This window comes from Periplaneta americana, chromosome 10 (genome assembly GCF_040183065.1).
Source record: "Periplaneta americana isolate PAMFEO1 chromosome 10, P.americana_PAMFEO1_priV1, whole genome shotgun sequence".
Classification (NCBI taxonomy): domain Eukaryota; kingdom Metazoa; phylum Arthropoda; class Insecta; order Blattodea; family Blattidae; genus Periplaneta; species Periplaneta americana.
This window is the reverse complement of record NC_091126.1, coordinates 87,163,299-87,451,656: the sequence shown is the minus strand read 5'-3', so window position 1 is coordinate 87,451,656 and position 288,358 is coordinate 87,163,299. Positions and strand designations below refer to the sequence as shown.

The following is a 288,358-nucleotide window of genomic DNA, read 5'->3' as shown; positions in this document are numbered from 1 at the left end:
ATTTTTAGCTGAAACATGGCATGATTCTACTGTATGCTGCCAAAGACAGATTGACATTGCTAATTTCGAAGTACGGGGATTCACCAACCATACAGCTTTGACGTGATGATCTCGATCTCTGTTTCCCTCTGTTTTGATATGTATACAATAAGAGCTGACGCGTGAAGGATAGCATAAACTCCAATCAGGAGTGATTTAAAAAGCTAAACGTCAGGGCAGACCATTGCAGCACAGCGTTTGGATGCTAGGGAGCCCGAACACTGCCCTGTGTCTGCCCAGGGTGGACCCCCACTCCTCTCTGTCCCTGAGGCTATGGTGATGTACGAATTCATGCGATCATCAACTCTTTCCCTCGTCTGTTCGATTATATTCTTCAGGCAGTGCGTTCATTCATTCATTCATTCATTCATTCATTCATTCATTCATTCATTCATTCGGTTTACTATGTTTGTTCTTAACTGTTGTGAACAAGAATGAAGAGAAGTGCGTCGACAGTCGGTTCAGGATTTAACCCCTCTTGGGAGGGCGTGTATCTTGTTCAATCTGATGACAGCAATGTTTAATAAGCCAAATCAATGTACGGGCAAAAACATACAACATTAAGCGTTACTTTGAAGTTAAACATTGATACATACGCTCATATTATTGGCGAAGAGAGGAAGGCATTAATAACGCAACTGAAGGCCGAAATGCAGTCTTCTTACGACGAGGTCAGCATCATTTCAGCTAATTAAATACTCTTAAAGGCAATGTAATTAAATTAATGATTATAGTAAGTTTATTTTGAACAGTTGTCCACAATATATGAGATTATAAAAACGTTTGTTAAATTGTTAAAAGATTTTCTGTTCGTTTAACTATGTATGTATTTTTTGTATAGTGATAATGTCGTTAAAAATTCATTATACCCTTCTTTCGCAGCACACTGAGCCAAGTTCCGAATTGTGGCCTTCCCTGGTGACGTTATTTCAATTAGTCTCTCTCCACAAACAATATCTTGCCGCGTGCAATAACTGGGTGAACATTTTTATGACGCTCTTTTCTGTAAATATTGAGCAGGCTCCAGTCAGATTAAAAGGGAACTGATAAGGCTTCAATGTCACACAGTTTTGAAACATAGATATTACAATATTCCAGGAGGCCTCATTGTCTTTTATAAGAACTTGGAACGAAAGGTTTTCTCGTATCCACGCATTGGCAAGCAAGTTAATGCTATGTTTGGCGCTACATGCGTTTGCGCACATATATTCTCAGTCATGAACCTGAATAAGAGTAAAACTTGATCATGTTTGTCCGATGTTGTGTTGGAAGCAGTGTTACGATTCATTCTACTCAAACAATTTTCCCTGACAGCTAAGTTGGTGAAATGAAAGAAATGTCAGGTGTCTTCCTAACTATAGAAAAGAAGACAATTTTATTTCGTCGTATTATTTTGTAAAGGCTGATTATTGTAATTCTGAAATTCTTTCTATGTATCATAAAATGTGCTGTTCATACACTTCACTGGCTCACTCCACTCCTCAGCAATCGGTATTCCGTCTCTTTCCCACTCACTCGCTGTCTCTCTCTGGGGCTCGCTAGCTTTGGCACAGCACTTATGAACCCAGGGCTGCCACGCGGCATCACGGTGGCTGTCCTCTTGGAATGGTCTGCATTATGGGATTCACCAGCCATGCAGATAAAAGGAGACGAACTCGTGAGAATATTCAGTCCAATTGGCCCCTTTAGTGATTAGTCATAAAACAGCAGTGTTCAGTTTTGAAAATGTTTCAAATCCATTAATACAACATAATACATAAGTTTTAATCTGGCAAAGCACTATGAGATTTGGCTGCAAGTAGCAGTGGTAGGAGGTGAGACCTGCTGCTGGTTGGGTGACAGAGGCACTATGAACATTCACTGGGATTCACTGTGTTCATAATTTATAGAGAGACGTAATATTACCCGAGCTTGCTTTCAGTGGCTCTGTGGCCGCAGGCACGCACCACTCACATGCCGACGCTCCTGTCCCCACTCAGTTGGCAGATAGACACATTGCACATACTATGCATCAAGATAAATCAGATAAATAAACAAGGCTAATTTGGTAACCATTATTTTGCAAAAATTAAAATTGTAAACCTGTACAACTTTGCTTACATATTCAAATAAGCTGTTGATAATCTTCTCCTTGTCCTTCGAGGAAGTTGATGTTGTAGTGTTATAACAAATTTTCATCCACACGCTGCAAATCTGCTTGTGAAATGTAGGCTATTTTCTATCTATCTTATTTTGCAATTACTGTAATATTCGCGGAATTGATTTATACACTCTGTCTTGAAGTGTCCCACAAATAAAAATCGTAGGAATGTCTGGGGTTCGAGCGGGCAACAACCCTATACTAATTGCTCTGTTACCAAAAACGTCAGTAATTGCACACAGTGGAAATCCGAGTTGTATGAACTGTACCCCATTAGCATGAATTTGTTCTTATTCGATGAAGTGAGGAAAAAACTGTTCTAAAATTAAGGATTCTGGGCAGCGTTTATTAATTGCTTCTTAAGGGGTTAGGTACAGCTTACAGTAGAACAATTTTGGAAATATTCAACATTTTTTCCCTCCATTACAATAATGAAAATTAGTATGTGTAAAACACATTTTTTAAAATTCTGTTCACTGTGCAGTGATGAAGTGTTTCCCACATAACTAAAAAACTACCGTATCCAAAATTATGTGATGAAATTTTTTGCGTGTGTTTATGCATGTCATATCTATAATATGATGCAAGAACACTTCTATACCTTGGGTAGATTGTCTGATAAAAAATAAATTCATTTAAAAATGGTCAAATATCAGTATTTTCTTCTAACACAAAATTAAAAAAATATATATTATTTATTAAGGAATGTAGTTGAGAGAGCATGATATTGTAAACATGAGTTTCAGCAATAAAATAAAGGCGAGAGAACATGAAAAATTTAACAAGTTTATGAGTTGTGAGTGAAAAGCTTCATCACTGCACAGTGAATTGGCACCATTTTGAATTTTGAAAAAAAAATATCGTAATTTTTTTCTAAATCGTAAAAATATATTTTTTTTTTCATATAGCAGAAGGACAGTGTTTTACACATACCGATTTTCATTATTGTACAAGATACAGTAATGGAGAGAAAAAATGTTGAATATATCCAAAAAATCTTACTGCTGTAGCTGTACCTAACCCCTTAAAAGAATAAGGCTGAGTGAACAGTCAAAATGATCGATACTGGGCAACACAAAATCTAAGAATCATACACCAAAGTTCCCTACATGTTCCTAAGTGTGGTGTGTCGTGAGTTCGAATTGTATAATTGGCTCTAATTCTTTTACGAAAAAATGCATCACAGCAGCCTACGTATCCGTAATTTTGAAAGAGTTTTCTCCTCACTTGACTGAAGAAGAACGAATTCATGGTGTTTCAGCAAGACGGGGCTTCAGCTCATACAGCTCGGACTTTTGTGTGCGATTGCTGATGTCTTTTGTGACAGAGTAATTAGTGTAGGGTTGTGGTCCGCTCGATCCCCAGACATAATGTCCTAAGATTTTTATTTGTGCGACTCTTTAAAATACAGTGTATAAATCAAATTCGCGAACATTACATTAATTGCAAAATAATATACGAGAGGAGATACCCTAAATTTCACAAGCAGAGCTGCAGCATGTGAATGAAAATGTGTTATGAGTATGACACTACAACTTTAACTGTCTCGAAGCATGAGGAGAACAATTTCAACAGCCTTTTTGAAAATGTAAGCAATGTGTGAAGTACGTTCACAATTTCGATTTGCAAAATAATGATATTAAGTTAGCCTTGTTCTTTCATCCAATTTATTTTTATGCATAATAATGTGTGTGCATTGTGTCTGTATGCCGACCGAGCAGGGATTGGAGTGTCAGCAGGCAATCAGTGTGTGCCTGTGGCCATGGTGCTGCTGAAAGCTAGCCTGGGTAAAATAAAGACTTTGTATATGCATCTTTAATGTTGGTTGACATTTTAGCACTTATTTTTGACGTTTTATTGGCTTTTACCTGTCTATTTCTAACTATTTAAGAGTCCATATGTCCGAGCTCTACTCATGCGAGACCATTGTGCTATCTACACATTTTGATTTGGGCTATAAATAGGCAGTATAGTTTGCCCTAAGCCATTTCTTTCAGGAACAGGATTCTTTTACATGCCATAAATCTATGATATAGGTCCTCCAGGGTACACACCTGTGGAGTAACGGTCAGCGCGTCTGGCCGCGAAACTAGGTGGCCCGGGTTCGAATCCCGGTCGGGGCAAGTTACTGGTTGAGGTTTTTTTCCGGGGTTTTTCCTCAACCCAATATAATGCTGGGCCACTTTCGGTGCTGGACCCCGGACTCATTTCACCGGCATTATCATCTTCATTTCATTCAGACGCTAAATAACCTAGATGTTGATACAGCGTCGTAAAATAACCCAATAAAAAATAAAAAAAGGTCCTCCAGGTTTATATTCCTTCTGAAAGGAGCCATTCTAAAGGTTTTTATCATCCTCAGCTGTGTTCGAAACTTCAAATCTCGAATCCAATTACAAGCGTGATAAACACTAGATGACTGTGGACGATAATACTTCTGATTGTAAATATATTTGACCGAAAATTTTACATTGACAAAAGATGTGCACTATACAGTAGTTCGGCAGGTAGCCATTTCTTGAACATTTTTACAAAATAGTTGATATAAACATTTGTAAAATGACTAATGAACTGAGTCATAAACATGTACAAGACAACATTCAAGTTGTAATGCAATCACCTACTGAAAACATTTCTCACAAAATTAGTCTCTGTATTTTCCTGTTGGAAAACTAAGTAGAGAATGTAATTTAAATAACTGTTCATGAATGGAAGTCTTTAGTTCCCAGTGTAATAAACATATTTGGTTCTATATGTTTTGGAACCTCTTCTGTATGCGTACAGCTTAGTTTCTCAGATAACGTAAGAAATTAATATTGTAAGCCAGACGATCTCGGTTATTTCAATTTCAATGAAACAAGTGAGAATATGTTCATTATGTTCGTCAATAATATTTATTAGATAATATACTGATACTCTTTATTGTGGGTACAATAAATGAGCCTTAATTAAGAAATTACTTTGTGAAATTTTATTCCTTTTGATTTGTGATTTGGAATCAAGTTCTAATTTTGACGTTGAAAGTTTATAAATAATAGGCTAAAGTAATAATAAATCAGATGCCATAACTTTTTGCTTTCCGCTGAAGCTGCACATTTATAGTAGGGTATTAGTAGTCGTATTTTACGCCAACAATTTCCGGGTTGGTTATGAATTGATTTGTGGGACGTGCTTAGATATGTGTTCAGATTCCGTCCCAAGATGTTGAACCATAGTTTCGTGATTTTATTAAATTTTCGAAGTGTGTTCTGTAAACTGTATGTCGGTAATGAAAGTTAAACTATTGATATCAATAAACTGGTTACAAGGAGAGGATATGGGTTTGAAGTAATTGATTTTGATGCTGCTTTGGATAAAAATTAATTATGTAAAATAAAGTGCAGCAGAGAAAAAATTATACGTTGCTTAAAGGTTCGCGAATTACTGGGAACGAAAGTGGCGGTGTGCCTCCATTTGTGTTAAGAAGAATATACTTATTTCGAACATACTGATCTCTCTCCAATTTTTTACCATGTTGAGATGGTATCTCTGTGGATGTATCTGAGATAGGCAATGGACAGTTTCCAAGTTCCAGTCCCAATTAGTTTGGTTTTTACTTTCTCGTTAATTGAATTATAAAATAAAGTACCGTATTGTGACGAAGTAAAAAGTTGATTGCAAGATTTTCGAGAAAATAGGCCTACTCGTTTTCAGTATCCCAGTAGTTTTGGGTATGCTGTCTTTTTATAACGGTTTCTCCTAAACTATTGGACGCATTTTGTCCATGTTCAATATACACGTGTCAGTTTATTCGGGAGTGATTCACACGAATTTAAAATTAAGAATAATAATTTTAATTAATTGATGAACTAGTGGACTTACTCGTGTTAAATATGAAATATCTGTCCGGCTTACAGCTGTTTCAGTGCTTCACGCACCATCATCAGAGCACGAGCGGGAATTTAACACGAGTAAGTCCACTAGTTCATCAATTAATTATATTCAAGTGTTAAAAGTGGTGTACGCAAGATTCAAAATGGAGTAATAATTTTAGTTAAAAATTCAAGATTCGACGAACGATTTTCTTTATGACGCGTTTATTATACAGAATAAACTGTCAAATGAGATGGTAAATTTAGTATTGACGGAAAAATGTTCCTCTAATAGAAATTGTGTACAGAATTATTTGTGCGTTTCATTGTATAGGCTATTTAAGTTTTGACATCATCTCGCCTGAATGAGTAACAAAAAGTAAGAAAAGAATGTCTCATTGTTAGAGGATTATAGTTAGCTCTAAACCCATTTGTTATACATGAATGAAACTACGAAGCAAGGTATTGGTATTATAATATATTTTAACATTTTTATCACTTCTAAATGTCGAGTCGACCTGGTTGGCAAGTTGGTATAGCGCTGGCCTTCTATGCCCAAGGTTGCGGGTTCGATCCCGGGCCAGGTCGATGGCATTTAAGTGTGCTTAAATGTGACAGGCTCATGTCAGTAGATTTACTGGCATGTAAAAGAACTCCTGCGGGACAAAATTCCGGCACATCCGGCGACGTTGGTATAACCTCTGCAGTTCCGAGCGTCGTTAAATAAAAATAACAAAATCTAAATATCGATAAATAGAAGAATAATATAGATGAATAGACTACACGCATAGCCATTTATGTATTAAATTTGTGTAGAATTTAATATATTTACCTTTCTAACCATGCAGTGTACTCGTATAAATTAATTCACATAACACCGTACTTTCGACATTATAAAGAATACCGTTTGTATGCAAACCAGAAAACAAAAGTTCGTATTATTTTGGTAAATTTTAAATGATTACATTTGTGTATTTATCTTTTGGGTAATGCAGTGCCTTTTCATGGGTTGTGTGCCATAAAACATGAATCGTATATCGGCTGGAAGCACGCCTCCTACTGTCGTTGTGGCCTTGATTCTCTCGCGAAATTCAGTTTGAGTACTTGTTTGATACGAGCGGGAATGTTATGTGTTAAACCGATCGGTGTAGTTGCTAAGGTGATAAGTGGTAAAACGTAAAGTGTTATTAGTATTACTATTCTTGTAATGTTACAACATACGTACATTTTAAAACGAAGAATACTGCTATGTATTGTTTTTATGTAAAAAAAAAAGCTCTTGCATAAGAGTGAGGATACGATTTTGAAGGGAATTTCCTGGTGTTTCTGCTTCACAGTGAAATACTCTGGGTAATCTTAACACATTCAGGACAACGGGATCTGTTCTCGATAAAAGCCACAATTATATCCCCGTGTGCTTACCGAGGAGAAACTTTACGAAAGAAGAGATTAGGACAAATCCAACGAAATCTCTGTGACGTCTTGCACAGAAAACAGGAATTTCGCAGATCTCTGCTTGGGAAGCTACCAGACTTTTAAAATTAGAATCCTTTATGGTGACTTCAGGATTTCTAGCTACGTGATAATGTAGACCGCGTGAATTTTTGTAACTGTTTTGATTAATGTTGGCGATGAAAAAATTTATTCATGTACAGTGTGGCTATAAAGTCTGGAACCATAAGGTTATATATTGCTTACTGATCATTTTGTGGAATGGGCTGCACGGTCACCCGAACTGAACTATGGACTTTGCCGTATAGGGGATTTTGAAAGCTGAGGTGTATGCTGTAAAATTTATTGATTTGGATTATCTTCAGGAAAGGATAACCACCGCAATAGCTGCTCTGGGATTCTCACATGTTGAAGAGGATTCAAAGAAACATGGTAAAACTTTTGAGGAAGTGTGTTGAAACTGGTGGCAAACGTGTGGAGCACGTTCTCTGATAAGGAAATGCGCTGTTTATCATTTCTCCTGTGGTTCTAAACTTAGTAAGCACTCTACGAAGTGGAAGTGAAATAACCTTGCAGATTGAAAGGGACGATAGGGTACACTTACAGTAAATGAATAGAAAACCTTTATTACGTTTTTACGGTAAATTTGAAAATTAAGTTTGAAGTTTCAGCAGTCCGGCAACATAGCCGCTAGCACACTGTACTCGTGATACAGATGTAAGAGGTCAACGAACTCGGTGTGTCTCGGTAGGTGAGCTGCTCTCTGCCTGGACGTTGCCACTTGCATCGTGCATTGGCTTGAAATTAGAGGTTTTAAAATGAAATTTACACGAAAACCGCCCACGCTATAGAAATGCGCCAAAGGGATAAATTATTCTTTATTAGATATCCTATCGATGTGGACAAAAATCACGATCCTACTCGCAATAGTTACCGAATAAGAGGTTGTTAAACATTTGGGGGGAAAAAAAACTTTTTTTCTGAAAAACTATGAATTTTCCACCTATATGATATTATCGTTTTTTGTTACATACAACATGAGCTGTTCGCTCTGAAAATCTGCAAGGCTATTTCATTTCCACTCTGTATATAATTTTCTTCACGTAGGAAGTATTGGTTCATTTGCATTGTCATTTAGCGACTTAGAATAACAATTAGTGGAGTGGTGCGCTGTAAATGCATATAGAATAACTGGCCTATATTTTATGAAAATATAATCAGTGCAGAGGGGTACAAGGATAAAATACATAATTCTTCAAATGATTATCCGACATTGAATGTCAATCTCCATTTTTTTTTCAACAAGTTTTGGCTTCACATTTGAGGAAATTTTTTTTAAGATGGGGTACTTGGTAAGGGATCATGGCTAGCATGATCCTCAGATCTTAATGTATGAGATTTTTATCTATGGGAGAACTTGAAAAGTAAAGTGTATATTAATTAACCATTACACATTGAAAGAACTGAAAGAGAAGATAAAGAGGAAAATTGCAGCGATATCATATGCTTGTGAAAGCAAACTCTTCAGATATCGAAATGTCTGGCGGTACAAGAACAATATTTTCAAATCATCTGTGACAAATGTAGATGTTTACTTTAATTAATTGTAACTGTGAAATATTTTAATTGAAATCTGCGCGCTTGAGTTGAGGGATTAGGGGCTATGTATATTCGATTCCGCCTGCATGTGGCATGCTTCCTGCCGCTTCACAGACCGCGTTTTACTGGCACATATAATAATCATTTATGCATAATCTTTGTGATACTTTTTTTTTTTTTGCTGTTTTATGCTTTAGAATTGCAGAAATAATTTACCTGTCAACGTTTTTCCAGTATGTTACAATAATAGAGTACAAGGGGAGTTGCCTTTTCCCCCCGTAATTAATGCCTTACTGACTCTGAGTGGTACATTACTACAGTCCATACCCTGTTTATATTCAAAGATACGTTTTTCACTCATGACGGGAAGAAACTTGACATTGGAATCTTCAGTAACTCAATGGTTACGATTTTCTATTGTCTTGAGAAGCAACTGTGTTTTTAGTTATTACTACTTACTACTTTCTAGTCGCCTTTGCCGTAAACTTGAAAGTACGTCACCTTCACGTTTTGGTGAGACTATTTACCAATAGTCAGTGGACTCCAATAAGCTAAGATGTATTGTAAAAGTGTCCTTTGTACAGTCGTTTTAATTTCTGAATATACATAGAAGGCCAAACTTATCTGCAGCCTCCCAAAAGCAATTTTATGATTTAGAATATTCAGTGACAATTACCACCCAAATATATATGCGCTCAGTTTAGAGAAAGGATGGAGAAAAAAGACGGAATTATTTGAATTCGAGTTCGGAACCTCTGCTTTAGTCCTACCACTGACCTGTAGCTACTGTCAGAAAATTGAGGAGGGCGATCATTAATACAATAGGATAAAGTCTCAACTTTTGCGGCCAATAATAACTGTTATTATTTTGCGTTATATATAATTTCTCTCTCAGTTATAGTTCGTTTTACATAATTAATTACAATTCAAAATAGGACCCTGAAAAACATATCCTCCCCTCCTCATCATTAACAACCTTTGTGAATTGGAAAATAAACAATTTTACTAGAATTCAGGTATTTGAGCACTTGTATTTTGCTAAATAGAGAATAACTAGAATTATTCCAGCAATTCAAAATTATTATGTGGATTGAAACTGAAATGGTATATTACTGTATTTTGGGATCACTTATCTTCGCTTGAACATGAAATATATGAAGGTCGATACGTACTCTGAGCAATAATTATAGGTCTACTTATGGTTATAAAATCCAAAATCTTGCTCACAAATATAATTTATCATTAAAGTCACTATAAAAAACTCAATACGAAATTTGTATGAGCTACACTGTAAGTTCTAGGATCAATTCTGCAGACTCTTCGCGTGGTCTAGGGGAACGAGCGGAACTTGTACTCCAAGTTCACATTCAGTAGGGGAGATTCGGCTAATTCCGCAATATTAAGAAGTAAATCTATCATATTTTTATCAAATGTTTATTGAAAAATATTATCAAGGTATGTAGACATGGACGAAACCTTTCATTACCAAATGAGAAAAAAAGACCTATTAAAATGCAAATATATTGTGACAGCCACGTGAGATTCGATCTCACGACCGGCAGAAGAAGGGCAAGGTCGGCCGTGGTTCGGCGCGGAAGTTGCGTGCGTATCTGCTTCCTGGGGCATGTGCTGTGGCGTAGAGAGGAGAGGAGAGATAGCGACCGCGGCAGTGAGGGGAGAAATCCAGAGAATTCGAGGGGTGCTATCTTCTGGACATCCGTAGAAATTTCCAGTATCATACTCTCTGGAAACTATGGTTTGGTTATAAAAGAAGAGAGGCAAGTGAACGAGTAGTAGCAGTTGCTGTTATAGTCGGTGGACAGCAAGCCAGCCAGTCTTGTGTAGCAGTGAAGCCAGCTTCGAGACCGGAGTTCGACTTGAGTGTGTCCGCAGCTGTGTGAGCGTCCGAAGTCTTGAGTTTGAGTGCAGTAGACCGCAGTTGGGGGACCTGAGTTCGAAGTTCAGTGGACTGTCTCTGAAGGTCTTGGGTTCGAGATACTGTGAACTCACAGTTCTGCTTTGTAAATAGTGCTTTGTGAACATTAGTTAAGATTAACAGCTCATTGTTGTTCTCAATAATTCAAGTAAATTGTCATTGTCGTCTGTGGAGTGCGATAACGAATACTGTGTTACTGTGTGGAATGGAAATCCCATTGTTGACGGGAGTATTTAAACTAAATTATAGAAAGTGACTATTGTGAAACGATAAAATTACATTCTTGTTTTGTAATAAAGTTACAATATTTAGTTGTACATACATTACAGTTGAAAAAGAACAACTCGGGTAATTCCGCAACAGTGCGGATAAATCCGCAATAGGACTTGGCTAATTTCGCAGTAGTAAATAATTATTAAATACATCATGAAAGTAACATAAAAGAAACAATATGTAATAATGCTCACTTTCTTCACAGCTGTGTAGCAAAACACGAAAAACGTGAACTTTCGATGTTTCACTTTATTGCCGACAGAGGTGTCGACCAATATCCTTCATTTTTTCTATAGCACTGTAGAGGACATGCCTCCTGTTGACAGCCTCTCAAAACTTACCTTCACGCTATTGTAAAGCCGCAGTAAAATCATATATGCACTACTGCGGAATTAGCCGAGTTTCCCCTATAGTTTGAATCTCATATTATCTGATTACATGGTTGGTGTATTTCCTCGAGACTTTCTCCAAGTTAAAGGAGAATATCAAGTAATTCCATGGCGAATCCTGGAAGTAATTTCGCCAAATGCTATTTCCCTATCACCAATTCGATTGACGCTAGATAACCACGAAATTGATAAGGTATCTACACAGTTCAACTTTTCTTTCAACTTTATTCATTCAAGAAATCTATGCAAGATTCCTGAAATCCCATAAGGGCAACGGCCTCCTACAGGAGTGTAGGGTGAGCTGAAGGTCTACTACACTTGGGGAGCCAGTCCAAGAGAGCTCACACTGTACACTTACAAACTAAACACGAAAAACTATACAGACTAAACACATAAACAAACTAAACATCCACAAAAAAACTACATAATTTTTAGATATTTATTATATTATAGTTTACAGACACAAAAGTACATACATACAATCACTGAAACCTTACATTACATACTTTATAATTTACCCATAGATATACAGTTTTTAATATAATTTCTAAACTTAACTAATTAATATAAGATGTTTTATCTTGCACTTGAATCGACCTTGGTAGTGCAGTGGGTATAGCACTGGCCTTCTGCTCTCGAGGTTGCGGGTTCGATCCCGGCCTAATTCGATGGCCTTTAAGTGTGCTTAAATGCGACAGGCTCATGTCAGTAGATTTACTGGCATGTAAATGAACTCCTGCAGGACAAAATTCCTGCACACCGGCGACCCTGATATAACGTCGGCAGTTGCGAGCGTCGTTAAATAAACCATAATTTAAAACATTTTTTAAATGTCTTGCGCTTGCGACTAGTTTTGTGCAGGACTCAACTCATTTTAGTATGTTGATACAATTAGTCTTTGTTCACTTGCCTAAGTTGTACTTCACGTTTCAATCTGCAATGTGCAGCTATCATATATAAATCTCCCATTATTCTAGTATATTTAAATCTTTTAAATATATATATATATATATATATATATATATATATATTAATTTATAGATAGTACTATCAAAAACTAAACCTTTTGTCTTATCCAATCTTATCTCATTCAATTCTAGCTATTTCATTTATTCTTTCCATTCTAATTTTTTTACAAAAAAAAAAAGAGACCTATTTTTATTCATAAGTTTTCTTATAGCTATTTCTTGATTCATTTGTAGGAACTTTTCATTTATAAATTTATCCGTATTTCTTTTGTATATTGACATTCAAAAACAATATGAATGTCATCTTCTCTTTGTTCACATAATGGTCACGTGTCTTGAAGTATATTACCTGTATTATTTCTTAACCTCCAGTCTGAACGATGAGAAAAAAACAAATATATATACATATACAGGGACATCATTTTATTTTTACTTCAATTTTTATTGTACCTGAGTTTTTAAATGTACTTCACTCCCACCCCTTCTACTAATGAAATTCAACCGTCCTCCACACAGATCCAACACCGCATATACAGTCATAGTAGCCTTACGGTCTTAGTAAACAGTACGTTCCAAAAATATGTTCGCGTTTTCCAGTGACGAAAGAGCATTCAATATTGAATCATTTTCGCACAGGTACTGTCATCCATTTGCCTACGTCGTACCCCGGTTTCCCCCACCAGCTTTTATTCGCCAGCTAGTGGCTGGGCTGTCTTAGCTCTTTTCTGAGAACATTAATTTCTGTTAGGAATTGGACGTCTACGTAATATTATACAACTGTTTAAAATAACTTAAATAAAAGGGCCTCGTTAAGTAATTAACTGTCACTTGATTTTATACGACCCTACGACATAACCACTTGGACGGACAATAGATAGTATATCTGAGTAATTTTATCTTTTCGGATCGGGCAGAAGTGAAGATTGAATTTACAGGACGTAAGGTACTCTTTTATAGAGTAAGTACAGAATTATTTCAACATGAGTTACTAGTACGAAGGACGAAACTGGTAATTGGAATTAGGTACAATAGTCTATAGTGCGATAATATGCACAGAAGAACTGAAGCCTGTATCGAAATGAACGGCCACCATTTTTTTAAATTTGTTTAAATAGCCATATTATGATTATTTTTCAATTTAACTTCATCCTCTATATTGTACGCTAATGTGCTGTAGACCGTATAATATACACTGCATAATGAATACGTCTGAATGGATAGCTCAGTTCTTGAGTAAAAACACTCATTTTTAATACTGTACTGTATTTTGTTTAAACAAAAACCTAACGAAAATGATCAAACTCAAAAGCGCAATATTTCCTAGTTTACGTAAATGGATGAACTACTTTTCTTCCCTCCTATACCTAGTAAAGTGATTTGTTTGTAGCCTATATCACGCCAGTATCATCGAACTCCAGTCGTGGAAGGGGTAGCAAACGGCGTTGATTCAGAGGTATAGGCAAGTTAATATTAAAAATGTTAGTAAAAATAAAATGATGTCCCTGTATATACGTAGTGAAAATGACGTTCAAAACGGCGCATCATATAGACACAAAATCTTCATGCATCCTAACTGAACGCTCGTTTTAAACTTGATTCTTTCAATATCATTCCCAGATTACATGCGTACACGCATGGAAAATCTAACCGTGTAGGTGCAGCTATACAGTGTCTTTAGGTTTGTTCCAGCCAGTGAGCTCTATACTTGTTCCAGCACGGTTCGGAATCGATTCTGAACTGCCTGCTCATGCACAGTAGCCTAATGTGTTCCAACAAGACTAGAACTGATTCCGAACCGATACTAAACTCCCAGGCCCCTGTCCCAACGTGCTTCAGAACTCGTTCGGAGCGAGTGAAATTGGTTCTCGATTAAGAGCAGAACTGGAAATTCTGAACTGTTGACGCATGCGCAGATGGTTTAATGTGAAGTTACGGTTGAAATGGTTCGAGACTAGGCAGGTTAAAATAAAATAAAAAAAAAACTGGCGATCATGGGTGATTTGGAAGGTGATAGTGATGTATTTTATGATGAATTAAGTTCGAAAGATGAATATAATTTTAATATGAGAAGAAACTCCGAAGGCCTTGAAAGAACAGTTCAAGAATCATTCCAACAACGTAAAATTCCTAATTAGTTTTGACACCGTACACAACTAGCGCATGCGCCGAAAGAACCTCCAACTGAGAGTACTAGGAACAATAGACTGTGCCGGTCTCGTATTTCCGTTTTCGCATTGTATGTAATGAGGCGATAGTAGCAATCCTAGTGGCTAGCAACTAAAGTACAGCTGTCATTGGATGCATATTCCCTACGTATTGAGCTTCATGACTTATATACTGGACTGTGTTATTAGTTCGGAACGAGTTCTGAATTGCTTGCTGGAACAAATCTATAATATAATCGATTAAAAATTAGAAAAGTGGAATTCTTAACGAGAGCCTAAAGTTTGTAATCGATGTCTGAATATTTTTAAACATTTGAAATTGCTATCTTTTGCTCTTTCTTGAACCTCGAATATGATAGGTCTAGAGATATTGTTCGTTTGTCATTTTAACGTAGATTGACGTAGCCACAACAAATCAAATTAATCGCATTTGAAATAAAACAAAATTGTGAATGTTAATATCCATGTGGCTATGGAAAATTATTTTTTCCTAGTACAGTGAGACATTTTGGGGATGTGTATAAACATAATAAGGTCAATGCGATGATGCAGTATTGTCGAATTGAGGGGGTCAGCGCAACAGTGGTCTAAGCCAATTTTTTAATGTAGAAAAAGCAAGTTCAAGTTTATATATATGAGATTTTTTAGAGGAAAAATTATATCCTTTCTAACAAACTATACAATGGTGGATTAGTCTATTCCACTTCGTAGGAAGATAGTTGACGTCAAAATCAACAGAAGACTCAATATTTAATTTTTCGCATTGAGGAGGGTTAGACCACTGTTGCGATGACCGTCTCATTTGGTACTTAAATTCAGAGAGAAAAATGTACGGTAATACAAAGTATAATCACCACTAGGACTAGTGAAACAGTTACATGTTCATTATAACCTCTTGCCGATAACTTAAATTAAAACTGTTGCTATTCACTGTGTGAGCCAGAAATAAATTTAACTCAAATGAACAAGGGGAGATAAATTTCGTAATACTGCAGACTGCTTTTTATAGATATACAGGATTCATTCTCATACAATTGTATTTCCTCATTTGTGTTAATAGTATATTTTTATCCTTCTAATTACTAGTACCGGTATCTAATTAGGGTATGATATAATGAAAGAAATGAAGCAACTAATCTTTGACTTTTTTCAGTAGTGGTAAATACTTATCTTCTTAGGAAAATATTTGAGGCTAAGAGGGATGAAGTTACAGGAGAATGGAGAAAGTTAAACTACGCAGAACTGCACGCATTGTATTCTTCATCTGACATAATTAGGAACATTAAATCCAGACGTTTGAGATGGGCAGGGCATGTGGCACGTATGGGCGAATCCAGAAATGCATATAGAGTGTTAGTTGGGAGACCAGAGGGAAAAAGACCTTTGGGGAAGCCAAGATGTAGATGGGAGGATAATATTAAACTGGATTTGAGGGAGGTGGGATATGATGATAGAGACTGGATTGATCTTGCACAGGATAGGGACTGATGACGGGCTTATGTGAGGGTGTTAATGAACCTGTGGGTTCCTTAAAAGCCATTTGTAAGTAAGTAAGGGGTAAATATAAATCATGAAACTGTTTTATTACCTAATATAAATTGTGCATGTTGCATTTCGTATTCGAATGCTTCTCATATTGAAGGTCAAAAGATAAAATGGATTTAAGCTCATGAGCACAAATAGTATGCAGAAACAAAAACATTACTTTAATAATGTCAAATTTTATGTAATTAATACTAATGAATATTTGGTAAACTTCCCCAAAGCGGTAAATAATTATGCCCCCTTGAGTGCTTTCGTAAAAGACGAATTATTTTTCGTGGACCAATAATACAACGCCAAACCAGCCATAATTACCAATTTGTGAATATCGCGAAGATCGCGGGATATTTAAATAAATTATTCTATGTTTTAAGAGAATTTTCTTCATCGTAATAAACACACATTTCTTCGTGTTTTTAGCTGGGAAAGATAGGTCATATTTAAAGAAATATAGTGTAAGTCTTATAATTGTGTTAACCCATTAGTGCATAAAGTTGGATTATGTATTTAAAAGAATTTTTTTCATAAAAATTTGTTGTTTAGCACCAGTTGAACACGTATTAAGCAATAAAACATTTTATTTTCTTTTTGTTTGAGAAATACAGGCCGTCCGAAAAATCGGACGCTATGCACACTGATCAGTTACATTGCAGTTTCTTATTTTAGGTATTTTATAATAATAAGATCCCTTTAATCACTCAAAATCACTTATTGCCACGTATTTATTTTACTTTAGGTAACAATTGTCATATTTACTACTGATTGTGGTATTCTGTAAAACATTTACGGTGAAAACATATTTTACATTTGCAACAAATAAATTTGGGTTTGTCCTTGTACTTACTACATCTTCTCTTTGAACGAGTGGTTCAGTCCACATAACCACACATCCTTAATATTCGTAGGTGCACTTTTTCCTTGATATGTTGTTTGTCCGTATGTTCTTAGCAGTGCTAATTCCAAAAAACCGTCGAAATTGTAGAAATTTTTGCCAGTATTTTGGTTCCTGTAGAGTAACCACGCATTTACTATACTGTCGTCCGAGATGTATGCGAATATTGGCTACCACCATTTCTTCTGACCATTTTGGATCTGTATGAAGTCACATACTGATCGATCTAATGTACTCCTCCCATTCCTTTTTTGTTCGAAGAAAATAGTATAGGCTAAGAAATGGAAACTTTACATTATTTTTCACTTCACCATCTAGATATAGTAGATATAGACATGTTTTCAAAGTTAGTGGCTGCTGTAACAACGCTGTTATCATTCCTTCGAACAATAAGGACGTTATTACAGGTTCTGAAGTCATGTGAATCTGTCACTTTTTTTCTTGAATTCCGAGAGGACAGTTTTCCATTCTATTTTCCTGTCAAGTTCCCGTAGCGCAAATCTCTTTTTTCAGAGAGAGATGCATAAACATTTTTACAGATGTAAAGTAGTTATCAAAAAGCACTTTATATCCTCCATGCTCGGAAATTCCAACTGCATTGGTTAGGGAGCGAGATCTGGGCTGTAGGGTGAATGTTGAAACACTTCCCAGCAGAAGAGCTGTTATGCACTGAGCCGTAAGAGGTTGAGCGATTACCATCTTTCTTACAACTCAACAAATTCCTGTCTGGTCAGTATTTTCACAGCGACAGAGAGGAGAGAGGCGCAGGCGGCTGTCACACACTGGTTCCGATCCCATAGCGCAAATCCCTTTTCTCAGTGAGATGCCTAAACAATTTCACAGATGTAAAGTAGTTATCAAAAAGGCACTTTATATCTTCCATGCTCGGAAATTTCAACCTTATTGATTAGGGAGCGAGATCTGGGCTGTAGGGTGAATGTTGAAACACCTCCCGGCAAAAGAGCTGTTATGCACAGAGCCGTAAGAGGTTTAGAGATTGCCATCTTTCTTACACCTCAACAAACTCCTGTCCAGTCAGTATTTTCACAGTGTCAGGGAGGAGAGAGGTGCAGGCGGCTGTCACACACTGGTTCCGATCCCAGGTGACAAACTTCTACGACACAGGCATATAAAAGTTGATCCCATGGTATGACAAATATCTGAATTCCGGTGGGGAATATGTTGAAAAATGGCTCAAAAGTTGCTTTATCTCTTCCAATAAATCTTTCCGTGAAAGAAATTGTTTCTTTCTCTAAACGGCCCCAGGGAAACTTACTTTCTGGACGCGCCTCATATTGCAGAAACACCATCACTGTCCTTACAAGCAGTCTGTAATTCACAAGCACTAATAAACATTTTTCTGCCAAGGTGATTGAGATTGGCTTTGTGTTCATCAGATTTGTGGCTGTCCGTATGTGTCCAACCCATCGTCTGGTGATATAATAAATGAGCTCCTCTTATGCAATTTTATCTTTATTTTCAATTATTTCTATATCTCGTTCACATTTAGGCTGAAAAAGAGTAACGAAAATATCATAACAGCATTCGTATTACAACTTCCATTGTAACTGTATCCAGAGCATAGTGTCCGTTTTTTCGGACGTTGACATTTACAATTCGTTAACAACAAACCTTTTAACAAGAATGGAGATTTTTATGTGCTGGTTCAATAATGGAAGTATCAACAATAGTATAAGCCTAGTATCAAAAAATTACGTTGTTATAAAATATATTAATTTATAAATTTAATTACCCCTTGCGCACAACATCGTACTGTTTGGTTGCTATCTTAACAATGTGTGTTCTCTAACACTGTAAATTCAAGCTGAAAAGCAGAAACTGCTAAAATCAATATAGCTACTACATTGAGGAAGTAATATAGCATATTTTAAACAAATTAGCTCGAACACTGTAACCTGTACAACATAATTCTTTTGTGTCCGATTTTTCGGACACTATGTACTAATGGGTTAAAGAGATTACTGGTAACAATACATTTGAAGATTAACTATGGTAAAGGCCTTCAGCCATATACATGTATTGCCTCATCCGTTGACATTACTACAAACAAGCCTTTTAAATGATTGTAATGAGACAATTTTGACGAACTCATGTTCTCCTAATTAATTTGTTTTTGATTAAGGTATTCATACAAATGAATCTATGTGTGTGAGTAGAAAGCAATTTAATTGTTAATTAAAGGAAGTGTTGGTATAATATTATGATAAACAAAATATTTTCGATAGGTATGGTTATCAATAGCATCAACATAGATCTTATAATAAAAGTAAGAAAATTAAAGTGTTTTGCTTTTTGTATTGGTCAGTGTATAATATCTAATTAATTGAGATCCAGAACATATTTTAATTTACGTTAATTTGCTGTAGAGTGTAAGTGATAATTGACTTCTTAGTACTGTGATTCAACACATGTGTCCCAAAACATGAATAGTTGGCACATGCCCCAGTCTTGTCTGGGTTTCCTTCCTTGTATGTTGCAGTTGTCTTTTTTGGGTCGAGTTCAGGGAGAGAGGCCAAATGTTGAGATGTTCCTGAAAATAGCTTAGATTTTGCTTCCTTTTGTCTGGGCATCGGCTTCATGTTGTAGTAGTTACCTACAGACCTTTGTTTGCTGCACAGTAAGGCTTCCAGGCTGTTTGAACACCTAATTTCTATGTACTAGGTACATTGCAGTAACCGCATGTGCAAAACACCCCATATTGCATAACCCAGTGTTATGTTATTGTCCTAGTTTTTGGTACCAACATGACATGAAATTAGACTATATTATTCTTGTGCTAAGGAAGAAGGTGCTGTATTTGATGGTTTCATCAAACAAACGTGTTACTAATGGTTTATGATAATTTAGTCGAAGGCTCGTTTTGATTGAGCTGACAATTCCAGTTATGAAAGTGTTCCTATATTTGACGTCAGAGATGGTGGATCCCTATAGCAGTGAGATTTTATTTGTGAAATAACCTTATTTCAAATTGTAGAATTTAAAAATGTGGTAAAGGTGATGAACTTGAGTTCATCAGAAAAGGTGAGCCAGTGTAATGTGTTGCTAATTTAATCCACGGTGAAATGTGTACATTGGATAACATTATTTCATGTATTTATCATTGATTGCATGTATTTAATACAAGACTGAAATTAATCTTGTTAAAAATTACACAATTTTGTATTTTGTTGAAAAATAATGAATTTACCACAAGGGAGTGCATTATGTATCTGTGTAATAGGACTGTGCCATTGTTAGAGTTATGTCATTAATAGATTCTTTTCTGTGTATGATTGTCTTGTCACTAATCTCTTTAGACCACAGATATATGAATTACTTGGATATATATCTACTTACGTTCTATACTCCCTTACAAAACATAGCTTTGTAATAACATTAGAATGAGAAGTTACTATAATAAATTCTTTTCGAAGCACATATCTCTAGATGATGATGATGATGATGATGATGATGATGATGATGATGATAATTATGATTATGACTGAGTATGAGTGTGGTGATGGAGAAGATGTGATATTATTATTATTGTTGTTGGTGGTGGTGGTGATGGTGGTGATGGTGATGGTGGTGCTTGTCTTAGAAGTGCGAGCATAAACCTAAAGAGTGCATAGGGTCTATTCTGGATATAATAGAAGATGTGTGTCTAGCTATATGGACCATGAATAGTAATAAATAAATAACATTTCTGAAGCATCGGTATTATTCAGATTCTTGCTGTAATGATCACAGGAAAGGGAGTTTTAATGCTGATAGAACATTAAGTTAACCATATATATTTACAAATTAATTATTTTCATCCCATATCCGAAGTTGTGTAGAACCTTGAATTTTATAGTATTTTCCTGAGATGACGATCTTTTTTCACACACTTTCATGTTACTCCTTTGAATATGGATGAGAGTTGAGAACAGCTTCATTTGTGAGTTACACATTTATGTTCGATTACTTTATTAAATTATGAAACTCTGAATGGTATTTTTTAAAGTCAATTGCTTAGTGACCTACATAACGGATATTAATGTGGTATCTTTACCAAGCTAATATTGTAACTTGCTGCAAAAATTATATATGTATAGCTATGTCTCTGTATCGAGAATTGTATTGATATATATGTAATTTATATAGTACAAATTTGCATGTCTATGAAAAGCAGAATATTTTTTACTGTGTGTTTTGATGCCATAGTCAGGGACTGAACTGAGGACTGTACATAGAAAGCTATCCCCTAATATACAGGATATGTTAGACCGCTCTGTAAGAGAATGTAGGTAACAGATCATTCCCCCTTATGCCTTAATATTCACATCTACATCCTCCTTGTGAACTATTTGATTACAGAATCTGGATTTTGTTTCATTTTTTCTTCTCTAAGGTAAATCTCTAATATTACCTAAAAGCGTGGTATATAACTGATATTATTGCTGATCCGATTTCACGAGCCAGCTATAATTGGTAGGGGATCATTGTGCTAATCACATGTTACTGCTGTACCAGTTGAATGATCGTTCACTTCTATTGAGTAATGTAGTAGGCCTTGGACCTCCATGGACTGTTGTGCAACGGATTCCTGTTTCTTTTCTTTTTGTTAATGGAATGGACAATTTATTATTGAACGAGATTGCATAAATTCAGAAAAATAATATCAGATGAATGACTACCAGTATGTACAGCTGTCAAAAGAAAAAGTGGCCGCTCTCCTGAAACAAAGTTCCCTTCGGGTATCTTCGCTACAATTCGGAGACAGGCGATGTTACATGTTATTGGACCACGTTGCCTAATATCTACAGTTATAATTGAAGTATTCTGCGTGTTATTCGATAGCGTAATGGTAGCGTTCAGGCCTCTTATTCATGAGGTCCTGCGTTCGACTACAACCCCATGCTTTTTATGTTCTTTGTTGTTCTGTTTTTGAGAGAGACAAACTATATATAATGCTCCTTTCTCTTTTACGATTATTTTAGTAATTAACATCAGGTTCATTAATATATTATGCCATGACTTTATCATTATGATATTGTGGCTGCAAATGGAAAGAAAAAAGATTTTATTCAAAATAAAAATATCTTTCGTGGCATAAACAAAACAAATTTACTGGCGTCGGCCTTAAAACATTCAAACAATTAAGCGTTCAAAAAACAAAACAAAAAGCCACAATTCAATATTTAGTCTATCTTCCTCTTATCTCGATCATCTTGCAGTCAAGTGGGCATGGAATCGACTAGTCTTTGCAAATAGCGACTGTTCTTAGACACGATATTCCAGGCATTCTGAACATACATACATAAGTGTTCTGTCCATGGGCAGGTCTTTCATTGCAAACCCAGCAATCTCCAATCTTTCCTATTTTCTGCCTTCCTCTTAGTCTCCGCATATGATCCACATATCCTAATGTCGTCTATTATTCTTTTCAACCAGAGACCCAACCAATTCCTTTTTCTCTTTCTAATCAGTTTCAGCATCATTCTTTCTTCACTCACTTTTTCAAACACAATTTTATTTCTTATTCTGTCTGTCCATTTCACACGCACCGTTCTTCTCCATATCCACATTTCAAATGCTTCAATTCGTTTCTCTTCATTTCGTCGTAATGTCCATGTTCCTTCCCCATACAATGTCACACTCCACACAAAGCACTTCACTAGTTTCTTCCTTAGTTCTTTTTCCAGAGGTCCGCAGAAGATCCTTCTTCTTCTATTAAAAGCTTCCTTTGTTCATGTTTGCAGTTTTTCTTGGGAAGGATAGGCCTAAATGTGGTAACATCCCATTGCTTTCTGCACACCACTAGCTCTTTCGCATCTTATTAAATTCCAAGGGGGCCCAAGCGTGGAGGTGAGGAGAGTGTATTTGACTAATTGGGCCCTCCGGACTTCACCAAAAGTCACGGCAAGGGTTAAATATTAATTCTATCAGGATGTTTGACCCAATCAGAGATCGGGAAATCTCAATTAGCCTTTGCCCCCCGCATCCTGGACTAGCTTCTACGAATCATCAGAAAATCTTAGAGTGTGATTGGGCCAATTTTTCCGAAAATGTTTCCACACTTTTGCCCTCATAGCTCAGTGGACGAACGTCGGAATTTAGATGTCAATGTCTCAGGTTCAATTCCTCGTTACTCCTTTTCATTTTATTGTGGTTCAAGATAGTATAATGTAATAATACAAAAAGAAAAACTAATACCAGTATTATGCAACTGGATTTTTCCAAACCTAATATTAAATTTATGTTATTTATATCGCTAAAGAACGATTACAATATAAATAACTTGAATATTATTTATACAGTATCACTAAAGAACGATAACAGAATATAAATGGTAAATATCGGTTTGTTTAATGAATATAAGATATCATATAATACTTATTTAATTATCTAAATAAAATAACCTATTTTACAAAGAAAGATGGTTATTTGTGTTATAATAATTACTTGCATAAAATAAGATTATTTATATTCCGAAAGAACAATAACAATATAAATAACTTGAATATTATTTATATCGCTAAAGAACGATAACAATATAAAAAACGTGAATATTATTCATATCGGAATTTCACAGATTTATTACAGATGTATTTAAGAAATTGTAGAAGAATAGTAATTAGTAACAGTGTCCTATTTATTCTTCTTGGAGCCAAATTTGTAACTTTTAAAAGTGTGGTTACTATGTTGAAGTGTATGTGTTGTAACGGATGCTTGATTTGTTATGTATGTGAGTCAGTTATGGGATGCTTGATGTCGTCGCAATGTCGTAATTATAGTTTGATTGTGTTTGTGTGACTATTGTGTATTAATTTATGGTGTATGGTACGGAAAGCTGCATATTTGTGTAATAGAAGTGTTACGTATGTGTGTTGTTAATGTTTTTGTATGTTTCAAATTGATAACTGATATTTGTTTTGCAATCGCAATGCCTAATTTACGGATTGTTTATATTTTGTTTACATCGCGTAAGCTAATTTAATTTTCTTTTCCATTTCTCTTTATGCTTATGTTAACATACATATGTAAAATAGGGCTAACCCCCATTGGAGATATAATAATAATAATTATAATTCATATCGTTATAAAACTATAACAGAATACAAATGATGACTTGAATTTTATTCATATCTCTAAAGAACGATAACAAAATATAAATAACGTGATATCCATAAAGAACGATAACTGGATATAAATGATAATTTGAATATCATTTACATCGCTAAAGAACGATTAAAAAATAAAATGGAAACTTGAAGAAGGCCCGAACCCACAACCTTTGAATCATTAAACAAACACTCTACCGCTGGTCTATGAGGCGCAGATATGGAACATTTTAATAGTTCCGGAACTGCTTGTACAAGCACATGCATTGTGTAATATCGCCGCGACCCGAAGTGGACTTTGAAAATATTCGCTGTTCACGAGTGCGGCCACTTTTTTTTTTTTGACAACTGTACTTTTGTACTTGCATGAACACGACCATTGACAGTATAATATCCAGTGTTTGTGGAGTGCAAAAATTCTCATTTGATCTGCTGGAAGTTGCCTCCTCATGTTCTGCCTCCTCGTTATTTTTCTTCATTCCTTTTAACCCTTTGAAGCACAAATTAAGTTTTTATATTTTTTATATCATGGATCATAACAAAGTTTCGATCAATTCTTTTCAACATTTTAACTCCGCACACAATTTCAAAACATAGATAGCACCTCTGTGTATACTCAAGAGGCGGTTCCTTGGTGGAATATCTGTGCCATGAAATTTAGAAAGAAAGAAAACGGTGGTTCTTCTGAATAACCACTATGCCCCAAAGGGTTAAGCCAGTTGTAATTTTTCAGGTATATGAAAGTTTCATATCAAAAGGACTGGAGTTCTGTCTCCAGCAGGTCACATGAAATGTTCAATAGATAAGTGAATGTAATGAAAGTTTTCTCCAAACGTCTTGATTTCCTCTGCCATTTTAATTACAGCTTTGTTCCTTAATTGTCGTAACATGAAGTCACTGACTGAAGAACATTGATAGTACGAAAACCTTTCCTTAACCTCTTCAGTCCTGTTGTATTGTATACTGTACATAATTTTCTTTTAATTCTTTTGCAGTATCTTCGATACTTTTGAATTTTTGAATAATTAAATTTGATAGAAATGAATATCACTTTTGCAAGATTTCTATACCAGATTTATAAATTAGAATTTAAAATTTTGGGGCACCAAGAGTCAAAATTGCCCCAAAATTTGATTTTCTGTGAAGACTTGATTTGGGATTTTTGGAACCCCAGAATGATTATGTGACCTTTTTTTTTTTTTTTTTTTTTTTTTTCAATTTTTTTAAATTGTAAATTCGAGACTGAAGAGGTTAATGTGACTTTGTTTCAATTTTTTTCCTACCTTGCTCACTTTCCCATTTTCTTCCTATTTTGTGTTTGGAAACTCTCTTGAGAAATCACTAGAATGCAAAATATCGGAGACAACATAAATGAAACACTACACTAGCATTCCATATAATTAATTATGTTTTCTTTTCCTTTTTTAGAGTGTACAGAACTCAGGTTTTAAACTAAGTGAAATGAAAACTATTCTATTGCTATACAAACAAATTGCACAATTCATAATAAAATTGATCATTAACGCCTATTTTTTGGAACTATATTTATGGAGGAACAAAAAGACATTGTGTTAGATTTTGGTGCATTGATACCGTATTATAAATGCTGGTACAGGTGTCAAATATAAATTCCTTTGTTTATTATATTTTGAAGTATTATCAAGTGATTACGATCATTTAGGTGAATATACTTCAACAAGATAAAATCGTCATGCATGTAATCTATTGACCAACTGAAATAATGGATGTCTGTTTAAAATCGAGTGTATGGAAAAATATATGCCTTTATTTTGAATACAAAATTTTCAGATTGAATATAATGGATTAATATTTCTTCAAACAGTAAAGACGAAAACATATTATATATAAAATTGATTCTTTGTAAACATATATTGAGTTATTTCCATATATCTTTTCTATTGTAGTTGGTACAGTGGCGAAGGATCGATCATGCCCGGCAAGTCATCAGGTAGTCGTGGCCGACAACACCACCATCACCACCAAAGCAGACGACGAAAATCTCGTAAGATGGCATCTGGGAGCTCTGGTGAACCTGGCGGTGAAGGTGAAGGAGGAGACTCATTTGCTGATCTGGATGGGGAGACCCATCAGCTTCTAGATATAACAGCTCCACAGCCAAAAGTGGCACCACGTGCTGCTCCACATGAAGAGACAGAGAATGTGTGGAGTATATCAGTTCAGGTGTTCATTCCCTTCCTGGTGGCGGGGTTGGGGATGGTTGGTGCTGGCCTCGTGCTTGACGTTGTGCAGGTAATAGATTTAGAATTCCTGTAATTGTTTCTGAACACTAATCTTACTGACTTGGCATGGAATAATATTTACAAATGCTTCATGCATGTACCAAAATTACAAAGATCACTGAATTTGTCATGGGTTTATTTAGCCTTTCACTAGCATCTTCATTTGCATAGAATTGGTGAGGGAATGAGATGAATGTATTATAGTAAGTGAAAGCATATGTGGAAGGAAATGGTTAGCTTACCGTATTTGAAAGCACTGTCCTCATACCTGCATGGAAAGGATAGAAAAATTTGTTAAAGAAAAGCACGAGAAGGTGTCTGAAATTAAAGCACATACCAAACACGGTGGCAGTAATCTTCTGTGAGATATTAAAGATTTTTGATGCCCCTATATTATGGAAACACTATGTGGCTGGAAAGTTTTGGTGAACTTGTTCCAAGTGAATTAATGGATGAATGAAAAATAGTGTTTTTTGTTCGGTCATTCGATACAGAATGAAAAAATAAAAAAAGGATGGGACATTTCAGTAATTAGATGCATACTGAATGAATATGGGCAGTTACAGCTTATAAATTTGGGCTTCGATAATTTTCACATTATACAGGAACATTATTATCAATGATCCCAGAAAACTGTGGTCAGCCGCACCCTGCGTGGTTTTCAGTTAATGCGTAACTGTTTCTTCTGCGCAGTTGACCTCCAATAGCCATATGGCATTCAGTGCACTTAGAAGTCATGTTACAAAATTCTCAATTCTTCAAGTGTACGACGTTAGTGTATAAAGTTTTGTGATTTTTGTGTATTTATGTAATGCCTAGCAACAAATTCTCATTGCATGAACGTGTGTATATGTACAATACGTTTTATTCTCCAAAAATCTCAGCCTAGTTTAAATTGGTGCGAGACACGTGTGAGATCATTATCTGTTTCAAATTGTAGTAAACTACACAATGTGTCGGTGCAACACATGAAAAACAGGAAGTGTGGGAACCTGTGACTTCTGTTGTGAGTTTCAAATACAATGAAACTGTGTCTTACCTTTTAAATAAATGTAGTAAGATATTAATAACTTCCTATTAGTGTAATCTTCTAGTTATGTTGTATGCTAAGAGATTATTTGTTGTTTTTGTAATTAGAGGTTTTAAATAGACACTATCTTATATCCTGCTTCATTTTGAAGTTAATTTTTCTAAATGATTCTATGAAATTAACGCCACTTTCTTGCCTGTATTTACTCATATTAGTTTCATACCATCACCTCCTTTAAAGCCACTTTAAGTACTGCAGTAGGAATAGCACAGGAATATGACCTATCTGTTACTTTCTTGGTTACCTATACTGTTATCTCGAGTTTTCAACTAATCTGGTGCTGGTAGTAGAATATTGGCTGCTTATGTGATCCCTTTAGACCCAGTGTTCATTCACAAACTAATTGTAAGTGGTAGCTAGTGATTGTGATTGAGTAACATGATGAGTCGAGATAAAATCACTCATATTTTGGCATGTTTCTTAATGCTCACAATTTCATTTTATATGTTATTTAATTATTTATTTATTATTTTCAAGAATGTCAACTGGAAAATTTAGAAAATGTACCTGTTAACACATTGATGGTGTTGAATTTCTACTGTCAAAATTTCCATGATATATGATCAATTGCAAAATGTTAAATTCTTACATTAAAAGTGCTGTGTTAAATTTGATTTTTAAGGTGCTAAATTTTTTAATTTTACTTTACTGAAATCTACAGTCTCTATCAATGCAGTATGATAAAAGTGCATTGGCTCCATTTTCGAAAGTTTTGGAATCTAATACTTAGAAAAAAAAAATGGAAAGGAAATTCGAATAGTTTTGTGTTGTATTTTAATTATATAAATTATAGAACACATTGTATTTGGGATCCGGAATTTTCGTCACCAGGTGATTTCGTCACATATTACATTTTGCCACTGCAACATTATGTCACCAATTCACTTTTGTCACCACCATATTTTGTTATCAATTTAATTTTCTCATCATCATTCGCCACCAAAATTTCCCCCCCTCCTCCTTAGGGTCGCTTCCCTTGATGATACCTATGTAAAATGATACTCATACGTAATATAAAACCACCTACTTCCTTGTGTTCATATTGTTCATTTTTTTTTCCAAGGATATATTGATTTTTTGGATTCGAAATCAAGTTACAGGATCCATTGGTTTAAAAATCAAGTTAAAGTATGACGGAATTATTTCGATTCGTAAAAGGTAATAGAGCAAGAGATAAGTTAATCTATAATGGACATACTGTACATATGTATACAAAGCACAAAGTTACGAAGACCGAGAGTGTGTGGAGATGTGATCAGCGCGACATTTGTAATTCACTGCTGATATTTCCTCAGATAAGAAAACCATAAAAGAACCTACAGAGCATTCGAACCACTCAGCAAATTGGAGCTGGGGAATGTGTAGTAACAATGAAAGCTGAAACTGGAACTTCAGTGGAAGCTATGTCATCTACTTTACAACAACATGCAATTATTATTTTTGTGACAAAATCCCCTCAGTATCAAAAAAAGATGACACAATGTATATAATGACTAAATATCTTCGGTGACAAAAACATATGACAAAATCTATTTGATGACCAAAAAACTAATGACGAAAAATAGATGACACACTATAACTGTGATGAAATTTCCAGTTACGAAATGCCCTAGACCCATCGTATTTTATTCATGAGCTACCACTGCTGGTACTGTATACATAATTCTATTGGGAATTCACTTTCTTTTTCTTTTGTTCGTTAAAGGATGTGGGAAAACTTGTAAATTATGTACTATTACCGTACTTTGTATTTCTTACTAAAAGTATTGTTCTTAGTGATAGTATTACAGTTTCCATGCTGGTCATTGAATCCGAGCTTCATGTATTTAAACCAACTAAAGGCAATAAAATCCTTAACATGGCTTCTTCTGGGAGGGGAAGTAACCCTGGGAGGCTCGTGTACTGCATGTAAAAGAACCCTGTCCATGATAGATGGCTCGAGACAAAATTCGTCCATTTCTTGCCGATGTTTCATTTTGATGCAGAATAACTTACGCAGTTCAAAGCATCATTAGAAGAAATACTATTATTACTTCTCTTTTTTATTTTTATGTGAAGGTGTGGTGTTTCTTTTTCTTTTCATATTAACCACAGAGCTGGGCTATGCAGTGCACTGTATAAAATTATTTCTGAAAATCATTGAAGTTTGCAAAGGCACTTACATGTTATATTCTTTAATTTTTTACTACACTTATCACTAAAGTATGGTCTTCATTGCCCGTGTTCATAAGTTAACTGCGCTTGGATAGTGTGGTGTATGCCTAGCTTCTTGTTTGATGGGAGGGGAAGATACGGACATTCCCTCCATTGTACAGGTTCAAAGTTGCACCTTCTTTACAGGACAGCATTGTTGTAAATAAATGCATTGTAACACATCCTTAGAACTTTAATAACATTATATTATTGATAGAATGCAATACTGTACAACAGTTTTCATTTATGATTCACCTATTGATGCGTCCACAGTTCCATTACAATAAAGAACAATATATTTCTGTAAAGTTTCGAAAGAAAAATCTCTTCGCCTATCACTTAGAAACATTTTGAACTGAGAAAATGTGCGTTCCACATCGCAAGACGTGAGTGGTGCAAAACGAAAATATGAGCTGTCACATGTATCATCTGAGGACTCGCCATTAACCGAAAAAATATCTCTTATTTCACACATTGCTGAAAATCCACAGTTGTTTTTCAACATGGTCCCAAATTTCGTCTTAACCGGTTCCAAACTTGGATGTGGTTTTGCTTCACACAGACTTTGGTACAAATGTTCTACGAGTTGCAGGTTACTGGACATTTCGAGGGTTGACGATTCTAGTTGTTTTATTGTTGTGGGAACATATTTGTAAACATCTTTTATGTACAACAGAACTTCATAGAGTGGTTCCGAAAATGACTTTGCAACCTTTATTGACGTACTCGCTTCATCATCAAATGTTTGTATTACACCACAGACTTCCTTTTAGTGTTCACAATAGTACAATGCTGCCTTCAACCCACCGAGTTAAAATGAGATGTGGTGGCAAAGAAATTCCTGGTATCATATCTTTGAATTGCTGTTTTCGAGACAGGGACTTCAAAAAGATTTTCTTCCCGTTGGAGATTAAGCTGTCAGTATCAGGGAATAACGACCTAATTTCTTCAGCTACCCTATGCAGACCATGAGCCAAGCAAGTTAAATGTAGCAGGTTTGGATATCTAGTCCGGATTTGGCATGCTGCTTTTAACATGTATGCTGCAGCATCCATCACAAAAAGAACATTTTCTCTTTGTATTCCATCAGGCCACAAAAGATTCATAGCAGTCTCAAAGAGAGTATCAATTGTGGAACTATTTACTACAGTAAGCACCTCGGTTGTTAACAAGTATTTTTGTGAAGGTTTATCCAGAGATAATATTCCAGCAATAACATTGCCAATAGACCTTCCTTCCACATCTGGCGTTTCGTCTATTGAAACCCATATTTTATTATTTGCGACAGATTTCCTAATGCTGTTGATGACATGATCTTAGCACGGGGATAAATATCTTTTGCGTAGAGTTGACTTGCATGGAATGTTTCGTCCAGTATATTTCTGCAGAAATGATTTGAAAGTAGCATTTTGTAACTCGTGTAACGGAATATTGCAACATACCATCATATTACAAAGGTCGTTACAAAACTCTCTCTGAGTAGCCTTATATGAATCTGAACTCGATGGTGTATCATGTCTGCCAAACAGCATTATACTTTTTTATGTTGTTTAGACTTAGTGCTTCTGGATGAAAATTTTTCTGTGGCCTTTAAACTGTATATGGCATACTTTGCAAAATATATTTACTCCTTGTATAGTGAAATACTCACGGCCAAATTCCTCCACATATTGTAACAACTTGTTTCTTTACGTCTGACATTACTGGCACTCTTGTTTACAACTCTGCATGGTCTGCACGTTCCCGACCGATTGCTGTACGAATTGAGAATGCGTCGAGACGCTGCCGTACCCATCGCAAGTGATGTGGATGTGACGTCAGACTCTCGGTATAGCCCTTGTGCATACAACTTGTATCGTAGTAGCAGGCAATGAAAAGGCAACAAGGTCCGCGCTTTACTTATCACTGCTACATTTGTTTCGCAATTTCTTTGAATTGGACACTCAGGTCGCAGTTTAAACAATAAGAAATTCAACTCGCTGCTTAGCAGTGGGCTATGACATGTGAATATGGAATTATGAAGCATTGCTGAGATTGTTGTTTAGTCAACTGTCTGAAGACAGGTCTGAACCCCGTAAGTGATACCACGAAGGCACCACTTATGAGGGAACTAGGCCAGGAGATAATGGGGTAGAGTGGCCTTGCTGAGATTAATCCTTTTTATTTCATTAATGCTGTGCCATTGTTCAGAACATTAGTGATTCTCATTCACATTCAGTATAATATAATATAATATAATGAGTACTGAAATCATATCTAATTAGAACGAATCACATCAGACCATAATCATTTCTTATGAAATAGAATGGAAAGTTTCCTAAAATTCACGAATCAGAATGTCATTACTGTGTGCTCTGGTTCATTTTGAGTCATGCTTATCTTCCAGTAATGGGATGAAGCTGCAAATTATTATTATTTTTTTGTTAGTATATTTGTTTCAAAATTCTGTAATATTTCTTTATTGCCAGTGAATGTGTTTTATATTATGTGTAAATTTTATGCAGGCCTAATTTGCCTTTTAAGCTTTTGAATGTGGATGATTTTGTGACATATAGCTGACCAAGAATTAAATACTAAAATTTTAATGCATATGTGAAGGAAAAATAAATCCTATTTGGAAAAGTACTGTTTCAAATTTCATAACCAGCAGGTAGAGTTTAAAATAACGTAATGGATTATGGGATGTCTGATTATTGAATGATATTCTTTGTGCATTGGTACCAGGCTGAAATAGGGCTGTTTCAACATGCACTCAATAAAGTGGAACATTCACTATTATGTGCTGTACTAGGGTGGGTCGAAAAGGGGGTAAAACATTTTTTTTTTGCGTAATTCAAAAACATACAATGCTGAAAGGTTGCATTACTGTCTGACGAACATGCACACAAAAAATTTTGGAGTTAAAATTATTTTTAGCCAAATCTCATTGGATTTAAATATATTATTTTTTTTATAATTTTTCTTTAAAATCTGCATATTTATTTATTAGCTCTTTGCTTGATGCAGGCTGTAAACAATTAACTTATAATTTCTCATTGTCAGGGAAGTATGAAAAATATTTTGTAGGATGCACCAACCCATAACTCACCACAAGGAGGTGAGTGCTGCTGAGTTCCATCCCACCTGTTATGTGTTCATGAAAAGGCTACAAATCTACTTCATTCATTCACGGTTTCCTACCCAAGGGCAGGTCGTTCACTCCAAACTCAGCATTCTCCAATCTTTTCTATTTTCTGCTTTCCTCTTAGTCTCCGAATATGATCCATATGTCTTAATGTCGTCTATCATCTGATATTTTCTGCCCTGAAATCTCCCGTTTACCATTTCTTCCAGTGCACTCTTCAGTATACAGTATCTTCTCAGCTAGTGGCCCAACCAATTCCTTTATCTTTTCTTGATCATTTGTAGCAACATTCTTTCTTCATCCACTCTTTCCAACACAGTTTTATTTCTTATTCTGCACACCCACTTCACCACTTCACACTCTCCATTCTTCTCCATATCCAAATTTCAAATGCTTCTAATCGCTTCTCTTGACTTTGTCGTAATGTCCATGTTTCTGCCTCATACAGTGCCACATGCCACACAAAGCACTTCTTCCTTAGTTATTTTCCCATAGGTCCACAGAAAATGCTCTATTTTCTGTTAAAAGCTTCCTTTGCCATAGCTATCCTTCTTTTCACTTCCTGGCAACAGCTCATATTACTGCTTATAATACTGCTCAAGTATTTAAAGCTATCCACTTACTCAACTGTCTCATTTCCAATTCACATGTTTACCTTCTCTATTTTTTTCCCATTAACTATGGCCTTCGTCTGGTTTGCATTTATTTTCATCCCATACTGCTCAGTAGCATATCCCTTAGTATTGTCTCCTCTTCTGCTAACAATGCCATTATCATCATCAAATCTTACGCAGTGGAAAGACTCATCATGCCATGTTTGCAGTTTTTCTTGGGAAAGATAAATTCAGTAGCTTCCCGTTCTTTTCCACACACCACTCTTTCTTTTGCATCTTAAAAGATCCCAAGGGGCCACAGCGTGGATCTGAGGAAAGTGGATTTGACTAATTAGGCCCTCCAGACTTCATTGAAATTCACAGCAAGGGTTAAATATCAGTTCTATCAGGTCTTTTGACCCAATCAGAGACCGGGAAATCCCAATTAGCCTTGTATATTTATTTTTTAGAGTCTATTAGAGAAAAATATTGTGATTTAGTTCTGTAGTTACAATTACAGATACGTGCCTGTCAGCTACCACCAGCCTTACAAAGTCAAAAAACACATCGCCATGGCACAGGACAATCTTTCCTGAATTCTCGACGGGCAGAGTGAGAGCAGAAAAGCACTGGTGCATGTGCTGAGTGCCAAAGAAGAGAGAGAAGCAACAGATCAGCGTGCCCAAGTTCATTCAAGTGCAAACCAGTATGGCAGAAAGGTGTGTGCTGGAAACGTGGTCAAAAATGGAAGTGCGTGCTGTCGTGTACTATGAATGGGCATGTGGGACTAGTGTTTCAGATATTCATTGCCACCTATAGAGCATCTATGGAGACGATGTCATGTCCTGTCAAATGGTTGGGCGCTGGTGTTCAGTGTCCAGTGAAGGAAGGCAGAGTGTGGAAGATGAAGACTGATCTGGGTGCTCCTCCTTGTCCATGACTGAAACGTCGATAGAATACAGGAAATGGTGTTAGCCAACAGGTGCGTAACTGTGTCTGATGTCGCATCCACCACATTGGGTGTTGGACATACTCAGGCCCATCACATGATTCATGACATGTTGGGATATCGGAAGGAGTTGACAAGATGGGTGCCGAGAAGCAAACTCCTGATCATAAGACTGCAAGAATGGCAGTAAGTCTGGAACACTTGTAGTGATACAAGCGCGAGGGCAATGGCTTCCTGTTTAGGATCATCACAGCAGATGAGACGTGGGTGCACCACTTTACCCCAGAGCCGAAGGCCAATTCAATGACATGGAAACATACCAGCTCACCTGTCCGGAAAAAATTCGAAGTGTCACAGTCTGCAGGGAAGATTATGCTGACAGTGTTCTGGAACGCAAAGGGTGTCATTTAGCTTGATTTCCTCTCTGCGGGGACAGTCAATGCAGCATGCTATTGCCACACACTAAGCCAACTGAAATCCGCCATTTGACGCAAGAGACCGGGGTGCTTAAGTCGAGAGGTTTTGTTCTTGGACGACAATGCAAGACCCCACACAGCAAGGGACACTGCAGAATACATTCGTCGTCTGGAACAGGAGAGATTGAAATACCCGGCCTAGCCCTGACCTTGTCCCATTGGACTGCTACCTTTTTCCAGTGTTGAAGTCAACACTATCGGGACATCACTTCGGAAGCAACAAAGAGATGCAACAGGCTGTGAAGGATGTCCTGAAAGCACTGGGCACCAAATTTTACCAGGAGGGTTTCTTAAAATTGATTTCACTGTACGACAAATGTATCAGTATCGGTGGCGACTATGTAGAAAAATAGGTTTGTCTTTTGTTATGACAATGTGTTTTCTCACTTTGTAACACAGCTTCCCTGTGAAATAAAATGATGAAACTTATATTCGAAATGTCCCTCATATGTTATATCATGAGTTGCATTGTACTTCCCACTGATTCACTGATTCACCATGACCCTTACAAGCTATTTTACGTAAAACCTTGAGAAATGATACTGTGTTGAAATTCACTAGAGGATGTAATTCTTAACTTTCTGTTGTTTGAGAATTTGTACTTTTACATAAAATTCCATAGTATTAAAGTTTAATGTTATGAGTACTGATGGAATTTACTTTATTTTTTCCAGCATTGGCAAGTATTTCGTGTTGTGTCAGAAGTCTTCATCTTAGTACCAGCATTGTTGGGTCTGAAAGGAAATTTGGAAATGACATTAGCTTCACGCCTATCTACACAAGCAAATTTAGGTCTTATGGACAACCCCAAGCAGCAGTGGAGTCTGATTGTGGGCAACATGGCTCTTATTCAGGTTTGATGATACATTTACTTAATGTATGAAAATATTCGTTTTTATGAACATAACATACAATATTTTTAACAAAATTTGATTTAACTATTCTAATTTTGTAAAAGAATAAAATTGAAAGTGAAAGTTTAGAGAGTACCCTCAACCTACAAAACTTGTTATTCCCGAAATTTCTTCATCCCCTCTCCCATTGAACAAATACACTAGGAACAATCATTGCGAAAAATTGCATCTATCAGTCTAGACTGCATCCCAATGTTTTGACGTAGATCAAAGTCTTTCTCCTCATTAGGTGTGGGAGGGTAACTTGGAAATAACCGTTTTGACTCACATAGACTACATCTTTCTCTTTAGGGTCCTTACACACGAGCGACTTATAGCCGCCAAGGTCGACTCCAAAAAGCAGTCGACCTTAGCTGCTTGTCGCCGGGATGCAGTCAGTAATGTATTTAAATGGAAAATGCTGGTAGCTTTGCAGATGAGCGCTGACCCCAACGGCAGACCGACTGCAGCCGCTGTCTTGCAGTCGGTCCCGGTGACCGGCGGCAGCATTTTCTGCTTACACACGGACGACTTTTAGCTGCCATGGTCGGCGACACGCAGTGGTCCAAACGTAAATCTAGCTGGATATAATTAATATATTTTCTCCTATTTAACAGATTATCATGTAACTTTGTACAGTAGTTACAAGTAGTACATTTTTTATACAAACTCTGATTATGTTTGTACCTGTATAAATGGAACTACCCGCTATAGGAGGTGCGTTTTTAAAAAAATTAATAACTTTTCTCCTATTTAATAGATATTCATGAACCTTTGTACAGTAGTTACAAATAGTATAATTGTTTTGTATACAAACTTTGATAACGTTTTTACAAGGAAAACTATCTCTTATGGGGTGTCTGAAGAAAATTAATAACTTTTCTCCTATTTAACAGATTTTTCATAAAACTTTGTGCAATAGCTTCATGTGGTATATCTGTTTTGTATACAAACTCAGATTAAGTTGGTACATGGGGAACTATCCCTTAAAGAGGGTGTATTTAGAGAAAAATTAACAACTTTTCTCCTATTTAACAGATTTTCATGAAACTTTAGAGTAGTTACAGGTAGTATATTTGTTTTGTATAGAAACTCTTGTTACGTTTGTGGGAAACTGCCCCTTATAAGGGGTGCAAGAGGGAGGAAATTAATAACTTTTCTCATATCTAACAGATTTTCATTAAACTTTGCACAGTAGTGATAGGTAGTATATTTGTTTTGTATACTAACTCTCATTACATTATTGTGTGAAAGAAACTGTCCCATTGTAGGGGTGAATGTAGGTAAAATTAGTAGCTTTTCTTATACGAAACAGATTTTCATCAAAATTGTACAGTAGTTAAGGGTAACATATTTTTTTGTATACAAGCTCTAATTATATTTGTGTAAAGAAAACTACCCCATTATAGGAGCGAATTCAAACAAATTTAATAAGTTTTCTTCTATCTAACAGATTATGATCAAACTTTGTACAGTAGTTAGAGGTAACATATTTATTTTGTAACAAAAGGCAAAGCTTTCTCAAAAGTTAGTGGAATTGGTTTTTATGACAGCTGACATGTACGTTCTTTTTATTTTGTGGCACATTTCGGTGTAGTAATTGTAATTTCCTTGACAAAATTAGCAGCATCTTTCTTTCCCTTATCATTCAAGCTTATCTGTATAAGAAAGTGAAGTTACTCCTTGTTTTCAGACTGCAGTGTGTTTTTTTAGTTGGTAATTTAACGACCTCTATCAACCACTAGGTAATTTAGCGTCGATGAGATTGGTGATAGCGAGATGTTATTTGGCAAAATGAGACCGAGGATTCGCCATAGATTACCTGATATTCGCTTACGGTTGAGGAAAACCTCGGAAAAACCCAACCAGTAATCAGTCCAAGTGGGAATCGAACCCACGCCCTAGTGCAACTCCGGATCGACAGACGAGCACCTTAACTGACTGACGCCGGTGGCCTGCAGTATGTTCCTAGCTTTCCTTTTCTCAGAACTTTCAGAAGATTCAGAAAAAAATTTACTAGGCCTGCACCGTCTGTCACTTTTTGCAACAGATTATCGAATGATAATCCTGACATTCTGAAGTAGTGAAGAAAATTATCTTCATGGATTCGAAGCTCGTGAAAAAGGCGGTGAAATTGGCCATACTGCGCTCATTGAATGAAAATCCGTTGTATCCAATATTTTCCATGTTTAACAAGTCTTTTTCTAGGATGGACAAGAAATAATAGGAGTTCTTCCTCGACGTGCATTATTATAATGCGAGTGAATAATGACACACCTTTTGCAGTTCGACTGCCACCAGAACTGGCGACACACAACGCCCGTATCGACTGCAGAGTCGCTCATGTCGACTGCTTCTGCCGTCGAATAACAGCTCATGTCGGCGGCAGACCGACTGCTTTTTGCAGTCGACCTTGGTGGCTAAAAGTCGCTCGTGTGTAAGGGCCCATAGTATCTATCTATCCATCCATCCATCCATCCATCCATCCATCCATCCATTCATTCATTCATTCTGTCCGGGAGAATTTGGTACAGAGACTGCAAAATTGGCTCATGATCATTGCATTAGGCCCGTAACACACTTGCAGAGTTTTCGCTAGCAAGAAATGTGTTGCGAGAAAATTAAAAAATTGATAACATGGATTCAAGTGGACGTCCACACACTGGAAGAGATTCTCACTCGAGGCAAAAACCTCGCGCGAGTTTCTCGCTGGAATCGGTAGCTCAGCGAATTTTCTTGACACATTTATCAAAGATGTTTGACATTTATACTCTTTATGATTATTGAATGTAGAAAAAGATGTCACAGGTGGCGATGAATTGTATTGTTTTTATTTGAAAATGAGGAAAGATGGCTGATAATTGCAGTCAAAAACTTATCGAACTTGTACGATGTTACCCGTAGGCCTATTTATATGATACACGGGATGAAAACTATAAAAACACGAAACTTAAAGAAGAAATTTGGAGACAAACATCAGATTATCTGAAAATAAATTGGGCTATATTTTACTTTGATGAGATTTAATAGTATTGATTAAACATTTGAAATAATGTATCTATAATTATGTCTTAACAGTTTACGTAATTTTAATCAGAGTATAGCAAAGAATCCTCTATCATATCATGAATGGCAAAAAACTGTGGTTCATTCAACCTGAAATAACGTCTAAACGTATCATCATTCAAATCGAAGCCAGTGTCCAAAACTCGCCCTTATTTTCGTAAGATACAATGTGATTTTCAGATATTTCTGGCTTTAATTTTAGGCCTACTTCTTCTTTTCATGAACAAAATATGTTCATGTAACTCCATTTCCTCATCATCTGAATACTCACATTCAACATAGCGTCCGTATGTAATTTGTAAAGTACGACAATATACTTACAGGTTATATATTTAAGTACGACAATATACGTAAATATGGGAAGATAATATTAAAATGGATTTGAGGGAGGTAGGATATGATGGTAGAGACTGGATTAATCTTGCTCAGGATAGGGACCAATGGCGGGCTTATGTGAGGGCGGCAATGAACCTCCGGGTTCCTTAAAAGCCAGTAAGTAAGTAATATACGTAAATACATAACCTATAATATTTCCCCCCTGAGTGATTACTATAATCAGAAAAATGCTTTCTGCATGAAGGCAGTGCATAGATGATCATAGCGAGGTGTGATCTGTGATAGCGAGAACTTGCCAAGTGTGTGGAGCAAGGCTCTTCACCTCTTTCTCGCAACTTATTTCTCGCTAGCGAAAACTCTTCAAGTGTGTTATGGGCCTTACTGTGGTTGTTTTCTTTGCAGTCTGACACGGTAAGGGATTGGTATCAAAAAGAGATTTTCGCCAATTTAATAGTTAAGTTAGATATTAAAATTCCAAATATGCATAGAAACATGATGCAGAGTACTGTCACAGCCGATGAGCTGCAGTTAGGGAATAAGTCGAGGCTCCTGGGATTTGAGAGACACCGGCTGACCAGGAGCATGAGCAGCATGCCCGAGAGAATTTGGCACAGAAGGCCATTGCATTAGTTATTTTCTTTGCAATCTGACATGATAAGAGATTGATTGGTATGAGAAAGAGTGTTTTGCCACTTCACGTATGATGTGTTTGATTTGAGGCTAACCTCGACAGCAGCAACTTTTGCAGTGACATAGTCTTCATAAAAAATTTGGCTGGTTTGCGATGCGGACGCCACATATTATACTTCTCATGTCATCACCCTATTTTTGCCTTGTATTATTTCATTGAGTCTATATAGTACTATGATCTGTCACCCATTAAATGATGATAACATTCACAATCTCGTTTCATTTTCTGCACCAACCACATGTAGTTTTACGTAAAGATATGCAACACCTGTCGATTTTTTCTCTGTTTATACAATACATCATAACTGAGTGAATTTATCTGGATTCATAGGCGGAGTTATGGGGGGTATGGGGAGGCACTGCCCCCCAAACTTGTCTCAACTATTTTTTTTTTCTATTAACGTTAGAAAATATTGAATTCAAAAGGTCCTTTTTGCTTTTGTTTATGATTAAGTTTCTGTGCTTAAATTGATGAATTAATGTCTTCAGATCATGTGTCTGGACTACAATATCTATTTCAAATTTCTGAATGTATAAGAATTTCTATACCTCATTTGAGGAATGGAAGCATTGTAATATTTCTTTTGTAACAGCCTGTACTCATGTGTTAGAAGTTTGCAAGTGTTCAGGCTGCCACTTGGAGAAATATGAATAACATACTGCACAATAAAGCAGAAAAAAGTTGTGATCCCGGTATAATGTGTAAAGATAAAGACGAGATTAAATAAAATAATTAAGAGTTTATATTTCATGTATCTTCAGGAAGGTAAATTTCATATAAAAGAGTTTCTGTTAGCACTGTTATGTAATTTTATTGATGTAATGCATGCGTTTCTGTATGAGAGAGAAAAAGAGGGAGATTGTTTTAAGATGTGCCTTATTATAATTTATAGTAGACCTACAGTTCAAGCCCTATACAACTCGGTCCGAAACATCGTGGATATGGATGTAACACTGTAAGAAACATGGTCCCGAAAATACTTTTATTAAATGATATTTCGATATACTGTACCACGGTCAAGCTGTAACTGGGGGAGGAGGTACATGATGTCCCCATAACCCCGTTATATTGGGATTCTATGGTTTTGCTTTGCCCCCCTCCCCCCAAGGAAACGGTTCTCTCTCTGCCAATGTCTGGATTGCAGGGCCAGGTGTGACGGTATTTCTAAATCGTAATTTTTCACAAAATATTATACTGTCTAGGTGATGTGAAGAATCCATAATCCATAATCTGGTCGGATCTCGTGAATTCCAAGTGCATTTTCGTACGCAGAAATGTTGCATAATTATTTTACCAAGGGTAATGTACACCATGGCAGTAACACCTCCATTATCACATACTTCATAAAGACTATTTGCTTGGATTTCAATACTGTCGATAATTTGAGGGATGATGTTTTCACTGAGCTCAACATGGTTGCATTTCAGGGTTTATGTCAGGGTTGGGCACCAAGAGTGAATTCTACTTACTCTCTCTTCAACCCCTTTCTTCCCTGCCGAACACCACGCAGCGTTGATGCCGTGACAGATGAATATTAAACATCCCTGTTTAGAGTTTGGACACACCCAGTGCCCAGCCCTGGTTTATGTCAAGAATCTGTCTCATCAATAGCCATACTGCGTCACCTTGTTAATAGTGTGAAAATAACAAAGCAAACTATCCATTACAGTCCCTAAAGATCCTTTAGGTTGACGGAATGTTAAGGCTTCCATCTGAAGAGACATTCGGCACTGAGTAGCAGTAGGGATGTCAATCCTGGCTACCTTTACTCCCACGCTGGTAATTTACTCATTTCTGTTAGAGATTGAATAAACCCCAGAGCCATAGTGTGGCTGGAAGGATTATGTCAATGAAAGAAGTTCAGGACTCCATCAGGAGTCGAACTCATGATCTTGAGAGTAACAGACTCATTATTACTGACTACTTATGCAGAATGTACCAAGCAGCAGTATTTATCTGTATTTGTCTTTTCTAAATGTTCAATAAAAGTGTGCTATACTAAATTGTGAAAAAGGAACTTGAATATGAATTGTTACACAACTGTTGCAATGCATGGATAAACAGTAACTGTGGACTCACAAGTTAACTCTTATTTGCCAATAATTCATGTGATGCAAACTTGAAAATTAAAATTGTGTACTGACACAGTTTTTAATTGTGTATAACAAATTCAGAATTTATTTTGTGAGATATGTTACAGTTTCACTTAATGACAAGTCCTGTGTGTGTGAAGAATCCAAAGACTGTGCAACATCTACCTTTACATAGCTGGAGAAAATACATCTTTATATTCCAGCTCAATTTGCTGCAGCATAAATTACAAACATTCACATAGTAGAATGTTCAGTAATTATGCTTCATAATAGAATTCTCACAGTTCACAGACTCCATATTTGAAAAAAATGTGAAGAACTGTGTTGTTAACAATACTATCTAGCAAATCATAGCAAAGGTTTCCAGTCATCTGAGTGAAATTATAGTAACATTATCTACTAAAATTATCGTTTTCTACAAATATTATTGTACTTCACCTTAAATAAAATGGGTATTAAAATTGAAATAATCCTGTGGGACAAAAAGAAACACATTTTTTTAAATATAGTTACATCAAGAGCAAGTGTAGGAATTGAAACAGTGTTGATCCAGTGTTTATCCAGATTTCAGACTAAAACAATAAAATATTGAACCGGACATAGAGAATATTCAGGCAAAGAGAGAGATGATTTCTCTCATAATTAGGTTTAGTATTTGCAGAATCTGTAACATTTTGTTCACTCATAATATGGTGTTAACAAAATTAAATTTGTCTCTCTTTTTCTAACTCACATATATTTTCCTGCAAAAAATGCTTCTATTATAACTACCATACAGATATCAACGTTTTCAAAAGTATTCTTGGTTTGTTATTTTTTGGGGGGGAGGGGAGGAAGTTTGCAGTCCTTAGCTAGTAGGGAACCACTGGTGTACAATACAGAACTTATTCATGTACAACAACTGATGAGGGATAAAGTTTTTTTTTTGTCATGTAACTCAACATTTTCGGAGTTACGAGAAATTTTGCACTACCACCACCTAGCCACATACACTGGGATATTAGTAGACCAACCTACATTACATTGCAAAGGAACTGCATGCCCACTTTCGAATCCTTGTCCCCATAACAAGTACTTGTCAGTTTTAATGTAATTGTAGTCATTGTCTTTATCAATTTGTTTCTTAAGTTAAATTTTAAGTAAACTTATGGGGCTCGTGTGATCAGTGATCATACAAAATAAGTAAAAATAAAAAAAAATTATTATAATTTGAAAATTTTACTCGAATTTATCGTATTCTAGAGAGGATCTTCAATACCATAATGGCATCATTCCTCGGATGAAATTATCATACAAAACTATAATTATTATAAGCCCTGAAAAAAAACTGATAATAAACCTAGCACACTTACATACTTACTTACTGGCTTTTAAGGAACCCGGAGGTTCATTGTCGCCCTCACATAAGCCCACCATTGGTCCCTATCCTGAGCAAGATTAATCCAGTCTCTATCATCATATCCCACCTCCCTCAAATCCATTTTAATATTATCTTCCCATCTACGTCTCGGCCTCCCAAAAGGTCTTTTTCCCTCTGGCCTCCCAACTAACGCTCTATATGCATTTCTGGATTCGCCCATATGTGCTACATGCCTTGCCCATCTCAAACGTCTGGATTTAATGTTCCTAATTATATCAGGTGAAGAATACAATGCGTACAGTTCTGTGTTGTGTAACTTTCTCCATTCTCCTGTAACTTCATCCCTCTTAGCCCCAAATATTTTCCTAAGCACTTATTCTCAAACACCCTTAACCTATGTTCCTCCCTGAAAGTGAGAGTCCAAGTTTCACAACCATAAAGAACAATCGGTAATATAACTATTTTATAAATTCTAACTTTTAGATTTTTTGACACCAGACTGGATGATAAAATCTTCTGAACCGAATAATAACAGGCATTTCCCATATTTATTCTCTGTTTAATTTCCTCTCGAGTATCATTTATATTTGTTACTGTTGCTCCCACGTATTTGATTTTTTCCACCTCTTCAAAAGATAAATTTCCAGTTTTTTATTTCCATTTCGTACAATATTCTCGTCACGAGACATAATCATATACTTTGTCTTTTCGGGATTTACTTCCATACCTATCTCTTTACTTGCTTCAAGTAAAATGTCTGTTTTCCTTAATCGTTTGTGGATTTTCTCCTAACATATTCACAACATCCGCATAGACAACCAGCTGATGTAACCCGTTCAATTCCAAAATAAACCTAGCACACACTATATGAAATACGATTTCAATAAGTTGGCCAATAATAATAACAATAATGACGACGACAATGATAATGAAGTAACATACGCTAATAGGGATATTCTAGATTGCAGATTCGCACGTCATAGGCCTTTCTTCTTCTAAAATTGTGGCAGCATAGTGAACCGAAGTGTGATATGTAAACAATCAAAGTCTGCCAGAGCACAGGTCGCCTTCTACAGCTATATAACCTCGATAGAAATGAAGACCATTGGAAAATAGTGCTACAGTGTAATGTGGTCATGACATACTCCTCACAGTGGTTCGTAAATTTGCTTTAACATACTACTCCATAGAATTTCTGTTTCAGTATTCGATTATTGATCTGATACAGTAATTTAACCTAACAAAATTTTGTCGTCCACTTCAGTCACTTCTACAAAGACATATTTCCAACTTGGCAACCAAACTTTCACGTCTTGTTTAAAGATACACACACAAACAGTCAAAAACAAAATCAGAACTACGCAAGTACATGAATTATTTAGAATCACTCCAGAGTGCATTACTTTTTGGTTGATTTTCTCTTGCAGCTTTGTGTGTATACAAAAATTAATCTTCACAAAATTCATGCTGTTATGCTGAGCTGTGCATTGTATGATCCAAGTGACAATAAGCACAAATCCATACCCAGTGAGTGAGATTGTTGAAATGGATTATGTTTTCGTAGTGTCAAGCCATTGTCGTTGGTTTCCTCGCATCCCTGGCTGCTATGATCATGGGCTGGGTTCCTGAGGGTAAATTCGACTTGGCACATGGTCTTCTTCTCTGTGCAAGCAGTCTCGTCACTGCCTCACTTGCAAGCTTTGTTCTAGGTGAGTGACTAATTTTACAGTGATTATGAAAGTGCGCATATTATGTAGAATTGATGGGTTATATATTTATATGTTTCATAAAATGCTGATAAATTATTATAAAAGTAATTGATTTCGCTATGTTTTATTTAAACAAAAATAAATGATTATTTTCAAATAAGTCTGCGAGTCATAGTGTTAAATCAAAATACAATATAATTTACAATTATACTATATTGGTGGCAATGATAGTGAAGAAAAAGAAGAGATAATGATGATGATGATGATGATGATTATTATGATTATGATTATGATGGCAGTGGTGGCGGCGGCGGTGGTGGTGGTGGTGGTGAAATTTTTGTACCAGTGTGGTGTTCAATCTTTTTTTTTGGTAGCATACCCCCAAAATAACATTTTTCGACTTTGTACCCCCAAACTGCATTGCAATTATAAAAGAAATAACACAAGACTACTGTAATGAGTTTAGGACTATCAGCCTGATATCGCACTTGACTAAGATTCTCTTGCAAATACTGAATCGACATTTATATTCTAAGATGGAAGGACAGTTGGAAGAAGAACAATTTGGCTTCAGAAAGGGACAAGGTATGAGAGAGGCAACTGGACTGCTGCAAAAGATCGACGAAAGATACATCAAGGAGAATAAAGAAGTGTATACAGAATAAATACTAAATGCCATATTCGAAGACCAGAGTGTGATAGAGGATATTGTGGCGATGAAATTCGAGATAGGAACTGTCATGCTATGATGATTAGTTATGGAGATATTAGAAGCAATATCTAGAAATCAATGGGGTCATAGTTACTTTTGATCCATAGCGTGTAGTAATTTGAGTTAAATGTGAATAACACAACAACAATGTGATGTGTGCGATATGTACCTGCTCATGAAATGGGTTGGATTTCTTGGTTTCAGCGGAAGAACTGTAAAGAAAATAATTGTAGCTGGTTTGTTTTCAAGTACTGTACTGTGAGTTTTGTGTGCAATGTCACAGTTTAAACTGATGTTTCAATATGTATCTGTTTCACATTGTGAAGTAAGGTAAACACATGATATTTACATTACTTACATCAAGCAGGCACTGCTTTTCAAAGCATGCTATGAGATCCACCTGTTGTTTGGCATTGAACTAAATCCAAGCAAACCTGTGTGTGCGATCCTTGGAGTGACAAAAGTGCAATTTTAAAGTTTGGGATGTTCGACGAGGACATGTGGGAGTTACAGTCTGAGCTTAAACTCGTGCATGCATAAGTGTTTTCCATGGAAGTAATACTTGCTCCATTAGATATTTGGAAAAAATTGCAAGATAGAGTATTGGTTCCTATCTTATTTTATGTCCTGGTCTTCGAAGATGACATTTAGAATTCATCCTGTATAATATTTGTGTACCTAGAAATGGCTTTTGACAGAGTGGACTGGAATAAATTGATGGAAATCCTGAAGAAAATAGGTGTGGATTGGAAAGAGAGGAGGCTGTTCTGTAATCTTTATATGAAACAATGAGACAAAGTCAGGATAGGAAAAGAAATGTCAGAAGGAAGTGAAATACGGAGAGGAGTACAACAAGGATATCTTTATACCGTGTTAAAAAAAAAAAAAAAGGAATATTAATCGGAAATTCCTAAAAGAAAACTTACAAAAAAAGAAGCTTTTGAGTCGAAGGTCATTCATTTTTATTCATAGTTTCTTTGCCCAAGGACAGATCTTTCACTGCAAACCCAACAGTCTCTAATCTTTCTGAGGTAATGATTGTGTAATTAGCAGGTTGGCAATGTCTTGAAGTAATGGTGCAAGGATTTCTTGGAAATAAGAAGTATGAATGTTATGAATTGCTTCTGACAAATTTAAGATTATGAACTGTCAATTCGTTTTCTTCAGTCGTACTTGAACTACTTCCCGAAAAACTTGGATGCCATGAGTGACACACAAGGAAAGTAGTTTCACAAAGACATAGCCTCGATAGATAATGAAGGAAAGCTGTGATTTCTTACGAAAGAAAGCAAAGTGGGTTAGAAGATAAAGTCTCATTTATAAAATATGCTGTCGTTGTTAGTCTATGCTTTCCATTGGCTCCAAGATTCCTCATTTCATACCCAGTCAAGAGCATTGGATTTTTAAGATTGGTAGAAATACTTAGCATGATTTCCTTCAGAACTGAAATAAAGTTGGTCCCCGTTTCGTAAATGAACACTATTCATAACATAGGGCTCCAGGAAAAATTTGCTGGTCGTTTCTCCCCATGTAAGAATTTAGTGATAGCACAATGGACCCATAGAAGTTGGAAGTGCACATGGGCCTGTCCCACCCTCCACTCCTAAACGATACCACAAAATGGGTATATGTTTAATGAATCTACTCCCTTGTTCTCATTAGTACTTTTATATGTTAACCAGTTTTCTATGCAGATTAATTTTTTGGTATACTTTTAATTTGACAGAACTGAGAAATTTCATTGTCATTTTTGAAATCAATCAGTAGATTTCAGGTAAACTTATTTTTAAGTTGTAATAATTCTCTTACCCTGTCAATAAGAGTAGCAACATTTGGTGAGAGAATATTTGAGTGCACAACATAGGTGGAGTTAAGGGGGGCATGGGGGAACACTGCCCCCCCCAAACTTGTCTAAACTCTTTATTTTTCTATTAACATTAGAAAATATTGAATTCAAAAGACTTTTTTTTGCTTTTGTTTATGATTAAGATTCTGTGCTTAAATTGATGAATTAATGTCTTCAGATCATGTGCCTGGACTACAATATTTATTTTAAATTTCTGAATGTATAAGAATTTCTATACCTCATTTGAGGAATGGAAGCACTGTAATGTTTCTTTTGTAACAGCCTGTACTCATGTGTTAGTAGTCTCCAGGTGTTCAGGGCATCTCTTGGAGATATATGAATAACATACTGCACAACAATGCAGAAAAAAGAAAAGTGATCCGGGTATAATGTGTAAACATAAAGACGAGATTAAATAAAATAATTATAGTTTTACATTTCATATGATATCTTCAGGAAGGTAAGTTTCATATAAGAAAGTTTCTGCTAGCACTGTTATGTAGTCTTTTTACACATGCATTTATTTCTGTATGAGAGAGAAGAAGAGGGAGATTGTTTTAAGTTATGCCCTATTATAATTTATAGTAGACTTACAGTTCAAGCCCTATACAACTCTGTCTGAAACATCGCGGATATGGATGTAACACTGTAAGAAAAATGTTCCCTGAAGATACCTTTATTAAATGATCATATTCCGATATACTGTACCACGCCCCCCCCCCCATCCCCCCAAAGGAAATTGTTCTCTCTCCACCTATTGTGCACAAGTTCTTTCAAGTTTCTCAGGACTAGCATTTTAGCTTCCTGGAAGTTGCTAGCAGAACTACATGCTGTGAGAATCTTGTAGGAGCCTGTTATTGCAGCCAGAATAATTTGTATTTAAGAAAATTAAATATTTTGAAGGACATTTGAAAGAGAACTGTGTACGAACACATGCTTCATTGTTATAAATATTTACATAAATTATTATGTTGTCTTTTCTGTTAGGCCTTGTGATGGTTGCTGTGATTGTTTCATCACGACACTGTAACATTAATCCTGACAACGTAGCTACACCAATTGCTGCAAGTTTGGGGGATCTAACAACATTAGCTCTGTTATCTTGGATTGCATCGTTATTGTATGAAGCTATAGGTATGTTATTTTTGTATCAATTCCAAGGAGCAACATATGTTTTAATATGTGGTCTTAGGCACTGAAGATATGAGGGCCTTTCGGAAAGTAAAGGCAGTGAAATGAAACAAAAAGTAAAATAAATGGTTTCATATATCTAAACATTACAACCATTATGGTAGTTATTTTTCTGTGTAATCGTCATGGAAATTGTAGCATTTGTCATAGTATAGTGCAAGTTCTTGAATGCCTTGAACAAAGGAACTTTCCACAGTGAAGATGACTAATTCCTCCTTGCAGCTATCAGGTCCTCCTTTTTGAGGCGCAAAATAAATGGTCATTGCTGAGAGTTAGGTCAGCATTGTATGATGGGAGGTTGAACAAGTTCCACTTGAAGTATTAAAGTACCTCAACTGTATTATATTGTCTGAGGACGTGCATTATTGCGGAAGATGGCAGTACCAGAAGTTCATAGACCAAGTGATATATGTTGATTACTCGTTACATTTTTTGCATGTCTTTTAGTAAGTCTCAATATTGATTGCATTACCTCATTGCAGGAAATCACCAACACATCATGTCCACTGTTCTGGAGTAATGGTTAACATGTCTAACCGTGAAACGAGTAGGTCTGGGTTCGAATCCTGGTTAGGCCAAGTTACCTGGTTAGATTAAAATTTTGCCTTATGATTTAAGTATTTGTCTATTGTGCGTACAGTATGTCCACTGAAGGAAGACAGAATTTCCTCTGTAAAACACCTGATTACAAATATTACAGATCGCTCACGCATATACTAGGTTTTGGCGGTAATAATAGGAGTATTTCCATAAATCGTCAACAGATAACATGATGAGTAAAATCCGCCCAGTATCCATGGACTCAATTGTCGATTGGAACAATAAATTGATTTGTGTGCATTCGACCCGCTCTGGCGACCAATGAGCTCATTGCTGGCGACAGCTAAATGCAGAGACTGTTGCTTACGAGTTTAATCTCGTGCAATACTGCGTTTACGAGAACAGATATACAAGTGTCTAGAAAAATAACAGAATTACCATATATTGCAATTAACACTGCATCAGCAGAGGAACTGCACAGGGTATCATAAATCTGCTGAAAATTAGAAAATTGTGTAAAAAATGCGTTGAGAGCGAATTTTGCAGCCTGATAATATCTCGCCCGCATTATGAACATAATTCAATACCGTTAGTCTGACATGAAACGAAGACTGGAACAATTCGATAACCAAAGACGATGTAGTTATTTAACAACATACAGAACAAATAAAACACAAACACATATTGTAGCAATAATTCAGATGAAAAGAAAATTATTAGTATGACCTCTTATTCGTAAAAAAAAAAACTGCTAGCTGTGTACTGTATATAAAGCAATATATTAGGCCTACATTATGAACACGTTGGATTTAATGTGGACAAAAAATGTACAGTTATTATTTATCTGCTTGCATATCGCATAATATAATACACCTGTAAAATGAAAACATGTAGGCTTAGAAAAGAGGAAACATATTGTGGGGGAAGGGGTTGTAATTCTTCTCCTTTTGGATAAATTTCAGAACACGGATACCTGCTTTTCCTTCCTATTCTAAAATTCCAACCTTGTGCACACAAAATAAATTAGTACCTTTTCGTAAGCATGATGATGTGCATTCAACAAACACAGACAAATCTGCTCTTTTTAGTACGTTAAGATAATTGTTGCCATTGAGGTATCCATATACTGAAAATTTCCCAATAAAACAATTACATAATGTATATCAGATGACAGATTGTGTATTGAGCGCAAACAACATTATAACAGCCATGTATCAAAATATCATCTTGTGTGTTGAAAAATTTGTGTAAAACAGGTTCCTGGATGCTACAATTTAGTGACACATCAGTGTCACATTGTAACATAACCACACATTACAATGAGAAAGGAATTCGCAGATGGCATGACGTAAAGATTACCACAGTCTAGTATATACAGTCATGAAGCTTGAGTTGTGAGGGTACTAGGAACAATAGACTGTGCAAGTACTATTTCCCATTGTCTGTAGTGAGGCGATAGTACTGATCCTAGTGGTTAGCAACTATATATGGATGCATATTTACTACGTATTGAGCTTCGTGGCTGTACAGTATATACTAGACTGTGGTATTACCACAGTTGTATTACTCTATGTAGCTTACAGGTACTCTGCCATCTAGTGTTGGTTATTGAAAGCTCGTTTCTTGACTGGTGACACATAGCATCTGATATTTTCCACATGCTACCATTTCTAGCATAGCGATGGTCAATCTGTAATAAGTGATCAGGGGTAAAACACACATAACTCTGACATAGTAAACATTTCATAAAATATTTCTCCATAATAAAATGCAGTCTGTTCTCTTTTTTGTTCAAGAAATTAATTGATTAGTTCTGTGGTTTAGTTCTGTATTCTAGATTTACAGTCCATGAACATTAAAAATACAATAGACATTGTCAGATTACAAAGTAAAACAATTAAATATCACAAATGACAGCATTAAAAAATTCACTAATATTATAGAGGGCGGATTTTTACATATTTGCATGTTTTATTCCTTGAAGGTTAAAGATATGCATGTATGAGAGGAATGTGTTTCATGTTATGGGGAGTCAACATGGAAGTTTTATAGTCCATATAAATGCATATTCAGGGGGTTAGTGCATATTTCTCAAATATTTGCATGTGGATGTATATATTATACTTTTTACCCAAAGAACGTTACCAGTGAATGACTTCTCAAACCTACATTTAAATATTAACTGATCATTGTTTGAAACCCTCTACTCCAATGCAGCGACAATCATTCGTAATCATTGAAATTTTAAAATTGTTCCATAACTGTGAGAATATCATTTAATAAAAGTCAAACACAAGTTTAAGTTTCAAGACAATTCAATATTTTTACATCCAAACTGGCATTTCTTTGTGTATGAAACAGTGTCGTAGTGACAATGCCCTGCATGTGTCAGGTAGCAGCAGTTATAAATTTTACAAGTCAGTAAGCTAAACTGATGCCACAAGGGAAAGTAGTGGCGGATTTAGGCCTAGGGTGGCATTTTTTCTCTTTTTCTCTCTTCCCCCCCCCCCCCCCCAGTGAAATTTATTTTTGAAACACTTGTTCACTTGTTGGTAAATCTTTTCTAAAGTTTGTTCCTGAACACCTTGTGAAAGTTGGATATTGTTTTGTTATTTCATTGCCGTGTTCGTGATAAGAGTAAAAGGGAAGTATGCAGCTGCATAGTTATATTGTAATGTCGGAGGATGAAGTCAGGATCAATAACAGCAAGTGAAGGATGCTGCCATTCCACAAAAAAAAAATCTGTAGTCGAAAACTTTTACATCTGGGAAATATGTCATCACTCATTTGAGTAAGATTCATATTGCAGACTGTGAACTGTGATTTTGGTTAAAAATGAATTAACGTATTATCTCTCATTTTATCTGTTAATAACATTGACCATCTCCAGCACAGAACAATAATCACAAAAGAACATCCAATACACAGATATCCTGAAAGTTCTCAGTTCCTCTTTCTTGAAAGATTAGTGGTCACTAGTTCTAAGACGCCTTCTTATGCATGTAGGAATTTTTATCTAAAGAAGTAATTGGTTTTACTTCTTCAATAGTCTTAATAACTGCTAGTTATTTCATAAGAAAGAATAATACCTAGAATCTTATTATAAATCACTAGTAGCCGGTACATTTCAATGTTCATTATTAATTTTAAATGTCGATTTGCATAAATAAAAAGTAGCATCACAATTATTATAGTATACAGTATACAGTATAGTATATAGTATTCTAATTACAGATTTGTACATAAATACAGTAAAACCTGTTCACGGCGGAAGTGATGTCCCAATTTTTTTTTGTTCTTTTTGGACAGTTTTCTGTATTATTCAGGTGTGAAGTTAAAATTGAATATTTTCATTTGTATCAATAAAAAAAATGGCATGCCACAAACTGCAAGAATTGAAAAATATTCCGTTTAACACTGCTGACATTAAATCAGCTTTTTGTCGCTTATTCCAGTGGTGAATCATATTGAAGAAAAGTCTCATTTTCTGTATAAATGTTATCGTAACCCACTCATTAAACACTATTAAATCAAATTAAATTTAATATCTAACACTATACTATAATAGTGTACTGTATATCACTGCACATTATTTAATTGGTCTAGGAGCCATTTATTAGAAGCCTTGAATTCTGGCTTATCCAATTTTTTTTTTTGCCAGTTTGTTTTGCAGAATAGGTCCAGAAATGGGAACGGTCTTTGAAAGGGCATGAAGAACTCACTCTCACAACAGTTAATTTATTGCCACATAACCAGCAATTTTCTGTTTCCTTTTTATGTCACCATTATTGACCGCAAGCCACTTACTCATGAGACTGTCTTTATTTTTCACTCACTCTTGAGATGGTCTTTATTTTTCGAAGTGTTACACCTGAATTTTCCACAACTGAATTTCAGCAATATTTCCCATACACTTAGCTTCTCATTTTCCTTTAAGTCGACAACTTTTACTTCATCACTTAATAATAGTGCCACATTTTTACGCAACTTTTTTTTTCTATCACGAAATCACACACTTGTGTTATGCCCAGCTATGACAGTATATGGGTGTGAAGCATTGAGAATCTTTGAAGGGACTCATCTGCCTAGTCAACAGGGTAATAAAATGTATGACTGCCAGACCAACACACCCTCGCACCCTCTAAAATTTTGCAAAGAAAAATTGTTTTTATCTTAGTGACCTACATATTTCGTACATTTCTTGAAATTACACACTGTTTCAAAATATAGTTTACATTAAAATAGTGTATCCAAAATATTATTTCCGTTTTGAATAGTATCAGATAGTTTCCGTGTTGGACAGTTTTCATTTTATTCAGGACAAATTACACATAATACATACGAATTTCGCCAGGACCAATAAATTGTTCTGAAGTAGACAGGATTCCAGATTATTCTGGTTCCGATTTGAATAGGTTTCACTGTAATACAATTTTTAAATGATATCACATACTATATTTCTTTTTGGAAGAATACAGAATTAATTGCAACTCAGAAAACGAAAGACTGTCTTCTTGTTTGAGTGTATAGTAAATGATTTTGTGTATGCATGTATTTTAAATAATGGTTCAAGAAAATAAACTATAAACGGGAGCACCATTGACACCATAATAAAAGAATTGAATTGTTGCAAAATGCTTTAGACATATGGACGAGTATGTGCCATCTACATGACACCGAATTTTTCATTGGAGAAAAATTGGGAATAATGTTTTCTTATTGTGAAGTAAGAACATTGCATTATTTAAATGATTTTCATTGTAGGTACTTTATTACAGTCCTATTTTTACATGACAAATAAATGAGTTAATACATGAAATTTAAGTTTAAAAACATTTATACATATTTTCAAGATATGCATGGTGAAAATCACTTAATCTTAGATTTGGTCAGTGCAAGTGAAATATCTGGTCATATGATAATGTATTTTGCTTCCTAAAATGCCAAAGTGGTCTTCAATCTGTCTGTTCAGTCTGTGTTGTCTATTTTCATCCTCAGTTACTCTTAAGTAATTTCAGTTTTTCTTTGAGGAAGGCACTTGATATTAAGTGATGGGTTAATAAAGTGCTCGATTTTTGGCAGATGAACGCCAGTGGCTTGCACCAGTAATAATTGGAACCTGTGTGCTTTTGACTCCGGTTTGGGGTTGGATTGCAGCCAAAAATAAGTACACAAAAGAAGTGCTTGACTCAGGATGGACACCTGTCATATCAGCTATGCTAATTAGCAGGTAATTAATTGCAGATATTTTTCATATTAAAGGTAATCTTTTTTACTTGATACCTTCTTTTTTTGCGAAAAATAACACGAAAACTGGAATCTTCACATCTGCAGATGTTTATTTAATGCTCAATTGCTGTCTGATATCCACCGTGCACAGTGGTCCAAAACATAAATCTAGCTGACACAATTAATAACTTTTCTGCTGTCTAACAGATTTTAACGAAACTTCGTACAGTAGTTACAGATAATATATTTCTTTTGCATATAAATTGTCACTACATTTGTGTAAAAGAAACTACCCCATTATAGGGGATGAATTTAAACAAAATTATCAACTTTTTTCCTATCTAAAAGATTTTCATCAAACTTCATACAGTAGTTAAGGTATTGCTCGACCGAGGTGAGTGGAGCCATGGGCGTAATGTGAACTGTCGTGATGATGCTATACGAACGCAGGAGGAGTATAGATGGCGCTCTGAACTGCAGGACTCCAGTAGTCTCAGTCAAGTAATAATATACAGTCAACTTCGGATATAGTGAACGTCTGCAGACCAGTATATTTCGTTCACTATATCCAAGGTTCACTAAAACCAAAGTGTCTGTCTTTATAATACTGACGTTGCTATACGTACAGTATTAATGCCTGTTTGGGACAGATCATGTTCAATATCGGTACTAATGTTCTCTTTATCTTCCAATTTAAACACTTGATGCTTCGACATCCTGATGTTCACAGTTCGAAACTTGAATCTAATCTGGCCATTTAGGTAGTAGGCACTGGCCGATTTTGCACCTCTTCCCACTAGAGGTATGCTACTATAGTGAGGATCACGTAAGTTCAGTTCCCAAACAGCAAATATTTCCGCCTTGTCAGCGTTGCCAACTGTTACCAGATATCACCACATGTAGTAAAATCACGATCCTATGTACTGAATGACTTCTTTACTCACCGTACTTTACCTTAATGTTGGAAGGTTATTCTAAATAGTTTCAATAATAATGAGAAATGTATTGCTATGTTCTATTCTTTTATTCCTTTACATTATTATTAGTATTAGCATTAATAGGTTACTAGACGTAAATATACAACAAAGTATAGTATATAATATTCAAGAATCAAATCTGTTCCAAGACCAATTAAATTATTGTCACTTCACTTCAAAGATTCCAGCGTACATATACTGTACTTCCTAAAGGTAGATAAATTAATAACCAATTGACTTTTGGTTGGAATTCGAATGAACTTCTGATTATCTTTTGAAATTAGTAAGGAAATGGATAATACAACTATGCTAAAACTGAAATAATAATAAATCAACTTACAAAAATAATTTTGGTCCTTAAAAGCCATAAGTAATTTCACTTCTAGATACCTTTTTAAAGATTTCATTTGTTTGTAAATTGCTTAATAATGCTACACTTACACTTATTATTTCTGCAACTCCACGTCTGTCATTGAAAAAATGTATGATACATAACTGTGAAGTCTCTTTTTGGCTCTTGTGTCCTAAATTTAAATAAGAAAAAGCAAATGATTCAAGAAATGTGAGCTGGTGAAAATTAAATACTCAATTAATAAAATAATTACTACCAAAAGAATATTTTATTAATTCTATACAAAAGATGGATTACACAGAACAGATGGCCAGAAATCATAGATTTATACACAACATATAGCATGAAACGATCATCAAAAAATGCTTTTTGTACACAATAACATCTTTCAAACGAAGTGAAATAGCCAATAAGTTCAATAAATATTATGCTAATAAGTAATAACTATAATTAATAATTATCTACAAGCTGTAAAAGGGAATAAAATAGTATATTGTTGAAATTAGGGGGTTATGGTTTATTACGTGTATTTATAATTTTAATTACTTTTACTACATTTAATTATATTTTAATTTCTATTAGATTAGTTGGTGGTGTGGTTGTTAGTTTTATCTGTGTACGTCAGACTATTAAGGAAAAACTGAAAGAAATATTAAATCTACTATCTACTTTATATAACAATATTTAATCAAGAACTGAATATTACTATTAATTTAATAACATAAGACCCAAAACATCTCCAAGTCCAGACAATACACATGCTGATTTTCTTAAACATGTTGGCAAACAAGCAAACTCACTACTTTTATCTTGTAATCTCATCTAAAATACAATATCTGTCTGGAGAAAATCTATCATAACATCAATTTTGAAAAGCAATTATTCAACTAATATCTTTTCGAGTTATCGACAGATACCACTTACTAGTATGATAGCCAAAATTATGGAAGAGATGATTTCATAGATTGAATTGGTTCCTGGAATCTAGTAACTAACTTTCATTTTATTGGGTTGACTTTAGAGAATTGCATTCAACAAATGGACAGATTTTAAATTTTAGTCAAGATATTAAAGATATTTTAAACAGAAAACAAAACAACTTAACAATTTTAATTTATTTTCAAGGATCATATGGCTCTGTAGATATAAATCACTTAAGAAATTGCAAACTTAGGGTGTCCATGATAAAGTGTTACACTGGGTCAGTGACTTGATTATTTGATTCATTGTCACAAATATGTAAATAGAGACAGATTCATCTGGGCTTCCCACATTGTTGTTTTCAGGAATACATTTTCCAATATTAATGTCGATGGTCTAACTAAAGAAATAGATCTTATGATAATCTCATCATTTGCAGATAATATGGTTGTCTAGAACAAAAAATCACAGTCCACAAATATTAATAAACTGAGCCAAAATCCCAACAGACTTTTTGACTCTACTTGGAGAACTCAAACTTGCTCAATTAAGGGAAACTTTACTAATAAAACACAATCCCAAGTTATTTCAAAATGAATAGTATATAAGTTAACTTTAACAGATGATGTTAAGAAATGTGATACTTCTCCAGACATTTTAAAAATCATTAGAAACGATAAATGATCTGGTCAGTGAGTGACTACATACAGTATTTTTTATAGATGGATCCTGTTTACCAAGCCATAGATGTAGTGGTGTTGTAGTACAATACCAGTATATTCCCTTTTACAGGGAATTATATTCAAACACTTGTTTGCCCCATTTTAACCGTGACAACGCTTTTTAGCTTTTTAAACATTCTGGTTATTGTATTGTGTTTGTGTTTAGTGAAAGATTTTAGATAAGGGCGCAAATAGCCATAGTAGCTGACGCGCCCTTTTTAAACGCCACTAACTAACTAACTAACTTCAAACACTGACTAATTTTGATAGTGAAAATTTAGATACACTTTTAAGCTTACAAAATCTCCAGTATCGACTTCATAAATCTGAGAAGGCTGTCATACTATCAGATTCAAAATCAGATGTTCTTGCTGCAGTAATGGACGTAACAGCATGAAATCTCAATATTTTACAGTGTTTTAATATTTTAAGCAAAATGGTCGAATTACATCGACGACTGGTACTTCCGTGGATCCATGAACTTTATGGAGTGGGAGGTAATGAGGTAGCTGAAAGGTAGCAAAATTACTGTAAGGTTATCTATACCTGCATCTTACCACACTGTTAAAAGAATAACAAGATCAGAACATGACAATGTGGTAACAAAAATCGGAATGATTCTAAAGCAAATGAAAAAATTGCAATAGGCCATCCGGGGTCTGCTCCACGATGGAGGAAAATCCTCAGAAGAAACCAACTAATCAGACCAAATGGGGGATCCAAACTACCCTCGAGTGCAGCTCTGAATTTGCAGGCCAACGAGTCTACCGACTAAGCTACATTGGTGGCTCCACTAAAAATATGAAGTACATGGCACTCAGATTATTAAATTGACAAACCTAAACAATTATTCATCAGTTAAGCTATAAAATATAATACATAGCAAGCAAGTTAATTCAATTTAAAAGTATAAACAATTCAATCAGTTGAAATATACAGAAACTGATAATAAATATCATGCAAATTACTTCACATTACAAGCATAAACAATTCATCACTTGTGGTATACAGCCTACTATTTAATTTACAGCACATACAATTCATCAGTTAAGCTATAGACCTACAGTCTACTATTCAATTTACAGCATATATAATTCATCAATTAAGCGAAACAAAAATATAGTACAATACATAGTAAAAATAATACACCTAATTTAATAACTGAACTTCTATGAAAATCTACAGTGGCAGTACTCATTATCACAGGCCATGATTGTCTCAAATATTTACAAAGAACTGATATTTCAGAATCTCCCCATGCCATTTCTGAAATCTCAATGAAGATATGGATCATTGTCTTGACTGTTTAACTTTACACAGCTTTCAATCATCTGGTTAAATATTGGAGTGCAAGATAACAAATGACATCAACTGCTGAACACTTGGTATCAATCAACCAACAACTTCATTACATTAAAGGGGAAAAAAAACTGAAAGAATTAATTGTATATAGACACAACACATAAGACAAGGCAGCTTCAGAACAGTAATTGGCAAGGCTCTGTTGTTTTAGGATTCTTATGTAGATTCAATTTCACCTGAAAGAAAAAAGTAGCATCTATAAGTAGTAGTAGTAGTAGTAGTAGTAGTAGTAGTAGTAGTAGTAGTAGTAGTAGTAGTAAAGATAATAATAATAATAATAATAATAATAATAATAATAATAATAATGACTGTAAAGTATGGAAATTAATATTGTAATGTAATATCAAAAGGTGATTTCACACCATCAACTCTTATCATTTAGTACAACTCTTATCATTTAGTACAACAAATCTATTATATTCAGTTGCAATCACCAGTAGCTGTTCTTTCCTCCATTTTGTTGTTGGCTGATATTTCACAAGTCTGCTATGATATGCAGCACTATCCATGACAATAACGCATTGCCCTAATGTTCTCAGGTCAACAACTGTGTTTGCACCCACTTCTCAACTACAGGGCTATTCATAGCACTATGGTAGTCCTGACTTTTCTTTCAATTGTATGAAAAAATTAAATCAGCACCTGCAATAAAAATTATACCTGGGCATATAATTACGTCACATGAATTCACAGCATTTAAATAAAGAAAATAAAACATAACATAACATAACATAACATGACATGACATGAGATCCTCTTTGGTGAAAGGCTTTCCCACGTTTTTATTTAGTCACCAATTTTTATATTTTTGTACCCTGATTTAAAAAATTACTCTTGCCAAATTTATGTAAAATATAAATCAATATAACTTACCGAGTATAAATCCACCTTTCATTCCGGCATCTAATCTTCCACCCTCATTTGTTGGTCTATGAATAACACCATTCATGTCACTGGAAACTTCACCTGGTTTATTTCATGAATAAGTGGGTGATCATACTTAAAAAAACAGAGAGAGAAAAGCAATTCACATTGACACTCTAAGAGACACAAAAATTTTAAAGACAGGAAAACCGTTCAAGAATTTTATAACTAACCTCTAGTTATAATATGAAACTATTAATTGCAAAACATGTTGTTCCCACCTGAATTCATTACTAGTAGCCTATATTAATTGCAATTTCATATTCCACATAAGTGTTAATCTATTTGTTAGTAAAAAATTCAATCACTCAATGTCTCACAATACATTGAAATTTACCATTCATAAAAATCCAAGTCTCATCCAAGAATACCACGGGTTTAGAGTTCTCACGCTCCACATTTCTTATATATTCTCTTAAAAACGAATAACATCACTTTCTCATACATGTGTATAAGGATCCCCTTTGCTCCATAGAAATTTCATCTCTTTCAAAATTTTTTTCACCGATGATAAGGATACTCTAAATAAATATGTTTCATAATCATCATTCATATGTTGCAGAACTTTTGCTGCTGTTAGTACTTCCCCTGTAACAGTAAATGAAAATTATGCCATATTTTTATACATAGGCCTATGACTAATATCAGAATTACATTGCATAAATCAACACAATAATTCCTGTAACTTCCCTACCTTTATGTAACTTGTCATAAATAAATCTCGCAATTGCATCTTTCGTAAAATCATCAGCATCAGTCACTGGATGTTTACGTAGTCTATGTTTTCCTGGTGTCACGAGTGGGGTCCCCTTGTGTGAATTGATCACTTTCGTGGCTGTAGTTAAGCCAAGCTGTAATAATAAAACAATAACATAATACTTCTAAAAATTGTTATATCATAAAATTCATGCATAATACCAACATTTACAGCTATATGAATAGAAAATGATCAACATGTTAGGTTGGGTCTACGATAGGTTTAAGTAGGCTAATATTTAGGTAATTCTCCAGAAAAGCTACACCAAAGAAGGCATAATTTTATTTTGTTTAATTGATTTCTGTGATATTTACATAGTGATGAACACGTGGTTTTAGTGCACAGCCACAAATACTTTCAGCACAAAAATCCTTTGACACTTACCTGTATATTCTAATGCATTGTTGTAGTCCCTCCCTCAAACTTGTTACTAATTACCAATATAACATGCGAGAGGTCCAGGACGAAGAGAAATGGTTAGTTTCCCAGTAGTGCGTCCTCGTCCTCTCGAGTGTTATATCTTAACAAGTACTTTGGGTGGGGTAGCTTTTCTGAAGAAACACCATATTTAATATTACTTAGACCAGTCATGAATAAATTATTCAGCCACAGTCAACGTTCCTATGCTTTATAGAGTATGTTATATAGTTATTATATAAAACTGAATTATTTTTAAGCACCATAACAGGCCAACATTCATGTAATATTTGCTGCAATATCAAGTTAATAATTACAATATGACTTGTATTTTCTTCGGCCGATGTGGCATGTAAATTGTGATCTGAACGGTTAATTTAATATCAAAAGAGAAAACTGGAAATTTACTTTCGTGCTGTTTGATTACTTGTTCGTCTAATTTGTAAATGTATTTAAGCTATCACCTACTGCAGTATTACAGTATCTTAAATGTATTTAGTTTGGCAATATGAAAATCACTGACTTGATTAAACATTAGGCCTAACCTAAAAATTTGTTTTGTTTGACCACAATCATGAAATTATTAGTGCAAACTCCTAAAACTGAATACCACTTTGAAATGTATGCTTAAGAATACTTACTCCTAATAATTGTCCTATTCTGGTTGTAATTGCTGTCTCCGTTAGCATAATTCCTTCTTCATTATCTTCTTTCTTCAACTCATTATACACGTGAACTACAGATTTCTGAAGCGTACTCTGAATGCCACACATTTTCTTCCTTGGAGGAGTCACTGCAACACTATTTCATTTTTTTGACATAGTAATAAAAATCTAAACACGAAAGAAATTCATTAAAATTTGAAATAATATTTCTATCCATTACCCACGTGCATTATCACGCCCAAGTATATTATATTCATTCGTACTTATCTGACTATTCTTGAATTATAACCACAACGCAACACATAACATAACTATTATGTATTAATATTAATACTAATATTAATTAATTATTAATAAGTTCGAATTTCACTATCTTCCAGTAACCGGCTGAGAAATCTAGTACAATTTTAATTTCATGGAACTCCAGTACCGGCAAATATTGTCGATATTTGCCTCAGCTGCCAACATACCGGTTACAAAATCACTACCATTTATAGTATTTGTCAGTATCGAAATTCGAAAAGAAGTTGGCAAAAGAAAATTCAACCTTCAAACTAGAAAATCACCATAATCCACTAGCATTTGTAGTAATGGGGGAAAAATGGTTAGGTTTCACCCTTAGGGTATCAAGTTACCTGGTCTTCCCTATATGTACTCCGCCTTGAAATTTCAATGGGCTCACTTTTACAAAGATGCGGGACAAAGGGTTGTTGACCATTATACTGTAATCCTTCTTGTATATACACTTTGGTCATCACTATACTCCCTTTTACAAAAGAAAACACTTTCTCTTCTTATTCTTCTAATAACCTCTTTTAAAGGAATCAGAACTAATCCTTCCTTTCTCCCTCACTGCGTACACTATTCTCTTTAACATGTTTCAAACTGTCTAGGAAGCTGAAGGAATCCTTTGTCTTTCAATGCACGTATGTAGTAGAAGGTTGGACATTTTGTTCTGAACATATTCTTGGAAGTTTATAGGACAAAGGGTTTCCTAACTCACCATTTTGGCCATTTTAAAATTACATTTTCTTGGGAAAGTTCTAGTTTTAGGTTCACTATAACCGAAGTGAGAGTTCACTATAAATAGAAATATTGATGTACTTTTTAATGTATGCGGATCGGGACCAATGATTTAGGTTCACTGGACTGTTGATGGCACAATTATGGTGAGCACCGAAAATGGAAAGAGACGTATTACATCCGCAGCAGACATTGAGTGTTGAGTGTTTTTTCTCTTGTGCTAGTTGTAAGTAAGCTAACCAATTAATCTATAGAATAGCTGCGCTAAGTGGTAAGTACAGCTGTTAGTTTCAATAGTTCATAAGTTGGCACCATTGAAATTCCGACAAGTGTAAACCTACCAACAACCCCTAGCGAGTCGCCTCTGGCTGTAACTCACCCTCTTTTAACAATAGAGCCAAGCCTGTCTAGGAATGTCACCGACCCTCCACTTTCTCTTTCTACACCGACTACAGCTGACCTTAAAGAATCTTTCACTTCCCACCCCACTAACCTTAAGGTAGCACACGTCAACACTCAAAGCGTTATTTGTCATTTCAATGAATTCTATTCCATATTCGCTCCAAATGGTATGCATGCAATTCTAATTTCCGAAAGCTGGTTGAAACCTACACTGTCCTCTTCTCTTGTAGATATTAATGGTTATGTATTGTGTCGAAATGACAGAACAGGCAAAGGGGGCGGCGGTGTAGCAGCTTACATTAGATCTGATCTTCGACCTAAAGTTATTCTTTATTCTCCCTCCGAGTACAGTGCACGGCCTGAATATTTATTTATTGAAATTTATGCAAGTCTACAAAAGTGTCTTCTGTGCGTTGTCTATATACCACCGAAGGTAAACCATTTAACTGACGTAGAAAATTCACTTTTAGACATTTTGCCGCTTTATGAACACGTTGTAGTAATGGGTGACTTTAACAACAATCTTCTAGTAACGTCCTCTTCCAGTGTACGGCTCTCAACCATGTTTGCGGCCTGCAATATGACAATTCTACCACTCCAAGCCACTCACCACACAGAGACTGTACTACTAGACATCATAGCAACTACAAATCCCCACAAAATAATAACGCACGGACAACTACCGGTGCCTGGGATTTCTGCACATGATATTATATTTGTAGAGTATGCATTGCAGTGTCCTAAGGCAACACCAAAACGCATTCAGTATAGGGATCTGCGACATATCAACGACGCCTCTTTAATTTCTGATGCGTTATTACTGCCATGGCGTGATGTTTGGACTCTCCGTATAGTAGACGAAAAAGTACAAGCTTTTAACAACCTTGTTATTACATTATATGACAAACATGCCCCAATAAAAACTAGACGCATTATGAGACCTCCATCTCCCTGGATGACTACAGAAATCCGATCACTGATGAGAGACAGAGACGAAGCTTTTCGGAAATTCAAGAGACTAGAAAGTGACACAAATTTCTTGCAGTACAAGCGACTAAGAAATATGACCACACAGATGATTAGAAATGCTAAGCTTAGACATGCTTACAGCCTCATTGAACCTGATATTAGAGCATCTGATATGTGGAAAAATGTTAGGTCAATGGGACTGGGACAATCTAAGTCACAAATTGACAATACTATTTGTCTAGATGATCTAAACAATTACTTCACATCCACCGCTACCCACGTACCTGACGCCGCAATGAAACAACAGACTATTAACGAATTAATCTCTACACCCGCCCCAGCACGAGACAAGTTCTTCTTTTCCTACGTAACACCTTCTGACGTAAAATCAGCACTAAAGCGCATCAAGTCAAAATCACAAGGAGTAGACAATATAAATATAGAACTTCTGAACAAAATTAGGGACATAATTCTTCCGACACTAACCCATATATTCAATGCATCCATAATGACTTCACATTATCCAGTCATATGGAAAAAGGCTATTGTTCGTCCCCTTCCTAAAATTAAGCTACCTGTAACACCTAATGACTATAGACCAATTAGTATTCTTCCTGTTCTCTCAAAAGCTTTGGAACGAATTGTGCACAGACAATTGACAGATTACCTCAATACTCACGATATTTTTTACCCTTACCAATCAGGCTTCAGAATGGGACACAGCACATCGACTGCACTGCTTAAAGTGACTGAGGATATACGTGAAGCTTTAGACAAAGGACAGATCACAATATTAACACTTTTAGACTACTCCAAAGCCTTCGACACTGTAGATGTTGACTTACTAATTGCAAAATTAAGAGCACTGCATTTTTCTGATAATGCCTTAGTGTGGATGGATTCCTATCTTCGTGAACGCCAACAGTGCGTGTCTGTTAATAATCGTTATTCCACTTGGCGTACCACGAAGACAGGCATACCACAAGGCTCTGTCCTAGGACCTTTACTATTTTCTATTTATATTAATGATATTTCTTCTAATCTAACATCCTGCTGACACCATATTTATGCTGACGACATACAAATCTATCTGCATACTCGACCTAATAACATAAATGACGCTATAACTAAAGTTAATGATGACTTGAATTCAGGGGCATTCCATGTCAAATCAACACAAAAAAGTGGACTTTTCAACCCGACCACCTCAGATTTTCATTAAATTTGGTAGGATGGTAAAGAACCTTAAGTTAAGTAATTATGTAAAATTTTAGCCCTCAATAATGCACGATATCCCTACAGCAATTCTGTCAATACGAGAAAAAATGTAAAAATGTTGCATACTATGTCAACAAAAATAATTCATAACTTCTCTTCTAATTGAGGTAGAATCTTAAACTTGGGCTTATTTTAAAGCTAAGGGATCATATGTTTCAATAAAAATAGGTTTGCATCAAAGTAATGAATTCTTTATTGAATAGTCACGTGAAACACATTTTAACATTGAATGTCTATAAATGCGGGACATAAATTATTTCGCGAAAAATGTATGTTATAGAGGTAAGAGTATTCTCCCCTTGGTGTAAGTTTCATTTTGGAAACGTTTCAGGAATATAAGTAAAAAAATATATCAATGTATTGGTTTGTAGCACTTAACCCCGTCTTACACCAACACTGCATGCGCACGAGTTCGTACTTGTCTGATAAGCTGCGTCATCGATCTGTCAGGCCGTCATGAGTGGCAGTTTATACAGTCTTTAATTTATACAAAACGTGCAATCTGTTTCAAGTGCAGTGTCGTTAGTTTTTGTAGTATGTGGTAGTTTTGTACGATGTAATGGAGTCGCGTTTTAAGTTATAGGCCTATGTTTGCTGCAATCCCTTCAAGAAATCAGGGCACTGTAATTAGAGGAAAAATTTAAGAAGTGTTATATCGTGAATGCTTAATGTATTTCCTGATTTAAAACAGGAACAAAAGGTGTGCGCTATGTGTCGCAAAGAAATAAAAATATAATATGATGCTATTACGCAGAATCCTCATAATGACTCTAGTAATGAAGAATACGTCGACTCTACAGCAAATGTAAGTTCATTAAATACAAGTCTTTTTGACCAAGGTGTGTTCCTTATTAAACAAGAAAGGCTACAACAAGAGAAATACAAGAGACAGAAATTTGAAAATATTCTAAAAGACAAAGTCTTCGATATAAAGATGCCGAGGAACCAGGACCTTTCTGATTCTGAAATTTTGTCTCAGTTGCAGGAAAATTTTCAAAATTCAGGTAAAAGTGAGAAAATCACCATTTTAACACTACTACCTGAAAGCTGCAGCGTAAATAATATAAAAAAGAGTTTCTTTCAGCTTTCGAATACATAATTCGGAAAGCCAAAGTCCTGGCAAAGGGAAAGGGAATTTTGTGTTCACCAAATCCGAAACCTGGAAAACCCTTGCTCGCGGCTGTTGCCGGTAAAGTTAAAGAATTCTGTTGTTCTGACGAGATAAGCAGAATGATGCCTGGTAAGAAATATTTGTTGTGATTAAAGAATCAGGGAGTAAATCACACGAGCAGAAATTAATTATATGCAGTGTTTAAAAATTCTAACCCTGACCAAGAAATTGTATTCTAGCTGGAGTTAGTGGACTATACTGTCTGTGTTTGTGTCCTATCAGAATGTAAAACTTATGCCGGAAGCAATTTATTAAAGTTTCAGGTCTACGTGGATTTCAAGAAAATTTTTCTTTATACTTTCCAACTTAACATTTCTTGGCTACTATGGTGTGCAATCCTCCTCATATAAATTGCTTGTTCAGGAAATGTACAGAATGTCCTGAACCATTCAAAATAAGAGAGGGTTTAGAGAAATGTTTCGCATAAAACTGCAGTGAATCAGTGACCTACAAGCAGTGGATGACGACTGACCGATCAACGCTTGAGACTATAATGAAACCCACAGACAAATTTTTCGACTGTCTCTTGGAGAAACTTGGTGATTTACCGACTCACTCATTTATATCATCTGAACAAAGTAAGTTTCTACGTGATATGAAATCATTTCGACAGCCATGTTGTGTTATGCGACTTCCTGAAAACTATTATTTCGTAATCCAAGATGAAATTCAGTCATATCACAGGACTAATGTGCAGACAACCATTCATACTTTCGTAATATATCATAACGAATAGTCATCCGATACAGTCTCTATTAAAAATCTGGTAATCATTTCACACTGCCCGAAATATGACACTACAGCTGTACATCTGTTTCAAAAATATCTAATGGAGTCATTAAAACAAACATCTGTAATTCACCACAAAAATTATGTATTTCTCCGATGGATTCTCTGCTCAGTATAAAAATAGAAAAAAATTTCCTGAACCTCACATTATATGAAGAAGATTTTGGATTTCCAACAGAATTGCATTATTTTTGCATATCGCATGGCTAAAGAGCATGCAACATTGTAGTTGGGACACTTAAAAGGTTTGCAGCTTGTGCTAGTTTGCAGAGACCATCCGATAAACAAATAACTACACCTAGGGAATTGTACGACTGGACAAGGCATCATCTCCCAAACATTAATACCGTTTATGTGACTAAAAAAGGCTATACTGAAGAGGAAAAAATGCTTGCTCTTCGATTTGCAAAATCCACCGCAGTGCCTGGAACACAAGTTTCATACAGTCCTGCTGTTTAGGATGGGTATTATACTTGCTAAGCAGTTTCAAAATGCAGTTGAAACAACGCAGCATCCTGTCTGGAAAGATGATCAGGCTATTTCATCTCAGCAATGAAAGGTAAGCATTTCTTACAGAACTTCAGGTTTAACAAAATCCATGTGACAATAATTTATTTCAGGTAATAATTTAAAAAATTCGAAATATGTACTACATGTTAAATTACATAGCGACATTCAAGAATATGATCAAATATAATTAAATACAACGAATGTGTGGGACATAATTATCGCGACTTATATATGGTTAGCTTACGCTTGCTGTGACATAATAGTTTTTATCTTTATAACCTATGAAGATTCCCAGTTGAAACTTATCAGTTCATTATATCACTAATTGAGGCGTACTATATATTTTTTTCGTTAAAATAGAACCCCCGCATTTTTTAATATGAATATATGAAAATTGTTTCACCATGTTTTTTTAGTGTAATTGAATACATGCAGAAAACAATATAAGTAACAAAAACTATCACATATTAAGAATGTATCACCCAATTTTTGTAAATTTATCTGGAGACGTTGTTGAGATATATAATTTTAATTGAAGCGGCGTGCTTACAAAAATATGATTTTTCTTCATGTTTGAAACGCCACTGACAGAAAACGAAAAGCACAGGACATATGAAACTCTGCAGTTTTAGTTAGCGCGGCAGGTCAAACAAACCGTCAAATTTTGAAAGAAATCTGAGTCGGTTGGGTTGAGTGCCTTGTTGATTTGATATGGAATGACCCTTCAATATCCATATGGTCAAAGACGCACGGACTTAATTTAAATGCAAGTAAATCGCAGGCAGTCTTAATAGAACATCAAAGATCGAAGTGTGACAAACAAAATTTGCCACCGATAATTGTAAATAATACTACTATTCCATACAGTTCGACTGTGAAGAACCTTGGTATTTATATGGATTGTCACCTGGAATGGAATGAACAAGTGAATCACACTTCCAAAAATATATTTTCTATTATTCATTCATTAAAGCGACTGAAGCACTTTCTTCCCAATAAATTAAAATTAATCCTTGTACAAACACTCGTGATGCCACACTTCGACTACTGCGATGTTATATTAAGTAACCTCAATGCAAATTTGAGCAGCAGGCTACAACGTGTGCATAATGCGTGTGTCCGTTATATTTGCAATATTCGTAAGTATGATCATGTTTCCCCGTCTTTCCAAACTCTGTCTTGGCTAAGGCTAAGCAATCGACGAGCCCTGCATTCTCTTGTTCTCTTATTTCAAATTCTGCGCACCGCTACCCCAATCTATTTGGCTTCTCGTTTTCAAAATTTATCTGCATATCATCAGCTAAGTACAAGATCTCATCATAACAATTTACTCATTATACCCTACCACAAGACATCTTTATATTCTTCATCTTATACAGTTTCAGTTGCTAGAAATTGGAACTCGCTTCCATGTGATGTAAGGGGTTGTTGGACAATAACTTCATTTAGGTCAAAATTACATAAATTCTTACTTAACAGATTAATTGCTGATTAATATTTGTTACTTATAATGAAACTAACATCTGTCCATTCTTATTATCATCATTAATTTCTCTAAATAGATTTACAAAACCTCTAATGGCAATTACATTAATATTCTCATTATAAAAATATATTTTAGATTTATATATATATATATATTTTTTTTCTCCCTGTAACATAGTTCTAGTAAGCTTATATTAAATTAATTTTCATCATTTTACTAGCTATCCCAAATATTAAATTAATTATAATTGATTGAATTAAATTAGCTCATAAATTAAGTTACTACTTTACCTTATAGGTTTATCTAAATTTAAATAAATATGTAGTCTACTAGTCGTTAAAATTGAAGAATATTGCTGGAGAACCTTTTGAGTGTAGTTTGTAATTTAAATATGTATTGTATTGATTAAGGCTGGTTGAGTGGAAGAGAGGGCCTTATGGCCTTAACTCTGCCAGCGAAAATAAAACATTATTATTATTATTATTATTATTATTATTATTATTATTATTATTATTATTATTAACAACCGAGTTCACAATATCCAGATTTGACTGTATTTGCTTTATATACAAACTCTCATTATGTTTGTGTAAGAGAAACAACCCCATTATAAGGGTGCATTTAGACAAAATAATTTTTTTTGTGTTTAACATATGTTCATGAAATTTTGTACAATACTTACAGGTAGCATATTTTTTTCTGTATAAAAACTTTTTATTACATTTGTGTAAGAGAAACTATCCCATTACGAGGAGTGCATTTAGACGAAGTTAATAACTTGTCTTCTAATGACAGTATTTCAGGAATGTGTGTTATTTGCAGTGAACGTGGTGAAAAATGAGCTTTTTTATATTTTGTAGCCATTTTCGGAGTGGTTACTGCTCTTGTCTTTTATTACAGCTGATGCTGCATCCCTGCACTCCTTAATGACAGCTGGCTTGCAAGACGCAATTTTACTTTCCATCTCTCTTTCACCAATTACTATACTAATCTACACCTTGTTTTTAAACTGCTTTTCGAAAATTATTTTCTTGGTCTTCCAACAGATAATGCAGCAGTGTGGGCTCTGTGGTACTATGTTATTGTAATAATCTCGTAACAGACTCCGGGAAATTTATTTCTGAATTGAAACATTTTCGGTATTTTAGCACTATCCTGTTAGATTTTCTGTCATATTGCTTCCAAAATATCTGAAAGTCAGATCTTAAAAAGGTAACCATTTTCGTAATTTTTCTTGCAATAGTATCACTATAGTTCTGTAATATTCTAATTTGTCCTTCACATAGTTATGTAAATTATTCACTGTAAACCTTTTCTTGTGGAAGAGTTCCATATGAGTCATCATGTGTCATTCGACTGCTGTTTGAGATATCATAGTTCCCTCTACAAATAGGAAGTAAAGACCGTTCTGTATTTTTATATAATAGTAAATAATAATTGAATTGGTCAGGAAAAAAAGGACCCATCCGGGTGATAGAAGTGGTAGTGAACAAGAAGAAAATGGTTTTATTGCATTAAAATACAGTCCATCATGAGACGCACACATTGACTAGAACAGAAATTCACTAAATCGACTCCAAGCCTTTCACAATTTGGACAAAGCTGTACTGATGAATAGGAAATAATATGAATCATATTCAGTTCTTTCTCTCTCCTGAAAATGTTAAATTTGTACTTTTTCCTACTGTCCTATTCAATTGTTTAATATTTATTGTGAAAACATTAAAATCCTTGTTGTTAAGCAAACGAATTTAACGTAAGAAATTTAACTTTTATTTGAAGACTAATTCGTAAGATTGACGCATAAAATTATTATAAATCAATTTCAGTGGTTCAATTTATTCAATATCTTCAAATTAGCATTCTATTTACCTTTATATTAGGGTTTTGGTCCGTTTGTGTCGATTTGGTACATTACTGACCGATGTTTTCTTTTCAATTAAGGCAAGTCCTGGTCATAGAATTTTTCCTTGTTAATCATCTTGGAAGAAATTACAAATACCTGAAAAGGCGCAAATGGCGCACTTTGCGGTTTAAAGTATCTTATAGCCCTTGAATTTTTCTACATTATATTAAATTTTTATTAATATGCTTGGATATATATTTTTTTAAGTCTGTTTAAAATTCTGGAATAAAAATAATAATTGAATTTTTTCCCTTAACGAATATTAGTTAATATCACAGACACACAGTTCCCAGTATATGTTAGTGCGGGCTTCTGTTAGATGATCAGAGAACTACGTTTTTCATATTCATAAACCAGTGTTAGCGATATATGATATGATATGAATCCTGTACAAGTAATCAGTCGATAGCCAGGACTAGTTTAGGACACTCGTAGCACGGGCTAGCGAAATGTCTATGAATAGCACCCATAGATTGTAACTGTAAAGAAACTGTAAACATTAGCTTCAGGATTCACATGGTGGTGGTAAAATATCTTTTGGTACCATTTACCATTATTAATATATAATGAGGTTCCATGAATTAGTTGGAGCAAAGAATCGAACATGGAGCTAGAGTCTTGAGTTGAAGGTTTTGTGTATTGACTCTGCAACCATACTTTAAGTGAAGACAACATTGTCTAATCTTAATGTCACTCATAACATGAGGTCCTTAAAATTCGCAAAGTTGTCTGTAAACTTCTGCAGTTCTATTGCTAGTGAGGCTGAACTCTCTAGTGGCATACTCCTTTGACACAGATAAGGAAATTGAAACTGCTATCATAACACAGAACGCATGAAGTCAATGATGACTTGCTGAAAAGTGAAGAATATTAAGATGAATATAGAGAATTACTCATGTCTCAAATATATCTGTCTGTCTTTGTCTATGTATCTGTCTATCTTTCCTATCTATCTATCCATCCATCCATCATATTCATCTATGTATCTATTTATTTATTTCTGGATGTGGCTTATATACCGGTATAAGTACACTGTAACACAGAACTTGTTAGTAATATTTTTGGCCTAAATTTCCATCTGACCTTAAAATTGTAGTTTAAGTAGCTATGAAATTATAACATTTTGACAGTTAGATTTGACACATTCTCTGCTACTATTTAGACATCATGGTTCCTTTGATCAAGATATGTGTTTTTGGTTCTTTAGCTCTCTAAATTTGGAATGAGGAAGGGGTTTGCATTGAAGATATTTCCTCATTGACAAAATACTGCAAATATATATATATATATATATATATATATATATATATATATATATATATAATATTTATTCCATTCTTTATTGTACAAATGTGTATGCTACAACATGTTACTGTTTTCGTTTCTTTTGTATATAATTTTCTACTACTCATTGTTCAAATAAATAGTATCTTTTACACGTCATCATTGAGTACTAATAATATACTGTATTTTATTAACAGCATAGGTGGCCTTATATTAGACTTCACTGTATCCAGCTTTAAGGGCATAGCAGTGTTCCAGCCCGTCATCAATGGTGTTGGAGGGAATCTGGTTGCAGTACAGGCCAGTCGAATATCTACATCTCTGCACAGAGATTCCCGCCTGGGCAAACTTCCTCATTATGTCTCATCAATTTGCCTCAACCCCTTCAGTGTCTTCTGCAGTCAGGGTAATAATTCCAAGAATTTTTACGTTCTTAATACACATTCTCACTCTAGCACCCAAATGCACATATCCATGTGAATGTGTATATGCCTATATTGAAGCTGTGTTTAACAAACCAAAAGATGCTGATGTGTTCGAATATTTCCTTTTCATACATTTTTAAAATTATCATTCCATTCAACTCCAAAGTTCTTTCAAAATCCATGTCTCCCTTGTTTGTATATTTATCTTCATACTATCGTCCTAGAAGATATGAAGATTCCACTGCAAGAATGATGGATGTCATTTGGAATACATTTTGCAGGAGAAGCAATTGAAAGTTTGAAATGCTTAGCGCTCAAAGCTTAACTGTGATTTTCCGATCATTACTGGACAATGACTATCAGTGTTAATGCCATATAACTCTCTATGTACATTATAAATGTCTTAAGCTATGAATTGACAGTCTTCGTTCATTTTCGACAAGAAAGTGACATCCATCATTCTTGCAGTGGACTCTTCATATCAAATTTCTCCCAACTACAGAAAGGAACAGACTCTTGTCCTAATACTGTATAATACTTCGTTGAAACCAATTATTTTACCAGGAATCTTATAAAGACACTTTGATAGCTCAGGAGTAATGAGCCAGACTTGTGATCCGAGGTTGTGTTCAGGCATTGATTTGAATCCCACTTGGACTGATTACATGATTATCCCCCCCCCCCCAAGATTTTCTCCAATATTGTAAAACGAATGTCAGGCAATCTTATGGTAAAACCTCGGTCTCATATTGCCAAAATACCATCTAGCTATCACCAGTAGATAATCTCATAGATGATGAAGTCATGAAATAACTGGCTAAAAATCCTATGAAATTCAGTAGAAGCTTTATGAATATTGTAACTTGTAATAAAATATAATAAAAGCTATAGAATACCATGAATTCAATATAAAAGAAGTTTCAAAAAAGAGATATGCAACAAAATAGAAAGCTGTCAGTCTGAAGGTAGCAAAAGTGTGTGACTATTCTTACTACTTAAGGAACGGCTCAGGCTTCAAACTAGGCTCATCAAAATGTATTTTCAGTTAATGAATATGTTGTAATATATCACATCACAGAATCGTATGATGTGCATGAAATACTGAAATATGTGTCTGATCATGTTAATATTGATATACTTATCAATTGATTATATCGTTGTATATATTGCATTTATAAGAAGATCTAATTCTTAATTTTTATATGATATATTGCAAAGATGAAAATCGAAATTGCTCTTCTGACTTATCACAATTTTATAATGTAGTAGAATCAACACAGAAGGTGCAAGAATAAATTTTGTAATGAACTCATAATCATTGACTAGATACAACAATTTTTGAGATATGTGTAATGTGTGTAGCAGACTGATTATTTATTTGACAGCACATGTTATAAACCAACAGAGGTTGAGAGTGCTGTTGTGGCATTTACACACATGCTTATTATGGTGGGTGACAGTTTGTGCGTATGAATTACAAGAGTTCATTCATGCTTATTAACTAGCCATATCACTTAACTGCATATTTAATTTGTTCAACTGAATTAGGTCTTCAGGAAAAGAAGAGCTAGTACATCCTAACTGTCTTCACTCGATTCACTGTTGCTAACCTCACTATACGTACTTCTACTGTTAGTGTCATCTCCCACGTTTACAAATAATGCTAGAACTTCATAGAAAGTGTAAATTGTCTAAATGAAACATCTCTAGAGAAGTCGTCAATTACTCTTACACATATTTGGCTTATTTTTTTTCCCCAGAGACTAGAATAATGACAAATTTCTATTTTGCATCAAGTCCTTGTTTTTTCTGCAGTCTCGAAAACTGTACGCACTATCATAATTCTTTAAAAAGAGTAGTTAAAGTTGTTATAAATTATTTCTCTACCTTGTCCATGGGTAACAGGACCACTGCTACTGCTTGCAATTGGTTCATGATGCATTATGAACTCTTCGAAACAAGTCACTCAATCTACAATATAGGCAGCCTAATATGAAACAAACTGATTATGATGCAGTAGCCACTTTCTGCTTAAGGAGAGGAAGAAATAAAATCAGACTGAACGTAGTCTCATTTCAGAGAAACAAAGGGAACAATTATATGGTCATTTTTCTCGGGAACAGTTTATCGTAAAAATATGGAACTTGAACTAATATATTCAATAAACACAGCCATTTGAAAATGTGTTGGTGTGAAGCTTTAATGATCATAGAACGTTGCAAGTGAAAGTATGTAAGAAACTTGTCGTAATGGTGGCAACAGTGCTTAAATGCTGTTTGGTTGAACAATTTCTATCACACACCTCCATGTGCCATCAAATACTGCGGATTTCTAATATGTTGTCTTTCATCTTACTTCCAAATTATAAAATGAGTTATAGTTCAGAAATAAACTGTACTGTGCCAGTATTTAGGTAATACATAGTCCATGTTTAGAGTTAATATTTAGTGGGAGTAATGCATATTAAATTATTCCCCAACTGTAAGATGACATTTTAATTATTTATTAACTATTTTATATGCTATATGAACATAAAGAAAATTCATAATGATGGATTCACGGGGTATCAGCCGAGTTAAAGTTGTGGAATACTCCAAGCTTTTGGCTACTGACTCCGTAGCCATTGCCTGGGAGATGCCAATGTCTGATTGTCGTCTCATATATACAGTGGTTCAGTCAGATGATGTGTGATTGGCTAGTGGTGGGACCAATCCAGGGCCGGGAATTCTGTATGTTCATAAGCTCTGCCCCTACTGGGGTTCCTCTTATGATGTTGGCGGACGGCAGGCTTGGATCGGCCGGCTGAGCTAGGTGCTGGTCCTCGGTACTCGGTGTAGGACCTGCTAAGGGCTTTAGTTTGTTCAAGGCCGGGGTCCATACCTTGCTGAGTTGCAGGCCACCATCCCTATTGAAGTTTTCTTTTCTAATTTAATTTCAATGGCCTCCAGGATTACTCGTTCCCAATAGTGATTGGATTTCTTGATGATCTCACTCCGGTCGAACAGGATCCTGTGCTCATTGTCTATGCTATGTTGAGCCACAGCATATTTCTCAGGGTAATGTAGTTTGAGGTGTCTCTTGTGTTCTTTCAATCTGTCGTCTATAATGCGACCAGTCTGCCCTATGTACGTTTGTCCGCATTCACATGGGATCTTGTAGATTCCTGGTGTTCTGAAGCCCTGGTTGTCTTTTACTGGGAGTAACTGGCTCTTAATAGTGTTGAGTGGTTTGTGGATAGTTTTGATATCATGTTTCTGAAGAATCCTGCTGATTTTATAAGATATGTCCTCGCAGTATGGAATGAAGGCTTTCTTTGTTGTTCTGGTTTATCCAGTTCTGTTGTGCAACATTTTGCCGTGGCCTGTTCAAGGGGTTTGTTAATGTCTCTCCGGTAGTAGTCATTTTGTTGCAGACTTCTACATAGGTGATCTATTTCCGCTGGTATGTTGCTGATGTGTCTCAATGAAACTTACAGCAGAGTTCGTATAGGCCAGTCTCTGTCTGATGCTTTTTCAATTCACTGCGGGCTAAAGCAAGTAGATGCACTATCACCTTTACTTTTTAACTTCACTCTAGAATATGCCATTAGGAAAGTTCAGGCTTGGAGCAACAATAACAAATATAATTGACTCTCGGGAGGAAATTAAATGCAGAATCAATATGGGAAATGCCTGTTATTATTCGGTTGAGAGGCTTTTGTCATCTGGTCTGCTGTCAAAAAATCTGAAGTTTAGAATTTATAAAACAGTTATATTAACGGTTGTTCTGTATGGTTGTGAAACTTGGACTCTCACTTTGAAAGAGGAACAGAGATTAAGAGTGTTTGAGAATAATGTGCTTAGGAAAATATTTGGGGCAAGGGATGAAGTTACAGGGAATGGAGAAAGTAACACAGAACTGCTTGCATTTTATTCTTCACCTGACATAATTAGGAACATTAAATCCAGACGTTTGAGATAGGCAAGGCATGTAGCACATATGGGCGAATCCAGAAATGCATATAGAGTGTTAGTTGGGAGGCCAGAGGGAAATAGACCTTTGAGGAGGCCGAGACGTGGATGAGAGGATGATATTAAAATGGATTTGAGGGAGGTGGAATATGATGATACATACTGGATTAATCTTGCACAGAATAGGGACTGATTGTGGGCTTATGTGAGGGTGGCAATGAACCTGCGGGTTCCTTAAAAGCCATTTGTAAGTAAGTAAGGTTGCTGATGTCTGAAATAACTATGGCTCAGTGTAGAAGACTGGAGAAAACGGATTTCTTCTGAGAAGGATGGTGGTGACTAAGGGCATTTAAATATAAATCTGTGTGCGTAGGCTTCCTGAATACTCCATGTCCTAAAGTGCCATCACTTTTTCGGTATATGCGAACATCCAGGAATGGTAGTATTCTGTCTGATTCCACTTCCATGGTGAACTGAATATTCTCGTGGATGTTGTTGAAGTGTCGTAGAAATTCATGAAGTTCATTTTGTCCATGTGGCCAAACTACAAAAGTGTCATCCATGTACCGGAAGAAATGACTGGGCTTGTGGCTAGCAGTCTCTAAGGCTTGGTGTTCGAAGTGTTGCATGTATAGGTTGGCTACCGCTGATGACAAGGGGGAGCCCATTGCCACGCCATCAGTTTGTTCGTAGAACTCTCCGTTAAATGTAGTGGTCAAGGTCAGAGTATTCCACAACTTTAACTCAGCTGATAGCCCGTGAATCCATCATTATTAATCAATGCCGAGAAAGCCTGAAGTCATACATAAAGAAAATTATTCTAACTAACGGTTTGTCCAAGTATTGTTAGAACACTTAACGACTGTTAAACCTTCAACAGTTTGTTAAATACAGTTTTTCCATTTGTTCAACGCCAGTTTGGCTTAACAGATTCTTAACCGTTTGTTAACTTTAAATGTAGGATTTCAGGCTGTTAACACATTTAACAAACAGTTAAACATGGCGGATAACACCACAGCTGTTCAGAAAAAAGTTGTGAAAATAACATGTTATGTTTCTCTTTGAGGAATGTTTAGAGTAAGGGCCGGTTTCACCAAGCTTCAGTAAATCAGTCCAAATGAAACATTAACTAGTACTGAACATTAAAATATTTACATGAGTATGTTTATATGTGCGCTGTCTCCGTAGACTTCAAGCTGAGCAGCTATATGTGCCTCGTCGCACTGGTTACGTCATGGCTCTCCGATGGAGCAGTCAGTAGCGAGTTGGCTTACCATCCCTGGGGCCCGTGTTCGATTCTCGGCGATAACTTTTTTTTTTATTAATGTAACTAATTTTTATACATGTTACCTTTCTTCATTTTTTTAATTTTGTGTAGTGGAACAAATTATTTCGCAACTCTGGCTCCACAAGGAGAATTTAAAAAACTCTTGGGAGATCAATTTTCTTCCCGAAATAAAGCAAAGATAAACAAACAAATTAAAGAAAAATAAAATAAATACACATGTGGATCTAATACATTGTCCACATGCCACCGGCGTCTATCACTGCCTGGCATTTTCGGGGCATTGAGTCCACCAGATCGCGGAAATAGTTCTGGTCCTCAGCGAAATCTTCCCAGGTAGCCAGAACTTGATCCCAGAACTGATCTGGATTTTGAGGTGGGATGTCTCGATATTTGTCAATCCTCCTCTTTTTCATGCTTTTCTGTGAATCATCTTTGAAAGTTTATGACGGTGTGTGCGGGGTGATTATCCTGCTGGAAAATTAAATTTCCATCTGAAAGAAAACGATTATAAATTCCAAGAATCCAGCTCTTTTGCTTCTGTTTTAAAGCCAGTGCAAACATATCTTATCGCTAGCTATAATATAATTCTAATAAATGAAAGTTAATATACCAATTCAGTTTTGTTATGTTTGAATGCACATTATGTATTAATTTACTAATATTTCTTAGGTACTGGTATGTAGTTATAATAATCACTTTCATGTCTTAAAATAAAACTCAGTTGTATGTTACCTAGTTGACTAGTTTCAGCTTTGTCTCAGCCGTTTTTATGATATTCTAACCTATGATCAGTTTCTTCTAAAATTTTGAGTACCGGTACCACGAACTTCGTGACGCGGTATCTTTTGTGAATTTTTGTGTCATTCAAATTTTCAAAATGATCGGTTTTTTAATGGTTAACATTATCTCCATTTGACTCTCAATTTTCGAGCAGTTCCAGATATAACAATTCTGCATCGAAACGTTCCGCCATTTTATATTGCAACTAATGAATAATTAAAAATTTAAAGATGGAAATTTCTATAACTAAATTTAATGATAGTTTTACTGGTTCGTTAGGCTAAAGATGCTTGGTGAGATATAAAAATGATTTAATGAACCAGTAAATACATTAATGAATCATTAAAACCTTAATGAAGCTTTGTGAAACCGGCCATAAGACTGGTAATATATAATTTAAAAGATTTTGGAATATTAATATAGGGAAGATAATCTTTATAAGTCAACTGATTATCATGCTGACGCTTATTTCGATGCTGAGCTATTATCCATTTAATATTGAGGAAATGTGCGATCTCAACATGGCAAGAAATTGAAGTCAGATTTGAATATCCTGCAAACAGAAATAGACCACTTGTTCCAATTCACCAGCTACTATTAACTCTAGATTCTATGTTACTGGCTCTTCAACTATAGCCGATGTCAATGGTACTTCAAAATATGCAGTGAGTAAATAATAAAATGTTTCAGCAGCAATTGCTTCTTTAGGACGAAATTACATATAATTTATACATGGACCTGAATTAGAGAATTTTATATGATACGGAATTCTCCTCGGGGTTTTGTGTGCAGTTGACTACGCACACATTCGTGTAATTATTGTTACCTGGTGGTCATAATGCTGAGATTTCATATTTAGCATTATAAAATATAACCATACTTATAATAATAGTAATTATTATTCAATAGTAGTCAATGCAACTTTCATTTATCAACTCTCTGTACTGTATGAATCATGGCTACTGTAACAGGTTACGATTTTACACATGTTTCATGACTTACTCTACAGTACAGAATTTAAATAATAATATCAGCCAATAAGAAGTTGTCTTATATATGCAAAATCATTACCAACTGCTGTTGAGTAGTTAGAATAGTATTAACTACAGTTAAAGTTAAGTGTTGGTTATTTTAAACAAAATTATGTTGAAAAAATGGAAAACATCTTAACAAAACGTTAAAAATAAACCAGCTGTTAATTTAACATTTGTTAAGCCAAATTAAACATTACTTGGAAAAACTGGCCAACAGAGTGACTTTACATAACGTGACAGACGCATATATTAAATATTTGTGATTAGACAGTTGAAAAGAAGTGTCAGTTAATTTAACAGTTAATTTAATGTATGAATCAGTCAGTTGGCTTCATTTGTATTTATCATTAATAAATGAATGGGCAAATGTGAGAAGAAATTGAAAACCAACAAAATCAGTAATCAAACAGAAATAATACTGTGCAATATAGCCATTGAGTTCGCTTGTCACTTCCTTCATAAAACTGTTCAAAGATCTAACTCCTGCTTCTAGGCAGTAATGACATCGTTGCCTCTTTTACTCCCTCACTCTGTCAGTGATGCCTGGAATACTGTGTATGTGATCGCAGGCTGCCACTATTCTAGGCAGAAGATGTTCCACTCAACAGGTTGCTCATACATCACACTGTGTTTGCTCCAGATGAAGACGTCCAGAAGATTTAGACAAGGTGATGTGGTAGGTCAGTCTTGTGGACTGTATTTGTCCACCCATTGCTCTCTTAAGTTTTATAGTAAGGATCTGTTATGCCACCAGATTGAAGTGTGAACTACATCACTGGGCTGAAACCACATTTTTTGTAGATTAATTATAACGTCCTCCAACAGTGGTCCTGTAAACAAAAACCATATCAACAATTCTTTCGCAGAATATTTCGCCATGTTTGGTACAGTAAGGTAGTCCATAATTAAACATAGCTTAACTGGAAGACATGATATCTTTCAGCTTGTTTCTTGATCATTGTTGTGACAGTAGGAACAGCAGCAGTTCATATTGCTGTAAAAATATCAAGGGCTTCTTGTTATTGTGTGCTAGCATTCTATTTCGCGTCAAGAATATCACATCTGATATGCTTCTGTGTTCTGTCACATTCAGTGGGAAATTACAAATATTAACTATAATAATCCACAGTCATATTTTTCCTTTTGTTTGTACTAGAAATGAAAAAGCTATGGATTGTATGAATTAGGGTTGGAGGTTGGGCCAATTCACGTCCACTTAGGCCTCTGCTATGTGGCCATTTTGCTACCACCAAATTTCGACGTATTTGAGAAATGGCTAACAAATTTTGCCTGAAGCCCTCTTGAAGCAATGAAATATACAACATATTTTTAAAATCGTACATATAAGATATACCAACCAACAAAGGAAATGAAGCCAGTAGAATAGAAAATAATGGGACAGTGTTTTTAAGGCATTTACACTTTTCATCAATTGTCTCTAATGCTCTTTCCCCTTGATAAAAGGGAGCACACTCAGCCAGTTGTGATACTTCTCCGACACATGACTGGCCTATTGTGGAAATATAGATGATGGTAGATATACCAAATATTATTTTATGAAGATTGTAGAATTGGGAAGAGAACGAGTCATGCTCCTAGTAATTGGTTCTATCTCAGCACTCAACAGGAGGTACTTGGGAAACCAGAAAACCCCAAGTCAAGATAGCCAGCCTCTGGGATTAACCCCAAACCTCCCGAATACAAGACTAACCTGGTAACCACTGAACCACTGTGGTCAGTAAGGGTTGTTTTATGTCCTGTAAATCTATGACACTGGTATTTCAGCTTTACTTCTCTCCTGGAGGAAGCCATGCTAAGAATTTTGTTGTCCTTCAAAATCTATTGCCCTCAATTGGGTTTCAACCAACGAACCCCAGTTAAAATGGCTAGCATGGTAATTTCTAGTTTGGAAAGGATGAAAAGCCAGCTGAATGTTAAAAAGTGGAATAAAACTAGATAGTGCACAATATCATTCTTGTTTTTCAACCAATTGTTAGTTGCTAGAAACAACAGAAAATGAGAGACTTGAAGTGTGAGTCGTAAAATTTTCTTTGACACATACCTGTAATATCTCTCTTGTAACAATTTTTTTTTTTATTTGTCACTTTGCAAGATATCTAAATAACTATTAACTTTTAAATATTTTGTGTTTGTGCTTACAAATAGACAAAGTATGTTTTTGAATCTATATGCTGGATATACTAATTCTTAATGTCTACTAACAGCACATGGACATCACAGACATTCAATAAGTGTCTCTGGGAGAAGTCCTGAGTACCATTAAACCCTTGATTATTGGCTAGAGAGCTGAAGAATATGAAAATTAATATTTTACACTGTTAATCACAGAGTATTGCAGATGATTTATTATTTTTGTTTTTCGTTATTAGTAGGATCGAAATGGGGGTCTTTTTGTTTCATATTTCATAATATTTCGTAAAAAGTTTAATATTATGAACAAATATTCAGAGTTCATTTTCCGATGTCCTAGAGAGTTTTGGAGACAAGCTTCGAATTTCTTAAAGGACCAGTAACATACATCATACCCAGTGTCATACCATGCTCAAATTATCCAGTCACAAGCAACCTATTATAATACTAGAACTAGTGCCAGTGCCCAATATACTGCACAGACCCAAGCATTGTCAACCATGGCCGAATTCAGCTAAACATAACTTAATTTTTAGTCATGTAGCTTGTAGCACTATGGTCGTAGCCGAATGTCAAAATGTAGCTGAATTCAGATTTGATCTAGCGACCATCTGTGAATACTCACTTTTGTACGAAACCTATAGGAACATAGGTTATGGGCTGAATTCCAAACACTGCGACCCTCATTTTTGGCGAGAAAATCATTGCTATTTTCAGTTTTATTTCTGTACTTTGTAAATAACACCTATTACCTAACTGACAATTCCTGCATTCGTGAATTTAACACCTGACAGGGATCACTTACGAAACAAAAGCAAACAGGTCTTACCCCAATAAATGACACATCCAAAACATCCACCTTTCAACTTTAAAACTGTAGCATTGGTTGTCGGTTCCCTTTATTCAAGAATAAGAGCTCTCAAACCATCTCCAGATGTGCCACTCTTAACAAATGGACTCCTGTTGACACAAATGTTACATTGTTTTGCACAAAGTGTTGCTACAAGTCAACAGTGAGATAGATATGCGTGGGAAGAGCCAGATTTAAAATAGAGGACCTTATGTTTCGTTGTTATGTATTTACTTTTATGACATATTCTGATTTAGAGCATAACGTAATTTCGGTATTTGTAGCTTAATTTTGAGCTGTTTGTAGCAGACTTGTTTGTGTTGTTAATAACAGTGACAGATGTTCATTTTGTTTCGTTCTTCCTGCATCACGATACATTAATTTTTTTTTTTTTTTTTTTTTTTTTTAGAGAAAATTTTGTATCTTTTAATATTTTGGAGGTAAGCATTTCATATTTTGCTAACATTTGTTTCATATTTTTACGATCTTTAATTATATACATGAAAAGCATAAATGACAACCTTCAATGCTATTGTGAACAGAGTGAGTCAAAGTGCATTATGATCTGTAAGTAATTATGATTCAATGACTGCACGTTTAAAACTGCCATTTTATTGAGAAATGTTACAAGAATAAATAGCAATAAAGGAATAGGTAGGTCTACACGGAATTTGAATACAGTTTAGCAAACAAAAATAAGAGTATGTAAAGATGTTTTATATAATATAATTTTTAGCTATAAATTTACAAACATTCATGGAATTGTGTTTACAAAGAGAAAACACGTTATTTTGGTATCCTTGTCGTGTTTTGGATGGAAATTATATATAGACGAAATACGGATAAGAAATCTGAAGCATTATAATATAAAGCGAATATAAGTTGAAACATGCAGGTATAAAAATCGTTTAAATTGTGTAATAGATCTCAACACTTTAGACACTACAAATACAGTGACTTCAATTAGACGTGTGGCTGGTTGACAGGAATTTGCTTGGCCTTGCACTGCGCTGCTAGTAATCGGTTATGTCCCCCTTCACTCTTCCGTGTCACAGTGTGCCCGCTAAATCAGTTGAAGTGAAGTCTTTGTGTTGTACAGAAATTGATACGTGTTTCAGTGTGCTTCTACATTGTGTTAGTGCTGTTATAATGCCAATAAGTCAGTATACTTTAGAACACAGAATCTTTATGAATTATTCCTATGTGAAAACAAACTCTTGTAGAGAAATCAGACTGTGATTTATTGACAGATTCCCTGCTGTTCGTGCGCCTCACAGAGAAACAGTCCGTAATCTTGTGAATAGATTTAGGCAAACAGGATCTGTTCTTGATAAGAAACCGTGTATTTACAGAGGGAAAACTATGAGATCAGGCAAAAGTTAGAACAAAGTCCAAGGAAATCTCTGAGAAAACTTGTGCAGGAATCAGGAATTTCACAAACCTCGGCTTGGAATGCCACTGAACTGTTAAAATTAGAGCCCTATAAGATAACTGTAATTCAGGAATTGCAACCACACAATGATGTAAGTAGAGTTAATTTTTGCAGTTGGGTGTTGGATAATGTTAATGATGACTATTGACCCGCATTTAATTTTTTTTTACTGACGAAGCATGGCTTTATCTAAATGGCCATGTATCGACACAAAGCAATAGATACTGGAGTGCAGAAAAACCCGATCTTGTACACGAAATGTCATTGTATCCCCAAAAAATTGATGTTTGGTGTGCTGTGAATGCGTACAAAATTGTAGGGTCTGTATTTTTTTGAGGATACAGTGAATGGGCAGAGGTACAGGGATAACATAATCATCATTCCTAGAAGAATTATGTGACACTGAATGTACATAGGTATATTTTCAACAAGATTCCGCTACAGCACATACAGCTGCTCTGTTGTTACAATTAATACAGGAAATTTTTGAAGATAGAGTCATCAGTAGGTGATTATGGCCAGCACAGTCTCCAGAAACAGCTTGAATATTAGGGACTATGAATATCCAACTCCACCAGCAAACAGCATGCTTCCTGGTGCCAAGCAAATCCCTGTTGGGCCGGTACACTGAAACATGTGGTCTCACAGAAACTGATTTAGCCAGCACACTGAGAGATGGCGGAGTGAAGGGGGACATAACCGGTTATAAGCAGTGCAAGGCCAAGCAAATCCCTGCCAACCCCCCACGCATCCAAATGTAGTCACTGTATTAGCCATTTAAGCAAAACTTAACGAACTAGATTGAGAAACTGAATTATTCTGTCAAAATAATAGATTGTGTAAAGTTACATGTCCAGTTTGTATTACAATAGTATGGAAATGACAAACAAGAAAACTTCGAGTGCTATCGATTTTGTTGATTAATGTTTGAGAACTGTTGAAGTTCTGGATTATCTGAGAATAAACGTATGCCAACAACTTTGAAATTCTTAAAAGATTTAATATAAATTATTACGTTGTAAATCGGATGTAATTGTCAATTTGAAATAGATGTAGCACATGAGCCATAGCATAATGTGATAGTTGAACTGCCTATTGTACAATATTTCATGCTATATTTTTTGGACACTCATGAAGTGCAGACATACAGATTTTGTTTATTGTATTTCTGTTGACTTTGTCTGTAATACGATAGAGTTAACCAGTTGAGCAGTTTTCTGCCATGTAGTGTATGTTTCGTCTGTGAGTACTTTAACACAAACAGCTACATTGGAGTCGAGATCACTAGAGTCCATTTCGTCTCTTTATCATTACATATTGTGTTAAAAGCGCAATTTCTATGGATAAAATGGCTCAATTTAAAGTATTCTATTCCACTAACAGTGTATTTATATGGTTCATATTGGTTAACAAAATCAGTTAGTGAAATTCAAAGATTTTAAGAAAGATTCCACAGTGACAAAGTTTCAAATCACACAGCTATTTATAAATTGGTGAATAAATATCATGGAATAGGAAGTGTTAAAGGCAAGAAGTCTATACGTCATAATGGAGCCTCACTGAAAAATATCTGGATGGCTGCTTGTTGCCTAGAAATTGCCCTGGAAAATTGCTTCAACGTCTTTCACAGCAGAATTTCTGTAAGATTCTGTACACACAGTTATGATATTATTAGAGATAAACCCATACATAATTACCATGATGCAAGACCTACAACCTGGTGATCCTTTATGTAAGCATTGATTCTGAGAGTGAGTTCTAAGATGCATGATAGAAAAATTGACTCTAATCTCCTATTTTATGATGAGGGTTGATTCCATATTCATTGTTATCTAAATTCTCAAAAAACCAATATTGGAGCTCCAAAAGACCTGATCACATCCAATGAAAAGCATTGTCTGTGAAAACATTTCCCCCATTTCTCAACAGAAATTGTGACAAGTGATGAGTAATTTCTTGAAGATGTGCCACTTATGTTTGAAAAACAAAAGTGAGCAGTTCCGCATTTAGCATCTCCTTAATTTATCTTGGTGAATAAATAACTTTTGAAATGTTAATCTTAAGTGAATTAATGCATAAATGAATTGCTGTTTCATTTGCATCTGAACACTGAATGGTCTCTGTAATCAGTCAATGGAAGTGCATTCGGCAACAAATGAACACGAGTTGTCAGAAATCTGCTCAATTGTTGTCAAATTAAAATATTAATTATAGAACTTCTTCGTATTTCCTTGCAGGAGGTCATGCCAGAACTGCACGTGTGCTTCTGATGATGGTGATTCCAGGCCATCTTATCTTTTCGTATACAATTAGTTACCTGCAGGCAGGTCACACTTCACTAACACCTATATTTGTTACAGTATATCTTCTAGCGGCTGTTTTGCAGGTAAGTTCACAATGTTACATTTTATTAATGTATGAAGAATTATGAGAGTCTGAAAATAATTTGAATGAAAAAAGTTAAATGTTAAACATAATCAGAAACACTTTTATGTAGTCCTATATTCTTCATAATGTCAGTACCTAATGTTATTAATCGTTAGTACAATTTACTATAAACTGTAGCCTATTTTTGTTTGTGATGAAAGCCGAGAATTGCATTTATATCGTATATTGGAAAATTTTACTTTTTTCTTGATTACCCTCTTTTAACACTTACATGTCACTGAATAATGGTTAAGTTATTTAAATAAACAACTTACTTTACTGTGTTAATATTAAACTATGTATTTTTACATGCATTAACTAGTTTCAATGTGGTCTGCATCATCATCTGAATTCTTGTCTAGTCTAGCTAGAATTCAGAAAATGATGCACATTACATCGAAACTAGTCAATTAGGATAACAATAGATTAATATTAACACAGTGAAGTAGTTGTTTATTTAAATAAATTAACAGTTCTTCAGTAAAAATTTTTACAGTATTTTCTTGAAAAAAATTAATTTAGAATAATACAATTTAATTAAGGATGTCACAAACAAAATAGATACAAAAATGATATTTTGCTTGATGTATGTAATGTTACAGTTAAGCAAAATGCATTCATGCAAGCTGTTAGAATTGTACCATGTAAACAAAATTCTGCATGTTCTGATCGAACTTCTTTTGTTCTGTAGTGAAATAATATTTTCATTTTGCTTTCGGCCATAAACTCTGCATATGTGCATTGTCTCATTATAATGTTGACTTGCGCAGGTTATAATGTTGCTGTATATCTGCCACGTGATGATTCACTGGATGTGGACACAGCGAATTGATCCTGATAATTCTGCTATTCCATATCTGACGGCTCTTGGAGACCTGCTGGGCACCAGCCTGCTTGCTATTGCTTTCCAGTTCCTATACTTGGTGGGAGATCGAGACAGTGATGTAGGAGACTAGACATTTTATTTGGTGGCGTAACCAATGAGTAGGATGCAATTATGCGGTGCATATTGTGATTTACGTAAATACCAGCAAATTATTGACTGATTTTCTATTTGCCAGCGTTTGATTCCAGATCATATGTGCCATGTGAATATATGAGTCTATAATATAATTTTAAAATATTACGAAAGGGTTCTTTTAATCCTCAGTATTTTATAATGAATGACCATTGTGAATTCTACGCAGTATAATTGCTACTGAAGAGTGTGAGCTGTGTCACAAGTACTGTAAAGTAATGTTATGGCTGTGTTAATTTCATTTTACTATACCACACACTTTAATGTACCTTAAATAAACAATACAACGGGATTTCATCACTAGACTCATCAGCCAAGTACTTGAACTCGTAACTTGACATAGCAGTAGAATATTTTTATAAACATTTCCACATGTGTCCAATTACTCAGTTTGACTATATGCCTAAGAAATATATAATCAAGGATTATTTCTGTATTTGAAAATTTATTTAAATATTTTATGGTGAAAAATGAGTGTGATAAATTACGAATTTTCATAATTATACCTTGTATTTGTTAATTTAATTGTTTTTGAAATTAACTATATTTTATCATGTTGATATTTGATATGACCAATGTTTCCTAAAATTTATTTAATGTGGAGCCCTTCTAATCTCAATAAAGGTAGATGGAGCTCCTTATCAATGAATGTTCCAGTTTGCTTCACCCAGTGACTAATGTAGGCAGCTGTCAAAGATGCTTATATCAAAGAGTTCAGAGAGTAATGGATTATTTTTAAACTCATTGAGATCCTAATTAGAAGCCCATTGAATTCAATATAATTCAACCAGTGAAATTACTGTACTGTCACATTGACAATTTAAATATTTATGGTATTTTATCTTGTGACTTAAACTTGTATTCTGGGCAATAAATGCACAAATAATGTATTTATTATTTTATGAGTGCATGCTGTTACGTTCTGTTATTTATGTTTCGTTTTCGCGCGGTGAAACTATTGATTAGTTTTTTTTTTTTATTATTATTATTTCAAATTACTTGTTGCTATGAATCACTGTTGTTCTAGTTTAAATATAGGCTAGATTACTTTTCTTTGGAAAAAAAAAATGAAGGGCGAGGACCACAATAAGCTATGCTTGAAGGTTTATAATCGCCTTGAAGTGGACCTTATAATATATGTATATACAATTTAAAATAAGAAGTGAATATAATTTTTGAGTAATTTATAGAATGTTGTAGAGATGTTAGTACCATCTTTTTAATTGTATGAAAGATTTAAGCAATAAACTGTACCATTAAATATCTGAAATATTATAAGAATACCGTTTCATTCTAGTAGAAGACATATAAGTTAATTGCACAGTAAATATATAAAACTGCCGGTGTAAGATAAATTTTCATGGACAGTTGGATATTAACAATTCTCCCACTGACTTACACTGAACAACAAATTTTAACTTTTTTCTTGCTGCGAAATAAAAGTAGGTAAATCTTACTAATTCGTGTGCCTTGAATTCGAATTCTAATTCCAGAATACCCCATCACTCAGTCACGAATTCGGGGAGTGGCCTGGAGGGGGGAATTTCCTCCCAGATTCCAGAATGCCCCCCCCCCTCAATTTTCAGACTTTTTTTAGCTAAAGAATATAATTTATACAATATAACATTTCAATTTGATGTGACTTTAAGTAGTTTCCTTCAAGATTGGTGGTCTGCAGCCAATATTGATTGATTGAAATTTAAGCAATCTGAATTTTCAATCTTCATTGTTATATTTAAGAAGTGAGATATGCTGTGTTCTTATTGTTGTAGTTTTCAGTGTTTGTTTTTCCTAGCAAATACAATTTTTTTTTTTTACTAAAATAGGTGTAGCATTTACAGTAAATATAAATATTTCAGTATATGATGGGAAAATAAGAGATATTGTTTATTATTCGTAAAAGGAAAAGACGTATTTATGAGTCAATAGAGTATCGAAAAAACAGGTAGTGCTGTAACCTCTACAATCGACATCAAGCAGCCTGCAATGTTAATGCAAGAATGGGAAAGCGGAGACAACTACATGGCTCTCCTCCAGGTAACCATGACAACAGCAGTTCAACCAATAAGATAGCTCATTAATGGAATGTTTAAACCTAACTAAAACCCTCGAGAGGAGGGACATTTGCAGAAAACCTACTCAATTTGCAGCCAGCCGCTGCCAAGCGTAGTGCTAGTCTTGACTGTTTTCAGCTATGTTCGACTGTATTGGCAAGCTCTCTCTCTCTTTCTTCATTCTTGGTTTCAGGAAATCGTGTTATGTATTGTCAGTTTTCTCTTGTTTGCAGGTGTTCGTGTTATTTTTTCTTCTGTGTTATGAGATACATTTATTTATACAGTGTATTAAATATATTGATAGTTTGGAAATAATAGAAATGCAAATTTGCCTCTAGTTTCTTGTGGTAGTTGTTCAGTATGTTGTGACCTAATTGATCGGTTAGCAAAGGAAGAGGATCATCGAGAGAATTTGCTGTACAAGTACGTAATAATAATGAGGTATGTGGCAGGCCCTATTTTTTTTAATACATAAAAAAACTCTCATCAGTCACGTCTTCGCCTCCTCAACTTTCAACCCCATCATCAGCCACTAGCCGAAATCCTCAACATATTAGTGTAATAGTTGATTTTTAGATTGTCGTACTTTAGGCATTCTGTATTTCTCCTTATACAACCATGCTTTCCACTGTGACCAGTGTAGGAGACAGAATAACCTTCACTTGAGGAAAGCAGTGCACTGTTTGATTGCAAACACAATAGACTGTGTTAGGGGAATGAGTGGCTTGTGACTTGTGATTTCGCTACATAACAACACAGCTTTGTTTCCCTTCATTCTGGGTTCAGTGCTTGGTAATTCCGATGCCTAAGTGAACATTGCAAGCCAGAAATTACATAAATCACCAACATCAGATACCAAAAGACATTACACGAACTCATGGTTATGCAAAAATATAAAATCTTTTGACGAGTATATTACATAGCCATAATATGAAATTATCAAATTGCACAAACCACAATTCGGAGGTCATGATATGGACAAAGATTTTCTAGGACACAATGTTGTGTGTTTATGATTGCGTCATTTTGAGTTTAGTGCAGTGTAGTTCATATGGGTACAAATTAAGATTTTGCGTGGAAAAGAAACATTAATTTCACAATGACACAATGTAAAGATAGTGTTTTGAGAGGTAAAAAACTGGTGATGCCGAATAGTTGGAAGGAAGCTTACAGTCATTCAAAGCAAAAGAGAGATATTCTGTTGGGGATTGGACCAACTCAGACCAGATTACTGATGAAGTAACAATCAGTGCTGATGATTCAGAAAATGAAATAATCCGAAAAATAGTTGGACTGCAATGAGAAAGTTTGTAATGCACAATTTTAATCTCCAATTTCCATTCACACATCGAAGAAGATTTATTTATTAATAAATTTATAGGTCACTTGAGTTTTTTTATATGGATATAAGTGAAGTTTTTTTGGTTGCTGCCACTGCTGACGATTTGGACACGCTGGTTTCTTGAGCTAGACGTTTTAAATATTTTCGTAGAGGTTGAGTCTGGTACTTATTTTCTCTAATTTCTCTTCATTGACAACGCGAGTTCAGAATGGAGCCTCTTTCTTCAGACTTTTCGACTAATCTATGGATTGTGGTTCTGTTAGAAACATTTTCACCTGGGAACTCACGTTGAAACATATGACAATTCATATAGAACGGTGTCTAATAATTCTTCTCATGAAACACTGCTGTGAACTGTACATTCACACGTTCACATTATGACTACGACTGAATACCAGCTTGTGTAACCAACCGTAAGTCAGCTGACTGCTTGCCTTCTTTCCTCCAGCCTGCCAGCGATAGCAAAACTACAAGCAATGCATCTCTTTAGAAGCTCCTTGTATATTTAATCTTTCCAATCATAGTTTGTTATGGAATAATTGTGTGAAAGAATTCCATGTCTTCACTTAATTTTAAACTTCAGAGGGACAAGAAAAATACCAAATAAGGACAAACACATACTAATAAGAGTTTAAATCTTAAATATAAAATATCCTATGCTAATTTTATGTCAAGAAAGACGTTATATTCCCCATAATCAATTCTATTTACCATTCTTAGATTTCTTTCTCAAGAGAGCAACATAATTTGTATATTCTCTGACTCTGGATATAGATATTCTATAAAAGTACCATGTATGTGGTTGTATGTTCTCTCTCCCCTTCTCTCTTTATTTTCTTTTTTTTTTTTTTTTTTTTTAATACAAACCATTTTCGTGTTTAAATTGGAAAAACCAGGTGTTAATGGGTCTAATTATTATGAATGTAAGTTGAAAACGAATGGAAGAGCTCATTAGTTTCATTTGCTGTTAATCAGCTACTCACCCAAGTAGAAGCATCAATATGCAAAATGATTGATGGGAAAATAATTGTACAAACTCAAAGTCCAGATCAATTATTATTGAATGAAAAATCAGATCTTATATGTGATGACAGTATTGATACCCAGTGTTCTGAAAGCAGTATAGTTCCAAAATCTCTACAATCTGGCTTCCAGCAAACAACTGCTCTAGCACGTCTTCCACAAAATAAAAGGAAAAAACGTATCACTGTGTGAAATAAGATATTATAAGTCAGGAGAATTTGACGGAATGGCTTAGGGAAAGTGATGGCGAATGTTTGAACTTTTCTGTGACACCAAAATGATACAAATGGTTTGTGATTTCACAAATCTTTATGCTTTTCAAAAGGGCGAACGTAACCTGAACTGAATTCTGAGGAAGTTCGGCTCTTTCTAGATATTTTATTAGGGGTTACTATCAAGTTCCACGGTATAGAATGTATTGGGAAGGAAGTGCTGACTGCCACAACGTAGCTGTTAGTGAGATGTCCAGAAATAGATTCTTTCAAATTATGAGTTCGATATCTCAATGGCTGTAATTATAATGAGCTCAACAAAGAAGACAGTTGTGCTAAAGTTGCCATTTATGGAAGCTTCACAATGAGAGGTGATTGAGGTATGTTTCTGGAGAAATGAATGTGTACGGATGACTACATGATTGCATATTTTGGTCGACATGATGCTAAGCAGCATATGCACGGAAAACCAATCCATTTTGGATATAAAACTTGGTGTCATATGTAGCTACATGCTTAGTCTACCTGATTCAAACCATATATGTATATGGGCAATAGAAATAGGTAGAATTGTTAATCAGGTGGAACATAGAGCATCTCTAAGCACTTCAGCCCAAACAGGCTTCTTGTGGTCCCATGACAGATTGGGTTGCGTGTCGACTGTGCTGTCATACTCAGCCAGTCCCACCATCCGCCACAATATGCACTCCCCTCCAGCCTTCAAATCCGTATACCATACCTCTAGTGATGATCTGCTGTTCCTCATACATCTACATATGTATGAGTCGTCATATTCCAGTTAGATGGAAAGAAGAACCTGGGGGGGGGGGGGGTATTTGCCTCTTATACAGAACTATCATTTGCCTTAGATGCGCCTCCACTGCCATCTGTCAATCCTTGGACAAACTGCGAGGAGCATATATTGTGGCAGATAGTGCTTTGACGTCATGCAAACACAGGAGATGTCCAATTCTTGGAAATGATAATGGAAGGGGAGTTGTGGAGAGAGTTGGCGGAATGACAAGCGAAGAAAACTGAAAGATCACGAGGAAAAACATCACAACTTTGGCTTTGCCCACCACAAATGCAACTCCGCCATTGCCAAGGTTTGAATTCTGGTCCGTGATCATCCCAAACCAGTGCTCTACCAACTGAGCTACCAAGATAACTTTCCCAGAATTAGGAGTGAGAGTCTTCAGTTTCTTAGACGTGATAAATAAATTCCCTAAGAAAAAATATCAGTGTATTTTTATCATTTCTTTACACGCATCATGCTTTTATAAAAACTAAGGTGCTTGCACAATACTATCACATCATATAGAAAAAGCTTCTTTTATTGGCCAAAAGCTACTTAGCAAGCAGCTAGGAGGATCTTTTGGTCAAGTGACTGAAGCTGATCTAGGCACTACAGTAGCATGCTATCACTATGACCAGTGGCGTGTGGTGGTATTTTATATAGGGTAAGCTGTAAGTAACGCGAAATTAAAACATTACGGTACAGATGTACAATAATAAATGCAAGTGTTTTCGTAGCACAAAATTGAATGTACCTAATTCTTAATGCATAATAATAATAATAATAATAATAATAATAATAATAATAATAATAATAATAAAAATAAAAGCAGTGAAACTTCTCTCTATGGAGGCACTTGTAGCAGGAATTGATGGAATAATTTCACAGAGTTTCACTACCTCTCCTAATGCTGCATTCAGATGATTTGATGAAAACTAGTAGTTCACTAACTTTCTTTTTTCACGCAGGTCGTCAGAAATATATATGACAGTTAATTTGGAAAGTCAAATAATATGTTGTGTAACTGTGTTTAAGGGAATCAAAACCGACCTCGGGGAACATTCTTTTCTTCTGATCTGAATTAATAAGATCAGTGAGTTCCAAGAAGTGTAAGGAATCGAGATTATTGAACCTGTTGTTGAGCTGTTGCAAAATTATTTCACAAAATATACATTTAAAGGATCTCTTAATATCAAGCCTGCTTCATTTAAACTTGCTCTTTTTCTGTCTGGCACATTTACATCCCCTCTATCACACCCTATATTTCTTCAAAGTTCTCACGTCTTGCTTCAAATTCTATGTTCAGCTTTATTTACACAATAACCAATATGACAAAACTTTGTTTGCAGTGTAGAGAACAAAACGTCAGTAAGAGGGAAAATACTTCCAAATACTGTCAACATAAAATTGAAGTTAAAGTTCTTCAATGAAACTAAAAATCTACAGGCAGAAATCAATACCTCTTGATCCCACTTTTCATCAGGACCACTCATGTTCTCAAATAATGAGATTACATGGTGGCTATATTCCGAAACTTTTCCTACTAATGGTGAATTGAATTTCCAGCGTGTGGCCGACACTTTGGGCATTCTCTTTCTTACTTCCTCATATAGCGCATGACTTCTCTTCATTGATTTTGAAAAAAAAGGCTGCCAGTCCGTTCAAAGTTAAGAAGAATACTCTGCAGTCTTTGATATTAGAAGCCAACTGTGACAATACTAAGTTCAGTTCAAAGACGTTATATAGTATAGTATTCAACATAGTTCCCTCTATTTAGAAAATCAGCTTTCATTGTGACCTCTGAAAGCTTGTTCTTGCTTCCCCAAAAAACAAACAACATCAATCAAATGTTTCATAATGTCTCTGTTTCTGCTAACAAGTTCATTATGCTCTTGGTCACTTACCCATTTTTGGGGGAGGGGGGTTATCAGTCATGTGAACTAGCCTAGATGTCCCAAAAGTTTTCCTAATATTATTGCATGCAGGTGATTCTGAGAAGGACTGTGATTTTTATAACCTTTCGCACATTGTTGATATTATAACCGTTATAGGGCCTTTGGTCCACTGTGTTTCGTCCACTTTTTTTTTTGTACACTGACACATTTGTCCATTTCATGATTCGTCCATTAACTTTTGTCCACTGACTATTTAGTTAATTTTCATGCTTCGTCCACAATGACTGTTTCATCCACTATGGTAAAAAAAATAGATGGCATGAAACATAATTCATTTGGTGAAAAAGTAATTGATTTAAATGTGTTGTTGAATGTACATACTGTTTGTATTATAAACATGATTAGTCATCATTTGCTTCTTCCTGAAGAACTTCAGCAAAGTTAATTTTTAAACTATATGAAATTGCTCTCAGATATCTTTCTAGCCCGACGTCATTCTTGTAGTCTTCATACTGTGTAACCATTTCCCTGATGCATTCATGATTATTTACATACATATGTCTGACTTAATGATGCACAGACGACTCGCGTGTATCCTCCCAACAATTGAGTAATCACCTGCTCGTTTGATTCCTGTTCATTCAGCAAGACTTCCAAAAACTTCCAAATGCTGGGATGATGAACAACCATGAGTTTTTTTTTTAATTTACTATGCCAACCTTCGACGGTATTCTTAATCCTCTGTTCCTCACTCAAGACTGTTACGTACACATTCCATAACCATGTTTCCGATGTTGTAATTGTAGGTGGGAAACACAATATGTATTCTAAGATGGACGAAAGGTTATGGACATAAAAGGTGTGGACAGAATTTATGGATGGACGTAAATTGTACGTACCAATCTGCTGTGGACGAAACAAACTGTGGACAAAAGGTAGTGGACGAAAAGCCCGAAATCTATTATAACTCCCATGATTCCAGTAATTTTATCCTTTGCAAAAAGAAGGCAGACCCTTGAGGTTTTTTCCGGGGTTTTCCTTCAACCCATTAAGAGCAAATGCTGAGTAACTTTCAATGCTGGACCCTGGACTCAATTCGCTGGCATTAACACCATCTCATTCAGACACAAGATAACCATAGCAATTATAAAACGTCGTAAAATCAATTATATAGTGAAGATGACGTTCAACATGGCACAACATGTAGACAAAATCTGCATGCATCTTAATTGAATGTGCGTTTTCAACTCAATTATTTCGTTAATAGCCCCAGATTGCATGCCTTCGCACATGGAAAATTGAATCCTGTAGAATGTAGATTCAGCTTTAGGCCTATTTATTTATTTATTTTATTCCATAGATCTTACATGAGCAATGAAGCTTTAAGATGTGGAACAAGTCAAAATTTTACAATATTACAATTACAATTTTTATAGTTTTACACTTTAGTAATTTTCTACAATTTTGTGCAATTTTTTACAATATTTTGGCGAGATGTAGTGAGATGAGGTGAGGTCCGAGGATTCGCCAAAATATTACCCGGCATTTGCCTTTTTGTTGGGGAAACCTCGGAAAAACCCAACCAGGTAATCAAATAAAAGGGATTGATGCCGAGGACTCGCCATAGACCATCTGGGTTCAGTCCCACGGCTGTGGAAAATCTCGGAAGAAACCAAAGACCAAAGGGGGATACTCTCACGTAACCCTATAATGGAGTAAATTTGACAAAGACGTACAGCCACTGTAATATGTATATTATAGTACAGTGGTACTCTCTAGAAATTAGAGGAGAACCAAAAGTGAGAAATAGTAATTTTCCGAGAGCCACTATTCAATTTACAGTATTGAAGCTTAACGATTTTTAAGTATTAAATTATTTGGCCTATTATTATTATTATTATTATTATTATTATTATTATTATTATTATTATTTCGATATAATGTAACAAAACTAACACGCTTTACTGGTATTTTGAAATTGAAGGGCGGACTCCGCCACTTCTACAAAATCAATCAATATTGGTCAGTGGCTGTGCGTCCTATGCGTTCAATGGTTCAGAGAACACCCAGGAAAAACAATTTAATGGTTTAAATAAATTTATTTATAATTTACACTATCATTCTTTGTTTCTTGCTCATCTTTAATAAGTTTACTTGCGGCTATGATGTATTTTTGTCGTATGAAAACCTATGAATCGCAAAGATCGAATACCTGCATGATTGTAAGTTACGAGGTTCAATTTCTCTTCTGAACCTCGCCAAGCCAGTTTCTGAACTTATGTGTGAGGTGAAAGGCGAGGGGGGAATGCTGCAGGGGAAGCATGTGGATGTGCTGATGAAAAGATCTGCGCACTGTGCTGAACGCAGCTGTCCAGTGACGTAATAGTGAGACAGCTGACTGGCTATGGTCACAGCACAGTTTAGTATACAGTTGCGAAGCTCAATACTTACTAAATATGCAAACATAGACAGTTGAAATATGCATCCATAGATAGTTGCTGGCCACCAGGATCGCTACTATCGCCTCATCACAAGCAATGCAAAATAGTACCGTCACAGTCTATTGTTTCTAGCACCCTCAAAACTCAAGCTTCGTGACTATATAGTAGACTGTGCTATGGTAGAAAACGTAAGAATGGTCGTTATTGGTGTTAAATCTTAATGTACTCAACTATGTGTCACCAGTGTTCGTTTCCAAATAAATAGTAGTGTTCAATATCTTTTACAGACAAATTTTTCAGTTTTAATCTTGGAAGATAAGTGTAAAATAAAGAAGCCTGGAAGGCCGTTAGGAATGACTTCAGAATACCGCGCAAGTACACATGTTAATATTGCTTTATTGAATTATTTATTTTTGGTCCAGGGGGCATATCTTTCTTATGTACTTATTTACTTATCTACCCTTGTGCTCTCAACATGTGTTTTAATAACTTTTAATTTGTACAGTCTTTGTACATAAGTACTTACGCGGTATTCTGAAGTATATAGCGGGCCGTTACCACAACTCGATTGAAAGTAAGCACAAACAAGCCGAGATAGGACATTTTGCAGGGCTTTTAATGTAAAAAATATATTAAAGAAACGGCTGGATTTGCGGTTGTGAATCTACAAATAAATTTTGTTTCCTGTGCCTGCTATTTGCTAAGGGTAAATAAAGATTCGAGCTGGACATGCACTGGTGTGTCAGATTTAAGCCACTTGACACAGAAAATTACGAAGCATGATGAATCTAGAGGGTTGTTTCCGATCTCTAATAACGAATTTGAATGGCATCATGTGCGTCAGGAGCGTTGCTTACGAGATTATACAAGCTGGCGCATAGCACGATCGAGAGTAGGTCTCTGAGAGTCATGACAATTTCTGCCGCTAGTTTTGCCTCGCTGCACTAAGAAATGATGAATAGTTCCATTTCTAAGCATTGTGTATCGTGAAAATAGTTTGATTAATTGTGCATTATTGATCGAGTACGAAAATTATAAATATGCCAAGCATATTGCAGTCTTATTTGAGATTTATTGATGACTTGTTATTCATTCATTCATTCATTTATTTTATTCCATAGATCTTACATGAGCAATGAAGCTTTAAGATGTGGAACATGTCAACATTTTACAATATTACAATTACAATTTTTACAAATTTTTATAGTTTTACAATTTAGTAATTTTCTACAATTTTTACAATTTTGTACAATTTTTTTTACATTTTTTTACATTTTTTTTTACATTTTTTTACATTTTGGCGAGATGTAGTGAGATGAGATGAGGTCCGAGGATTCGCCAAAATATTACCCGGCATTTGCCTTTTCGGTGGGGGAAACCTCGGAAAAACCCAACCAGGTAATCAAATCAAAGGGGGTAATCAAATCAAAGGGGTTGATGTCAAGGACTCGCCATAGACCATCCGGCTTCAGTCCCACGGCTGGGGAAAACCTCCGAAGAAACCAAAGTCCAAAGGGGGGTCCAACCCAAGCCCGAACGCAGCTCCGGATCAGCAGCCCAGCGAGTCTGTCGACTGACCAACATCGATGGCTCTACTAAAAGTATACAATACATAGCCAATCAGATTATTAAATTTACAAACGCAAACGATCATTCATAAGTTGAGCTATATTATAATACAAAACAATTTAATTAAATTTAAGGCATAAACAATTCAACCAGTTGTGATATACAGAAATTGATAATACATATCATGCAAACTACTTCAAATTACAAACAAACAATTTATCAGTAGAGCTATATAGATTACTATTCAATTTAAAGCATATACAATTCATCGGCCAAATCTATACAAATATATACAATACAAAGTAGCATACTTTCATTAAGCTATACGAATTTGTGCAATTAATATCAAGTAGATTAATTCAATTTATAATCATAAACAATTCATCAGTTGAGCTATACATATTACCATTCAATTTACAGTAGGTCTGTATACAATTCATCAGTAGAGCTACACTGACTAGTAATCATTTAAGAACATTTACAATTCATCAGCCAAACTATACAAACATATACAATCAAATTAGTTCAATTTACAAACTTATTTTCGTTAAGCTATACAATTCATATGAAGTAGATTAATTCAATTTATAAGCTTAAACAATTCATCAGTTGACCTATACAGTATACTATTCAATTTACAGTACATACAATTCATCAGTTATGCTAAACAAAAAATACAATACATAGTAAACAGATTAAGTCAATATAAAAACATATTTTAGTTGAGCTATATAAAATTGTACATGTCATTTAAGTAGAATAATTCAATTCACAAGCATAAACAATTCATCAATTGTGTAGAAGGTATGAGTATGTAGAAATTTGGTTAATTCTTTTCTGAACCTTTTCTCGTTGTTCTTCAAATCTTTAAGATAATTAGGCAGTGCATTGAAGACTGTTATACATGAATAGCGAACTCCTTTTTTAAAACAGCTTAGACTAACAGAGGGTAGATGAAGATCTGATTTATGTCTTGTATTAAAATGATGAATGTCTTGATTAGTACTGAATTTATCTTGGTTCTTAATATACAGCATCATTACGGAAAGAATGTATTCACAAGGTAAAGTCAAGATTTCTAAGTTTCGGAAAATATTTTTACATGAGGTCCTTTTATGCACACCGGCCATTATTCTTATAGCTTTCTTTTGTAAAACAAAAACGTGTTTAGCTTCAGACGAGTTACCCCAGAATATTAAGCCATATTTCATTACAGAGTGAAAATATGCAAAGTATGACATTTTGAGTAAGTTTATATCACCAATAGTAGATAAGGATCTTAATGCATAACAGGCAGAGCTCAATTTACGAGTAATACATTCTATATGCGTTTTCCAGTTCAAGTGATTATCCAATTCTAAACCAAGAAACTTTGTGCTTATAGATTCTTTGAGATGAGTTCCATTTAATCGAATACTGTAGGAAACCTGAGCACTATTGTGTGTACTAAATTTAACTGCACTGGTTTTATCAACATTAAGTGCTAGTTTATTTGCATGGAACCATTCATTCATTAGATTCAGCACTGTATTAGAAGTGTTTATAAAATGATCGTATTGTTTGCTTGAAATAATTACACTTGTATCATCTGCAAATAAAATTACATGGGATGAATTGTTTATGGTCAAGGCTAAATCATTAATATAAACTAGAAACAACAATGGACCTAAAATTGACCCCTGCGGAACACCATGTTTAATATTTTTAAATTCTGAATAAGTAACTTTATGACTATTTGGTACATTTATTTCTACTTTTTGTTTCCTATTTGATAAGTACGATGTAAACCAACCCAACATCTCATCTTTAATGCCATAAAACTTCAATTTTTTTACTAATATACTATGGTCTACACAATCAAATGCTTTAGCCAAGTCACAAAAAATCCCACCTACATGTAGTTTCGAATTTAATGAATTTAGTATTTCATCCACCAAACTAAAAGCAGCATTCTCTGTCGATTTTTGTTTTCTAAATCCAAACTGTTCTAAAACTAATATATTGTTGGACTCCAGGTAATGATATAATCTATTATACATAACTTTCTCAAACACTTTTGAAAATGTTGTTAATAATGATATGGGTCTGTAATTAGCAATAGTACATTTATCTCCCTTTTTGTATATTGGTTTTACTATTGAATATTTGAGTCTTTCTGGAAAAATACCACATTGCATTGACAAATTGCATAGATAGCTTAACGGAGGGGATAATATTTCAGAACAAGCTTTCAGAACTTTACTTGGAATTTCATCATATCCAGAGGAATATTTTGTTTTTAGTTGTTTTATCACATGCATGATTTCTGCTGCGGTAGTGGGAATAAATTTGAGACCTAAAAACTCAGTGTTAAATGCATCAGTTAGGTAACCAAGTGCAGCATCTTCTGCACAATCTTGAATGTTTAAGTTCTGAATAATATTTATATAGAAGTCGTTAAAATGATTTGCAATTGATTTTGGGTTATCTATTTTACTATCATTGATTTTAATGCAAGTAATATTTTCACTCTTTGAATATCGATTAGTTTCATTTTTAATAATATCCCAAATAGTTTTAATCTTATTATCTGAATTTTGTATTTTTTCATTCAGATACATTTTCTTTGCATCTTTTATAACTTTTGTCAAAGTTTTACAGTAATTCTTGTAGTAATTAAGAACATGAGGATCATCACTATTCCTACTCATTAAATATAGATTCCTTTTTCTAGCACATGATATTTTAATTCCCTGAGTTATCCACGTGTTTTTACTTTTACATTTTTTCACCACCTTGACTGGAAAACATTCATTGAAATAATTCGTAAATGTAGTGAAAAATGCATTAAATTTAGTATTAATATCAATGGTATCGGTACTATATACATTTTCCCAAGATTCATTTTGTAGACATGTATTTAAATGATGAAGAGATTCAGCATTTATAATCCTTTTTTTTATTTTTAGATTAACACTTTGGAATTTTTCACTCATATTGAAAACACTTAGAATTTGTGCATCGTGATCAGACAGGCCATTGACTAATGGTACTGTTGAATAGGAATTCAATCTACTTTTATCTATAAATATATTATCAATGGCAGTACTACTTCCAGCTTGTGTTCTGGTTGGAAAACTTACTGTGTGACTAAGATTATAAGTTTCAAGAAGTGAGTTTAATTTTCTTTTACGTGAGCTTTCTGATAGATAATCTATGTTTATGTCACCACAGATTACAAATTCGGTATGTGGTTTATAAAGTCTTTTCAATAATGAATCTAAGTTAGTTGTAAATTTCTTATAATCTCCCATTGGCGCCCTATAAACACATAAGATAATTAAATTTGATATCTCATAACCAATTTGTATTCCACAGATTTCAATATCTTGTTCAAGGCAAAAATCAGATATATCAATTTTACTAAATAATAGATCCTCTCTGATAAAAATACAGGCACCCCCTTTTTGGAAGACATGTCTACAGAAATGGGAACCTAATACATATCCATGTAAAGACAGTTGTAGTATTTCCTGTTGCTTCATGTGATGTTCAGTTATACATAATATCTGAGGTTTATGCTTTTGAGTTGCTAAAGAAGTGATCAATTCATCAGTTTTTTGTTTTAATCCCCTAATATTTTGATGGAAAATAGTGAAGTTACTGTGTTCATTACTAGAAACATCAGAGCATTTACAATTTAGTTGAACTTGTTTCAAACACCTTACCGGTGGGAGGTTTAACCTAAAAAAGGAGAAGCCCTAGCATTAACTAACACAGGAATATTACAACTCTGCTTTTTAACATGGCTGCCTCTGATGCTATTAGCAATAAGAACCGAAAGGTGCTCCTTGCCTCTACCATTCAGATGCAGGCCATGTGACGTATATTCATACCTTCTTATAGGGCTTACATCTATCAAACCAATGTGTGATGCCCCAGGTCTCATCAGAGCCCGCTCAAGCCGCATATTCACGCTCCGCACCCTCCTGTGAAGATACGGCTTGTCGTACCTGCTGAAAAGACTGAGAAATCCCACATTGGTATGGCTGCTCATCTCAATTATGTTGTTGACATCTTTCTCAATAGAATAGTTACAATCGTTATCAATACTATTACCTGGCCCACCCACTATAACTACATGATCCCTCTTAGAAAATTCTGAACTCAATTTCATCATATCCTCAACAACATTCTTGAGAGGAGCATTAGGCTTACATACACTAGATACTTCAAACTTATCGCCCAGTTTCGACTTCAAAAGTGAGGAAATACCTCTTGCATGGCTGCTTCCTAAAATCAATACTTTACTCCTACAATCATTAACCTTATCTGTTTTCTGACTTACCTTTACTAGTGTCGATACTGGGTCTGAGTTCTCCTGATCAACATTCATTGCTTGAAGAGCACTGAATTTGTTGGTCAGTTTGATTGATGCAGCATCATCCGCAGAGAAACGTCTACTCCTAGATTTGGAATTCTTCGGTTTCATCCAAGTGTGAGATCTCTCTTTATTCGAAACACTAATGCTATCCTTCAAAGCTCTCAATTTATTAATTTCACACTTTGCCTCATCTAATTCCAATTCTAGGGCTCTGATTCTCTCCAGTTGATCGCGCATCTTTCTATCATATATACAATCACTACATTCCCAACTACCTTTGTCAACAAAATTATCAGGATCTATATCCATACATTTCCAATGAAAACAGAAATTACAATTATTACATACCAATCCTTTCACTACAATCCTTCTACAACTACGACAGTTTCCAGACAGAGCAGCCATAGCACACATTATGTATATACTGTACCTTATTTACAAATTCAATTTCACTCACTTTTCAATTTAATGTACTTACGTATATTAGTTTTAGGTTATTTCTACCCTTTAGTATCACCACACTATAATATTTCAATAGGCCAACACTACACTTTATCACTTCACTATACCACACTTTTCGAAGTTGAAACTACACGACACGTCACTGCACTTATATTTCGGTCTAGATGAAACTTCACTATTTATGTTTTAAATTATTTCTACTTTGAAGTATCACCACACTACAATATTTCAATGGACCAACACTACACTTTATCACTTCACTATCCGGTACAACACTTGTCGACGTTAATCTACACGATACGTCACTTCACTGCACTTATATTTCAGTCTTGATGCAACTTCACTATTTATGTTATTTAACACACGCAATTTCTTAACCAACAATAGTATTTATATTGAAATGTGCTATTAATAATTTAGCCTAGTCCTTGTTAAAATATGTAAACACGTTCTATATTAGTGTTACAATTAAGCCTACTTATGTATCAATTAAATATTTCAACTTTACAAATAACAAAGAGCCTTAAAATTAGTCAACTTATGAGTTAAGAATTACTCAAGTTAAAAGAAGAAAAGGTCGGGAATAGTGACCAAAGTGTTGATTTGAGGTTAACTGTTTACAATATGGCGATTTATGTTGTGTATGAAATGCGAAGTATATTATTACAAAATTGCGTGGAAAATGGATGTTATGAATTTATGATTTATATATCAAATGATTAGTGAGTATTTTAAGTATCTTTAAATATGATGCTATGAATATATATATGAGAATTGTGTTAAATATGAGTATGAAAACACAGAGCTGCTTTATGGCAATCTTATCTCCTCAGTCACTACTACCAACCAATATCAGTATGCAGATTTTCAGCGTCATTTAATGGAATTTACAATTTTGTTTCCCGAAAGTCTGAATTTGTTGAATTAAAATTTTGCTTCCAAAGTACAGCTGTCAAAAGAAAAAGTGGCCGCTCTCCTGAAACAAAGTTCCCTTCGGGTATCTTCGCTACAATTCGGAGACAGGCGATGTTACATGTTGTTGGACCACGTTGCCTGATATCTAGTTATAATTGAAGTATACTGTGTGTTATTCGATAGCATAATGGTAGCGTTCAGGCCTCTTATTCATGAGGTCCTGCGTTCGACTACAGTCTCGTGCTTTTTATGTCCTTTTTTGTTCTGTTTTTGAGAGAGACAAACTATATATAATGCTCCTTTCTCTTTTACGATTATTTTAGTAATTAACATCAGGTTCATTAATATATTATGCCATGACTTTATCATTATGATATTGTGGCTGCAAATGGAAAGAAAAAAGATTTTATTCTCAATAAAATATCTTTCGTGGCATAAACAAAACAAATTTACTGGCGTCGGCCTTAAAACATTCAAACAATTAAGCGTTCAAAATACAAAACAAAAAGCCACAATTCAGTATTTAGTCTATCTTCCTCTTATCTCGATCATCTTGCAGTCGAGTGGGCATGGAATTGACTAGTCTTTGCAAATAGCGACTGTTCTTAGACACGATATTCCAGGCATTCTGAACATACACACATAAATGTTCTGTCCGTGGGCAGGTCTTTCATTGCAAACGCAGCAATCTCCAATCTTTCCTATTTTCTGCCTTCCTCTTAGTCTCCGCATATGATCCACGTGTCCTAATGTCGTCTATTATTCTTTTCAACCAGAGACCCAACTAATTCCTTTTTCTCTTTCTAATCAGTTTCAGCATCATTCTTTCTTCACTCACTTTTTCAAACACAATTTTATTTCTTATTCTATCTGTCCACTTTACACGCACCGTTCTTCTCCACATCCACATTTCAAATGCTTCAATTCGTTTCTCTTCATTTCGTCGTAATGTCTATGTTCTTTCCCCATACAATGCCACACTCCACACAAAGCACTTCACTAGTCTCTTCCTTAGTTCTTTTTCCAGAGGTCCGCAGAAGATCCTTCTTCTTCTATTAAAAGCTTCCTTTGTTCATGTTTGCAGTTTTCTTGGGAAGGATAGGCCTAAATGCAGTAACATCCCGTTGCTTTCCGCACACCACTATCTCTTTCGCATCTTATTAAATTCCAAGGGGGCCCAAGCGTGGAGATGAGGAGAGTGGATTTGACTAATTGGGCCCTCCGAACTTCACCGAAAGTCACGGCAAGGGTTAAATATTAATTCTATCAGGATGTTTGACCGGGAAATCTCAATTAGCCTTTGCCCCCCGCATCCTGGACTAGCTTCTACGAATCATCAGAAAATCTTAGAGTGTGATTGGGCCAATTTTCCCGAAAATGTTTCCACACTTTTGCTCTCGTAGCTCAGCGGACGAACGTTAGATGTCAACGTCTCAGGTTCAATTCCTCGTTACTCCTTTTCATTTTATTGTGGTTCAATACAATAATACAAAAAGAAAAACTAATACCAGTATTATGCAACTGGATTTTTCCAAACCTAATATTAAATTTATGTTATTTATATCGCTAAAGAACGATTACAATATAAATAACTTGAATATTATTTATACAGTATCACTAAAGAACGATAATTAATATATTGCGAAAGAACAATAACAATATAAATAACTTGAATATTGTTTGATAATGCTAATGAAGGAAAAGAGAATATAAATGATAACTTGCAGTGGCGAAGCTACATTCATGCAACTGGGTATTCTAAAATTCATACCTTATATTTTTTTTGTAGATAAACTCCAGTCGGCGTGTTTTTTGCTCTGCAAGGATGTCGGTGATGCGTTCTTTGAAGATGTCGTCCCTGGAAAGACTGTTTAACAAACCCTTCTCAATAGCCAGAGTACTCAAATTGCTCAGTCTAGAATCTGACATGGAGTTCCTTAAAAATGTCTTAACTCTCTTCAATGCACTCATACTTCGTTCACTCGACGCAGTAGATACAGGGAAGGTGAGAATCAGTCTTATGAACCGCACTGTTTCTTGATAGATTTTTCTAAGCCACTGTTCAAAAAATATTTCAGCAACAAACCTGCAGGCAAATGCTTTGTTTGGTCAGAATAAACGTTTGTGAGTTCATTTGGAAGCTGTTCACTGTCAAAGTATGGATACTTTTTTACCAATGCACTCAACTTAAGTGACGGAAACACTGATCTATAAGCAGGGAACTGTTTTTCATCGAATAATTCAACAAAATTAAAGTTTTTAAGATCTTCAAATCTCGATTCCATCTGTGTCACTATGGTATCAATTATTTCAAAAGCTAGGACTTGTAGTGTCATAAATGATCCTGATCCTGCCTCATTGTACAGCACCTTAGCATCTTTGATGCACTCCTCAACAGTTTCCTGATTTCTAAGAGATTTTACATTCGTTATAGCAAGTTTTACTTCATGATTGCAAATGCTGATATTTGATGTACACTTTATTTGCAACACACTGTATAAGTGGTCAATGTAAACAAATATTTTCTGATAAAAACACAACAAGAAAATGAAGGTTGGATCTTCTAATCTTCTTAACAAACCAACAGCGCCATTATAGGAATCTCCATCCCAGTCTTCATCATTGTCAATAATATGAGACATCGCTCTTCTTAGTTCCTGAAAGTGAGCAGTTATAGTTGCTGTAGCTCTAGAGTGATAATTCCAGCGCGTAGTGCTTGCTTGAGGGAGTTTGAAACCTGCCTCTCTTAAAAGCATAGATCTTTTTGAAGATTTACTGAAAAATGTGTGAAAGGCTGTCAAATCATAAACAAAGAGACGAACTTTCTTAATCGTTTTGGCACCATACAAAAGTACCAGATTAAGTCTGTGAGCGTAACAATGAATGAACATTGCACTAGGGCACTGCTGCTTAATTATCGCATTAACCCCACCACGAGAGCCTGACATCACTGGAGCACCATCATAAGTTTGACAGATGAGCTTATTTTCAACTTTGCTGCCTTTCATCACATTCAAGATAACAGTTGATAAACCTTCGGCGGTTTTGTCTTTTGATACATCAAAGAATCCTAAAAACCGTTGTTGTACTGAATCGTTCACACAATAACGAAATATAACACTCATCTGTGATTTACAAGACACATCTAGTGTTTCATTTGCTTGAACTGACACGAATTCCGCCAAGTCTAATTCCTTCTGAATTGTTTCCTTGACTACTAATGTTGAACATTCAATTAATTCATTTTTTATTTCACTTGAAGTCCCTTTAAAGCCCGATATGGATTCCAACTTTTCTCTAACAAACTGCTCTTCTTGCGCAAGCATGTCCAATATTTCTAGGTAATTGCCTTTATTTTCTGACTGATCGCTGTCATCGTGTCCACGAAATGAGAGCTCTTGCTTTCCTAAGAAGCAGATGACTTGAATCAGTCTGCCAAGATATCGTCTATTGCGACTCACCATTTCGTTGTGCTTGAGACTCGAGAGCCGAGCCGCTTCTGATAGAGCATGCTCTATTCTGAGTTGTCCCAGAAGATGATATCGTTCCCAATTAAGAATATGTTTCTTAGAAATTTGATGTTTTCGTGCTCTACGATGGAAGTTTTTCATACATGCAATCCCAGTTTCACTCCATTCTTTATTATCGCCTTCACCACCAAACAGAAGACAAACGTAACAATGCATCATGCCGGTCGTTACACTTGCTGTTAACCATTCATATTGCTCATACCACTGAGACTGAAACTTACGTGACTGATGTTTATCACGCTGTACAATGTTTAGATGAGGTTTTGGTCTTCTCTCTTTCACTGCACATTTCTCTTCATAGGACAACGAAGAAAATGGTCTTGATTTCAGATACACTATTAGATCACTACACTGATCCATGATTTTAAACTCACAAACAAACATGAACTGAAATACCGCTCTCATTTCACTCCATCGCGTGGTTATTTAAAGACGCTGCTGCTAACCAATACAGTCATGCTCCTGCGTCGAAAAGTGTCATTAGAAAAAGTTCGTTTTCACGAAATATTCTTTACCAACCGTTAAATGTATTTTCAATTTTCACGTTCGTTTCAGTAGCTAATCTAATTCGAATTCTATACTATAAGTGTATTCGTAGTACCGAAATACCGCACCCACAGTTGACTGAATAAAAACGAAAAGTGAATAATGGATGATACACGATAATAATGAACACAACTGCACTTTATGGAAACAGACCGACGAAAAATGAATACTGTCCTCTAGTATAAGTATCGCAGATCTTTTTGTCACTTGTGAGGAAAGAGGAAGTTAGCAATCAAGTGACAGGAAGTGATGGTCCTGTGCAGGATTGGGTCAAGCAAAGGGACTCGGGTAGACAAGGGAGAAGCATTGACACCAAGGAAAGTATACACAGTTGCTTAGAAGAAATCGACCTGTAGGCGAGACGCCTCCATTACTTTTAAACTAAAATACAGTAGGTCTACTAAAAGAGGATGAACAAGAGAGATCGTTCTTAATGTATAAAATTTTATGAGGAAATAACCAGAATAGTAAAAAATAAGTAGCAGATGCAAACAAGATGTCTAACAAATGTGAAGGCCACACCTGTGGAGTAACGGTAGCGCGTCTGGCCGCGAAACCTGGTGGTCCGGGTTCGATTCCCGGTCGGGGCAAATTACTTGGTTGAGGTTTTTTCCGGGGTTTTCCCTCAACCCAATATGAGCAAATGCTGGGTAACTTTCGGTGCTCGACTCTGGACTCATTTCACCGGCATTATCACCATCTCATTCAGACGCTAAATAACCTAAGATGTTGATAAAGCGTTGTAAGATAATCTACTTAAAAATAAGAAAAACAAAGGTGAAGAGGATTTTGCCTGAACAAAAATAACATGAAGCTGAAGGATTATCAATGAGTGAATCAGGGAAGAAACTTCAATGCAAAAGACCGCTATTGATATTGACGACTTTGACAAATGGAGATCATAATAATAACAAAATACAATGAAAGCAGTAGTGATAGTGTTGTGGAAAATTTTCTAACAATAACAATAAACTCACAGTCTGAAACGTTTTATTAGGTTTGGTTTTCTTAACTTATTGGCATTATAGGACTATTTACACGAGTTCTGAGTGTACTTCTACTGTCACGGCGTTTGGCAGGATGGTGTCTGTAGGGGGTTGCAGCTGGTTGGGAGACATACAAATTGGACAGTGACTCGCTTCTTTGTTTAACATTTAACATTTCAGGGGCCAAAAAGATCTGCGATACTTTTTTTATACCATAATTTCTCACACACTGACAGACTGCAGCTTTGCCAACCGTGGCCGAATTCGGCTAAACGTAGCTTTTAGCAGAATGGTCGTAGTCGAATGGCAAAGTGTAGCCGAATGAGATTCGATCGAATGACCATTTGTGAATACTCGATTTTATTTGTAAACACGTTCTTCTGTCAAATTTTATTTTCTCGCACTCTAATAACCATAAGAAGTTTCTCGCTTCCTCAAAAAAATTACGGAAACATAATAGAAAATTTAAGTTAGGACTGAATTCCGGACACAGCGACCATTATTTATGGCAAGGAAAACTTTATTATTTTCAGTTTCCTTTTCCTGTTATGTGAATTGCGCCCATTGTTTAATGGTCAATTCCTGGATTCGTGAATTCGCCGACACCTGACAGTGTCTTTATTGGGAGTCGTCTATGCAACAAAAATGAACTGGCCCTAAATTAATGAATGACATTTCCAACACATCCGCCTTCCAACATTGTAACTATAGCATAGGTCATAGATTCTGGTTATTACTCTGTGAATGTGTGTTGCTTCATTTTGGTATTTGTAGCTGAATTTCGGACCTTTGTAGCAGACTCACTAGTATTAAGGTTGGTAACGCTGAATGACACGTCCGGAGCATGTCCAGAGTCTAGGCTCTTTCCAGACTTCACAGCACACGGTTTAGCATTAGTGACGTATGCAAGCACTCCGCTTGGCGCATGCGCATATGCTTTCTCTATCAGCTGCAGCGAGCCTGATTTGAAGCAGTCTCCTCATTCAGTGAGTGTATAACTCATTGGTGAGTAGCCATAATGTAGTTGTGCGCTGGTCCCGCGCCGAGGAGCTAGCGTCAATCCTTCCGTAACTAGAGAGCATAATACCGAAAACTAGAGATTTCATTTACTTATACCAATGGAAACAGGAAAATGAAAATGCGCTTATTTCTTGAAAATCCCATGGGTATTCTAAGGCTCACAGATTACCCTTCAGCTTCGCCCCTGATAACTTGAATATTATTTATATCGCTAAAGAACGATAACAATACAAAAAACGTGAATATTTTTCATATCGGAATTTCACAGATTTATTACAGATGTATTTAAGAAATTGTAGAAGAATAGTAATTAGTAACAGTGTCCTATTTATTCTTCTTGGAGCCAAATTTGTAACTTTTAAAAGTGTGGTTACTATGTTGAAGTGTATGTGTTGTAACGGATGCTTGATTTGTTATGTATGTGAGTCAGTTATGGGATGCTTGATGTCGTCGCAATGTCGTAATTATAGTTTGATTGTGTTTGTGTGACTATTGTGTATTAATTTATGGTGTATGGTACGGAAAGCTGCATATTTGTGTTATAGAAGTGTTACGTATGTGTGTTGTTAATGTTTTTGTATGTTTCAAATTGATAACTGATATTTGTTTTGCAATCGCAATGCCTAATTTACGGATTGTTTATATTTTGTTTACATCGCGTAAACTAATTTAATTTTCTTTTCCATTTCTCTTTATGCTTATGTTTTTTTGTTTAAAACTATAGCCCTAACATACATATGTAAAATAGGGCTAACCCCCAATGGAGATACAATAATAATTATTATTCATATCGTTATAATACGATAACAGAATACAAATGATGACCTGAATTTTATTTATATCTCTAAAGAACGATAACAAAATATAAATAACGTGATATCCATAAAGAACGATAACTGGATATAAATGATAATTTGAATATCATTTACATCGCTAAAGAACGATTAAAAAATAAAATGAAAACTTGAAGAAGGCCCGAACCCACGACCTTTAAATCATTAAACAAGCACTCTACTGCTGGTCCACGAGGCGCAGATATGGAACGCTTTCATAGTTCCGGAACTGCTTGTACAAGCACATGCATCGTGTAACATCGCCGCGACCCGAAGTGGACTTTGAAAATATTCGCTGTTCACGAGTGCGGCCACTTTTTTTTTGACAGCTGTACATTGTTCATATGGTTCATTTACTTTGGCAAGTTGATTGTTTTCAGTTCCGTGTTTTTCCTTCAGATTTTGTTCCCTTTAATTTGTTATAATTGCTGAAAGTGAACTACCGGTTTCTACTACTTTCAGACATTATTATTATTATTATTATTATTATTATTATTATCATCATCATCATCATCATCATCAAAATCAAATTAATATAGTTCTTAGCTTGTCTTGCCTTACGGCAATCAATAGCGTTATTCGAGGAAAAGAGTATGATTTACCATCATCATTTATAGTGGCGAATTATTCCACGACAATGGTTAATTATTACTGCTGAATATTGACACATATACGATTTGCATTATTTAGGATACAACATACGCAGCAATGCGATTTTAATGTTGAGAATGCAGAGTTTAGTGTAACGTACTCCCCTCATCCTCCAAGCCAAATCAAATGTTATTACGACATTACGAGTAATAAATAAATAAGTAAATAAATAATACTTACTACAATTATTCGTTGTGATAAAGTACAATTATCACTGCATGGTATACCGAAAATTTTACTTTATGTTTTCATTAAATTGACATATCATGAGTGACGACAGAAAATAACTCAGGGGAGGGAGATTCAGACATTACTAAAAATGAAATGGGGATCGGGGAGAGCAGATGCGCATGTGCCTACGATCGGCAAATTCTAAAAAATATTTGTATGATTTGAGGCTTTCTCGGCGTTGGTTCGCTAATATGTTTTGGCGGGATATCAGCCGAGTTAAGATTTTGGAATGCTCCAAGCTTTCGACTGCTATCTCTGCAGCCATCTTCAGGGAAGTGATGTCCGAACGAAATCGAAAGAGAATTGGAGGACAAATTTAAAAGGTACGCAAAACGCGTCCTTGCAAGGGGTTGGGGGCTGTTCAAAACTAAATATGTGAGCTCCAAGCCTGTTGGCCACTAGTCTCACTCCGGGTTACGCTGCTCCACTGAAGGAGTTCTAGAAAATTTTGAAGGGGAAGCCGAATTTGGACGTAACCTCTTAGGGACCACATACGCGAGGGGAACTGAGATTTGATCAAGTGATCACGGAACGGGGCGTGGAGGAGATGGCTGGTGTTTGCCGTTAGGATGGCGAGATGCTGTCATCTGTTGTTCGATGAAAAAGCATGTGAAGGCCGTCGGAAGAAGCGCCGTGAAATCTAAATCTGCAATTTGAGAGGTCCCTGTCCTTTCAAATTACGACTAATTGAGTGACCTCCTATATTTAATAGACAATTTATAGGTTCTGAACTAGGGCATACGTCGTTTATAATTAAGGGGAATATATATGGGGACGGGCATATAGGTCCGTGGCCCATTTCTTATAGGGCTCATCCCGACATTTGTCTTACGCCTTAGGAAAACCACTGAATACCTTAGGCAGGATGAGTTGTCTCATATATAAGAGACTAGCCAATTTGGCTATTATGTAGGAGGTGATTGTTGTCATGAGCCTTGTTGAATCGTCTCAATTTCGAGACCAGCCATTTGGCTATATGATGGCTCAATTACGAAGAGGGGGAGAGATGTAATTGTTAATTAATTTAGAGTAATTAGGGAGATTCATGGGGATATGAGTGCAGGTCCGTGGCCCATTTCTTTTAGGGCTCATCCCGACATTTGTCTTAGCGCTTTAGGAAAACCACGGAAAAACCTTAGGCAGGATGAGTTGTCTCAATATCAGAGACTAGCTAGTTGGCTCTTAGGTTGAATGACTCTATGAATCGATGGATCTATACTAGCCAATTGGCTCTATGATAGTTCCATCGATCAACAAAAGTAGATATTATTAGGGAGGGATTTTGTTTAGCCCAGTTAAGACAAGGTCATTTTAAAGCGGTTGCACTATCCAAGGAGTCTCATGGAGTTGAGTCGTGGCTACCAAAACCTGGGAGTAACGCCAGCCTCCCTGTCCTCCTGTCTCAATAGTATAGCTAATGGACCTGTCTGGTGTCTATGCCGTAACCTAGGATCATACTGGCCGAGGCCAGATATGAGCGGGTTGGGGTTAGCACGAGCTTCCGCATACAGGTTCCTAGCCAGTCGAGCAATGAACTCGTCTATGGTTGGCAACTCTAGTTCATCATGGAACTTTCTTCTCGAGGCGACTCGGGGGAGATGGGTAATGAGTCGAATCACCTGGTTTTGGATAACTTGGAGTTTACGGAGATGGGACACTGCCGCAAACCCCCATGCGGGTGCGGCATAGGTAATGACAGAGCGAATGAGGGCCTTATACATGGTAAGTCCTACCCTCAGGTTGTCAGGAGTTAAGGCCGCCAGAATGGGATAGTGTCTAACTATCAGCCCGTTCGCCTTACGAAGAAGGGATTGGATGTGATCTCGGAAGGTGAGATGAGAGTCCATAATGATCCCTAAATATTTAATTTGGTTCATCCACGGCATTTCTCGTCCGAAAAGTGTGGGTGGTGGTGGTATGTCTTCGATCTTAGTGAAAAGAGTATGGCCTGACATTTGTCTACATTGACCTTGATTCTCCAGTCGTGGAACCACGGCCAGTGTCGTCTGCATAAATATACAGATGACTACTTCTGCCGTGGATATAGCGAAACGGGAGGTCATCAATGAATATATTGAAAAGTATGGGCCCGATAATGGAACCCTGTGGGACTCCTGCGTGAATTTCACGGGGGGTGGAGAAACTAGTGCCTACACGGGTTTTGAATGTATGGCCTCGGAGGAAGTTAGAAATGAGGCGTATCATTCCATCTGGGACTCCCATGCCCAGTAACTTAACGAGGAGTCCCTCATGCCAAACCTTGTCGAATGCTCGCTCGATGTCCAGGTAAGTTGCAGCTACTACACGCTTTGTGCTCATAGCCCAGGTAATGTCCTCCATCATGCGGAGTGCCTGGAGTGTAGTGGAACGACCAGGGTGGAAACCGAACTGCTCGTTCCTGATTTGGGGCAACACTACTACAGTGAGACGTCTATGTATGACCCGCTCCGCCAGTTTGCTGAGACAACTGAGGAGACTAATAGGCCTATAGTTGCTTGGATTCGTCTTATCTTTTCCGGGCTTTGGAAAGAGAACTACGTGAGCCTCTTTCCAGGGAATGGGATAGTGACCGGAAGCCAAGATGTTATTAATTATCTCTGCTATGCGCTTCATAGCTGACCTTGGGAGATGCTGCAATATAATTCCTTGGATACCGATGTCCGAACAGAAAGCCGAAAGGTAATATAGATGTTAGGCTGTCTCAGGTGAAACGGGATTGGTTGGCGGATCGGCCAATCCAGGGCCGGGAATTGTCATTCCTCGTAAGCTCCGCCCCTCCCGGGATTCCTGTGTGAAGTTTGGCGGGTGGCGAGCCCTGTTCCGCTGGTTGGAATCGGTTGCCGTCCTCGGTCCGTGATCTTCATGACCTTGATTGTAAAAGGGCCTAAGTTGGTCCAAGGCCGGTGTCCATGCCTGACTGAGCTGGAGTCCACTGTCTCTGTTAAAGTTGTTTCTCTCCAGCTTGATGTCTATGGCCTCCTTGATTGTACGATCCCAGTAGTGGCTTGATTTGTTAATGACTTCGGTGTGGTCAAACAGTATTTTATGCTCCTTTTCTATGCTGTGTTCGCCACTGCAGATTTTTCCGGGTAATAGAGCCTCAGGTTCCTCTTATGCTCTTTGATTCTGTCTTCTATTGTGCGGCCAGTCTGCCGCACTCACATGGAATCTTGTAAATCCCTGGTGTCCTTAGGCCCTGACTGTCTTTAACCTGACGTAGATGACTCCGGATTTTGCTCTGTGGTTTATGGATGGTTTTGATATTTACCTTCTGTAGGATTCTGCATATTTTGTGTGACACGCTCCCGCAGAATGGAATGAAAGCTTTCTTTGTCGGTTCTTGCTTGCTGTCTAAGTCTATTGTGTTACTTCTCGTGGTAACTTGTTTAAGGGCTTTGTTGATGTCTCTCTGGCTGTAGTTGTTTTGTTGTAGCGTTCTACGAAGATGGTCCATTTCTGCAGGCAAGTTGTTGATATCAGATATGACTATGGCGTGATGTAGTAGACTAGTCAGGACGGACTTCTTCTGCGAAGGGTGGTGGAGGCTGAGTGCATTCAGGTACAGATCTGTGTGCGTCGGCTTTCTATATACGCCATGTCCGAGAGTACCATCTGCTTTCCTGTGTATGTGGATATCCAGGAACGGCAGTGAGCCCTCTGACTCCACCTCCATGGTGAACTGGATATTCGCGTGGATGCTGTTGAGGTGTTGTAGGAACTCCTGTAGCTTGTCTTGTCCGTGCGGCCAGACCACGAAGGTGTCGTCTACATAGCGGAAGAAGTGGCTCGGCTTGAGTGTGACTGAGTCTAGGGCCTGGTGTTCGAAGTGCTGCATGTAAAAGTTAGCAATATTGTCCCAGAGATTCCTGAGATGTTTATGTTTTTGGAAATGGTCAAATTCGAAAACCATTTCCAATCACATATATTGCAGTCTAACTTCCTAATTAATTTAATTCTAACTCCTAATTTAAAAACTGTTTACACACACTAAAGGTCCCACGCCGTGGCGTCGTGGTCTAAGGCATCCTGCCTAAGACTCGCGTTACGGAATGCGCGCTGGTTCGAGTCCTCATGGAGGAAGAAATTTTCTCATGAAATGTCGGCCAGTGTATGGGACCAGTGTCAACCCAGCATCGTGATGCACTTGGGGAGCTACGATAGGTAGCGAAATCTGGTTGCGAATGTCAGCTATAACAGCTGGGAGGATCATCATGCTAACCACACGATACCACCATTCTGGTTGGATGATCGTCCACCTCTGCTTCGTCATGTGGGCGTGAGGCCAGCAGCCGGATGGTCGGTCTAGGCCCTCCATGGGCTGTAGCGCCACGGATTATTATTATTATTATTATTATTATTATTATTATTATTATTATTATTATTATTACACACACTAAAATATCATAGCATTTGCTATTACTACCCACTACTGGATTAATCTTGCACAGGATAGAGACCGACGGTGGCGGGCTTATGTGAGGGCGGCAATGAACCTGCGGGTTCCTTAAAAGCCATTCGTAAGTAACAGGTTAATCAGCAGGCCTATTAGATATTTATGTCACCGCTGCAAGTTGTGCAAGAAAAATCGCACATTTGTACTAATCATGTATTGTGACTGCTGTTTGCTTTAGTAAAAATCATAACACTTCAACGTCAATATATTTTTAAAAAAGAAAGGGATAAGTTAGGCCTACTTACAAATGATTAAATTATGGAGTCAGGGAAATGGAAGATAATACAGTACCTTAATTCATTGGAATAATAATAATAATAATAATAATAATAATAATAATAATTGAATATGTGAAAAGGGTAGACTACACTGTTCATGTAAAATATATTAAGTTTCTTTCATTATTTCCGAAAAGGTACGGTGTATGAATTGAACAACAGAAAGGTAGTACCTTAGTTTATAATATGTAATATATTTTAATATCAAGACTGACAGCCTTTTATTGTAATATAATTGAGACGTAGAAGTTTGGAAATTACATCTATTGTCTATAAAATATTGTACGAAGCATTTAAGAAGCAATGGTGAGTCCTTTAAATGCCCCAAATGTCAATGTCATTTAAGTGTTCTGCTATGAATATTTAGTCTAGAACAGCACTCCGAGCGGCGGAATTGGCATTATGAGGGAACCACTTCAGACTCGTATTTCAAGCGCTATGCACCAGCTTGTGTAATCTCGTAAGCAACGGTCAGGAGTCACACGACAGCTGAACTGTGGCGCGAGATGATAGACCAGTAGTGAGTAATCTCATAGAGTGCACAGCAACTCACAGCAGAAATTGCCAAGAAAATCGAGCCTTTTTGGGAGGGATACATTACGATCCTTTCCAATACCAAGTACAGTTAAGTGAAAGTAAAAGAAGCCTGCAATAAACAAGGTTTCGTTATTTCCAAGAAAGACATCTTCTGTGTACTTAATAAGATTGGTAAAGCTCGAATGGGATTAATTTGTATCATCTCATGGGGTGCAGCGACTTGTGACAGGGAGTGGATTTGCTTGCTTTTTCCACTCTGGAATTAATCCCATCCGAGCTTTGCCAGTCTTATTAGGTACACACAAGATGCGTTTCTTGGAAATAACGAAACCACGTTTTTTGCAGGCTCCTATGATTTTCACGTAACTGTAGGTACTTGGCATCGGAAAGAGTTGTTATGTACCCCTCCCAAAAGGGCTCGATTTTCTTGGGCATTGCTACTGTGATACACCATGCACTCTAATTATGAAATCACTCACTATTGGTATGTCACCTCTCGCTGCAATTCAGCTGTCGGTGTGATTCCTGACACACATGATGTCATTCAAATTCGTTATCAGAGATTGGAAACAACCCTGTATTGCGCATAAGAATGCTTGCCTAGATTTATCAATCCTTGGAAGAGCAGAAACTTTATTAGGCAACAGCTTAGCTGAGATTTCAGGCAGAATATTGAAAGACAGAATCATAACTTAAGGAAAAATCACTACGTTCCTTCAAAGATAACACTGTGTAACAGTGATTTTAAGTTAATTTTTTGCTGTTTCTAGTTCAGTATGCTACAAAAAAAAAAAAAAAAAAAAACATTAATTTCCCGTGTAAGAAATTGTTTTTAGAGATATGACATTGATTTTCTTAATTCCAAGAAAATACCTTTCTTTTGTACAATGTAAGTGGGTTTACAATACCAGTAACAGTTTTTCTATATTAAGGTAGAAAACATATACATGGCCTGAGCAAATGTGCAGAAGTTGTGGAAGTACATTAGAACACTTACACGTCATAAAAACACATACACAAAGTGTCTAAAGATGTATTTTATCCTACTCTTCCTTTTGTAGGTTAAAACACTTACTCATCATAGAAACATATCGACAGAGTGTCTAAAAATATATTTTTTCCTACTTTTCCTCTTGTAGTTTACATCAGAATCTCTGATCAATCCCCAGATGTAGTTGCCAAGCATCCGCTCATTATACTGTCCTTGGTATCTCTTTTCTAACAATTTCAGGTCTTGATGGAATATTTCTCCTTGTTTCTCTGAGTATGCACCCATGTGTGACTTGAAAACATCTAGATGCGAGTGGAGGACATGCAACATGAGTGACATTCTGCAACCCATTGCATTGTAATTGTAATTCTTCAGAAGGCCCTGCACCACTTCCCTGTAATTGTCAACCCTATGATTGCCCAGTAAACCATTCACTATATCACGGAAGCTCTTCCAGGCGTCCCTTTGTACATGTATAAGTTTTGTGATGAATTCATCATCGTGAAGTAATTTCTTCACCTGGGGACCCACAAAAATCCCACCCTTAACCCTTGCCTCTGAGAATTTGAGGAAGACAGTTTGCATCTAGTTGAAGGCATCTGAATTTGTATCTAATTCTTTTACAAATTGCTTGATGAGACCAAGCTTAATGTGGAGCAGAAACATCATAATCATCTTTGCTTCACAAGGGTTCCCATTTTATGTTTTTCACACCAACCACAAACTCCGTCCTCAATGGCTACTCACTGGTCTCAAAAAGTCTGGCTGTATCCCTGCTATCCCACCAGCACACAGTGGTCCAAAATCCATATTTAGGAGCACAAAAGTAGAAAACTCGCATGCCAAAAAATGAAATAAAACCCTTAAATTATTTTTCCTTTATAACTGAGTAACACTCAATTGATTATCTAATCAGCGGAGGTGACTGCAGAGCGAGATAAGAAGCTGGTAACATGCCATATTTTGACCACCCAGCATTCTTACTCAGCAAGTGCTGCAAGTCTGCCATTTTCTTTGTGCTGTAACTCTGTTGTAAGTGGTCGATTACCTTTGTATTTGGTATCAACATGTCAAGTACTTCTTTAGGTATATAACACTGTTTGTTTTTGTTACTGGTACATTTAATGTTGTTATAGCATGTCAAATTAGCAGGAATAGACACGGGACAAAATATTAATATAACTGCTGAGTGCAAACTTCGCTAAGGTAGAGAGAAAAAAAAAACACCCTTTGTTCCGTCCCAAAATGATTTTTTTTTCACTCCCTTTAGTATTTTTCTCAATTTTAAATGAAGTCTTAATGTGCGCAGATTTGCGGAAGTAATAAATTATGCGCACTATACTTTACAGGTGCAGTAGTGCAATTTTTCTCGATTGCAGTTATTTAAAAATCTGAGAACCGAATCTGCTTCCAAAGTACAATTCAGGGAATGCAAGGTGACAGCTTGTTAATTATGTATCAAATAAACTTCCCGAGTGCCCAAAAGGTGCAATAGCAATTTCTTACCTAAAAAGTTACATTTTTCCCATAAGATAATTTATTGTTGGAGAGCAAGAGGATAAAGAATATGAGTTTTTTTTAACGAAATGAACATTAGCTTAGTGAGCTACTTATTAAGTTAGGTTCTCATCGTGAGAGTAATGAAAATTTAGAGAAAACTTACCCCTGGACAAAGTCGTGGCTGCCCAAGAAAGCTTTTCCATTACAGCAAGTATGAGGTCGAAACAAAGACAATCCAGAGAATTAGAGATTATATACAAAACAAATGTACTACCTATAACTACTGTATAATGTTTCATGAAAATCTGTTAGATAGGAGAAAAGTTGCTAATTTTGTCTAAATGCATTACCCTTATACCAAAGTAATCAGAGTTCGTATACAAAAAAAATGTACTACCTGTAACTACTGTATAAAATTTCATAAACATCTGTTAGGAGAAAAGTTACTAATTTGGCTAATTGTGCCCCCTATAAGGGGTAGTTCCCCTTATACCAATGTAATGAGAGCTTGTATATTGGTACAAAACATATATGCTACCTGCAACTACTGTGCAAAATTTCATAAAACTCTGTTAGATAGGAGAAAAGTTACTGATTTTGTCTAATTGTGCCCCCCTATAAAGGGTAGTTCCCCTTACACCAACATAATCAGAGCTTGTATACAAAACATATGTACTACCTGTAACTGCTGTGTAAAAATTCATAAAAATCTCTTAGATAGGAGAAAAGTTACTAATTCTGTCTAATTGCGCCCCCTATGAGGGGGAGTTCCCCTTATACCAATGTCATGAGAGCTTGTATACCGGTACAAAACATATATGCTATCTGCAACTACTGTGTAAAATTTCATAAAAAAATCTGTTAGATAGGAGAAAAGTTACTAATTTGGCTAATTGCGCCCCCTATGAGGGGTAGTTCCCCTTATACCAACGTAATGAGGGCTTGTGTACAAAACATATATACTACCTGTAACTGCTGTGTAAAAGTTCATAAATATCTCTTAGATAGGAGAAAAGTTACTAATTTTGTCTAATTTCACCCCCTCCTATAAGGGGTCGTTCCCCTTATACCAATGTAATGAGAGCTTGTATACAAAACATATATTCTACCTCTAACTAGTGTAAAATTTCATAAAAATCTGTTAGGTAGTTGAAAAGTTATTAGTTTGTCCCACTAAATTTGCATTTTGGACCACTGTGCGGCAGAGGAAAAAGGAGTACTTTGTGTATCCACCTTGTTGTCCCATCAAAAACACAATCATTTTGAAGTCACCAATCACAATCCACTGGTGTTCTGCATAGTTAACCATCTGCAGAAGGTGTTGGACATTGAAGTAATCTTCTTTAAGGTGGGCTGAATGAGCAATTGGAATTGAGGGGCACTTGTTGCCATTGCGGAGGACAGCTTTCATACTCTTGCATGAACTGTCAACGAAGAGCCACCAACCCTTTGGATCATAGGGAAACCCTATTTTTTTAATTAACAATATCAATCTAAGTTAAATGTCACACGAAATACAAAAGACATGCTAAGCAAATATTACGTAAACAAGTAAATTACATAATTGACCACTTTGAACAGAGAAACGATTAAAAAAAGGTAGGAGTACCCAATATATCTTATTTGTGATCTAATTATCGAATAGCAGCATAAAATTTACTTAAATAGACCAAAAGTTTTTTTTTGTTACACAGTGTAATTCATTTTCATTATCATCATTTAAGGTAATTATCTACTTTAAAGAACTGTAGTATTTTTTTTTTTTTTAATTTTTCAGAAATTAGATAATGTTTAAATTGTTGCAAAACTATGTAATATCATAAAAGTAGTGAACCTCTTGTCATATTAGACACTAACCGCCACTGATATTGATTCAAGAGCCGTAATAAATGTCTTCGAGAGCCGCATGCAGCCCACGGGCCACGTAATAGGCACCATTGTTATAAATAGGATCGTTCTATGCATCCCCAGCTAAAGACAAAGGCTACCACAAGCTGAGCAGTTGCCTTTTGAAGTAACACGGTCCCCAAACCTTTTTCTTTCCACTCAAGGGATGGAGTAATACCACAGTCTAGTATATACAGTCACGAAGCTTGAGTTGATGAGGGTGCTAGGAACAATAGACTATGCAGGTACTATTTTGTATTGTCTGTAATGAGGTGATAGTAGTGATCCTAGTGATTAGCAACTATCTATGGATGCATATTTATTACATATTGAGCTTCGTGACTGTATATACTAGACTGTGATAAAAATATATCCACTGTAGAACTTAATTTATCTCATGTTTCCATACCAAGGTCAGGAAGTACAATAGACCTCAATGCACAGTTCAGAAAACTTCAATGCGCCCTATCTAACACCTTAATCTTTTCAGTGCCAGCCATATTTATGTATAGGTATATGGAATGTGCTAGAAATACCATGCACATTTTCCTAAAATTACAGTGTTCTTTTAAAATTGAGGACCTAACATTCTCAATGTGCTGAGTGCCAAAAGAAACTTTCTGAGATATTGATAAAAAAAAAACACTGCGCAATGCATGTAGAGATACCTACAACATCGATTTTGGCACACAAATGAGTCACTTATATTTGAGCTATGACAGACAATTTAGTATGGTTATTATCATATGGATGTTCCTCCCTTAAATTGAATAAAATGAGAATTGAAAAATTGGCACTTAGCATATTTAGAATGTCAGGTCTTCAATTGTACTTGCCAAAATTCTGATGACAAAAACTATGATTTTTTCCTTGTTGTTCATAACTGTATATACTAGACTTTGGCAATACCACAGTCTAATTGTGGTAATACTGCATTCTCTTTCCTCTTTCTGAGGCAAACACAGTTGCCAATTCTCTCTTGAGTGCTAACACTGACTACAGTCTTTCTTACATGTTCAAACAATTCACAAGTGTTTTTGTTTGCTGTTTGAAAGTCTTCTGTAATTATTATTATTATTATTATTATTATTATTATTATTATTATTATTATTATTATTATTATTATTATTATTACTTTGTGGGTTATATTGTACTGTAAATTACTGTGTTTTTTAAACAAATTAATTTTAATAATGTGGAGGCCTTGGGAATTAAACGTGGGAGTTAAAGTATCAGGAAATCCTGAGTTAAATGCATCAGTACCGTACCTGAAAGTGATCCTCGATCCGAGCACCAGTGATTCAGTGTCTGCAAATGATTGTTGATGATCACCAGTGGTTCAATGCCCACTAGTGATTTTCAAACAGACAATATGGTTCAGTGCACGCAAATGATTCTCGACCGAGTACTAGTAGCAGGGGCGGCTTTAGAGGTAGTACCGTTGTGCCATGGCACTACCAGAACACAGAAGGAATAGGAGAATTCATATTTTCCGCGCAAAACCTGAGAGAAACAAGTTATGCTTATACAATCTCTACCGTCAATATGATCTTTGCAGCGAAACACGTTGTAACCAGTGTTTGGAGGATGGATCTGTGCCAGGCACTACATCCCATAAGAAATATAATGGGATGCGCGCGCAATCTTCATGTTCGCTCGTCCTTTTCAGCAACTAAAGGATGATATAAAATGTGCCAGGCACAAATTGCCGCTGGCTTTTGCAATGCTTGTAAAACTGTATACATCCCCATTTTCTATGCCGATCCCTTACTACCTCTCGCTCTGCCTGTCCTTCTCCTTTGTCGGAACAAGTTTCTTAGAGCGAAGACTGCAACAATAAGATAATAAAATCTCTTCCGGTTTCTTGAAAACTTGGCTTGAGAAAGTTTTCACTTTATTATTTCTACCATCAGTATCAATTGTAGTGTGAACATGCTAAGTCGTGAGGTTGTCATCGTAATAGTGGTCGTGTTATCGTATTGTGTACTGTGGAAAAATGAATTCGGTTGGTCATCAAATACCAGGTGGAATTTTCACTCTCGTGGGGTTAATACTGTGTTTGAACACAGAAAGGAATTAATTACAGTAATGGAAACAATCGAAGCCCGTGAAGACATAACCTTAGATTCTACCCTACGCCAGGCCAATGCATACAAATTCCTGTTAAAAGAGGAAAACTTTGTATTTTGGTTAACCTTCTTCCACAAAATTATGCCCCACGTGGAAATTATTTTCAATCAGAAGTAATGATCCCGTTGAAGTTCGACAAAATATACGTAATTTTGAGGAATGTATACAGTTAGTTAGGGATAAAATTGATGATATCATTAGTGGGATTGAAAGTGAGACCGAAAACAGAGATAATGCCACATCACAAAAAGAAGACGTATTGACCTTTCTTCTGACGATAAAAGAAGGCAAGCAATAGAAATTTATGACGCAATTATCACAGTTATAAAATTTCGATTTCAATTTACCGATCATCTTATAGCTACCAAATTATTTGAAGTTGAACAATTTGAAAACTGAGAAAGATAATTCCTTGACAATTATCTTAGTGAAACTGTTAAAATGTGTCCATTTCTGGAAGCAAATAGACTGAAAAGTGAATTGGAAGTATGCTACGCAAGACCCGAGCTAAAAACAGTTTCTGGTGCAGTACCACTTTTGAACTTAATTTTGGACAATGAGTTACATCATGTTTTCCCAGAAATGTCAAAACTTTTGAAAATGTTAATAACAATGCCATGTCAACATCGGAAGCAGAGCGGTGTTTCTCCATGTTGAAAAGGATTAAAACTTTTCTTAGGAATACAATGAAAGAGGACAGATTAACTGCATTAGGAATGTTGTCGTGCGAGAAAAGTTTTGTTTGCAAAATAGACAACTTCAACAAAAAAGTGATGGATTTATTTTCAAGTCAGAAGAATCGGCGAATGGATTTTATCTATCGCGCATATTAGCCTGGTCAACAAAAGTGCTCAAGTGCTCCAGTTGTATAAATTTTGGTGAGTGACTATTATTATTATTATTATTATTATTATTATTATTATTATTATTAGAGACGAGAATGTCATGCACTATAAAATTCCTAAATATGCATGCATTCATGCACTATCAAACTATGAAATATGCACGATCAAGCGGAAAATACATTAAAATATGCACTTTCATTTTTGTTTGAAATGTATTATTTCACTTCACTTTTTTTTGCACAGTTAACAACCTAACATTTCTAAATTGGTTTCTGTGAGGTTCCTGCGCTGGTTAGTCAACATGTTTTTGTAGACAGAGAATGACCTCTCTACATTGCAAGAAGTTATGGGTTTTAAACTTGAATGAACATATTTGTGACAGTGTCAGGTCAAATCCTTCATTCAAGTTTTCGCCACAAGTAACCTTCTTCTGAACAAAAGAATCCGCAGTCCGGGTTAGCATTTATGACCCTGTCCAATTTGTTTTCGCGGCTACATCCACTTTCCCACCGGTGTAACTGAGGGATCTATGAAAGTCTTTGTTGCATTCTTGTAATATGTGAAACACATGTGACATGCTGGTCGACTTGAAATTTTTTAGTACATTTCATCTGAAATTATAATAAACCTTATGGTTCCTAGATACGATTTAAAAACAGATATCGTAATATAATTAATTATTTCAAAAAAGTTTTGTACCTTTTTTACAAAGAATAATTGCCTTATAAAATATTCGGAAACAGAATTAGCATTGCTTAACTCTTTACTGCAACAATCGCAAAATACCACATCCCCATATTATGATCTAATAAAATCCTTTCCTTTAATCCACTGTGCAAAGACTACACTTTTGGAATCTTTAAATTGGAAACCTATTAGAACCACATTAACACACGCAAACAGAAAAAAAAAACATTAACCACTTAAGAGATTCACACATTGCAAACACAGTTTAACGATGATTCCAATTTTAGAAGAATCTAAATTGCTAGGTCTACTAGTACTAGAAAAGGAAGAGAATTTACAACCTCCCTGAAAGAGGGTGCTTTTGACCTAAATTATTTGACGGCAGTTTCCTTAAACCCTCTATATTTCCTCTCTACTTACTATTCTCAAAATATCGAACTAATAAATTCATTTATGACATGCAGTGTATAGAGGGTCGTCGGTAAAGTGTTGTAAAAGTGGACTTCCGTCCAGGGAAAGGTCTTCTAACACCTTATTGTGAAAATCTTAACATTTTATTTAATTTTTCTGTTATTTAGTTTTTTTCTTTTTCTTCTTCAATCCTGATTCCTGAAGATAAAATATGGGACATAAAATCGAGAAACTGAGGTGTCCACTCAAAACCATTAAAACATGCATTTAAACTGAATTTAATGTATATTATATGCATTATTAAGCTAAAAATTGCTTAAATATGTATTAATTATGTATGTTTTTATCCCTAAAAAGTCGAAAACATGCAAATTTGCACGGGAAAAATACACATATTTGGAACCGGAAAGTAATGAAATGGATAAGTACTAAGCTTGAGCTATGTCCTATATTCCTATAAAAACATGCATTTGCATGGAATGCTCGTCTCTAATTATTATTATTATTATTATTATTATTATTATTATTATTATTATTATTATTATTATTGTTATTATTGCTTATTTCTAGTCTTCGGTTTAGACCATAGGCGGATCCAGGGAGGACATAGTAGGAAAAAGAGTTAGCCCTCCCTCTTAGGTATCCTGGATCTACCACTGATTTTGGCACTAGGCATTAAATATGTATGAGCCGCCACTGACTAGTAGTCTAGTGTCCGCAAGTGTTTCTATACCATGCACCAATGGTTCCGCGAATAAAAGAGAGGTGACTAAATCTTTGAACAAACAAAGCCAGAAGCTGGTGTAACGCACCATTCACTTGAAACAGAAGAGAATTACGTGAAGCACGACAGGGATAGTAACAAAGAGAGATTTGTGATTCACATAGGAGAAAGTGACGACGAATATACAGTAAGTAAGCGAAGCAAAATACTATCACATTTTATTACATAGCTACCACTTAAGTTTTGCTGCGGATTTGGACATAAAACACAAATTCACATCTTCTTTCGGTGTTACTTTTTTTTAAATACTGATATGAGTATGGAAATATATTAGCTTGAAGAGGTTGACCGTACAATGGTTGTGTACGGATACACAGTAACTAAAAATTCCCCAGTCATTAGTTCGCGATTGATTGAATGAACAATTGTTGTATAGAAATAAATATACGACTGTTTTATGCCCACGTTGCGAAGTCAATGTAAAATGTGACAACAGCGCGCCTAGAAATTTCCGCACGCGTCCCTTAACACGAGGGTTGTACCGTGCGTCAAAGTTCTTCTAGCAACAAAAGAGACCGACTGGGGGGGGGGGGGTGAACTGGGGGATCCATTGAAAGATCCTACTTGTATCCGAAAATCAACAATAGACGGAGAAATTACTCATCCCTAAGAACTGATACAATTTAAACGGTGCTAATTAGTTGATCTGGAACAAAATTAGCACATTTATGATTTTTGAAAGCTAAGCGCGTTTGCCTGCTGATCCGAAGCGGGCCTGTGTTCGTTTCCCGTTTGGGCTGATTACGTGGTTGAGTTTTTTCTGAAGTTTTTCCCAATTCTCCTTAGAGAATGGCAAGGTAATCTACGGCGAATCGTCGGCCTCATCTCGCTATTCCAAATTCCATCGACGCTAAATAAGCTAGTAGTTGATATAGCGTCGTTAAATAATGAATAAAAATACTTTTGAATTACCGCTTCTAATAGGTCATACTCCTTTGTTTCTCTATTATCACGATTACATAGCTTTACCCGTATGATGGCGACACAGTAGCAAATATGGCGGACGGTTTGCCACGCTATTTCTTTCGAACTCGTTGGATGTAGTGATGCTAAAACAATAATAAACGCGGTACGCGTTACACGCGTCGGACATCAAGTGACTGGTAGAATGGTGTTCGGTTTTTTAAGAAGAATAAAGTCTTGGATTGTGTGGTCGTGGACGTATTTATGGGCATTTTGGTTTCTGTTGGTGCTGTTCGTGATTTACTATCTTCGTGGACCCCTTAAAATAAGCGAAAATATTGGAATGGGTAATGGTTGCACCTTTCTTTGGCAGAGTGAGCAAGTATTTAAACTAGCGACAGATTGTCAAGTAATTTAGAGGTCAGAATATTACTATGCTCCTACAGATGTTACTTTCAATTCATATCAAGCTTGTGACAATCGAAATAATTTAGTTAGAACATTATTTTTCAGTGTCTGATATAATTATTCGATAGTTCTATTGACTACATACCGGTAGTTAAAATATGTAATAAGATTTAATACCAAATATAATTTAACGTAACATTTTTTTCTACAATTTTTGTATGAGCCCTACAAGATACTACCTGAATTATTAAAGGCATGTCTGATATTTTTTCAGTGCAAAACTATCTGTGAACCTCTTGTATCATTTATATTGTTAATAAAAATGTAGTGATTTTTTTCATCCAAGCCTTTTAAATTAAAAAGTGTTTTGTATTTTTAATTCAGTTTTAAATTCAAGTAGACAACATTGTAGGCCTACTAAAAGGCATTTCTCTATACGATCAATTGTCATAGCTGAATTATCCCATAATTGAATTACATTTCTCAAGAATATTTGTGGACAAGCTCCGCTTATTACTTAGGTGGCAGACATTTGATTTTTTTCACAATTGTGTCTGTTTGAGACATTTAGCCTAACTTCACTAGTCATATAGAACTATATGAATATCATAACGTTTGAGGACATATGTTACTGTCAAACTTTAAGCACAGGGTCATTCCATGTGAAGTGTGGAATGAAAATTGCATACCGGTACCGGTATTTGTAAAATAAGAAAAACTGAATAGTTATAATTTATAAGTCAATAACATGGATTGCGAAAATGCTTTAAAATTATTACAATATTTGAAACAATCGTCCCAGACAAATATAGTAGACTTTTAGTATGGGAGTATGATCACTATCAAGAGCGACACTTGCCTGCTGATCAAGAGTTACGCTCTGGCGTTGGTTCGATTCCAAGCAGTACTCCAATATTCGTCCCATACATGCTCCAGCATGTCTACGTGATTTTTTTTTTCAATTTCAACTCTGATTCATACACTGAAATTGTTGATATCAGTCACCAGAGTGTAGTATACATGGTTTTTAACGTTTTACCATATAAAAACTTTAGGGCGTGATATCTGGCAATCTAGTAGGCATGGGACCACCATGGCCAATCCATCAGTCCAGGAATTCCTCAAGTAACACGCACACATCACAGCTTCAGTTTGACGGGGTGCCATTTTCTGAAAGAAGGTTCTATGAGGTTGCAGGTGTTGCAGCTGTGGTTAGACTGAGAATTACAGTATGTCTAGGCCTATATAGGCTGATGGCCCTTCACTGTTGGTTTGGTGAAGAAAAAAGGTCCAGTGATTAGATCATGAATCAAGCCACAGCAAACTTCAATTTTGAAGTTGCCTCTAATATGTTGTACCGTGGCATGCGGGTTTTCTGATCCCCCAAGATTCGTACATTTTGTTTGTTAACTTTCTCTGAGAAGTGGAAAGTTGCTTCATCAGAGAACGTGATTTTTTTTTTTTTCCAGAAAATCATTATCATTGTCCATTTTATGAACCTTTGTGTTGGCAAATTTGCAACCCTGTCATCCTGTGTAATCGCCTGCAGAGTTGTAGCTTGTAAAGGAACATCTTAAAACTGCATAACTCTTAATACACTGCTGAATGAGGCAACTGCAACTCTCATGTCGACTTGCATGGACTGCAAACAAAGGTCTACCATATGTAGTCGTCATTTTCTGAAGATATACGAGGCTGCCCTGCACTTTTCTTGTGCATAACACTTCCAGTTTCCATAAATTTGCTGCACCATGCATGTGTCAATGATTTTGACAGTGGATGACTATGATAAGTTCTAAAATTTCTTTGAACCTGGGTGTCAGATCATTTTGATGAACCATTCCACAAAGTGTGCTTTCTCCTGCAGATTCGTGGTAACTGGTTGCTGGTGCTGCAATTTGCAATGGTTGCAACAACACGTGTCGTCATCTTCCAGTAATTATTCAGTTGAACTTTGAGAGTTAGTCTATAAGATGAGATCTTCAAATGTTTTCTGCAACTCTTCATTAAATTTTCATATACAAATAAATTTGTAAAGATAGTTCTCACACAGCATGTAATTTTTTTGAGATGCATGGTTAATAGCCTATAGAGTGGCCCTTTCTTGTTACACCCCAGAATGAATGCCCAATACTTTTTCAAAATTGAATACCCTCTGAGATGAGGGTCTAACTCTAAAGGTGAAACGGTGTACATCAGACACTTATTGTTGGGGATATTCAATTGTATTGAATTAAGTATTAAAAGTAGACCTTTTTGGACCATCTCTGTGGCCCCTTCAGAAACTTATTCACATTAGAAAGTATTATTTTTCTCCTTCAATGCACACAGAACAAAATTCATTGAATGATAAGTTCTGGTACACCATTATACACCATTACATAACAGCAGTGACAGTAGTGTTAACATCTGAAAGATGAAAAGAACGATAGCTAAATGACAAGATTAGAGTGGTTTCATGAGGGGATAGCTAATTGATAAGAGACCAAGGACTGACAAAGTTAGAGTGAGTTAGATGAGGAGAAAGCTAAGACACAGAAAGCCAAGGACTTTGACAAGGTTAAGAGTGGGTTAGATGTGGGGACAGATAAGTGATGGAAGGTGAGGGGTGAGACAAGTTTAGAATGGGTTAGATGAAGGGATAGATAAGTAACAGGAGACTGAAGACTGTGACATGTTTAGAGTGGGTTAGATGCTAATGTTATGTTTTATTTAACGATCTCGCAACTGCAGAGGTTATATCAGTGTTGCCGGAATTTTGTCCTGCAGGAGTTCTTTTACATGCCAGTAAATCTACTGACATGAGCCTGTCGCATTTAAGCACACTTAAATGCCATCGACCTGGTAGAGTGGGTTAGATGCGGGGTAAGCTAAGCAACTGGAGGTCGAGGACTTCAGACAATGTTAGAGTGTGTTAGATGAGATGATAGCTAAGTGATGGGAGGCAAGGTTTGAGACAAGATTAAAATGGGTTAGATGCAGGGAAAGCTAAGTAAGAGGAGGTCGAAGACATTGACAAGATTATAGGGTGAGGAGATAGCTAAGTAACAGTAGGCTGAGAGCTCTGACTAGGTTAGAGGGAAAGATGAGGGGATAACTATCCCATTTACCTGCAATAGTAATCTTACTAATCTTGAAGTAGGCTAAATAAGTGGAAGTCAGCAATTTGTTCTCGATAAATTTAATCTCTTCATACTTGAAAGAATGTATTGTTATGTAATAACCACAAGTATTGTGAATATGTGTATGAACACTTGGTCGAAATGAAAGTGACCGGTCTCTTGAGCAGTGAAAATTTTGTAAGTTCCTTTGGGTGAGTGCGCAGTTCATTACTGTAAACCTCCTTGCGCCACTTTAGTTAACTCCATAATACAAGGCGCTGATTTGGGTTACCTCCACAGCATGTTTCGAATCTCCATAGAGAATTTTTTTTTGTCTTTTCTTTTGTTTTTTACAACTCCTTTTAGTGTACTATAATCACATAATTTTGCTTATGTTAATTCATGTTACTTACAGATAATTACAAAATTGGTGAAAATTTGTGGTTATAATTCCAGGAAATCAGAATATATTTTGTCATCAGAATTATGGTTTTTCTTTTTGTTTACAATTACTACGTTTAGGCCCTGATGATCACGGATTTAGATTAGTATAATAATCATATTCCCTGTAGCACAACTTGCAAATTAATTATTGCCAATTATTTAACTGTCAACATATTATTTACTGAATCTTCCTTAGGCAATAGTGTGTAAAGCAGGAGGGATTAATAAAATAATTAACACAGCATTTTAATATGAAAGCCCCTAATTGTCGTCTTTAGTGTTACTTCCAACTGGCGTCAAAAGTTTCTATTAATACGAAAAAAATAATAAAGCGAAAAGTATTCTAAGGATAAAGAAATGACGAAAACGTCTTATATTTTCACTGATGTATTTAAAAGGCAACGAGATTTGAACTTGCAACCTCAGGAGCTCTCATGAACTCTGAGCTAATGCTCTATCAACTATGCTAAGAGTTTTACTGTAGACAGAATGGCATTGTAGCGAACAATGGTCGTACTCCATTTGAGAAACTGTTATACAGTGTATAGTGTTTGTGTTACAATATTTACTGTTTAAACATCCTAATGATTTGTCTGTTTTAAATCTCTTACATAAATTATTTTCTCGGAAGATTTTAGTGAGTGCTCACAGAAATACCCGATTCGAACTTAGTTTCTCAGATGCCATCCACTTTCATTTTGACCAAGCGTACAGGCAGAACTTCTGCATAGTTATGTCAGTAGTGCTGTAAAATTGACATCATAGGGTGGAAGTTTTGTTGCAATTGAATACGAATTGGTCTGCTAGGCAATAACTTGCTATGTAAGAAAGGATGTATTGTGGGTGGGTAGGTTGGATTATAGCTTTCACATTGCTCACATCATATTTCTAAGAGTGCTCCTTCATTTTCTAGATAATCCCAATGATTTCAACGTGCTCTGGTATGCTCTGGTTTATCATTCACCCAAAATTCTACTGTTTATTCACGTAACTGTAAAGTTACGGGGTAATTTGACATTTAGAATAAGTTTTTGCCTTCTTTATAATGTTGCAAAAATTTAAATCTGAACTTTGTGAATAGTAGGCCTTCCTACTATTTCTCTTAGCCTACAGCTCTTCTATGCTAAACAAAAATAAAAGAACGTGTGGTCATTATTTTTTTGTACAATTTATGCCTATTGACATCTGAATTAAGGGCAATTACGTCACACCGCGAAATATGGAATGACCCTTCTGTCTAGTTTTCACTTCAGTGAGAAATAAAAATAAACTTTCATTTAGTTGCAATAGAAATATGTTTTGTATGTAATGTTGTGTGAATGATATTTGCTCATAATGTGTATTGTTTTAAAGAAGAAGAAAAATGTATATTTTAACAGTACTATACAGGGTGGACGGAAACGTGTTATATTCTTCTGAGATATGGCTTATAGAAGTATGACTAACAAAAATTATAACATTTTGTGATACAAATTTTATGGTAAATTTCATTACCTCCGTTACATTTCGAGATTTTTAGGGTAGTGTAGAATAAGCTTTTTATGATCTGGATGCTTTGGTATTAATTTAGTCGCAAAAGTTACAGATATTGTTTAGTTGCCTAAAAGGAATGACAAATTTCAATTGTCAACTGGTTGTAATGTGGCCTTGTGACAACTGCAGCCAAGCTGTCTGAGGTAGAATTACGTCTGCCCCTCTGTAAGTACCTAAGTAAAATGATGGTGTACCATAGATACCTATGTCTACTGCTATTTATGCTCTGCATCATTGCTACATGGTACATTTAATTTTCTCAAATAACTCAAAATTCTTAATAGATTATTGATTCTATCAAAACTACTAGTTGGGAAAATTTGCTCATAATGACGTGAGACACAATTCGTGTGAATTAATGTAATATTTTTCCTTCCATCTTGTATTTACTGTATTGACATGTTATTTGCAGTACTGTAGTTAATACTATTCAGTAGCATTCTATAGAATACATTACATAGTGGGTAGACTCTAGACAAGTTTAAATTTGGAAGGAAAAGCCATATTCTACTAACATATTTTATTTAAGATTGGTTTGATTTTTGGTTATTTCCAACAAGCTTTAACCACAGTCAAGTATATACAGTCACGAAGCTCAATACGTAAGTTAGTAAATATGCATCCATAGATAGTTGCTAACCACTAGGATCGCTAATATCGCGTCACTACAGACAATGCAAAATAGTACCGGCACAGTCTATTTTTCCTAGCACCCTCACAACTCAAGCTTCGTGAATGTATACACTAGAGTTTGCTTTAACTACACACAGAAACGAATTTAACCTATTTACCGTGGCATTATTAATTTAAAACAATTCGATAATTACATTTGGGTAGGTTTGCTTTGTTTTTGTATATATGTAACCATAAGCCTATAATAAGTGATGATGAATTTCTGTGATAGTTAAGAGTTTTCCAAGAAGGAAGTTGGGCTTCTATAGCATGTGACACTTGAAACTTTCAACTTGCATTTTTCTTAAGTTCTACTGTGCGGAAATCTGTGACAAGTTAGATTAGATTAGGCTTTTCATATGGCTTGTATATACTAATCTGTGACAGGTTAGGTTAGACTTTTCATATTCCTTGATAAACGAACCTGTGACAGGTTAGGTTAGTTTAGGTTTTTGATGTGCCTTGCATATACTAAATCAAATGAAATATGCATTTCGTGTCCATTTTGAAGTTTTCTACTTTTTTTTTTTTTTTTTTCCATGTGTTAAATAAGTAATCACTTTTAGGTTATCTACACTGTTCAATTCTTTCCAATTTTTACCTGTTTCCTAATATGTTTCCAATTATTCTACTGACGTCCTATATGAATTCTTCACATTCCAAATTGTCTTTCCTCTGAAAATTGGACTATTTTTCCACTTATTTCGTCAAAAAGTCCTTCACTGGCATATGCTATAGAAAACACAGAAGTGGATCCCAGTATGCACTTCACAGGTGGTAAGAGTTGTGTATTGTATTGCTAATTCTCAACCACATTTTACAATGAAATAATTACATGAGTCCACGAAGTGACACATGGGGTCACAAATAACAAACATTTAAGTAATGTGTATGTGTGAACCTATTCCGTACTTTTGATTGTACAGTTGCTCCAAAAAAGATTGAGCACATAATTTTTCCAAAATATCTGTTGGGCATAACTGCACATATGTTATACCATCTCGATCAGTTCACACCATATGGAAAATATTGTAATATTTAAAGCCTTTTCCTCTGTCCCTAACTTCATTACATTATTCTGGAGAATGAAATGGTTGAATTTAATTGATTGACCTTTAAATTAATAACAATAACAATAATAATAATCCGAGACACGACAGCCCATGAAGGACCATGACTGACCAGCCGGCTGCTAGTCTCATGGCCCATGCCGAAGCAGAGGTGGACGATCATCCAACCAGAATTTGAGGTATCGTGTGGTTAGCACGATGATACCACCAGGCTTATACCTGGCTTTTGCATCCCACAATGCTGGGTGGGCACCAGTGCCATACCCTGGCCAAAATTTCATGAGAAAATTTCTTCCCCCATGAGGACTCGAACCAGCGTGCATTCCTCAATGCCAGTCCTTGGCAGGATGTCTTAGACCACGATATCGTGGCACAGGACTGACCTTGAAATTAGCTCATTCTAATCACTTATATTAAGAAATATACACATCACTTTTAATTAGGTATATCCATCAATGTTTGGTAGTATGATACACAGCAATATTCTACTCTCCTCTACTCTACTCTGCTACTGAAAGTTTACATAAATTATTAAGGCATAGAGAAAACGGGAGCATTTAGAACTACTCCCACTGCAACAATGGAAATGCTGTTAGGACTCACCCCATTACACATCTGGGTTCAGGCTGAGGCCTTCATGGCATTCCATAGAATCTGCCATCAGACAACTTTGTTCAATATTGAACACTTAATCACCTTAGACTCCCTTGGGACAGTGATGTTTATCGGATTCTCAATATGAGAACCGACATCTTGAAACCAAGGGTCTCATTTGATAACAAATTCACTGTCACTTACCCAGAGCGCAGTGAATGGGAAAGTCTGGTTAAACCTGAGAATAATAAAAGTCCAGTCTGGTATACTGATGGTTCTAAAATCAAGTCAGGAATTGGTGCTGGATTATTTGGAAATGGCACCAAGCTTTCTTTCAGTTTGGGTCAAAATGCCACGGTCTTTCAGGCTGAGATCTTTGCTATCTTAGCCAGTGTTAGGGAAAGTATTAGAAAAGGCTACAATCGTAGATAAATACTTATACTTTCAGATAGTTAAGCAGCGCTTAGGGCACTTGAAGCCCCCTTGGTTAAATCAAAACTGGTATTGGAGTGCCGCGAGTCCCTCATGTTACTGGCTGAACATAATACAGTTCAACTGAAATGGGTGCCAGAACATGCAGGGATTCACGGTAACAAAAGAGCAAATGAGACTGCCAAAAAGGGAACCAAGATCCCATTCATAGGACCTGAAACTGTGCTGGGACTATCTTCAAGACCAGTAAAGCAGGTTATCAGGGACTGGGCTCTCAAAAAACATCATAATCACTGGAACTCAAGTGAGGGCTGTAGACACTCAAAGGCCCTTATAAGAGATTTCAATAATAACAGGTCGAATGACCTGTTAAAATTGAGCAAAAAACAGCTCCGCTAGGCAGTTGGATTCCTTAAAGGACACTGCGCCCTCAAGAAGAACTTGTATAGGATGGGACATAATATCAACCCAACCTGTACTCGTTGTTCACAGGGAGATGAGTCTGTAACTCATTTATTATGCAAATGCACTCGCTCATCAAAGAGCTCTCATCTTTGGGAAACATTTTCCGAAGCTTGATGAGCTATCAACCGTCCCAGTCCGTAGTTTGATTGGATATTATGACGGGAATGTGCAATAGATCTTTTAGGTCGCAGTGCTAGGGCTGTTAAAGCCCTCCCCCTCTTAAATTCAATTCAATTCAAGGCATAGAGAAACAATGGAGATGGCGATTTTGATTCCGGTCCATTATTTATTTCTTTCCCTATGTTCAAGGTAAATTTACCACTTCATCTCATAGATGACTTTTTGGTTAATGTGTTTAAAGATAATATTTTGGGAAAAGTTAGTTAATTTTAATGTTTAATTCTTTAGTGTTTAGTATGAAAAATCAGGTTTCTTTTGTGTGTTCTAATGGAATATTTGAATAACATTTAAAAACTATGAACTTATAATCATATGTTGTTATATTTGTTGCTAGATGGCAGCAGAACTTAGTTCATGATCATTCATGAAATGGCAGAGCTCAGAGAAAGGTCAGCAGTTTTAGCTCTTGTGAGGGCAGGGTTTTTGGCATCTGAGGCCAGTCGGAGACATGGCATTCCTGCTTCTACAGCTAGGCAATGGGCCAAGTTCTATGGGGATAGTGCACAGGTAGCAAAGAGGCATTCTACAGGTCAGCCACGCAACTCTATCAGTGCAACAGACTTAGGGATCCGGAACTTAAAAATTATATCTCTGCTAGAAAGGTTTATTTGATGGATGCTGAAATATTTGATCACCTCACATATGCCATGGAAATGCTGAACTTCGCATGAGAAGATGTAATCTTCACTCATCATGAGGTCACATTTTCGGACGGAGATGTGGGGCAACTTCGTGCATACCGTGAATCCAACGCCAGATGTGATCCTAAATACATTGCCACTACTCACAGAAGTGGCCATTTGTACTCATCTCACAGTGCCGGGATGCTACTGAGGCTCCCAGGAACTCTCAATGCTGCGATATATTAAGACCTTTTGAGTCTTTGATTGATTCAATCCCTTGACCTAAATTATCCAGAAGGGCAGTTTATTCACTTCCAGCAGGATAATCATCCAGTTCATACATAAATGATGGTTCAATAGTGGTTTGATCAGCAGCAAAGGATCAAAGCAGTACCTTGGCATCAGAATTCTCCTGAGCTGAACCCCATCGAGAATGTTTGGGCCTAATGAAAAAGACTCTTCGAAAACACTGTCGCCAACCAACAACCAAAAGATGAGCTCTGGTCGATGGTACTCAAGCATTGGGAAAAACATGCTGTCAAAGAGGATTACTTCAAAGACCTAGCTGCTTCTAAGCCCGATCGACTTCGAGAAGTCATACAGCAGCAAGGTTGATAGACATCTTGTTAATTTTTTTTGTCTCGGGTAGAGATGGAAATCACATCTTAAGGCTGGCATTTATTTTTTCCTCTTGTTTTCTTTCTCTCTTTCTTGTATAGGTTTAGACCCCACAGCCAAAAATTAAACTTATGAGTAAAGTAAAGTATACTCTACATACTATATTGACTATACATTAATGTATAGTTTTGTCCACATCTCTCATAACAATGTGCAATGAGCTCAATTAAAAGAAAAGTTGGTAGAAGGATTTGAATCTGGTCGATTCCAATCGGTACTATACTTCTAATCATGTAGCTATCATGCAGCTCTCCGATTTGTTCTTTCTCTTTCTTCCATATTCAAATAAGGATCCGGTTAACATGTAAACCCCTAGTAGTTGATATAGCGTCGTTAAATAACCAACTAAAAAAAATAAAAAAAAAAATGTAAACTTACCTGAAATGCAGAAAACATACTTGTGTGAACACAACGTCTGGACTCTTTCATATGCGCTGTCAAGAGTGTGCTCAATCTTTTTTGGAGTGACTGTACATAGTAATATTCTATATGCCCTTACTTTCTGAATGCACCTCGTATTTATGCTGTTATGATTGGTGCTTATAGTAAGATACACTTAAGCCTTTTCGAGAAAAAAGTTAACAGGGAGTGTTAATAAGCATGTTAGTGATAAACGGTGACATTCTTTTGCGTAACCTAATCTCAACTATTTGTAGGTAGACTGGTTGGTTCATTTTTGTGAATTGATTTAGGCCTATTAGTTAACTTTAGCACTAGAGCCATTCTAGGCACTTGGATGTGACATTTACATATTTATTAGAAGCAGAATTCTAATTTTTTAGCAACTCTTTTAATTCCGAAACAAATGGGTAATAAATAACTCTTAACTACAATATACAGTGCATCTGAGCCATCTAGATCAGAAAATTGATCACCCACATACCAGGAAAGAAGCCAGGTCTCTACTGCTAAATGAGGATGCATGCTCTTGAGAGTTCACTGGATCTGGATTAAAACTTAGATATATGTAAAAAACAACATTTGGTACTCACCTTGCTCATAGAAGATGCTGTACCAGTATGTGATGTCCATTTTTTTACACGTATTTCACACCTCATAAATTTTACATTCACACGCATCAATTCTTCTATTGTAATGGGCCTAATTGCTCAGAATTAGTCTTATTGGTATTCCACCGTGTCTAGGAACTGTATATAGTTCATCTAGCATAAACTTTGTGTTTTGACATTTCCCAGAGATAAAAATCATTAGCTGTTAGGTTTGGAAATGAGCAGGCCATAAATTCCTGCTTATAATTCTGTCTGCAAATATCCTGTGCACCTCAGTCGTGAATTTGTTTGCACTATGGGCTGTGGTGTTGTGTTGTTGAAAATGCACTGAGAAAAGTTCTGCATACATGAAATCATTACAAAGTGGTTCCAAAATGTGACTGATGTACTTCACACTGTTTATCATTTCTCCATAGAAAAGTGGTCCAATATTCTATGGTGACTGATGGCACACAACATACCCATTTTTGCATTGTACAATGCTTATGCACAGTACCTGAGTTCTGTGATGACCAATATCTGTTACTCTGTAATGTTGTGTTGCCATGCAAATGAAACCACGTGTCATTGAATAAGAAAACTGATTTGGAATCAGTTTCTTCATTTATTTTTCTAACACCCAATTACAAAAGTTAGGCCTGTGATTTTAATCTTGGACTCCTCCAGATGCTTTACAAATTTCTGTTTCCTGTGCTAAACATCTCAAGAGACTTTAGACGACTATGCTTTAGGATTGCTCCAATTTCACAAATTTTCTCTTTCGTAAGAACACTGCACTGTTGGCTTCTTTTTCCGTCATTTAGAGAACCTATTTCCTGGTGTCTATCAAATAACCTTAGTATTGTTCATCTGGAGGTATTGGCCTGTCAGGATTTTTACGTCTGGATTCTGGCATGGTGTACTGCACAACTTCCTATTTTTTATGTATGTGTTTATGTATATATGTTCCCTTAATGAATATCTGTTTACCATTGCCTCACAACAACTGACAGAACGAATGGCATGCACTCAATCATAGTCAAACACTGTCACTGCTGAATATGAACGTCTCCTAGCGGCGGATGCATGGGAATCTATGAGATAAGCTGGTGAACAATTTCCCAAACTAAATGGCTAAGATGCATAATTATAAAGACAATTTATTAGTCTACAAAATATGTTTCTGATGATACAAATTTCAAACATCATTATGGGAGACTTAGTGCCTTTTTTTTACATTATTATCTCTGAAGTGTTTGTGAAGTTAGATATTTATTTTTTATCAGTTAATGAGGTTTCATTTCCTAAGATGACGTCTTGTGCAAGTTTAGTTTTCATATGTTAGGAGAAAATCCACAACAATTAGGGAGAACATAGAAATTTTACTTGAAGCAAATAACGCAATAGGTTTGGAAGTAAATCCCGAAAAGACAAAGTATATGATTATGTCTCGTAACCAGAATATTGTACGAAATGGAAATATAAAAATTGGAGATTTATCCTTTGAAGAGGTGGAAAAATTCCAATATCTTGGAGCAACAGTAACAAATATAAATGACACTTGGGAGGAAATTAAACGCAGAATCAATATGGGAAATGCCTGTTATTATTTGGTTCAGAAGCTTTTGTCATCTAGTCTGCTGTCAAAAAATCTGAAAGTTAGAATTTATAAAACTCTTATTATATTACCAGTTGTTCTGTATGGTTGTGAAGCTTGGACTCTCACTTTGAGAGAGGAACAGAGATTAAGGGTATTTGAGAATAAGGTTCTTAGGAAGATATTTGGGGCTAAGAGAGATGAAGTTAGAGGAGCATGGAGAAAGTTACACAATGTAGAACTGCACGCATTGTATTCTTCACCTGACATAACTAGGAACATTAAATCCAGACGTTTGAGATTGGCAGGGCATGTAGCATGTATGGGCGAATCCAGAAATGCATATAGAGTGTTAGTTGGAAGACCGGAGGGAAAAGACCTTTGGGGAGGCCAAGGCATAGATGAGGGGATAATATTAAAATGGATTTGAGGGAGGTGGAATATGATGATAGAGACTGGATTAATCTTGCACAGGATAGGACTGATGGTGGGCTTATGTGAGGGTGACAATGAAGCTTCAGGTTCCTTAAAAGCCATTTGTAAGTAAGTAAGTATATTATCTGGAGCAGTCATACATACCTAGTGAAACCTGTGAAGCATATTGTTAAGAGACACATCCATAGGAAACTTCCTGAGTCATCATTTTATATGTAACAATTGAAATGCAGCTTTGACACTGCCAGGGCCGCATTTACAAATGGACTACAACTCGGGGTGGAAAGTCTTGGGAAGGGGTGGCAAATTTTTGGGAGTAGCATTTTTTGTACCATATCAAACTGGAAATTTAATGTTGCACGCATATAACACAAGCATTTTACATTTGTATAGAATATCGAAGAAATAGATAATTAACTAATATCTAATAGAAAATATGGTTGTCTAATTATAATGTAACAGTCGAGATTCCATTGTCGCATAATTAAAGCTTGTAAGTTGCTTAATTGTTACATGACAGCTCATGTTCTTTCAAAGCAAAATAGCTCCTGCTGTATGCAAACATTGGAAACTTATTGATCAAATACCTGAAATTTAACCCCATTGTATTTGCTGTAAGTTATTGTCACTGAGTAGTTTCTGTGGACTGACACTCCACAAGCGAATAAAAGGGCTTAAATTTATTTATAGGCCTAATTATCAAGAAGTTATGGAAAAATATTTTTTAGAAACTATTTATCTTCGCAAGAAAATGATTCATTCTCTTTCACTGATATTTTTTTCTCAGTGTCTATATCCAAGATTTCAGCAGTCTGAATGTTCTCTTCTTCCTTTTGTTCATCATTATATTCAGCCTCATTTTCATCAATAGTTTCAGAACACTTCCAACAAATGCTGGATACAGTTTTCCTCTTCCTCGTATGTAGTTATATACAGTAATTCATTATCATTTTATCCTAATAGTAACAATAGTAACTGCAGTATAGTTTTAACTGATGTTGCAGGTCGCTGCCAACTCTTGCTTCACAACTGTTAATAACTGACAAACAAATACGTATTCACAGTTTGAAATCTACACCAATAGTGAGAGGTCAATTGTTGAAAGATATGAATATTGGGAAGAGGGATGTGTGACAGCTACGCAGGAAAATCATTAACAATTGTCATTGGAGCAACAATTTGCATGCTGTGACCAATAGAAGGTTGAGGAGCCCATGCAGTAATTTCAAAACCATTTCTTTATTAATTAAATGTTTGAGCTTCCAGCAGTTTTCAAAGCTTATAATTTAATTTGACTGATGTGACAGATATGTATTATTAATCTTGGCAGTTGGAATGGACTAGTACACAAGTTATGATGTGCTTAGAAGTGGGTATCTCTGATTGCTAGATTACAACAGCTTAAATTCTTAATTATTAAGGTAGGATGTGATGAAGATTACATGGGGCTGAAAACAGAAAACAGTCAAAAGTGAAATTAGAAAAGAACAGAAAGTGTTTTAGTAATTTAACACATAGAACAGAGATTTTTTTTTTCAAAGTTGCTAAAAATAAGATGGGGCATTCTTTCAGAAACCAATAGAGTACATCTTCAGTGTTATGTGATACGAATTCTGTTACAACTAATTACAGTAGTGAAAGTGAAATTAATGGCAATCTCGATCAGTTCCTACATAATGGAAATAATGCCAGTGATGAGTGTGGAAATTAAATGAGTAAGATTAGTGATGGTGCAGCATTCTGGGCAGTAAACGAAGCAACTAGAGACTATTTCACTAGTCAAGGGGCAAAACAAAATTTAGAAGATTTCAGACCCAGCAAAAGGAGGACGGTGATCGCTGGAGGTACCGTATTACATCATTGACATTTATAATTATATTTAATATCGTTTGCTGTGTACAATTCCTCCTTTTTGCTATTTTCATTTGAATATTGCTTATTTAATTCAGTTCTCTTTCGTTTCGATTAAATTTACATAGATCATTATGTATGTTGAAATAAAATTTTTAAATGGCCTGGGATGGCAAGAATGTTAAATACAGCCCTGGATACTGCAAAGAAAGGAGTCATGTGTGATGTCCTGCATTGAATAATTTCAGGGGAAAAGATTGTTCCAGGGCCGGGTATTGATCCTGGGACCCTTTGCTTAGCGCACAAATGCTCTACCGACTGACCTACCCCAGGAACTATACACGACACCGTCACAATTCTTCCCTTTATATCCACACAACTGAAATGGGCTGACAAGACGCCACAACCCAACTTTCAGTGCACACAATTCTGTGTGACTTAAATTGTGGCTTTCTGTTAACGTACAGACAGTAACAAATATATTATGCAAATCTGGCTTTTAAGTAGAAGCTCCCTTTAAAGCAGGTTTGAATAATATCAAGGGAAAATCCGGGGCTGCATTCGGGCATGAGTTCGGCTGATTACCTGTTTGGCCATTTTTGGAGGTTTTCCGAAAATTCTATGTCGAACACCATGACAAATCTATGGACCCATCTTGCTATCTCCAATTCTAGCGACTTTAGGTAATCTTGTAGTTGATACAGCATCTTTAAATAACTGATTAAGGGGGGGGGGGAAGAAAAATAGTGATTCTTTTGAAGGTTAAGCCTAATAATACATCTTTGTACTACAGCACTTTTTTCAGTAATGTCATGTTCTGTAAATAAGAAGCTACATAAATCATTGAGTAGGGATGTTACAGCTATTGTGGGCACCAACAATATGACACGGCATTTTCATTTTTATGAACTCAGCTCAGATCAAGGGTATATTTCAGGCCTGGCGGATTCTGGCGGCATCCAGGTGTTATTTTTCGAGGCCAGGCGGTGCCAAGACACTTATTTTCATATTGTCATCAAATTTACGTTAAAAAAGTATACTTTATTCATAATTAAACAATTTCATAGTAAGGTCTACTCTGCAAACCTAACAACCTCTATAACTAGATCCGAACACATGTATTTTCGTCTGACATATTTTCTACGGAAATAGTGGTGATGGTGGTGGTGATGAGATGGCAGCGGCAACTGAGGCTACTACCAGTACTATCGAAGTCTCAGAAACAGGACACATTTTTTGTTTAGGAATACACCACTGGCTGAGTTTGATTTTATGCAAACTTTATTTTAGTTTTGCAGTATTAATTTAGTAATTTACAAAGCACAACAATGTGCATTTGCAATATAGAAAAGTATATAGGAAAAATATGGTGTACACCAGTTAAGAAGACAAAATAGCTTATAGTCACGAACAGTAATTTTGATGCATGCGAAATGGGGACTACAATCAGTTGCAGTCAGTGGCGGTTTTAACATTTTTGCGCCCCTAGGCATAATGTAAAATATGCGCCCCTTCTCCAAACATATATTTTAATATCTACGTATATACACTCAGGGACAAAAAACCCGGACACTTAGTGTTCAAAGGGACTTCTTTTATGTTAGAAATTGTTAATCAAAAGTCTAGTAGGTTATGAAATTAATGATTTTAAATGATAGAAAAACACATTTAAAACAAAGGATCGTGTAATTAATCATAAACACATTATTAGAAATGAAATATTTTCGTTAGAACGTAAAGGGCGTAAAACCAGTAACAATATTTTTTCAGCTGTGGCTCACATGTTCCATGCTTGTGACATTGAAATCACATTTTTAGTAACGTGTTTTACTCCCTCGGCATTGGATAACTGCATCCATACGTCTTGCCATGCCTTGAATCAGGTTAGAAATGGCTTTTTGAGGAGTGTCCCACAAGTGCTAAATTGAATTCATGTCAGGACTCCTTGCTGGCCATGGTAAAACATGAATCTCCACTTCTTGCAGATAATCTCTGGTAACGCGAGCGACGTGTGAGCGTACATTGTCGTGCATTAGAAGAAAACCATTGCCTATATATGGAACAAATGACACCACATGATGGACCAAACATTCATTTATGTACATATCAGCTGTTAGATTTCCATCTATGAAAACCAACTCCGTACGAGAATTCATACACACTTCTGCCCAAACCATCACTCCACCATCTCAAAATGGCGACCTGTCGGAAAATCGTTCCCCTCTCCTCCAAATTCTTTCACGTCCACCAGGTGAGCATAGATTGAAACGGAACTCGTCTGTAAACAGAACACAGCTCCACTGTTCATTTCTCCAGGCTCTATGATCCTGTGCAAAACGCAGTCTTTCGACGCGATGCATCCTGAGTAATCTGGGACCAGTTGCAGCTTTAGCTGATATCAGTCCATTTGCTTTCAATCTCCTTCTTACTGTTTTGGCCGATATTGGACGTTCATGAATGTCAACAAACCGTTGGGCTACCATTGTAGCTGGCAGGTTGCACTACCTAAGAACTGATAACAACATGCGCCTGTCTTCATTTTGAGTTATGTATCGCAGACGACCCGAACCTGGTTTCTGGTGTATTCTTGTGTCTCTCTCAAATGTTTTAAGGCATCCTGAATGGTATTTCTAGGCATATTCATGACATCTGCGACGTAACGTACACTGCATCCATAATCATTTAGAGCAACGGCTACAGCAATATTTTCGGGTCGCATTCTTTAAAAAGATAAAGTGTGACTACCAACTTACACTCAAAACACCGACATGTGAAAATTAAATAAATAGCGACAATAAAGAACAAAAACAGACACAAATTCTGTAGTAACTGAGACTTTCTACAACTAAATGGGGTATCTCATAATAATGGCTTGTTTACACGAATCCATGGTAACGAAATGATCACAGATTGATGGGTGTTAAATTGCATGGCCTACTAAAACTCTAACATATATGTAATTTTTCTTTTTATAAAACAAGTGTCCGGGTTTTTTATTCTTCACCTGACATAATTAGGAACATTAAATCCAGACGTTTTAGATGGGCGGGCATGTAGTACGTATGGGCGAATCCAGAAATGCATTTAGAGTGTTAGTTGGGAGACCGGAGGGAAAAAGACCTTTGGAGAGGCTGAGACGTAGATGGGAGGATAATATTAAAATAGATTTGAGGGAGGTGGGATATGATGATAGAGACTGGATTAATCTTGCACACGATAGGGACCGATGACGGGCTTATGTGAGGGCGGCAGTGAACCTGCAGGTTCCTTAAAAGCCATTTGTAAGTAAGTTAATTTTCATAAAGAGATACAACATTAGAAATGTTTTTCCAATCTGGAATGTCAAGAGTAGCGTTTGTGGTCTTCCCTCCAAACAATTTACATTGCGCACAATAAACGGCACTGGTGCTACAGCAGTATATACTAAGTAATCATGCAAAGTTGATTCACCATTAAAAATTCACGATAAAATACATTATTGCTGAGATATCTGGCTTTACCGACTATCACCCTTCGTGAATTAGAGAAATCAGTTACAATTCTGAATAATTTCACTCTGTAGAAAAACGTCAATTGAGGCGCTGACATGGGAAACGTTGTAGGCCTAACTCATGAAAATGAAATTGTACATGCGAGGCGAAAAATAGTTTGGAGAACACCAGTAATTATATTTATTAAAAAAACTGCATTTTTATTGAAAAAATATCAGCAAGCAGAATTTATCTAAGGACGAATCTTTATTCTGCTAGTACGAAAGTAATCGAAAAGCACTCTGTTTACTGTCACACAGTGGAGTAGGTCAGGCACTTCGACGAATGGTGACACTATCTTCCCGAAGCATACCCCGTGGACTTCGCACACCTGCCGTCTTTTGTCGAGCTTCGAAACGAATCGAGTACATCTACTGATTGCCACTGTTTCCACTCCATTGACACGGGCGCTTACTGTTTTTCCGTGACAAAACGGAAAATCGGTTTTTTCTGAGTTACAACCTTTCCCATGTCACCGCCTCAATTTTTGACTCATTAACACACCACTCCCCAACATAATCACTAATAAGGTTATTACTTATCTTGAGTCATCGTTTCTTTCTCATTTACTTCTGTCACTACGGCTGCAGTGTTATCACATATAGACTATCAGCACTGATTGAAATCGTACCAGCAACATTTCTTATGAAATATGTATCTACTCTACCAGGCGTTTTTATAAATTTAGCTAATTTTCTCGCTTTTCCTTTGCTTATTTACGGAATGCCGCCCCACTTAATTTTGCGCGTTTGTTTTTTCACTCATGTTCATGTCGCGTACGTGACTGTCGACAAAACAAAAGAAAGGATGACATTTATACTACATGTTAATAAAAATTGTCTAACCACTTCAAAATCGTACTAGCACAAAGCGTTCTAAGAGAACGACAATGAAAATAATTTAAATTTAATTATGCGTCTACGTTTTTCCAAGTTGTGAAACAATAACACAATTCCAGACGGCAATTTATTGTTGGAGTGAGCCTCAGAAACAGACTGCAAGTTAGTAATAATATTTAAAAAATCGTGTTGTCGATTGTCGTCTTATTTTAAAATTGTGTATTAATTTTTGTCAGCTTTTAAGTGCAATTATAAAAAAAATAAAATATTGATGAAATTAAAAAAAATAGTGCAAAATATACCGCCTCTAGACCCGCGCATAGTGGGCCTATAGGTAAATTCGCCTCTGGTTGCAATCCTCAGAGGTTTAGGAGGATTTTGCTATACTAAGATTATATCGTAAACTAACCATAATTTTTTTTTTCATGAAATACTTTTGTAACAGATTTGCCAAGTTTTCGCAATGCAAATAAGGGTAGTTGCAACCATTTTACTAGAGGAAAATACGAGGAATTTCTGAGAGACAGAAATCTATGAACACCTCAGAATAAATTCGTGGAAAGAGAACCATTTTGTTGTCAAATACTTTTCACGTGTTCACGATTACTGCGCACAATTAAACAAGAATTTTTGTACCAATAATTGTCCATATTTGCTTCGTTTTCACGTTTCTAAATACATTGTTGTTAGTAATAAAGTAACTGTTTGCTATGATACAGTATTTATTCAGTTGCCACTTACCATTCACGCACACATCCATAAAGTGTTACGTGAAGAAACTACGTATCAATTTAAAGACCCGGGAATCAAATTGTCTCTTTTCGTTCACTCGTGCCATAGCACGTGAATGATGTAATACGAAATCATGCAGTTACTAGACGGTGAGGTCTCTTCAGAGTTCAATTTAAGAAAACTGAATTAAGCTGTTTATGGTAAGATAACTTTCGGCGTTTGAACCTCGGACTCATTTCGCCATCGTTAATTCACATATCAGTTTCACCATTTATACTATAGCCCGGGTTAAGTTCACTTTGCGGAGTGCTGTACTCGTACAAGAGTGCGGCCGTTCGGCAACCCAATCATTCACAGAACAGGAGTGGTAAGCACAATAAGTGCAAGTCTTTGGGTCTCTCCTCTGTACAAGAGAGAAATAAAGGTTATGAATGAGTGGTTAGTGTTTTCTATTCGAAACCTCAATGAAATCATTGCATTATAAATAAATGTATTAGGTATTCAAGTTTTCATAACTCATATGCCCATGACACTGTGTACTTGACTAAAATCCGTTCCGCAATTGACTCGTTGAACATGTCTGCACTAAAGTATATTACACAAATTGTCATATATTTGTCGGTAGATATGCGGTATTTCATGACCATTAAACAATAGGTTCGTCTGCAATGTTTTTAATTAATTGAATCAATATACCAGGTGAAAGAATGTGTTTCATTATTGTCGTATATCTAGTTTCATGGAACCTGAGTGATTCTTGCTTGCTACCTATCCCGTCTTGTGCTTGGCTCACTCCCAATAAATTGATGAACACATTTTACTGCGCTTTGCATCCCAACACGAGCAGAAAATATATTGTGTTTCGTATGTTTGTGACTTTACCTATTCCGAATGTTCTAATATTTGGTCAAATTAGTTCTATGAGCTATTAAATTACAGTAGTTTTATCAGTTTTACACTTAACTTTTTTTTTTTCTGGGGTGTGTTCATCTGCAGGTTTTACCAAAAAATTCAAGTACAGTTTTTCATTAAAACATTCAATAGCTTTGAAAATTAAATTAAATCTTAGAAAGCTATGTTTCTATCAAGATAATATTACAGGGTATGACAAAGACCGTTAAAAATTTGATACTAAGTTATACATCACGTGGTAAATTACCAGCGGAAAATATACTCTAGAAAAGAGTCCCAGGCCTTCCAACATTTTCTCACATTTCCCCATTAATCACACACACACACACACACACACACACACAAAGAAATAAAACTACTTGAAAAGCACTTCACTATTCACAAAGCCGTCACCAACTGCGCTTATAATACTAAAATGGGAGACGTTCGGTATAATTACGATAGAGTAGTATCTAAATTAGCATGCTTCTGATAAAATTATTGCGTTACTATAAGTAGGCCTATATATGGTTGAAGAAGGGTATTGATATAGCTAGCACAATCATTTTTATTCATATATGCGTATATTTATTTAGATTTCCAAATAAACTTAAAACCTTTCTTAAGTGTCTGAGTTTGCATTTTTCATATAAATGTTGTCTACCGTCCGGTAACTCCCTGTGCTCCATTCCATTTTCCATTGAGGACCACCTTTATACTCATGGCTATGACTTTTGCAAGTGAAAGTACATCAATGCAGCCAGTCAACATTCTAAGTGATATTTTAGCGTATAATTAACTAAATATACTACAGTATATGCAATTATTAATAACCTACGATTCATTGCTGCGTATATACATAGTGGAATAATGTCATATAACACGTGTGATAAGTTCGTTGTGATTGCATTTCTTTAAATGAGTGTGGGGGGTGGAATCGAGTATAGCAATATAGCTTTTCATCTGTCAGTGTTGAATATGGCTGCAACTTGTAAATAGACCAACTGTGGTGCAATCTATATTAGGATTAATTTGTCATATAATTTTATTATTTTACAACAGTAATTACATATATATGCTAAACTTAAATTTTATTCTAATTAATTGGTAAAAAATCAATGTTTTTATAATTGATTGAATTGTGCAATGTGTCATAAATCTGTTGAGTGTTGCGCATCGAGACCTTCTGTCTTGTCTTTATACTGTTAATATACCGGTACATATAGCTATACCTTCACTCGACCGCCAGAGGTTTTTCACTTTTTTGTGGCAAGAATTGTTTGGGAAAGCTATAAAAGTTTGTATCTCGCTCACACATCGAATTACCCCCACTCCCTTAAATTTGAGTTCTGTCAGCGACCAATAAAAAGACCTCTTTCAGTTTTGTGTCACTGATGGCTGGAAATACAGTAGGTGTATTTCTCTTACAATTAGATTCAGAAATTTTTATCCAGTTCCATCTAAAATTCTTAACATATATTTTAAAGAATCAGAATTTTATGTAAAGAGATGGTTAGATTACCTTACCCTGGTCAGTAAGTGGAACATTTTTCACATTATTTTCAACATTTGTGAACGTGTGTCTTTCTTAGGCAAGTCCATCCTTTCGCACTAGTGCTTTGTCTCGGTTGTCTCATAAACATAATAAATAAAAACATTAATAAACCCAGAAACGAAAAAATAAAGCAGCTACGGTACATACTTTTGAGCCACATATTCCTCACATTATTTTAATAACGTTGAAAATGATGGCCATATTTTCATGCGTTTCTTTCACGTCTACTGCGTGTTCAATAGGAATAGGTGGCATCTTGTTACCTTTAAATAAAAGCATAACTTTCAACCTAAAATAATTGCTATGCATCGATAAAAAAAATCCCAATACCTCACTTTAGTTCACATTGCTGATGTGCAGACCTAATACTGTGGTTGAAATAGCCTGTTCCTTCAGAACTAGAATGATAAGCTTGCCATACATCCCGTAAAGAAAGAGACAGTTCCCTTCTTTGGCCTAGGTCAGTGGTCGTCAGCACTCGCTGAAATGGGTAGAGTGTAAGCGGTGCAAGGAAATCTGCTCCGTCATGCACAAGGGAGAGGTAGAAGGCGTACCCGCCAGCAGTCATGAATGCACGCTGGTGCTGTAAGAGACTTGCGGGTAAGAGACGCTAGCCCGAGGGTGCACTCTGCTGACGACCGTTGGCCTAGGTGTCCGACGTCCCCGTAATTTTTTTGTCGGGACGCGCTAAAGTTCCGCATATTTGTAATTTGTAATTCAGTAAATACAAAAATATTCTTTGTTCTTAACTTCTATGATAAAATGTCTAGCTTTCATTAATCAGGTAATCTTGTCGTACTTTAATTTTTATTGTAATTGTAATTGTAAATTTAATGTTAATTGTAATTTTATTGTTCATATTATAGTTGTAATCCCCTGGTAGAGGGGCAGCGAAGGCCTGACGGCCTTATCTCTACCAGGTTAAATAAATAAATACTAAATACTAAATGAATGAACTACGTATGAAGAGTACTGTTAGAGAAAATGATCCGTGCAAAGTCAAGTGACGTAAATAAACTGACACTAATAACAGTAATTTCTAACTTCAATGTCCTTACAAAAACGTCGATAGTAAAAATGTCCCGTATTTTCGTGAGACATTATGGCAGACTTATAGAATGATCATCTGAAGGGCAGGCAGGATATTTCATAACGTTGAGCGTCCCTTTCAGACCTATGTGAATCAAGTACAAGCAGGTCGTCACTATGTTGTATGGCTATTATGGCTGACACCACTGCATTATACAAATAATTTAATATCCGTTAGACCAAAGTAACAGTCGGTCACGTGATATTAAGGTTTTCGCTAAATCATTGCAGCCACAAAAGACATGGCTTTTTTTTTCTTCTACCATTTGAGTAAAATTACAAAGCAAGAGCGATGATAAACTTGTGGAGCCCAAAGCTTATCCTGGTCACCCAGTGGACATGGAAAGTAGAGTTCTTAAGGTTTTGTAATTATGCGTGTAAAGTTAAAGTTTTTCTTTCATGATTTCGAAGTAAATTTGCCACGAACATAATAGCAATTATTAGGATAGTTTACACACCTGCGAACTTCAGAACTTGCAATGGCGCCGTGTGTTTGTATATGTTGGCATTTAATTTGTAAAGTTATATCACCATGATACAGAATTTCAATCGCACTTTTAAATTCAGTCTCACTTGGCTTTCTCCACACTTTCTTTGTTATTGATTGAATGATTAAAAGAATGAGTGAATTAATTAATTAATTTATTTGTTAATGTGATTTTACTGCTGCGGGTGGAATGACCACTTCGGATCCAGTTTTGATCTCCCCTTGAAAAACCTAACCTTCATTTAATAAGGGTTTTGATATAGGCACTTTTTCGTAGAACAGAATAAAAGTTTTGTCAATAAATGTAATGATTCTTTCAGTGTCCAGTGGCGGTTTTTGTTGCTCACTCTCAGTGACGTGCACGAGGATGTCTATTTAGTTTTCCTTTACCGGTATATGTAATTTGTAACTGAAAAACTGAGCCCAGAGGATACTTAATTGTGTTAAATTCGAATTTAAGATGTAAAAATCAAGCAACTTCACATGATTTTCGATTACAGAATAGCAGTTGACTAGTGTTACTTTTCACAAATTTACGCAAAATGTCTGTAAGTGTATTACGATAATTTTAAATATTTTGTATTTATTCAAGATTTAAAAGTGACATGAATATTAAGGCTGACTTGGACGAGCTCATCAAGTGGGGTACATCGAACTAGCCTCGTAGCTTGTTACAGGAGGTCCTTGCATTCACGCGATTCTGCAGTTTATTCTTATTCTTACATATGTTAAAATATATTGTACCTTGCTTTAGCTCACTCACGCGTAACACTTTCGTTTATGACAAGAAATATTATTTAACAGTGGGACGCTTTTTTTACTTGGTTTTTTAACGACGCTGTATCAACTACGAGGTTATTTGGCGTCGATGGAATTGGTGATAGCGAGATGATATTTGGCGAGATGAGACCGAGGATTCACCATTAATTACCTGATGTTTGCCTTACGGGTGGGAAAACCTCGAAAAAACCAACCAGGTAATCAGCCCAAGCAGGAATCGAACTCGCACCCGAGTGCAACTCTGCATCGGCAGGCAAGCTTGGTTTTTAAGAACAGACGCATGCGAGGTGCGAGGCCGGAGCTGCGTACCATCTTCGCAATGACGCTGCTATAGTGAGGATCACGTAAGTTCAGTTCCCAAACAGCAAATATTTCCGCCTTGTCAGTGTTGCCAACTGTTACCAGATATCACCACATGTAGTAAAATCACGATCCTATGTACTGAACAAGCCCCTACAGCCTCGGCTGCGCGAAACGAGGAAACCGGGGCAAATTGAACGCTGCGCTTGCCGCCATATTGTTGGAGAGCAGACAAATAATAGCAGTGCGTAAATCACGCAATTTAACGCTGTGCTGATCTAAAATTGACATATTATGGCCATTTTCGACGTTTAACGTAAAATTAGGACGAAATAAACATATTCAAAGTTTCATTGATATGTTTTAGAACATTAAAGAAAAGAAAATACGTATGCAGCAATTTATAGAAAACATACTGATACATCCATAAATAGGCCTACACAATACACATTATAGATTGTATAATTTTACGATAATCAGCAAATTGTTAGGTTTCAGAGAATCTAAAATTATATTAACATATCAACTCTTAGATCACAAGACATAAATATATGCACCTTGATTACACAAGTTCTTGTTATAATCAAATTCCTAAGTGAAATAAATATGCGATAATTAGTATAGACTTGTTGTTAAGTTTTAGAGAATCAAAAATAAATTATATTACCGGTACTTTTAGACCACAGGACATAGGTAATCTGACAAAATATAATATGCGAAGGTAGCCAAATTACATTGAATTCATTCTTCAATTAATAAAGGGAATGCTATCAATTATAAAAAGTATCGGTACCTAATACATTGCAAACAATAGGTAACGTGAAGACCTAAAAACTAAACAATCACTTTATGCAAGATAAAAAAAACCACATACTTTTTGTGTGGATTTTTTACATATTGCATTTTTATTTTAAATAAATAAAATAGATATATTATCATTGCTTGCGGAATGATGTTACATAATTTTTATGCACATATGCAATATCAATAAGATGCCATTCCTTGCTTTTGTTAATAAAATATATCCGGCAAAATGTAAAAGAGTTATTTATAGGTGAACTCTGAATCATAAATTCACAAAGGAGGCTTAGCTATTATAGCTATTTATTTATTTATTATCTGTATATTTATTTATCCATATATGGACCTTGAATGAAAGTTTATTATCTTGCAGATAAATTCATTTACATAATAAAAACAAAAAGTTATCTTTCCACTAATGTTTTAACATCTGATGTGTAAGTCTAAATAATTCACTCAGTGGGATTTCTCTACAGTCTGATATACCTGTACTAACAATTAAGTATTCTTTATTGTCGTAAACTACTGATTGATTTTTAATGATATTGATATTGTAACAACAGAGATAATATTATATCGTATCTTTTGCAAATAGCTTGGGAAATTAAACAGGGATGGTATTATCGCCTCGCTTTCATGGTTAACATTCGGCAGGTCTTTGAGCGGCCTCATGCGTTCGGCAGGTCTTTGAAATTTAATTGTATTATTGTTTTCAATTTCTTGTGTCGCCGCTCCAATCACTCGCCTCAATTTCAATAATGCAACCAATAAGCTGCGTCAATTATTATTAAATGACACTTACTTGTCTAATCCACGTAGACTAAACCCGAGGTTGCAATGTCTTGTGCTGAGGACGAACATTAAGGTATGTGATTAAAAATTATTATTAAAGAGTTATTATTAAGAGTTAAGAAAGCCAACGTACTCGTATATGAAATAATAATAATAATAATAATAATAATAATAATAATAATAATAGCCATTTAACAATATAACAAACTAGTGCTTATTCTTATCGAGAAAGTAGACGTGACAACGTGACGCTTAGAGTGAAACGTACAGAGCAATAATTGGTCGGCAAAATTATTTTTTTAAACCACACCGCACGTTATTGTATGATGCCGACATGTTAAGCATGAGTCCGCGGCGATAATATATCATCTTTCAAAATTATATTGCCATTACTTTCACACTATTCACTAAAAACACCCGAGACAAAACAAAGGACAAATATGACAATCGTGTTTACCGCTCAATTCTACCAGTAGCATGGCGGCGTAAACATGTGCAGACTGGTTTCAATTTTGGACAGCACACCAGCGCTCTGTGTGAGTCTAGTATACTATTATAACGTCTTTGGTACTGAATGACTTCTTTACTCACCGTACTTTACCTTAATGTTGGAAGGTTATTCTAAATAGTTTCAATAATAATGAGAAATGTATTGCTATGTTCTATTCTTTTATTCCTTTACATTATTATTAGTATTAGCATTAATAGGTTACTAGACGTAAATATACAACAAAGTATAGTATATAATATTCAAGAATCAAATCTGTTCCAAGACCAATTAAATTATTGTCACTTCACTTCAAAGATTCCAGCGTACATATACTGTACTTCCTAAAGGTAGATAAATTAATAACCAACTGACTTTTGGTTGGAATTCGAATGAACTTCTGATTATCTTTTGAAATTAGTAAGGAAATGGATAATACAACTAGGCTAAAACTGAAATAATAATAAATCAACTTACAAAAATAATTTTGGTCCTTAAAAGCCATAAGTAATTTCACTTCTAGATACCTTTTTAAAGATTTCATTTGTTTGTAAATTGCTTAATAATGTTACACTTACACTTATTATTTCTGGAACTCCACGTCTGTCATTGAAAAAATGTATGATACATAACTGTGAAGTCTCTTTTTGGCTCTTGTGTCCTAAATTTAAATAAGAAAAAACAAATGATTCAAGAAATGTGAGCTGGTGAAAATTAAATACTCAATTAATAAAATAATTACTACCAAAAGAGTATTTTATTAATTCTATACAAAAGATGGATTACACAGAACAGATGGCCAGAAATCATAGATTTATACACAACATACAGCATGAAACGATCATCAAAAAATGCTTTTTGTACACAATAACATCTTTCAAACGAAGTGAAATAGCCAATAAGTTCAATAAATATTATGCTAATAAGTAATAACTATAATTAATAATTATCTACAAGCTGTAAAAGGGAATAAAATAGTATATTGTTGAAATTAGGGGGTATGGTTTATTACGTGTATTTATAATTTTAATTACTTTTTCTACATTTAATTATATTTTAATTTCTATTAGATTAGTTGGTGGTGTGGGTGTTAGTTTTATCTGTGTACGTCAGACTATTAAGGAAAAACTGAAAGAAATATTAAATCTACAATCTACTTTATATAACAATATTTAATCAAGAACTGAATATTACTATTCATTTAATAACATAAGACCCAAAACATCTCCAAGTCCAGACAATACACATGCTGATTTTCTTAAATATGTTGGCAAACAAGCAAACTCACTACTTTTATTTTGTAATCTCAACTAAAATACAATATCTGTCTGGAGAAAATCTATCATAACATCAATTTTGAAAAGCAATTATTCAACTAATATCTTTTCGAGTTATCGACAGATACCACTTACCAGTATGATAGCCAAAATTATGGAAGAGATGATTTCATAGATTGAATTGGTTCCTGGAATCTAGTAACTAACTTTCATCTTATTGAGTTGACTTTAGAAAATTACATTCAACAAATGGACAGATTTTAAATTTTAGTGAAGATATTAAAGATATTTTAAACAGAAAACAAAACACCTTAGCAATTTTAATTTATTTTCAAGGATCATATGGCTCTGTAAATATAAATCACTTAAGAAATTGCAAACTTAGGGTGTCCATGATAAAGTGTTACATTGGGTCAGTGACTTGATTATTTGATTCATTGTCACAAATATGTAAATAGAGACAGATTCATCTGGGCTTCCCACATTGTTGTTTTCAGGAATACATTTTCCAATATTAATGTCGATGGTCTAACTAAAGAAATAGGTCTTATGATAATCTCATCATTTGCAGATAATATGGTTGTCTAGAACAAAAAATCACAGTCCACAAATATTAATAAACTGAGCCAAAATCCCAACAGACTTTTTGACTCTACTTGGAGAACTCAAACTTGCTCAATCAAGGGAAACTTTACTAATAAAACACAATCCCAAGTTATTTCAAAATGAATAGTATATAAGTTAACTTTAACAGATGATGTTAAGAAATGTGATACTTCTCCAGACATTTTAAAAATCATTAGAAACGATTAATGATCTGGTCAGTGAGTGACTACATACAGTATTTTTTATAGATGGATCCTGTTTACCAAGCCATAGATGTAGTGGTGTTGTAGTACAATACCAGTATATTCCCTTTTACAGGGAATTATATTCAAACACTTGTTTGCCCCATTTTAACCGTGACAATGCTTTTTAGTTTTTTAAACTTTCTGGTTATTGTATTGTGTTTGTGTTTAGTGAAAGATTTTAGATAAGGGTGCAAATAGCCATAGTAGCTGACGCTCCCTTTTTAAACGCCACTAACTAACTAACTAACTAACTAACTAACTAACTAACTAACTAACTAACTAACTAACTAACTAACTAACTAACTAACTAACTAACTAACTAACTAACTAACTAACTTCAAACACTGACTAATTTTGATAGTGAAAATTTAGATACACTTTTAAGCTTACAAAATCTCCAGTATCAACTTCATAAATCTGAGAAGGCTGTCATACTATCAGACTCAAAATCAGATATTCTTGCTGCAGTATTGGACGTAACAGCATGAAATCTCAATATTTTACAGTGTTTTAATATTTTAAGCAAAATGGTCTAATTACATTGACGACTGGTACTTCTGTGGATCCATGAACTTTATGGAGTGGGAGGTAATGAGGTAATTGAAAGGTAGCAAAATTACTGTAAGGTTATCTATACCTGCATCTTACCACACTGTTAAAAGAATAACAAGATCAGAACATGACAATGTGGTAACAAAAATCGGAATGATTCTAAAGCAAATGAAAAAATTGCAATAGGCCATCCGGCATCCGCTCCACGATGGAGGAAAATTCTCAGAAGAAACCAACTAATCAGACCAAATGGGGGATCCTAACTACCCTCGAGTGCAGCTCTGAATTTTCAGGCCAACGAGTCTACCAACTAAGCTACATTGGTGGCTCCACTAAAAATATGAAGTACATGGCACTCAGATTATTAAATTGACAAACCTAAACAATTATTCATCAGTTAAGCTATAAAATATAATACATAGCAAGCAAGTTAATTCAATTTAAAAGTATAAACAATTCAATCAGTTGAAATATACAGAAATTGATAATAAATATCATGCAAATTACTTCACATTACAAGCATAAACAATTCATCACTTGTGGTATACAGCCTACTATTTAATTTATAGCACATACAATTCATCAGTTAAGCTATAGGCCTACAGTCTACTATTGAATTTACAGCATATATAATTCATCAATTAAGCGAAACAAAAATATAGTACAATACATAGTAAAAAATAATACACCTAATTTAATAACTGAACTTCTATGAAAATCTACAGTGGCAGTACTCATATTATCACAGGCCATGATTGTCTCAAATATTTACAAAGAACTGATATTTCAGAATCTCCCCATGCCATTTCTGAAATCTCAATGAAGATATGGATCATTGTCTTGACTGTTTAACTTTACACAGCTTTCAATCATCTGGTTAAATATTGGAGTGCAAGATAACAAATGACATCAACTGCTGAACACTTGGTATCAATCAACCAACAACTTCATTAGATTAAAGGGGGAAAAAAAAACTGAAAGAATTAATTGTATATAGACACAACACATAAGACAAGGCCGCTTCAGAACAGTAATTGGCAAGGCTCTGTTGTTTTAGGATTCTTATGTAGATTCAATTTCACCTGAAAGAAAAAAGTAGCATCTATAAGTATGCCTAATTATGAGAAATAAGAGAAACGGTTGCAATAGTAGTAGTAGTAGTAGTAGTAGTAGTAGTAGTAGTAATGATAATAATAATAATAATAATAATAATAACTGCAAAGTATGGAAATTAATATTGAAATATAATATCAAAAGGTGATTTCACACCATCAACTCTTATCATTTAGTACAACAAATCTATTATATTCAGTTGCAATCACCAGTAGCTGTTCTTTCCTCCATTTTGTTGTTGGCTGATTTTTCACAAGTCTGCTATGATATGCAGCACTATCCATGACAATAACGCATTGCCCTAATGTTCTCAGGTCAACAACTGTGTTTGCACCCACTTCTCAACTACAGGGCTATTCATAGCACTATGGTAGTCCTGACTTTTCTTTCAATTGCATGAAAAAATTAAATCAGCACCTGCAATAAAAATTATACAGCATTTAAATAAAGAAAATAAAACATAACATAACATGAGATCCTCTTTGGTGAAAGGCTTTCCCACGTTTTTATTTAGTCACCAATTTTTATATTTTTGTACCCTGATTTAAAAAATTACTCTTGCCAAATTTATGTAAAATATAAATCAATATAACTTACCGAGTATAAATCCACCTTTCGTTCCGGCATCTAATCTTCCACCCTCATTTGTTGGTCTATGAATAACACCATTCATGTCACTGGAAACTTCACCTGGTTTATTTCATGAATAAGTGGGTGATCCTACTTAAAAAAAACAGAGAGAGACAAGCAATTCACATTGACACTCTAAGAGACACAAAAATTTTAAAGACAGGAAAACCGTTCAAGAATTTTATAACTAACCTCTAGTTATAATATGAAACTATTAATTGCAAAACATGTTGTTCCCACTTGAATTCATTACTAGTAGCCTATATTAATTGCAATTTCATATTCCACATAAGTGTTAACCTATTTGTTAGTAAAAAATTCAATCACTCAATGTCTCACAATACATTGAAATTTACCATTCATAAAAATCCAAGTCTCATCCAAGAATAATACGGGTTTAGGGTTCTCACGCTCCACATTTCTTATATATTCTCTTAAAAACGAATAACATCACTTTCTCGTACATGTGTATAAGGATCCCCTTTGCTCCATAGAAATTTCATCTCTTTCAAAATTTTTTTCACCGATGTTAAGGATACTCTAAATAAATATGTTTCATAATCATCATTCATATTTTCCAGAACTTTTGCTGCTGTTAGTACTTCCCCTGTAACAGTAAATGAAAATTATGCCATATTTTTATACATATGACTAATATCAGAATTACATTGCATAAATCAACACAATAATTCCTGTAACTTCCCTACCTTTATGTAACTTGTCATAAATAAATCTCGCAATTGCATCTTTGGTAAAATCATCAGCATCAGTCACTGGATGTTTACGTAGTCTATGTTTTCCTGGTGTCACAAGTGGGGTCCCCTTCTGTGAATTTCTCACATTCGTGGCTGTAGTAAAACCAAGCTGTAATAACAAACAATAACATAACACTTCTAAAAATTGTTATATCATAAAATTCATGCATGATACCAACATTTGCAGCTATATGAATAGAATATGATCAATATGTCAGGTTGGGTCTACGATAGGTTTAAGTAGGCTAATATTTAGGTAATTCTCCAGAAAAGCTACATCAAAGAAGGCATAATTTTATTTTGTTTAATTGATTTCTGTGATATTTACATAGTGATGAACACGTGGTTTTAGTGCACAGCCACAAATACTTTCAGCACAAAAATCCTTTGACACTTACCTGTATATTCTAATGCATTGTTGTAGTCCCTCCCTCAAACTTGTTACTAATTACCAATATAACATGCGAGAGGTCCATGACGAAGAGAAATGGTTAGTTTCCCAGTAGTGCGTCCTCGTCCTCTCGAGTGTTATATCTTAACAAGTACTTTGGGTGGGGTAGCTTTTCTGAAGAAACACCATATTTAATATTACTTAGACCAGTCATGAATAAATTATTCAGCCACAGTCAACGTTCCTATGCTTTATAGAGTATGTTATATAGTTATTATATAAAACTGAATTATTTTTAAGCACCATAACAGGCCAACATTCATGTAATATTTGCTGCAATATCAAGTTAATAATTACAATATGACTTGTAATTTCTTCGGCCGATGTGGCATGTAAATTGTGATCTGAACGGTTAATTTAATACTAAAAGAGAAAACTGGAAATTTACTTTCGTGCTGTTTGATTATTTGTTCGTCTAATTTGTAAATGTATTTAAGCTATCACCTACTGCAGTATTACAGTATCTTAAATGTATTTAGTTTGGCAATATGAAAATCACTGACTTGATTAAACATCTAGGCCTAACTTAAAAATTTGTTTTGTTTGACCACAATCATGAAATTATTAGTGCAAACTCCTAAAACTGAATACCACTTTGAAATGTATGCTTAAGAATACTTACTCCTAATAATTTTCCTATTCTGGTTGTAATTGCTGTCTCCGTTAGCATAATTCCTTCTTCATTATCTTCTTTCTTCAACTCATTATACACGTGAACTACAGATTTCTGAAGCGTACTCTGAATGCCACACATTTTCTTCCTTGGAGGAGTCACTGCAACACTATTTCATTTTTTTGACATAGTAATAAAAATCTAAACACGAAAGAAATTCATTAAAATTTGAAATAATATCTCTATCCATTACCCACGTGCATTATCACGCCCAAGTATATTATATTTATTCGTACTTATCTGACTATTCTTGAATTATAACCACAACGCAACACATAAAATAACTATTATGTATTAATATTAATACTAATATTAATTAATTATTAATAAGTTCGAATTTCACTATCTTCCAGTAACCGGCTGAGAAATCTAGTACAATTTTAATTTCATGGAACTCCAGTACCGGCAAATATTGTCGATATTTGCCTCAGCTGCCAACATACCAGTTACAAAATCACTACCATTTATAGTATTTGTCAGTATCGAAATTCGAAACGAAGTTGGCAAAAGAAAATTCAACCTTCAAACTAGAAAATCACCATAATCCACTAGCATTTGTAGTAATGGGGGAAAAATGGTTAGGTTTCACCCTTAGGGTATCAAGTTACCTGGTCTTCCCTATAGACATGGTTTCTCTAGCTGCGAATTCTCTTGTTGGATCAGTTGCTGAGCGCCCTCACATATATTCATTTTTCTCAGCCCCAAATTCCCTTGCAAGGACGCGTTATCGCGTACCTTTTAAATGTTTCTCCTACTATTTCTCCATTTACATTGACAATGAATCTCGCCGTCTGTTTGCTACTTTTGAAAGAGGAAGTTAATGTACAGTATGTATGTTTAGTCAACAGTCTGAAGACTGGTTGGAACCTCATAAATGGCACCAATAAGGTATCATTCATGAGACAGCTGAGCCAGGAGATAATGGAGTAGGGTGGCCAATTCCATTCCCCCTCCATTGCATACATCACATATGAGTAGTAAGTACACTAATCAGACATGAGATGTATGCAACAATTATTGTTCTTCCCCTGACATATGTTGTTACGCGAGATGTACTGCCTGATAATAATAATAAATGTATCAGCCAGAACCTCAGTCAGCGGTAAGAGTTAATGAGGAAGAGGGCATTATCCTACTTTTTTTTTTGGTGTTGAGACTGATATCTTCAGTAAACTGTCAGCACTCCATGTAGGCCTATCTAATTGTATTTTTTACTGTATAATCCACTTTTATCACATATTCGTTCCTTGAACCGTATACGAACTTAGATAATTTATCGACATAAAACACTACAAATCTCTTCCACATGGTTCATTTTTAAACCTCTAGGAGACAGCCTGGGGGAAAAAAAAGAACTAGGTAGGAGTGCCGGTTTCCTTTACATTATGTATGCAGATTTACGCTTCCCTGAACTATTTTACTAGTTCTCATGGTGAAAGAAATTTTCTTAAGACAATCATGACATTTCGGCCAGTGTATGGGACTGCTACACAGCCAGCATCGTGATGCACTTGGGGAGCTAAGATAGGTAGCAAAATCCGGTTACAAAAGACAGCTCTAACAGCTGGGGCTGCTAACCACACGATACCTCCTTTCTGATTGGATGATCGTCTACCTCTGCTTCGGCATGTGAACGTGAGGCCAGCAATCGACTGGTCAGTCTGGGCCCTTAAAAGGGTTGTAGCGCCACGGATTATTATTATTATTACTATTACTATTATTATTATTATTATTATTATTATTATTATTATTATTATTATTGTAGTGTTTTACTGCTAGGAGCACGGTCATTTGCACCCAGTAGACCGTCGTGTCTTCCCTACAATCTAAATTGTAATTGTTTTATTTTTTTTAGGTAAGTTAGGTACTTTATTTTTTCTTCATATACCCTTTCTTGTATATCCTCATATTGCTCTTCAATCCTTTACGAGTTTTATATTTCGCTCTATATAATCTATCGTTGATCAATTAAATAGAATGTAACGACCCCAATGAGTAGGCTACCCTTCTCATCCCTCTTTTTCTCACATGAAGACAAAGACAGAACCAATCATCGAAATGTGGTGAATTAATAAAAAATTAAGCAATGCAAAAAAAAATTCAGTCTACACCTCCTCTTTACAACTCACAGTTGTTTCTTCCATCTAGATCCAAAGCTATTTGCTGAAGTCTCGCACAAATTTGGCAGGACAGATCGGTCTGAGGCAACGCAGCGAGGCCTTTCTGCGAAGCTGCGCACACTGTGCACCTCGGAGCTATAGAAACCACTCACTATTGCTCGTGTAGTCCGAATTTTTGCGAGGGGAGCCCACACTTCGGATGCATCAGTTCTGAAAAACCAAGCCTTTAGCCAACTAAGCTATGCCGGTGACTGAGACGCTCATCGGTATGGATAGTGACAACCTGTATTGGTTGAGTGCTGTAAGCATGCATTCACACAAATTACCTCGGATCATAAAATAACATTAAAATTTGTATAATATTTTGATCAATTAGAAGTTTTCATTAAAAAAACACAAAGAATTTTATTCGAATTTGATAGAGCAAGTCTGTTTCTTTTCCATTCCATATAAGTAGTTCATTGCCGAATTGTGCAGTTGTGGGACCTATTACACTATTAAACTTTGCAACTTTGTAACATTTCATTTTTCAACTTTTGAAAATTGATAAGCCTTTCTGTTCCTCCATAAATAATTAGAGACCACTTTACACTTTTCATTTCATTCTGCATAGATTTTGCATATTACCATTCATTGAAACTCTATGTTGTTGCACTCAATTTCCTAGGCAATGAAGACATACGAGTAATATATTTTTTTTAGGTGAAACATATAAACTGCATGTTTTTTTATTCTAAAATAGGCCCAATTCTTTCAAGAACATAATCTGCTAGAGTTGGTGTAATTCGAAAAAACCACAGAATTGAGGCAAATTGAGATTATGCAAATTTATGCTAATTTATGTATACTCTATTTGGGGGGGGGGTTCTTCATCACTTGAATAACTTAATAGTAAATTTCCTCTTATATTTATTCTCTAAATTATTTCGAATTCAACTCAAAAATATACTGAATAAGTTCAATTTAAACTTAATGGCAAAGAGACTTGGTTCTTTGGAAAATCCCATTCACTTTTCAGCATATGACTTTGCACTTTTCAAAATTGTTGTAATGGTGGAGCAAAGTCCATTGCTGTGGAGTAATGGTTAGCACAAACGAGTGGGACCGGGTTCAAATCCTGGTTGGGACAAGTTACCTGGTTAGGGTTTTTCCGGGGGTTTTCCCTCAACCAATTGAAACAGAATTTCTGGGTGACTTTCAGCGTTGGTTCTCGAATTCATTTCGCCATCATTAATTCACACACATCATCATCATCATCATCATCCATATAATAGCCCGGGTTAAGTTCCCAGTGCAACGTGCTGTACTTGTACAAGGGCGCTGCGATTCAGCTACCCAATCATTCACAGAATAGGAGTGGTAACCTTCGGGTTCCTCCTCTGTACAAGAGAAAAAAAATGAAGCAGCAGTAATATATTTGAAAAGTTTCCTCCACTTTTTCTTTTCAGTTTGCGAACCAGTTTCGAAAAGTGATAGTGGAACAGAAACTGCAATGAAAAGTGCAAACTGCAATGTGAAAAGTTTAGAAGTTCAGTGGTGGAATAGACCCCTGGAATAATCCCTAATTCTCCTACCCCAGAACATAATAGCACTGTATTTAATTTCGAAGTATGAAGTGTTTAAACAGGTCTATAGAGATTGTAGTCTTGAACTTCCGAAGTGTTGAAGTGTTTTCTAATTAAGATAAATTCTTGTTAATCGAATATAGATTGTTTTCAAAATATATTACGGAAGAATGATACCACTGGGAATAACTGCTTCTTTGTCTTCAGTGTTTATTATTAATGTAAACATTATTAATGACTCAACATTTATTTCGTGAAGCTTCCACTCAGCCAAAATTCAATCTTTTTCAAGAGCAGATCATTTGTCCGAGTAAAATTAGAGCAAATCCCACAAATGTACAGCAGTAAATTTGCTTGTAAATAATAACTGTCGGAAAAATTGTGTTCTACAGAAGTTCATACTTAGTTGTACCTTACATAAATTACCCTACCGTGAAAGAAAGATGGTACTGTAAGATGTTACCAGTATCCTATTTAGTACAGTTTCTGGTAATCCTGGCATCGCACGATGAAAAGGACCTAAGTGCTTTCCATGTTGTCAGAGTAACTGCAACTAATATTTTCTTCACAGTCGAGTGACATAGCCTACGCAATTCAAGATCGCTGCACGGGGGGAGGCGGTCGACGGGTTAAATATTCATTCAATCGTGTGTTACTGTTTTGTGAGTCGATTTTTATTTTAGTTGCAAATGTATCTCTTAGATTTATTTTATTAGTAGTAACATTGTTAGTTATTCAAATTATTATTTTTTTCGGCGGTGGAAACTTAGTTTGATGTGATAAAGTAAATACTTGAACCCCAGTTTTATGTTTGTTTTCCAATGTAAATTAAATCCTTACATTTTGCCTTTGAATTTTATAATCAAAATTTGCACCACACAATAGTAAAGTCGTATGAAAATCGTAAAAGCCAGTCTTTTTAAGCTAACATTTTTCAGCCATTCTTTTCTAAATTTTTGAGCGAACGGTACTTCAAGCCTTCCTATGATTAAGGATACTGTAATCGCTACTTAGGCACTAACGCAGCGATTGATACATTTTACAGACAAATGACTATAAAGCTACTGCAATTGCTGTTTAACAACTGTTCACTGGCCACTCGCTATCAATCTAGAGCAGCCATTTTCAACCGGTGTGCCTGTGCCGCGTGAAAATGAAAATAATAAAGGTTGTCGTACCAAAATTAGAAAAAATGAAAGTGAAAAAATTAGTAAAAGAAATGAGTTCACAAGAGTCATCCTTTAGTGAAAGCGGCACAAGTTCACAAGTCAACAAACAGGAACACAGTGTATGTGTGCGATAGGCAGAGAAGAGACTGACTGACGTGCAGCCAGGGTTGCCAGATCAGTAAAGTTAGAATATTGTACCAATCTTGAATTGAATTTGAATTTAGGGGAGAGGAACTCAAGTTACTCTCAAGCAGTCCCGCTTGTCCCCAGAGCAGCCTCCTCCACCCGTTCGGGAAATGCTATGGAATTATGACGGAATGGAGAAATTATGACGGAAAAATGTAGGTCTCTAATATGGGGAAATGGGAGAATCCTGAAAAAAAAATAAACCAACTAAGGCCTTGTCCGCCACAAGTGTCACTATAGACCAACCTTAAAAAATATCGTACGGGTACTTCATTTGTTTTTATGAAAAAAAAATCCCCCCCTAGTTAGAAACCACCTTTTTTTTTTTAATAGTAAGAGTGTGCCATGGAATTATAAATTACAACTTTAGTGTACCACATGTTGGAAAAGGTTGAAAAACGCTGATCTAGATAAACAACATTGAATTTATTTTTCCTTCCTTGCTATTGGATAATCCAAGAGAAGCGCAAAACAGAGAAAACGAATGTTGTGAATTGGTGTTGAGATTTATTTACTGGAATCCTCTCCAGCGTTGAGGTCCCAACAGATGTGAAGTCTCAGACAAAAAAAAAATTACCGGCTCCCATATGCAAAGTCCCCTTCGGAAGAGTTCGTTGATTCCGTGAGAGATTAGGTTTACACGTGAAGGAATTTCTTATGCAATTTTTTTCTTTGTTTTGTTTGTTTGTTTATAGGTCAAGTGTTCTATATATATCTTCGCTATAAATTATTGGGAGTAAATTAGGTGCAAAATAAACATCCTTTCCCTAGTTGTGTAGACCAGGCGCTACCCGAAGTAGATCCAGACAAATTCACGCTACAGGAGAGCGGTCATTTCTTGTCTAAGGCTGTGCAAAAAAAAAAAAAACAATTCTGCTCAAATCTTTAAGAAAACCCTTTGCCCTCTGAACAACACCTAAACACCACCAGACTCAGTGGGAAACCACCAAAGTTGACAACAGTGCACGTGAGTTGCGAACGGAATTCTGAATTTATCTTAATCCGTAGCGCTACAGCCGATGAAGGGCCAAGACCGACCAACCGGCTGCTGGCCTCACGTCCACATGCCGAAGTGGAGGTGGACAATCCAACCAGAATGGAGGTATCATGTGGTTAGCACGATGATCCTCCCAGCCGTTATAGCTGGTTTGAGAAACCGGATTTTCGCTACCTATCGTAGCTCCCCAAGTGCATCACGATGCTGGGTGGACACCGGTCCCATACACTGGCCTTAATTTCATGACAAAATTTCTTCTCCCATGAGGACTCTTTGTCACCGAAAACCATATTCACTCCATTTCATGAAAATATTTATGCCAGTTTTCAAGATAAAATTTACACATACACAGTGTAGTTACACAAGAATTGCATGTTTAATAGTAAGAATTTACATCAACGAATTTCAGTACTGGGGTTGTTGTAGATGGAGGTTTGTGATTGGTTGCCTCGTATAGTACGTACTTAGCACATGGCCGTAGACAACAGAGAGTTAATGAAGCTAATACAAATAAAAATAGCACTATTTTGAAAAGTTATTGAAAATCTATTATGTTTTTATCGAATAACTTAACTATTCATATATATATTATTTTAATGTACCGAAGTACATATGATATTTCCATGCAGATATTCTGCGTCATCATAAGATGAAAGAGTAATGGAACGGAGAAAAATTCTCTCCGGCGCCGGGATTTGAACCCGGTTTTTCAGCTCTACGTGCTGATGCTTTATCCACTAAGCCACACCGGATACCACCCCGGCGCCGAACAGAATCGTCTCAGATTTAAGTTCCAGCTCTTGGGTTCCCTCTAGTGGCCGCCCTCTGCACTACGTCATAGATGTCTCCGTGGTTATTTAGTAAGTCTATGAGATGTCTATGAACGTAGGACCGAAGTCCACACATGTGCTGAGGTGCACTCGTTATGAGTGACTAGTTGGCCGGGATCCGACGGAATAAGCGTCGTCTTAAATCACGAAGTGATTTACGCATATCATATATATTATTTTAATGTACCGAAGTACATATGATATTTCCATGCAGATATTCTGCGTCATCATACGATGAAAGAGTAATGGAACGGAGAAAAATTCTCTCCGGCGCCGGGATTTGAACCCGGGTTTTCAGCTCTACGTGCTGATGCTTTATCCACTAAGCCACACCGGATACCACCCCGGCGCCGAACAGAATCGTCTCAGATATAAGTTCCAACTCTTGGGTTCCCTCTAGTGGCCGCCCTCTGCACTACGTCATAGATGTCTATGAACGTAGGAACGAAGTCCACACATATGCTGAGGTGCACTCGTTATGAGTGACTAGTTGGCCGGGATCCGACAGAATAAGCGCCGTCTTAAATCACGAAGTGATTTACGCATATCATATATATTATTTTAATGTACCGAAGTACATATGATATTTCCATGCAGATATTCTGCGTCATCATACGATGAAAGAGTAATGGAACGGAGAAAAATTCTCTCCGGCGCCGAGTGCACTTCAGCACATGTGTGGACTTCGGTCCTACGTTCATAGACATCTATGACGTAGTGCAGAGGGCGGCCACTAGAGGGAACCCAAGAGTTGGAACTTATATCTGAGACGATTCTGTTCGGCGCCGGGGTGGTATCCGGTGTGGCTTAGTGGATAAAGCATCAGCACGTAGAGCTGAAAACCCGGGTTCAAATCCCGGCGCCGGAGAGAATTTTTCTCCGTTCCATTACTCTTTCATCGTTTAACTATTCATCCAAGTCAGAAACGGCTTCTGAAAACGAAGGCAGGTATTTTTATTTCATTTAATTGAAAGGAGAAAAGTGCATATCAAAATTCGGAATAACATCAAAATATTTGTTTCGTCTTAAGGTAGCATGGACTTCAAATATACTTTTCGGCTATCTATATTTACATTTGAAGTGAGTAATAATGAAAATTAATTTTAAAATCACATGATAATATTCTCAATATACAAAGAAATCATATGCTCATCTGTGAGTATCGGCGTTCATCGCTAACTCATGGGAACGATGTGACGTGACTACTATTGATCAGTGAAAGAGTCGAGTGAATTAGCTCCGAAATAAATAGGGCCATTCCATGTCAAATCAACACAAAAAAGTGGACTTTTCAACCAGACCACCTCAGATTTTCATTAAATTTGGTGGGATGCTAAAGAACCTTAAGTTAATTAATTATGTAAAATTTTAGCCCCCAATAATACACGATATCCATACAGCAATTCTGTCAATTCGAGAAAACATGTAAAAATGTCGCATACTATGTCAACAAAAATAATTCATAACTTCTCTTCTAATTGAGGTAGAATCTTAAACTTAGGCGTATTTTAAAGCTAATGGATCATACGTTTCAATAAAAATAGGTTTGCATCAAAGTAATGAATTCTTTATTGAATAGTCACGTGAAACACATTTTAACATTGAATATCTATAAATGCGGGACATAAATTATTTCGCGAAAAATGTATGTTATAGAGGTAAGAGTATTCTCCCCTTGGTGTTAGTTTCATTTTGGAAACGTTTCAGGAATATCAGTAAAAAAATATATCAATGTATTGGTTTGTAGCACTTAAACCCGTCTTACACCACACTGCATGCGCACGAGTTCGTACTTGTCTGATAAGCTGCGTCATCGATCTGTCAGGCCGTCATGAGTGGCAGTTTATACAGTCTTCAATTTATACAAAACGTGCAATCTGTTTCAAGTGCAGTGTCGTTAGTTTTTGTAGTATGTGGTAGTTTTGTGCAATGTAATGGAGTCGCGTTTTAAGTTATAGGCCTATGTTTGCTGCAATCCCTTCGAGAAATCAGGGCATTGTAATTAGAGGAAAAATTTAAGAAGTGTTATATCGTGGATGCTTAATGTATTTCCTGATTTTAAAACAGGAACAAAAGGTGTGCGCTATGTGTCGCAAGGAAATAAAAATATAAGATGCTATTACGCAGAATCCTCATAATGACCCTAGTAATGAAGAATACGTCGACTCTACAGCAAATGTAAGTTCATTAAATACAAGTCTTTTTGACCAAGGTATGTTCCTTATTAAACAAGAAAGTCTACAACAAGAGAAATATAAGAGACAGAAATTTGAAAATATTCTAAAAGATAAAGTCTTCGATATTAAAGACGCCGAGGAACCAGGACCTTTCTGATTCTGAAATTTTGTCTCAGTTGCAGGAAAATGTTCAAAATTCAGGTAAAAGTGAGAAAATCACCATTTTAACACTACTACCTAAAAGCTGGAGCGTAAATGATATAAAAAAAGAGTTTCTTTCAGCTTTCGAATACATAATTCGGAAAGCAAAAGTCCTGGCAAAGGGAAAGGGAATTTTGTGTTCACCAAATCCGAAACCTGGAAAACCCTTGCTCGCGGCTGTTGCCGGTAAAGTTAAAGAATTCTGTTCTGACGAGATAAGCAGAATGATGCCTGGTAAGAAATATTTGTTGTGATTAAAGAATCAGGGAGTAAATCACAAGAGCAGAAATTAATTATATGCAGTGTTTAAAAATTCTAACCCTGACCAAGAAATTGTATTCTAGCTGGAGTTAGTGGAACTATACTGTCTGTGTTTGTGTCCTTGTCAGAATGTAAAACAAAATCCACGTGACAATAATTTATTTGAAGTAATAATTTAAAAAATTCGAATTATGTAGGGGAAGGAAGGGTATTGGCGCTCACCTTAGGAAAACCATTATTTGTTTTCAAAACAATGGTCAATCTTAATACTTCATTCACAAAATGCAGACATGAAATAGTTTTCTTTACATCTGAAATAGTATTACTTAAGAAAATATTATATTTAGGGAACTATTAGGAAAATAATGAAAATGAGTAATAAGCGGTATTGCCCGACACTGTAGGGCAATGGCGCTCAACATCGTAAATAACATTCACGCGTATTTAGGTGCAGTGATCGCATTTATAATTATGTGATCGATCAACCCCACTGCATTCCTTATGTGTCCAGTTTGCACATACAGTACACCGACACCACACTTCACCATCTTCACCGAATTCTCCACACACAGCGCAAGTCTCTTCCACTTCTGGAAGAAGTGTGTTTGGATTAATATCATCTAATTCATCATCGTCACACAAATCATCTTCATCCAGTTCATCTTCTGATGTACTTTGGAATAACTTTCTTATGTTTTTAAATTTTCTTTGCCCTGATCTTTGATAAAGGAGCAATGGTTGATTTTGGTTTTTCAGACTTCTTAGTCTTATGTTTGTCAGCTCTGCGCTTCTCTAAGACTTATAGTTTTTTCCTTCATCGGTGATGCTGTAAGTATCTCAGAATGCTGTTTGGTATTGCCGGATCTTCTTTCACTGGTGGTTTTTGAGGGGCCAGGAATAGGTGATATTTGGGTGATTGGTATTGATTTTCTATTTTGATTTGTTTTAATGCAGAAGGATGCGATGGAATTTGAGAGGTCGTCGGCTGTACAGAAGATATTGTGGGTACATTCTTGTGACATATTGCCTTCACACTGGTTGATACTAGTTGCTGACTTGTTCCTTCAATCTGATTTTCGTCGTCAATCAATGAAAGAACTGAATGTTCACCTGGTGGGCTCAAATTCATTGCAGCCATAAAATCTTCATCTGAGTAAACATTTGGGTTCAAGGGCCAAATGCCACTTCTTTTGAATCCATTGGTCGCTTTTTCCATGGAAGAAACTCTACCATATGCTTGATTGAAAAGCTTGCAATGTCGTATGGAGTAATTTTTTGAGCTGCACGAGTCTTCAAGAAAGTTTCGCATTCTTTGTTGAACGATGATTTTAATGGTCCACAGAAGGTGAGGTCAAGGGGCTGCAATCTGTGGGAGATATTGAAATGATGTGGATGCCTTTCTCTTTCCAAAAGGAATATGAAGAAAGTGATGTGTGACTGCTGTGGTTGTCCATTATAAGGAGAACAGGGTTATCGATGGAAGCACTGGTTTTCTTTGCAAAGTGTTGTAACCAGACTGTGAAAAGTTCAGACGTCATCCACCCATTTTTAGAGCACAGTTCTCCTGCAGGTCCATCACACGTAGCTGAGGTGACATTCGTTGGCGCGGGAAGATAAACATCGGGGGAATGAAATGTCCCGCAGCACTAACTGCACAACAGACCATAATATTCTTACCCCTCTCCCAGCTGGTAATGGCGCCAACTTGTGTCGTCCCTTTAGATGCAATAATGCGCGAAGGTATATGGAGAGTTGAGACCTCCGTCTCGTCTACATTGTAGATCCTCGTGGCTGGAAAGTTGAATTTTGAAAACAGTGATTCAAGATTGCTATAGGCTCGTTGAATTTCATCCTCATTAAATGCCAGAATACGGTTAACGACTTTTGCTTCAGGTTTCCTTAAGCTCAATTTTGGATGCCGTCTTAGGAAACCATAAAACCAATCTTTTCCAGCTTCCCTTTTGTCTCTGGAAAAATTGTTTTTTATTTCATGTTTTTCTGCATATTCAAAACTATCTTTTTGAGCTCGGAAGCTGTAATATCAAAATATAATCTAGAAACCGTCAAAACATACTCTTCAGTTTCATTTTCTTGTCCCTCACTGAAAACACCTAAAGAGGGGGCATAAGGCTTTCCCGCTTTTACTCTGTCCTTAAGTGTGCTGAAAGAGATATTGAATTGCCGAGGTGATTGCCGAATTGATGTTCCTGAAGAAACTGCTCTAAAAGCTGTTTTCATGGTCTCAATTGTCCATGCTGCCTTATTTGTACACCTTTCTCTTTTTTTTTCGGCATCTGTTAATAGTCTAATTACGAAATTAATTAATAATAGAATGAATAGAGACATCGCACTTCGTTAAAATAGAAAGCATAATAATATTTAACATATTGTATGCTTTAAATAACATTTTATTGCAGTAATATAAGAATATAGGCTTAAATGGACTGTTTTCTACAAGGAAATAACCTCAGCTGGAGGGCAATACCGCGCACTTGAGCGCAACAACCCTCCGTAGCAATACTGAAAATCTTAACATGTAGCGACGAAAGAAGCTTATTACAGATGTTTATAAATATGTCAATGTGAAGCTGACTTTATTACCTACATAAACATATTAATTGTTAATAATGTAAAAGGATATTTGTTCACATAACTTCAGTTTGAAATATGCGTGTTCTTATAACAAAATACTAACAAAAATATTCTCGTTCACAACAAAGAAATGTGCCTTCCCACGGTAACCATTCAACTACTATGCACTTAGTACAGTGTCCGCAAAATAGCATCACCTCCTGAGCTCTTCAAAATTTAAACCAAGGAGATATATTAGCATGAGCGCGATTGCCCTCTGAGCGGTACAACCCTCCGTTCCCCTAATACATGTTAAATTACATAGCGACATTCAAGAATATGATCAAATATAATTAAATACAATGAATGTGTGGGACATAATTATCGCGACTTATACGGTTAGCTTATGCTTGCAGTGACATAATAATTTTTATCTTTGTAACCTATGATGATTCCAAGTTGAAACTTATCAGTTCATTATATCACTAATTGAGCCGTACTATATATTTTTTTCCTTAAAATAGAACCCCCGCATTTTTAAATATGAATATATGAAAATTGTTTCACCATGTTTTTTTAGTGTAATTGAATACATGCAGAAAGCAATATAAGCAATAAAAACTATCACATATTAGGAATGTATCACCCAATTTTTGTAAATTTATCTGGTGACGTTGTTGAGATATATAATTTTAATTGAAGCGGCGTGCTTACAAAAATATGATTTTTCTTCATGTTTGAAACGCCACTGACAGAAAACGAAAAGCACAGGACATATGAAACTCGGCAGTTTTAGTTAGAGTGGCAGGTAAAACAAACCCTCAAAATTTGAAAGAAATCTGAGTCGGTCGGGTTGAGCGCCTTGTTGATTTGATATGGAATGACCCAATAGACATTTTTCCTTCTTCGTGAGGGGCCACACTGCTATAACATCATTTAAACGTTCTTAGCTTTTAATTGAACGGAGATTACTCTTTCACAGGGCGATGCAGGGCCACCTGCAGAAACGTCACAGGACAAGTACAAGCCAAGGGACAAACACTCAGTCCCGTGGAATGGAGATAAATTTCCGACCACGCCGAGAATTGAACCGCGGATCGCTTATACTATAGGGTGACAACAGTCTAAACATGCGCTTCCGTTCCTGCTTAGGGCTTGAAGTCATACTTTGACGTCCACTAACTGATAACAAAAGACATTACAGAGAGGTAGGTCGTTTTACACGTGAAGATTCACCTGAAATACGCTAACGTAGTGCGTATACAACAGTGCTACATTACAATTTCTAGAGTAAACCGTACTACACAAGAGCCGATATTCACTCTACCACAGACTCCAGTCAAATGACAATCCCAACTCCAGAATGAACCGGTAGGAGCAATTGGTTTCTGCGGATTATGAAATGTTTGTTGCCGGGTTATATTTGGAAAGCGCGCACTCAGTCCATTCACCCATAGCTGCGGACTTATGACGTCACTTGCAACTGTTAACTGATAATGCATTTGCTAATAGAAAAAGTTACACATTTATCCGTAATTTGCAGTACCTATGTTTATTTGTAATTTATATTACTACAGACTTTTGTCTAACAAGTTCCACGTTGCGCATTACTAGACATGAAGAGTTCATAACGAAAAATAATTACTTTTTTGGACATATTACCTGGTTGAAGTTTTTACGGAGTTTTCCCTTAACGCATTAAGAGCAAATGTTGGGTAACTTTCGGCGCTGGACCCTGCACTCATTTCGCTGGCATTATCACTTTCATCTCATTCAGACGCCAGATAACCATAGTAGTTGATAAAACCCGTAAAATAAGTTAAAATTAATAATAATGAATAATCTGTAATTTTATTAATTTTGTGAGTAAATCTAGTGTTCTGGAATTAATGAAAAAAGCATTCAAAATATGTTTATCAAAATAGTATTCATTATTCATTCACCACATTTATTATGATTATCGTTTTTATTTTAGTCGTTTAACAACGCTACCTCATATACTCGGTTATTTAGCATGATGAAATTTGTGATAGCGAGACAAGGTCGAGGATTTGCCATGTCTTATCTGACAACCGCCTTACAGGTGGAGAAATCCTCGAGAAAACCAACCAGGGAATCATCCCAAACTGAAATCGAACCCGCGCCCGAGCGCAGCTCTGGATAAGACTACAAACGCATTAGCCTTGGTTTTTTTGAACAGACGCATGCGAAGCCCGCCTTGCACAAATTCTAACTACACGAGAGACAGTGAATAGTCTCTCTAGCTGCAGATCTCGCACCTCTCAGTTAAGCTTTGGTTTTTCTGAACCTACGCATGCGACGTGTGGTTTTTATAACTGCGAGACGGGAGGTCTGCGCACCTCGCAATTATAGAAACCACTCACTATCTCTCGTGTAGTTCAGATTTGTGCGAGGCAGGCCTCGCATGCATCGGTTCAGAAAAACCAAAGCTTTATAGAAACCACTCACTATATCTCCTGTATTCGGATTTGTGCGAGACCTCGCCTCGCACTTTGAATCTCGCATGCGTCGGTTCAGAAAAACCAAGGCTTTACACTGTCTTAAGCTATTCCGATGACTCTTCATTGATTCATTTTCATTCCGTTTTCTACCCTAGAGCAGATCTTTCACTGCAATCACAACATTCTCTGATCTTTCCAATTTTCTGCCTTCCTCTTAGTCTCCGCATATTATTCGTGTATATATATATATATATATATATATATATATATATATATATATATATATATATATATATATATATATATATATATATATATATATATAAAGGGGTCAGAAGTAAAGGGGTACAAGTGACATTTATAAGAACATGAGTTAGATGCATCCAGAGCAAACTAAATCATTTAAAATTTTATTGGCAAAGGATATATCTTTTAACTACCATCACACACTAAAATTGAAGTAGCAGGCCGAAACATGTTAACAAGGTAATAAAATTTAACACGTGAAAGACACGCAGTACGTTTTCCGAAGTGATATAATGTTAAAAGTTGTGTAATCAAGCTGTATAAAAAAATTCAAAAAATTTACGAAAGCTTAAATAATTTCAACCACATTTTCTCAAAAAATAACTTAAGTGCACTTATACGCCTTTGCTTCTAACCCCCTCATATCTTAATGTTGTTTATCATCTGATTTCTTCTGCCACGAACTTTTATTATTATTATTATTATTATTATTATTATTATTATTATTATTACGCGGATTTGTTTTTAACGTTACAGATTTCGTTGGACGCTGGCCGAAACATGTTTAATCGAGGAATGCATTGCATGGCATATTCTGCTGACAAATTCATAGTTTGGTGGAAATACAAATTTTCGGCTACTTTGATGTCGAAAAAATTGTTTTGAGGATACTGTTACAGTGATTTTTCCTAAACTATTGAACGGATTTTTTTTCAATACTTAATACTATGAGTCCATTTATCGATGAATATATCAGACAAAAAAATTAAAAAACTAGTAATAATAATAGTAAATATTTATGTACAATATTTTAATCAAAAACATAACCGATATCCACTTGAATTCGCAGACTATTTTCTTCCTAATTTCATATTACGTAAAATAAAACCAGCAAATGACACGCTGAAGTTTGTATCGACGATAGAAGGTTTTTTAAGCATAATTATTATATACATAATTATTTCTACTTTCCATTGCAAATTTTGTCGAATTGCCATCATTCTCACATGAAAAAAGAAAAGTAGAGGCGACCTTCAGTGGAAGTAATTTAGCCTATTGTATAGGTCCCAAGCATTACCTGTCCTAACATTTTAACATCTGTAAACCAATTTGTTACTCGTGAACTACTGACGCAAGGTCTAATATAATTTATATGTCGATATTACTTTTAAATATCGATAATCATAAATTATCCTCTGATTGAGGTTCGGGTTGATAAGTACATCTATTATCAGGCAGTACATCTCACTTGATTTGTCAGAGGAAGAACAATATTGTTTATATGCATCTTAAGTCTGACTAGTGTAATATGTAGCTAGTCGGTGATGTATGTAATGGAGAGGGAAAGGAACTGGCCACCAAGTCCCATTATCTCCTGACCTAGTTGTCTCATAAGTGGTGCCTTCTTGGCATCACTTGTGAGGTTCAGACCTTTCTTCGAACAGTTGACTAAACAACAAAACAATCGTAAATTGAAACTACTTCTTCTTCTTTCAACTACATTGTGGGTACTATTCCCATTCTGCAGTTATATAAGAGAACTAATCAGTCTATCTGCGAAGTGGTCGTCCTAAGTCTCTACGTCCTCGGGAAATATAATGTAGAATCTTGAAATGTAGACGGTATTGTAGCACCCTAAAAACATGCGGTTTCCTTTTCTGTTGGTGAAATACCATTGTAAAGTGGAAATAAAGAAATAGTGTTGTCAGAAAATATTCAATTTGGATTTCTTTCATTTCTAGCAAAGAAATTCTTTCAATATGTTTCTAAAAATGCAGGGTTTTAGTTGGGACTTGCCAACTAAAGCCCGGTTCAGACGGTGCTAGTTTCTGTGATGGATTTCAAGGTAACTGCACTGATGGCTACCCTGCGTGCTCACTTGCTGGCTCCCGTGTTGGCTACGGTGATGTTGTTCTCACGGAGCTGGCTCTTTCCACAGTTGAAATTGGAAAATCATCTGCTGTTTCATCTGTTGCCAACACTCATGGTCAAAAAGAAACTAAACCGTGAGTGGAAAACAACTAAAGTCCTATATTAACAATAGTAAATGTCGTAATAAGGTAATTAAGCCATAAGTGCAAAACAGCTAAAGTCCGATATTTAATTGTTATTTCTTAGAAATTAAAGAATATAGAAAAAAAAACAGGTTTAGTTGGAAAACAACGAACATGGCGACATGGTTTCAGGTGTGATACTATATCATCATCTTTGGTTCCAGCCTGCGAACCATCACGAAAAATAGCCAGGAACCTACCCTCGAAATCCAGCAAGCTAGCCACCAAAGCAGCCACCATAGCGCATTACCTCCAGCAAGTGAGCACGCAGGGTAGCCATCAGCGCAGCCACCTTGGAATCCATCACGGAAACTAGCATCGTCTGAACCGGGCTTAAGGGAGCAAATCCCGACAGAAAAGCATGCAGGTCCAGAGGCATTGGGTGGCACTCCCACCACTGGACTTACCCAGTCAGCCTTTAATGAAGAGATTTTCTAATACTCGAAAGACTGTTTAAGACAGCATGACAAATTGAAACGTAATATAAGGAATTATTGCAATATACAAATAGCTGTGTTATGTATAAAGTATTTAAGCAAAATTAATTACATACGATATGTCTACATAAACAGTGCGATCTGTAAGCGAAATCAGATGTGTCACTTTTGGAGTAAAGAAAATGTATTTCATAATGTAATCGAGAGGATGGAAGTCATCTTATTATTTTGGTGTGTATTAAATTGTTTAATTTAAGTCTTTTGAATAACAGTTCAAGAAAATACCAACAAACAATGGAATCAGGACCATGAAATTGAAACTGAATTCTTGCGAAACTCATATAGCTAACACACTGATAAGAAAAAACCTATGTGCCAACTTCTTTGCACTCATATTCTTGTTGTTATTACATACAGTGAATAACAGAATTATTCGGACACTTAATATTCCAAATGTTTATGTGTATGTTACTAAACATGTTTGCAAAAACACAGAAATTACGCTTGCGGTTACGTCAAATAAACCAATTTGCATAATATGGACATAAAAAGAGCTTGCTAATGAAATAGTATGTTAATATATTTATATAAAAATAAACAAATATACAATTTACTGGGTAACAAAAATATTCGGACAGTCCTGTTGGTCCTATTCTGTACACCCCTGTTGATCACTTACATTACAAAGTAGGTGGCGGTACCGAGTTTCAATAATATGCGAGAGAATTTAATCTTACTTGTGCTGTCGTTTCAGCAAGACAGAACACAAAATGGGGCGTAAAGGTAAGCAAACAACATTTAATCAGAGGCAGTTAGTGATATTCCATCACGAAAAGGGGAAAACCATTCGAAACATTGCAGATTTACTTCAGATGAAGAGAAGTACAGTGTCTGACATAATTCTCAGATATAAAAACGAGGACAGAATAGAGCTGAGAAAGCAAACAGGTCGCCGAAAAGTCCTCACAGACAGAGAAGAATCTCTTATTATCAGACAGATTAAAAGAATCCTCGTATAAGTGCCCCGAAGTTAGCTTCTGAAATTGAATCGACTATGGGTAAAAAAAGTGTATGCCTAAACAATTAAGAGGACAATACGTAAACGGGGCTACAACGGAAGAATAGCACGAAAAAAGCCTTATGTTCCAGACGTAAATGACTTCAGTTTGCTAAGGAATATGAAAATAAAGGCGAAGATTGGTGGGAAAAGGCTCTTTTTTTCTGACGAGAGCAAATTCAGTGTTTTTGGCAGCGATGGTAGACAAATGGTCTGGAGAAAGCCTAAGGAGGAAATGAAAACCAAGAATTTGCGAGCTACTGTTATATACGGTAGAGGAAATGTGATCATATGGGGGTGCATGTCAGCTTCTGGGGTTGGTGAATTGATGTTCATCGAGGATCTCATGAAGAAGGAAGACCTACACCTGCAACATAATTTAGTGAAAAGTGCATAAAAGCTTGGAATTGAAAAGGAGTTTATGTTTTACCAGAACAACGATCCCAAGCGTAAGTCCTATATTGTACAAGAATTTCTGCTCTACAAATGCCCTAAAGTGCTTCATCCTCCTCCACAATCGCCGGATTTGAACCCTATTGAACATTTGTGGGAAGAACTTGCCAGGACGGTTGGATCAAGGCCTATTTCTTCTAAAGAAGAGCTAAAAGCAAGACTTCAAGAAGAATGGGAGAAAATTCCTATAGACATAACAACAAAATGAGTACATAGCATGTCATGCTGTCTGAAAGAGGTTATTAATTAAACAGAAGGGTGGTCCTACAAGGTACTAATAATGAGCTGGAATAGTATTCTTTGTTATCAAAAAGTGTCCGAATATTTTTTTTAGTATTAGAAATCAAATGTTTTTCTTTATGTTTTAATAATTAGACGAAAATTAAGTTAATTGGAATTGTTGTGTTGAAAATGTTTATATGAAATGGGATACTTTTAGGGAAAAATAAGAAAAGCTTATTTTTATATATTTATATGTAAATATATGTCATTGAATTGTTAGTTGACGGATGTCCGAATATTTTTGTTACTCACTGTAGGCAAACTGAGACTATAAAATTTTAATGAAATGCAGGTGATCAGAATCACATTAACTCAAAATTCTTGAAAACAACTTATACGTAAGGTTCACCCTCGAACCAAAGGAATCGATCAAGAAGTGAGTAATGGGGAAAAACATTAAATTCTCGAGTGGTGTGAAATCTTGGTTTTTCTGAACCGACGCATGCCAGGTGCGAGGCCCGCCTCGCACAAATCCGGACTACACGAGACATAGTGAGTGGTTTCTATAGTTGCGAGGTGCACAGACTTTGCATCTCGCAGTTAGAGAAACCACTCACTTTATCTCTCGTGTAGTCCGTATTTGTGTGAGCCGGGCCTCGTACCTCGCACTTCACATACGTTGCTTCAGAAAAACCAAGGTTTTAGTGGAGTTTAATAGGGCGCGTCAATTATATAGCTGTTTGCGACCTTACGTAAAATTCTTAAAAATAGCAATACCGTAAGCTAAATACGAACACGAACTGAAACGTTTTCACACTAAAATGAGGTACACAAAAGAACATGTGATAAACAACTTTTGTGCATTACATATGCTGGAAAATATCTCTCGATGTTTCTTTATATCCCTAGAATTGTACGCTATGTTTGGCCAAGCTCATATTTTCAATGTTTGTTCTATGTATGCAAGTTAAATTTAATACTCTTAAATCTTCACGTCGTAGGTTCATTACGAATCCAGGCTTCCACGCAAGACATAAGGCAGGCCTGCAGAACTCGTAAGTAGGGAAAATATGACGTCAGCCTCACTCCACTTATATTGGAGATGATCGACTTCCGTGTAAAGTTGTTTACATTCTCTGTCCGTGCAAGGTCCATCAGTGGCGGCACTGTAGTTTTCAAAAAGAATTGTAATAAATTCATTGTATTTATAATGCGTTATCTCGTTTCAAGGTTTACAGTTATGCTAGATTTCCTGTCGGTAGTTTCTTTGAGATTTCTTTGCACCTAACCTGCTTTAGATTTTCGAACACTTTCTTCCTATCATCACCTACGGAAACATAAATTTGTAGCATTTAAGTAATTAACCTTGAAAGTCACTATTAATTTCAATTCAAAATTAACACAACTAGTGACGTCCTTAATTTAACAGTACATAAATAATTAATATACAGTCCATAATAATGAACTTAACCGGAAGTTGGTTTTTTTTATTTTAGTGGGTTATTTTACGACGCTTTATCAACAGCTTAGGTTATTTAGCGTCTGAATGAGATGAAGGTGATAATGCCGGTGAAATGAGTCCAGGGTCCAACACCGAAAGTTACCCAGCATTTGCTCATATTGGATTGAGGTAAAACCCCGGAAAAAACCTGAACCAGGTAACTTGCCCCGACCGGGAATCGAACCCGGGCCACCTTGTTTCGCGGCTAGACGCGCTAACCGTTACTCCACAGGTGCGGACGGGAAGTTTGTTCATTCCATAATTCTTAATATGGGCTTGGTTGAAATGTGATTTGAAATTGAAATGACGAGTAGAAGTAAATTGGATGGGACACAATAAACAAGCAATTCTTTCGTCGTCAACAACAAAATAATCATATTCCCATTTCCTTTGGAACTAGTATTTCTTCACGGGTTTAGATTTTACCATCTTCCAGTTATCTTTAAACTGCAGTAAGCGTGTGTGTGTGTGTGCGCGCGTGTGCGTGTGCGTGCGCGTCTCTCCAGTTAAGACCAGTAATGCAAGTTTTGTAAAAACAGGAATTAAAACTTTATTAATGCACGAAAAATCATAATAAATTCTTCAAATAAAGTAATTAGTTTCTTGCCTGCATGCAACATTTCGGACTTATTTCATTTTAGTAGAATACAGAGTATGGAAAATAAGTCGGGGACTGTACTTAATTTATTTTACACAAAAAGTGGAGTTAATCGGCTTTACTAGTAATAGGACGATATATACATAGGTAGACCTTCTTACATTATATGCACATACATTTTAAAATTTATTTTACATGTCTTTTAACGTATTTCCCTCATTCATTTTTCTCTTACTTTCTAAAGGTATGTTCCTAAGGATTTTATTATTTGTTCATTTGTAATTCTTGATAGCGTATTGTATATCTGCCGCCGCGAGAATGAATGTTGTTGTAACCGAGCGTAACTAGAACGCTATGACCGCACTGGTAGAAAAGGTGGGTGGGGTAAGAAGGGTGTAGTAAGGCAGTCGCTCTGAGGAGCTACAGTTCTGCAGGTCTGACGTAAGGGGACAGAACTTAACATTCACATGGGGATTTGAACACACGCGGTATTAAAACTGCTACATTGCTTCTGGCAGGAAATATTTTAGTTACCATATCGAATGGATTTTTATGGCTTTTGAAAACCCTTCCCCACCTTGGACAAATAGTTAATAGGAGCAAAATTGTCTATTATACTTTTTATACTCTTTTCGAGTCTGCTACTTCTCCAGTTAAGATTTCATCGGAAAAAGGATGTAATATAGATTCTTGAAATACCTATGTGATGTAGATGAAAGAAGTATATTTAAAGAATTTATTTATAACATTATTGCGTTCAATAGCTAAATAAACTTCCAGCCTTGTTTAATCAAATGGTTGTGATAGTAAATATAGGCCTAATGGAGTTTGCCCCTTAAAAAAAAATGTTCTCCTAAAACATGAAGTACAGTTTTCTTGGTAATATCCTTATTCCATAGAAATCTTCAATTATATATGATGAAAAATTAACAGCAAACAATGTAAATAAAAGTATTGATATTTTTTTTTTAGTTTGGTAGTTACGTGTTACCAATTAAATGAATGCAATTCATTTTGTTCCAATCGCTCATTTGTATTTGTAGGACAATTTTGTACGTAGTTGACAATATTTCTTATATTTGTAACTTGCTCTTTTTCCGGTTAGACAACAAAGTTTCTGCCACAGTTTCTTTAAGTTGGTAATCGACCAGTTAACCAAGACACTGATCCAGGATTTGTCTCATTTTCAATGTAGTTCCTATAAGTATCTTCATTTAAGTGTCCTATTAAAGTCTGGCGTTATCAATTACCGGTAACAGAAGTGTGCGTGTCAACATTAATGCATTTCATACACGGTACACTTAAAAGGCACACAAATTACCAGACGCCATTTTTTCAATAGGCCCCAAAGCGTGTTCTGTAATGATTTTTTTTTCATTTTATTGAAAAAAGACAAACACCGTACAATTAATTTTCCGTATAATACACAGCGAAAGTGATTGAAGTCATACAATATTTCGGGCACTGTATTTTCATTAGAAAAATAGGCATTCCCGCAAAACATGTGAATGAGAAGAAAATAATCTGGTAATAAAAATAATTTGCTATCAGTCGGACAGAAGTGAAAGTGTGAAGTTCAAATTCTGGAATTGCCATTCGAGACATGTTCCCAACCCAAAATAATAGTGAGGTTATAATTACAGATTTTCTTCGTATTCGGCAGATAATGCTATGTGTTCGTTCAAAATACACGAAACATCAAGAACTATAAACGGCTGTAAAAATGTGTATTAGTAAAATTTCAATTAATAGGCCTACATTCCTTCAGTTACACGTTGTATATGGATACATTGTATACATCAAGACGTAATTAAGCTTTCTTTTTTTCTTTTTTTTCGAAACGTGTGCGAGATTGTCAGTATTCGATTTCGAAGTTTTTACTAAAATAAACATTTCTAATATTCCAGGTGGAGTGAAATTGTATATTTTCGTGTTCCTTAGTATGCAATGTAACATTCGTGTCCAGCCTTTTATATCTAAACAATTTGACAGGCGAATCGTGTGAATTCACATTAAACAATAGATCTTATATACTCGAAGTTGAGTGAAATGATACTTAATTTGAGGGGATAATCATAATTTATCATAGGGAATAAGTAACATTTTCAATAGCCCTGCATAATTAAATACCGGTAACCATAGTTTACCATCGGCCACACCTCCCATTTCTTGGTACAGACATCTTCCAGAAGTCAAATCTGTGATTTCTGCATGGTAGATTTATTCGTGCATTACTGCCTTCTCTTGCAAATCGAAGCTACAGTGTATAGTTACGTTAGGACTATGTACAAGAAGACGTACAAAAAGTACCGAATTATTATTGTTTTTTGTAGGCACGTGGAGACAAGAGGAAAATATTGTCTTAACCTTAGCCATTTCATCTTAGAAGAACATAGATTACTAGATTCTTTTACCAGTTCAATTGTAGTACTCTATTTCTTGATTGCAAAAATGTAATATACAAATTTAATATTTCATTTTCGGTAGTCGAGTTTGTGAAATAGAGGGACTTTCCCACCCTCATTCCCCAACTGTGTGCGTTTATGAAGTACACGTGGGTTTTACGTAGGTTACACTGTATTTTTCTTTCCATAAGTATATGTATTTTCACCGTTTATTCCTAGTAGGCAGTTTTAGATACTTTGAATATTTGCGTTACCTTTTTGTCAGTACTTGTCCTAAATCTTAATATCCTTTTCTGCTTCATACAGTACACATTATTAATAAGTAGTAGTAGTAGTAGTAATAATAATAATAATAATAATAATAATAAACTAATCATCATCTCAACACCTCTTCCTACAGGCCAATGCTCTCTCTTACTTCTAGCGCGCATCAGTCAATAGCTCTACCCCCACCTGTTCTCTAACTTCTTGTGCATATATTGCGTGTGAAATGAGTGCACAAATTGGTGGTAGTTTCGAGTCAATTTCTTTGACATTCATGGATTACTAGATCACTTTAATTCATATGATAATATTGTTAATTGTTTTTCTGTAACATTATGATACAGAGACATAGGTGATTGTCCTTTGAGTGTACTCCCCTGCTGCACTTAGGGTTGGCTATTTTTGGCTCCCCACTCCAGAGCCTACAGATCAATACCGTGTGCAGCCATGATGCTTCTGAGAAATTAACTGAGTGGTGGTAGTGTTGGCAGTGTTGTGTAGGGTTGGTGGTTGTGGTCAGTTGTCCTCATCGGCATGTGGGACTGTGAGTAACTTACCTGTTTTCCTTCACCAGCAATGTGGGGAAACGTATTTTTTTCGTACGATGCTATGATATGTCATGTCTCTACGTGTTTGTTAAAAAACGCAGCTTTATTGCAGCGTGATTTTTAACATAAATCGCACGAGTGCGTGTATATTTTCTACTAATTACTCATGTTTACACAGACTATGTTCATATGGAACATAAAGTGAAAATACACTTTTTCTTTTCAAGTAGTAAAACTCCCTGTATTTGTGTAAACTCACAATTTCTTCTCTACATTTTGTTTGGTTTTCTGTCATTTGCTTTAAGAGTGAATTGGATAGTGTTTGTGCACAATTCTAATCGGCAAAATTCGGAGCTATGTTGTATAGAAATTTAATTTTAATCCTTAATGATAGTTAATAATTATGATTTTCAGAAATTGTGCATTTGAACAGAAATATACACAAGGTTGTTTATTAGTGAAATTGTGGCAATAGAGTCATTCAGGGAAATTCTCCAGAAAAACTATGCTGAAGGAGGCACAATTGCTTTTTGATTCACTGGCTTCTGTGAGATGTATGTAGGGATAAACACGTGGTTTAACTAGCCCCCACAAATACTTTCAACATAAAAATCGTTTGACATTTACCTGCATATTCTAATGGGAAATATTCTATAAAGAATTGTGACGCATAAAACCAAGTATCATTTTCTCCAGGAGGAATTTAAGAACTCTTTAGAGATATTTAAGGTTAAGGAAGCACCAGGAATAGACATATTAAATATAAAGTTCATAAAATTCAGCCCACCATCCTTACATAAAAGAATATTGAACCTTTTAAATCAGTGTTGAAAGGTAGGAAGTATCCCCGATGAATGGAAAAAAATCAATTGTTATTCCAATATTCAAAAAAAAAAAAAAAGATTGTAACAACTACAGAGGTATTAGCCTATTAAATTCGTATTATAAGATATAGGCTATGTAAAAATTTTGAGAAATAGGTTCAATAATATATCAGAAACCTTCCTATTAGAACCACAACATTGTTTTAGAAAAGGCACATCCTGTCGCGATGGTGTTTTTACAGTAATGGAAGTGCTTGAGAAAGGAAGGGAATTTAATAACATTTGTAGATTATATCGGCTTTTGACAAAGTAATAGGAAAAACACCATTTAGACTGTGTACTCTTCCCATATTCCAACTCAATTATTTTACTTCTTATAGTGAGTGCGATATGTCTCTCAGGTGACATACTTTTTCTTATTGTTATGTAATTTCCCATTATAGGTCTATTCTTCATTAACTCGATAAATAATGAAATGTATATTTTTGCTCATTCTAAAGTAGGCAAATTAAAAAAATTGTCATCATACATTCTCTAAGAATGATACAGGAAGAGAAACTGGCTCAAAAAATTCTGCACTGACGATGCCGCCATGTGCCGTCTTCTTCGACGTAATGAAAGATTCAACAGCGCTTCCTCTTAGAAACCCATTTTGGTACTAAACTTGCAGTGTGGTTGTCGGTGGTCAATATGGACTTCAAACGACAACTACTAAATAGTGGTCCACATGTGGTTGGTTCTGCCAACAGCACAACCACATAAAACTGCAAAATAATCGCAAAGATTGGTGTGTGTGAGTTCAGCCTAAGTTCCTAGTGAACTGTATGTTGCTATTTTCTGTCCAATAAACTATTGCTGCTAGAATTATTTGTCGAAGCAAGTGAGATATTTTCTTTTGATGATAGCCCAACAGGCTTCCATTCAACAACTACTTTATTTGATGCAAGCTTAGCAGACATTACTGTTTAATCGGTAGACCTACTGTATAAATACCTAGTGAGGAAATAGAGTCTCTAAGGTCGCGTAGCAACTAACAAATACACTTTGCATTGTCCAAAATGGGCATTCTCCTTGGTTATATTGGTTCCATAACCATAGTAAGTAATAACAGACTTACCTTATTTATTTACTGGTTTCGTGTGATAAAGATGCTGGAATTATCCTCCTTCATATGCGATGCACAATATTGCAATCTCTGAAACAAATTTCTATTCACATATTGAAGATCAACTGTAATACCAATTACTATTCTAATGTTTTCTTGCAGAACGTGTAATGTTAGTGGATTATTTGTGTATATTTAGATGTGTTGTATCCCCCCCCCCCCAAAAAAAATAATAGTATTGGGTAGGATTGGGTGACCTGGCTGGCTAGATATTGTTACTGACAATTCTCTCCCCAAAGACCCTTTCCAATTCTTGTAAGGCTCTACCTGCGGTATGAGCACGTTCTGAGTTCTGCTGAGATGAGACAGACTACTTCTTACTCTGTCAATTGTGAAATGAAACCAGTAATAAAATTTGGTTCATATAAAATTTGGTTTGATAACAGTTTGGTGGAAGAATATGGGCACAATACTCTTGAGGTTAGATAATATTCACTTAATTTATGGATCACTTGTGTTTTGTATGGATGTAAGTAAAGTTTCTTAGTTGCTCTTGCTGCTGACGATTTGGGTACCCTGGTTTCCTGAGCTAGAGGCATTTTAAAGATTTTTGCAGGGAATGTTCGAGCCTGGCACGTACTTCATCTAATGAAATTTCCCTTCAGTGTTTCTCAAAGCCTACCAAATTTTCTTTTATTCAGAAAGGAGCCTGGTTCTTTACATTTTTCACTAATCTACAGATTGTGGTTCTTGTAGGAATATGTTCATCTGGGATCTCGTGCTCAAACAAAGAATGACACTTCTTGTATAGGAAGGTATCTGTAATACTTCTTTACAAGAAACACTGTAATATATGGCAAGGTTTTATTTTTGGAAAATATTTTCGCTATAACATAGGTTTAAATGATTTTATTATCGTTGTTTTGATAAGCATTGTAGTTTCGTGAACTAAATTAGCGACGTTAATGATAGCTTCTTAACTGTACTGTAAAACAAAAGATAAAACAATGATAAGACAGTACTAGCCTGATAGAATAATAACTAATAATTTACATTTGTGATATCTAAAATACACACGTGTACAGTTCACTTGTAATTATACAGTGGGCAGTAATACAAGTGCAGAAATATCTAGGAACAGTACTCCTTCAAAAAATACATTTGGCGATTTCACACTTCTGAAAGAAATGTTCCGTGTTTTGATGTAAATTGTCAGCATAGCTCTTCATTTCTAACCATAAAATGAAGCAAATAATTTAATTGGAAGTAAGAATTATCTGTGCAAATGTAGGCTTTTACACACACACACACACACACACACAAAACACAAAAAACACACACACACGCACACACTACCATCATCACCTCCACCTCCACTACGATCATAATGGTCATTACCATAATCACATACTACAGGTATAATAACCATACTTTTGTACACAATTTGTTATGGATATCTACAATAATTTTAGCATTGAGTTTATTATTTGAACATTTTTATTTCAGTTTTTAGTAAATTATTAATGTTCCATACTTAACAAACTTTTCAATGTATAGAATTGGGTAGGCCTTATGTCAGTGCTCGACTTCCTGAGAAGTATCAACATGATAAGAAATAAATTCGCATAACTTGGTTCTGTTACTTGGCTGCTTCTCTTCTTTTGAAGTTAGCTATTATTTATCTTGCTTCAGATGTTTTATGTTTATGATATGCTACAGTGCAATTCTTACCATTGTTCATGTGTTCCCACATGCTGACTCCTGGCAGGAGATAGCATAATATCAAAGTCCATTGCATGCACTGCACAGAGAAAAAAAGCCCTAGCTATAGAATGTGCATGCACGAAACAAAAGAACAACTAGTATTAATAAATAGAATTTAATTGTATTGTATTGTATTTACAGGATGTTCGATCAATGACTCTAGCATGTCAATCCTTTGGAATGGTATATACTGCCCCTTTCATTAATCTCCCAACAATCCTGACCCCTTCAAGAAATATATAATGTTCTTAAGGGAGACTTGCGAAATATCATTTAATTTTGGAAAGTGATTTCCGTAGTAGCGACCTCTAGGTTAAATGGAATTTTAAAAATTCAATTTGACATACTAATTTACTGCACGTGCAATGTCCTTAAGGGAGACTTGTGAAAGATCATTTCATTTTAGAATAACTGGGAGGTTAAATTGAATTTTAAAAAATCAGTTTGACATACTAATTTACTGCAGGTGCAATATCCTTGAGGGAGACTTGTGAAAGATTATTTCATTTTGAAATAACCGGGAGATTAAATGCAAATTTAAAAAAAAAATCAATTTGATATACTAATTTACTCCAGGTTAAATGGAATTTAAAAAAAATCAATTTGACATACTAGTTTACTGCAGGTGCAATGTCCTTAAGGGAGACTTGTGAAAGATCATTTCATTTTGGAATAACCTTTCAAGTTATTTATTCATTCACAGTGTTCTGCCCAAGGGCAAGTCTTTCACTGCAAACCCAGCTTTGTCCAATATTTCCTATTTTCTGCCTTTCTATTTGTCTCCGCATACGATCCATATATCTTAATGTCGTCTATCATCTGATATCTTCTTCTGCCCCAAAATCTTCTCCTGTTCACTATTCCTTCCAGTGCAGCCTTCAGTAGACAATTTCTTCTCAGCCAGTGACCCAGCCAGTTCCTTTTTCTCTTTCTGATCAGTTTCAGCATCATTCTTTCTTCTCCCACTCTTGCCAACATAGCTTCATTTCTTATTCTGTCTGTCCATTTCACAAGCTCCATTCTTCTCCATATCCACATTTCAAATGCTTCTAGTCATTTCTCTTCACTTCGTCATAATGCCCATGTTTCTGCCCCATACAGTGTCTCAGGTTAAATGGAATTAAAAAAAATAAATCAGACATACTACTTTACAGCAGGTGCTCGAAATGTTTATTACCGTGGAGAAAAGCATTGTGGCATGGGTTGATGGTCCTATTCACCCTCTGCATTTCGTCTTCGGGAATTCTTGAAATTTCTCTGATTGAATCCTTGAACTCCTCTTTTGTGTAAGCCACCGGCGTGACTCAGTCAGTTAAGGCACTTGCCTGCCGGTTTGAAGTTGCGCTTGGGAGCAGGTTCGACTCCCGCTTGGGCTGATTACCTGGTGGGTTTTTCCGAGGTTTTCCCCAACCGTAAGGTGAATGCCAGGTAATCTATGGCGAATCCTCTGCCTCATCTCGCCAAATACCATCTCGCTATCACCAATCTCATTGACGCTAAATAACCTAGTAGTTGACACAGCGTCGTTAAATAACTAAAGAAACTCTTTTGTGTAAGAGTTTGTTCTCTACACCCTGTCTTTTAATATACCCCACAAACAAAAACACAAAGGGTCAGAGCAGGGGAACTCACACTCCGAGGAATTGTTCATGAAATCTCTTCTGACTCATCCTGCAGATTCGTACTTACAGTAATAATCTTTCAACACACAAAAATACGCTGTTCTATAGTTCGACGAAAAGCCATTAATCACAAGAAGAGTACATGCATGCATTACGAAAAGCGAACATAGACTTATGAAAGCCAAGGGCTGTTTGGTGAACAAAGACAGATTCCGCTAATATATCAAAATACAATAAATACTTGCTGGCAATAAACTATCAGTAAACTGTATTATGACATGTATCATCACCTTACCGGAGAGCCGCACTCAGCAGCCATGTTTGCTAGGATTTGTAGGGGCACATTTTAGAATCGGAACTTTTTTTTCTCCAGCTCTCAGCTCTTGTGCCTTCACTTATCAGTAGCCAGCATGCGGGAACTGCTTGGAGAACTGTAAGAAGCGCACTAAAGAAATTCTATTAACATGTTTTTCTCACGACTTACTGTTAGAATAAATCTTTGCCTGTGGAAAACTTGATTTGTTTTTGCATTTCATCTTAGAAATTAGCAATATGCCTGTATTTTAAGAAATGACATTATTTCTTAGATCAGTTTTATTAATAATAGTTAAGTTATTCTTTCTGCTAGTTAATGCTCGGATATTATTTATTCAGAAAAAGAAAAAATAGTCTATGTACAAAAATTAGCAAATGGAAATTACATAGTATATTTCACCACTTTTCCAAGAGCAAAAGAAATTTTGCAATAAATGTTTACTATTGGTGTTCGTTTCTATTTCAAAAGAGACGTGGTTTTTTTCAAAACTCAGTAGATGGTTATCTAGTACACAATTTTTGTATAGTTTGATATTGCGAAAATATAATATGCAATTAAAAAGAATAATTTGTATTTAATTAAGTTTGTTATTATTGGCATTGTATTTTATGTGACATTTTGTTTCAGCTACCATGTTCCTGAGTACTCTGACACCGAAATTTTATGTGGCCCTCACTGGAACATCATCCCTCATATCAGGCCTCATTTTGGTAAGATTTTAAATTTATGTACATACATACATACAGTAAAGTCCCGATTATCTGAACTATACAGGCTAAGGGCAATCCGGATAAGAAAAAATCTGGATAATATGAAGGGTGAGAGCGCTATGTGGTTTTTGATCCTTAAATCTTAAAGGAACAAAGGTTGGACCCAGTAATGTAGAAAGACGTTACTCACATGTACAAAATAAACGAGTTTGTGTTCATAGTACAGTACAGTATGTAATTGACTTTTAAAAAAATTGTTATTGTTCAGTACACTACTGTAATTAAAAAAAAAGCGATCTGGGTAACATGGAAGGCTGAATAATCTAAGTCCGGATTCAGGACTCTACTGTGTGTGTGTGTGTGCGCGTGTGCAGCTACAAACAAGACAAGGCAGTTGGTTGTGAGTGTGTGAGTCATGGTGCAGAAATTTAGTATATTTGTTGTAACTTTATAAAAAAACAAATCACCTGCTCAGTGCCATAAAGCACTTCAGGATTGCTTTCCTGGGGTTAATCTGCCTAACAGATGTACAGTTCATAAAATAGTCAACAGATTCAAAACTACAGAAATGGTGTTGGATAAGACAAAAGTCGAAGACTTTTCACCTTTTAACCCAGGAAGAGCTTGATATCAGTGCTCTATTCTCATATTCACCATGAAAGTTTCTAAGTTGGCCCACAAGCAGGAGACAGCTATGGGTCACCTTACAGTGACAAAATTATTAAACTTTTGTCCATACAAAATGACAAAAATAAGATACGAGAAGAAATAAACAACATTTTGCAAGTAGAGTAGCAACATGTGAACGAATTTTTTTTTTTCGATGCTACATCATCTATCTTGAAGCACAAGGATAACAATTTTAATAGATTTTCTTGAAAAGGAAGCAATTTTAGGCACATTCACAATTTTAACTTGCAAAATAATGGTACAGAGTTAACTTTGTCTGTTCATCTGATTTATCTTGATGCATAAAAATGTTTGTCTGCCAACTGCTGACCAACCACACAGGGACTGGAGGTAAAATGATGGCTCTCTAGATGACCCAGAATAGGGAATTTACTTATCCAACAAAATAAATTACGGAATAGTTCTGTTACTGTTTCCACTTTATGAAGCGATTAAAGAGGAAGTGACATCACATTCCTGTCAGTAGAGGCTTTGTTGTCACATAGATCATTTTTCTTTCCCCCATCTTAACATTCTTCACTTCCATTTCATGTTGAAGCACTCAGGATAATCCATACTCCTTTCATTCAGTGTTATTGACACTTGAAATAAGAGTGGCAATGATATACAACACAAGAAAACTACATCTAACACAAGTGGCCTAGCATCATCAGTTTGTCAACACTGTCCTGCTGAACAACAGAATATCGCACTGCACTCAGTTGGAATTGTACTGCTATTGCCAGTTTGTCCCTAGTGGACGAATTTTTGCATTGCAATCACCAGTGAAAAGTTACGTTGTCACTCAGTGTGACAACACTGTACAAGCTACCCCTCTACTCCGCATTCATTCCTTGCCTATAGAACTAGTTCTTGTTTCGTCGCTTTAAATCATAGAAACTGGTATAAACAAAACCATTGTCTCAGATGGTAATGTTAACAAAGTGGTACCCAAAAATCCACAAAAGCAGTAGGCCTACCACTTAAACTTATCACTAGACAGCAAATTCTTTTGCAAATGCATATTTTTATTGAAATGCTCATATTATCTAAAACCTTACATACCGGTGTCTTTATTGATCGTGTCTTACAGCTTCATATAGAGCCAGTAACCGCCATAGTAATGAAACTCAGAGTATCTGAGAAGCACAAAAACTGTTCACAAAATACATGTGGGTGAAGAATTGCAATGTTAAATGGAAAAGAATCGTTAAACATACAGAAAATTTCTATGTGGAAAATAATCTCTTTTCAATAGAATTTGATTCAGTATACGTGATTGACAATGTTGAACTTAAGTGATTTCTCAGAAAAAAAAATTAAGCAAAATATATTTTTATTCTACAAGATAACCAGAAATCCAAATGAAAATAGTAGCAAATTGATTTCAGGTTCACTATTTTGGAGCTGGTTTTAAGATTTTCGCTTAATGTCGATAAATTTTACAATAATTTGTATGAAACTTCACTAAGGACGTAAATAATACAGTTCTACATGGCATAGCATTATAATAAAGTATTACATGACACCAAAGTCAACAAAACTCATGTTACTCTAACAGTAGGTCGAAAGTAAGAGACATAAAAATAATCAATTACTGACCAAATTAAGTTCTGTGTCATACTTTTACTACTGTTGGTTAACTAAATATTTCATCGTAAAATTCTTGTATTTCGAGCTCATGTGGGAGTCACTGTTTCAATTTCTTGGTATCTCTTATCTCATTGCTGTTAATAGAAAAACAACCTTCTGACTATGTCTTTGTAGTTAGAAGAATGGGGCTATATTTTACAATTTGGAGAAGAAACTGATGAGATTGCAATTCATGTATGAAGTCCTCTTGCTACCACAGTCCCAAATTTCTCAAAACTACGGCAAAATGTTGATCTTAAAATAATTTATCTTATAATCTCCAATATCATCTTACTGGGAACAATAACAATGAATTTTTGTGAGGCTGTTATTGACACTTCCAATAGTAGATTTCAGAGTTTCTATCACTTCGTGAATATTTCTACGCTTCATGAATATTTCCAGTGGCGGCTCGTGAACTTGTGGATTGGGAGAGCTGCAGTATTTTTTGGTAGATACAAATTTCACTTCTTGATACCATTACTAATAAGTATAGGACAAAAATAAATGCACTACATATCGAAAAACCAAAACTTTCTCACTTAGTTGGGAGATATCTGTGGCATAATTTGCTAATCGCTAAAAAAAACTAATACCATCGATTTCAGTCTGTAATTTCTGATCGGCAGACACTCAACTTGCAATCTATCAGTTCATTCTAAATTGTTTTAGAATTACCTTTAAACAGTGGCATGTTCCAAATGATTTTTGAGAGGCTTGTTTAGATTACTCACGGAATGTAGTGTCCACACCTGTGGAGTAACGGTTAGCGCATCTGGCCGCGAAACCAGGTGGCCCGGGTTCGATTCCCAGTCGGGGCAAGTTACCTGGTTGAGGTTTTTCCGGGATTTTCCCTTGACCCAATATGAGCAAATGCTAGGTAACTTTCGGTGTTGGACCCCGGACTCATTTCACTGGCATTATCACCTTCATCTCATTCAGACGCTAAATAACCTAAGCTGTTGATAAAGCATTGTAAAATAACCCACTAAAATAAAAAAACCGAATATAGCAACCCACGAAATACACCAGAGTTCTTCGAATCGTTTTTCATCATGTCCCCTAAGGGGAAGTTCATATTGGCCACAAAATTTGATACAATCAATATTTAAAAAAATAAGTTCACGATTTTTCCTCACTTCTTGATTATGTTTGTGAATGTTTGTTCTGTTCGCTTCACTTAATTGCGCAGCAATATTAATTTTGCCTAACATAGCCAATGAAACAACATTTTCCGGGTGAGATTGCGAAGATTCATGCGTTTTAATTTTTAGGGTTAAATGTCCTAAATCTGTCACCCACTCCTAGTCTATGCAGTATCACCACTGAAGAGGAGGCAACCACAAATGCTTAGCGTAAATTTCATTGTTATACTTCCTTACATATATGCACTATTTCGGCTGGATGAAGCTTGAGTAAGATTTAAATTGGGTAACGAACGACCCTTTAATTTCACTTCATTACCTAGATCAATTTTCTCCGCAAGGGAAAGTTGAGAAAAATAAAATTAATATTCTGTAATTCACACACACTCATGCTTGCACATTTGCACTGGTTAAGTTACGGTACTAAAACGTCACACCAAAGCAACACTCAGATATACTGATGGTCAACAATTTTCTAAAACTGGAAAATAAGTCTCTTTCGTATTTTACGTGCTATATCAAAAGGATTAGACTCGTGCAATCATTTTGAGTTAAAGCAAATATTAGGTTCTGCTGAAGGCGGATATATACGTAATAATAAGGTAAAAGAAAGTATTAATTTTGTTATATTAACTCGATAAGATTCTACAACAATAAGTATGTGAAGAGAAAATAAAAATTTTGTCATTAAGTTTCAAGGGAATAGAGAATCCATTTGACGTAGCATTAGAATAGCGGTGTGGGAGGGGAGGAAAGATCTTCCTTGTGGCCTATCTCTGCAAGACACTGCAGCGAAATATGGGTTTTAAACAGCGGCAGTTTCCCTCTGCTTCCTTCACCTCTCTGCCCTCTGACCTAGCAAGCCACACTCTCTATGATCTTCCCACCCTGAAGATCCCAGGACGACTTTGAATGCAGTGTCATTTCCAGTACAGTCAACGCGCAAAAAGATAATGCATAAGATAAAAGTACATAGTCCCGGCCAGATGAAATATAAAGCACTTTACCACAATAACAGCTGTAACAATTCTTCTACAAATTAAAATAAATATTATTTTTATTTTCCTGTCAAAGCAGGGAGTGCTGCAGCTCCGCAGCTCTTATGGAATATTTCTGTCTTGTATTAAGTATTGATACTAAAACTTTGTGTTGTACTAGTAGACCATATTGTAAAACTCTTCTGTATATATTTCAACTAGACTGTGACTATAATTAAGACTTTATAGTACAGTCAACTTCGGTTATAGTGAACCTCTGCGGATCAGCATATTTTGTTCACTAAAACCGAAGTGTGTGTTCTTATACTATTGATGTTGCTATACATACAATATTAATGTCCACTTGGGACAGACCACGTTCAATATCAGTAATAATGTTCACTTTATCTTCCAACTTAAACACTTTGTTTCTACATTCTGATGTTCACAGTTCGAAACTTGAATCTAATCTGGCCATGTAGGTAGCAGGTACTGACCGATTTTGCACCTCTTTCCACTAGAGGTATGCCTACTGTGTACTTGGCCTCAGAATTTCCCTGAGTTCACTTTTACAAAGATGCGGGAGGAAGGGTTGAGGACCATTATACTGTAATCTTTCTTGTATTTATCCTTTGGTCATCACTGTACTCCCTTTTACAAAAGAAAACACTTTCTCTTCCTATTCTTCGAATAATCTCTTTTAAAGAAGTCAGAACTACAATCCTTCCTTTAGCCCTCACTGCATACACTATTCTCTTTAACATGTTTCAAGCTGTCCAGGAAGCTGAACAAATCCTTTGTCTTTCAATGCACATAATGAGTAGATGATTTGAAATTTTGTTCTGAACATATTCTTGGGAGTTTATAGGAGGAAGGGTTTCCTAAATTACCATTTTGGCCATTTTAAAATTACATTTTCTTGGGGAAGTCCTAGTTTTAGGTTCACTGTAACCAAAGTGAGGGTTCACTATAAACGGAAATATTAATGTACTTTATAATGTATGTGGCTCGGGACCAACAATTTAGGTTCACTATAACCGAGTTTACTATATTCAGAGTTGACTGTACTATTAAGATTTTTTTTTTTTTTTCGTTTGACATGTTCCATATTCTAGCTGTGAAGCGATGTACGAATACCATGGGATGTAAATAAATACAATACAATACACTACTATTTCATCCGAGGTCACTAATGTCCTTCATGTGACTGATATTTTGGCGGTTAAGAGGAAGATAAAAATAGTTGGTCACTGCAGTATATTTTAAACTTAAAGCAATTACTCAATTTTACTTATTTCTTAGCTTCCTGTCAACAACAATGTAATTTGACTGATTGAATTGTCTGGTCACTTCTAAGTAAGTTATATAGAAAAGTATGTATATAAATTAATTATTGCTTTGACACTTGTCATTTTATTTTTTTTTATTAATATTACTGTGTTTACAACAATGACAGGACTGATATGCTTGGTTAAATGTGTGATTTCCATTTCACTTTGCATTCAAAAATGTTATAGTGTGAGTTAACTCTTTGGTAAAGAAAGCTTCAAAATGCGTAAAAATAAGTAAATAAATAAATAAAGTAGGAAGAATTTATAATCAAAAAGGAATTTACTATCGGTTTTTGAAAGTACTTTTGATGCTTTATTTTGCTTGTTCTTACATTTTCATGTGTCTTACATGCAAGTTATATTATTACCATGGAAAGGTACCATTAGCATCAAATTTTACAGTTCCATAATTTGAAACAAGATTTTTGTTTACTGTAAATCTAAATTGAACTTGTGAAACATAGTTATTTGAAGAATTTTCATTATTATATTTGGTTTTAAAAACTGTCGTATCTTCTGCATAATTAGGAAAGAAATAGGAACCTAGTTTCAACATTCTAAAAACTATGAATGTTTTAATTTAACTTGTCATGTTTCAGATTTTTGAGTGGTGGTATTTTCGGAAATATGGCACTTCATTCATTGAACAAGTGTCACTTAATCATATAAGTCCATGGATTGGTGGGGGTGATGTTAGTAATGAAACAAATAATGTTGCAACTAGTACAAGTACGACAGCCACAAGTCAACAGGCTGTTCCAGGTGAGATGTTTGATTTATTTATTTATTTATTTATTCCGTGTGTGTTTTTGTGTGTGTGCGTGTGCATGCGTGCGCACGTGCCTGTTCCACACACACACGCACGCACGCGCGCACGTGTTGATAATCTGAATGTCAATCATCCAATATGTCAAATATCTGAACTCATATTTCCTCTGATTAATTTTTTTAATTAGGTACCGTACACATGCTACAGTACATACTTATTTTCCTCTGTAACATATTGAGAAAGATCCCAGCTGACATGATTAATAGTGATGAAATATTAACGAGATACTGTACTGTACACTGTATTGCAAGGCTCTTCTCGGAAATTCCTTGTTCACATTGTTTTTGTCAATCATTTCGCTTCAGTGAGCTTTGATAAATTACCGACCATAAATGCTTAAGAACTCTCTCACTCAGAATGCTTATTGTTTGCAGAAATAACTGAACTCTTTTCACTGCCTTTTAGTGCAAGGAATGTAATGGTACATTGACAAGCAGTAGCCTTATGCTACTGAATAAACACGAACAGTTTCATTTTCAGTTTGAAGAAGTTTGTTCAAGTGGTGGGTTGCCTTGTGTTCTGTGCTAAAGTGATTGGATTATGTTTTTCGATTGTCCTGTAACGAACAGTTTCACTTTCAGTTTGAAGAAATTTGTTCAAGTGGTGGGTTGTCTTGTGTCCTGTGCTAAAGTGATTGGATTGTGTTTTTCGATCATCCTGTCACGAACAGTTTCATTTTCAGTTTGAAGAAATTTGTTCAAGTGGTGGGTTGTCTTGTGTTCTGTGCTAAAGTGATTGGATTATGTTTTTTGATCGTCCTGTCACGAACAGTTTCATTTTTAATTTGAAGAAATTTGTTCAAGTGGTGGGTTGTCTTGTGTTCTGTGCTAAAGTGATTGGATTATGTTTTTCGATCGTCCTGTCACGAACACACTACGGGACATGGCATCTTCTAATACACAATGAAAACGTAATGTGTTAGTATTGTGTCATTGTTATCATTATTATGTATAGTACATATTTTGTTTGTACAGTACAGTGTTTTAACGGTACATCATCGTAAAGAGATTTTATATATATTTTATGTACCCTGTCATTTTTATGTTCCATTATCTGAACTATACCTGGTCCCAATTAGTTCGGATAATCGACGTCCCACTGTATATATGTATGTATTGGTGTACGAAAATGAAAATGAGGGCCAGTGTTTCAATTTGCTACTTCTTTTGCAGTTATATGAGGTAATGACTGAGCTTCTGGATATGCCACTTGAGGCTTCTTTTTCTTATGAGACGAGGGATTAATTATTTGGAAATTAACATATTGCTGCCTTATATTTCCTTGGCCAGCAGAATGGCTGTTGAGTCGAGGTGGTAGCTTCCTTTTGGATTGTGTCTTGTCTCATGGTGCAAGGGAAAATTAGAACACATCCCTCCAATTGAATTTCTTATCCATTATAGTTCCATAGTATCAGATTGATCACTTCCCACCATTTGGGATTAGGAAAGATCACTGAAGGATTTCCAGTTTATGGGATAAAGAAACTGTAATAGAGCTCCTTAAATTGGTTTCATGTCTACGACACTGTAGCACATGCTGAGAGGTAGTGTTACTTGCCATTAGCAGAGGCATTGCCACACTGCCAGCAACTGGCAACTGAGTTCAATATAGAAAGTATGTGAAACATATTGCAATGTGCTTCATAGTAGCATTGATAATTGAACTATAAATTAACTGCTATGATATCATTGCTGCTGATATTATTTATACATGATTTGCATTGCATTAATTCTTAATATATGAACACTGGTTCTGCATGTGGGAACAGATGTGCAAGAAAAACTTCCTTCGCTTTGACTTAACTTCCCTTAGAACATAATGCTTATGAATAGGGACAGCTTTTATGTCTTGCTCTTCGTTCCATTTGCAAAGCAGTTCTCTAGAAGTCCTTGTCATGCTGTAAAAATTAAACCTGTACTTCATGCATTCGATTGCTTATATGTTACAGGCCTATCCTTATCTTGCCAAGTCATTTTGTAAGAGTTTTAATTCCATTTCTAAGGCCAAAGTCCTTGGTTCTCCGTAAATGACCCTTCAGGGATGAAGAGAAAGTGGATACTGTGATGGCTACCCTATGACAGAAATAACAAAGGCATCTGTTTGACATTCCATTCACTTAAAGAATAAATGACACCAGGGAGGAGCCATCTTTTGGAAAAAGAAAAGAGGACTTCTCCTCAAAACCTCGCATACCAAGTTAGTTTGTTGGACAAAAGGAATGGAAAAGTCACTCTCCACAGAACCCCCTCGTAGAAGGAAGTACTTAGTACATTCAGCTGTGTTCCAGTGCCCTGGAGAGATATTTTGTGACACTGCATTCTTATCATCCATATCATTTCGCCCTTGGAATGACAGCTTGGTCAACTAGAGCTCCTGTAGCCAGCAAATGAAGGATCATTCTTCTAGGGTTTTGCCCCACATGTGTCCACCCTTCATGTGTCCCTACTGTTCAAACAAGAGTTTTGAAGAGCTTTTCTCAGTAATATAGTCTGTGTGGTACATTTCATTTCTACAAGTGTGCTTTATGTAGTTTATAATCTATTAATAATAATAATAATAATAATAATAATAATAATAATAATAATAATAAGTTGTACAATTAATATTTACTCCATCCCAATGATTAGGATTCTGATGTTACGTTTGCATTTTAATTTGAAGTGTATATAATTTGTAACAAATTTGAGGTCATATTCAACTAGGCTATGTGTTTAAGCTTGCAATAATGTCTTATGCAGTTTATGTATTACATTTTTCATTTTTCCCCATATAACACTGGATATTTAATACCTACTCAAGAATGATAGCCAAATGAATTATTGCTTTAATTTAATGATTGGTTAACTAATTTAAATTTCAGAAATTGTTCAATTTCTTATATATTGTAATCTCTGACAGTCTCTCTGCACATGGTGGAACTACAGTAAAATCCCTCATAACCGACAGTACCAAAACAACAGCACTTTTGGCTGGCCAAAAAAAAGTTTAAATCTGCCACATTCCCACAGTCTGGGTCGTCAGTTTTGCCACATTAGGAAGTTCGCACGAACTTTCATTTTCAGTGAATATTCGAACCTAAAATTAGTGTATTATTTGTGTTGTGCGATGTGTTTTAATAAAGAAAATTCACACAGTTTTTATGTTTATTTAATTATGTTCAAGCTGTCAGTGTTGCCACATTAGGAAGTTCACACAAACTTTCGTTTTCAGTAAATATTCGAACCTAAAATTAGTGTGTTATTTGTGTTGTGTGATGTTTTTTAATAAAGCAAATCCACACAGCTATTGTTTATTTAGTTATTTTCGGGACATCAGTGTTGCCACATTCGGAAGTTCGCACAAACTTTAATTTTCAGTGAATATTCGAACCTAAAATTAGTGTATTATTTGTGTTGTGTGATGTGTTTTAATAAGGAAAATCCACACAGTTTTTATGTTTATTTAGTTACCAGCAAGTGATAGAGAAATAAGCTTCACATGGCTGCAGTTTCAACATTTGGCACCGTGAAATACGAACTTTTCTTGTATATACCAATATTTATTCAATTATCCGGAAAAATCTTGTTTCCAGAGCTAGCCTGGTCCTTTTGGTGCCAGATAAGAGGGATTCTACTGTAGTAAACTCAATATATACTTCCATAAAAATTATATAAGATCTCTCTCCCTCTCCATACATCCCTCTTGCCACCCCTCCACTTCTCTTCTTCTCTCTTCCTCTCTCCCACTTCTTCCCTCTATCCTTCTCACTCCATCGTGCGTGCTTTTGTGTATGTTTTTTAAAGATCTTATAAAGAAAGAAAGACATTTATTTGAACACAGGCAAGAACTTCATGAACATAAACATTTTATATGGGCTTTCAAGTGCATTTATGGTATTGTTTTTACACTGAATGCATGGAAAACCCATAACACTCCTTCTGAGTGTTTGTTACCGAGCTCTTGACTCAGCTGATTTAACTTGCAATATGGAATGTTTGGTAGCTCTTTTGTGAGTTACATTTGAAAGAATTTGTCTGTTGTTGCTTCATTTGTTTGGTGATTTGGATTAATTTTTTAGCGTTGTAAGCCATGATTGACTGGTGTACATTATTAGGTGAAGTTATTTCATAAGTACACTTTATGTTGGTAACAGAATAGTGTAGATCTCATCATGGATGTGTTATATTGTTGCAGAATGCAAAGTCTGGCGGAATCCTTTAAATCTCTTCAGAGGAGCAGAATATCAAAGGTTTTATTGGGCTACAAACAAGGAGCCTCTAACATATTACGATATGAATTTGTCTGCTCAAGATCATCAGACATTCTTCACTTGTGAAGGCGACTGTGGAAAGGCAGAATATGAAAGTAAGTGCTCATCTGTTTCCGTGCAATAATGTAATAACACTAAAATAAACGAATGAAAGTCAGAAGATGGTGAGAAAAGAAAAGAAATGGAGGTAAATTGCAAGGGGGTGCCTAGTCCTATTTCGGGCTATATTGTTAAGAAGGAAGGAAATGTAAGTTAGAGAATGGCTTGTGCCTACTATCTAGAAGGATTTTAAAATATATTGTAAAAATTGTCACGTTAGTGATTGGTTATTATGTAGAATGGAAATAGTGCAGTCTTACAAAAATATGTTCTCAATTAACGATTCTGTTAAAGAACTTTAGCAAAGTTCTTTTACACAAATAGAATGCAAAATAATAATAATAATAATAATAATAATAATAATAATAATAATAATAATAATAATGTTATTCTTCTCCTTCATTGAAAAGCCAATACAAAAATTGATGCTGATAAAAATTCTTAGCTAGAGAAATATTATTGAGATACAAGACAGCAAATGGTGGACATCCAAAGCCAAGAGCATTAGCAAATATCATTATTATTATTATTATTATTATTATTATTATTATTATTATTATTATTATTATTATTATTATTGGTGGTGGTGGTGGTGGTGGTGGTAGTTGTGGTATTACTACTATGACCACCACTACGACCACCACCACCACTACTACTTTATTTGTCGAAGCCTTTATGCTACAGTAGCACTCAAAAGTATTTTGTAGAAAGCATATGTCACAATTACATAAAGATAAATATTGAATAGAAAAAAATGTCAATGAATAATTGAAAAGTATGTATTTCTAATCCATTTGGTATGAAAATACATTTAGTTTAAACAGAGTTACCTTGCATAAAAAATAATTGAAAATTCTTCTGGATCAAAAGTAATTTGTAACTGCAAGTATGTAATAATAAAACAAAAATATTCTGGACTCTGAGAAAAAAATCAGTATTTCGTTGCATACCTCCGAGCTTTGATCACAGCAGCACATCTGTTTGACATTGAATCCATAAGATTTTGCAATTGCTCTAGTGCAGTGACAACCAACTGGCTGCAAGCAGTGCTATGTGCAGTTACTGAGCACAGTGCGGGCTCAGTGTGAGCGGAGCAATGGATGCGTACAGTATCTTCTCAGTAGTAGTGGCGTCTCGTAGATCGACGCCTTTTTGTCACGCAAAGTAACCCATTAAAGTGAAGGCCTCTGACGCCAACAAACAATTTTAATCCTAAATGGGAAGCAACATACTTCATGGAATGTAGCAAAGTTCTGTGTATATTTTTCGAATTATTGGAAGAGATAAATTTGTTTCTGGAAATGAATGGAGAACTTGTTGCAGAGCTGGAAAATACAAATTGATCACAGATAATTATGTTCTGTAGTGTTCAAGCTTTAAAAAATATGAGGAGCATCGTTTCAAAACGTATTATGTGCAACTTACAAATTTTTTACACGAATGGCGAAAACCTGGATTACTTGTAAACCGGAGAAGTTTTCAAAACACTACACAAAACCATTTTTAAGTACTGATTTCACAGTTTACAAATATGACGACTTGGAACCATCAGACTTCACAGCATGAGAGGTAAATAAATAGAAAGTAACAAATTTAATTTCGTCCACTGGGGGACTTAATACGTTTTGAAATGATGCTCCTCATATGCTGTCATTATGGGAATGTCAACTGTCCAATGACGATCCAGGTCATTTTCTCAGGTTGGCATTAAGGGTTCAGAGTTGTGTTTCATTATGTTCAAATACAGTTCATATCGTATAAACCAAAAGATGTCAGAAAGCAAGAGCGTGTACCAAGTAAACCTGAAAGTGTCAGACTCTTAATTGAGATATGTATCCATGCACAATTTATATCACTTTAATTTGAAACTATCTTTCCAGTATTATCGTTATATTTTTTAATATGTTTTGTTTATATTTTTCAACATGCCCAATGTATAAAATACAGTATGTAGGAGTTTCATTTGTAAATTGCTAACTTTCACTGACAATGTATTGTTTCGTTCTTATATAATTACACTTAAAAAGATGTTGCAAGTATAAGCTGCAATTAAATTGTATTTAGTTATGTTTCTTCAATGTGTTATTTGTATTTCTATAATATAGGCTATTTACATTTAGTTGTTCAGGCTATAGGCGTAATTTAGTGTTGGCACAAGTGGAATAATGATCAGTGTTTATCAAAGCGCATGATATATTTTCTTTACTATCCGATCATCTGTAGTGTAATGGTAAACTCAACTACAGATTACAGAGACAAGCAGGCCGCCACTGCACTACATTCCATGCCGACACAGATCCTGCACTGTGAGCACCATGCACACAGAAGTAACACAGCGTGCTTGCAAGTTGGTTGACGGTGCTCTAGTGGAAGTTGTGACCATTCTTCCAGTAAGGCAGCAAAGAACTGATCCTTATTTGAGTGACTTCTGCGACGAACACGTCGCTCCAATTTATCCCAGAGATGTTCAATAAGATTAAGCTGCAGACTCTAAAAGTTTTATTTTTTTATCTGTAAAAATTTTTTTCAATAGCTGGAAGTGTGTTTTGGATCATTGTCCTGCTAAAAAATCCATTTACATGACATATTCTTCCTCCCATGTGGAACCATATTCTTTTCTAAAATGTCACTATACAAGAAATGATCCATATTCCCTTCTATTTGGATTAGAGGACCAACTCTACGTCTAGAAAAACATCCCCACACCATGGTGCTACCATCACCATGCTAATTGTCAGTACCTGGTATTTTTTGTTGTCTCTTTGGTTTTTTTGGTCGACATACATACTGCACACCAATAGAAGAAAATAAATTAAATTTACTATCATCATTCCATAATACTTTATACCAGTCTGTAGTGTTCCAGGTTTGATACATTTTTGCAAACTCTTACCTGGCCTTCCTATTTTATGGATTTATGAGTGGTTTTCGTGATAGTCGTCTACCATTTAAATCACCAGCTACTAGGCGACGTTTCACAGTAGAGACATGTAGGTTCAGTTCATGGCACTGCTTTAGATCATCCCTAATTTGTCGAGCCAATTTTCGTGGATCAGCAACCGACTGCTTACAAATGATTCTGTCCTCCCTCACTGTTGTTTTTCGAGGATGACCAGACATTGGCTTATTGTCTACCGATCCTTCTTGTTTTTGCTGTTGATTCCACAAACTTATGAGTTGTTATGATATACCGAAATATTCAGCAATGCTAGACTGTGATTTTCTCTTCTTCAAATCTTAAATGCTTGTGTCACATCCACAGAGCATGCATTTTGTTTTGGCATGCTAGCAATGGTCTGTACAAATAAACAAGCACTGTCTAAATACCTAAACACCAGTATTTAATGTATACCATGTCACCAAATCAAACCACAAAATACTTATGAGCTAATGGAATATACATTTATATTGTTATTCTATGAACTTGCTAGTTTCCTAGATACGTAACCACAGCAACATGACGTTATTCGTAGAATGACACAGCTGTGCTTTGCGTTGTTGTAACTGCGTCCAAACAGTACTGACAACATAAAACCTTAATTACAAAATATTCTTGAGCTCTACTGTAGATGCCATGAGCTCGACAATTTTTTTTTCTTTCTCAAAAATAATATATCCTGTGTCTTCTTAAATAATACCGTATTAACTTATGTATCCTGATATGAGAGCTCACAAATGTTTTTATTTATTTATTTATTTATTCATTCATTTATTTATTTATTTATTTATTTATTTATTTATTTATTTATTTATGTATTTATTTATTTATTTATAAGGGCAAAGCCCCAATTACAATAGACAGTGCAGATATTCGTTAAAAAAACATAGAATTGCATATAACATGAAAAAAGAGATGAAACAGATACAAGAGTAAATACTAATTAAAATGGAAAATGAGAAAAGGAAAAAAAAACAGACAAATAGATACTACCTAAATAAAAGACACAGATATAGATATAAATGAAAAATACAAAATAAAATAAATGAAAAATAGTTAAATATAGATGTCATAGCCAAAAATGTAAAATGTAGCTATAGTTGGCAAATTACAGAGCAACAAATAGCAATATTATATAAAATCAACTACCTTCAGTATAGTAATAAGAAAATGTTTGTATTCCATGTAAGAAATGCAGAAATCTAGATCCCATGTTTTACATATTTCATTGAAATTTGAACAAATTTTTAACACTGGTGAATTTTTATGTGATGAAGTGTTTGGTTTTTTTATAATATAAAAATTGACGATTTCTTAAATGTGATGTTCTAGCGTTAATCTGGATTTGTGATAATATTTTGCTGTTATCCAGTAGACCATTGAATATTTTATATAATAAAAGTTGCTCAGCAAGTAATCTACGACTTCCAAGAGACATTAAATTAAATTCAGCAAGTAGATTGTTGTACGGAATTTTGTTATGGAGGGCTGAACAATGATATCTTCTAAAATACAGATATCTAGAGAATCGTTTTTGAATTTTTTCAATTTGATTACTATGTGATTTGCAAGCGGGTGACCAAATTACAGATGCATATTCCAATTTAGCGCGAACATGACAATTGAAAAGGAGTGTCAAAGTCGAAGTGCTTTGTAAAGTTTTTGAATTTCTAATAATAAAACCCAGATTTTTGAAAGCATTATTTGTTATATTAAATATGTGATTATGAAAAGTCAAATTATGATTAATAGTTACACCGAGATCTTTTACACAATATAGTCGTTGTAATGGTTCATCGTTCAATGTATAATTACCTCTTAAATAAGATCTAGTCCTTGTATAAGTCATATAACAACATTTTTTTGTATTAAAGTTTAACCCATTATTTAAAAGCCATTGATAAATATTGTTGATATCAATTTGTAGTAATTCTATATCGGACATATTTTGTATTGATTTAAATATCTTTAGATCATAAGCATAAAGTAAACATTTTGAATATTTAATTACTTTAGGCAAATCATTAATATAAATCAAGAATAATAGTGGGCCAAAATTTGAGCCTTGAGGTACTCCAGAATTAACAGTGTAAATATGTGACTCTGATTGATGGTATTTAACATATTGCTGTCTATTTCTTAAATATGATGTCATTAATTTTAACATTTGTTGTGAGAAACCATAATTATTTAATTTAGACAAAAGAAGATTGTGATTAATCTTGTCAAATGCTTTAGTCATGTCAGTATAGATAATATCAACTTGCAATTTACAATCTAACTATTTGATACAAACTGCACAAAGTTGGTTAAATTTGTTACAGTTTATAATAGATATTCAAAATTTCTTTCACTGGTTTTCAGATGCATGGCTGTGAATTTGATCCTTTCAATGTATAGACTTAATTTGTTCTTGGCAATGACATATTTATTTTTTCCTGTAAAAATTATCTTTAACTTTCATTCGAATATTCGTAGTATTCTTTTAGTATAATATATCACCGATTAGAGAAGAATTCTTCATTTAAGATTGTTATATTATTTGTATCCATTAATCAACATTACAATATTGATTTTAATTTATATTATTGTATCAATTGTGCAAGGCTATTATTGGCGAATAACTATTGATTAGCACATTAATATTTTAATAAATTATGTAATATATAAATTATTATTATTACCATTATTATTATTATTATTATTACCATTATCATCATTATTATTATTATTATTATTATTATTATTATTATTATTATTATTATGCAGCTAGTTCATTTTACAAGGAATGCTTGTATTATGGGCCAAGCAGCGGCAAAATTATGTGCTGTGCAAGCAACCTTGGCTTGACATGTCCTGTATAAAGTCCCAGGTTCCAACGTATTTGATTCAGTTGAGTTTGAAGTTCGCTGTGGTGTACACCTATTTTGTGAGATGACGACGTATACTATTGAAGAACGAATTTATCTAGTAGAGTGTTATGTAAAGAAAAACAGTTATAACAAATGCATTCGTAGATCTGTGCACAAATTTGCCAGTTCAACAATTCCTACACAATCTTGCGTTTTGAAGTTAATGAATGAAAAAGTGGTGTACAACAGATACAGTTTGTGACAAGTCTAGGGAGTGTAAACAACATGATTTAATTGCAGAAAAACTTGAAGATAATAAAGTGCAATTAGAATTAAGTCCAAAAATATCTCTTTGTCGCCTAGCTCAAGAAACAAACATATCCTGTAGGTGAGCTCACAAAACAACCAAGCTAATTAAATTCCTACCATATAAAATAAGCTTTGTGCAATAAATCAAGCAAAAGGATTTTGCCCCTAGAATACAGTTCTGCAATTGGTTTCTTGAAAATGTTCACAATGGACATCTTGATACATAGCTAATGTTTACGACTGATGAGGCATGGTTTTATCTCACTACACCAGTGTTTAACTGAGGAAACTTTGAAAAACAAATAAATTCAGGAAAAAGAAAACCAAAAAATTACAATATCTCCCTTTATTATAATTTTCTCTTAAATCGAATTAGCAGCAAACTTTCAACAATAAGTAACAAGAATATCCCCTTTTATTATAATCTTTCTTTTAAATAGAATTAACAGCAAACTTCCAACAATAAGTAACAAGAATATCTCCCAGTATTATAATCTTTCTCTTAAATAGAATCAACAGCAAACTTCCAAAAATAAATAAGATTATCTTATTCAGCGACAGCTCTTTTTACATATCTGCTAAAATCTCTCGACCCACACATAACCCATCTCACTATCACAATCTCCAAGTTTCTGGTGTATACTCATAACATACCAAAGGTCAAGTTTCGGTTGGTTGATCTCTCCAACTCAGTTGATTCTGCCCTCTTAACGACCCGGATCAGGCCAAGTCTCAAACTGCCGCCGCGTTCCAACTGTCATCCCCACGACCATCCCCCTTCCCCTTCCCTCGAGCATTCAAATAGGAGGTCGAAGGGGATCGACACATGTGCACCGGAATAGTTAAAGATTGTTACACCGGAAACCGTTTTATAAAGATACATTTAAAGGAAAGATAGCCGAATTTTCATTCTCTCGGATTACAGTATTAAAGATCCAAACATACTGTGACAGTGGTCATGTCAATTCTTGAGATGTGCGATATTGAAGTGATGAAAATCCGCATATTGTACAGCAAGTCCCGTTGCACAGTGATAAAGTAGGGGTTTGCTGTGCGGTTAGTGTGAGACAAATAATTGGGCCAATATTTTATAACACAACTGTGAATACAATACTGACTTCATTTTTCAGCCAGCTTACAGGCGAAGAAAAACAATACGATTATTTTCAACAGGACAATGCTACCCCACATACTTCCGAATGTTCAAAGGACACCATAAAGGATGTTTTTGAAGTTCGGATAATAGGCAGAGGTTTGTGGTGCCCTAGATCCTCTGATCTCAGTTACTGTGATTTTTATCTTTGGGGAAACTTGAAGCATAAAGTGTATAAAAATAATCTCCATACTTAAGAACAACTGAAGGCTGCAATATAACAGGAAGTGACAAAAATTACTCAAGCTGAACTGCAGGATGTGTCACATAATTTATTTAAGAGATGTAGCACGTGTCTCACTGCAGAAAGAGGTTGTTTTCAACAGTATCTGAAGTCATTGGTAAGTATGTAATATTTCGTATTTGAAATCTAGTGGCAGCAGTGGCACACAGCACATGGCTAGTGATGCTGTTGTCTCACAGTGAATGTGCACTACGCTGCCGCTAGGCTTAGCATTCCTCGTAAAATGAACTATCTGTAGTTATTACTATTATTATTATTATTATTATTATTATTATTATTATTATTATTATTATTATTATTATTACTGCTGCTGCCTCTGTCGCTGCTGCAGGAGACTCAAGGAGCTGTTTTTGTTGCTCTTTTTCTGTCGTATAACAGCTAATATATGTTAATTTCATTTTCAAGTATCAATATTCCCTCTTTTGCAATGAACATAGCTGCACTACATTACTGGTATAATTAATTTTTGTTGTTAGTGAAGTATTAAACCTCATTTTCTGATTAAATATTAGTCCAAAGGTGCCAACTATTAAGCATTTTCTGTAATTATTATGGATTTCCCCCACTATGGCAGCAGTATGGCCAAAGAAAAAATTATTACAGAAAAGCAAACTTATCATGCCAAAACAGAAATGAGGGAAGGGGGGAATATGTTAACCCTCTTTGCTTCTATGTGCACCATTTGGCAACAAAATGGATCAAAATTAATAGTCACTTCCGTACATTACATTGCTATCGTTATTTCCTGCAGAGTACACTTCCTGTTTTTAACTCTCTAAATTAGTTTCTGCAAGATGATGGTTCAGATAAACATTTCTTGGTCTTCTACTGACCTATTGGTCAGAGATTCGTTAAGCCATTTTCAATTCATTGTGATTCTAGTTCACTTTCCAGTGTCGAATTCGAAAAGAGGAAATATTAGAAAGTCAATGAGGAGTTGCTAAATGGAATAGAAGTCAGAGCATACTTCAAAGAAAATGATTACGAAGAGCACATGTTTTACAGCTCTGTTGGAGAGTGTAACAATTGAGGATAAATTTCTTAACTGTACAGAAGTTGTAGATATTTCACACGGAAAAAATGTTTCATATTCATCTCTTGAGTATTTTATCCAAAGGTCCCCAAATTTGGTTAATGAATATAAATATGATAGACATGAAAAGGAATTTGCCAATGCGATACTTTTCCTGAATGCATTATAAATGGACCTAGAATAGATGCAAAATGGGCCAAAATTGCAGATCTCAGAAATGAAAGTTGGCAAGTAAAGTATAAAACATTTAGTAAAGTTGTGTTTGCAATACTAATTGGGTCTCACAATAACTGCCCTATAGAAACAGTTTTCAGTATTGTGAGAAAAAATCAGACAAAATTCGAGCTTTAATTAAACACATTAACTCTTAAATCACTTCATTTCATTATGTAAGGTAAAAAAAGGGCACAGATATTAATGAGGAAGCGAGGTTTAGGTATCTCAATACCTTCATCATTAAAAGGTAAAATTAGTAATGAACGGGAATAGTAAGTTATAAATTACTTTGTAGGAATTTCCATTTGTTTTTCTTTTGTTTTGAAATTGGAACCTAACACGTGTATTCTCACAGTAATGCAAACAGCATGGCGTGAACGGAATCCAGTTGCAAGAATTAAGGCTGCACATGATGCCTTGGAAAAAAATCCTGATTGTGCGCCAGCGTATATCTTGCTGGCAGAAGAAGAAGCTACGACTATTCTAGATGTAGAGAAGATTCTTAAACAGGCGCTCAGAGCAGCTGAAATGAATTACAGGAAATCTCAACAAACACAGCACCAAGGATCAGTAATGGAAGCATTGCATAGTGAGTTATGTTTTCTTTCTTATTTAAGTTCTCATATTTTGTCGCTTACCACATCATGTACAATAAATATGCATTGTGTCTTAACTATTTACAAACTGTAGGTATTATATTAAATGAGACACCCTCGTCATAGGCATGGAATGATCTTGACTAAATCGTCACCTGATACGTCACTCTTTCAAAGTATCTATCTTTCCTCATGGCGGATTTTACAAGCACTTTCACTGTTGTTAAACTACTTCATAGGTCGTCATTCAGTTTCTATTGGTTTTGAGACTTCTTGAATTGATCCTTTGAAAATTTTGCAACTGTAACTTTAACAACTCTTTTACATGAGTGGATTACAAATATTTTGTTGCCTGAAATTTATTCTGATTTATCGTGGGTTTGATCCCAAGCAAAGCAATTTGTTCTTTCACATTAACTTCGAGAACTGCTGTCAGTCTCTTGACAGTGTGATACAAAGCTTTTTCTAGGGATGAAATTAATGTAGCGTAATTCTACCACTCACATTCTTTCACATTCATGGCATGCATGTGAGACAGTTTATCTTCATTATGTGTGTGAGTGCGTTTGTGCATTTCCATTTAAGTGTGCAGATGCGCATTGTATGTATGCATGTTCTCACCCATCCTTGTCTATAATTAGTGAAGCAAGAGGCAATGTTTTAACATGATATATAAGATTGTACTATGGTCTTGTAATGCATGCATGATTTTAATATGAGTGATGAAAATGAACTCATTGGATGTTCTGTTCTTTCTACCAGAATTTCAGTTTCGTATACTGAGTAAAACGGTGTTCCAACAATTTATTATTTATTATTTGATTGCATATTCGAAACAAACTTTACAATTATCAGATGGAGCCCTGAACCTCCATGACTACAGTGTTAAATGTACCAGTATACAATTTGTTACTAAATTTTACTACTTCTATAAGATTGAAATACGTTGTTTAAATACAGTATTTTACTAGCTACTGCACTTGAAGAAGTGTATAATAATTTTAACAATTTAGTTCTTAGTTCATATTAAGATTTAATAAAGATAATGCTCAGAACATATATTTCATAAGGGAAATTCTAAAGTTCGGTCCTTACTTCCCCTCTCTTTCATGTCATTAACACACACAAATCAAAGTTGTAGATTGGAAGAAACCCTACACTTTTTTAGTGTAGTCAGTAATAAGAAATGAGTTCTAAGCTTTATACTGCGATCATTTTACTCTTAGAGAAATTATTTTCGGTATTTGTTTCATAGATTGATTTGGTCGCAAAACTATTATATTATGATGGAGGTAAAGAATTATTTATTTCCACTTAGAATGAAACTCGCACCATTCCATTTCGTACTTGCTTTGTTTTAGTAGAGCCACATTGATTTCTGCATTCTTCTTTGCCTTTACCTGTTCGTATTGTGGCCATGTCAGTAAATCAGATGAAACAATAACAAAAATGTTGAATTCCTTAGAAATTTACAAACATTTCTTGATATAAGAGATTATTGTCAAATTTGTAATTGATTTCTCTCTGAATAATTGTTATTTCATTGTTATATCTTCTTCATTTTACGTAAGTATCAGTGGATCTTTCTGCACAAAGGAATTCAAAATTTTTTTTGTTATACTTCGTGAGCCTGCTACTAAAGGCTTTATAGATTCCCTCTTTTCTTTCTGTACTTTTATCATAGTCATCATTCGTTATGAACACATTAGAATGAATGTAAACAGTAAAGAAAAAGTATTTGTCATCATCAAAATAACAGAATTTGAGATATTGCATGTTGTTTAGTGTGTTTGTATGTGTGTGTCTGTGCCATAAAACTGGCAGGAACTCATATGACATTTGATGTTACACAGTGTATGTTTGGCGTGTGTGATTGAATGGAAATAGATAAGTTTCCCAGATAAATAACTTGGCTTTAAACATTGATGATACCAGTTAGACTTCAGGTCTAAGATAGTGAATATTTTAACACCCACGACTCATGTGGGTTTATTATGATGCATTAATACTTGCAAGCAATTATTGTATATGAGATACACAAAACTGTTGTTTCAGATGAGCTAAAGATATGTGAAATTTAAAATGTGTTTTGTAAATATAATGAATGTTCTTTTTAGGGAGGGACACAAATGTTCTAATATACATTAAAAGAAGATTGGCAATGTGTGCGAGAAAACTGGGGAAGCTAAAGGAAGCGGTGAAAATGTTCCGTGATGTGAGTATCTTATCTTTTGGCTTGTGAGGGTTACCAGCTTTTAATAACTATGGCCAAAATGTTGGATTTTAACTTCATCCTATACTTGGATACAGGGTGTCCCAGAGTGGTTTCCCAGTTTTCGATACATAAATGCCAAATTTTGCATGAAAATATTAAAATATACAGAGTGTGGCTAATAATTTCTCTGTATTTTGAAGTTTAAGTAGGTAATTCCAAAATAAAACTTAATAATCACTAGTCTCTTTATACATTGAAAATAAAAAACTGCCCCATTTTCTTCTTAATCGATGTTTAAAGTCAACGTACATGGTGTTAATAATTTCTGGGACTTAATTATCAGAACATAGCGTAATTGCAATTAACAAAACATATCCAGACACGTGTAAATGAGTTTTAAATTTTACGTATGTTTCAGGTCAGTATACTCAGGCTTGGGAAAATGAGTGTGTGAATCCAGAAAATGTTCAAAATGCCACAGACTTCTTGCAGGTTATTTGCTTAATATGGTCATGAGTATGTGCGTACAAATCATGAATTTTCCTGTTTGTATCGAAATATCTTTTTTTTTTTAAGTGAAATATACAGTATGTGTGTGATTTAGTTATACTTTCCTCACATATGGAGACATACTATTGCCTTCTCATATAGAAACTGCTAATTTATATACTTATTGCTAATATCAGCTATCTGATAACAGGTCCATCACTGTGGAGTAACGGCTAGCGTGCCTGATCGTGAAAAAAGCAGACCCGGGTTCAAAACCTGGTTGGGACAAGTTACCTGGTTGAGGTTCTTTCCGGGGTTTTTCCTCAAACCATTGAGAGCAAATGCTGGGTAACTTTTGGTGTTGAACTCTGGACTCATTTTGCTGGCATTATCATCTTCTTCTCATTCAGATGCTATATAAACATAGCAGTTGAAAAAGCATCGTAAAATAACCTATTAAAAAGAAATTATATTAACAGAATGACTGTATTTGCTTTATGAAGTCTATTCCAAATTTGATATCATTCTTCTTTCATACTTTTAGAAACTACTTACAGCTTTCTGTTGTGACAGGTACTTACATAGAGCAGCATTGATAAATGTTCTTTAAAATTGTTATACATTCTGTAATTCATACAAATAATTTTCTTTCATATGATATAATCCTTCTCGTGCTGGAAATTATCTAAGTTGCCATATTGATTTCATCATTTACTGTATGTATGTATGTATGTATGTATGTATGTATGAATGCATGCTTGTTTTTAAGCAGTGTAAAATGTAAAAACTTGCTATATTTATATCAGGCAATCGGTCAGGTAAGCCTTAAGTAACTATTTAGTGTTTACACAGGAAACCTCAAAACATTCGGGTACAAGGAGAAATTCAACCATGAAGTTTATATATGAATGGTAAGGGAAACAAAGTGAATAAGTCCATTTTCCATTAAAGAAACTCTTTCAATTCATTCAAATTACCGAAACATAAGCTTTCCAATACACTTATTAGTTTGAGAATTATTTGTAGCAATTTGAACTGAAACAGTTACAACAAAAACAAACATACTCGTACAATATTGTTAGGATTTATTGTGTTTAAAATCGTTCTCCTCAAAAGTTACCTGAGTGACTTGTCCTCTTTATTCATCAGGGTGCCTCAGGAGGAATGTAAAATACTTCAGGATAATGTAGTTTGGGTTAACTTATATTGATTTAACCTGATGCATCTATGTCCATTGTCTCAATTCTAACAGTTGGGGAGAAATACTGGAAAGTCTTGTAGTTCTGTGTACTATACTTGATGTGTTATACCAGATATTTTACATATGGTAGCATCTGAGCACCACAACGCCAGTGCAGCACACAACTGAATACACTTTCACTTGACATTTAATTCCTGTATTCGCATAGTGAATATGCAGACATGCTTTCAGCATTCGCTGCTGTTGAGTAATACAGACGACATTTTTTCAATCGAAGGGTTCTATCTGTGTGTTTTCCCATGTTTACCGGATGTTATCTGAAACTGATAAGCTACCATGTGTTTCATTGAGATCAGAAAGAGAACCGGTATCAGTGCCTGATATGAATTTACAATTGAATCATTCACCTGAACAACATTGTTCTGCTAAACAGTAATTTCAAATATCTCTAATGGTGCCAAATGTTGATTTAGGCAAAAACTAATTTTCCTATCGTCTGCAGGAGGACAGACATAATGTAGTTCTCTCTTTAACTCATATTCAACAAAAATATTGATTACGTTGTTCGGGTGAATGATTCAATTCATGGAATCAATAAGAAAGGCAAATTTAGTAATTTGTCTTGTGTAATTATTTTATTTTCTTACAGAGTTTGTACTTAATTATGAAAAACTAATTAGAACAACACAAGATGCAGCATTTTTAATTATGTATCATATCATAATGTTGTAAATCTTAAAAAATGTCTATAACGCCTCTCTCCATTGAAAAGTTTGCTCTTCAATAACATTCCAACTGTTACATTTCGGACATAGGTATATCAGGTTAAATCGATGTAGATTAACACAAACTACATTATCCTTAAGTGTTATACATTCCTCCAGAGACACTCTGTATATATATATATATATATATATATATATATGGTGGAAGTGAAATAACCTTGCAGATTTCCAGAGCGAATAGCTCATGTTGTAGGTAACAAAATACTGTAATATCATATTGGTGGAAAGTTCAGTTTTTTTTTTCCCCCAGAAAAAAAGTCCCCCCCCCTCCAAATGTTTAACACCCTCTTATTCGGTAACTATTGCGAGTAGGATTGTGATTCTTGTCCATATCGATAGGAAATCTAATAAAAAATAATTTATTGCTCTGGCATATTTGAATAGCGTGGACTGTTTTCATGTAGATTTAATTTAAAAACCACTAATTTCTAGCCACTGCACAATGAGATCAGATTGCAACATTGTAGCCAGAGAGTAGCTCACCTAGTGAGACAGACTGAGTTCTTTGACTTCTTACATCTGTATTACGAGAAGAATACGTTAGTGGCGATGTTGCCAAACTGCTGAAACTTCCAACTTAATTTTCTAATTAACTGTGCATTTAATCACAAAACGTAATATTGGTTTCCTATTCATTTATGTGTACCCTATCGTCCCTCTCAATCTGCAAGGTTATTTCACTTCTACCCTGTATGTGTATATATATATATATATATATATATATATATATATATACACACACACACGAGGGGGATCCAGGAAATAACGACCGTTCGCGCATACCCGCCGCGCAGCTGACTCCCCTTCCTTGTTTGAAGGTCAACTGGTTTCCTTAACATGTGTTCTCATAATGTTGTGAGTACTGGTTGCAACAAGTCGCCATTGTGCATTTTGTGTTACTTCAAAATGAACAACGTGATTGATAATCCCGCCGACTGTGAGGTGAGGAGTGTGATTCGATTTTTGAATGCCCGACATTTGAAACCTGCAGAAATTTACCGGCAATTGAAAGAAGTGTATGGTGATACTGTAATGAATGAAAGAAATGTGAGAAAATGGTGCGAAATGTTCAACAATGGGCGAACAAATGTCCACGATGAAACTCGACCTGGACGTCCATCACTCATCACAGAAGACCTGAAGACTAAAGTGAACGACAGAATCTTGCAAGACAGGCGCACATCACTCGACGAATTGCATATTGCCTTTCCTGACATCTCTCGTTCTTTGCTTGGTGAAATTGTGTCGCAACATCTTGGCTACCACAAAATCTGTGCATGATGGGTTCCACGGAAACTGAGTGACCAACACAAAACTCAGAGAATGGCCTCAGCATTGACATTCTTGATGCGATATCACACAGATGGAGACGCCTTTCTTGATCAAATTGTGACTGGTGATGAGACCTGGGTGTCTCACAACACCCTAGAGACCAAGCGCCAATCACGTCAGTGGCATCATCCCTCATCACCCAAGAAACCGAAAAAATTCAAACAGACTCTCTCAACACAAAAAGTCATGGCTACTGTCTTTTGGGATCGCAAAGGTGTTCTTTTGCTGGATTTCATGCCAAAAGGCACTACGATCAATGCAAATCGTTATTGTGAGACTTTACAAAAACTACGGCGAGCCATCCAAAACAAGAGGCGAGGAATGCTTTTGAGAGGAGTTGTGCTTCTTCACGACAACGCCCACCCGCACACTGCTGCTTCAACTCGAGAATTGCTGGATCAATTCGGTTGGGAAATCTTTGATCATCCGCCCTATAGTCCAGACCTTGCTCCTAGCGATTTTTACCTTTTCACTAAGCTGAAAGACTTTCTGGGTGGTATGCGTTTTGGAAGTGATGAAGAGTTGAAGACGACAGTGAACACCTGGCTTAATGAACTGGCGGCAGAGGAGTATAACACGGGAATTCTAAAGCTAGTGAACAGATACGACAAATGTTTAAATGTAGGTGGTGATTATGTAGAGAAGTAAAGGAAGCTTCAGTTATGTAACAGACATTATTTTTTCAAATAAATATTTTTTTTTTTAATTATTACAACAAAACGGTCGTTATTTCCTGGATCCCCCTCGTATGTATGTATATATATATATATATATATATATATATATATATATATATAATGGAATATTTTCAGTTTTTTTTTTTTTAATTCATCTTACACTTTTAGGGATTCTGTTTACTTTTACTGCATTTCACATTGTTTACATAACAGCTTAAAATTCGTAAAGAAAATGTTTATGTAACTTTATTACAAGTGTAAGTCATATATAAAAATAAAAATATGTATATATACACATACATACATATTTTTATCAGTTTAACCTCCTTTCTGGTTCTTACAAGCCAGTACCCATAGGGGAGGGATAATTATTTGGATCACACACGAGATATGGACAGTGGAGTGAGTCCCCTGGTGAGGGATCAGCTCGATGCAGGAATCCCCTCCTAAAGATAACACAAACACATGTACTGTATAGACAATGGCTAGAATGTTCGGGGTAAATGAAAATTAAATTACAATCCAATTGCGAGTGGGGAAAACCCGAAAAAAACCCAAAGATTGGCCAGCCTCGGGATGTGGATCTTTGCCTCCTGAATGCAAGTCTGAGATGATACTGCCTTGACCATCCTGCTCGGCCTATAATAATATTTCCAGTGGTTAATCTGTCAATTGGCTATACAGAATATTCATGAAGTAGTGTGCAGTAAAATTTTTTTCAGATAGGGAGAAGGGAGCAGTGGTGTTTAGGTTGGGCTTTTTTATTGTTAGTGAACTAAAGTGATGATGGCTGTATGAATATTGCTTTGTGCCTCCTTACTAAAGACAAAGTAGACCCAACCTGTGAACATTGTGTTCTCTTTACCTCTTTAACAATGGGAAATTCAAATACAAATCTCCAGAATGTGCATTAAATTTGAGTGTTACTATTATGAGCCACAAGAGTGACACTTCGGTGTCAAGTCTCTACACAGACATTAACATAAAAAGGCAGCATGTCGAAAAACAATATAGAAAATACACATTGACCAGAAAATTTCCATATAAATTTTGTCTCTGTATTAATATATGGAACAGTAGTTTAATCAATTGTAGTCCAACATGCAAAGTATTATTAAAAATTAGTAAGAAATGTTTTCTTTGTAATTCCATACAAACTTTCTTAATAGTGTGTACTAAAATAGATGCTTAGACATAATGTGATTTTCGAGAATGGAGAGTAGTTATGCTTAACTGACTTTATTTTATAAATAAAATATCTCCGAAATTATTGTTTTGCTAGTTATTCAGTCTGTTTCAATAATTAAGTCTTGCATATCTCTGGGACAGTCTGTATATTATTTTACGAAATAATTAGTTGCTATATTACATAATTGAAATTTACATTGAAATCTGATTTGTATCTTAAGATAAATTGACAGCCTTCAAACATATGATTTTATAACGAATTCGCCACCGGCGTGGCTCAGTCGGTTAAGGCGCTTGCCTGCCGGTCTGAAGTTGCGTTCGGGCACGGGTTCGATTCCCGCTCGGGCTGATTACCTGGTTGGGTTTTTTCCGAGGTTTTCCCCAGCCGTAATGTGAATACAAGGTAATCTATGGCGAATCCTCGGCCTCATCTCGCCAAATATCATCTCGCTGTCACCAATCTCATCGACGCTAAATAACCTAGTATTTGATACAGCGTCGTTAAATAACCAACTAAAATAAAAATATAACGAATTCTTTTGGATCATTGCTTACAATTTTATGATACAAGTTTTTTCAAAAGTAAGAGGTAATTTAATATGATTTGATATTTTCATAGTGATTCATGTTGTGCGAAGTCCTTCAATCTTTGTACCATGATAATGAAGCCGACATGGAACTCTGCAACACTTGATATTATCTCTACATCTAACAAGGGAACATCACTCAATGTTAAGATAACTTCCAAAGAATTTATACACCATTTGAAAGAGCATTCTGAAATATGTTGAAATCTCAAATCTTACATTCTACGATGCACATATGAATGAGCTAGAGAGAGGTGGGGTCTCTGCCATCCAGTGGGAATCTACAGTATTACATTTGACCTGATGGGCGCGAGGATTGAATACATATGTTGTGTTGCCAGAAGCAGCGTAGCAAGCACATGGTGACGACAAGCAGTGCACTTTCTAAACGTAGCAAGGAGAGGTTACATTCATTAAAAATAATAGGGAAACACAACTCTATGTTAAGCAAAGGTCTAAACAATTTATACATAATTTTTGGATATATGATTCTGGGACATATTAAAACTGCTAATTTTACATCGCCTACTGCTATTATATTGTGAGCATGTAGGTGGGTGATCGGAGGGAGAGGGGGAATTTTAGACACATTACAATGAATGCGTATGAAATTCTCGGAACAAACATAAAATCAAACATGTCTCCTTCCCTGTCTCTTTATAGTGCTGCTGTAATCAACGTCACCCAGCCAAAGTGTTGAGCAGGCTGCATTCAAAGCTGATAATTGAATTGTGTGATGGTCGCAATCTAGAAAAATGACGAGAGAACTTTTCAGTGCATTTATTGAGTTGGCACTTTTGCCTCACATTGGTATGTCGAACTGTTTGTTACTTGATTCCTGGGGGCCTTATAGAGATAAGAATTTAGTATGTCAAATATTGTCATCTAATAACTTTGAACCTAAAAAATTAAGAGTGCATATCATTCCTGCAAAAATAACTGCAAACAGCAGCCATTGGACAGGCATTTTTTTCCGAATGTTAAAAGCAATGGATCTACATACTATGATTTTGTAGTGTTAAATAACATTGATGTGAACTTGCAACAATGTAACAATATTCTGAAATGCATGTCACTGATCAAGAATTTTTGCTGCGCTTTCGTTTGTCTCATAGATATAGTTGAAAATTGGCAGGTTTAACTAGCATGAACGAAATATTTGATAACAGCACTGGCCATTGTATTAGAAGGACAATTGGTACATGTGAATTTCATATGGAAGAAAGTGAGTGTCATCAACTTTCTTTGCTAAAGTGTAGTTGGTGCAAAAACTTTTGTGTTTAGAACATTTTTTTGTTAACTACCATCATTCACAGAAGAATGAGTAATTTCTTGAAGGGAAATAAGCAGAAACAGTCACATTATTGTTGAGTACGTGTTTGATTTGATGTTTGTTTCGAGAATTTCATATGCATTCATTGTAATGTGTTTTAAATTTGCCCTCATCCCTCTGATCACCCCATCCACATGCTCACAATATAATAGCAGTAAAAGTAAATCCATGGCTCTATAGCCCATGAAGAGCCAAGACCGACCAGCTGGCTGTTGGCCTCACATCCACATGTCGAAGCAGAGGTGACCGATCATCCAACCAGAATGGAGGTATCGTGTAGTTAGCACGATGATCCCTCGAGCCGTTATAACTGGTTTGCGAAACCAGATTTTCGCTACCTATCGTAGCTCTCCAAGTGCATCACGATGCTGGGTGGGCACTGGTCCCATACACTGGCCGAAATTACATAAGAAAACTTCTTCCCCCATGAGGACTCGAACCAGTGCGCATTCCGTAATGCAAGTCCTGGGCCGGATGCCATAGACCACGATGCCACGGATAATAGCAGTAGGCGATGTAAAATTAGCAGTTTTAATACATCCCAGAATCATATTTCCAAAATTGATGTATAAATTGTTTAGATCTTCACTTAACATAGAGTTGTTTCCTTATTATTTTTAATGTGTGTAACCTCTCCTTGCTACGTTTAGGAAGTGCATTACTTGCCGTCACCATGTGCTCCCTAAGCTGCTTCAACAACACAACATATATATTCAATCCTTGCACCCACCAGGTCAAACATAATACTGTAGACTCCCATTGGATAGTGGAAACCCCACCCCTGCCTCTTTAAATCTCTTTAGCTTGTTCATATGCACATCGCAGGATGTCATATGTATTCTAACATATTTCAGGATGCTCTTTCGAATGGTGTATAAATTGTTTGGAAGTTTTCTTGACACTGAATCATGTTCCCTTGTAAGACACCGTGCAAATACCCAGAAACCTAGCACCAAGAGTAAATTAGTGTGGAATCATATTTGCCAACTTGAAAATGTGGTCACTCTCTTTTTATAAATTAAATGGGATTTTCTTTATGCCAAAAACATTCGCTATAATAGTTTGTTTTTGTAACAAGCTTCTTAAGTTCAGTGTACATTTATACAGGAGTCCATAATTGTGTCTATCTTTAAGAAGGGGAAAAGAATAACTTGAAGTAACTTTCGAGGAATATTACTTTTGTTGACGTACAAAATTTTGTTCAATATTCTTTTGAGAAGATTAACTCCATATATAGATGAAATTATTGGGGATCGTCAGTGTGGGTTTAGGTGTAATAGATCGACTATTGATCAGACTTTTTCTATTCAATAGGTATTGGAAAAAAATGGGCGTATAAGGGTACAGTACATCAGTTATTCATAGATTTCAGAAAAGCATATGACTCAGTTAAGGGAGAAGTTTTATATAATATCCTTATTGAAGTTGGTATTCCCAAGAAACTAGTTCGTTTAATTAAACTGTGTCTCAGTAAAATATAGAGCAGAGTCCATATAGGCCTGTTTCTGTCGGATTTTTTCCCAATTCACTGCGGGCTAAAGCAAGGAGATCCATTATCACCTTTACTCTTTTAACTTTGCTCTAGAATATGTCATTAGGAAAGTCCAGGATAACAGAGAGGGTTTGGAATTGAATGGGTTACATCAGTTGCTTGTCTGTACGGATGACGTAAATATATTAGGAGAAAATCCACAAACTATGACGGAAAACATGGGAATTTTACTTGAAGCAAGTGAAGAGATAGATTTGGAAGTAAATCCCGAAAAGACAAAAAAAAAAAAAAAAAAAAAAAAAAATATAGAATAAATATGAGAAATACCTGTTATTATTCAGTTGATAAATTTTTTTGTCATCCAGTCTTCTTTCAAAAAAACTGAAAGTTATAATTTATAAAACAGTTATATTACTGGTTATTCTGTCTGGTTGTGAAACTTGAACTCTTATTTTGAGAGAGGAACAGAGGTTAAGGGTGTTTGAGAATAAGTTGCTTAGGAAAATATTTGGAACTAAAAGGGATAAAGTTACAGGAGAATAGAGAAAGTTACACAACACAGAACTGCATACATTGTATTCTTCACCTGACATAATTAGGAACATTAAATCCAGAAGTTCAAGATGGGCAGGGCATGTAGTACGTTTTGGTGAATCCAGAAATGCATATAGATTGTTAATTGGGAGGCCGGAGGGAAAAAGACTTTGGGGAGGCCGAGACGTAGATGAGAGTATAATATTAAAATAGATTTGAGGGAGGTGGGATATGATGGTAGAGACTGGATAGGGACTGATGGCAGGCTTATGTGAGGGTGACAATGAACCTCCGGGTTCTCTAAATGCCATAAGTAAGTAAGTATATTTCTACAGAACTGCATTTTATCAATTAAATTATTGCAATATGGTATGGTTTTTCAATAGTTTTTCGGTTATTTAGTATGCTTGGTGGTTTTAGAATTTGCCCATGCACTTTGAGTTCATTCCAGAAGCTTGTTGCAAAATTTGAAGAGACCAATTTGCATATGGGTGGAGAGGATAAAAAAAAAGGACAGGAAGATCTCCCATGGCAATGGATGTTACAGTTCTTTAAATTGTACACGAAACAGAATTAGGTGATGAAAATGAAATTATGGTGTCACTAAAGTTGCAAGATTTCTTATAATGAGGAACACTACAGTATGACAAATTCTTGGAATATAACTTAATTTATATCCATCTGTAAAATGCAAATTCCGTTTTATAACTGATGGAAAGCCAATAAATATACATAGGCTATTTCATTTGCTGACAAAAGCTGAAATTTAAACGATATTCACAGTGGTTTCATAGTCTTCTCCTTGGACTGGATAATTTAGTTACCCTGTCATGCAACAAGAATTTAGCGATTTAAAATTTACTGTTTGCTGTATCTTCACATTTCCTTTTGTCATAATGAAGTTACATTGTCTGAATATTATATGTAATTACAAGATACCATTATTACGAGTTAGGATTATTGAAAACATCATTAATGCAGGATGGTGCAGCTCTCTGCATCTACGTATCTGTGAAACAAAATTTAAGGGACACTTTTGATTGTTTTATTAGAAGGCAGGTTCCTACAACCATTCTAATTTCTGGCTGTGGAATACTTAAAGGTAATTTTAAAACAGATCTACATTGTTTCATTGATTGAAGGAGTCCATCACGCAATAGATATTGCAGTACAAGTACTCATAGTTTCTATTGCAGAAGGTCTGTTACAAATAAAACATTTACAATGGACGTAATATTACATTACATTAGATTTTTTATTAGTCGTTGGAATACAATTATTCATGGCATCATCAGTGTACAATGAACATGTTGGAAACATATTTTACAATCATCTTAATGTAAGGTAACTTATGACTTGCTTATTAAATAGAATACTATTTACTTAGAATATAATGCACTAGTCAGCAGGTAACATAATAGTAACCCAGTCAGTAATGCATAATACACTAGATAGTTACTTATAAACAAGACACTTAGTTTCTTTTAAGTGATGGACTAATTATTTTGTGATCACCTGATCACACACTAGCAAGCAGTCTTCTGAGTCTTGAAGCTGCTTCTCTTCCAGTAGGGTCTCCAGGTACATGAAAAAAGAGAGCACAGAAGGCAGTACACACAACAATAGATTATTAAATTCTAAAACTTTACATTTAAATATTGTTTTGTGCACATTGGCATATGTGGCAATATGTTTTAACTGATCTCTTAAACATACTATGTTACATGCCTTAACGTGTGGGGAAGTTTATTATATAAATAAAATTACGAGTGTTGTCAGTATCTGTAGAGATATTAGCAAATGTATATTATTATTGTTAATTACTATTCTTAGTAAACACCATTTTTTTTTTGTGTAAAAGGAGTTGTTTTCTCTTTCAAATAGCATGGAAATGAAATAAAATATTTTGAAATATCTGCTTTTCAAATGTAAATCACAGTTGATGGTCAAGTGGTTACCATGCTTGCCATTAATATAAGGTGGCCATTAGCCCTGAATTTCTGGGACAGTCCCTAATTTAGACCCCCCTGACCCGAATTATTTTGAAGGCATTTTCAGACTCTATTTGCCCCAGATTTTGGCAAGATGTCATTTGTCCTGATTTATATTTTCCTACATTCGTTGTAATGTTTTAAGGGATACAAACTGTTAAGTTGACGATAAAGTTCGTTGCCACTACCGGTGCTGGTAGTGTATCTCATTTGCGTCAAAATTTAATTGAATATGGGCAGTAGCCAGTGAGAAGATCTGGCAGTGCCAATATTCCAAACATTGTGTTAGGGATGGGAGAAATGTTATGATCTGTGTGATTAGCCGAATCACTAACAGGTTCATTCTGCATGGTGAGACTTATACAAGTGCTCTCCTCCTCATCGGTCACTGTTCTAAGAAAAATCTATCGGTAGAATCAGCAATTACACTAACAAAGCAGAGATGTCAAAAATAAAACAGTAAAGCTCCCTGCAGTCTCAAGAAAGGTGAAGGGAACACAACCAGAAACAGGAAAACACGTAATTGACAAAGCTTCAGCTCTTCTTAAAAAGGACCAACTAGAAACTGCTCTTAAAAGAATAAAAAACTGTAAGTATTCAGTCATCACTCATCCCCAGATCAAAGGACAGCCAAATCTTGGTTTGATGCTGAGTGCTACGAAAAGAGAAAAGAAACGATAAAACTCCTGCACAGAGCACTAACAGATGTCTTAGAAACAAATCCAAATATCTGTGCAGAGAAAAGGAAACCATATAAAAAACTGCTAAAGACCAAGGAAACTAATTTTATAGAGAAGAAAAACTCAGCTCGAAAGTCGCTAACAGATCTCTTTTCTACCTTTAGAAGAAAGTCAGCACTGCCATGGATATATCCAATGGAATTTTGGGAAAAACACTTCTCCCTACTCTTCAACAGAGGTAACCTAACCACCGCATACGAAATTGAAGGTCCAGAGTCATATGACATAGAGGTTAAGTATAGTGGAATTGAGAGTAGCTATCTTCAAGGCAGAAGAGAGGAAAAAATTGGACTGAATGGATGTGATGAAAATCTCAAGAATACAGCAGATCAATTGACTCCCTTCTCGACTGATCAATTCAAAACATGCCATCTATTTTCGTGTGTATAATATATTATTTTAATGTTTTTATGTTCATATATTCTTGTATTGGTCAGCTGGTTAGTAATATTGGCTCCTGACCTGGAGGTTTTGAGTTCGATTCCCGACACTGCCAAGGGATTTGTCCTTGTTTAGAAATTGTTCCTTGGTATGTATCGCCTGGGTGTTTTTGTTGTCCATAGGTGTAAGTTAGATTTAAACAGATATAAATGTTAGGGATCATCTGAGGAGACAAAGAGGAAGACAGAAATAGGAAAGATGGGAGAAAGCTGGTTTTGCAATGAAAGACCTGCCCTTAAGCAGAATGCTATGAATGAATGAATGAATGAATGAAAAGTGTTAGGGGACTGGTGCACACTACCAAAATTTTGCTTTTAATATCCCCTTACGAGGTCATCAGGGGTCGCTCAGATCCCGGTGGACTTACATTTATCCATTCACGTACTGCAGTGTGTTTTGATCGTGATTCTGTTTATTTTTATTGCAGAATTATATTTTTCATGTACATTTATATAAAAAGTTCACCATTTGCTATTCCAACTTTGCAAAGTGTCCCAATTTTGGAACTTGGAAATCTGGTCACCTTACATTAATATTGAGATTAGTAAGTTCAGTTCCAGCCCAAGGTAATGGCTTTCTTTGGAAGAAAATTATTGCTGGAGGGAGGCCCATGTTTTAGACTTAACAGTTAGCAAATGAATTCTGTACCTGAATGAGAGGCCTACAGATAAAGTCTTCAAATTATTACTTATCCACATCAAAATTCCATTTTTCTAGTCCTATTTTTCTCCCATCATCCTGTCATCAGAGATAGTGAATTCTACAAGATCTCACATCTGGCCAGTGGAATTCTTCACACTGCCAGACCACAAAGTTCAGAAAGGGCTTCAATGACCATATTTGTACTGCTCAATAGCCAGTTTATGTAAACCAGCAGAATTTGAAATCTTTTTTTTTTTCCGTGTCGAACTTATGTATATTAATGTTACAAAATATGATCCAATCTTATATGAGAGATTGAGAGATATTACAAAAATGTATAATAATAATAATAATAATAATAATAATAATAATAATAATAATGCCACATTTCCTTTGTAGTATTTAAAATAACTTTTAACAATCTGTGACTTTTAAATCAGTGACTTAACTGAGTGATGACATCTGTGCATTCCATTTAATGATATTAACATCCAAACGACTAACCAGTACCATTACATACGAGGTTCATCCAGGAAGTAAGTTCCAGTCGTGTAAAGAGATAGCATGACTAGTTGGATGGGAATGCGCATGCGTAGCAGTAGAGAGGGGATATGTGGGAATAATGCAGTGCAGTTTCAGTCTTGTGACGGCAGTTGTTATTGCCCAGCACTAGGAGAAAATGGCTGCACTGATACTGTAGTGTCTCTTGCCCACTGCGAGATTTGTGCAGTTCAGAAGAAATCTCTAGCAGAGATCCACTGCCAATTGTGCTATATGTATGGACCCGACATTATGAGCGACAAAATGGTCAGATGATGGCGCAGGCAATTCACTGAAGTGCTGAACCAATGTGCACAACGAAGTTCATAGTGGCCAACCATTCCTGGTGACACCAGAAATGATGAAAAGTACGGCAAACAATTTTGCAGAACTGACACTTCACAATTTCCGAACTCTCTGGTCAATTCCCCCAGATGTCTCACTCACTGCTGCACGAAATCGGCTCCCAGTGGCTTGGTTTTCGGAAAGTGTGTGCAAGATGAGTGCCAAAGCAGCTGACAGATGAACACAGAACGAAACGTCTGGCTGCAGCATTGACATTCTTCCAGCGGTACATAGAGAAAAGTGACGAGTTTCTCGACAATGTTGTCACTGGGGTTGAAACATAGGTGTCGCGTGCCACACCAGAAACAAAACAACAATCCATGCATTGGCAGCATAGTGGCTCACCTGTGAGTACCAAATTCAAGCAGACAATCTCTGTCAAAAAATCATGTCCATTGTCTTCTGGGATTGACGTGGTGTCCTCATGTGCGAGTTTTTACCACGAAGGGAGACCGTTAATGCTGAGCGGTATTGTCAGACATTGCGAAATCTGAGAAGGGCAATCCAGAACAAGAGACGTGGAATGCTGACAAAAGGCATTAAGCTTTTGCACGACAATGCACGATCCCATACAGCCAACACCACATGGAATCTGTTGCTTCAATTTGGATGGGAGATCTTCGACCATCCACCCTATACCCCCGACCTCGGTCCAAGTGACTTTCATCTCTTCTGTCCCATGACGCACTTTCTGGCAGGAAAACGTTTCCACAACAATGCTGAGATACAGACAGCAGTGACTTTATTACTCCAGATGTTGGCGGCAGACTTCTGTGACACGGGCATACAAATGTTGGTGCACCTGGAATGATAAATGTCTCAATAACGGTGGTGACTATGTTGAGAAGTAGCCAGTGAATCTCTGCAGATAGTGCAATAAATATTTCTTACTTATTGATGTTTTTGTTTTCTTTATCGGCCATTGGAACTTATTTCCTGGATGAACCTCGTAGTTCAACACTGTAGATATTTTTTGAAATTATCTAGTGAGTTCAAAATCTTATTTTGTTTCAGTGTTAATTTTACATACCAATTTCTTTTAGAATCATTTGAGAGAATTCTTTTTAGCAGAAATGTTTCATCACATTTCTCATCTTACTAGAATGAGGGAGGTTGTGTATAACTGAAGTGTTGAGAGAAAGTGATATCACAGTAAAATTGAGATTCACATTTCATATCTGACTACCAGATGACCACTACTACTAAATGCTGAGTAGTTTCAGTAAAATAATTGCATTGCTATGCACACATATTTTTATTTTCTTAAATTAATTTCATCATAACATTCATTGTTGTTTAGTCAACTGTCCGAAGACAGCTCTGAACCTTACAAGTGATACCAACATGGCACCACTTATGAGGCAACTAGGCCAGAAGATAATGGGATAGGGTGACCAGTTGCTTTCCTCTCCATTCCATACATTGCTGATTAGCAATATGTTACACTAATCAGACTTCAGATGTATACAAACAATTGTTCTTCCTCTGACACACATCTTGAAGTGAGATGTACTGCCTGATAATAAATCTACACTGGGCTGCAAAAGGAATGCTGAGTCGAAGTCACTATTGATTTGATATATTAAAGTGTTATGAAGACTTTGCTTAGGAAACAATAGAAGGCATTGCATATAAACTTTATTATTGCTCTGTTATCTTTACATCATTCACTTGTTCGTGTATGTCTTCAATAAACTATAAATTTTAGAAAACATCATGTCTTATATGTCAGAAGTGACATGTGGACATATCGCAGGGATGTGGAAAGGAGGTATTCCTATAAATAACATAGCAAATATCATCCAGAGAAAATGGAAGTTGTAACTGGCTCTATATATACAGGGTGTTTCAAAAATACAGGGCATAATTTCAGGTATGTATTTCCCACATGTAGACAATCAAAATAGTTCTTTACAACATGTGTCCGGAAATGCTTCGTTTCCGAGTTATGGCCTTCACAACATTGAAATTCACCAGAACATTTTTCTTTCCGCAGGTCGTTGTCATTACAGAAGATGTTTAAAATGTCCACCTCCTGCTTGAATACAGACATCACATCGATGTCTCATTGACCTGCGAACACGAGACGAATAAACCAATGATTTTAAAAGGCCCCACAAGTAGAAATCGAGAGGGTTCAGATCAGGTGAGCGTGGAGGCCAAGCAATTGGGCCACCTCTACCTATCCATCGATCAGGAAACCTTCGATCCAAGTACCAGCGAGCCGTATGACTGAAGTGTGCAGGAGCGCCATAATGCAAGAAGTGAATGTGTTGACGATTGATCAGTGGAGTGTCTTCTAAAATATGAGGTATGGTGTTTTCCAGGAAGTTTGTGTACGCCTGCCCCGTAAGTCTGTTTACAAGTACATGGGGTCCAACTAATCGATCAGCAATGATACTGGCCCACATGTTGAGGGAGAACCGCACCTGGTGATGAGATGGAACAGTTGCATGTGGGTTTTCATACGCCCATACATGCTGATTGTGGAAATTTGTTATGCCATCTCGTGTGAACTGTGCTTCATCTGTAAATAATACTAAGGCAGGAAAGTTCGGATTTACACCGCACTGCTGCAAGAACCACTGACAGAACCTAATTCGTGCAGGGTAATCTGCTGGTGACAGGGCCTGTACACGTTGCAAATGATAAGGATACAATTGATACTCTTTCAACAGTCTCCAAACGGTCATATGAGGAACATTGACTTGCAATGCTACCCTTCGTGTGCTGATAGAATGAGTCATGTTCACAGCCTCCAGAATCTCCTCCTGTACTTCTGGAGTTGTAGATCTTGGTCGTCCCCTTCCCAAACCAGGAGAGTTAAATTTTCCATACTCGCACAGACGGTAATGGAGACATACAAATGTCTTCCGATCTGGACATTGTCGCTGTGGGTACCTCTCCTGGTACAAACGACGAGCCAGCGCAGCATTGCCGTCCGCCTTACCGTACATGAAGTGTATCTCTGCCAGCTCTTGATTTGAATACATGTCGCACAGTCTAATGCCTACACAACACTGAATGTAACCTTCGCCTCGGAATGAACTGTCAGAGTGCCCTCTTAATGTCTCCTTTGATGGCAACGACCTGCGGAAAGAAAAATGTTACGGTGAATTTCAATGTTGTGAAGGCCATAACTCGGAAATAAAGCATTTCCGGACACATGTTGTAATGAACTATTTTGATTGTCTAAATGTGGGAAATACATACCTGAAATTATGCCCCGTATTTTTGAAACACCCTGTGTGTGTGTGTGTATATATATATATATATATCGTTTGTAACAATGACAGCATCCATAGATAATAGGGAAGGCTGTGGAATACCATATAAACTGCAGTTTCACAATTTTCGTGTAGTATTTTTATTAATGTTGTAAAATGAAAGTATATGAATAATTTAAAATCAATTCATATTGACTAATAACGTGAACATGTTATAAAAGTCGTATTTGCATGTTTTTAAAAACTGATCTCAGGAAAATAGCTTTCCACCTCGCCGTGTTTGCTAATGTCCTCGGAAAATGATATAATTCCATATCGGCATTTCTTTTGCAATCCAGTGTACAAATAAGCAAGAACCTCAATCAGAGGTAAACATTCATTAATAATGTTAAAATAATTTAATGAATGATGTATTGATTACATATGTAAGATTTTTTATTTTTATTTTTAGACAATTTTCTGCATGCATGTGAGAGAGAGATAGTGTAAGAGTAAGTATGTATGTGCTTGCCAGGTAGAAAAAGAGAGAAAGGATGAGTGAGGCGAGTAAGTGGACTTGAGTGTATTCTTTGCAATATTCATACAAAGGACTTGTTTATTTTTGAGATGGCGAGAGAGTTATTTGAAATACATCACATTGCTGCTTAATAAAATGCCCTCACTTGAGAGCTAGATTTGTTAAATATATTATTCAGCAGCTTGATCTCATTTACATACCTGTTTTGTCATTAGTTTTTGGAACATTACACTGTATTTTGCTATACACTCTGAAATGATGAGGAGAGGAAAAATAAGTAACAGTTATAAATGTATTTTAAAATATTGTTCATTATATTAAGATATCTTTCGTGATTCTCGAAATTATATAACCGGTATGAAAGAAAATGTAATCTGCCAGAGGTCTGTGTAATCTAAACTTGGTGATATTTATTGTTTTATCTATCATATTTGTTTAAGTAGCCATATTTCTGTGAGTTATGTGAATATGTGAGCAGTGCCAGATTTAGGCCCAGGCAACCTAGACAGTTGCCTAGGGCAGCAATTTTCAGGTGGGGCGGCATTTTCTCTCTCTCTCTCTCCCCCCCTTCCTCTTTTCCTTTTTTTTTTTTTTCCATTGTGAAAGTCAGATATTGTTCTGTTATCGCATTGTCACGGTCGCAACAAGAGTAAAAGGAAGGTGTGCAGGTACATGATTATATTGTAATGTCGGTATCACGTTACTATTCTATGAAACTGCTTAAATTTAACTGCTTGTATAGCAACAGTGCATTATTGAAAATCAAATTGGATGTGTGTTTATTATTTATCACTAGGAATAGTAACCACGACTCTCAGTTACATTTCCAATATAATATATCGTCAACAGTACTATTTAATCACTTTCCAGCATGTCTATTATATAATGCGATATGAAAGGTTTATTCTGCAAAGAGTTGGAGTTTATTTATCAATCTACTTTATATTTCCTATCGAAGTAAGAAATACTCGTAATAATAATACCACCAACAAAACCAATGCTTAAAAATAAACCAGTCTGCCTTTCACAAATCAATTTTGTTTGAACAGGTAATAAGTTTGAATATGTTTCTTTGGATCGAGTCTGATGTGCTTCATCAGATCAATTTTGATGACATCATCAATGCTTTCTCTGTGAATAAAGTGTGAAGGCAATATTTATAATTCACAAGTAAGATGTATGTATTTTGATTCCAGCAATTTATTGTTCTGAATTGTAACATTTCATTTAAAACTAATTTAAACTGAACATGACCTGTATAATAGCTGCTTGTAAATTTTGTGGGAGTTAGGGGGCGGCAAATTTTATCACTGCCTAGGGGGGTACTATACCTAAATCCTGCCTTGTATGTGAGCAGAGTTAAAAGCAAAGTTTATATAGTGTGGCATGGAAAATGGGAACTGACATTAGAAAAAAATAATGGAACCCTATATTACAAATCTGAGCACTGCTTATGTAATAGGTACAAACTGACATAGGCGGAGCATCATTGCACTTTCTGCCGCTGTTTTCACCCCAGTGTACCATAAAATGAAGATTAGTTTAATTACTAAACATTGTATATCATGAAAATTTTTAATTGTGCATTATTTGCTTGACTACGAAGATTATAAATACCGTATGTCAAACATGTTACAGTGTTACTTGAGATTTGTTGGTGAAATGCTACACCACAGTATGCAGATTATCAGTGTGTTTGAATGCAATTTACATATCTGTTTCCTGAAAGCTTGAAAAGTTTGCTTTCAAACTACTTTCTTCAGCTGTTTATTTTACTTTGCAACTTAATTAGTTTCAAATTCCGTACTTCCCCTTCCTTTTTGTTTATTACATATTGTCTGCCTTAGCTTTCCAAGAAGCTGATTTTGTTTCCTCATTTTCTTAGTTATTTATTTATGTTGTAATTTAATAGTTTTTAGGGATTATTTTATTTTCGATTGAGCATTGTGTAGTCTTCATGTACTTCATAGACTTCTGTAATTGAAACATTTGCTTCATTGAGAACTGATGCACTTGCATCAACATTAGATCTGTTTTTCTTTGCAGGATGTATGTCATTTCGTACTTCTGTTACCATTCTTCTGTGCCCTTTACTTTTATTTGGAAAAAATTGTTTATGTTTTGAGAAATCCTTAAAACACTGATGGTACCATGTTAGAAAGCATACATTTCCTTGTAGTGCTAATGCTAAAAATCAGCTGTTGTGAAATGCTTGTTGCAGATATGCGATACACTGTGCTTGGCATTCAAAGAGTCCCTGACTTGTCCTCTTGGTGACAAATGGCTAACACCACTTCTTCTCCAGTTCATCATCTTGTTGAAAATGATGAAGCAACAAGTCATATTCTTTACTGTGCTTCAATTTGCAAAAGAGCACACGGCAATAAATAATTTATAATCACACAAAAATAGCAGGCTAACTTTCTAATTTAATTTAATTTTAATGTGCAATTGAATATATATATTTATACATACATACAAAAATACTACAGCATTTATTATTACTGTACATTACAGATTAATCAGTACCATACTAGACATTTCTTTATAACTACTAAAAGAAAAAATAGCACAATTGCACTTCTCATGCAATGGAACTGCAGTTTTCTATTAGGTAGTAAAAGAGCAGACTTGTCCCACTCCACCCTTTACCGCTTAGCTTGCTCAGAATAGGCACTCCGCACTACTGTTATTAAGCCGACAGAACTTGACTACCTGAGAAAGGTCTGCATAGGAACAATATATATATCATATTTGAAAAAGTTGGAGGAAAAATTTAGGCTTACTTGAAAATGCTTAATTATAAATTGAGGAAAATGGAACATAATACTTCGATTTATAGCAATATTTTATCTTAGTAATTGAAAAGGGTACAATATGCACGTGAAATATATTACTTTTCTTTCATTTATTTTCGAAAATGTTTTCTGTACGACTTCAAGTACAGAGAAGACAGTGCTTTGGTTATATGTAATATATTGTGACTTTTAATTCAAACAATAATGTAACTTTTATTCACAACAATAATAATCACTTTCTATAATTGAATTTAAACACTCCCGTCAACAATGGGATTTCCACTCCACACAGCAACACAGTATTCGTTATTGCACTCCACAGACGACAATGACAATTCACTTGGATTATTGAGAACAACAATGTACTGCTAATCTTAACCAATGTTCACAAAGCACTATTTACAAAACAGAACTGTCAGTTCTCAGTTCACAGTTCGTTGCCTTGGCTAGTTCTTCTAGCTCATTCACTCAAGTTCACAGTATATCGAACCCAAAACTTCAGAGACAGTCCACTGCACTCGAACTCAAGACTTCCAACTGCGTTGCTTCTGCCTGGACACTGCTCAAGTTCACTCGCGTGTCGAACCCTAGACTCCTGGGTGCTGCTGTTTCACAAGTTGAACTCTCTGTCCAATACGAACAACAACTGCTCGCTCCTTCTTCGCATCTCCTTTTCATTACTAAACCATAATTCTAGAAGTTACTGCATCGAGTGCTTTCCACCTGTTTATCATGGCTTCTGTTTCTGGATGATTCTGTTCGAGAGGTTTCGTTCCCCCCCCCCCCTTCACCTCGCCAGCGCAGCCCCTGCAGCTTTGCATCCCCTTTGCCTCACGCCGCAGTGCAGGCCTTCCTCTCTCTCCACGCACAGCTGCCAGCATCACGCAGCTTTCTCTCTTCTCACCTCGCGTCTGCCTTCGCGCACGCCCTCAGTTCTGTGGGACGCGTGTTCGACGACAGGAAACAGCGAGAACATTCCAGCATGGTTGCCACAATATTTTAGTACCAAGAATAACAACTATTTGTTTTAATATATTTGAGATACAGAAGTTGGGAAATGGCATCCATTATCCATAAGTACTATACGAAACATTTAATAAGTAATGCTAAGTCCTCTAAATATCCTAAATGTCATTCAAGTGTTCTGCTATGATTCTATGTTACGAAACATTACTCCTAGTGGCGGAATTGGTGTTATACAGGAACCAGTTGAGAGCTGTACTTTGTGTGCTATATATCAGCTTGCTCCTGTTACGTAAACAGTGATTCAAAGTAATTTTCTCCTCCACTAACACACTGCACACAGCCAGTGGCAAATTCTGATCATTATTTTCAAAGAAAAGAAAGTAACTGCTTTTCTGTCGACATCATTGACATTGAGGATAGTCTTTTTGATGCTTTGTAGGATGATGTGTAGTGAGATTTAACTCTCTTTGAAGTATAAAAGGAGCGTTAAACAGAAACTATAGTTAAAAGATACAGTTAAACTGAGACATGCTAGATTTTTATATTTCAGGAATGGCTCATATTAAACTTATTTCATTCATGTTTTTACTATCTCACTCACAGATTTCCCTTGAAAATATTGATCTTGTGAATTTAACATAACATAAAATTCATCATATTTTTTTTCGTATGCATTTGATCAAAATTTGAGGCATAGAATTTTTTTAAGTTTCAAGTAAAATAAATCTGGGAAAGTCAAGTTTCAGGAAACGTAGGATTGCACAAAACTCTTAATTCTAAACTCATTAACCTTTCTTAACTTCGCCATACTTGTCTGCATTGGGCAAAAATGTAAATAATTGTGATTTATTAACTGTCTGATCACTCGAGAGAAATAGCCACAAAGTGAACAGATAAAAGTTCTTTTGTTATGGAGCATACCATTGTACCTCTTAACAACTTCGATTAAGTTATTCTGAACAGCAGACGAAGTACCTTGGAAAACTGTTACATTTTTCAGATGTTTTGTTTAACAGTTGTTCAAATGTACAGAGTAAATCTAATATTTCTATGTAATTGCATCTATTAGAAGAATGTTCTGACCACATATAAAAAAATATAAATTATGGTATATTTAACAACGCTCACAACTGCAGAGGTTATATCAGCGTCGCTGGTGTGCCGGAATTTTGAGGTGAAATGTTTGGTAGCAGCATCTCACTAACCCATTTTGAAAAATTGTTATAATTCATGCCATCAGTATAGTCGCCACTTTTTTACTTTGATTTAAAAATTAATAAAGCTCCGTCCACAAAGCCTAATTCACCTCCAGCATGAACTATGATCAATCGAGGCTCTCTCCCAATAGCAATTATGCCAAGCTCGGTTTCAGATTGCCAACAGGTGGGGACGGAATGAGAAGGATGAACATATTTTTCGTCAAGATACACGATAGGTCTCTTTTCCTGTCTATACTGATGAATTTTAACCAAGTATCATGCACGCCAATCAGCAATATTTTTAATTAACACGTTACGACATGACTGATATTTTTCCTATTTAAATCCTAAAGAACGCATTGTCTTTCTCGTGTACTCATAAATGCAATCCAAGATACTGTCTTCCTTCAGTGCCTTGCATAGTTTCTTTACAGTCGGAACTTGTTTTCTGACTGCATAAAATTCATGGATCTTGCTAAGAACTACTCCCTTTGTAAAATTATCTACTTCAATCTTTTTACAATGATCCACTTTCTTCCCTGTTGGTGTAGAAAAGTCAATTTACCCTTTGCAATAGATTCGGTGCCTTCCTTTATAATTTTCCTCACTAACCATGCTGACACACTGGTTGCTGCACTTACCGAGTCCACAACATTATATTTTAATTTATGCATCTGTTTCTGTGCCTTCAGGAATGTAGCAACGTTGTACACTATTTCTCTGGCCTGTACTCTTAGAGGTCTACCAGAACTATGCTTTGATTTTGAGGATGATGAAGCCATATCGTTGGCTTAGAGTGTAAACCTGCTAACAGCCAAAAAGAAATTTTTACGAGGGAAGCAAAAAACTGAGTTTAAATTAACTCTGAAACTTTAGGAACAAATCTAAAGTACAGGTACAAATGCCACCTGTACTTTGGATTTGGTCCAAAGTTTCAGAGCTAATTTAAACTTAGGTTTTTGCTTCCTTTGTAAAAGTTTCTTTTTGGCGTTAGCAGGTTTACACTCTACAGTTAGACAACGATATTTAAATTAAATTAAATTAAATTAATATTTAATATAAAACACTATGTGACTCCCTGACTCTGTAGCAATAACACGTGTTCAGTTCAGCACAAGAAGATATCATGTACGTATTGTACGTGTGCATGCGCATAGTGTCAGTGCTGTGATTGGAGATGGGGAGCATGCTGGGAAAGGAAACATATGTCATCTGCGCGAGACAGTCACGCCCACTAGTTTCTGCACATTGAGTTTTCTTTGTTGGATGCCTATAGCAAAACAGTTGCTTCGATTTTCGTATTTGTTAAGGCGACATTTATAATGTCAATATCTTCATCACATTTTGTTTAGTGTTCTCTTAACAGCCATTTGAATTATTTTCACGTCATGAAATTAAAATTTCAATTGTGCTTTGAGTTTCGTGAACAAAAACAAATTACTCAATAATAAGTAATAAGTCTGATGAATACAGTGGATACAACAGTATGCACGCTTTTTAGTTGTCCATAAACTCCTTAACAATGACAGCTCTGTTTATGGCTTGGAACATTGCCTTCCAATAGGAACCAACCGTCCTTTCCTCTGAAGCAATATTTCAAAATATCCAGATAGTAGTTAGACAGCAGTAACTATCTGGACACTGGGTACTAAATCTTAACCAATTCACTTGCTATAATAGAAAATGATTAGCCTTTTTTTTAATGCTATTTCCCGTAATGTCTTGGGAAATGTTTGCTGATTTTCACACCGCATTTTGTCACTTTGTTTCGTGGTCGTACTGAATGCACTGCATCATATCTCTCTCTACAATCATATTACAGAAATTTGAATTGTTTTAGCAGACACAATCAGTGCCTTGCACTCTTCAATTCAGAGATGTATTTGATTGCATAAACTGCACACAGACCTCAGTTTTATTCATATTCCGAGTTATTTGTCGAATGGTTTTCTCATTGACACACAGATTCATTGAAATAATTTGGAGCATTGCATATCGGTTGGTGATTATTTCCTGAAACCTTCTAATTAACTCAGAAATTCAAATCATTTTTCTGAACAAGGGTGTTCGTCATATGTGACAAATGGTTATGTCATTGAAAAACACATGTATGACACAGACAATTATCACTGTACACTTGTTTCATAAATTATTATTTATCCGAAACTTTTGCCCAGCCAGCTAAAACATTTGACGTTTTCTATTATTTTGATTCTTGTTTCACGACATTTGCACAAGAGAAGCATTTAATTCAGCTCACATTACGTTCTCAAATGGCGAAAATGTAATGTGATCTTCGTGTAGCATTCCAGGAACAATCCCTCTTGGATTCATATTCACTTCTGGTAAACAGCAGCCCACATTCATGTCTTATTTTCCAATTGCCACACTGTGTATTAATGCTTAAGTAGGCCCGCAAAGTGTTAATCACAAATTGAGTAAGCCTGTACTTTTGAAACGTTCAGTTCCTTTCTTAGGATTAGTAAGGCAACAATAACCGTAAACATATTTCAAATCGAAATTTGCATACTCGAGATAATAACGGTTTAAGTTGTGTTGGGTGATGAAGTGTTACAAAAATGCTCCTATTGTGCACAGAAAAATCAAGAAAGTGGTCTGGAAAGGAAGATAAAAAGTAAATTATGATTAGGAGTGAATAGGCATTCGAATTTTACATGTGAACTAATATTGAAATATTACCATTACTGTACATTAATTATAACATTGTGATGGGTATTAAAGTATTTCATATAATTGTATAAATAAAAAAAAGAGCGATATTTTAATTGTTCACTAAAAAAAAAAAAAAGCCCATATTTGGGTGTCAGCAACATTCTGTGTGACTCTTAATGTTACAAAGTTAGGCACAACTGCTTAAGGGTTAAGAATCTTTATGGTTCTTTATTTTTTTCTTTTTATTTGTTATATTATTTCAATGTACCGAAGTACATATGATATTTCCATGCAGATATTCTGCGTCATCGATGGAAGAGTAATGGAACGGAGAAAAATTCTCTCCGGCGCCGGGATTTGAACCCGGGTTTTCAGCTCTACGTGCTGATGCTTTATCCACTAAGCCACACCGGATACAACTCCGACGCCGAACAGAATCGTCTCTGATTGAGTTCCAACTCTTGGGTTCCCTCTAGTGGCCGCCCTTTGCACTACGTCATAGATGTCTATGAACATCGGACCGAAGTCCACACATGTGCTCAGGTGCACTCGTTATGGGTGACTAGTTGGCCGGGGTCCGACGGAATAAGCGCCGTCTTAAATCACTTCGTGATTTACGCATATCATATATTATTTCAATGTACCGAAGTACATATGATATTTCCATGCAGATATTCTGCGTCATCATACGATGGAAGAGTAATGGAACGGAGAAAAATTCTCTCCGGCGCCGGGATTTGAACCCGGGTTTTCAGCTCTACGTGCTGATGCTTTATCCACTAAGCCACACCGGATACAACTCCGACGTCGAACAGAATCGTCTCTGATTGAGTTCCAACTCTTGGGTTCCCTCTAGTGGCCGCCCTTTGCACTACGTCATAGATGTCTATGAACATCGGACCAAAGTCCACACATGTGCTCAGGTGCACTCGTTATGAGTGACTAGTTGGCCGGGGTCCGACGGAATAAGCGCCGTCTTAAATCACTTCGTGATTTACGCATATCATATATTATTTCAATGTACCGAAGTACATATGATATTTCCATGCAGATATTCTGCGTCATCATATGATGGAAGAGTAATGGAACGGAGAAAAATTCTCTCCGGCGCCGGGATTTGAACCCGGGTTTTCAGCTCTACGTGCTGATGCTTTATCCACTAAGCCACACCGGATACAACTCCGACGCCGAACAGAATCGTCTCTGATTGAGTTCCAACTCTTGGGTTCCCTCTAGTGGCCGCCCTTTGCACTACGTCATAGATGTCTATGAACATCGGACCGAAGTCCACACATGTGCTCAGGTGCACTCGTTATGAGTGACTAGTTGGCCGGGGTCCGACGGAATAAGCGCCGTCTTAAATCACTTCGTGATTTACGCATATCATATATTATTTCAATGTACCGAAGTACATATGATATTTCCATGCAGATATTCTGCGTCATCATATGATGGAAGAGTAATGGAACGGAGAAAAATTCTCTCTGGCGCCGGGATTTGAACCCGGGTTTTCAGCTCTACGTGCTGATGCTTTATCCACTAAGCCACACCGGATACAACTCCGACGCCGAACAGAATCGTCTCTGATTGAGTTCCAACTCTTGGGTTCCCTCTAGTGGCCGCCCTTTGCACGTAGAGCTGAAAACCCGGGTTCAAATCCCGGCGCCGGAGAGAATTTTTCTCCGTTCCATTACTCTTCCATCGTTTTTATTTGTTGATTAAATTCGTCTTTTTTACCAAGATCGTCGGTTGAAGTATTACACATTACAGTTCAGTGCTATGTACTTCATACGTGCTGTACTATGTCACATTTTGTAATGTTGTACTATATCTTAAGGAACGATAACATTTTGCTAGTTTTACTGCGCAACTTTTTTTACTGTAGCTGTAAAAGTTGCTTGTCGTGTTCATACACAAGTCAAAAGTAGCTTGTGGCACTCTACTTTTCGTTCTGCACAACCTGAAGAGCAGCAAAAGTTGTGACAGGAGGTTGCAAACCTGTTCAAACACATGGTAGTACTTTTTCAGCCAGAGTTCAGGTATGCCACTGGCATAGCTCTGTCAGTAGGCATGTTTGCCTGCAGATCCGGAGCTGTACTTCAGCTTTTGATTTCTTTCCGCAGTTTCTCCAAATGCAAGGTAAATGTCAGGAACCTGTAGCGAATCTTCAGCCTCATCTTGTCAAATACCATTTTGCTATCATCAATTCTATCGATGCTAAATAACCTAGTAGTTGATACAGAATAGTTAAATAACCAACTTGAAAAAGTACAGCTGCACTTTACATCTTAGTGTCGACTATTTTTGTATTTTATGGTTATGTCCACATTAGTTTTTCAGATATGAAATGAAAGCAACAGTTTAATTATCAGCTACTTTAAATTATAAAATGAAGAATAAAATGTCGAACTACAAAAAGAGGAAGGTGATGAGTCAATAATAAAAGTGAATAAAAATAAAAAATTACATGAAGTTACACTCTCTTTTAAGAATAATGACGAAGGTGATGAATAATGCTATACAAATCAAAAAAAGTTTTGCATCACCTATGAACTAAAACTTACAATGCACTTGTCACAAAATTGGAAGTGATATGTGAAAATGGAACATATCTGCAATACTTATTGCTCATTAAATGAAAAACAGATCATAATGTAAACAAAAACAGAACTTTATTCTCTCACTGTAAACTTGAACAAGTCCAATGAGTTTAATACTAAGTAGTTCGTCTCCTTGCATAAAGACATGCTTGGATCCTCCTTGGCAGACCATCCATCAGTTCATTAAGCCACTGTTGATCCAAATTGTTCTATTCTTCAATGGCAATCCTGCATATATCTCACCGATAGCGCAGTTGTCCAAAAATTGCTTGTTTTAAATGATCTCAGACATGATCAAGAGGGTTCATGTCTGAGAAACAAGCTGGCCATTCCAGTCAGGTGATATCAGCATCACGAAGATTCATAATTGACAATGCCTGCACGATGGACATGAGAATTGTTGTCTGTGAAGAAGAAGTCTTCTCCAAAATGTTGACGATATGGTAATACTATAGGGCGGAGAATGTTGTTCCTGTATTGTAGAGCATTGAGGTTGCCCTCAGTGATCAGGAGAGGCATGCAGTGACCCCATGTAATGCCACCCCCAAAACATCACTGAGCCTTCACCTTGTTATACTCGTGCAGTGTGTCTCAGATGTGCAGCATTTCCTGATTCCCTCCAAACACGTTGTCGACGATCGTCAGGCAGAAAACATATGCGAGTTTCAGCAGTGAACAGCATTTTGCGCCAGTTCTCAACAGTCCATTCTGCATGATCCATTGTCCATCTGTAATGTACCCCATGATGTCTAGGTGTACGAAACAGAGCTCTCCATAGTCGTCTCGAATGAAGATCAGCATCGTGGAATCTGTTTCTTACAGTTTGGTTAGATACACGATACTGCTCGCAATTCCTGTAAAAGTTTCAACAAAACTAACATAAAAATTGCTGTGACTGTAATCCTTATAACAATGTTTACTTCAAAACTACGTGCAAAAAATGTTGGTAGACGCTACTTTCTGAGTCTCACTGTTGTTCACACGTCATTATAAGCGAGATGCAGAATCCCTATATAGTGTTGTCTAATGTACTGCGGTGAAGAGCATGTCCCCCAAGAAAACTACCATTATGAGTGAAATTATTAATTGTACAGTTCAGTAATTTTATTAGTCTGCATAGAACAATTCTTCATTATAGTTTATTACTAACCTTAATGATGTTTCATATCTAGCCCCCTATAACTGTAATTCCACAAGACTGAATAATTTTGTAAAGAGCATGGAATTCCTAATGGTTTAAGTCCAGTTGACTTGCAGCAGCCGAATTTGGCTACCTCTTGACATAGGGTTCTATTTTTAGGCCCATGTCTTATCAGTAGCAAACAGCCGAAGGCAACAACACTAACTTCCTTATCCAATAGTATTCATTTAGTCAACTGTCAGAAGACAGGTCTGAACCTCACATATAATACCAAGAAGGCACCACTTATGAGGCAACTAGGCTAGGAGATAATGGGGTAGTGTGACCAGTTCCTTTCCCCCTCCATTGCATACATCGCCAACTAGCTACATATTACACTAGTCAGACTTCAGATGCATACAAACACTTGTTCTTAACCAAATGAAAAATAATTTGTGGAGCAACAGCTCATAAAGGGCCAAGACCTATGACTAGCCCACTGCTAACCTTACATCCACATGCCTCAGAAAAGGTAAATGATCATGTAACTAGTGCATGGTTAACATGTCAGCACAATGATTACCCCCCCCTCCCCTCCAGCCATTACAATTGGTTTTCAAAACCGGATTTTGCTACCTATCATAGTTCCCCAAATTCATCATGATTCTGGGTGAGCACCAGTTCCATAAACTGGCCGAAATTTTATGAAACAATTTCTTACCCATCAGGATTCGAAACAGCATTCATTTTGTAATGCGTGAGTCTGGGCATGATGCTTAGATCACGACTATGGTGGCATGGGACTAACCACACACTATATTCGAGTAGTATTTAGGTTTTTAGTTCAATGCATGTGGGCAGCCTGAAATAAGAAAACGTACTTAGTGAGTGAGAAACTAAAACTACAGTAGTTGATCATGTGAAGAACAGGGAATCAAAGGCAAGTTTATAACATGATAAATTGAGGGTGAATGAAAGAACATAAACTTAGAAATCTTTTCACTCTACAGATCGTCTTCTGATATACCGCTGATAAGCTATAATATTGGTGTGAAATATCATTGTTATATTGGGCTTCCACTGTATATTGCACTACAGTACTGCAAAAGTAGCGATGTGTGACCATACTTTTATTTCAGACATGTTGTACTATGCCTTTTCTCTAGTTTCACTGCACCGAGTTTATGAATATGTCTCATCAAATTGATGAACAATTGTGTTTTTACATCACATTGGCAGCACGACTTTGTCCATCTGTTCCATAAGAAAATGATGTGGGGAAAAATAATTGGATGGCAAAAGTTAAAATGGAAGTACTCCAAAAAACTTACCCTAACTTTACCGGTACCTTTGTCTACCACAGATTCCATTTGAAATCTTTTAGGATTGCAACATGAATATCTGACATGGAAAGCTATTTACTGTGGTGCGTCATACTCGTGTAGTAAATAATTGAATATCACATGAGAGCCCTTCTTTAGAACTTGTTTTGGTACTTTTGATTCTGTTTATTTATTAAATACATTAATACCAAAGTATTTGTGACTTTGTTGCTTAAAATCGTTATCACATTTGTTGTAATTTTTTTTTAAGAAATATAGCACAAAATTTGATATGCACTCAGATATAAGCCATCTTAGCCATAAATATGTAATTTATAGTACAACTACCAGAATAATTTCGTGAATTAATAAAATTGTTTTGTCATTATGGTCCATTTCCAAAGCTCAACTTTATTATTATTATTATTATTATTATTATTATTATTATTATTAATAAGTATATTGAACATAGAGAGTTAAATTGTTTACTCTTATAGCTCATCAGAATACTATGAAAATAAGAGTATAAATATTATTGTAAAATAATAAAGTAGTACATTGCGATTATTTCATTGATGTTCCACTGTTATGTATGCAGGCAGACCCATACTCCTTACAGTGCCACTCACACAAGTGTGGCTAATCTAACGTGATTCACTGATTTGTAACTTATCTTCAGAGATAACTAAACTGTGCTTTCTTTGAAGTAGGCATATGTGAGTTTCATCGTGTATTGAAAGGTCACTTACTGCACTGTATTACGTGTTTTAAGTTGTAGTGTGTTTGTTCATGTAATAATGATGACGCATAGATACACATTAGAGCAATGGATGTTTATGCATACAAAAAAAGAGAGTTGAGTAGAGAAGTAAGAAGAACTGAAATATTTTGTTGTGTTATGTGCTGTAAGTGCTGAAAGAATGACATGGTTCATTTTCCGTGTTGCAATTTACTCCAAAGAATATAATCACCAAACACTGAATTTATTTTTCGAACCATACAATGACCTGCCAGAGGTCATACACGGTTTTTTTTTTTTTTTTTTTGAATTACACAATATTTCTCTTTTATTGGTTATTGCAGTCTTCAGTACCTCTCCCCTACTTTCCTTAGAGTGTGAAACAATAAAAATAAGCACCATTATTGATCTGAGTTTGGCATAAACTCTTGTTGACTAAGAGCCTGGTCATTTTCACCATGTGCGACCTTTGTCATTTTATTAATTAACATATGTTTTAAGTTTGATTATACTTTCTTTGCCATTATTGTGGAGTGTTCTGTGACTTTGTAAACAAATTTTATTACACATAGTAGAAAGTTAATACACCCAGATATCAATTCACTACAACAATGGCAATTATAACACAAATAAAGCTATGTTTTGTAATGGAGAATTTTTTCCGTCAAAAGATAGGAGTTAGCAAGCTAATACTACAGTAAAACAAGTCTTCTTATCGGTTATTAATGTATTTAGTAGATAATGTAAGCAGTGTAGTGCAGTAAAAGTATTGAAATGTACGAAGAAGAAGCAGAAAGAATAAGGAAACTAAGTGTGGAACGAGGAGAAAATAATTCTGTGAATTATGAAAGAAGCAGACGAGAGCTATTCTTCGCCAGTTCTTTCTATGTGAAGTGCTGGAAGATGCCATCATGCAGTTTGGATCACATGAGGAAGATGATAACATAGAAGGAAGCGAACATGATGCATGCTCTGAAAATGATATTAGTATATTCTTTTGAAATTTATTATAAAATAAATTACTTTTGTAACAAAAATTCTTTTGCTTCTATATCATATAAAACAAAAGAAAGAATAAGTTGAAAACACTTATCGTTCAAAGCATGGTAAAACAAAAGTAAAATAACTATAAAAGCAGAAAAAAAAAGTCCTCCCAGTTGAAAGCATTATGTACAACCTCTCACGTAATAACCAAGTAACTTCTGTTTGGTTGAGAATTTGTCAATATCCTATCTTCCAACAGTATTCCATCACTACTTATGCAGCTCAAATTAAATAAAAATGGTGTTTGAAGATAAGGTTGTATTGGATCACAGCTGCTGCAATTTTCCAATTTACTCCCTGAGATTTTTATCTGTTGGGAAACTTAAAAGACAATATTCAGAGTGAGATAGCATCAGTTTCAAATGATGAACTTCGCCGTGTGAACGAAAAATTTTTATTACTAACAAACAAATGGTGTTATTTGCAAATGGGTAGCATTTCCAGCAATACCTGTATGTAAGCATCGATGTTGCAATATACTGTATATTTACTCTATTTGCCAAGTGCTTGCTGCTACCTGCTTTTTATTTGGAACTGAAAGGCAACTGCAAGAGATGGGGAAGAGTGGTGGATGAAGATTGGGGAGGCCATGACTCGAACACTGGCTGAAGCACCATAATAGCTTTGCAGAGCACAACCAATCAGCACTTTTGAGAGGTTGCTCAGTCTACTGGCTGCACAGGATCTTTTAGCAGTAAGATACAAGGCAGTAATTGCATTGTGTAATGAACGTGGCATAGATGGCATCATTAAATTGAGCATTATATTTTGATGAGTACTTATGTAGATTATTGTTGTGAAAGAAACTTTAGTGCATAATTGGAAACCTGATGTACATGTTAATTACAGTAATCTGTATGGAAGAAAAATAGTTACCTATGACATGATGCAAGAAAATAACAAAAATGTTATTGAATATCTCATCTCTGATTCTGCTTCGTTACAAGGTTTCTTTCATCTACGTTTTGGCTTAGATTTTGTGGAGTGCTTGATACTGGCTACAGAAGAAAATGTTCTAGAAATCATTATTACTGACAGAATATTACATTTTCTTGTTGCATTACAATTAATTTCTCTTTTTGCATTGTTACTATGAAAAGTCCGATTGTGATTGAAACTATTCTACTTAAGTTATTGTTGATAGCCTCCACAGAGTGGGATTATTTCCATGACCTTAGTGTTTGTACTTCCAATGTATGTCATCAATAGGGAGCGGATTTTTATGTGCTAAAAAATTTAAATATATTTATTTTTTTATGTGCTGAAAAGTACGAAAATATTTGCTAAAAATAAAAAAAAATTTTTTTTTTGAATATGACAAAAATACCTTACTTGAAAAAAAAAATGTTACTAGGTACTCACCAACCACACTTGAGTGCTAGTAGTTGGCCGAGAATTGCAGTGAACAACAAAGGTCATCTCCAAATTCTCCAACACAAATGCATGCCGATTATCTCTGAATAACGTCAATTTCACCTATAGGCACATACTCCAATACTTGAGCAACTTTATACATTTTTTTATATCCACTGCTTTTCCCAAACACATTCTGGAATTTGTCCCTTAGTACTTGTACTTCTGAACCTGGTAGCGAGTCTACTTTAATTTCCACGGCACGCACCTCTCTGTTTCAGACAACAGGTTTATGGATGTTTCGAGTTTTTTTTATGGTATCACACAAAAAGCTTAGATTTGCTACTAGGAAAGCCAAATCGTTTTTTAAACAACCATCTTTCATTATATCTTGAAGGATATCGATTGACGAAGCCCGATAACAGGCGATCACAACAAGATATATTGCCTTACTTGATAGACATGAGCGAGAGGCGAGAGATTTGTTTAAATAATATTCATACCCGAGCTCTTATCTGTTGTGTTTCACAAACAAAGCGTGGAATGAAATCATCTTCAGCAACAATAAACATTCCTAATTTTGTGTTACAAGATCTCTCCTCCTTGTCCATGTTAATTTATTCTCTAATAATAATACTGATATGCTGCCTAGCAGTTCTCAGAACTTGAGGCGATACTATTACGAAAATGGATCACGGATACACCACACAGCGCTTAGAAACATGAAGCAACCAAGAATTCTTAAAAAAGATAACGTAGTTCTGAGTGACGTAATTGATTTAGTTTTAAAATATTTAAAAGTTCTTGTAAAAAAATTATTTAAATAAAAAAACTCCAAGATTTATGTGTTTATAATAGATTTTCTGAAAATATGTATTTACATAATTTTTTTGTGAAAATATGTGTTTTTATGTGAAATAAAATTCGGGTTTTAAACTTGAAACTTCATGTTCGAAATTTTTAACTTTGTTAATTGTGTTTTGTCAGACGCAAAAATAATATTTAATTACATAGGAATCCACTCCTTAGTCATCAGCTTACTTTTAAAATCTCGTAAGTCTAATTTTTCCCAAATGTTGAAATCTGTGTATATATTCAAAATGTGTCTGCTTGATAACAGCTTGTAAGTCTACAAATGTTTTTATACTTTGTAAATAGCAAATACATTAGTTATTAGCTGGGATATAAAAAGAATGAGTTATTTTGCTCTCCTGTACAATTTCCTCATGTGCAGTTACGAGATTTTTAGAAGTAAGTCAGTGATATGAAATATTTTGTTCAGTTATTAATACTATAGTGCACAGCATATACAACTTACTGGCATAAAACTGGTTGTAGCACTCATGTGGGGAGATCCGACCACTCTCTTGGTGGAAGGAAAACGAATCAGCAGTGAATGATGGTGATTTAGGCCTATAGTCCCTTACAAATAATGTGTCAGTAAGCGGTAATAAGAAAACATTGTATTGAGCTTACCTTTCCTCAAAGCCTATGTTGAAAATGATGTCCATCTTTCTTATGCAAGAAAAACATCAGAGAAACTTGAAAATATTCTGGCAAGAATATAGCTAAGTCCTAGGAAATTTTCATGCCAATTAGCACAAGAATACAACACATCACAAAGATCAGAATTAAGATAACTGAACATGCTGCACTTTTAATCTTAATCTTATAGAATGACGAGGCTTTATCGATTGCATCAAGGAGATCCAGCCACTAGCGTGAATTTTTGTGAATGAATGTTGCATTCTGCTCATGTCAGTACTCTTAATCCATTTCAATTAATGATGACGAATGAACTCGGTCCAATTTAAGCAGTTACGTCCACTCTCAAAATACTGGGCAACTGAAAATCCTCATTAAGTGTAGAAAGTTCCTCTTCACGATCATAAAATGGGTGTTGTTGTGCTGCTTTAGTGCATGCAGGGTATTTGGCCCCATTTCTTTTTATGATGTAGTTAACTCACTGCGTTTATTCGAGACATACTTCTGCCCCCTTTTTTTTTTTTAATATTGACTGAAGATGAACAGTATGCTTAATTCCAGCAGAATAACTCTGTTGCACATACAACCATTATTTCGCAAGAAACATTAGAAAAAGTATTTGATATTCGCGTACTATAATCACAGATGTTCACCAGGTTATTCTACGGATTTAAATGTTTGTCATTTTTATCTGTGAGGGAATTTAAAACAAAAAGTGCATGTGAACAACCCACACACTCTTGAAGAGCTGGAGAATGAAATCAGGCAAGTGTTGAGGAAAATTACAAATGAAGATTTTCAGAAGATGTTTTCGAATATTCTACACTGATGTGATTCATGCATCCAGAAAGATGGACATATATTTTGATTAAAGGTAAGATCAGCATAAGGTTTTCGTATTACCTCTTCAGTGCATTATTTGTCTGGGAGTGTAGGCTTAAATTTCCGCCACTCACCTCCGATTAGTTTCCCTCTCGTGTGAAAGAGCAGTCAGATATCCCCACTAAATACGTGCTTTGTGACTGATTATAATGCTGGTAATGGTAAGTTTTATATTATGCTGCGTACTGTAGAAGAAATACCTCCTCGCTTCAAAGTAATTGAGAATCAGTTTTTTCAGAACTGACAAATACAGTTAATTTATAAATTATGCTTTAAAGAAGTTTTCACCTGTATATTTATTATTTACAAAAGTTTAATAAATGGTCTTCATTGTATTAACCACATTCCTCAAAGCCAAGGAAAGTGAAATATCCCTTAAATAAAATTAATCTTTCTGTTACAAAGTACTTGATTAGCTGTCATTTCATTCCTCTTCAATGTCTTTGCCCAAAATTGTATCCGTTTACTGAAGTAAAATAAACTGTAGATTATTATTTATGTAAAGGCACACATAACCAGATAACTAAAACATCATTTTCGACTCAGAAATTTGAGTTCAAATGGTGGACAAAGATACTGTTTGGAACAGGTTTTCGTGGTGTACTGTCATCTTCAGTGGTTTATTGGTTGCCATATTGGCTATTGTATCCAAGTTTCAACAGTTCAAACCCAGCCGAAAGAAACTGATTTTAAAGGGTGATAAAATCCTTAGCATGACTTCCTCTTAGAGGGAAGTAAGGCTGTGGATCTCATATAGTACATTTATGGCATGTAAAAGAACCCTGTCCCTGATAAAGGGATTCAACCAAAATAATTTTTCGGTCATTTCTCACAAGTTGAATTTCGATGCTGAATAAACTTCGTGATTTAAAACATCTTAAATAAAATACCACCGCCGCCACCACCACCACCACGATTGCTGCTGTTGCTCCAATAATTCACAAGGTACTTCCATTTTGCGAGCATTCCACACTAATTTTTCATTAGTTGTGATGGTGTGACAGACTTATCTCCTGTTGTATACCAGGGTTAATGCTAGAGGCTGGAAATAGATCTAAATTTTCAATATATTACTCTAGAAGGAGACAGAGTTCTAAATATTCAACATTAAGAAAAATAAATAGGTACGTGTAATTTTTATTTAATAAGACTGCAAAAGTTGAATCAATCTAATATTGATACACATGCTGAAGACTTAAAGAACTTCATGATTCTTTCACATTGAAATATAAATACATGCCACTTACAATTTACTTATAATAAATATTATGCTCCTTAATTTCATGTGATATTCATGAACATTTGTTTGAATATTTTAAACTTCCAGTGTAACACATGACGTTATTTCTTTTCACAATTTGAAAATGACTATTGTTTCTAGTTAAAATGTTTCATAATTATATGTGTAGCCTATATTTTTCTTTGAATTTGTTCATTAATAATTTTATTTCACAACTAAGTTTCTTCCTCTTTTTTCCAGTTGACAAAAGAAGTTCCACCCATAATGAATGTATTGAACATTCATGAAAACCTTATAGAAGCATTACTTGAGATGCAAGCATATGCTGATGTTCAAGCTGTCCTTGCAAAATACGATGACATCAGTTTACCAAAATCAGCAACAATATGTTATACGGCAGCATTACTAAAAGCGCGAGTTGTAGCAGATAAGTAAGTGAATGTTCTGAGGAAATTTTAATTTTAATCATTCTCCCCCCTTTCCTTCACCTCGCATATTGGCATATATGCCATTTGCGGCTTGGCCACTTTTTCGCAATTATGATGAATCCTGTTCTGAATTTGAGACACTCTTTAGGTCGGATTCTGTTCGTCTTGTATGATAGGATGGCATGAGTATGAAAGTAAGCAGAATGGATGAAAATGAAGGTGATACTGATGGCGAAATGAGCCCAGGGTCCGGCACCGAAAGTTACCCAGCATTTTCTCTTAATGAGTTGAGAGTATTCTCTGGGGAAAAAAAAAAAAAATAAACCCCTACCAGGCAAATTTTCCGAACCAGGATTTGATCTCAGGCCCATTAGTTTTGCAATCAGACATGCTGACCACAACTTCAAAGTGGTGGGCTAATTTTAGTCTTAACTTGGTCATTATCTATTTTTAATTACCTGTGTGTAAATGTAATTAGAAACTGGGTTCTTATTTGGAAGGATTTTATTGGAAGCATATAAACTGGTCCTGTTGCAGGGAAATATCGACATTTCAAGTTACACCTTTATACGTAATGTTCTAATTCTTTACTTGTTTAATGAAATGAATATAATTATGAACATGAAATAGTTATCTTGATTAATTATAGACAGAACTCGAATTGCACTTTCTTCTCAAACGAATCTAATAAAGTTTTTCATAGTTCATTAATGTGATAATTAGACTGAGTATTTGCGTGCATATGCAAGATTTTATTGATATAACTTATTTAAGAAGTACTCGTATATGTTTGCATTTCAAATGAATAATCGAATAAAATCAATTTTATTTTTCATTCATTCATTCATTCATTCATTCATTCATTCATTCAGTGTTCTGCCCAAAGGCAGGTCTTTCACTGCAAACCCAGCTTTCTCCAATCTTTCCTATTTTCTGCCTTTCTCTTTGTCTCCTAATATGATCCCTATATATTAATATCATCTATAATCTGATATCTTCTTCTGCCCTGAAATCTTCTCCCGTTCACCATTCCTTCCAGTGCATCTTTCAGTAGGCAGTTTCTTCTCAGCCAGTGCCAGTGACTCAACCAATTGTTTTTTCTCTCCCTAATCAGTTTCAGCATCATTCTTTTTTCACCCACTCTTTCCAAAACAGCTTCATTTTTTATTTTGTCTGTCCACTTCACACGTTCCATTCTTTTCCATATCCACATTTCAAATGCTTCTATTTGCTTCTTTTCACTTCGTCGTAATGTCAATGTTCTGCTCCATACAATGCCACACTCCATACAAAGCACTTCACCAGTCTCTTCCTTAGTTCTTTTTCCAGAGGTCTGCAGAAGTTGCTTCCTTTCCTATTAAAAGCTTCCTTGGCCATTGCTATCATTCTTTGACTTCCTGGCAGCAGCTCATTTTACTGCTTATAGTGTAGTACTTGAAGCTGTCCACTTGCTCTACTGCCTCATTTAGAATTCGCAAGTTCACCATCTTTACTTTTCTTCCTATGACCATGGTCTTCGTCGTATTTGCATTTATCTTGATCCCATACTGTTCACAGCTGTCATTTAGCATCGGTAGCATATCCCTTAGTATCATCTCCTTTTCTAGTAACAACGCCATATCATCAGCAAATCTTACGCACTTTATTCTTCTTCCTCCTACTATCTATCCTCCCACGTTCTGAAAACAGTTCTTCACTAATTCCTCCAAGTAGATGTTGAACAGCGTAAGTGATAAAGGGCATCCTTGATGTACTCCCCTTCCAATTTCTCTTCCTTCTGACATTTCTTTTCCTATCCTGATTTTTACTCGTTGTTTCATATAAAATTACTGAACAGCCTTCTCTATTTCCAATCCGAACTATTTTCTTTAGGATCCCCATCAGTTTACTCCAATCTTCCATCTTAGAATATAAATGTCAATTCAGTATTCACAAGAGAATCTTTGCCAAGTGCGATATCAGACTGATAGCCCTGAACCTGTTACATTTCTTGGCATTATATTTTTTATTTTTCATATATTTGCCTATTTTGCCTTTTTTTTCACGTTTTTCACACATTTTTGCTGTGAAACTTTAAAAAATTACTTGAAGTGAGAGACAAATGATTGTCACAACCACATTCAAGAAATTCGTGACTCATGGAGATGACAGATCATTCAAATTATTCCAATATATTTGGCTGTTTATGTACTTGGTTTGAGCCAGCCACCAAGAAGAAGAAAAGAAACAGTTTATTCACAGTTTAAAAATGTACGATTGCAGATAGTCAGCTTTTAAGCTCTAGCGAATACCTTTGGAGGGCAAGGTACTGATTTTCCTGGTCTGCAGGAGAGCGTGGAATTCCTAATAGCACACTACTCTTTGTTACCAAAGGCCATTAAAAAACTGGAAGCCAGAGATCTACCTCTTCTTGACTCCTTGAAAATAGTTGAAGATGAAGAAGTAAGGCTGAAATGAGCATGGAGAAATTCTCCCAAGAATTCATCATATTGTGCCAGAAAAACGTCTCCAGAAAATTACAGACCCATATCACTTTTACCAGTCTTCTCCAAAGTCTTTGAAAAAGTAGTGTATAAAAGATTATATCATCATCTAGAAAGATACAACATTTTAATCCCAGATCAGTTAGGATTTAGGAAAAATAAAGGCAGAGAAAATGCAACATTTAATTTAACTGACAAAATTCTGGAGGCAGTTAATAAAAAATTGCAAGTTGGAGGGATTTTCTGTGATTTATCCAAAGCATTCGACTGTATAAATAATAAAATGCTGCTAGACAAATTAGATTGTTATGGGATTAAAGACATTGCACACGAATGGTTCCACTCACATCTCATAAATAGGAAACAGAAAGTCAAAATCAATGCAACTACGAAATCTGCCTCGACATGGGGAGCTATTAATAATGGAATTCCTCAAGGATCAATATTAGGTCCCATACTTTTTCTAGTGTTCATAAATGATCTTGCCCCCTAATAAAAGATGTAGATCATCCCATATTATTTGCAGATGATACAGTTATAGTAATTACGGCCTATAACTCCAATACATTTCAATCTTCAATAGAGGCAATTCTCCTCAAAATATGCGATTAGTTCTCAGTCAATAAATTAATATTAAATTGTAACAAAACCAACCTAATTCAATTTAAATCCTGTCCAAATTCAACCTCGCAAATTTCAAGGGCAATAATTAACAATAGGTCCTTAATAGAAATAACAACAACCAAATTCCTTGGTTTACAAATCGATAATGTGTTAAATTGGAAAAGTCATATTAAAGTAATTACCCCTAAGCTAAATTAAGCATGTTTTGTTGTTAGATCTCTGCAAGAGATAGTAATATCAGTACCTTAAAAACTTTATACTTTGCATACTTCCACTCAATAATGAGATTTGGAATAATATTCTGGGGAAATTCCACAGATAGTAATGTATATTCCTACTACAAAAAAGAGTAATTTGAATAATAGTGAGTGTCAAATCTAGGTAATCGTGTAGAACCATTTTCAAAAACTACAAATAATGTCCATGGCTTGTCAGTATGTTTTTTCATTAATGATCTTCCTCATATGTAATCGTAAAAACTTTGTAACTAATTCAACAATTCATAGCATAATATGCGTAAAAAAATGACTTTCATACTCCATCGGCAAGTCTATTGTGCTATCAAAAAGGAGTGCATTATATGGCAGTAAGAATTTTTAATATCTTCTCTATGGATTTAAAAAATGAAACTCAAATCATAAGATTATTTAGGGCCAAATTAAAGAAGTACTTTCTATTCTGTAGGTGAATTCATGACATCCAACAATGCTTCATGAATATTTGTGTGTTGTACTAAATATTGGTACAAAAATTTTGTGTTGTACTAATATACTAGGCCTATATTAAGATTTTTTTTTCCGTTTGACATATTCCATATTCTAGCTGTGAAGAGATGTATGAATACCATGTAATGTAAATAAGTATAATGCAATACAATACAAAATAGTGGTCTAAGTCATTTGCAGAAAGTGGCTTCTGTGTTGAAGGAAAAGATAAACTCTGGGCTAAGTACTGGGCTTCTTACAAGGGTCTCTTCTTAAGTTTCCCCTATTTCATTCTGTGATATTGAAATTTCACTTTCAGCAAAACTTACAGTCTTGCATGAACGGAAAAAAAGGCATTCCTTCACAAAAGAACACCTGAAAAAAAAACCCTTACTGTTTATTACCATTTAAACTACAGCTTAAACAGTTGCATTAGCACCAGTAAAGTTATTTGATGTGAATCAGGAATTTTTAAAAGTAAAAATATAGTTAGAAGTTATCTCATTAAAAGTGCGTTAAAGCATTCCACAGCTTACTTTATTTTTTTTAAATGAATATTTCTAAAGTTTTTAGTGCACAGTTGCATGCACTTTTTGGCAGTTTTTAGTGCATATAAATCCTCGGTCTAGTGATAAGTTTCCGAAAATTATATATAGGACTGAAAGGCATATAATTACATGATGATGTAAATATATATTATGTCCATGTACGAAATGACTTTAAAATTACTGTCACTATTCTTTTCCTATAGATTCTCTCCAGATATTGCAAGCAAACGAGGTCTTACAACAGCAGAGATGACTGCAGTAGAAGCAATACATAGAGCAGTAGAGTTTAATCCTCATGTACCAAAGGTAATAATTTCTGATGTTAATAATTTTTATTAATTTTATTTTTTAATGAATTTTTGTGTTGTCTCATTGGCACAAATATTGATTGAGTGAGTAGTTGTGAAATATACATGCTTCTCCAAGTTCGGATTTAAGTTGGCCAATGGGGAAATTGCCCCAGATCCCCTAAAATTCCCTATAAGAAAATATTATTAACTCTAATTGTCTATTGTAGATGCTTTCTTGTCCTGTGCCTACAATAATGTTCTATCTGTATGAAATATTCAGATAACAAATTAATGGATCTCCAATTTAAACTAAAAATTCTGCTGGCAAATGATTGACGAGGAAAATTCCTGTTGACTATTTACAGTTCTCATGCTAACTCTTAACATTGGCTTCCCTTTCTTCATGCTGTGGCATTTCCTCTGAAAGTTTTTTCAAGACCTAGCAGACCTTTGATTATGAAATTTCTGCCAGTTTATTGTGTGGTGATATATAAGAGAATTGACATTTATTTGAAGAATATAAGAAAAAGGCTCAGAAAGTTAAACAAACAAAAGTGTATGCTAATGAATGTACACCTTATCTTTCTCACTATTGAGTGGTTTTTCAAGACTTGACCGCAGTTTCAAATTTCAAGTAGAACTTGAGAAATTCACTCAACTGAATGTTGTTCAGTAAGGAAATTTGGATTTTACTTGCATTTAGTTGTTCAATCACCTCAACAGCATTCGGCCAATAGAATAATTTTGAGCATGCCTCAAAAAATGTTTGTGCTGGGCCTGATATAACTGCAGTCTTTTCCAAAAAATTGAAATTTTTCTGCCACTCTTTTCTGCTGCTCTGAAGACAACTCCTTTAAGACTTTGTGTGTTTCCTCATGTGGCAGAAGCCTTTTGATCAAATGGAACCCTTTATGTAGTTCAGCCAAATTAGGTAACATCTTGTGGGCAAGAGGATATTTCTTGCCTTCAAATTCTGTTAAAAGGGTTGTGTTTGAAACAAGTAATGCTTTATTTTGAATTAAAATTTCAAAATTTCGGAAAAAAAAAAAAAAATTCTCTTAAAATACTAATTTCGATTAATTTCGTGACAAAAATTTTCGGTGTTTACATAAAATTTCACGTTATTTCGCGAGTTAAAACTTATTTGTTAGATATTTTGACCTGTAAGGGCTTGAAACAAAATTGTTGCTTCTATCAGCTGAAAAACCGTATTTCGTGAATCTGTTACCGAAAATTCGCTGTCTGATGATGAGACTTGGATTTTCATATACAGTATAACCCCTTTTATTAGAAATGAAAGAGCAGAGCCATTTTGAATAATATTTTTCTTTAAGTGATAGAAAAACTACAATATTAATACATGTAACAGTGTACAACAAAATTATGCACTTTTCATAATACATATTCCTGCTTCATAAAATAATTTAATACCATATGCACCAATAACTGCTTAACATCTACAGAAGTGAATATGCGCGGAATTACTCAGCTGTAATTGCTTCCACAATCCTTTGGGTAGAAAATAGGTAAAACAAAAAGTACATAAACTGAGACTAATTTTCACATGATGGGAACAACATATACTTATTGGTAGCTATGAACACAAAGCAGATGAACTGAGCGATGTTGAAAACTGATTTACCGCATTCCTTAAAAGACATTCAAAATTATTTGTAGCCTTGCTGTGGGGTGAGAACAAGACTGTAGATGTCTCATTGGCATGCGTTGACAGTCATTCAGAACATAAGACAGAGTTATATTTTGAAAAGTATTTTCAAGAAAAAATACGTGTAATGGTCTAAAAAAATATGATATGCATATATTTACTCCACTGTTTCAGTTAAGTGAAATTCAGTTAAGCTGGGTTTTACTATACAATGAAGACTTTTCAGTTTCACCAGAAACTTTATGTTCAGTTTTTAAGATCTCTCATTTTTCATCTGACAGCATGAACACAACTTGACATAAATACATCTCAACATGGACTCAGTGAAGAATGTAATGTTGGGTCACTCATGAGCGAGTCAACTCGAATGATTCCCATGCTCAAACAGCTCTCCGCTCATTCCTTACAAGATAGCAAGTTCTTCATCACTTAGCACTTCCCCTTCTTGGGAGGGCAAGAGGCACATTCGCCAGTGCTCATGACTCACTCTCCACTCCACAGTTCCAATGCACACCATCAGAGTGCTCAGCTACACAGTGATTCATAGTATGTCTGCATTAGTTTGATCATATGCATTGACATAAGACAAGGAGCGAAGTTTAAATTCTACTACAGTACAGATGCTTTTAAGCATTGCCTACTTCAAGTCACAGTTACTGTAATCCTTATTACTGTATACATCAGCAGTCATCAGCACAGAGTACCCTCGGGCTAGAGTCTCTTACCCATGGATAAGAGACTGCACTATGGTGCATCCATGGCTGCTTGCAGGTATGCTCTCTCTCTCTCTCTTCCTGCTGCGCGACAGGGCATATTACGCTACACTGCTTACCCTTTATCCATTTCAGCGAGTGCTGACAACCACTGGTATAGATAATTAGTCGTATTTGTTATGTAGTTCTGTACACTTTCTGAACTGTTGAAACTTGCAAATGTTTCATCGAATGGATCAGAGATAATTGTCATTTGATTGATCTGTATACAGTGTATTTTACAAACACTTTTCCAACTGTTGTTCATAGCCACAGAAGTTCTTGGATCATCTAGATTTTCGTCTGCAGTAAAACTGTCAGATATTAAACATTGTTACAGATAGTACATTAGATGAATGCACATTGTTGACATGAATGGCTAGATTAAATGTACCGCCACTTCTATTTGAAATTCGCTGAAAATGAAAAAAAAAAAAAAAGTTACATTTTGCCTTTCCACCTCCTAAAGCTGCAAAAAATGTCCAAATCTCATAACTTTTTCGGAGTCTCAAAGCAAAATTCTCATATTAACTTACTCAAAATGCTTACAGTGTCGATCGTCTAGTATCTCAAAAAAGTACTTTTGCAGTGTGGAGGTTTGGGGTTTGGGTATTGTTGTCTTCCTTTTTTTTTACATATAGACACATTATTACACATATAGAGTGGATGAGTCGAAACACCACAGCTCAACCAAAGGTCTAATGGCCTCTGCATATTATAGGGGTAACCCAGCTCCATTCCAACTGTGATCATAATTTGCGGCAAGATAAATTCAAATACAAAAGCTTACCGTATTGTTGTGAGTGCTGGAAATGGTAACCTGCATTCTAGCATGTTTCACATCTCTTCAACACATTCCTGGACAATTTCTGTAGTTCATTTTCCCTTACAACCTATATTTCTTGCCAGATGTTTTCCTTTATTCTTCTGGGATTTGTATGGTTTTAATGTCTTCAACAATTTAGTGTCATATTGAACTGAGGTTTTATACAGTAGTGGCAAAAAAAAACCGGACCGAGTGAATAATCAAAGTCCCCGAAATAAGCCACTGCGCATGCCACGCCTGCATTCACAAGATAGCGAGTAATCATTGAAATTGTTGTAGTTTCGTCTGCTGACATAGCCCATATCGAAAGCTATAGAAAATAAGTTGGTAAAATTCATGTGCTGGGAATAATAAGTTAATTAAGTAGTAAAATATCGCTGCAATCGAAAAGTATTGGGAATAAATTTGAATAAGGAACAAAAAATATTTCCTTCCCAGGCAGGATTCGAACCACGAAAGTCTTAGTTACCAGTCTACCATGCTCTGGAGTGAACAAGGGTCGGTCCAGTTTTTTTGCCACTACTGTACACTCCTGTCTGCTGAGCTGATTGATGCAAAGATTTTTGAGTACTCTGTTCTTGTCGAAAACCCATTTCTCTTAATTTTTCGTCTGTTAAGACCCATTTATTTATTTGAAGTTTATTTTTATGAACAGAGTCTGTCTGATTAAAATTTTTACGTGTCTATATACTGTCTTACCTTGCATATGAAAATCAGGAAATTGATAACGGAATTTTCAGAGACATATTCTCCACAAAGATTTTTTCGTGAAAATATTGCACATAAAAATGCGTTGTCCCGCAGCTGAGGATTGGAAGCGGGATCTATTATGAGGGTAAACAGAGCCATAAAATCCTAGAGGAGTAGGAGCAAAAAAGCTAGCTCGCATCACTGAATGGCTCTGACCATCTTTAGAGTGAAGTAATCAAATTGATAACTCTATTATGTTGACTTGTTGGAATATGCTACCTGGCTGTGCACAGAGATTCGTTTCCTTCCCTTTCAGGTCTGAGTTCCAGGAGGACTACTTTTCTTTTTTCACTGACGTATGTGTGTGATGAAATCTACTAATAAAGTTTTGTAACTCAGTAGATAATACATATATTGAAATGCTGTATGCAGCAAATAACAGAGAATATCAGTGTGGACCCCATGTACGATAGTTATAGATGTCCAGGTGGTATTCAATTTGTTGTCTGGTGTTTTCCAGCATCTCTGGAGTGATAGTTTTAGAAGTAGCTGTAATTCTCTGATACAAATCCTCAATTACGATTCTGTAGGCCATTAGTCTTCAACATTTTTTTAACCCACAACCCATTTACGGTTTTATTTTTCCGTGACCTATCAAGGCCACTTGCAAACAAAACATTAAAATAAATAGAACACATTAAAAGAAAGTGAATTATTTTAAATGTTTAGACATAACTTTAAAGATTAATGAGAAACTTGTATTTGTGCCTGGTCACAGAGATCTCACCTCAGTAGAAGCTGACATGAAGCCACACACATGTTGTCATCTACTTGAACTCTATTTCTTGATTTTGTTTTCAAGTTTGTCATTGTTGAAAATCCTTATTTGTGTAAGTAGGTGATTGGGAATATTAATAAACTTGAAATGGCTTCATCTGATACTTTTTTTAGCAATCACTGCTTGAACTTAATTTTGACCAAAACATTTTTAATAGTGTTTAATGGAAAACTGATTTTAGTCCACTTTCGCATGAAAGCTCGATCAGTTGGCCTTTCCAGTTCACTGTTAAGGGATATACTCTTCATGTCTAGGGAAAAGGGATTTTCAATCCACTCGCGACCATTTCTTATGTCTGTTGGGAAATACAAGTGGAATGCATTTTGTAGCTGTCCTAAGCGATCTTCAACTACACTTGCACTTTCGACAGAATTAACTGATGTATATTCTTTTAAAAATTCACTCACATTCGTAAATATGTCTATATTTTCCTTTCTTATCCCAGCTGTTAGAAGTCTGACAATTTTCTTAAATGATTCAATTTTTTTGGCGTGATTACAAACAGAAAATGAATACCTTCCATCGAAAAATTTAATTCATATCAAAGATATTTCAGACAAGTAAGTCAACTTAGCATCCATTTTGAGTAATGAAAGTACTTTGCATGTGGTGAGGCTTTACTGTTCAGCATTCGAAGTAATTCATGACATAATTTAAAAAATTTGCCATAGACATTTTCCTGTAGAAAGGCAGCGAATTTAACTTCTTTATGTTCAGCTGACATTTGTTTTGAATCCAATACTTTAAAATGCAAAATGCGATGTATTCATATTATGTCTGGAAAACTTCCCTGAATAGTCTAACTCAGGGCCAGGAAACAGCTGGTCTCAGAACGCTTAGTTTCTTTCATTACAGTTGCTGCTATATGTAGATACTCATGCTGACTGCTCTCTTTACAATACGAGTTTCCCACCCCTGGTCTAACCATTTCAACATGTTTGCTAGTCATGACGACTGCACCATCAGTTGTTATTGCTACACAGTTCTGAGTGTTTACATGGTTTGTTGTAAAAAAGTTAATTAAAGCAGAAAAAAATATCCTTTCCAGTTGTACTACTTTCCAAACTTGCACCAAATAAAAGTTCTCGTGAATTTCAATGTCAAAGAAATACCTCACGTACCCAAGTAACATTGCTTTATTAGAGATATGGGTGCTTCCATCAAGCTGGTATAGTAAATTTAACAGATTTTAACCGAAATACCAATTGATTTCTTAAATTTTTTACTAATTGCTGACATGTTTTGCTCAACAGCAGTGTCGGAGAGATGAGCTACTTTTAGTTGATTATTGACTGTTTCACCAATAATTTTGGTGCACATATCAATGGCATATAGTCGGATAAGCTCCTTCACCTACTGTATATGGTTTCAGACATTTAACAATTCTGTACAAAACCAGAAAAGAGACCCTTAGGGCAGAAGTGAAATTGTGGCATATCCTTTAACAACTTGTTTGTGTTTAATCAAATCATTTTCAAATGCTGAAAGTAATCTAAAATGTTTCCTTTTCAATTGGACTCTATAGTTTCCAAATGCCTTTTCATTTGCTAATAATTCACCGCAAACAACACACCTACCTGAGCACAGATACCGAAACACAGCTTTTGTCATATTTTCAACTACCAGTATTAGATGACATTTTCTCCTTTTGACTCTTGTTTGTTCGGGTGAGGTTATGGTCTTATTACATTCAATGACCAAAATACAAGTTCATCAACGGGATTCACTGAAACTATTAAATATATTGAGAGGAATGGTATTTTTTTTTCTAATAAAAAAATTTATTCACTTTTAAAGAAATGAGGAAATCTAACTGGAATACTAATCATGCATATTGATTACAAACAAATTATCACTGAACACTAAAACATATCTAACTTAAATTAACAAACTGCTCTTAGCACAGACTTCTCTATACTGTTCGTCACTCAGAATTTGGATGGTGATTATGAATGGGTCTCCAGCCCCTCTGAACAAAGCCATGGTTTATGTTATCCATCACCTCTCAACCTTTTCTTTGAGAGAAGGCAAGATGTCCAAGAATCTTGTTTTAAATGAAGTTGTCCTTCCTACTGCAAGAAGTAAAATACAGACAGGTTTTTTGACTTGGAAAGGATTATTCAAACGTTATTGTTAATAAATACGGCAGATATCTGAAGAATATTATATATTTAAAAAAATATTAACTTCTAAATTATTTTTAAAGTAAGTCAACTAAAATATTTTTAAGCTAAATCAGTTAAATTTATTTATTAATGTATTCCAAAATGAATATACAGTGATCCACGACCCAGTCAAAAGTGTTTCGTGACCCACCAGAAATCTAAAGGATAGACTTGGGAATCTGGAAGGCCATACCATGGGTTCACTTCGTCCAATTCAATGCCCACAGAAATAGTTATCCAAGTGATCCCTCAAATGTGTCATATAGTGAGGGGAAGCTCTGTCTTGGTATAATTGGTGAAAACCACCTTCATTGTTATTATTGATCCTTGACAGCATGTCGATAGCAAATATTTGTCACGTAATGAGGGGGAGCTCCGTCTTCTTGGCATAAGTGGTGAAAACCACATTCTGCAAAGCTTCATTGTTGTTATTGATCCTTGACGACAGCAAATGACATCGATGTACAGGCATGTCAGTTAGTTTAAACTTCTGCACCAACTGAATTTTGTATGCACGAAGACGTAACTTCTTATGAACAAATATCATGGATGGTCGACTTAGGAATCCCTAGTTCTTTGCTGGCGTAATGAACAGACGTACTTGCACTGTGTTAGAATGCTTCTCGAATTGTTTCGATTTATTGCTCAGACACTTTCTCACCACATGCTCTTTTCTCTACAAGAGAGATGGTTTCAAGCAGCTGTTTATGCCACACTGTTATTGTGTGTCTCTCTGGTGTTTGTCATTGGTACTTTTGTCGAAATCTCTACACTCTTACAGAAAACTTGAATTCAGCAAGCCAGCATAGCAACACCATTTTGGCTGACATTTTTGTACAAACAGCACTGACATTTACCAAGGGTTGCATTGAAACATGAGAAGTTTGTCATTTGCTGCAAACAGCATTTTCATGCATGTATTTTGCATTGAGTTATAAACCTTTCTTATTGGTAGTTTTTGTCCCAGATATGCAGGATGTATGGGAGGGGTAGGGAGGGAGAGAGAGAGAGAGAGGGGGTGAGGGAGAGGGGGAGATATTTTCCTGTGGTAGTACATTACTGCATAAAAAATTATGTCAGGGAATACAAAATCAAACATTTTATGCATGCAGAAATAACATTAATCACAGTTATTCCATTTTCTTGTAGTTTACAATTTTATTAACATGGGTTGCATGATAGCATCGTGGTTAAGGCGTTCTGCTGTAAGCAGGAAGGTCGGGGGTTCGATTCCTGATGTGGTCATGGATTTTCTGTTTGATTTAATCTTTTCAGTCATGGCCCTGGTGTTTATTCAGTCTCTAATAGAAATTATTGTCAAGAATATTTTCTTGGGGATAAAGGTGGCTTAATCACATAAGACTGACATGCCTACTGATACTATACCTGACTTCCTAGAAGAGATGAGAGCCATAACCTCCCACTACCTTGTTGGCTTTCATGGCCTACAATAGGAATACCTTTACCTGTACTTTACAAGCAATACATTCTAAACAAAACAAGAATTTAATTTCTGGCAGTCAATAACTAGACATTATTTTGGTATTTATAGTCGCTCTACACATTGTCATAAAATAACAAATGTGTCAAAGAGTAACAGTTGCAGTTGTTTACGTAACATTTTATGTAGTACGTATAATGTGTTTCATAAACGATTAAAACAAATTGTTTTGCTTGCAGTACCTGTTGGAAATGAAGCCTCTAATTCTACCACCAGAGCATGTTCTCAAACGTGGTGATTCAGAAGCAATAGCTTATGCGTTCTTCCATTTACCACATTGGAAACAGGTGGAAGGAGCATTAAATCTATTACACTGCACATGGGAAGGTACTTTCCGAATGCTACCATACCCTCTTGAACGAGGGCACCTCTTCTATCCATATCCAACGTGTACAGAATGTGCTGACAGGGAGCTGCTCCCAGGTGAGAGAACTGAATTTTCTGAATGCATGTTCTTTGCGATGTAACACTCGAGGTTCTGGCTTTCACTTTGACCAATATTCAGATGGGTGCTTTATATAAATGTGACAGTTATCAATTGTTTGTGATATTTACCTCATAGATTTAAATGCGTGCACTTTCAAAACCCACCTCACATCAACACTATCTATGAATAAGTGTGTGTGTGTCTATGCCTCTACCTGTACCTGCTTGTGAATGTTTCTGTAGCAGCACATGAATCTTGAACCAGAAAAGTGGTGTCTATTGTGCGTTTTCAGTAAAGAATGTAACATTGGCCTTTACCAGAGTTATTTCGGACAGGGCAGGGGTAAGAAGATTCTCGCAAAAAGGGACACCCTTCATCCCCTCTATCTAGTGACATTGCAACAGAGTCCAAAACGACTTTGGTAAAGGAGAATGCACAATAGCAATGTTTTATAAACTCGTAGCGTATCTTCTTCACTATACAGAATGAATACAATCATTGATTAAATTTGTAATATATTTTTGTGTGTATGCATGCATTCATGAGTGTGTAAGTCGTCAGTAATGTAATCTTTTTATTTGTTCTTGGAGTACGGACAATAATTTCTGTCATTGTTCTTTTCTTCTTTCATTTAGAGGATATGTGCAATATGCATGATTACTGTTTGTTTTGTTTATATTTGGTTTTGTGATAAAATGGAATTTGAAAAATTGTATAAACTTACTAGAGACTATAATTTTCCTTCGTTTGACAAGCGAAGCTATATTTACTATTGGTATACCATAGCCTAGGATCACACTGTGTTATTGTAAAGCTTGAATGTAATTGTATAATCGGTTGCTTGGTTTCCATTGCCTCCAAATATGGTCAGTTAATTCTGAACTGTGTAATCATTAGCCCCTATAATACAGTAGGATGACCTGCTATGACACTACAGCCCAAATTGAGCTTGGCCTCTTTAATATGTCGCCTCCAAAAAACCTTCTTTAACTTTGGTTTTCTATTCCTTAACCTTTAATAGACTTTCAGCATCCTCTCTTACTGCATCTTTCCATTTGATATTAGGTTTTCCTATTCTTCTTTTGCCATTAGGATGTTGTAGAAGCACTCTCTTGGGTATGACCTTCATCTATTCTAACCAGATGCCCAGCCCATTGCATCCTTTGACTCCTTATAATGTTGTAACTATAATTCCTTCATATACGAGTGTATTATAAATTTCTTCCGGGTGGTTCAGTTGGTAGAGCAGCTGGCTACGGACTGGAAGGTCCGGGGTTCGATCCCAGGTGGTGACGGGATTTTTCTCTTTGCCAAACTTCCAGAACGGCCCCGAGGTTCACTCAGCCTCCTATAAAATTCAGTACCGGGTCTTTCCCGGGGGTAAAAGGCAGTCAGAGCGTGGTGCCGACCACACCATCTCATTCTAATGCTGAGGTCATGGAAAGCATGGGACTCTAACTCCATGCCCCCCAGGTGCCTTCATGGCGTGTGATGGGGATACTTTTTTTTTTTTTTTACTGTACATAGGATTCTCTGTCTCCATCCTACTTTGGTCCACGTATCCTTCATAAAATCTTTCTTTCAAATTTATCTGCATATCCACCTCTTTTCTTATCAGTTTCCCTGTTTCACAACTGTAACAAAGAATTTGTCTGACAATCGTTTTCTAAATTCTCAACTTACTTTTCCTATGGATTGTTCTGGCTTTAAATATAATATGTAGAATTGCTAAAGTTAATCTGCTAGCTAAAGTACTCTTCTTTTGACTTCTATCATTTCATCATTATCTTTATTTACTAGTCCACACCTGTGGAATAATGGTTAGCGCGTCTAGCCACAAAACCAGGTGGCCCAGGTTCGATTCCTGGTCGGGGCAAGTTACCTCGTTGAGGTTTTTTCCGGGTTTTTCCTCGACCCAATATGAGCAAATGCTGGGTAACTTTCGGTGTTGTACCCCGGACTCATTTCACTGGCATTATCACATTCATCTCATTCAGACGCTAAATAACCTGAGATGTTGATAAAGCGTAGTAAAATAACCTACTAAAATAAAAAAAATTATTTACTGTAGAACCCAAATAGATAAAATTACTTACTTTCTCGACCTCAGTGTAATGAAATTGGACAGCTTGTACATCAATTTGTCTACTAGACTCAATCAGAACTTTTGTTTCTTTAACATTAATTTTTAGATCCCTCTATTTCGCTTTGGTTTCCAATTCTGTGTATACTTCATTGATGGCTGTCTTTGTTCTACCGACAATACATATATCATCTACATAGCCTATAAATTAGCATGATTTGTAGTGTAACATGGAGTTAATATCTATTCGTAATTTCCTAATTATATATTCAAGTGCAAGGTTAAAGAAAATTGGAGCCAGCCTTCTCTTTGCTTCAGATCATATTTTACCTGAAAAGAATCTGACAGTTCTGATTATACTCTAATCTGTGCTGTAGTGGCCCTCATAGTCCCATCAGATTGCTGGTATTTTAATTAAATTAAATATTCATAGAGCTTATCTTATAATATTGTACGCTTGCCTGAAGACAGCAAATACATGATAACTATCCAATCCATATTCCCAAAACTTTTCACATGATATACTCGCTATGAATGTTTGATCTACTGTAGATCTATCAGATCTAAATCTGCCCTGATATTCACTCAGTATTTGTTCACTGTAAAGTATTGAACTATTAGAAAATTTTTTATGAAAATCTTGTATGACACACATAGAATGAATACTCCCCGGTAATTTTTACAATTTATTTTATCTCCTTTTTTGTAGATTGGGCAGACTATGCTCCTGCTCCAATCATCTGGAAAGGATAATGGCTAGCAGATTTGAATTTTGGGATAGTAAATTCTTCCTGAAGCCCTCTTCTCCAGGAATTGAATTCTTTTACGTATTGTAAATCTACAATGTGAGATGCTCACTTTTCTCTCCCTTCTGGAGCAAGCCATGCTACTGTCTGATTAAAAATAATTTAGGATTGACATTTGAGGTGGAAAGGGAACAGTGTTGTACTTTGCACAGCGCAGCACATGAGGTTTGTGTAAGTTACTTGGAGCCAGACAGTTGCTTGCTGCTTGCAGCAGCTTGTTACGAAGATTTTCTGGATTCCATACAGCAATAGAAGATAAAAGTATGTTTTGAAATTACAAACCACTGTAATCTGAACAAATATCAGGGAATTTTATGTGACTGATCAGTAATGATGGGAAAAATAAACATTTTGTTAATCTCTTTGATTAGAAAACTGAACAAATGAATTCACGTTTGCATTGTAATTTCTTGCCCGACAATTCTTGAAGATTACTTGGGCAAGTAAATCCTTGGTCTGGTCCTTCCATTGGATGTTTTTATTGCCTGGTTTGACTTTGGCTTGGCTTTTCGAGAGCTGAACTTGGGACAGAACTTTGCACTTACTGTCAGTTTCTGGAATGTCATATAGTCCTATCTATTCAATAGCATTATTTGTTTGAGAAGTGTTTCTAAAATGTTGGATTGCAGTAATTCATTATATAAACCTTTCCATAACTTACCTGAAGCAAACTGACCTGGTAACTCTGTATGTATTCGATAAATATTAAATGTGGCGACTAAATGAACCTGGGCCAGAAAATCATGATGCTATAGAATTTGCTGATGCCCAAGGGAATATAACCCCAAGGATTAAAAAAATTAATGCATACTTCAGTTAAGGGATGAAGTTGCTTTTAACATATTTATGTTGGACTGTAACAATAATTACATAAAATTAATTATAATTTCAGTAATATTGAAGAATAATATATGACACCAATCAGTTTTGGTCGGGTCACTGTCTGAGAAGAACTGCCTATTGAACGATGCACTGGAAGGAATGATGAACAGGAGAAAAGTTCGGACAGATGATATCAGATGATAGATGACATTGTGATATACAGATCATATGTGGAGACTAAGAGGAAGGCAGAAAATAGGAAAGATTCAAGAATGCTGGGTTTGAAGTGAAAGACCTGCCCTCAGGCAGAAAATTTTGAATGAATAATCAGTTTATTCCTCCATGATATTTTAAGGGATTATCTTGAAATAAATTAAGTTTGACTTTACATATATGGAAAAATTAATATCCACCCGAAAAGTCTGCCGAATTGGCGTTACTTTTTCAAGATTTTAGTTTTTTGAAGTTTCTTCTGATTTTTATAATATAAATTACTGTGCAAAGGGATACAGCTTCAGAGAGTTCCATAGCCTATTGGATAATGTGCTAGACAAGTAATCATGAGGTTAGTGGATCGAGCACATGCATCTCCTACTTTCTTTATTTTATTTTATGCTTCTACTTTTTCCTTTCAGTACATTCTTTTATACAGTAGTTCATATTTTTTTGTCAGCTCTCTTTATTCTTACATTTGTTTTATTATCATAATTTGGAAGGCTATCCTGTAAGTACATACAATCTTCAGCAGCATGAATAGATGACAAACTTATCCTAATAAAAGTTCTTGAATTATAAAAATAGAAATGTGCAAGTTGTTCAGAAAAAAATAATCTTTTACTAAATTCTTTTAAAATCATCGAAATTTCTTCCATGTTTGGTTCCAATTTTTACAGCAAGTAATTACATACAATCAATATTGGCAACTCCGATTTATGAAGGCCTAAAATAAACAGTGCTGTAGTGGTTTTTTTTTTCATAAGTTAAAAAGTCTATACATATCTATATCAACAATTGTAAATGAGTAATTTTTGTACCTAAATTGACGTTCGAATTCACTAAGTTTGCAAGATTGTTCGAAATAAAGCTGGAAACACATGTAATCATCTAGCAGCCAAATTTAAAGTGTGTTATCGAATGTATCGCAATTGAATAGATAGATTTGCTTTCAGAAACGGGCACAGACTAAATATATCTATTCCATACAATTATGGAACAGATAGTTATGAAATAGATATCTTGAGTTTTATGCAACCAGGAATTGAATCTGACTTGGCCCATTGTGCGCTATATATGGGATGATTGTCTAAGTCCGACAGGTAGCCAGGATGTCATTCATGAATCCGACGCTGACAAGTGGGCCATCCTGCTCGACCCTAATAGAGCTAGATCCTATTCTCGCACCAGTACCTGATAAGCCCCAGGGCCTAAAGACCCAAGCAATTTTTATATCAGTATCAGAAACCCATGCTACCCTCAAGATTTCACCCCAGCCTATTTTCAACTATTGCAGATGATAAGTGAAATGAAGGGATGATGGAATGTTTTTGTGGAGTGATAGAGGGAAATGGGAGTACACCGAAAAAATCCCTCTGGAGTGTCAGCTTTGTCCACCACAACACGACTTCTCCAGGGGTCGAACCCTGGCAACCTGGGTGGAAGACCATTGCAGTAGCTCTTGAACTCAGATGCCGTTTGTGTTTGAAAAATGCTCGAAATTTTTAGAAGTAGTGGACAAATTGACAAAGGAAGTGAAATTATTTTTCTTCAAATAATGCGAATATAATGGCTTGATTTGTATCCTGTTCTAAAAAAAAGTGTATGTGGGACATTAATTTGAATAATTGTGATATGCCTCCCACTTAACTGATGCTTTTTTTTTTCTGTTCCGAGATATCTTGAAGGCCTCTTGTGCTTGTCAGTGGAACTGATGACAATGAGATAGTTTTTGACGAAATGATCCGAGGATTCGCCTTACATTTGGGGAAAATTAGCAAAATAGAGAAATAATCCAACCAGGTAATCAGCCAAAACAGGATTTGAACTCGCACTTGAGCATGGTTGTAGAATTCGAGTTCAAATTGCTACTGGCTGGGCTATGCCAGTGATCTCAACCCTACTTAGAAATGAGTTTTCTCCTTAAGTCTAATCTTTCAACAGTATCCTATAATCAAATCATTTATAAAGGAAAACACAGTTTATTCGTAAATATTTGCTGCGGGAATTCGACCACATGCTTCACCTAGATGGCACCAAGTGCTTCAGCCCTTCTGTGATAAGCATATGTACCAGCTCGAATATCGGATAGGTAGACTGCAGCCCCTGCCTCCCTTTCACTTGAATTGTTAGTTGTGGAGTATTTTTAATCAGATAGTAAGAATGTATGTTTCTCTTAAAAATCTGACTTTGTACACATTAACTTAGGATTTTATGTGAATGTGGTGCCTAGTTACCCACTTAGGATGGTAGAAAACTGCATACCTAAACATATAAATACTGTACAATTTGCATGTTATTTGTTGGATATTGGAAACCACAGTTATCTCTCTGTTTTCTTCATTGCATTGCATGTGCTTAGTTTGTTTTTGACATACGAAATGTCAAGTTCATGGTATGAATATTACAAACTGTGCACTTGTATTATGTGCAGGCAGAAAAACGTTTACATGAATAATACAATGTCATGTTTGTGAATAGCTGTCTAAAGATATTGTGACTGCAGTCATTTAATTGGTATTCCAAAAATAGCATTTATACCCATTTTCTTACTTACTTTATATAGAAAACTAAAACATACATTCAAATTAAACTTGCTCCATTCTAAAAGAAATAAAGGTTCATGAAAATGAAGCAAATTCCATCTCTCTAACCCTCTTAATAATGATATTATGAAGTGTCAAATTAGCTTTGACATAATTGCATTTTGTGGACATCGTATTTTGCGCAGTATTGTATATCCTAAAAGAGCTGCGAATTATAGTGGTTTTTTGGAGTTCAATTGCATGCCTAAAAACAAATCTGAAATTTCTATTTGGATACCCTTTGCACAACAATAATGAACTTGTCTTGACGTAATTATGCTTCTTAACGAAACAATCGGCCTTCCAGCCTCCATTACCATGAAACACAGTTATTATATGGCATTATAATTAGTAACCTACTCGTAATAACCACCTCAACCGATTTTGCAGCTGCCATAATTAGTAACTGGTTTGGCAAATATTACCCACTACTATTACGGCTACTACTGCCACCACCACCACCACCACCACCACCACCACCACCACCACCACCACCACCACCACCTTCACCTTCACCTTCACCTTCACCTTCACCTTCACCTTCACCTTCACCTTCACCTTCACCACTTTCATCTCTGAACTAACCAAATGACCGAAGGCACCACTTATTACGAATGAAATATGGAATTTATTATTTTTATGTTCTTTGTCTGCAGAAAAACCTAATGTTTCTTTTGAGGGGCTTACAAAACAATTTATCTTCACTGTCACATTTTCTTAATTTGGTCACATTATGGACATCATTATCACAAGCAAGTATAAGAGACACTTTCATCATTTTCCAAGCACAGTTACCACCTTCAAACAGTTTTTCTTTGGCTTGTTCTGGATTTATACAAATGATACGGATTGCAGAGAATTGCATGTGTTGGTTTTCTGGACAAAACATTTTTTACTTGTAGTGTGTATCTGTTGATTGTCTCAACAAAATATACTTTATGGGTCTGTGGCAGAAATGTGGTATTGGAAAAGCTGTGTTTCAGTAGTTTTTTTGTTGAATTTCATATTTTGAAATGAACTTCACTGTGGTCTTCACCATGTTTTCTTTTGCCATCACGATCATATATTCGATATCAATGTGTGTATCTCATTTTGTACGGAAGGCAATATTCAAATTACACTTTAAAGTTCTTCTAACACCCATCAACTGCATCCTTTCCATGACCAGAAGTAAAGAAGTTCCATATCACACATAAAAATTTTCCTTGTAGCATTTTATGTTCATGAACATAAAATGTTGTTTGAACTGGCTAGTAGCACCATTGGAAAATAAATAAATATTGAGGGTTTGATTGAGCAAGTTTATCTTAACAGTCTTGATTTGTACTCAACTCTTGAATGCGAGTCCCCGCTTCATGATCTGTAATTTCTTATAGTGATGAAGATTTCTTATTGTTCTTAGAACATATTTGATAGGTGCCAATCATGAATTGTTTTTTGTGTCATCACACGAAATCGAAATGACTCCTTTGCATTCAAAATTTGAAAGAAATTGGATGAAGCAATTTCCTTAAGGGAGCATATACACTTTTAGAAACCGACAAAACTGTTTTTCTTTTTATTGAATGGACTTTCCTGAATAGTATGGTGAAAAAAATGTTTAAGTATCTCTAATACTTTTCGAGCTATGACCTAAAAGTGAGAGACTGTCAAGTGACTTGGCCATTTAAATATGGCAGAACTCCTCATCTTCAGTAAGTTCGTTGCTCATTTCCCGTAACTTCCACATTTTTTTTAGATAAATTCATGAAAATTTGTATGCAAATACATTTCATACATTCATTCATTCATTCATTTTATTCCATAGATCTTACATGAGTAATGAAATTTTAAGATGTGTAACAAGTCAAAATTTTACAATATTACAATTACAATTTTTACAAATTTTTATAGTTTTACAATTTAGTAATTTTCTACAATTTTTACAATTTTCTGCAATTTTTTTACAATACTGGGGAACAGTTCCCATTTCATTTTAAGTTCATTTTTCGTTAGTAATTATTTATGTAAAAATAATTATTTTACAATTCATGGCAAAAAATTACAAACAAATATTTCTTATTGATAAATTCAACTGATAGTGGCAGAATTTCTCACTTTGACAGAGGAACAGAGATTAAGGGTGTTTGAAAATAAGGTTCTTAGGGAAATATTTGGGGCTAAAAGGGATGAAGTTACAAGAGACTGGAGAAAGTGACACAACGCAGAACTGCATGCATTGTATTCTTCACCTGACATAATTAGGAACATTAAATCCAGACGTTTGAGATGGGCAGGGCATGTAGCACATATGGGTGAATCCAGAAATGCATATAGAGTGTTAGTTGGGAGGCTGAAGGGAAAAAGACCTTTGGGTAGGCCGAGACGTAGATGGGAGGATAATATTAAAATGGATTTGAGGGAGGTGGGATATGATGATAGAGGCCGATGGCAGGCTCATGTGAGGGCAGCAATGAACCTGTGGGTTCCTTAAAAGCCATTTGTAAGTAAGAAAGAAAGTGGTAGAATTTATTAACACACTCATTATCAATCAAATAAAGGAGAAAGCATTAAAAATTATTTGAAATTTTACAAGATATCAGCAAAACCAATTTTCCTGCACAAATTGCACCTCCAATTTAAAAATATAATTACCCTTAACAATTAAACATTTTTTGGGTTCTAAACATTGTTTATTAATGTAGAAGTATTTTCTATTTACTGTACCAAATTTTAGCGCAAAATTAATTCAGAATATTTTGTGTGTTCTTTATCATATATTATGTGAACAGTTGGATGTGATAAATTAATATGAATGTGATATGTAGAAATTCAATTTAGAATTTTTTCTAAATTTATAACCAGTGAAAGATGTGCATACTCCCTTAAATAAAAACTCCTGTTACTATTCCTTGACGTAATTACAAGAAGTGCATGGAAAAATTTATGACCCTACTGCAGTGTGCCAAGATTTGTATTAGTTAAAATGGGCTAAATTTTTTATCAATGAAGATTAATTGTTCTTATATATACCTATAAGCGATAAAATATAGATATATAGGATGAACCGTAACTAATGTCATTTATTCTGATGGATGATTGCTTTAGTAAAGAGCAAAAAAAAAAGTCAAATACCATTTTGCTGTGTGTTAAGTAGTTTCCCAAGAAAGTGTGCACTTTAAAAGATAGAAATTATTGTCGTCGTTTAATGCCGGATGCTTGGCAATGAAGCCATACATATGAATTGTGTGATCATACAAAACTGTAATGAGTAGGGATTGGTTGTTGCTCTGAACAACCTCTTCACCTGGCTTGTTTGGAATAGGGGCATGGAAGGTCATTGCCATGTACATTGTTTAAAAAAAAAAACAAAAAAAAAAAAACATGATGTATGGTTTAATGTTTATGTTTAAAATGTTAGAGAACTGGGAATGAACAATGCTCATTTTATGTTAAATGGAATAACTTGAAAAATTTAAAACAAACTCCAGAATTTAATTTTAATTAAATGTTCAGAGAACACAGACAATAAGGTAAGGTTATTTCAAACTAAACTTAGATGATTAAGAAATATTTTCATACTCACATTTCAATTGAATGTTCTAGACAATGAACATAAACAATAATGATGCTGATTTCAGGTTATAAGAGCAAAATTTTAAACATTTAAAAGTCCACAAAGAAATGATATGTAGGACTTGAGGTTTTCCTGGCATTGGATGGAATAATTCTTCTAGGGTTCTCAGCTTCCAAGCTTTCGATGATTAGCTCTGCCTTCTTCTTCAGAGATTTAAATGCCGTGGGACCATGCCTAGCCAGTATATAAGCAGTCACTAGGGCTTCCTAGCGGGCACTTCTCCACATTTCGACTCCCTCTTTTTCTTCACTCAATGATATTTATTTCCTTCCCATTCTTTTAAAACACCTGCATTCTAACATATTGGAAAATTTCGGCAAGTTTCTTAGCAGAAATTTCTTTCTTGCTTTCAAGAATCACTTTTCTCCTTTCCTTCAAACTTAAAACCACCCTTTTCTTATCACACATTACTGTATGTATAGGTCTAAAGTCTATACTATAACCCAGATTCAAAGACTGCACACAGCTGGACTCACTAATTTAACTGGAGAGAATATTTTTGTGTAACAATGGTGTTGTTCACGTAAAACTGCTCCCTATTTCAGCCACTAAGATTACAGTTTTCAATACATTTATGCACGCTGTCATCTCGTCCAATCATGCTGTCACTTTCATTGTAGTGAGTAATTTAAAATTTTGTTTACTGGCAGCCTAAGGAGTGGATGAGTAAGGTGCATTTATTGCATCCCAGAAAAGAGAAAGTGCTGGATCCTGTGGGTCAGGCTGGCTTGATGATGCATGTCTCAGAGATTTACAGTAGTAGTGTTCGGAGTAGTTCATGCTGACTTCTTAATGCAGGTAATTCTATGAAATGTACCTGTCTGCTGGCTGCAGTGCAAGGTGGCCACTTAAATGAGGGGTTATTTACACGGGCTTTGTGGGAAAATAAATTGGTCCCAGAGAAAAATTGTCATTTATTGAGGTAACTGCTGAGTGAAGGTGACCATTTCGCCAGGTTTCACAACAGTTAGTTCACTTTTATTCTGAAGTTCTGTTTTTGGGTTCTAGTTGATCTTTTGCTGGAAGAGGCTTGTAATAAAATACAGCATTCCCTTGACTTATTCACTAGAGGTTTACGTGATTTACTGTCAGATAGAAAGTGAAGTGTTTCTTATATTGATATACTGGTGTTTTTACTTCCTCATTATACTAAATATGAAGATAAAATATTATGATTCTGCAAAAAATCGATTTCAAAATTTTCGCCAAAATAAGCATTGATACTGAACAATTGGATTTGAATATCCTGTCTGAGACAGAGAGACTCTGTGTACAGCGATTTCTCCGAACTATGTGTCAGATTTTGCTTACATTTAGTATCTACGAGTTCATTTATCCGGAAATAGAAGAAAATAAGCCATACAAAAATAGTATTGATAATGGCATTTACAGAAAGATAAAGGAACTGAATTGTTCCAAAAAACACAAAATGTAGAATGAGAAAATATGTGTCATATCCATGATGGAATTATTTTTACATTGTATATCCAACTGATGATTTACGATGTATAATGAGGGACATAATAGTTGAGCGACTAGAATTTTTTCAAAGTCAAAGAATGCCACACTATGCATGCTCTTGAGCCGAAAGTTTTCAGTCAAAAGTTGACGAGATATTCGCTTCACTTTTCTGTTTAAATATACATATCTATGCCAAAAAGGAATTAAAATTATAGCCTCTTATGAACTGCACTACAGATCTTGAAACATTTTTGTCCCTCCAACAGTTATGTCCCTCACTGTACAACGAATTAATATTGGTACTGAAATCATTACAAGTGATCCTACTGTGTATTCTTTCTTGATCAAACAGAATAGGTATTAGATTTAGTATATACCATGTGTTTTCTGGGAATAGAACATAGGGATTTAGCATTGCTATAAGAAACCTATGTATAAAAACACTTAAGAAATAAGTTAATCAGTGGGTCATGTTTAGAAATAAGCAGGCTTTGACAGTTTGTAAAACAAGAGAAGATCAGGCATTGACTTAGCAGCCATAAATGATCTCTCGTTTTGTAAATTGCCAAAGCCTGCTAATTTCTAAACATGACCCATTGATTAAGTTATTTCTTTGTTGTTATTATATGGTACATAGATTTCTTGTGTAAATGTTAAATCCATATGTCTTATACTACATGAGCTTTTGGTGTGATTTTCTCCAGTGATTTGTATAGCAAACAGTGTGCTCTTCACATATTGCATTAGCTTGTGATTTGTATTGTTGATAGGGATCATGTATTTTGTAATATTTCATCTTGCAGCTTTCCATGAAGTGAGCGTGTATCCAAAAAAGGAGTTACCGTTCTTCATCCTGTTCACAGCAGGTCTGTGTTCCTTCACTGCCTTATTGGCTCTTCTAACTCATCAGTATCCCGAACCGATGGGCGTTGTAGCGAAAGCAGTAAGTATTCATGAAAGGAATTGAAATCTGTTAAAAGTTATGTCGACCTGAATGTATACACAGTTATCCCATAAATTCTGAAATGGGAAAGTAGCTAATATTTAATGTGTCTTCGCTGTTTAAATGGCGAAACTGGGTTGCACATCCAAGTTTTTCTAAAGTTAATTTCGTGAATCTAACAAGAGTAAGTTACATGCAAACGAAACTAATTCCTTAAATCTAACTGGCCTTAACATGAACATCTTCATAACTGAAGCCTCACAGACAATATTTCTGTGGTTATACTTCAAGGAGAATAGAACATAATTTTGTCGATTTTGATCATGGATGACATGAATGATCATATTGTAGTAGCAGTCACGACAGTTGACAGAGGTATTCGTGTGTATGCACGTGCTGGGTGTGCATGGAAAAGAATAAAATACAAAGTAACATGTTTGGGCACGAGAATGTGTACAAAAGTATACATTAGAGATTCTGATACCTTGTTGAAAGATATGAGGTCTAACTGTAAAATAACAGGATTGGTTCTAAAAAATATTTTATTGAAAAAATTTACATAGTGGAAATCTTATTCCCTTCAATATCAATATACTTGCCTTCCCGATCCCTGCACCACTCTATGCGAATCTTCCCTGTTGGAAGCAATGCAGCAGGTCCTTTCTTGTTAGCTTGATCATGAGCTCCATTGTTTTTGCTTTCACTGCATCTACAGACTCGAACCAGGTTTATTTCAATGCAGACTTTATTTTCAGAAATAGAAAAAAGTCCAAGGAGCTATATCTGGTGAATATGGTAGATGTTCCAACACAGGGATCTTCACCAAATATGTCTTGACCAACTGCACAATGTGTGCTGGTGCATTCTTGGTGAGCTATTCGACCACATTTTAGATCTTTTCTTCTCACCCATTCAAAAGGAGTTTCCAAAACACCCTTATATTACGCCTGGTTAACTGTCTGACCTTCTCTTACCCAATTGATGTGAATAATCCCACAGATATCGAAAAACACGATCATCATTGTTTTGAATTTTGAATTTCTCATCAGTGCCTTTTGTCCCCCCTGGTGAAGTGGGTCTCTTCCAATGAATGGGTTGATGCTTAGTTTCCAGGATCATACTGAAATACCCAGGCTTCATCACAAGTTGTTACAATTTCTAAAATGTTTAAATAATTTTCATTGTTTTCAAGAATATCAGAACAAATATTCATTCAAATTTCCATTTATCCAGAAGTGAGGAGTTTTGGTACCATAAAAGTTGGTAAAGTTGATCAAAATTTTACGTTCTTAAATGATTTTGATGTTATGATATGCAATACGAATTTGGAAAAAAATATGACACAGCTATAATCTTCAACTAATGAACACATAGTATTAGAACAAAACTCCGTGATTACAGTAAGGTATTTTATTTTATTTTTACTAAATTGTGATCAATATTAACCACCAAAAATGGGTAAAGTCGATCACTACTGTTATCTTATGAAAAGTCTTTTTTTAGCCACTCCATATGTTAAGATCGATCAATAATTTTATAAAAAAAAAAAAAAAAGAACAAGACAATTCAAAATATTTTACAACTTTTTTCTTGAAAATTAGAAACAAATTTTCAATAGGATAATGACTTCTAATCTGAAGAACATTTTATATTATTATTGAAACTCAATTCATATCAGATTCCCTCCCCTCTATTCGAAGTCAGATCTAAACATGAGGACACTTCACATCTACCTCTTCTCAAATCTTTGATTTGCATTTCGGTAACAGTATTGTCTATTGTCATGTTAGCAATGTCTTCAACTGTTGGAAACAGAAAATATGTACAGTCTTAGAAAAAAGTTTTGTTGTGTGGATACTTTTTAAGTCCCAGAAAGGAGGCAGTACCCATGATCAGAGGACAAGCGATCTGGTTCACAATAGGAAGACTAGTTTAGATAATAAAATTAGTTTTGTTTCGTTGTATGTCTGATCATGCACACTACCTCCTTTCTGGGACTTATAAAGTATCTGTGTGATAAAACTTTTTTCTAAGACTGTGCATTTAAAACCATTTCTCTTCCTCATGAAAGTAACTTTTATCTTTTCTTTATTTTTCTCCATAATTTGACCCAAATAGAATTTAGTGCTTCTTTTTTGTCTGCATCTTTATTAGGACTGTGTCTCCGACATCGTTATCTTTTGCTTAAGAATCATCAGATTCAGTGCTCAAAATATCACCTGTTTGGCCTTCCTCTAAATTTTCCTCAGAAAAGTCTTGATCACCATTAAAGCTCAGTTCTCTTCCATTCTGTACAGAGGAACTGGAATTATTACAATTAATACCAGTACTAGTATCACTTTGCAACTCTGAATCAGATCTGAGGCTAAAATTCCGTTGCTATTCAGTCTTTCCCCTATTCTTCCTCACCCACAAGAAGTGTCTGTGCCTCTTGACTTCTGTAGTTGCTGAACAAGCAGAAAATCTCATTCTGCTGCCAGCAATATACCTGCTGCAAGATCATTTTTTTCTTCAGTGAAAAGAGCTGCTTGAACCCAAAATTAATTAATTAATTAGTTTATTTATTTATTTATTTATTTATACTGGCAGAGTTAAGGCCATAAAGCCTTCTCTTCCACTCAACTAGTATTAGAACAATAGCAAATATAAAAATGGCAGTAACAAAATGAAAACAAGTTTAGTTGTGAATCGCCAAGAAGAGGACTGAAATTTATATGTTAAAAATAAAAATCATATATCAGTAAAAATTATATTTTAGGAAAGCTCACAGTCTAAGCAGTCTAAGCAGTCTATTTGACCACCGGGTCTTGAAATTACTAAATGTCTGACAGCCCCTTAAGGTATGAGGTAGAGAGTTCCAATGACGAGAAATTGAAATGGTGAATGATGAAGAGTATCAGGAAGTGTTACGATGAGGTATACTCAATGTACCAGTGATCTGAGATCGAGTATTTAGGTTATGGTTGGAGCATAAATACACAAGACGAGATGACAGATAACTTGGGGTTGAGGTGCGCAGAATTTGAAATAGAAGAGAAAGACAGTGTAAAGTTCTGCAATCGTTGAGCCGGAGTCAAGATAAAGATTCTTAAAATGGTGAAATATGATCGTATTGTCAGACATTGCACACATATCTTATACACATATTATGAACACGTAATTTGTTTGAGAGTTCGGTGCTTAAGTCAGTGCCGTCAGAGAAACATTGTTGACAACCACGCAGATATGATTCCATCCAGCTCATAGTACTGTTTGAAAGATGTAGGGTCTTTAATTTGTTTAAGAGCAATTCGATATCCACAGAATTAAAAGCATTACTCAGATCGAGGAAGCATAGAGCCGTCCCCTCTCCTCTGTCCATTGCATTTCGAATGTCCTCAGTTACATTAAGTAGGGCCGTAGCAGTGCTGTGACCAGTGGTGTTACATGACATTTTGACATAGGGATGCGATTTTTTAAATGATTAAAATACAGTAGTCTGCTTTCGTTATATGGGGGAGTTGCGTTCCTGAAATAGCTCTTATTGTTGAATGTTTGAGTTGAATTTTCAAATGTTCTTTATAACTTTCTTGTAGCATAAGTTATAAGGATATTTACTGGGCCGAAGCCTGGTCATGTTTATATAAAACACGAAAGATGAACGTGCATATAATGAGACCGACTACACTGTTGATAATACAATAAATCAAAATAAGCTTCATAGTTTTCTTTTAAGTTTAACAATATTTCTTCAGGGAGCGAATTTGCAAAGGTGGTAAATTGTGTATGATCAAGCATACTCAAAAGCTTCAGTTTGGAATTTTCAGAAAACTTCTGAATAATATCAATTCTGATAACGTGCAGATTTCATTGAACAATCGCCTATACACAATTTTCTTATCCTCTCCAGGGATTGCATCCAGCCGTGATCTTTCAGATTGAGGATTATTTTCAGCAGCAAAATCATCCATGCGTTCCCAAAATTTCTCAAAGTAATTTCTCAGTCCTTGCCTGTACTCCTCGAAATTAAGAATTTTTGTTTTACAAAAAGCAACATTGAAACAGAATATCAGAGTATGGGAATATTGCAGCGAATAATATTAGCAGAAAATAAAATCAAAATCCTTCAGTAAACTTAACAGCCCTTGTACACAAACGCTTGTACACAAACGATAGTTTCGCGGTCCCATTCACAATATTCATTATCCATTATTGATTCAAATAAACATTCCAACTTTGATGATTTAGAGAAAAAACTCGAAAATCCAGCAAGATTAGTGAAGATCACTTCTACTTGTTTCATAAAACTGACACACTGAGTCAAGACGAAGTTTAATAAATTTGTACGTGTAGTGTACACAAGAATCGCTGACTTACAGTGGCTGCAAAATTTTGCATGGAAATCATTATGTTCTTCCGCCATCACATCTGCTCCATCGTAGGTTTCAGCAATAACTTTATCATTGCAATCAAAATCGTTAATGACTTAGAGCATGTTCAAGGAGAGCATTTGCAAACTATCCATGCTGACGTCTGTTCATTTTTAAACTCCTTCAATGTCGCCATCTTCTGTTATATATCGCAGAATTGAAGATAACTGCGATTTCATGCTGTGTCAGAGCTCTCATCCAGAATTGAAGCTAAAAACAGCGCTTTGCAATCCTCTTTCCTAATTTTATTATCCATGATTTCACCCACTGAAAATATCAAGTCACTCTGAAATTTCTGAATTGAAGGTGAAATGAAATGAAACATAGTGCAGTATTCTAAGTATATTTTCAGTAAACTGTCGTGTCTTGCAATCTCGTTAAAAAAATTGTCTTTATTCTTTGAGGATTTACTCTAGTCATGCCCTCTAATGCAAGACCTAATTTTCTAAGACCCTTATAGAATGACCAAGAATTGTTCGACAGAACAGAACAAGTTTGCTATGCTTTTCAGTAGAAAGCCTATACTGATCACTTCAAGCAAATTCAATACTTACGGTTTTGACAAAGAAATGCAGTTGTTTTTCCACACTTGTTATGACTTGCAGAGTCTTTGTGTCGTTTCCTGGATCTGTAAATATTATTTAAATCACTATAATCTGTATCATCCCACACAGATTTTTCAAGAGAAAATAATAAACAAAGGAGCAAAAAAGTTTACTCATCCCTATACATCTACAGCCAGTTTTATCATCATTAACAAAACAGAAGTTTCCGATTCGGCAAACTTACCTGCAGATGCTATTCTTAAATCACATAGGTTATTCTGTCGCTTGAAAGTTGTGGCAAAATTACACATTTAGGGCCTACAGTTATACAGAATGTTGTAGGTTAACTTAAAAGGCACTATAAATAAAGCACAGCTCTCACAAATAATTTTTAAAAGTATTACTATTAGCAATAACAAAATATGTCATGCAGCAAAGTTATAAAACACACAGAAAAATTGAATATAAGCACACGCGTGTCGCCAAATCTGAAACCTAGATCACATCCCTTGGTAACAGTATAAGTGACGTTCTTCCATTCAGCAGTTGCCTGTTTTCATATTGCTCACTGATGTGATGGACACTGTCACATTTTGCCATGCAGGCGCAGAACGATTATGTGTAATCTTCATCGCATCCTCAGCACAGTGACATTCTTCCACTCAGCAGCTGAATGTTGCCTCGTCTGACATACTCCTACCGATGCGACATACACAGTCACATTTCTTGAGAGTAAGAACTCACCGTTAATAAATTGGCATGGGCGCGCACCTTTGTCACTTTGTGTAATGTATTTCCATTGTTGTAGCAGCGACATTTAAAATTTGAAAGTAATCTTATAATAATTAATATTATGAGTAACAGGTATAACACGATACACACAAAATAAAGTACTGGTAAATAACGATATATATATATATATATATATATATATATTTCTTGTTCAGAAAAATTCAGGGGATGCGACACATCACCCTCATCCATGCTGGCTGTGACCTGATCTGAACCCAGATTGAAGTCTATCTAAAAGTTTATATTCATTCAGATACTTTGTCAGATGTCGATGTATGATTTTTTCTAGAGCTTTAGAAAGAGTGGGGAGGATATTTATGGGCCTGTACTGGTTCAGTGTAGAAGGAGAACTGGTTTTCGGTAAAGACTTTATTATTGCCATTTTCCATATGTTCGGCTAAGTACCTGGTATAATAGAGGCATTAAATATGCGAGTTACAGTGGTTAGGATTACGTCTATTATTATTATTATTATTATTATTATTATTATTATTATTATTATTATTATTGTCTGGTATAGAACACACCAGGGCTACACACAGTTGCCCTCTCTCCAAATATATATTAACCCAGGATCCATAGCAAAAACAAGCATTATTTACAACCAAGGACACAGCATCACTGTGTTGTACACAGAGGACATTCATTTTCAGAACTAGCTAGCCCAAAACTATTTGAAATAAATTTGACATGAACAAAAAGTACGTTGATTTAATATGGAGGGGAAATTTAAAACTGGTATTGATTACATATTAGGTTTACAGAACTCCTCCCAAGGATATTCATGAACTCAGAAAGGATAATCCAAGAACCAATGATTGGAGAAATGATGAGATTATGTGATTGAATAGAATGGACAATGGCCAGAATGATGTTAAAGCTTAACATGGCAAAATAGGAGAACCTCTAGAAAATCCAAACTGCTACCTAGTTTGCCACAAATATCAGTGAGAGAGTCTGATGGTCTCTAGTCCATGAATCCACCACAGTGGCCAGTGTATGTGTTACACTGCTCACTGGTATGACCGAATAACTTCTCATGGACATGTTATTCACGACGACGACGACGAGGATGATGATGATGATGATGATGATGATGATGATGATGATGATGATGAATATTCTGCTGTATGCTCATGAAAATAAAATTTAATAGGCCTACTATATCATTTTTCTTTTCAGTTACTCCCCTTTTATGGAATTGGTTTAATTGTAACATGACTGCTATTATTTTCTTTTGGATTGGACTAAGTTGTAAATGTGACACACTTTTTAAACTGATGTTACATAATTATAATTATGGTGTCGTAAACTTCGATTTACAAAGACCCAAGAGCTATATACAGTAAACAGATTCAGACTGAATACTGTATATATACAGAGAGTTCCTATGCAGACTGGTCCCAAGTAGTAATGTTCTGTCAGCTTAATGATGGTAGTGTTGAGTGCCCATTCTGAGGAAGTTAAGCTATAAAGGATGGAGTGGGACCAGTCTGCATAGGTAAGTGTTATATGAACTTGTTCATATGCCGGCGTATGACCACTTACCACCTTCCAACAGATTTTGTTAAGGAGAGGTTGGAGTAGGACCGGTCTGCATGGGAACTCTGTGTATGTATTTATGTATGTATGTATTAGTATGTATTCATTTAAGAATAAAATAGTTTACTCTTCAACAATAGCTTGAATGTGGTGATAAGAATAAATACAAAATTGAATATACTCATAGGATCTGACTGTGCCAAGTGAAAAAGTACATCTTTCATGCAGTACTTACACCATGAAGACCCACAAATTGCAGCTTATCCAATATAATGAAAACTGATTTCAGTTATCACAAATTAATGCACCCTTCAATTTCAACAACTAATCTCTATTCTACATCTTGTTTACACAACTTTTAACACTGTATCACTTCGGAATATGTATGATAAGAACTTTGTGTTAACAAGGTACGTTAAAATTTAACACAAGAAAGTTCTTATCATACATATTCCGAAGTAATCTCTATTATTTCTAAACACAAACTGAAATAAACTTGCTACATGGTAGAGATATTGCAACATTGTATTTGACTGTGAGCATGTGTATTTCTAGCCATTAATTGACAGAGCTTTGCTATGGTGTAAGAATACCTACAGCAACAGTTCTTGGAAAAATGGTCGTCATAACGTGGTGAGGACTTTAATATAGATATGTGGAAAACAATAATTTATTCAGAATCACAGTACTTATTTAGAACTATAGAATATGATGATGTACAGTACCTTCAGCTCCTATATCAACAAGAAGTGTATTAATATTCATATACTACAAAAAATATCTAATGTGACATTATTTGTCCATTATAGATGCTGAGTTGGGTTTCTCTTCCATTCCACTACCTGCTGGACAAATTGGAAGCAGTTCTGCCATCGAACTTATTACAACAATTGTCCAGGATATGAATTTAAGTAATATGAAAATTTTCCATCCCTTCTTTAAAATAAATAAGAAGAGATCTTACAAGAAGCAGGAAAAGAAGAGCATATCTAGGGTACAAACGAACATTTGACTTTGAAGTGTTACTCCAAGATCACTTAATTCAGTGATATCTTCCTTTGCACTGTCAATAGTATTATTGAACTAATTTCCTGCAGAAGTGAGTAATCATGCCAACAGCGAATGGCAATCCACTCTTGCACAAGTTCTAGTGCAAGAACTGTTTATGTGCTGTGACTCAAGTATTTTTGGCTATTGTACTTAATAAAGGGTTCTTAAGAATCTCAACTATTAAAGTGATAGTTTGTAAATCAGATTGTTAAGATTTAGTAGACTCGACTAAATTTGTATGGTTAAGGAGTTTTGTTCTGAAGTATAAGAGAATTTTATTAATTGCATGCCATGACCATTGTTTTCTCTCATTTATTTATTATAATATTTTATTAATTACATAATGGCATCCTCATTTTTCCTCCCTATTATTTTTAAGGGTTATCATCATGGATGATAGCATGTTTTCATCAAATTGGGATATCTTCTTAACTAGGTAGTAGTGGTTGGAAAACATTGGACTGTAATTGAACAGTTTGAAAAAAGTTAATGTGGATGAATGTATGGAATCATTGAATGTTAATTAAGTTACGAGTAGCTGTAGTGGTAACAGTGGTGGCGACCAGAGAAGTAATAGCAGTGACAAAATCTCCATAGTAGACGTAGAATTTAAATCCAGTTGAGGAATAGCTAATAGTGCTGTGGTGCAGTGTTACCAAATGATAGCCCTTGATACACACTTAAGCAGAGTAAAAAAAAGAAGACGTACATGTGGGTCAAAAGCATTTAGCAACTCACCTTTTATTGTAATATTGCAACCGAAGTAGAGAGAGGTATATAATTTTACAATTGAATAAATAAAAAAAAAACGAAATTAGAAGTTACAGAAGGCATTAAAATTGGTAAGAAGAACAACTGAAGATAAATCATCTATACTAACAACACAGTCCTTACGCACAAAGTGAAGATTTTCAAATTCTTTTATACAAATTCAAATCATCGTAAAAACCAAATATATAAAAGAGGTTAACAATGCTTAAGCACCTTCTCCATTCTGCTTTGTCTTGCC

The 288,358-nt window shown here is 35.5% G+C and overlaps 2 protein-coding genes and 3 long non-coding RNA genes across 24 annotated transcripts in view; 2 read left to right on the top strand and 3 right to left on the bottom strand.

The window, feature by feature from the left end:
• The window catches only part of LOC138707871 (solute carrier family 41 member 1-like), a 144,293-nt gene extending 55,047 nt beyond the window's left edge, over positions 1-89,246 (top strand). For 5 of the 8 annotated variants that reach the window (XM_069837866.1, XM_069837868.1, XM_069837867.1 and 2 more), the window contains 8 exons: positions 26,278-26,623; positions 35,713-35,892; positions 45,042-45,186; positions 48,732-48,878; positions 54,558-54,705; positions 72,817-73,025; positions 86,767-86,915; positions 87,727-89,246. In XM_069837866.1, coding sequence (XP_069693967.1) covers positions 26,278-26,623; positions 35,713-35,892; positions 45,042-45,186; positions 48,732-48,878; positions 54,558-54,705; positions 72,817-73,025; positions 86,767-86,915; positions 87,727-87,912 — 1,510 coding nt within the window. In that variant the 3' untranslated portion in view covers positions 87,913-89,246. Of the gene's footprint in view, positions 1-19,759; positions 19,929-19,958; positions 20,289-26,277; positions 26,624-35,712; positions 35,893-45,041; positions 45,187-48,731; positions 48,879-54,557; positions 54,706-72,816; positions 73,026-86,766; positions 86,916-87,726 lie in introns of those variants that run through there. The other 3 variants (XM_069837872.1, XM_069837869.1, XM_069837871.1) reach the window with 3 other exon arrangements.
• On the bottom strand, positions 55,891-62,436 carry LOC138707873 (uncharacterized). Its single transcript, XR_011334408.1, has 6 exons — positions 61,778-62,436; positions 60,657-60,813; positions 60,300-60,550; positions 59,912-60,037; positions 59,473-59,680; positions 55,891-59,214 (listed from the first exon to the last, which is right to left on the bottom strand). It is a non-coding gene; the product is annotated as an uncharacterized lncRNA (long non-coding RNA).
• A 39,090-nt stretch (positions 89,247-128,336) lies between the features above and the next one.
• LOC138707868 (protein ST7 homolog) lies at positions 128,337-287,693 on the top strand. 11 transcript variants are annotated; one of them, XM_069837856.1, is made up of 12 exons: positions 128,457-128,596; positions 143,043-143,314; positions 192,489-192,571; positions 198,925-199,087; positions 203,328-203,498; positions 212,603-212,836; positions 214,961-215,058; positions 252,781-252,971; positions 257,531-257,633; positions 266,235-266,478; positions 278,872-279,011; positions 287,109-287,693. In XM_069837856.1, exons 2-12 carry the CDS (start codon positions 143,182-143,184, stop codon positions 287,202-287,204), a joined length of 1,656 nt encoding a protein of 551 aa, XP_069693957.1. In that variant the 5' UTR covers positions 128,457-128,596; positions 143,043-143,181; the 3' UTR covers positions 287,205-287,693. The 11 variants fall into 11 exon arrangements, 10 of the variants coding, with proteins under 10 accessions (XP_069693956.1, XP_069693955.1, XP_069693959.1 ...); XR_011334406.1 differs by lacking the exons at positions 143,043-143,314; positions 287,109-287,693 and adding an exon at positions 269,275-269,410 and having other exon boundaries at positions 128,337-128,623; XM_069837855.1 differs by lacking the exon at positions 143,043-143,314 and having other exon boundaries at positions 128,337-128,596.
• Positions 158,568-162,525, bottom strand: LOC138707867 (uncharacterized). 3 transcript variants are annotated; one of them, XR_011334405.1, is made up of 5 exons: positions 161,856-162,525; positions 160,384-160,875; positions 159,995-160,120; positions 159,607-159,814; positions 158,569-159,366 (listed from the first exon to the last, which is right to left on the bottom strand). It is a non-coding gene; the product is annotated as an uncharacterized lncRNA (long non-coding RNA). The 3 variants fall into 3 exon arrangements; XR_011334404.1 differs by having other exon boundaries at positions 158,568-159,366; positions 159,995-160,891; XR_011334403.1 differs by having other exon boundaries at positions 158,568-159,366; positions 159,995-160,875.
• On the bottom strand, positions 243,406-246,450 carry LOC138707870 (uncharacterized). The gene is made up of 3 exons (XR_011334407.1): positions 246,355-246,450; positions 245,197-245,337; positions 243,406-244,209 (listed from the first exon to the last, which is right to left on the bottom strand). It is a non-coding gene; the product is annotated as an uncharacterized lncRNA (long non-coding RNA).
• Positions 287,694-288,358: the final 665 nt, after the last annotated feature.

What these genes read in the sequence shown, in the direction of transcription:
- LOC138707868 (XM_069837854.1), top strand. Translation starts at nt 128,455, where the DNA reads ATGGTGTTCGGTTTTTTAAGAAGAATAAAGTCTTGGATTGTGTGGTCG. An exon ending in AAGTCAACAGGCTGTTCCAG is followed by an intron (nt 199,088 to 203,327) that starts GTGAGATGTTTG and finishes ATATTGTTGCAG; the next exon opens with AATGCAAAGTCTGGCGGAAT. An exon ending in TGGAAAGGCAGAATATGAAA is followed by an intron (nt 203,499 to 212,602) that starts GTAAGTGCTCAT and finishes GTATTCTCACAG; the next exon opens with TAATGCAAACAGCATGGCGT.